This window comes from Corythoichthys intestinalis, chromosome 2 (genome assembly GCF_030265065.1).
Source record: "Corythoichthys intestinalis isolate RoL2023-P3 chromosome 2, ASM3026506v1, whole genome shotgun sequence".
Lineage (NCBI taxonomy): Eukaryota > Metazoa > Chordata > Actinopteri > Syngnathiformes > Syngnathidae > Corythoichthys > Corythoichthys intestinalis.
Window position 1 is genome coordinate 45,137,084 of NC_080396.1, and position 235,413 is coordinate 45,372,496.

The 235,413-nt window shown below is 40.1% G+C and overlaps 1 protein-coding gene across 2 annotated transcripts; it reads left to right on the forward strand.

Annotated features, from left to right (window-relative positions):
• The first annotated feature begins 122,095 nt into the window (after nt 1-122,095).
• Nucleotides 122,096-230,725, forward strand: nlgn4xa (neuroligin 4 X-linked a). 2 transcript variants are annotated; one of them, XM_057817952.1, is made up of 7 exons: nt 122,096-122,337; nt 130,416-131,083; nt 134,048-134,104; nt 156,740-156,892; nt 209,434-209,619; nt 212,600-213,389; nt 219,802-230,725. In XM_057817952.1, exons 2-7 carry the CDS (start codon nt 130,639-130,641, stop codon nt 220,688-220,690), a joined length of 2,520 nt encoding a protein of 839 aa, XP_057673935.1. In that variant the 5' UTR covers nt 122,096-122,337; nt 130,416-130,638; the 3' UTR covers nt 220,691-230,725. The 2 variants fall into 2 exon arrangements, with proteins under 2 accessions (XP_057673935.1, XP_057673929.1); XM_057817946.1 differs by lacking the exon at nt 134,048-134,104.
• The last annotated feature ends 4,688 nt before the right edge of the window (nt 230,726-235,413 follow it).

The window sequence follows — 235,413 nt, forward strand, 5'->3', positions numbered from 1 at the left end:
AAAAAACTGAAAAGTGGGGCGTGCAATATTATTCGGCCCCTTTACTTTCAGTGCAGCAAACTCACTCCAGAAGTTCAGTGAGGATCTCTGAATGATCCAATGTTGTCCTAAATGACCGATGATGATAAATAGAATCCACCGGTGTGTAATCAAGTCTCCATATAAATGCACCTGCTCTGTGATAGTCTCAGGGTTCTGTTTAAAGTGCAGAGAGCATTATGAAAACCAAGGAACACACCAGGCAGGTCCGAGATACTGTTGTGGAGAAGTTTAAAGCCGGATTTGGATACAAAAAGATTTCCCAAGCTTTAAACATCTCAAGGAGCACTGTGCAAGCCATCATATTGAAATGGAAGGAGCATCAGACCACTGCGAATCTACCAAGACCCGGCCGTCCTTCCAAACTTTCTTCTCAAACAAGGAGAAAACTGATCAGAGATGCAGTCAAGAGGCCCATGATCACTCTGGATGAACTGCAGAGATCTACAGCTGAGGTGGGAGAGTCTGTCCATAGGACAACAATCAGTCGTACACTGCACAAATCTGGCCTTTATGGAAGAGTGGCAAGAAGAAAGCCATTTCTCAAAGATATCCATAAAAAGTCTCGTTTAAAGTTTGCCACAAGCCACCTGGGAGACACACCAAACGTGGAAGAAGGTGCTATTGTCAGATGAAACCAAAATTGAACTTTTGGGCCACAATGCAAAACGATATGTTTGGCGTAAAAGCAACACAGCTCATCACCCTGAACACACCATCCCCATTGTCAAACATGGTGGTGGCAGCATCATGGTTTGGGCCTGCTTTTCTTCAGCAGGGACAGGGAAGATGGTTAAAATTGACGGGAAGATGGATGCAGCCAAATGCAGGAACATTCTGGAAGAAAACCTGTTGGTATCTGCACAAGACCTGAGACTGGGACGGAGATGTATCTTCCAACAGGACAATGATCCAAAACATAAAGCCAAATCTACAATGGAATGGTTCAAAAATAAACGTATCCAGGTGTTAGAATGGCCAAGTCAAAGTCCAGACCTGAATCCAATCGAGAATCTGTGGAAAGAGCTGAAGACTGCTGTTCACAAACACTCTCCATCCAACCTCACTGAACTCGAGCTGTTTTGCAAGGAAGAATGGGCAAGAATGTCAGTCTCTCGATGTGCAAAACTGATAGAAACATACCCCAAGCGACTTGCAGCTGTAATTGGAGCAAAAGGTGGCGCTACAAAGTATTAACGCAAGGGGGCCGAATAATATTGCACGCCCCACTTTTCAGTTTTTTATTTGTTAAAAAAGTTTAAATTATCCAATAAATTTTGTTCCACTTCACAATTGTGCCCCACTTGTTGTTGATTCTTGACAAAAAATTACAATTTTATATCTTTATGTTTGAAGCCTGAAATGTGGTGAAAGGTTGCAAGGTTCAAGGGGGCCGAATACTTTTGCAAGGCACTGTACCTCTGGAAGTAATGCTAGAAATTCAGTGGGATCTTAACAGAATTGTAGCCACCTGCAATTGAACTACTGCTGGTCAGTGCTGCACGACTAGGGTTGCCCACTCCCTGGAAAAAAAAGAAAAAAAAAAAAAAAAAAAAAAAAGGACACCTTATTGGTAGAGCCCACTGGCCCGATAACTGTCGCCCTTTAATTGTTTTTTTTCTATGTGAAAAGTGATTTTTTTTATTATAATATAACAATTTTACTCAAAGCTGAATTAATTAGGTACATATTTGAGTTATATAAGCACACGGAAAAAACAATAATTATCAGCACTATTTTTAATACAAAATATACTAGAGTTAAAACTGTCCTGCTAAATTTAAAATTGTATAATTTGTGTCTGTGTGTATTTGGCGTTTTTTTTTTTTTTTTTAATACTTCTTTTCTTTAAAGTGTAAACAAACTCAGGTAAAGTTTTTTTTTCTTTTACAATTTAGGTGCGTTCAAATTACCCTCAGCAATTACATTTTCCCAGTTGATCATTCCAAATATAGTGATCACTCATTTTTCTTGGTTAATTGGGACCCCACCCTCCCGTGTGAAAATTGAAAATCCACAAGGTAGAGGTGGGGCTTATTTACATTAAAACTATGTTTTTTGTGGTGTGTTCAATACATTTGTTTTATTTGTTTTTGTTAAAATAACAAAACCAAATATATATATGGCGGAAACACTCAAGAGACTTGAAGTTCCGCTCTGAGGCCCCCAATTTGGCCAAGTTCAAAATTGATATGCATTTGTGATACATCATTGGAAAGCTTAAAATCTCACATTTTCTGGAGAAAGAAAAAAAAAAAAAGTTTTTGAACAGAAAAACCCTATCTGGAGGCGAAAGCACGCGAGAGCAGAATTACAGACGCCATGACTTTAACGAGATATTATCGCGTACTTACCTTGTTTCGATCCAAAAACTCCATGTAGCATGTATCACCAAGTGTCAAGACACAGCTGTGAATGGCCACAGCTGGATTTTGGAGGGGTTTTATGGGTGAAACATGGTCATATAACAAGGGTCGCGATGCAGAAATCGCAGACATCAAGGAGTGGTCAAGATTTTCTTTTTCATATAATTACCCTTTTAAACATCAGGACGACTGCACCGTATTGAGGGGAGGATGGATGGGGCTATGTATCGCCAGATCTTGGCTGACAACCTCCTTCCCTCAGTGAGAGCCCTGAAGATGGGTCGTGGCTGGGTCTTCCAGCATGACAATGACCCAAAGCACACAGCCGAGGCAACTAAAGAGTGGCTCTGTAAGAGGCATCTTAAGGTCCTGGATTGGCCTAGCCAGTCACCAGATCTGAACCCGATAGAAAATCTATGGAGGGAGCTGAAAGTCCGTGTTGCCCGGCAGCAGCCCCGAAACCTGAAGGCTCTGGAGAAGATCTGCATGGAGGAGTGGGCCAAAATCCCTGCTGCAGTGTGTGCAAACCTTGTCAAGGACTACAGGAAACGTTTGGCATCTGTAATAGCAAACAAAGGTTTCTGTACCAAATATTACGTTCGATTTTTGTGATGTAGCAAATACTTATTTCATGCAATTAAATACAAATTTATTATTTAAAAATCATACAATGTGATTTTCTGTTTTTTTGTATTAGATCCCGTCCCTCACAGTTGAAGAGAACTTATGATACAAATTACAGACCTCTACATGCTTTGCAAGTGGGAAAACCAGCAAAATCGGCAGTGTATCAAATACTTGTTCTCCCCACTGTATTCTATCAAACACATAAGTCGAATGCTACGCTAACGGTACGGGTTACATTTAGTGAAGGATACCTACAAGATATAAAAACCGTACGCAATCCGAGCGAGTGTAATCGGATAGCGAGCGGCATTGGATATTTGGATCCTGGTGGAGGGTTGATATGCCTATCTTTTGATTTCAATGGACCAAAAAGCTTACAAGATCTGGTATTCCCAGGCGGTCTCCCATTCAAGTACTAACCAGCCTACCCTGCTTAGCTTCTGAGATCAGGCATTCTCAACCGTTTTGGTGATAGCCTATTATGATTTTGCATTTTTTCCCCCAAATATGTAGATCTCTTAAAATAAGTGGGTTTTGAAATATTTTTTCCTGAAGGTCGACCTATAGTCTTCTGTTTTTTTCAGAAGCACCTACTGTATTTATGCTGGTCAGTCATTTGAACAGTTGTGAATAAATAGTATCTTTTAAAATCATGAAACTGAGCTCTTCCACGGTAAGCATCTTATCCAGACATTTTCAATTTTGCAAGACAGCAAAAGGCTAAGCAAACCGAATGCCAGCAGTTCATCCTTTGTCCGTGAATGATAGGATTTTACATGTTGGCGACTAACAAAATAAAACATGATAAATTTGATTAAGCCAAAACACAAATTGTTGTCATAAAAGAAAGTACAACCTCAAACAGCCATTTTAACGGGCAGTGAGTTGTAGGAGGACATTTTTAATTACTATTGATGCTTGCCTGGGTATATGGTATAATGGTTTCCAGCTGAGGGCACAAGCTTTGGTTTGCGTCAGCTCTTTTGAAAGTGGCCACAAGTGCATGCCCCCGCAGCACCACGTCTTTTAAGCTAGTACATGCAAAAAGTGCTGCTCCTTTTCCCAAACAAAATTGGCATTCTGGCCGACTGTTTGACTCTTTTATCCTCAACTTAAAATTCAGTCTGACTGCAGGAAAGGCAGGCGGGGGTTGTGGTGCAGCAGAGATAGCACCCTGACATGTTTCCCAGGCCCTTGTCCTTGTCTGTGCTCAGGACTGATAGCCGGGATTGGTTGTGGGACACATTCATCTTCAACGTCAAGTTTTTATATCCGCTTTTTATCAGCACTCAGACACTCCTCTTACAGGCAAAGTCGAAAAAAGCCTGGTCACCTAAAGTCATTGTGCGCATGACCTCTTTTTCAGATGGGAATACTTTTTTTTATTATTATTTGGGAGCGGTTTAAGGGTCTACCAAACTAATCCCCTTGACTATTAATGAAATGGACAAGATAAGAGCAGATAACATTGGCGGGTCTCTTTCTTTACATTCCCATAAGTAGTGTCTTTTGTGTCTTATTATATACAGTTCCTTAATGATAGGGAAGTCTCTTTTTATATTTTTCCTTCCCTTTTTCTTTAGGGACAGGGAAACTCAGAGGGAGGTTATCACTTTACAGAAGAAAATGAGGGATTAAATATTCATCAGCTTTGTTGTACCTGGGAACTCTACAGAAGCATTTGGTGACTAAAGTCATTTAATTCTGTTTGCATCACAGTCAGTTCTTATTTCAATGACTTGAGCAAACTCATGGAGATGTCACTCTTCTTAACACTGAAAGAAAAGCTATGGTTTTGCATATCGCTAGGCAGGCTTTTGTGAAATTGACAGTGCAGTGGATTCTTTTCATTTCTCTCTGTGTCTCGTTGTTTTCGCCCTGTGTTGCCCCCCCCCCCACCTCTTTTTTTTTTTTTTTTTTTTAAATACTGGATAAGGTACTTAAACCAAGAAGAAACTTTATGGAGATAACAATGTCTGCACAACTTTTTTACATTTTGAGATAAGACGCAACTATGCTTTCTGCACATCCTGCAAACATCTGCTTACGAAAACACAACTAGTTTTGATTCCACTGATGAGTGTTTAAATAATTGTTAAAATATTTTTTGCAGTTAAACCATTTTTTCTCTTTTTCCCCGTTTCCTTTTTGTACTAAAGCTTTGGCAGCATTTTAAAAAAGCATCTCCTGACAGATGTGAGATGGAATTGATTTTCAAGCCAGGGTGGTGAGAATAGATCAGCATTCACAGTAGTATTCTAATACAAATAACTGTACACATAGGCTGTGCTAAATGGTGTTATTTCAACAAAAAGAAACGACATGATGAGGCCTATATAGATGTAAACTGTAAAATTGAATAATCTCATCATGCAGACTCATTGTACTCAAGCATCACTCACAATTCTATGTAATAATGTAAGCGCCATCACCTAACACGTGAGGTATGTGGGCTGGTCTACAAATACTGTGGAATTACAGTAAAAGTAATCCAAGGTGTCTCTGACAGCTAATAAAAAACATCTTCATCTAGCTGTTACTTCAGCATCTGCATATTCACATCCAGAGTATCAAAGTCAGCATGAGGAGCCAGAGTGTTGTGCACAACAGCTTGCCTAAGGACAATTCAACAGAGTTGGTGACTCTCCTGACACAATTTCCATACTTTTATCATCATCGGGTTGTGTATCCACAATCCTTCAAGCCCAAGAGATGAGCTACAGTGTACTAAATTAGCACACCATACATTAATAATACAGTGCGCGTTTAAATTTCAACCCGCACAGGTCTGTTGAATTGGTAATAATAGACATCGACTCCCAACTTAATATTTAACATCAGTATGATTTCTATCTTTTCTTCCGCTCATCTCGTGACACTATTAGTTTCGTCCAAATTAATTATTATAATGAGGTGGTTGTGAAAATGAAATGAAAAATTGCAGTTGTGGGGGTGGGGTGGGTGAAAAGATATGAATCCACACTTTCATGAGTCGTAAATTGTCATTCTTTTACATAATCAATTCTGGGTTGAAAGAAATATGTTTTTGTGGTCAGTATTAAATCTTTTGTTTCATCAGCAGTATAAGATAAGTATATCTTTGAATGTAAATGGTGCTAATAATTAGATAATAGATGGTTAGATATTACAACATTGAAAATAATTTATCCTTCTGAAGAATCATTCAACAATAACTGAAAAACACACACACACACACACACACAAACAAATTACATTTAAAAAGAGAATTGGTTAAAAATGTACTAGGCGCTAGGAAGGCTTTCATAGGGCACTGCTGTTGCTGGGTTATTCAAAGAGAAAACAAAATTAAGAGTTAATAATGTACCATGCGACACACTGGGAGACATTTTTTTTAAATCGGTGTTTCAGTGGGTTTTAAACATTTTTTTTTTTTTTTTTTAATTAAATGTTAGGGTTTGTTTTTGTTTCCTCCTAATGTGTCTTGTCCCTGTGATTGTCCATTGATTTCAGCAGTTATGCCTACTACTTGTATGTCGACCAATCCCCTGCCTCTTATGTTACCCACCTGTGCCTCATTGTCTTGTTACCCAATGTCTGTATTTTGGGCCGTTTACATTGTGACGCTGCGACAGCAAAACGCAACGATTGTGTTGTGGAATGGCCTCGCCTTACCACGGTGAAGGCGAAAACAGAAGGCGAAGCTTTGGATTCTGGGCTCCAAAGTGGAACGATTCGATTGCTGGGCTTGCTCCACAGCCATATAAATGGAATACTCTTGCTCCGATGATGTCATCACTCGCACACGTAACTTTGTGCATGCGCAGTCGCTGCTACTAAACATTCACAACAGTAAACATGGCAGAACATCGGCTTGTTCTTTGTGTGGTGCGCCATATGTTTGCGTTTTTGTGCCTTATGAAGCAAAAGCTTCTGATATTGCAGCATTTTTCAAAAAAAACGCGAAGAAGCCATTGCTTCGAGTGGGTAAATATGTTGTCTTCCGGTCTGAGGAGGTTGTTGTCAAGGAAGTCCATCACTGGCCGTCGCCTTGTAAAACTCTACTGCCCCCTAGGGCCTGGCATGAATACTACATCGTTTTCACATGGAATTTCGACATCGTTCGAACACAGACGGAACCAAGTAAATGCAAACATGAAATGGTTGATGTTCTGTATTTTTTGTCAGTGCATCACCATGTAAACGGTCCTTTAGAGATTCCCTTGTTCAGTCAGTTCTGGTTGTGTCATCATCTATGCCAGTATTTTCCTCGTGTTCCTGTGCCACTATCATATCAAATTCAGATTACATAGTAAGTTGTTTTGATACCCAGTCTTATGATTTTACTCCGGAGTTTTGGTTGTACTTTGCTTTTGTTCAATTAAAGCATTTTTAGTTGCGTCCACCAACCTGCCTTGCCTCCCTGTTTTTTTCCTACATCACGGTCCACACCTCCTTAGTTCCTTGCCTGACCACCCACGATCACTGACATTAAACGCATATGACTCCATTCTCCTTCAGCACAAATAACTTCTCCATCACTTCAATAACATTTGGTGCTTACTCATATCTAAACCCTAAATCCTTTTACTGACGAGAGTGGAAGAATCTATTAACGCTACTTAAGCACTACACCTAACTTTTCAGTCAAAACAAAATCTTCTCAGATGTGTCAAATTGCTGACTGGGTGCCTGGGTGTAGTCAGTCCCTCTATGCTCTCTCCTCCTTTTTTAAGTCAACTATTTGATTTAAGGCTTCCAAATTCAAGAAGGTCATTTTTATTCACTTTTAAAGATTGTATGTCATTATCAATCCAATTATTTTTTTATCAATTTTATGACAAAGGTTTATACCATAAGCATATAATATGAATTTCAGTGTTTCACAAGTTCAGATTTTTTGTACTGCAATACAATTTTTGTATAAATTATAGTGTTGGTCGCAACAGTGCCCCTTGAGAGACATAGCATTCAAACATTATGACTCAGTCTTCCAACTTCAAAGAGTGTCGCCAGTTCTTAAATTAATTCCTGACCCACTTCAGCACTGCCTCCCCCAAATGCCACTTGGCATCAGTTTTGGCATAAAATGTCATGATTAATGGTACCATGTGTTTTCTATGAATTGTTAAAACAACAACAAAACCTTTCAGGACCAGTTTATTTTCACAACAGAGTTTTAATTTTCTTTTCTTTTACATTTAGGTATGTTTACCGGTAATGGTTATAACCAGTGTTGTTAATAACGGCGTTACAATATAACGGCGTTACTAACGGCGTTATTTTTTTCAGTAGTGGGTAATCTAATTAATTACTTTTCTCATCTTGGCAACGCCGTTACCGTTACTGAGGACGGAAAGGCATGCGTTACTATATTGGTCGAATAGTCTGAGGGAGACGGACTCACCGAGACGACAGAGCAGAGCAGGCGCGGGGAAGAGGCAAGAAAGTTGTGACGCCGAGCAAACGCGATGCTAGGTAGCTCCAATAATACATGTTGTAGCCGATAGCCGACAAACTACACCCGCATGTTATGGTAGATATGTTAGACATGGTAGATAATACATGTACTGTATATAGATATAACTAGATGCAAAATGACAGACATGGCACTAAATGTGTTAGTAGACAGCCGCCATCTTAAAGCAGTAGGCTTTTTAGGACGGCTCTGTTGTAGAGAACCTTCCTAGCGAACCTAAATAACTTTTTATCTAAAATACTTCTAAATCGGCAAAATCTTGACTTGAATCTATCTTTAAATGATGAAACAGTTTTCAAACTTTCATATGTCGAAAGTAGAGAGAAGGGAACTAATGCAATAATGCAACTTTTAACAGTGGATTCAGGGTAAAGGGTAAATTAGGGTAAAGAATTGGGCTCGGGCCAATTGTACCAAAAACCTCCACAAAAAACTTCACATAGTGTGGCCAATGTTTTTTTTTTTTTTTTTTTTTTTTTTGTTGAGAAAAAAAAAAAAGTAATTATCACCAATTACTTTGCCAAGTAACTAATTACTCTTACATTCAGGTAATTGAGTTACTAACGCAATTACTTTTTGGGAGAAGTAATTTGTAACTATAATTAATTACTTTTTTTCAGTAAGATTGACAACACTGGTTATAACCAGTTTGTTCAGAACAGCACTGGCTTGTCGATTTAGAATGTCTTTTTGTAAGAACTTGCATTATCTGCCATTGAATAATTTCTCCTCAACTTTTGAGAATTGATGGTGTACTGCTGACCTCGACTCGGGACGTCGTGAGTCAGTGGGGAGAATACTTCGAAGCCCTCCTCAATTCCACAGACACGCCTTCCTTTGAGGAAGCAGAGTCTGGGGACTCTGAGGTGGGCTCTTTTATCTCTGGGGTTGAAGTCACTGAGGCGGTTGGTAAGCTCCTTGGTGGCAAGGCCCCGGGGGTGGATGAGATCCGCCCGGAGTGCCTGAAGGCGCTGGATGTTGTAGGGCTGTCATGGCTGACACGCCTCTACAACATCGCGTGGACATCGGGGACAGTGCCTCTTGATTGGCAGACCGGGGTGGTGGTCCCCCTTTTTAAAAAGGGGGACCGACCGGAGGGTGTGTTCCAATTATAGAGGGATCACACTCCTCAGCCTCGCCGGTAAAGTCTATTAAGGGGTGCTGGAGAGGAGGGTCCGGCGGGAGGTCGAATCTCGGATTCAGGAGGAGCAGTGTGGCTTTCGTCCCGGCCGTGGAACAGTGGACCAGCTCTACACCCTCGGCAGGGTCCTCGAGGGTGCATGGGAGTACGCCCAACCAGTCTATATGTTTTGTGGATTTGGAGAAGGCGTTCAACCGTGTTCCTAGGGGAGTCCTGTGGAGGGTGCTCCGGGAGTACGGGGTGCCGAGCCCCTTGGTAAGGGCTGTTCGGTCCCTGTACGACCGGTGCCAGAGTCTGGTCCGCATTGCCGGCAGTAAGTCGAATTCGTTCCCAGTGAGGATTGGACTCCGCCAAGGCTGCCCTTTGTCACCGATTCTGTTCATAATTTTTATGGACAAAATTTCTAGGCGCAGCCGAAGCGTTGAGGGTGTCCGGTTTGGTGGCCTCAGCATTGCATCTCTGCTTTTTGCAGATGATGTGGTGCTGTTGGCTTCATCAAGCCGTGACCTCCAACTCTCACTGGGGCGGTTCGCAGCCGAGTGTGAAGCGGTTGGGATGAAGATCAGCACCTCCAAATCCGAGACCATGGTCCTCAGCCGGAAAAGGGTGGCATGCCCTCTCCGGGTCTGGGATGAGATCCTGCCCCAAGTGGAGGAGTTCAAGTATCTTGAGGTCTTGTTCACGAGTGAGGGTAGGAGGGAGCGGGAGATTGACAGGCGGATCGGTGCAGCGTCTGCAGTGATGCGGACTCTGCACCGGTCCGCTGTGGTGAAGAAGGAGCTGAGCCAAAAGGCGAAGCTCTCGATTTACCGGTCGAGCTACGTTCCTACCCTCACCTATGGTCACGAGCTGTGGGTCGTGACCGAAAGAACAAGATCCCGGATACAAGCGGCCGAAATGAGTTTCCTTCGCAGGGTGTCCGGGCTCTCCCTTAGAGATAGGGTGAGAAGCTCGGTCATCCGGGAGGGGCTTGGTGTCGAGCCGCTACTCCTCCGTGTTGAGAGGAGCCAGTTGAGGTGGCTCGGGCATCTGGTTCGGATGCCTCCTGGACGCCTCCCTGGAGAGGTGTTCTGGGCATGTCCCACCGGCGGGAGGCCCCGGGGTCGACACAGGACACGCTGGAGAGACTATGTCGCTCGGCTGGCCTGGGAATGCCTTGGAATCCCGCCGGAGGAGCTGGCTGAAGTGGCTGGGGAGAGGGAAGTTTGGGCTTCCCTGCTAAAGCTGCTGCCCCCGCGACCCGATCCCGGACTAAGTGGAAGATAATGGATGGATGGATGGATTTTGAGAACTGTAGATGTAGATAAACTACTGAAAAATAAGTAGTGCTTATTGCTATTTTACCATTCTCATTTGATCAATGAGCTATTCCATGTTTAACAAAATTATAAATATGTGTGAGGGGTTTATAGATTGAGCGAATTCACATCAATTGTATTTGTTATATTCAGTACAACCTTAACAATGTTATTTTATTTTCAGATACTTTACAATAAAATAGTTATTACACAGTTCCACAATAGGCTACTATATAACTTGTTTGATATATCTCGGTTAGTGCAGTACTATTTTAAATAAACTAATCATATATATTTATATATAACATGGTGTTTAAGCATATTGTGAAATCTTTGTTTTTGCTTTTTTTTCCGCCTGGTTTTGAATGGGCCATTTTTTATCTTATAGTACTGTATGTCAAGTCAAGTTTATTTATAGCCATAAATCATCAAATAAGATCCCAAAGTGCTTCACTGAAAAATACCTAATTGTAATGAACAGTTAATCACACAGGTAAATACTGTATATAAGAAGTAGGTCATGCAATGAATGATGGTCTAAACACTTAAGGAGAGAAAATTAAAACCCAGCAGGGATGGAACCCCCTTCCATGATAACCAGGCCGCAATGGATGTTAACAATACCACGGATCTAACTAACATAATGACTAACGTAATATACCATCTAAAAAAAACACCGCATGGAGACACAAACACAACATTTTCATACTGTACGTTAGTAAAATTGTCAATAAATGTTACATAGTGCAAGGTTATTTAAATTCTGGGAAAGTCATTATATGATTCCGTTTGTCTTCCCACGCTTATTTGTGTTTAGCAGATCAAATGTAAGAAGGACCATAAATAAACAGAACTTTCATTTGTGTTTTTTGATTTTTTTTTCTCCAACCCATTTCTTGAGTGAGACAATATCAGAACCTGCTGGTCTGTCTACTTGACTAACAAGATTTGTCTTGTTGCCTTTTCCCTACAATAATATTTCTTTTGTTACACATCCTAGTGTATAAATCCACCACAGTTAAGAGCTTTTCCATCACTCTACGGTTCAGTGTTGTCCACAAACAATGCCATATTCTTCCAGATGATTTCCTTTTCTTTCAATTCCTGATATGTTAAGAAGATGTGGACGACCTCCACCGCTGTGTATCTCGCTCCAAGGGTTTTACTTTAGTATGGATTTCAAAAAATACATTTCCGATGTTGAGCTGGGTGCCTTTTAAAGATTTTATGTGTTTTAGAATTGCAGATCTAACCTTTTTGACCTCAAGTGTTTGGCTTGGGTCTTTACAATTTCCTCATGGTTTTACAGTAACGATGGGCTCTCACCATCTCAATCTCATGTTTCAGCTGTAGCTTTTGGGGATGACCTTCTTTACTTTTTCCTCTGAAAGAGTACAGGTCTCGTCCAGTGATTTAATCAATCATAGGATATTGCATCTTATCTGTGACAGCTTTCAGCTTGTCTGTAATTGTCATTTTTTTATATGATCCAAGGGGTATAGTAGCCTTGTTATAATCTTAAACACATCCATTTAGGATTTTTTTGCCAAATTCTCTTTCACAAAGCATTTGAACTTCTGCTGTTACTGTCAGAGCAGCGTCCTAAACCTACGCTGCTGCTGCTGCTGTTGGAGAAAATTATTTAGCCCGGCTAGGAAGTATAAACCTCTTGATGTGTTTCACCTCTGCTGTTTACACTTTGGCACCACCTTTTGTGGCGAATTTGGTTGATAAACACGGCTTGTTAGTTAGCTTACCAACTTGCTACCTCTTCTCGCATGGCAGGAAGATCGATGGTTACACTTGAGCCAGGTTGTTAGCAGCAGGATTTGACAGTCAAGTGTCTCATAGGAGGAAGGAAGACAGTTTGGGGTCGTCCATATGGTCGGTTGTCGTGCACCTAATCATGCGATTTGCTTGATTTGCCACCTCTTTCTTGCTCTACTGTGCCAACACTTGGTAATTTGAAGGGGACGGAGAATTGTCATTTAGGACCCTGATATCATCATCATGTACATCTGGAGTAAAATCTCATTTTAAATCAATTGGAAAAGAAAATAATGAATTAGAAAAAACATACAAACTAAGCGTAAGTTGACAAGTACAAAACAGAAAACATACAGTGAGGATCAGAGGTATTTGCACCCCTTGTGATTTTGCAAGTTCACCCACTTAGAAAATAGGTAGAGGTGTAAAATTACAATAATAGAGTCATTTATCCTTGCTTTTAACTCAACCTATCAGCTCTTTGTGAGTGCGCCAATAAAGGCCCAGTGGAGCTCTCTATCAGTCTGACCACACACACCGAGCAGTGCATCTGTGATACAGGGGAGTATTTATTTTTGGGTCGATCTGATAGGATGTCAATAGTATGTTGGTATCGTTGTTCCTAAATATGCTGTTAACAGTGTCAATGACAATCCAAATATTTTATTCTTTTACTCACGATAACATGTTTTGCTGCATTACTGTCATGTTATGTGACTTTTGAGCTCTGTACTGACAGATATCATTGATCATATACCACAGACAGAATCTCAACAAACACTCATTGAAATTTGCCTCCAACTGGAGACAATGGCAGGACATTTTAAATGATATAATTTATGTTTAGCTTCCTTCTAGTTTCAAAACAGAATTATTGTTGAAATATTAAGCTTTAAATCTGCCCTAGCTCAAAAATGGCTGGAAAATTGGCTAGTATTGGCCCGAATATAAGACAGCGTTTTTTGCATTGAAAAAGAGGAGGTCATTTTATATTCGCGGGCTAGAAATTATACCCATTCACGACGCTAGATGACGCCAGATATCATTGATGTTCTGTTATGACAGATCTCAGCTACTCTCCCCATTCACGACGCTAGATGGCTTCAGATATCATTGAAGCGATGTTCTGTCATGAAAGATCTCAGCTACTAGTTTAACCAGTTTGCATTATTTTATTGTTTTTCCTTATTCAGATTTGTTTCCAGACTACAGTTACAGTTAGACTTCACTTTGATGGTTAATGCAGTTATTGCAATTTTGTTGTTTTATCACAATAGATTGGTTTATTTACATTTCAAAAACCAGAAGCCATTCATTTACGAATATGATTGCAATTTAGTTTACATATTTAAATGTTCAGATATTAAGATTTGAATGAGGCAAAATAACATGCTTTTTCTCTCAAATATATTGTTATAATAATTTGTTTCAGATGTACTGTAATTATTTTCTGTATAAAAATTAATTTGGTGTTCAAAAAGTCTATTTTCAAACTTGAGTCTTGAAAAAGAGGGGGTCGTCTTATAATCTGGGCCGTCCTTTATTTGGGCCAATACGGTACTTGTTATAATTATTAGCAATTATCAGTGGGCCAGCATGGTGATTGAGTGGTTAGCACATCTGCCTCGCAGTTCTCAGATCAAGGGTCCTGTGTGGAGTTTGCATGTTTTCTCTGGGTACTCAGTTTTCCTCCCAAAAACATGCGATAATGATTGGACACTCCGAATTCTTCATAAGTGTGTGAGTGTGAAAGGTTGTTTATCTACTGTATACATACAGTATGTGCCCTACAATTGGCTGGTAACTAGTACAAGGTGTACTCCACCTCCTGGCCAAGGTTAGCTGGGATAGACTCTAGCACAGGGGTAGGGAACCTATGGCTCGCGAGCCAGATCTGGCTCTTTTGATGGCTGCATTTGGCTTGCAGACAAATCTTTAATTATTACAACAACAACAACAAAAAAGTTTCCTTATACTCCTTTGTGCATTGCGCGAAACGGCGACGGTCACTGGTCATATGCTAGTTTTGTGCCGTCATGAGTAAACGTGACTTTTGCGACGTATGTTACCTTTTGTAGAGCGCCAACAACACTCCAGCACTTCGCACTCGATATCATTAAATAGCAACCTAGATGTGCTACGCTAGATCCCCCCCAAGTCCCATGCCAGTGGCTGCGTGAGCCCAGAGTGATCATGGGACACGTAGTCCATATACTACAACCGGCGACTAAAAAGCTGGTTCGCAGTAATTTTAGTGGAAAAGTGGCAAACATACATGTCGTTGTGTTTATCTATTTATCAATCGCATAGGCAACGCAGATGAGGCAGAGACACTGTTCAAGTGGGGTTGCCGTGTTTTGCTGTCGAAAATAGCGGCCCATGTGCGCGTGTGAGCGAAAATTTTCAGTTTCGTTGTCCGCGTTGTCATTTAATTTTAGAAAACCTTTTGAAAAGATGGCAAAAAGAATAAAGGATGAGGAGTATCGTACTTTTCAGCAGGACATAAGGGCATAAATGGGACATCGTTTTTTCTCTCGCTTTGATTGAGTCAACAGATGTAAGCTATTTATCGCAGTTCAGCGTGATTGCAAGGTTTTGACTATGAAAGGGACAACAAAAGGGGAGGATTCATACAAGTCCTTCACTGAGTTCGGTAAAGAAAAAAATTATCGATGGATAAACTTGCTTCAGTGTGCACTGAGGGTGCTCCGTGCATAAGTTTCTCAACGCCTGCAAGTATGAACCAGACTACAAAGCCATCACCAAAACCACGCAGAACCACAAGTCGCATTAATAGTTAGAAATACTCATCACTGATTAGCAACAGTACAGTATTTAAAATAATTCAGAGACTGATTGAGACGTATACTTTAAAAGCGTTGAAATGACACAAAATGCACACATTACTTGTATTTTTAGTTCTAAACATATTATATGGCTCTAACTGAATTACATTTAAAAATATGTGGTGTTTATGGCTCTCTCAGCCAAAAAGGTTCTCGACCCCTGCTCTAGCACAAAGTAAACCTTCTTCGGATAAGCGGTACGGAAGATGAGTGAATCAATTATCGGGTTATTTGTGAACTCACACTTTTCAACCAATAAACTTCTGTCAAGTCTCTGACCAAAGCCAACACCCCTCACTAATGTGCATATGTGAGATGATCTGAAACCATTACTGATTTTCAGATTGTAATTTTTTTTTTTTTTTAAGCAACGACAACTTCGTCCACTTTATCATCTCACATTCACCAACAAGTATAAATTAGTTGTGATCATAATGAATATAAAATGGCACGTTACAATGCCCAAAGTGCTTCACATTAACACACATACCAATGGTGCTACTGCCTTGCAAGGCAATGCCAACCCATTGGGGCAAGTTAGGGTTCAGTGGCTTGCCCAAGGGCACTTCAACATTGCCAGGACTTGAACCACCAACCCTTCGGTTCTAGGACAACACAATCTACCAACTGCGCCACAGCCGCCCAGTAAGTGAATAGCATATTAACTTGTGACATTATGACTAGAAGGGACAGTATATTTGATGGATTGGCAGATGCCTATTTAGCAGAAACTGGTTTTGTTTAAAAGCTGTAAATATCAATACTGTGAGTTTTAGCAGAGGCAGTGCCAGGTGCATGTATAACCTTTGTTATTCAGGAGGGAAGTATGGTTATTTCTGTAAAGAGGTGGATATTTCTCCATAGTTTTAGCAACGCTTTTAAAGCCCACAGGAGCACCCAGGAACGTCCGCTGGTGAATGCAAAATCAGTGACAGGTACTCTCTCTGGTTGTTTTTGTTTCTCTGACTGGGTGGTTTCTTCCAGTTCAAATTTTTTCATAAATAATTTTACTTATATAAGGTTATAGATAAGGTTATAAGGTTATCCTGGTTGGTTTAACAAAAGTGCCATAAAGGATGAATTACTATTCTTTTTTTTAAATTCATTTATCTATTTCAGAAAATTCCCACATTTTAGGACATTGCTTATTGCTTTAACTGTTTTCCATTGGGCTTCGGGTTCCTTCTTCATTCATAAAATTCAAGTTTGTGGTTCATTGAAGACTATAATTGTTCTTTGCTGTGAATGTCAATATAAATGCTTGTTTGTATGTTCATCTCTACGCACCGTGTGAGAGGCTTTGTGCCAGTTCAGCGTGTATTCTACCACTTAACCAAAGTCAGATAAGCGGTATAAAAACTGGATGGACATATGCTGTATTTTTCAGTAATAATACTAACTGGAATTGAAAGTAGCTTCATCAAGAATGATTCCAATAGTAACCCCAGAATTTTGTATTTTATCAATGTACAATAGTAACGTAAACCACAAGTGTCCAATAAGTTAATTGCGAAAGGTCTGATAGATATCAAACATAGTGTCAGTCGATCCATCGAAACAGCTGTGTTTGGGGTGTGGGGGGGTCTGCTAGTCCATCCATCCTTGCCAAATGATTTGTATTTTGATTGACATACAGTCAAACACATCAATATTAGTGGAGGAACCAATTTCATGGCCTCATAAGCCAATCACTCAATCTCTCTGGAGTCTAGCCTTGATTGACATTATTGACAGCAAGTCGTATCTCGTTTTTGCATAACACACAACACATGAAGCCTACCACGGTCTACCACAGCAAAACACCGGTGTCTGCCACAGTGAGGGTAAAATATGAGAGCGTGTGCCCAGTTAAGTTCAGCAAACATATACCAACTCCACATGGTAGTCTATGGTAGAATGACTTGTTTTCCCCACAATATCATATTTGCGCACTGTTGGACTTTAAACACACATTTCTAATTCACATTTTTACTGCTGCTCAAGATGTGAATTGCAGCAGACTCCACATCTTGAAGTGTAGTACAGCAGCATAGAACATCAAATGTTTCTTACTGCATCCTATACTCGGGCTCTAGTCTATCAACTGTTAATTTGCAAGGCCACCGTTGCTCATGCAGACCAAGGAATGCAGCATGTGTTTGCTGAGCCAGCTGTCATGATAACTGGCCTCAGCAAATAGCCTGACAATTCACTTGCAATCTTATTGATCTTCTAACCACTGCTCTATTTCCCTATGACCTCACTTCTATACAGCCAGATTATGTGATGCCTTCCTCCCATGGGTATAATTATAATAGATCTATGATGATTTTTCTATATACCAATAACTTTAGTCCGAGCGCGCAGCCAACAACCCCCTACCCCTGCATCAACCTTCCCCCTGCCAGACCTTTATTTACCCGAGTAGGCCTGCTGCATTTTGATAAGAGCCTCTGTCTGGAAGAATTAATGCAATGCCTACCCAAGGAGAGGGTTTCAATTAGGGAGTAACTTAAAATGGGCTGAATTCAAGCAAAATACATCCCCACACTTTTTGATGCAGCTTGTACATTTCTGCTCTTGTGATGAGTTCTTTAAAAATGAATAAATAAATCAATAAAAATCTGCATCTAATTTTCATGCAGGGGATTCTTCCTCCTGTGTCTTGATGGCATGCCAGTGAGAGTAGTGACTTTAGCTGCTCCTGCAAAACATTAGCCCCCATTCGACACAAAGAAATGTATCAAGCAACTGCGGATATTCCATTGTAGATATCTGTCTTCAGTACCTGGAGTATTTGTGATATACCGAATGCATAAGCGGATTTTATGGGGGGGGGGGGGGCAGCCCCCCACCCCGGTATCCGAAAAGTGTCATTGCATGTAATTGACTTTCATATATATATAAAAGTTGAAAAGCAATAAAACTGCAACAAAAATGAATGAAATGAACAAAGACATTTATTTTTATAATGGGTCAAAATTATTTTTCGAGCACCTTAGTCGGCCATTTGCTTTGCATACAATTAAAATGAATTTTTTGGGGAAAAAAAAAAAAAAAAATTTAAATGATTTTTTTCTTTAACCGAAAATATTTTTTTTGATTGAAGCAACTTTTGGGGGGATTGAATGATTTAGATACAAATGTCCTAACCATAGTATGGCCCAAACACAAAAAGGATTGCCTCAATCAAAGAAAACTTTTTCAATGAAAAATTAAGTGTTCAAATGCAAATTTTTCAATCTCAAATATTTTTTCTCATTCAATAACTTTTTCTATGATTGAAATTTTTCTTTTTTTTTGATTGAAGTGATTTTCTTTTTTAAAATCTATATTTTTTGGAGCAATTTAATTTTTGACTGAATAATAAAAACAAAAATGTCCTAGCCAAAATGTGGCCCAAAAACAAATCAACATTACTTCAATCAAAAAGTTGCTTCAATCAAAAAAATTTGACTTCAATCAAAAAAAAAAAAAAAAATCTAAGAAAAATAGCTTTCACATGCTTTTTTAAAAATTTTTATTTTATTTTTTTTTAGTTTTTTGAGTTTCAAATTTATTTTTGGCTTCCAACACATTGAGTTTCAAATTTGTTTTTGCATTCAAACACATTTTTTTAAATTGAAGCGACATTTTTTTGGTTAAATGATAAAGACACAAATCTACCTCCATATGGCTCCACCCAGGGAATACAATTTTTGACTGGGGTAACTACATTGGCACCACACCGGCGGGCGTACCATATTCAATGGATGACAATCTTGGCGAAAAGTATTGCCTAAGCAGCCTGATTTAGAATTCCCCTCAAGAATGATGGGGAACAAAAAACGCTCATTGTCAAATTATTATAAATATTCTTGTAATTTTATTGCTGACACTGCGTTTCGGGGTCATCTACATCGTGTGCCCCCCCTACCCCAAAAGTCAAACTCCGCCTATGACCGAGCGACAGCTTTTACCCATGAATTTGGACTCTCTGCAAGCTTTACCTTAAAATAAGAGCTTCAAGTTTAGGAGAATGACATCTCCGTTATTGGAAGCACAACACCAGATCACCTCCTTTAGTGGCCCGTGATTTGATTGGTCAGTGTGGACATTAAGCACCACGTGTAATTTCATACAGTGGTACCTTGAGGTACAAGTAACCTGATTTCTGAGTTTTGGATACCAGTTATGGTTCAGCCAGTTCTTTACTTTGACTTAGCGGAAATCTGAGGTACAAACACATTATGGTGACAGTAACACAACACTTTCAACAACAGGCAGCAGTTTGTGCATTGTCAATGAACAACATTTTCAACAACAGGCAGCAGTTTGAGTAAGGTCAATGAATAAAAAAACCCATATACAGTATCGAGGAAGGCACAATTGTAATGAGTGGTATATGAAGCTGTTGAAGATTATGGGAAATCGAGTTTTGCCGTGTTCCATATGACCTTTACATTTCACTATCATCAGAGTCCTTGAAGTAGACCCTGATCATTCTAATTAAATACTAACAATGCGTGATAAAGTTAAAGATCATTCCTGACTTATACATGAAGGCACATTTATTCCGATGTGATGGAACCGTCTGAGTGAGTTTCTTACCGTGCATCAATTAAGCAGACATGGTTTTAGCATTAACTTGGAACACACACTTGTCATAGACACACAGAAACCAGCTGCTGATTGCTCCACAGGGAAAATAAGACAAGGAGGTGCATTCCCATTTTTTACTACTGTTCATCTTTTAGGAATTTCTGAACTACTGTCACGCTGAGCCTACGTATTTGGAGGACAACCCTGAAAAAAAGAAAATAAGAGCAATAATAATAATAATAATAATAATAATAATACAATGAAGCATTGGTATTGACAGGGCATGAACCACTTGTGCCAGACTTATCTGTGGCCTTCTTATTTCAAGGAGTTCTAGACGTTTCAAAGCTTTTGTTGACAAATAATAATGAAACTAATGTTCAGGGACTTGGCTGGTGGTTTTGAAATATGGGAAAGGAAGCATATAATCCACACTTGCTTAACTAGGTCAATTTTCAGTTGAAGTCAACTAGCGACCAAACTAGGCCGCTGGGAAGCTGAAACAGAAATGGTAATGCCACAGGAATCATATTCCAAAGTACTGAATTCCATGTTCAATATGGTACAGTGTGAAATTACTAAATGGAAACAGCATTCTTTTTTTGTAGGCAATGTATGCATGTTGTGAAAGAAATGTTTTTTTTTTCCTCTTTTGTATTTAGCAAAAGATTGTAATTTATTAAATTAATACAGTATGTTCTCCAGTATTTTAATAATATACAGAGGTATGAAAAAGTATCTGAATCTTTTGGAATTCCTCACATTTCTGCATAACATCACCATCAAATGTGATCTGATATTTGTCAAAATCACACAGATGTAAAAACAGTGTCTGCCTTAACTAAAACAGCCAAACATTTATAGGTTTTCATATTTTAATGAGGATAGCATACAAACAATGACAGAAGGCGGAAAATAAGTAGTGAATCATCTGCCTAAGGACACTTAAAGAGCAATTTAAACCAATTTTTACCAAAAAATTTAAGTCAGGTGTGTTCCCAATCACTGATGAGTGGTTTAAAGCTGCCCTGACCACTATAAAACACACACCTGGTAAGAATTGTCTTGATATGAAGCATTGTCTGATGTGCATCATGGCTCAGTCAAAAGAGCTGTCTGAAGACCTGCGATCAAGGATTGTTGATTTGTATAAAGCTGGGAAAGGATACAAAACCATCTCTCAAAGTCTGTATGTTCATCAATCGACAGTCAGACACATTGTCTACAAATGGAGGGAGTTTGGCACTGTTGCTTCTCTCCCAAGGAATGGATGTCCACCAAAGATGACGCCAAGAGTTCAGCGCAGTATACTCAGAGGAGTAAAAAAGAACCCTAGAGTGTCTGCTAAAGACATACAGATATCACTGGCACAGTCCAATATTTCTGTGCACACATCAACTATATGTAAAAACTGTTGCTCGTTTAATGTTCGCAAAAAGGCACTTGGAAACTCCACAAGTTTTGGCAAGATATTTTGTGGACTGATGAAACCAAAATTGAATTGTTTGGGAGTAACACACAATGTCATTTGCAAAGGAAAAATGGAACAGGCCACCAACATCAACACCTCATCCCCACCGTGAAGCATGGTGGAGGGAGCATCAAGATTTGTGGCTCTTTTGCTCCCAAGGTGCCTGGACAACTTGCAGTCATTAATGGAAGAATGAATTCAAAAGTTTATCAGGATGTTTTGCAGGAAAACCTGAAGCTGTCTGTCAGACAGTTGAAGCTAAAAAGAGGACAGATGCTGCAACAAGACAATGATCCAAAATACAGAAGTAAATCAACTTCAGAATGGTTTTAGAAGAACAAAATACACGTTCTGGAGTGGCCAAGTCAAAGTCCAGACTTGAACCCCATTGAGATGCTGTGGCATGATGTAAAGACAGCAATTCATGCCAGACATCCCAGGAATCTGACTGAACTACAGCAGTTTTGTAGAGAAGAATGGGCCAATATTAGTCCTGATCGAGGTGCCAGACTGATCGGCAGCTACAGGAAGCGTCTGGTTGAAGTTATTGCTGCCAAAGGGGGGCCACAAAATATTAAATGTGATGGTTCACTTACTTAATTTTCCCCCTTCTGTCGTTATTTACATGCTATTCTCATTGAAATATGAAAATCTATATATGTTTGGGTGGTTTTAATTAACCCTTTAAAACCTAAGACAGTTTTGTCCAAATTTGCATGCCTTTGATGTTGCCTTTATATTTCAAAGAAAAAATTGTTCACAATGGCCAGGTTGGGTCCCTTTTTTCAGGACACTGCAACCTTCATGTTCAAACTGTTGTTTTCTTCACTGACCAATTATAATCAATATTTTGGACCTCCCCCCCCAAAAGTAATAAAAACTCCCCAAATCTTTTGTCAACATTTGTAATGTTGATGTCCCATTGACAACCAAACGTGCTCAACCAACCATTTTGAAGCTTGATAATATTTATTCAACATGTTAGGATAAACATTTAATAGAAAAAAATAAGACTGAATAGTTTTATGTTTGAAAATTCAACACAAACAGCATGTTTGGTCATATATTTATGTATTTGTATATTTTTGGCCTTTACACATGCTATGGTCAAAACAGGTTATGTGCAATGCAAAATAGTGCAAAAAAAACATAAAAAAATATATTTAAATAAATATATTGTATGACACAAAAAGGGTTTGATGGATATTTCTGTGTGAGGTTAGGTATTGTACTAATCACCTCATCAAAATTATGTACATGCAATCAAGCTTCTCAAAAAAACACGTCTATATACAAACTGAAGAGATTGCTAGTGAAGAAAAAAAAATCAAATATAACATTGAAAAAAAGTCTTTTCAAAAATATTGACAACCCATAACAAAAATTTGCTACTCATCTGTTTCTTAATCTCGCCTTGTGAGACGAAATTGACGGTCTCAAATATATCTCTATGTCTGCTTATTTGTTTCTGAGTTTGTGCTCCTAAGGGTACCCTTAGGAGCAAGTGAAGAGTCAAAATGAGTAAAGACATCATTGAGACAAAGGAGATTGATTTAAGAAAACCAGATTGAAGCAATAATTGAGAAGAGAAATATTCTTAATTGAAAATGAAGTTATACTTGTATAGGACCTTTCAGGCACTCAAAGCGCTTTGATACTACTATATCCTCATCTACCTGCTGGTGACACAGAAACATGGGGTTCAGTGTCTTGCTCAAATATATTCAGATGAATTCATCAAGAGGGAGAATTGAACCCACAACTTCTGGGTTAGGGAACAACTTCCATACCACTGAGCCACGCACGGGCTCATATGCACTGTACTCGATGGGATGCGGCACATCAATAGAAAGCAACTTCAGAAAAAGTGTGTAGAAGCAATGTAGCAAATTTATTTTATTATGCTTCATGGAATAATTTATATATTTCTTTGATACTTAAAAAAAACCCTTCCAAATCGCAGACATGTTGCCTGTGAGCCAGTAGTTTTAGCGAGACAATGTCAGCCAGCGTGTTGCCTGGTTTGATTACGTAATCAAACAAGAGGACTAAGGTTCTTCACACTATTTTGTGATAAACTTTCGGTCTTCGAAACCAAAAACGATCATGCATTTGTAGCGGCCAATAGTTTTCACTCACATCTTTAATTTTTACATTGAACAAGATGAACCAAATGAACCAGATGTTATTTTATTATTTGAACGATTATACGTATAATTTTCACAGATTTTGGCTGAATTAAGAACTGATTGGATTTGTCAGAGCAGTTAATACTCTTTCTTACAATAAAAGAATCTTGAAAACCCAAACTGAGCAATTGCAGATTGGAAGGAGATCAAATTGAGAAATACTTGTGACTACCACAACATAGGGTTGCTTGGCAAGATCAGGAAAAGAGACAGCTTTGAGGCAAGTTTAATAAATAAAATAATTTGCTCATCCATATCTTTCACAGAGACATTGCTGAGATTGTGACTCCAAGTAACTGCTGTCAGTTCTACTCGCCGAGACGCCGACTCATCCGAGGAAAACAATGACAAATACGGCTCATCCTCTTCCTTGAGTTGATGAAATAATGCATTAGGTTGCACTAAATTTAGTTTTCCATTCATTCCTCACGTTTCAAAGTTGCTCGCTCAATCCAACCGCCCGTCGCTCGCTCCCTTGCGTCCCTTTCCTCAGGTGGCGCCTCGCTCTGCATTTTAATAAAAATGTTCACATTAGGTTCATCTTTCTTGACCTCACAACGGCTCCTGGGAGATGTAGTCTTTCATGTTTGTGTCGGTTTTGAAAAAGGACAAGAAATGATGGAAATATGGACATGAACACATTGTCAATTCAGCGTTTTAATGCTTATTTATTAGTGCAATAAAACTATGAAACTCAAATGACATTATCTTCCGTTTTACTTGATCGATTGATTTCAAGTAAAAACTGACGTGGACATTAGAGGTGTGCATTGGCACTGCCCTCACAATTCGATTCAATTACGATTCAGAGGGCCACGATTCGATTCGATTCGATTCAGAGGGTCACGTTTCGATTCGGTTCGATTAGGCAATGCATCGCGATGCATTAAAGCCTGGGATGCATTAAAATTCTAAAGCAAAGCATATTTTTCGTGAATCATGAGGCAACACAAGCGGTCAGACATTAAACAACTTGTTATTAGCTCTTGTGTCACTCCTGGTTGAAGTCAAATGACAATACTTTCAGATATATATTCATTCATTCATCTTCCATGCCGCTTATTCCTCACGAGGGTCGCGGAGGTGCTCGAGCCTATCCCAGCTAACTACGGGCAGTAGGCAGGGGACACCCTGAACTGGTTGCCAGCCAATCACAGGGCACAAGGAGACATACAACCATTCACACACACACACACTCATACCTACGGACAATTTAGAGTGCATGTTTTTGGGATGTGGGAGGAAACCGGAGTTCCCGGAGAAAACCCACGCAGGTACGGGGAGAACATGCAAACTCCACACAGGATCTCAGAACTGTGAGGCAGACGTGTTAACCACTCAGCCACCGTGCTGCCTATTTTCAGATATATATATTAAGAAAAAAAAAAAACAGATCACAGCATTTAATTAGTGCTTTGAATGACACCAGAGCTTTCTCTTTTTTTTACACACAGTAGCAGCCTTTCACACAGTGCATCACCTGAACTCCTGTGCAAAATCAGTAATAACAGTCACTGTATTTTAGTCACAACGACCCATCAATAAAAATATTCAAGTAAATATTAAAGAAAATGACAAAGAAAATATTGTAGTGCAGCAGCATCTTTATCGCAGTATCAATCCAGGCATCAGTTCAGTTGCAAACAAAACATCATCTAAATTGCAAAACAAACAGAACAAAAGTAAAATGTAGGCCTAGCCCACTATATATGTGCAATAGAGGTTAGATCGGGCCTAAAAAATTCAGCCCGACCCGACACGGCCCGCTGGTATTGAAGCCCGACCCGGCCAGAGCCCGATCACTTAGCTAGATTTGCAGGCCCAGCCCGAAAAACCTTTTTTTTTTTTTTTTTTTTTTGAGTGACGTGGAAAAAAAACCGCAGCAGCTGGAATTTATTTTCATTTCTTCGAGTTGGCAGAAAAAACGCAAGTTTTCTTAATGTTTAAATAGTCTACATATTTTTATGATCATTATAAAAGCATTTACACAACGAAATAACGCTGGGAAAGTTTAATAAAAAAAAATAAAAAAAACCTTGAGTTTTGCAAACACACAGAGGAGAAGATTCAAAAGGATCAAATTTCTGTTGCCTTTGTGTGCATAAAGAAAAGTGTCCTTCGTAACGAATTCTCAGTTGGCAGAAAAAAAACGCAAGTTTTCTTAATGTTTATATAGTCTACATATTTTTATGATCATTATAAAAGCATTTACACAACCAAATAACGCCGGGAAAGCTCAATATTAAAAAAAGAAAGAAAAAAAAAAACATGCGGTTTTGCAGACACACAGAGGAGAAGATTCAAAAGGATCACATTTGTGTTGCCTTTGTGTGCATAAATAAAAGTGTCTTTCGTAACGAATTCTCAGTTGGCAGAAAAAAACGCAAGTTTTCTTAATGTTTAAATAGTCTACATATTTTATGATCATTATAAAAGCATTTACACAACGCTGGGCGAAATAACGCTGGGAAAGTTTAATATAAAAAAAAAACATGCGGGCCACAGCGTTCATGTGCGTGCACAAGCAAATGCACAATACAGAGAGCCTGCTCTCGGTTTTATCCCAAATTTTTTTTTGTAATTTATTAGTCCGGCGCGGCAGCCCGACCCGAACGTGAATGCTTCGGGTCGGGTCGAGCCCAAAATTTTAATCGGGTTCGGGCACAAGATCTAACCTCTAAGAGATAGGACATAACATAACAATGGCTGAAGCGGAGAAAGAGGGAGTGAAAAAGATTATTGATGCACCTAAGACATTGAAAGCAGACATCTGGAGACATTTTGGCTTCTACGAGGTTGGTGGTAAACTTGACCAGAGTTATGCGCAGTGTAAAAAATGAAACATGAGAATAATAATACAAATGGGGAAACCAAATCCGTTGCATCACCGGAATTGCGCAGGGAAGATTTTTGAACGTACTTATATAAAATACGCTGAATTGATTTGGCTTGTTGCCCGCATCGAATCGAATCGTCCATGCCCCGCATCGGGATGCATCGCCGCATCGATTATTGTTGACACCACTAGTGGACATCAACTTCCGCGCTTTCAAATAAAGGCAACCAGCGACACGTGGTTGACGTAATTGCAGCGTGACAAGGCTTCAAAGATGATACGGGTAAACGTGTTGCAGTCGACACGTTTGGTGTCAAAGGGGTTAAAGCAGACACTGTTTTTACATCTGTATGATTTTGACAAAGGTCAGCTCACATTTGAATGGTATTTTATGCAGAAATGTGAGGAATTCCAAAAGGTTCAGATAGTTTTTCATACCACTGTATGTGGCATGCTGCTGAAAATACTGTTTTGAGGGGCTGTAAAGCCTGATATTTGTGCCATCAGAAATTGAATCTGAAAATACTAAATTGGAATCTGAACAATTTAACATTAATCTGAATATCATAATTTGAGATTGATTTTATTGATTGAATTAATGTTTTTTTATTTGAATTTGAATCACTGTATTAAAACAATGTGAATAATTCAGTTTCAAAATTGACATGGTGATCTATGGTGGCATTTGCAGCTACTCCATGAATGTGAGTTAATGAATAACAAAATACTCCCTTTCTGTGAGGAGGTGATTTAGGAAAAAAAAGAATTCACAATTGTTTTGGTCTAACAAGTGGAAGCTTTTATTGATACAGAAATCTCATGTCTCCAAATAAACCTTGATTAAAAACAACTGTATGGTGTTAGAGAATCTGAAGGAGTGAAGACAACCCCATCCACCAAACTTAGTTTATATACCCATGCGCCAAGGAAATTCTCTGTTCCTGCACCCTGGACAATAGAATGGCTGCCCATTGCAGTATCTCTCAATGAAAATCACTTTCACAAATAGCACACCTATGTGAAGAAAATTTAGCCTGGTTAAAGAATTTGCTACAGAAGTAAATTTGTTAATAATAATTCCCTAATAACTCTGTTCAGATACTACAACATAACACCTTTAAGTTTAAGAAAATTCCATGTAGAATTGATTGATACTAGTGGATGAATTATTCCTTACTTTGGATCCTTCGTAAAAAGAGGTTATTAAATTCTATATTATATTATTAAAATGTAAAAGTGATATATCTGATCAACATTTGTACTGTAATGAGTTCGGATCTAGCATGGTGTGACAACCAAATTATTTTTTTCTCGGTTGGCATAAGATCAATTGCCATGTCATTATTAATTCACATAGCAAGATAAGATATTTGGAATGTAAGGTAAGAAAAGGAGAGTAAAATTGGAAACGGTCAATTTTATCTTTTGAGATACACTAAATGTGTTGACCTCCACCAAGGTCACCAGTCCAATTTTCTACACTCCCCAGCCATATATGTAAATGTAGATTGCGAACAAATATAGATAAAAATGAGAAACCATCTCTTACAAAACTTCCAATTAAGTCACTGGCATCATGGAAGTTGAATTCGGTTATAGTAACTCCATATGATTGAGTAGGTCTATTTTTTACTGTAAAGGGAAATATGTTAACCTTTCAGTTGACAAGAAAAGGATAATAATCATTGACCATATATTATATATTATAACAAGAATAGCTGCTGCTAAGCCATGTACCTTATTTTTCGGACTATAAGTCGCAGTTTTTTTCATCGTTTGGCTAGGGGTACAACTTATACTCAGGAGCGACTTATGTGTGAAGTTATTAACGCACTATTACATCATTTCACATGTTATTTTGGTGTTTTGGAGAGACACTGATGGTTTGATAAACTTGTTAGCATGTTCTTTATGCTATAGTCATCTGATTAACTCTTAATAGCTATGTTGCATTAACATACCGGCCACGTTCGCATTGCACAGTTCATGCATCATGTAACATTATCATACTGTACACTTAGTCAGCATGTTGTTCTCTATTGTATTTTTATTTTAAATTGCCTTTTAAGATGACATATCTGTTCTATGTGTTGGATTTTATCAAGTAAATTTCCCCCCCCCCCCAAATGCGACTTATAGTCCGAAAAATACGGTATGTCTTATTATTCTTAAATCTCGTCATTAAACACATATGATCAGATATGTAGTTATCGTCTGCCTCATGCAACTCCTCTCACAGACACCTTGCTTTATCTCACAGTAAAGTGAAAATACAATATTGGAATGAAAGGGAGGAATAGAAAAGGATGCACTTGCTTTTCCTCACACTAAAATAAACATTTTTATGAGGTTCTAATTACGAGACCTCGGTGTGGCTTAACATGTCCGCGTAACAGACTAAAATATTATATTGCCGGTAAGTTAATATAATGAGGTAGAGTGAGTGGTGCAAGCAATTGTGTCAAGCTGCTTGTAACAACAGTGTAATTATTGTTAGGAAAACAAAATACTATTGTTAAGAAAAAACTAAGAAATTACTTTGACCGGTACAGAGAAGGGAATATTCTTTTTTCTCGCATGTACATCGAACTTTCACTCGAATTGATTTCTTCTTATTAGATAATTCTATACTTACGGCTTGCTCTGGCTGTAAATATGACTCTATTATTTTATCCGACCACACCTTAGTTTCTATGAAGATACATTTTCGCAAATTTATAAACACTCGCCCACCGTGGCGCCTTAATACCCAACTCTTACTGGACAAAGACTTTGTTGAACATATGACAGAGCGATTGAATTTTTACTTTCAAGTTAACAGAACTCCAGGTATTTCGGCTGCGGTGCTATGGGAATCCATGAAGGCATTTATGAGGGGGGAAATTATTTCATATGAAGTACATCAAAAGAGGACAATGAGCTCAAAATTGGCCAAATTATCTCACAATATAGCTGTGCTGGATTCTCAGTATGCCATCTCTAAATTACCAGAAACTTATAAGGAGCGGATGTCTCTACAGGCAGAGTATGATTTCATCACTTCTCAACATACTACAAGGCTCTTACTCCTATCAAGGTCAAGATTCTATGAGCAGGGAGATAAAGCCAATAAACTCCTCGCTCACCAACTACGTCAAAGGTCATCCTCTCAGCTAATTTCACGTGTGTGTACCGACTCGGGTATTACTTCAGACCCATTAGAAATAAACAAAACATTTTTAGAGTTCTATAAACTATTGTATACATCGGACCACTCTCTTGGTCCTGAACAATTTGAGCCATTTTTTGGCAAAATAACGCTCCCTGTCTTGAATCAAACATTGAGAGAGGAGCTGGAACGCCCTATTACAGGACTTGAACTGGAAAAGGCAGTCAAATCCTTGCAAAGCGGGAAGAGCCCAGGATTGGATGGAATTCCGTCTGAGTTCTATAAAACATTTTGGAAGCCATTAGCTCCGCACCTGTTGGAGGTGTTTACAGAGGCTTTTGAACTTGGTCAACTTCCCCAAACATTAAATCAGGCATGTATATCTCTGATTCTCAAGAAGGGTAAAGACCCATTACAGTGTAGCTCATATCGCCCTCTCAGTTTGCTGAACGTGGATTTTAAACTTCTGTCTAAGTTGCTGGCTCTTCGCTTAGAGCGAGTCCTACCGTTGATCATTTCGCAAGACCAAACTGGTTTTATTCGTGATAGACACTCTTTTTCCAATCTTAGAAGGGTTTTTAACAGGCCCGGAGTGACTAATCGGGAGCTTCTGGACGATTCCCAAAGGGCCGGCCGGCCAGATGGGCCGGTCCGGGTTTTATTAAAAAAAAAAAAAAATTACACAGTTATAATTTTTTGTTTTGTATTTATTTATGACAGTGTCACTGAGTATAACTTACATTCTGTTACCGCTGTCCCTGTGGGCCGTCTTAAAAAAATATATTTAAAAAAAATATATATATATACAGTTTTTTTTTCCCAGACTCAACCTCACGTGTGCAGACGAAAAATACAGCATGCAGCTCCGCCCCCTAATTGTAGCCTGTATTGAGCCAAATTAGCTGCTATCTCGGTGCTCGGATGGATAAAAAGAGCAAGGGTGGCGCTGAAAAATAAGAATTAAAAAGAGAAAAGCACTCGTGAAAGAATCGGCAAAATGCGCGAAAATAGCCAATTTTTTTCATGCAACGACCTTGCTGCCTCAAACTACAGAGGATTACAACGAAAATGGTAAGGCCAGATGGCGAATAAAATGCAACTTGCACCGTGTGATACGACAACATGTAATTGTGGAAACTTTGGCTTCTTGTAGCACCTCACAAGGTATATGTAGGAGCAAGCATTAGCCATAATGAACACACCACAGGTGTAGAGCTGGAAGGTAGGATTGCCATGTCATTCAGCGAGTGAACATTAGAATTAATATAATCAATTACGTGGCGTTTTTAAAGTGGAAATAGAAAATGGATAATAGTATTATTAGAAGTTGTTACAATGTGCAATACGTATTCTTTATTTTTCATATTGTTATGTTGCTATGTTTGTTTTATCTGTAAGCACTTATTTTGTTAATATTTGATGTTGCAGAAAAGGTCTTATTTTGTAATTTATTTTAGGGCTGTCAAAATGATCGCGTTAACGGGCGGTAATTCATTTTTTAAGTTAATCACGTTAAAATATTTGACGCAATTAACGCACATGCCCTGCTCAGACAGATTTAAATGACAGTACAATGACATGCCCACTTGTTAATTGTGTTTTATGGAGTTTTGCCGCCCTCTGCTGGCGCTTGGGTGCGACTGATTTCATAGGCTTCAGCACCCATGAGCATTGTGTAAGTAATTATTGACATCAACAATGGCGGGCTACTAGTTTATTTTTTGATTGAAAATTTTACAAATTGTATTAAAATGAAAACATTAAGAGGGGTCTTAATATAAAATGTCTATAACTTGTACTAACATTTATCTTTTAAGAACTACAAGTCTTTCTATCCATGGATCGCGTTAACAGAATGTTAATAATGTTAATGCCATCTTGTTGATTTATTTTTATAATAAACAAATACAGTCCTTATGTATCGTATGTTGAATGTATATATCCATCTTGTGTCTTATCTTTCCATTCCAACAATAATTTACAGAAAAATACGGCATATTTTATAGATGGTTTGAATTGCGATTAATTACGATTAATTTTTAAGCTGTAATTAACTCGATTAAAAATTTTAATCGTTTGACAGCCCAAATTTATTTTTCAAATGTATCTTTTAATATAGTTTTTTTTAAATCCATTTTTAAATTTGTTCAAAATATGTTTTGTTGCACTTGTTAAAATAAAGCCACCTTGTTAAACAACCATTACCTGCACTGAATTGGAATACACAGAATTACAGTACACGGCTTTAGAGAACACTGAACTTAACACGTGTATGCATAATGACATTATTTTAAATGAGTGGGCCGGTCTGAGGCATGAAATTCCAGGGCCGAAAATGAGTCCCACTCCGGCCCTGGTTTTTAATGTTGTGTACAACCGTTCATCAAAAGCTCGGTCGGAGGCCTTGGTGGCCCTGGATGCTGAGAAGGCTTTCGACCGAGTGGAATGGGATTATTTATTTTACTGTTTGGGAAAATTTGGGTTTGGAACCAAATTTGTGTCTTGGATCAGACTGCTGTACTCGTCCCCGCAAGCGTCAGTTAGAACTAATAATACTAATTCTGAATATTTCCACCTATCCCGATCCACCAGGCAGGGCTGCCCTTTGAGCCCGCTGCTGTTTGCAATGGCTATGGAACCTCTTTCGGCTGCACTGAAGTGTTGCCCTGACCTAAGTGGTATAGTGCGACATGGAGTGGAGCTGAAAGTTGGACTTTATGCGGACGACCTTCTGTTATTTTTGTCTAACTTATCTCGCTCCATTCCTGCAGCACTCTCCGTTTTAAATGATTTTAGTAAAATTTCAGGGTACAAACTGAATTTGGGGAAGAGTGAAATATTTCCTGTAAATCAGTTAGCCAAGGTTTATCCATTAGAGAACTTTCCACTTACAGTATCTAAATCAGGGTTTGTCTACCTGGGGGTTTATGTGGCTGACACACTAAAAAACCTGCGTAAGATGAATTTTAACTCACTGCTTGTGCAGCTCAAACAAGACTTCGAAAGATGGTCTTTGCTTAATCTCTCCGTCCCGGCTCGGATAAATTCGGTTAAAATGAACATTCTCCCCCGCTTCCTTTATTTATTCCAATGCATTCCAATATTTCTCCCGCTTTCTTTTTTCAAATCGGTGGACAGCCTTATTACTGATTTTATATGGAACAAAAAGAAACCCAGACTGCGCTATCAGGCACTGCAGAGACCCAAAGAATTGGGTGGAATGGCTCTTCCAAACATTTTGTTCTATTATTGGGCAGCAAACATTAAGAACTTGTCATACTGGCTCCATGGTGAGAGTACTGATACCACCCCATTGTGGCTAGTTGCTGAAGCCAACTCTGTTAAACCGGTGACATTGAAATCCTTATTGTTTTCACCGCTTATGTCACCTACATCCTCGTACTCAAAAAACTTTGTGGTATTATCTTGTATTAGGATTTGGAACCAATTTAAGAGATACTTTGGTTTACAGGCGCCTTCCGTTCGAGCTCCAATTTCACTAAATCATGCCTTCCCCCCTTCTCTATTGGATAACACATTCACAATATGGTCTAGGCTGGGCTTAGAAACATTTGAGGATTTATATCTGAACTCAACTTTTGCCTCCTTTCAACAGCTAGCTGAAAAGTTTTCATTGCCCAATTGTCATTTTTTCAGGTATCTCCAAATTCGCAGTTATGCTCGCTCTATTTGGCCAAGTTTCCCAACACTCCCTGCTGCCTCTGCCTTAGATATCTTTTTAAAACCCTTATTATCGTCAAAGGGTGCAATAACTACGGTTTATTCTAATATTTATAAAATCAGCTCAGATAGTACTGTAAATGCCCTTAAGGCAGTCTGGGAATCAAATTTGGGAATGAGTATATCTGAAGAGGTCTGGAGGAAAATTTTATGTAGGACACACAAATCTTCAATCTGCGCCAGACACAGTTTCACTCAGTGTAGGATTCTACACAGAGCTCACTATACCAAAGCTAAGCTAGCTAAAATATTTCATACAGTCTCCTCCACGTGTGATCGCTGTAAGCAGGCCTCAGCCGATTATGCACACATGTTCTGGTTTTGTACGTCTTTAACTTCATATTGGTCTGATATTTTTACTGCTCTATCAAAGATTACAGAGATAGATATTGCTCCAAATGCCTTGACTGCTTTGTTTGGTGTGGTTCCTTCTGCACATGGTCTACCTCCTCAGAAGGGGGACCTCATAGCATTCGCAACCTTGCTGGCCAGAAGGCTAATTCTTTTGAGGTGGAAATCTTCAGTTCCACCTACGCAATCATATTGGATCAAGGAGATGTTTTTTTTTTCTCAAATTGGAAAGGATAAGACTGACACTCTGTGGATCAGTTGCGTCCTTTGAGAACGCTTGGAACCCGTTTTTTGCATATGTCAGAAGCACAAATTGCCATCTCTGTGTGGATTCTTGAACTATGCCTGAAAAATTACACCAATATAAAGGTGTATATATATTTATATATATGTGTTTTTTTTTTTTTTCCCCCCGTTTCTTGGTCTGTGCTCTTTTCCCCTTTAAAGGGAAATAACTATATTAACAATATATTGCTTTTTGAGGATATGTGCTATGGGTATTAGTTGGGTGAGGGTTTTTTCTGTTGTTTTTTTTTTTTTTTTTTTCTTTTTTAGGTTCAATGGGGGGAAAAAAATGCTCGAATGTTGTTACCTCATTTGCTTGTACTATATTGCTTCAATAAACAAAGTTTAAAAAAAAAAAAAAAAAAAGAAATTACTTTGACCTTTAGCACTCCTAAAGTGTTTCTACTATACATCCTTCGTTATACTTCCACAGAGAGGTGACTGGGAAACAAAGCCATACAGGCAATGAGGGGGGGGAAAAATCCAAAATCAGAATGAATACACTGGCTGTCAATAGCCACGTTTACATGCTGACTTTTATTCATACCGATTCAAATCATTCCGAATGGAAATTTCACATCAGCTGTTTACATGTCACTTCATCTATTCCGATCCAGCGTTTACATGTGTCTGCCTTTATTCCGAAAGGACGTTTGACAACTGCCGTCTGACATGCACAGATTAATCAAAACAAAGCGACACGTTGCAAAACATGGAGATCGATCGTCAGATCAGCTGCTGTTTTAACTTCTCGAGTGGAAACAAAACTTCAGAATGACACGCCGTTCATTTAAAAAGTGGTGTGGGTGCGCTGTGCGTGTGCTTGGAAGCCATGTTGCAAGTGACGTTACTTACGTCACAAAGTCACGTCACCACGTTAGTACGGAATCTGCGCAGAAAGAACGCAACCAGACACCATTCCGCTTCCCTGTTTACATGATATAATTTTACTTCTAATCGGTTTGGGAAAAGGAATATTCCACCCCTGTGAATCGGAATGAAATTCCATTCGGTTTGGGCCTGTTCATTCCGAATGAGGTGTTTATATGGAACACATTTATTCGGTTTGAACAAATATTCCGATTGTAATTGGAATATTTGGCTCCATGTAAACGTGGCAATTGACGGCAATATATGTCTAATCCGTTATGACCGGGCTGAATTTTTATTTATTTATTTAGCTTTTAAAAATAATTTTTTTGAACCAACCATTTATATTACATAAGCAACTGATTAATTATTCAATAATTAATTAATACATTTAATTCTTTATAATTAATTATCCTTATCTATTTATAATAAAATTTTCTAGGGGAAATTAATTTTATTGATTCTTAACCACGTAATTTCCCGAATACAACGCGCACTTTTTTCCTCCAAAATCAACTTGTAAAATCATGGTGCACATTATAAACGGGTAAATGGATGGAGACAGAAATATATATATATATAGTGCCTTGCAAAAGTATTCGGCCCCCTTGAACCTTGCAACCTTTCGCCACATTTCAGGCTTCAAACATAAAGATATAAAATTTTAATTTTTTGTCAAGAATCAACAACAAGTGGGACACAATCGTGAAGTGGAACAAAATTTATTGGATAATTTAAACTTTTTTAACAAATAAAAAACTGAAAAGTGGGGCGTGCAATATTATTCGGCCCCCTTGCGTTAATACTTTGGAGCGCCACCTTTTGCTCCAATTACAGCTGCAAGTCGCTTGGGGTATGTTTCTATCAGTTTTGCACATCGAGAGACTGACTTTCTTGCCCATTCTTCCTTGCAAAACAGCTCGAGCTCAGTGAGGTTGGATGGAGAGTGTTTGTGAACAGCAGTCTTCAGCTCTTTCCACAGATTCTCGATTGGATTCAGGTCTGGACTTTGACTTGGCCATTCTAACACCTGGATACGTTTATTTTTGAACCATTCCATTGTAGATTTGGATTTATGTTTTGGATCATTGTCCTGTTGGAGGATAAATCTCCGTCCCAGTCTCAGGTCTTGTGCAGATACCAACAGGTTTTCTTCCAGAATGTTCCTGTATTTGGCTGCATCCATCTTCCCGTCAATTTTAACCATCTTCCCTGTCCCTGCTGAAGAAAAGCAGGCCCAAACCATGATGCTGCCACCACCATGTTTGACAGTGGGGATGGTGTGTTCAGGGTGATGAGCTGTGTTGCTTTTACGCCAAACATATCGTTTTGCATTGTGGCCAAAAAGTTCAATTTTGGTTTCATCTGACCAGAGCACCTTCTTCCACATGTTTGGTGTGTCTCCCAGGTGGCTTGTGGCAAACTCTAAACGAGACTTTTTATGGAGATCTTTGAGAAATGGCTTTCTTCTTGCCAGTCTTCCATAAAGGCCAGATTTGTGCAGTGTACGACTGATTGTTGTCCTATGGACAGACTCTCCCACCTCAGCTGTAGATCTCTGCAATTCATCCAGAGTGATCATGGGCCTCTTGGCTGCATCTCTGATCAGTTTTCTCCTTGTTTGAGAAGAAAGTTTGGAAGGACGGCCAGGTCTTGGTAGATTTGCAGTGGTCTGATGCTCCTTCCATTTCAATATGATGGCTTGCACAGTGCTCCTTGAGATGTTTAAAGCTTGGGAAATCTTTTTGTATCCAAATCCGGCTTTAAACTTCTCCACAACAGTATCTCGGACCTGCCTGGTGTGTTCCTTGGTTTTCATAATGCTCTCTGCACTTTATACAGAACCCTGAGACTACCACAGAGCAGGTGCATTTATACGGAGACTTAATTACACACATTTGGATTCTATTTATCATCATCAGTCATTTAGGACAACATTGGATCATTCAGAGATCCTCACTGAACTTCTGGAGTGAGTTTGCTGCACTGAAAGTAAAGGGGCTGAATAATATTGCACGCCCCACTTTTCAGTTTTTTATTTGTTAAAAAAGTTTAAATTATCCAATAAATGTTGTTCCACTTCACGATTGTGTCCCACTTGTTGTTGATTCTTGACAAAAAAATTAAATTTCATATCTTTATGTTTGAAGCCTGAAATGTGGCGAAAGGTTGCAAGATTCAAGGGGGCCGAATACTTTTGCAAGGCACTGTATATATATAAACCAATTTTTTTTAATTGACACGGCCACGTTGTGTTGAAGAAACGTATGCGGCAATCTGTTGCCGACCATTACGGTACGTGACGTCACCATTTTGTTTCGATAATACTTTACTCTGATCGGCCGAATGATTTCGTTTGTGTTAAATTCTGCTTTTTTCACTTTTCATAAAGCACAGAATTTAGTTTCTTGAACGCATTTGAGTCAACGTTTATTGCAGCTCCGCAACTCAGACCATAACAAACGTAACAACACAGACTTCCTGTGTGTGTCCGTCAACTATATCTGTCCCTCGGGAAACTCACACCCAAATAACAATAGTTCATATTGTTACTGTCATGTCGACAGCGACGAGCTCTCTCGGATTTCCGACTTACGTTCTCACTTTCATTTTACCGTATCAATCCATGGAAGAAACATTTATTCATCATGATGAAACAAGCAAGTTACAGTATACAGCAGTCTTTAAAAGAAAATTCATATCTGTTTTGTTTTCTCCTAGATTTTGGTAAGTTGGAAAAGTTGTCAAATCATATTCATACCGTAAATATTGTCTGTTTATGGTAATGTTTTGAACTACCAATATGCTATGCTTGTGCTGTGTTTCACCAGTCAGTAAAATGACATTTCTGTATCTGTACACGAGCTCTGTTTTCTTGTATTCTTCTATTTATTGGTGCTAAAATTAGGGTCACGTTATAAACGGGGACAATAATTTTCCCTAGATTTTACTAGTAAATTTGGGGTGCGCATTATACACGGGTGCGCCTTATATTTGGGAAATTACGGCAATTAATGAAAGGCTGATTGAACACTCAAAGTTGCCCATAAGTGCGAATGTGTGTGTGTGTGGATGGTTTTCTGTCTATGTGCCCTGCAACTGGCTGGCAACCAGCTCTGGGTGTACCCTGCCTCCTGCCCGTTGTTAGCTGGGATAGGCTCCAGCACCCCTGGACCCTCGTGAGGATAAGCGGTTCAGAGGATGAATAAATGACTAATCTCTAAGTCATTGGCTGCCATCGACGGTGATGGACAAGCAATGTATAATGAGGATTTTTTTTTAAATTAATTTATTTTTTTTGTCTCAAGAAATTTTAACAAATATTTATATCTTAGTTTTTTATTATAAATTTGTCTGTGTGAAATTAATTTTATTTTTAACACACAGGCAGCCATTGTCAAAAATAGAAATCCAATCCATTTTGACTGGGAAGCTGGCTTCAAAAACAGCGAATCTGCTACATGTGCAGGTAGTCCCTGGGTTACGACGTACCCGACTTACGTGATTTCGAATTTAAGAAACCGGAGTCTCGTTCTTTGTATTTATTTATTTATTTATATGTTATGCATGCTTTTATCTTGGCGCAGGAAGTGTAGAGCAGGTTGTACTAATGGCACGTGAGTAAAAGCGCATGCACACACGAAGGCAAAACCTATTTGCGCACACGAAGAAGACCGCACTGGCATGCGCACACATGAGGAAGAGAGCATCTGTTCCAACGAAGAAGTCCCGCAACCGAGTGAGACAGAGAGGGGAAAGCCTGCAAGTCCACTCGCACATTTGTTGCTTGAGAAGCATCCACAGAGGCAACACCTTTTTTACTGTTGTGTTGTATAGTGTGTTTTCAACTGTGGTCGCTTAGAGCGAGTTTATGTGATGGTTTTTGATGATGTGCGGACGCTAACTGCTACATGCTAATGGTTTGTGTGGATTGGTTGTTTTTTGTATCAGCAGCAAATTTGAATTACTGTTGCTGTTATTACTGTTTTATTTTAGTTGAATTCTGCGAGTGTTGATGTCATGATCAGCTGAATAAAGTCAGCAAAACAGACAGACGTCTGTCATTGTCATTTCGGAGCTAAGCTCGCTGTCTAGCTAGGACTTGGGGGAGTATTTAGGGGTACTTAAAGGGTTAATTCAGACTTACCGGAAATTCGGGTTACATCACCAGCGTAGGACCGGAACTCGTTCGTAACCCAGGGATTATCTGTACTGTACATGGCATTTTGATTTACCCGGTAATTGTAAAGCAGGGGATGCAGTTCTGGTTAAAATTAACACATCTGTTTGCTCCTCAAATATACCAAACAAATTCTAATTGTGATTCTAATGAAATGTTGTGCTCTCAAGTTGCTTCTTTTTATTGGCTGGCAGCAAAAGATTACATCATTTTTCACTTCGCGTATGTTCAGATTTTGCTTGGAATAGTTTTGACTTGCCATCTCAAATTGGTTATTATTTATTTTAATTCTAGTCATGAGCCAATGTAGGACTTGCAAATGTGCCATGAAAACCTCTGCAAGATCATGGCACTGTTAAGGTCCGCTTGACATTGCCACCCACCTCCATCCAGCCAGAACTGGCATATAGTGCTTTACCCTTAATAACAGAAAGTGCCGTTTCTCTGCCCCAGAGTTGTTTTGAGGTATTCAGTCATTACCGGATGTTTTTTTATTTGTTTTGGTTTTATAACACAGTATATTAGCTGTCGGGGGAACTGTGTATGAAAGTATGATAGAACAGGGTATAATCATGCAAAATTATTATCAGCACAATGATAAATTAAACATCAACATGATAGCAGGGACAAATTATGTACAGTGAATGGAACTGAATTTGAATAAGTAGAGCAGAAATAAAGGTGTCATGAAAATTATCTTTCAGCATGTTTTTCCAGATGAAACGCCATCAAATACTGTTACATTTTAAATATGGGGAGATAGTTCATCCAGCTTGGCGGTGTTCTGTTATGTTCAGTGTCATCCCTGTTTTGAATTATATCTTCAGTTATTCATGACCAAAAGTCAACTTTACAACAGAAGTACTGCATGCATAGAGGACATTCCAACTCCTACACAGTAGGAGCATCTGGGACTTGCTGATATCATGACCGTGATGTAATAACCAGTGTTACAATTAGTTTTTTTAATTTTTATTTTTTTTATTATTAAGCATCTAGGTAACCCTATCCCAGGAGATTGCATAAACGTCACACAGCGTTGCGTCAGATTGCCCGAGCTTGTTTTGGTGACGGTGATTAATGCCTCTGAAATTACCCTAGGCTGCCATTTCTGTTATCTCATATATATGCCCACAAAGTCCAGAAGGATGGCATCTGCCTCTGATTGGAAAACTCCTGTTTTAACCTCCTGCTCTTCTGTCTTAAATGATAGATCAGCCAAGCAAGGCCATTAACTTGATTTAAATTTCAAGAGCAAACTACTCAGTCACATAGGAGTTTCTTAGTATAAACTGTTCAAAAGACAATATATCACATTTTGTATTAACTGATTGCTTTCCAGTCCAAAAAATAGAATACAAAATAGGGTTCGGGTTTAGTTAATTAATTTAGTTGATTTTTCCGACAGTATCATAAAGACAACATTTGTCTACACTACATTTGTCAACAGTTGCTAAACAATGTGCTTCTGTGGTACAGGTATGTGCGTACAGTATTGGGGGCAGGGGGATCGGGTGTGGGGTCGGATGAGGGCGTTCGTTGTAACCACGGACTCTGTGGCACTGAGCAAAGAAAATCTAGAAACATGTCACCTGTTAGGTCCTCTTCCCCCTCCTTCTGAGACATGCCCACCTCCAGCAGGTGTGCATGTTTTTAGCTGATTGCAGGTCAGACGAGTGGAGCGGCCACAGCTGAGAGCAATGAACATCAGCCAGCTTTAAAAGCCCAGCAGACGCTCCACCTCGTCGCCCGATCAACTCGTCTGGTTTCGCCGTCAGTTGCTTCTCGCATTCTTTATATGATATCACTGATTCCCGGCTCACGATTACTTTGCTCTCGCCCCAGGTCCTGTCTTCTGCGCGCTCCTTGTCGGATTCTACGCCTGCCTCCTTCCGAGCTCCCACGCCTGTCTCCTCCCAAGCTCCCACGTCTCACGCCGGCTCACGAAGCAACCCCCATCCGCCACGTTATCTCTGGTGTCTGTAAATAAATATTACTCACCGCAACCACCGTGTGTCTGCACTTAGATCCCTCCTCGTCGCACACCCTAACATCACCGGATTGACAGTGCTGAGATTCCTAGGCCCTAATTGCAAAGTGTTATGAATGTAAAGATCACCATGATATCAAGACAAGGCCACACAATATTGAGGCTGTTCTAATATTGCGATATCATGATAATGTTAATCGTTTGACACCCCCAGTGGAAACTGACGTTACCTTTCCATTAAAGAAACACTTAGTAGTTTTTCAGTTTTGGTCGATTTTAGCGAAGCTGGCGGACAAAAGCGGTACTGTTTTGCCTTAAGGAAGACTGCGTTTCCCATGAGGACCAGTGCTGCGTTTCACATGTGGACCACTGCACAACCACAAAGTGTCGTAAAATCATCAATCAATAAAAAAATCAATATCACCTGCCGATGGATTAAACAACATTTATGTTTCAAGTGGCTGTGCGAAGGATAAAAAGATGTGGCTAAACAATAGCATATGACGTGTGGCTAAGCCACCAACCCCACCTGAAGTCATCAGCGCTAACAGGTTTGGTTGGGGGGGGTTGGTGTGAGGTTCACACCAGCGAGTGATAGCCGGGCCAATTATTCAATAAATGCTGGTGGCCTTCCTTTTTTTTCCTCCTCACACAAAGCTTTTTGCCTCTTTTGTAGCTCTGCCATCTTTAAAGAATTTGTGTGAAAGCGTTCGCATCGACTTCCATCTTTATAATGAATCTGGAAAGGGGGAAGTTACGTATGCCGTAAAGCAGTCAGCACATTTGTAGTTTTTTTTTTTGTTCATGCGACCCTCCTCAAAGTTAGTGTTGGTGAAAGCGGTACAGACCCCCTCAAGAGGTGTCATTCAACTAGTTGTCAGTCAATTTCACAATTGTTATGAAAATATTATATAAAGGTTGAAAAATTGATAAGTGTTGCTTTAAAAGATAAAGCTGTTCTGCAATGACCAATGCAATCCTCACGCCTTAGCACTTTGACTAAAAAATTGCTCTCTGTAGTTACATATGAAAATGCATCAGTGCAAGTCCCAGCAGCCTCTCATTGCCCATAGATTGTCTTTTAGGGCTTAGGTTCCTTATTCTGAAGAAAGCTCTTTCATATTTACAGTATAGGTGGTCACTGACAGTGTATGTTAAATTGATTGAGAGTATTCAGTGACTGTAATCCTTGTCACATCTTGACGAGTCTTACAAGTGTTTTTACAGTTGAAGATTCGAGGTTCTCATTTTTCCATCTGTGAATCATCCTTGTCTCTTTGGTCTCTGAATCGCTGACTCACCCTTTTTTTTTTTTCAAATTATGCTAAGAAGGTATCAAGCAAAACAGTATCAAGTTTGATATCAACTTAAAGCCAAACTGTCTTCCCAGGGAGGAACAGAGTTTTTAATACTGTCTGCATTATGTTTGAAGACAGCAACTGCACAAAAACTCAGCTGAACTGGCTACCTGGCCTCTTTTGGGATTACCTTTTTGATAATAGTTTTAGCATTCCAGAAGAAATTCTCTATTCTTGATGGAGTTTTAAAGAGTATTTGTGAATGTACTGTATGTATTTATGCCTACACGTAGTACCAGCTATTTAAGTGTCTATTCAGATAGGATGAAATTAGTTTTATTAGTCCCACAATGGGACATTTTCTTGCAGGTACAGTAATCACTTTACTGTAAAGTAATTAGTGTCAGTATTACAAGATGCAGCTCAAACATCTGTTATATTAGCCAGCTAGTAAGCAATTTATCTTCTCTCTGTTTTAACTCGCCACCAAAACACTGATGTGTGTGATGTCGTAGTTATATTAAAGACATAATTACATGTAATAAGTGTTGACTTGTACTACAGGATTTCGCTTATTAGCATCATTTTTGTTTTTCATGAAAGTGCATTGTGAAAATGATTGGTCGTCGTCTCCCACTTATCCAAATCCGGGTCGCAGGGGCAGCAGCCTCAACAAAGACGCCCAGACAGCCCTCTCCCCAGCCACTTCCACCAGCTTATCTGGGAGAATCCCAAGGCGTTTCCAGACCAGCCGAGAGATATTATCTCTCCAACGTGTTCTGGGTCGGCCCCGGGGTCTCCTCCCAGTTGGACAAGCCTGAAACACCTGCCGAGGAAGGCGTCCAGGGGGCATCCTAACCAGATGTCCAAACAACCTCAACTGGCTCCTCTCGACATGGAGGAGCAGCGGCTCTACTCCAAGTCCCTCCTGGATGACCGAGCTCCTCACCCTATTTTGAAGGCTGAGCCCGGCCACTCTGCGAAGGAAACACATTTCAGCTGCTTGTATCAGCAATCTTGTTCTTTCGCTCATTACCCAAAGTTCATGGCCATAGGTGAGGGTAGGAACGTAGATTGACCGGAAAATTGAGAGCTTCGCCTTCCGGCTCAGCTCCCTCTTCACCACAACAGACTGGTTAGGCGCCCGCAACACTGCGGACGCCGCCCCAATCCGCCTGTCAATCTCAGGCTCTGACCTACCCTCACTTGTGAACAAGATCCCGAGATACTTAAACTCCTCCACCTGGGGAAGGAACTCATCCCTGACCCGGAGGGAGCAATCCACCCTTTTCCGGCTGAGAACCATGGCCTCAGACTTGGAGGTGCTGATTCTCATCCCAGCCGCTTCACACTCGGCTGCGAACTGTCCCAGCGAGAGCTGGAGGTCGCTGTACGATGGAGCCAGATGGACCACATCATCTGCAAAAAGCAGAGATGAGATCCTCCCACAACCGAACTCGACCCCCTCTACCACCCGGCTGCGCCTATAAATTCTGTCCATGAAAGTCACAAACAGAACCGGTGACAAAGGGCAGCCCTGGCGAAATCCAACCCTCAACGGGGAACAGGTCCGACTTATTGCCGGCCACACGGACCAGACTCATATTCCTGTGATAGAGGGACTGGTTGGCCCCTACCCCATACTCCTGAAGTACCCCCCACAGGGTGCCCCTGGAGGCACAGTCATAAGCCTTCTCCAAATCCACAAAACACATGTGGGCATGCCCGCTGAAGCACCCTTGCGAGGGTAAAGAGCTGGTCCGTGGTTCCACGGCCAGGATGAAAACCACATTGTTCCTCCTCGATCTGAGGTTCAACTAAAAGCTGAGAAGCATTGAAAAGCGTTGACTTTCCCGGCGAGGCTGAGGAGTGTGATCCCCGATAGTTGGAACACACTCTCTGGTTGCCTCTCTTAAAGATAGGGACCACCACCCCGGTTTGCCATTCCAATGGCACTGCCCCCGATGATCATGCAATGTTGGACAGGCGCGTCAACCAAGACAGCCCTGCAACAGCCAAAGCCGTGAGATACCCAGGGCAAACTTCACTACCTCGGTGACTTCTGCCCCAGTGATTGACCCAACCATTTCCAGGTCCCTCGGCTCTGTTTCCTCCATGGAATGCGTGTTGGTGGGATTAAGGAGGTCCTCAAAGTATTCCTTCCACCGCCCGACAATGTCCTCAGTTGAAGTCAGTGGCTCCCCGCCCCCACTGTAAACAGTGTGGGCGAGATACTGCCTTCCCCCCCTGAGGCACCGGACGGTTTGCCAGAACCTTTTTGGAGCCAATCGATAGTCTTCCTCCATAGCCTCACTGAACTCCTCCCACGTCCGAGTTTTTGCCTCGGCGACTGCCAAAGCTGCACTCCACTTGGCCCGCCGGTACCATTCAGCTCTCTCAGGAGACCCACAGGCCAACCATGCCCTGTAGGCCTCCTTCTTCAGCCTAATGGCCACCTCACCTCCAGTGTCCACCATCTGGTTCGAGGGTTACCACCATGACTGGTCCCGGCTACCTTGCGGCCACACCTCTCAGCAGCCGCCTCGACAATAGCAGAGCGAAAAAAAGCCCATTCAGACTAAATGCCCCCCACTGCCCCCAAAACGAGGTCGAAGCTCTGCCGGAAGTGCGAGTTGAAAATCAGTCTGACAGGTTCCTCCGCCAAGCGTTCCCAGCAGACCCTCACTATTCGTTTAGGCCTACCAGGCCTGCACGGCTTCTTCCCCTGCCATCTGATACAACTCACAACCAGGTGGTGGTCAGTTGAAAGCTCTGCTCCTCTCTTTACCCGAGTGTGCAGAACAGAAGGCCGCAGGTCTGATGATACGACTACAAAATCGATCATCGACCGGCAGTCTAAGGTGTCCTGGTGCCATGTGCATCCTTATGTTCGAACATGGTGTTCGTTATGGCCAAACTGTAGGTAGCACAGAAGTCCAATAACTGAACACCACTTGGGTTCAGATCAGGCAGGCCGTTCCTCCCAACTGGCTCTAGAGCGGAGCCCCGGATCTCCTCCGGGCCGGGTACACTTACTCCTGTTTTTATCGTCCATCAGGGTCTTTTGAACAGTTCTTTGTCTGACTCTTCGCCTAGGACCAGTCTGTCATGTGAAACACTACCAGGGGCAAAAGCCCCCGACAGCAGGCACTCAAACTCCTCCACCACGATAAGGTGACGGCTCACAGAGGAGGTGAAAATGAATGTAAAAATATTTTTTTCTGCATTACCTTGAATGTCATCAAACTGCACAAGTCTGCCCCCCACAGCCTGGGTAGTTAGAACAGAAACTCTTTTTGTGTTTGCCAATCAGTGCCAGTCACCAAAGATTTCAGATTTAAGAAAAGAAAATCATCTTTGTCACTTGCTTTGATGATTAAATAGAGGATCAAATACTTTCCGCAGAGTTATCCATAGACCCCAATCATCACCATCACACAATCACGTGCTTGCTGTATTGTGCCGCCATATTGTCCGTCATTGTGTGTTCGTATTGTCAGTGATCGTAGTTTCTAAAGGTGGATTCACTTGCAAATTATGGAAGCCTCGGTGATTTCAGACGCTGTAAACTCATTGGATGAGTTGCATAAAAGCCGTTATTTGGAAAAGCTTCGGTCGATCCAGTCGCCAGATCCATATTTGATGCCCAAACCGATGTTTCCTCCCGTCCGGTGTTCTGCCAAAATCTCACCGGTCCCATCCCGTGCGTCAGAGCTCGTCCTGAAACCACAAAATTTCCAATCATACTCCAGTTTATGTCACAATGAGGACTCGGGTACCCAAAATCGGCACTGGCCCGAATATATACCGACATTTGGTCAGCTGAGCGTCACCATTGTCACGATTGTAAAATGAAACTTGATCGACAACGGGCCGGTGTGTGCCGAAAAATAGCTGCCCCGCATGAAATGTCCCTCCTGACGGGAGCGCTTATTTATAACGCTTTATTGACGTGAAAACATCAAATGTTTTCATGGACGCATTACAGTAATGGATTTACGATTGTAAGATCAGTTTTAAATAATCAAATTACACAAAATATTAGTACCGTATTTTAGTAACAAATCATGGACTGGGCCACATAACTATCTTTGAACAGAAATGTATTAGTCTACAAGTTTTCACAACCATATCCCAATGACAATCACACAGGTATGACATTTATTAGTTCAAGCAGAGTAAAATAATACATATTCACGGTACAAAAAAGTCGTTTCCGTGTGGGCGCTCCCGTCAGGCGGGACATTTCACGCAGGGCGGCTATTTTTCTGCACAACACCTGTTGTTGCGCTCACCTTCTTGCTGCGCGACCGTGGCGACGAGCTTTGTAGTCTCCGTCTGATGATGTCTGCGATGGTGTTGGCATCATATTGATATTTTCGCCGCTGTCTTATGGCTTTCGACACAAACGCATCATGGACCGAGATAAACAAACCGTGCTGCTTCAGAGATTTGTCCTTTTAACAATGGGCACACAGCAATTACTAAAATGACCGTTTATCTTCTCTGTTACTGCAACCAACCGCCACACATGCCTTGACCATTTTGATTAATCAATGTTAGCAATTGTCAGGAAGGTTTTTGGGTTCGTTTACTAGGCGGTGGTTCCTTAGACAAGCAGAAAAACACGCAGTAATAGGAGGAATGTACGTAGCGGTAATATGTAAACATGATGAGCTGACGGACAATATGGCGGCACCAGTCAGGGGGGCAGAGTTGTGACGTCACGTGATAGGGGTCTATTGGCAGTTAGACCTCAGTGTACACAATAGCAGCTATGGGCCTGGTGACTGGCACACATGACATTGCCAAAGAGGGCATGTCAGAAAACATTTTAGAGCACTGGCGAATATGGAAAGTTTCAAGAAAATCCTATAATCAACAAAGGGAATTAGCAATACTGTGCTATTATCAATATGACAAAACCATCACAATGGTAATATACAGTATATTATTAATTCTAATATAATAATGCTACTAATTCTCCTCGCAGGCTACCCAGTAAATTTAAAGAGTCATTGTTTCTTGTTTAATTATAAATCAAATGCTAACACATTCAATTATTGCAGTAAGTATTGCAGTAATATAAAATTAAGTATCGTATGTCAGTTGGCTGGTAATGTACACTGGTATTATCATTGCCAATCCCCGTACTATTATATGTGGTTAGATGTGTAGGCATTTATGAGGCAGTCCCGAGGCATCACATTTATTACATTACACAATCATAAATAATTTACTCATCAATCAGTTTCAGTAAAAAAGAAAAAAACAGCAAGACTGCAAATCTATTCATGTAAAAGCTGTAGAGATTTGTACCACTGACAAATGTAAAACAAAATGTGCATGCCCCAATTTTTGTAAAAGTGGGTCAGGTAGATTTGGACTAAAACATGCTTCATTCGCATAATGAAAAATTGAACAATATATTGTCATGCTTAAACATACAGTGTTTAGCCCCCCCCCCCCCCCCCCCCCCCCCCCCCCATTGTTTTGATGGGGGAGGTCTGTTAGGAATTTGTCGGTAAATAAAGACTACCCAACCACTCCATAGCAGCTATTGTCCCAAAAAGTAACAAATAATAAATTGAGCAACTGTCTTATTAAAGTATTCTGAAGATTCTGCTCTAACCCCCTCAATTATTCACTGTTGTGAGACGCCACCAATTGCTAAATAAACCATACCCTCCTTCTTATAATTTCTACTAGATTTAACTACAGTGGTATATAAAAGTATCTGATCCTTTTGGGAATTTCTTACATTTCTGCATATAATCACCATCAAATGTAAACTGGTCTTTTTCAAAATCCCACAGATGTAAAAACAGTGTCTGCTTTAACTAAAACCACCCAAACATTTATAGGTTTTCATATTTTAATGAGGATAGCATTCAAACAATGACAGAAGGGGGAAAAAATAAGTAAGTGAACCCTGTTTTGCAGGAAAACCTGAGACCATCCGTCAGAAAGTTGAAGCTAAAAAGAAGATGGATGCTTTCACAAGACAATGATCCAAAACACAGAGGTAAATCAACTTCAGAATGGTTTCAGAAGAACAAAATACATGTTTGGAGTGGCCAAGTTGGAGTCCAGACTTCAACCCCATTGAAATGCTGTGGCATGACCAAAAGACAGCGATTCATGCCAGACTTCCCAGGAACCTGACTGAATTACAGCAGTTTTGTGGAGAAGAATGGGCCAAGATTAGTCCTGATCGGTGTGCCAGACTGATCTGCAGCTACAGGAAGCTTCTGGTCGAAGTTATTTCTGCCAAAGGTGGGGGGCCACAAAATATTAAATGCGATGGTTCACTTACTTATTTTTACCCCTTCTGTCATTGTTTGCATACTATCCTCATTAAAATATGAAAACCGATCAATTTTTGGGTGGTTTTAGTTGTTTTATGTTCTGCGTGATTTTGACAAAGATCAGATCACATCTGATGGTGATTTTATGCAGAAATGTGAGAAATTCTAAAAGGTTCAGATACTTTTTCATACCAATGTACTGTCATGTGATGCAAAGGAAAGTAGTGCAACTGAGCTTTACCTCTATGAAGCCACAAAAATATCCAGTAAATAAGTGATTTTGATATTGGATTGTCCATAAACTCACTTCCAAGACTATTTATCACACCTGTCCTCATTAAAGTTGAAAGCATAATACCTCTACATATGAATATAATTAGTTCCAGGACCAGGTTTGTAAGCCGAAATGGTCGTATGTCGACCGGGATTTTCCCCTAAGATGACATTTTAATAAGATCAATTTGTTGCACAGCCCAAACACCTACGCTAAATCCTTAATAAATACTGCTGGTAGAAATACAAATAGCAACTAGGCCTGCAAGCAGGACTGAACAGGCTCTCGCAATCTAGCGCAACTCGGACGTCACGCAACTCCGACAGTGTGCAGGTCAGGGTGGTGGCAGATCGTCCTCTCTAATCATCTCATTAGAACCTAACATGCTCGAAAGTTGCCTCTTTACATTCACACACCTAAGAGATAAAAAACCCTATTGGAGAGAGTACTACAAAAAAGGAGCGAATAAAGGGTTGTCACGGCAACAGACAATGACATGTGGACATGGGCCGTAAAATAAGGATTTCAAAAGGTCTTGAAACTACAATGACCAACCTGAAAAGAACTGGACATATATTAGAAAAATGAGTGACTTTCTATTGCCACTAGTTGGCGCTGTAGGGTTGATGCAAATGACCCCTACAGGACCCTTCAGAGTATGACTCAACAAGCACGAGATGTTTGGCGCAGATATGTTGTAGAAGTTATGACTGTTCAAAACTTGTGGTGAGACGAAATGGCTTCAGTCATTTTCACTTCTCCTGTTGGACTCTTCTGCTTCAACCAAACCTCAGGATTTTTCATCAGGCACCTGAACACATGTCTTATGGCTCCCCTGATGCAGGTTTCAGGTGAATATATTTTTTTTCCTTGGAGGAGGAGGCTGTTTAGTAAAAAAAAGGCATTTCCTGTTCCCACTAGGGGGCGCTAGGCCTAATGGGTAATGTTTCAATGCACTCGTGTTAAGGGTGGGATCCCGCACATTCATGTCAGATATGAAAAAGATTGAACGTTGTGTCAAGGAGCTATTAGTCTTTTACTGAATTTGTCATTTTGCCGAAAAAAATGGCCGACTTAGGTCCACGCCCAGGTCAGAGACATGAATGAAAAGGCACCATTTTGAAAATTATAGATCTCCTATGTCTCCTGAATAGTCTCACCTATTTTGAAGATGATCCAACCAACTCCCTCTGTGACAAGGTCTCAAATGTGCACGCTGTTAATTGATAAAAATTTCACATTCGATCCAAAATACCCGATTTCCGTTGGGTTAGGAATATGGGTTCAAGGGTTTCATTGCTCTACGTTTAAAAAAAACCTAATAGGAAACACCTTTTTGAAAAATTCAAGGGAGCGCCACTGAGCCATTTTGTTACATTTTTATGTAATGTTGCAAGATTATCGAAATCCATGCAAAGCCGCATGTATGTGCAAAATTTGGTGAGTTTTCGTGCATGTTCAGGCCTCCAAATGTAAACTATACTACAAATGGATAAAAATTTCACATTCGATCCAAAATACCCGATTTTCTGTTGGATTTGGAAAATGGGTGCAAGAGACTTTTTGGAACAGTTTTGCATAAGCTATGGACTCCCCAAATTTCAATGCTCTACATTGAAAAAACCCAATAGGAAAGGCCTTTTTTAAAACTCCTTTCTGTCGCCACTAGTTGGCACTGTAGAGTTGATGCAAATGACCCTTACAAGACCCTTCAGGGTATGACTCTCAACAAGCACGGGAAGTTTGGCGCAGATGTGTTGTATATCTGCTGAGTTATGACTGTTCCAATTTTTTTGCGAGACAAATTGTTGATGGTCATTTTCACTTTCCTGTTTGGACCCCTCCGCTTCAACGAAACCTCAATATTTTTCATCAGGCACCTGAACACAGGTCTTAAGGCTCCCCTTGTCATATTTGTGTGTTTTCTCAGTTCTTTTTTCTTTATGCAGCACCTGATCGAGCCAGATTGGCGGGGTAATGCGACACACCTGTGCTTGATTAGGAAAGCTCAGTATTTAAGGAAGCCTGTCACCATCTGCAAGTGTCGGACTATTGCTTGCTACTTGCCTTGCTTACCGCCTGTGTGTTCATCGTCAGCCTTCGAGTTTCCCGACGTTCTACGGTCGTATTTTGGTTTGGTCATCTTTACTCTGCTCTGCTCTTTTGGGCTTTGTAGTTAGATTCTGGTACTTTGTTATATCCGCATTTTTCGCGTGCTCCCTTTGTTGTAATTTATTATTACACTCGCGTTTATTGGCATGCTCTCTCAGTTTGTTAAACCCGCATTTTTGGCGTGCTCCCTTTGTTGTACTTATTAAACACAAACATTATCTTTACCTGATCTCCTGGTCTGTTTTTGGGATTCACATCAACGGCTTGCCGTTCTTGACAGAATAGTCCGACCACATGGATCCCACGGACTCGGAGGATCTTTTCCGTGCTCTCGCTGGTCACGACCAAATGATCAGTCAACACGAGCAATCGATATGCCAGGGGTTTTCAACCCAGTCCTCAAGGCACACTGTGGGTCCTGGTTTTTGTTCCAGCCGATCCAGCAGAGACAGTTGAACCAATGAGGCTTCTGCTAAAACAAGCCACACCTGACTGCAATCAACTGATTGCACTTGTAAAACACCAGATTGGGGAAAAAGTGTTGTCATCTTGTTTGGTAAGAATGAAATCCTGCACCCACAGTGTGCCTTAGTGGAATAGGTTGGGAACCCCTGCGATATGCAAATTAGTGGATGTGATCAGCTCGCTCACCACAAGAGTTGCGAATATGGCTTCGCCTGTAAAACCCGGTGGTATAATTGACGCTACCGCGGCGCCCGACCTGCTCGCCCCTCCTCCGATGAGCCCGCCGGCGTCTTTTCGGGAGCCTATGTTGCCACACCCTCATCGTTATGAGGGAGAGCCAGGTGCTTGCCGACAGTTTTTGCATCAGTGCTCCCTTATTTTTGACCAGCAGCCTTTTACGTTTGCTAGTGATAGATCCCGTGTAGCTCATGTAATGATTGTCCTCACCGGTAAAGCGGCTACATGGGCCATGGCGGTAAGCAACACAAGGTCCGCGGTCCGTAATTGTTTTGAAACTTTCGAGACGGAGTTCGTGAGAGTTTTTGATCATCCGGTTAGGGGCAAGGAGGCAGCCAGCCGCCTGTTGGATTTTTTTCAGGGCGATCTGACGGTAGCAGACTACTCTATTCAGTTTCGCATTTTGGCCGCGGAGTGCGGTTTTGGAGAAGCGGCGCTGTGTGGGATTTTTCGGCGTGGGCTGTCTTCTGCAGTGAAGGACGAGTTAGCGGCCCGGGACGATTCGTCGAATCTGGAGGACCTGATTTCCTTGTCCGTGCTTTTGGACAATCGTCTGAAGGAACGTGAGAGGGAACGAGCCATGGAGCCTCGGGGACGTCGTTGGTTGTCGTCGCGGAGCGGCCCGACTGCGGTCCATAAAGACGGCTTCGTCGAGCCGCCGTCCGTCTCTACGCCGACGCGGAGTCCAGTCCCGACGGGAGGGGAGCCTACACAACTCGGTGGCGGCCGCCTTTCTGCTGCGGAGCGACGGAGGCGGTTGGAGGCAGGCTTGTGTCTTTATTGTGGCTCGCTGGGACACCCTGTCGCCGCCTGTGACGCTGTTCCTTCGCGTCGACCTGGATCTTCGGTTCCTGGGGTTCCCCTCGCCCGAGGGGGGCCGAGGTTCGTACATGACAGCAATCCGTCAAGTGAGTTGCCCCGCGACGACATAAAGGAACCCAGACACCCCCAAGGCGTTATGAGACTGCAACTGCCGTGTGAATTGTCACATGGTGGGGTTAATTTTAAGTTTACTGCTCTGATCGATTCGGGGGCAGATGATTGTTTTGTAGACCAGAGTGTTGTGGATGCTCTTGGCTGTACGTTAATAAGACTTGCTAGGCCAAAACGGGTTTTAGATCTCGATGGGCGACCCCTGGCGGATATTAGGTTTATTACGCCTCCACTCAAAACAAAACTGTCGGGCAATCATTTTGAGGTCCGAAGCTTTTTGGTTATGCCGTGTAAATCTGCTCCAGTAGTGCTGGGGCTCTCCTGGTTGAAAGTACATAACCCCAATATTGACTGGGCTGAGACGCAAGTTGTAACCTGGAGTAATTTCTGTTATGCACACTGTTTACGGTCGGCGTGTCTACTTCCCGCTCAAGCACACGTGACTACCGAGCCAGTTAATTTGGTCAATGTTCCTACTTATTATCACGATCTCAAATACGTTTTTAGTAAAGAGCATCCTATGACCCTACCGCCTCACCGTCCCTACGATTGTGCCATTAACTTGCTGCCCAATGCCCCACTGCCCAATTCAAGGTTATATCAGGTCTCTAAACCGGAGCAGGAGGCAATGAGGGAATACATCTCCTCTTCCTTAGCTGCTGGCCTTATTCGCCCTTCGTCTTCTCCTTTGGGGGCAGGGTTTTTCTTTGTCGGCAAAAAAGATGGGGGGTCTTAGGCCGTGCGTTGACTACCGGGGTCTCAATGAGATTACTATAAAGAACAAATACCCCTTACCATTGTTGGATTCGGCTTTCGCCCCATTAAAATCAGCCACCATTTTCACGAAATTAGATTTGCGCAGTGCTTACCACCTGGTCAGGATTCGTGAAGGGGATGAGTGGAAAACCGCTTTCAAAACACCGCTCGGGCATTTTGAATACCTGGTCATGCCTTTCGGTCTGACTAACGCGCCTGCGGTATTCCAGAGCCTCATAAACGATGTGTTACGCGACATGTTGAATGTATTCTGTTTTGTATATCTGGACGATATTTTAATCTTCTCAAGAAGCCTGCAGGAACATCAGCAACATGTCCGCCTGGTTCTGCAAAGACTTCTGGAAAACAAACTATTTGTCAAAGCAGAGAAGTGCGAGTTTCACCAGGATTCAATACAGTTTCTGGGGTTTATTGTGGAAAAGGGACAGCTCCGGCCTGATCCCGCTAAAATTCAGGCAGTAGCCGAGTGGCCGACTCCAACATCGCGTAAGCAACTACAAAAGTTTCTCGGGTTCGCCAACTTTTACAGACGTTTCATTCGTAATTATAGTAAGAGGGCCGAGCCCCTTACTAGACTAACCTCCAACAAAAGGCCGTTTACGTGGTCTTCGGTGGCAGAGGCCGCATTTGTAGGCCTTAAACGGGCATTTACGAGTTCACCTGTCCTGGTCCATGCTGATTCTGATCTTCCGTTTGTGGTCGAGGTTGACGCATCGAGTTCCGGAGTGGGGGCCGTCCTGTCCCAGAGCTCTACCGTCGACCAGAGACTGCACCCCTGCGCATTCTACTCCCGCCGCCTCACCCCAGCGGAAGCAAACTATGATGTTGGCAACCGGGAGCTACTCGCCATTGTGCAGGCTTTGCAGGAATGGAGGCACTGGTTGGAGGGGACGGAAGAGCCGTTCCAGATACTCACAGATCACAAAAACTTGGAGTACCTTCGGGCTGCCAGACGCCTCAACTCTCGCCAGGCCCGTTGGTCGTTGTTCCTGACCCGCTTTAACTTTGCAATTACTTACCGTCCAGGGTCAAGGAATGGAAAGGCTGACGCGCTATCAAGGATCCATGAACCGGTGGAGAAGGGTCCTTCAGAGGAGCCGGTCGTACCTGACCGCCTGATTGTTGGGGCGCTACGGTGGAAGGTCGAGCGTCTGGTGGAGGAGGCCTTGCGGGGTGTAACGGTGCCTGGAGGCTGCCCCGCTGGCAAGTTATTCGTTCCAGATGCTCAACGTGCAGGAGTGCTGAAATGGGGTCACACTTCCAAGTTCGCCTGCCACCCAGGTGTGTCTCGCACGTTCTTCCTCATTTCCCAGAGGTTTTGGTGGCCGGGTATGCGCAAGGACGTCATGGACTACGTCGCTGCTTGTACCATCTGCGCTCGAGGCAAGGCGGTTCATCGTCCCCCAGCTGGATTGCTGCATCCACTTCCTGTTCCATCTCACCCTTGGTCCCATGTGGCGCTGGACTTTATCACTGGACTCCCGCGCTCCAAAGGTCTTTCTGTCATCTTGACTGTGGTGGACCGTTTCTCAAAGATGGCACACTTTGTCGCACTCCCCAAGTTACCCTCAGTTCTGGAGACTGCTGATCTGTTGGTGGCGCACATATTCCGGGCTCACGGCATTCCTACTGACCTGGTCTCTGATAGGGGGCCACAATTCGTCTCAAAAGTTTGGGGGGCGTTCTGCAAGGCATTGGGGGCCACGTCAAGCCGGTCTTCTGGTTACCACCCGCAATCGAATGGACAGACAGAACGGGTCAATCAGGAGCTAGAGGCCGCCCTCCGCTGTGTTTGTCAACTTCATCCAGCCTCCTGGTCATCACACCTCCCGTGGGTGGAGTATGCCCACAACACCCTCGTTTGCTCGGCCACCGGGAGGTCACCATTCATGACTGCGTACGGGTTCCAACCCCCGTTGTTTCCGTCGCAAGAAGCGGAGGTAGTTGTACCGTCTGTCCAGGTCCACCTGCGGAGGGCCCATAGAGTCTGGAGGAACGCAAGGGCTGCACTAGTCTGCACGGCAGCCCGCAACCGCCAGATTGCTGACCGCCACAGAAGGCCTGCTCCGGTCTATCGTCCGGGCCAGATGGTCTGGCTGTCATCACGAGATTTGCACCTCGCTGGGACTTCTAAGAAGCTGAGGCCGAGATATGTCGGTCCGTTTGCTGTGGATGCTGTGGTGAATCCGGTCTCTGTCAGGCTGAAGCTTCCGAACTCCATGAAGGTCCACCCTGTTTTCCATGTCTCCCTGCTCAAACCGGTCTTCACCAGTCCCTTGAACCCCCCGCCAGTGCCTCCTCCTGCTCCTCGTGTGGTCGACGGTGGGCCAGTGTATACGGTGCGTTCCATTCTTGATTCTAGGAGGCGGGGTAGGGGGGTGCAGTACCTGGTCGACTGGGAAGGTTATGGCCCAGAGGAACGCCAATGGGTCCCCCGCTCCTGGATCCTCGATCCGTCGCTGCTGCGGGATTTCCACTCCCTTCATCCCTCGAAACCAGGTGGTCCGCCAGGGGGCGTCCGTTGAAGGGGGGGTTCTGTCATATTTGTGTGTGTTCTCAGTTCTTTTTTCTTTGTGCAGCACCTGATCGAGCCAGATTGGCGGGGTAATGCGACACACCTGTGCTTGATTAGAAAAGCTCAGTATTTAAGGAAGCCTGTCACGATCTGCAAGTGTCGGACTATTGCTTGCTACTTGCCTTGCTTACCGCCTGTGTGTTCATCGTCAGCCTTCGAGGTTCCCGACGTTCTACGGTCATATTTTGGTTTGGTCATCTTTACTTTAGTGCTCTTTTGGGCTTTGTAGTTAGATTCTTGTACTTTGTTATATCCGCATTTTTCGCGTGCTCCCTTTGTTGTAATTTATTATTACACTCGCGTTTATTGGCGTGCTCTCTCAGTTTGTTAAACCCGCATTTTTGGCGTGCTCCCTTTGTTGTACTTATTAAACACAAACATTAGCTTTACCTGATCTGGTCTGTTTTTGGGATTCACATCAACGGCTTGCCGTTCTTGACACCCCTGAGGCAGGTTTGAGGTCAACAGATTTTTTTCCCTTGGAGGAGGAATCTCTCGTAAAAAAAAGGCATTTCCTGTTCTCACTAGGGGGCGCTAGGCTTAATGGGTAATATTTCAATGCACTCGTGTTAAGGGTGGGATACCGTACATACATGCCAGATATGAAAAAGATTGAACGTTGTGTCAAGGAACTATTAGTCATTTACCGAATTTGTCATTTTGCCGAAAAAATGGCCGACTTTGGCACCACGCCCAGGTCAGACCCGTGATTGAAAACGCACCATTTTAAAAACTTAAGATCTCATATGTCTCCTGAACAGTCTCACCAATTTTGAAGATGATCCAACTAACTCCCTCGGCGAAAAGGTCTCAAATGTGCACCCTGTAAATCGATAAAAATTTCATATTCGATCCAAAATAACCGATTTCCTGTTGGGTTTGGAATATGAGTGTAAATGCTTTTTTGGAGCGGTTTTAGACAAGGTATAGACTCCCCAAATTTCATTGCTCTACGCTGACAAACCCTAATGTTATAGGCCAATTTTAAAATTTCAAGGGGGCGCCACTGAGCCATTTTGTTACATTTTTTTACAACGTTGCAAAATTATCGAAATTTACAATTTTCCGCACGTATGTGCAAATTTTGGTGACTTTTCGTGCATGTTCAGGCCTCCAAATTGGCTGTTTCATTTGCCCTGAAAAAAAAAAAAAAAAAAAAAAAAATCCTTTGCAAAACAATAGGGCCTTCGCACGCTTAGTGCTCGGGCCCTAATTACAGATAGCAAATATATAAAAATACAAATCATAATAATAATTATAATATTAACAATAACAATAATAAGAAAGTAACAAATCAGGTTCTAATGTGGCAGTTCTGTTTTGCATGCTGTTCCTGAACGCCCCGTGTGACTGACGACAGAATGAGACAGGTGCAGAATTGTTTTTACTTCCTCTTTTCATGTTGTTGTTGGCTTCGACTACAGCCGACAGTAGCCATTTTCTTAAAAACCTGACAAAACTGGTGATTTCTTTGCCGATGTTATAATAATAATAACTGTCACCTTAACTTGTAAAGACTGGTGGATGGAGTTCGGAGGAGGACCATCAAGATCGTAGACATATTCCAGCCATATTGTCAAGCCAGTTCATCGACACGCATACCATGCTCATATTTTTCTATCATTTCCATCTTAATTTCAATGGTAAGTGTCACCTTTTTAATTTTTTTCACCACCAGCACTAACCTTCTTCGGACCCATGTTGATTGCTCTCACAAGAAAATCCGCTGTGCATCTGTCTTGCGGGAAAACAATGAATTTTTTAAGATGTCATAAATCGTCGTATTTCGAGCATGTCGTCATATGTCGAGACAAATGACGAGTCAAATTTTACGTCACCTGTCGAAAGGATTGTATGTCGATGCGATCGTATGTCGAGGTACCACTGTTTGAATAAAAATATACAGTGGTACCTCTACATACGATCACTTCGACACACGATCTTTTCGACATCCGACGTAAAATTTGAGCCGCCATTTGTTTCTACATCCGACGAGTTGCTCGAAATACGACGACATGACAGCACTGCAAACGAACGCACGGTGGATTTTCTTGTGTGAGAAATCAACACAGTTTTCAAAAAAAGTTGATACAGTTGGAGAAACAAGGAAAAAAGTGATGCTTACCTTTGAAATGAAGATGCAAGTTATAGAAAAATATGAGCTTGGGGTGCACGTCCCTGAACTGGCTCAACAATACAGCTCCATGGTCCTCTTCCGACCACCGTTCGCCACTATTTATAAGTTAAGGTGACAATTATTATTGTGGTAACATTGCCAAGGAAATCGCCAGCTTCGTCACGTTTTTATTATTTATTTAAGAACTTATCCAACACAAAACGCCCATTGTCTTAAGCAGTTGACTGCTCTCAAGAAAACGAAAGTATTATCTCTACCGCACCGACCTATCTCACTGTGACGTCAGCTTCGCGGTGCGTTCAGGGACAGTAAAAAGTGTCCGCCATATTAGAATCCAATTCGTTACATTATTTACAGGAATAATTATTAATTATTCTTCTTATTATTATATTATTCTGACTTATTTATTTATAACTTATTTGTTTTTCTATGTTTAATTGCCATTTGTAACAGTGCCAGCAGTATTTATTAAGAATTTAGTGTATGTTTTTAGGCTTTGGAACGAATTAATGGAATTATAATGTATTCCTATGGGAAAATCCTGCTCAACATACGACCATTTCGACTTACAAACAAGGTCCTGGAACGAATTAAATTCGTATGTAGAGGTACCACTGTATACTGTACTTGCACATAAGCTTGATATGCAGTACAGTTTGTGGCTCTTTGCTTGATTTTTTCAACTTTACCTCAGCATCTTCCTTTGCTTGCTTATCACCCCCTGCTCTCTGTGTCGCAGCTATGTTTGTATGTCTTGGCACCAAACTTGCTTGTTCAAGACTTGTTTACAGATTTAAAAAAAAAAAAAAATTTATCTTTGCCTATGTGAGGATGAAGTTTAGAGACTGCCTTTGCATATGTACACAGCTTGTGCCCTCAGTGGGTTGGATACAATTTGGACAAAGACAAACCTCTTTTTCTCAACTGATTTGGATAAACTGGCACCAAATGGGTAATATATAGACCCATAATCTTAAATAAAGGATGATGCAGTGGAGCTATTGCAACGGATAGCAGGTGATGGGTATATCGATCGCAGCCCCAAACTCATCTAGCTCTTCCAAGAAAATGTCCAATGGATCCAATAACCAGCCGACGAGGCCCGTACAATTTCTTGGGTGGCTAATGACAAATCTACAGCTATATATTGCCCAGCCACAAGGCAGGCGGGCATTTGTCACCAGGACAATTTTTTACCTGGCTAAAATGTTTATGCCTTTGATCTGTGACTCACATGGTTGCAGCGTGAATGTGAAGAAAAATGTCGGGACAGATTTTGATCAGATATGGGGTGGGTGACCATAAAGGCTTTTCTCAGTGGAAACAATACATTTTTTTCTCCAATATTTCAAAAACAGTGAAATCAATACTGACTTCGTAGCACTCTGTGGAGAGTTCCAATATCAGATTTTAAAGGCCTTTTAAACATTTTGTTTACATAAGATGTACACATTTACACCTATTTCTTGTGCGTATCCTGGATGTTTGTTACCCATAAATTAGTATCATATTATTGCCCTAAAAATGGATAGTCAATTCTTTTTAAATATATTTCGAAAGCATTTGATAATTATGAGCTCATAGCTCTCAAGCTCTTATTTTGAAAAATCCCTATCACTGACAAGGCATACAACTCACACTATGACCACCCGTCAGACAGAACCCAGATTCAGAACCTTTCTTTGTTCTCATTTTAATTTCTGAGTGGCTGTTAATTCATTAGCTGCCATTGATGGCGATGAATGTACAATCCATTTAAAAATGGATTCAATTGGAATGCATATCTATCATTAGAAATACAAATGGGTGGTGTGGCTCAGTGTGGTAGAGTAGTTGTCTCTCAACACAGCAGTTGTGGGTCCGATTCTCCACCCTGATGAACTCGTCTAAGTATCCTTGAGCAAGATACTGAACCTGCTGTGTCACCAGTAGGTGGAAGGCGATGTAATGTAAAGCGCTTTGAGGGCCTTGAAAGGTGGCTATTCCACCTTGAAAAGTTGAAAAGTGCAATACAAGTGTAACACCCCCAGAACACCTGTTTAAATGGACTGGACATCTTTCGCCCTCAATGGCAGCCACTGAGTTAAGGACCTATCAAGCCAATAACGAAAGAAAAGTGAGGTGCTGGGTGTGTGACAGCACCCGGGTGTAAAGTGGGCCAGTTTGGGCAACAGGAGGGTCAAACAGAAAGGTAAGATGATGCATCGAGCTATAATATAGTGTCTGCTGTTAAAATATGTCTGCCAGCACCTTCCGCGGGCCACTCAGGTGGTCCTGTTTATGCTCATCGCCCTGTTCACATTTGTTCTGCCACTGTGTTGATTTATTGAGGTAGGGCAGAAAGACACCTGAAATGCAATGCTATACAATCAAACACTATTGGATCTTTCTGCTACAGGGGGCCTTATACCTAATAACAGGACTAGATACTTCAAATAGTCCGACTAAACTGTCAGACAATTCGAATATTTCTATGTAGTTACAAGGGTGAAAACTGCCAGTCCACATTAAATACCAGCAAACACGGAAGACAACAGGGCAACTGATGGGTGAAGCTGTTCCTAGGATGCAGTCAGTCTGTTTCCTTTCAATGACAAACAAAAATGCTATAAAGATTGTCAGCGAGAAAATACTGTGGACTTTCACTCTTTAAAGCAATTTGCTCAATTCTTAAAGGCGAAGTTCAGTCCTTTGGCATCAGGCTTAATCTCTGAGTTAGCGAGGGTTTAATTCAATGTTTTTCGACCAGTGTGCAGTGAGAGATCGTCAGGTATGCCGCGAGAAATTATATTTTATCGCTTTAATTTTTTTTGTTTTGTTTTGTTTTTTTTTTGTTTAATTCGACGGGCCGAGTTGCAGTAGGAAGGAAGGAAGGATTAAATAAAAGTTGCAGTCGTGTCCAGATGAGCGAAGTATTGCTCATGTCGCGTTCAATAACTGCTCAGATTTCTAGCCTTCAGCAACCTGTCCGCGACAATGGACAATGTGCATTTGATTAGACTCGTTAAGAGTCAATATGCACGAAAGTGTCCTTTCCAATTTATCTATATGTGACGACTGTCAATCCTGTGTTTCACATTGTCGAGGAGAGCAAGATGGCTGATGGCTAGATATCCAAGCAGTTCTGGAATGCAGCATGAGCAGCTATTCTAAACGTCATCTCCAAAAGAAACACCTGTCGCTTCAAAACAAGTCGATGGACTATTTTGTTCTCCTTCGTGAAAACACAGAGAAACAAGCAACTTTTTTGAGAAAAAATGCAAAAGTATACGAGAAAGCCCTCAAAGCCCTTGCCTTGTGTTGCTAAATCCCAAAAGTCCCACATTGTGGGAGAGACCATAATACTACCTGCCGGCAAAGCTATTGTCAGCAAGATGCTCGGCCCTGATGCGGTTAAAGACATTGCTAAAGTCCACGTGTCTGATAATTCTGAGCTTTTCAAGCCTAACGACAATAAAAAATAACAACAGAGAGAGAGACTGAGAGCTGTTGACGATGATTCCTGCAAGGACATCGGCTTTGTGTTCATCTAAACAGGCTCAAGTTTCACACTGAGTAAGTATAAATATTCAGAAATTATTTTAAAAATTAAATATACTGTACAGAAAGAAATTTTGGAACATTTTTGGTTTGTGGTGTGCCGCGAGATTTTTCCCAATGTAAAGACGTGCTGTGACTCAGAAAAGGTTGAAAAACGTTGGTTTAATTAGTCGGTAGAGTTGGTTTCAACAAATTCTGCGTAATTGACGATGATTCCTGCTAGGACATTGGCTTTGTGTTCATCTAAACGGGCTCAAGTTTCACACTGAGTAAGTATAATTATGGAGAAATTATTTTCAAATTAAATATACTGTACAGAAAGAAATTTTGGAACATTTTTGGTTTGTGGTGTGCCGCAAGCTTTTTTCCAATGTAAAGACGTGCCATGACTCAGAAAAGATTGAAAAACGTTGGTTTAATTAGTCGGTAGAGTTGATTTCAACAAATTCTGTGTAATTTGTTAGTTATTTGTTAATTCCAGGGCTCCGGGGTGGCTAAGCTAATGCTAGTCAATTGGGCCGACTTATTATGCCAATGAATAACAACTTATGCTGAAGGCAATAGGTACCGTTCTCGCACACACCATATAATTGTTTGCATTATTCTAACACATTCATTATAGTAAAGCATATAACTATAGTTTAGGCAGACTTCACTCCATGCCCTTTGACATAGTAAAGTGAATCACCTTATCAGCCCTGTTGGGGCTCTTGAAGGGGGAATGAAAAGGATGGTACCGTTTCTCGTAGGCACCGTCTGTTTGCATTACTCTAACATACGTAATACAATCAATCAGGGAATAGTATAATTTCTCATATGTACTGTAGGACTGTTTGTACTACTCTAACACACCTAATATAAAATAAATAGCACTTACACAATAGTTTAATGAAAACAAGCAGAATAGATACACAACGCCATCTTATCTCAGTAGCCCAACGTGTGCGTCACGAGCAAGATTGACGCACCAACTCTCGTGATCAGTTTTCCCGGCCACTCCAAGGACAAAGAGCAGGGCGCTCTGTCCTAAAACAAGTACAACGGCCGCCCAACCAGGATATAAAGTCGATAACAGGCGCTTGACCTGCGTCGGTCGCTGTGGCAACCGCATCCCAGCAACGAAGGATGACGCACGAACCTAACTGGCCAAAACCGGCCACAAAGGGATGATCCCAAGACAACACCCAGCCACACCTTCGGCCCGGCCTACTCCACCGCAGCTTTCAAAAAGACCGGACACTGAGATAACAAATGGTTCGCTGCTCGGAAATATTTATATGTAGCCTTGTTTTGGATCCAGCATTGTTCCTCCGTTGTCTGTTTTGCCTTGTTTTTTTTACCACTGTCAACGAATAAATTGTCAACCTGTTTTCGGTGAGCCTTTTTCTGACTTTTGGAACATGGTGTCAGTACAAAGGGTTAACACAAGAGGTGAACGCGCGGAATGTTGGCCCCCACCGGTTGGCTTGCGGGAGCGGTGCCAGCGGAGCGGCACTTCGTTCGGCTGGCGGTGTTTCCGTGGCATGGTGGGGGTGGGGGGTGGGGCGGTGTGAATTCCTTTAATGCACACATGAAAATCATTGATATCCCATGCAATCAATAGCGTTGGCTATGTTTTCAGGATAATGTTATTAAAACCTACCAGTGCATGCTCATAATTGCAGAATGAAAAGCAATATTTGTAATTCAGAAGCTCTGCAGAGGAGCAGTGCAGAGTAATATCAAATTGTTTTTTTTCCACCACTGATTTTTTTATGTTGTAGCCAGCAGCAAGTAACAAGTTTATATTGTTCCTCGTTCTTCATAGGGAGTTTGTGTAAACTTTCCTTTGCCCATTTCTTCTGTTTCCACAGCCTCTAAATGCACATTTCACCGTGTTGCCTGCCGTCGATTAACTCAGCAGACTGATGAGACTGATGCTGTATTCGAGGAAAGCGGGAAGTCAGAGTTTCCAACATCTGATCTGGAAAAATATCATTGGAACGCCTCCACTATTTGATCACTTACTAGAAGGCAGGTTTGTTTGAGGTCAAAATGTCTTTTGATGGCCAAAATAAAAACAACTTGTCACGATCAGCCATCTTTCCTGTTAACATTCTCTTGGAACGCGTTCAAGTCGCAACTTGTACCCTCCGAGCGGGATAAGTCTGACTTCCCACCTTCCTCAAATGCAGCATGAGCACAAGTGGCTGAAGCACTCCTCTCTATTGTGGTCATATTACGCATTTAAAAAAATAGTCCTGCAGAATGAAATGAATAACGGCAGTTTTTTTGTGACATAGTTTTGGCCGCATGTGTGTTTTGGAACAATGATCTGCATTTTGAATTTATTTGACTATGTTTGATCTGTTGTGTAGATCTGTATCGTTTTTTATTGTTATGCTAAGTTGCCACCATAGACTTGCGATAGCTTAGCCACTCCGGAGCCCTGAAATCAACAAATAACTTACAAACTGCACGGAAGTTGTTGAAATCAACTCCACCAACTAATTAAATCCCCACTAACTTGAAGATTAAACCTAATGTCAGAAATTCTGAGCTTCTGCTTTGAGGCCCTTTAAGGCAAGAATCAATTAATTGTTGAGCATCATAATCTTCTGCTTTAAGCTTTTGAATAACTTGAAGTTGGTGCAGGTAAAGGTTTTTCACTTTCTGAAGCAGCCACTCAATTTGGTGCGGGTACAACCCTCTTAATAGACCTTGCCTGGCTCTGCAATCACCTGTTCTAGGAGTTTTGTGTTTTCATCAGTGGTGATTGTAGCGACAACTTCAGTTGAATATTGATGTACAGCAGGGGTCTTCAAACTATTCCACATGCAGTAAGGCCGGAGTAGATGCAGGATTTCATTCCAACAAAACAGCACAATATCACCAGGTAACTACTATATATAAAAGTATAACAATATTAATGCTATTCTATCTGTCCTTTAAGATCATTAAATTTACTGTATAGTGGTAGTATCATTACAATCATAAACCTCTGTGTTGCCATAATCCATTCAGTGGCATGAATGTGCATGTAAATGATGGTCTCTATAAATGTGTCAGGCCTTTTGATTGACTGGTGATCAGTCTAGTACCATGCTGCTTATGTGAAGTCTTCTGGGATACAGTCCAAAATTAATGTCAGGCATTGTCTTTTTTCTTATTTACTGTTATAATACATCAAACTGATTGCTGTGAATAAGGGTCTTTAAAAGAACATTTAGCATAGACAGTCAAGTAACACAATTTAAGAAAGATTTAGATCTTGTGTTGGGCAGGTTTTATTGTATTATCTTTAGTACCGTATTTTATTGCTATGCTCGTTAAATTCGTTTTCACATGAGTATTATTATTTTTTAAAATCCATGTTCTGCTTTATTAATGTATTGTTGACTGTATTGTATTATCGTAAGAGCAACACAATAAAATTAGCAACATTAAAAAAACAAAAAAAGAAAAAAAAAAAAAAACTGGAATCAACACTTAAAATACTTTTAAAATCCTCCACAAATCCACGAAAAGAATTTTTAAAAATCCCAAATGATAACTAATTACATGATCTACAGTATATTGCCCACACAGCCCTTATGAATAACATTCCAGTCAAGTTTTGAATTCATCTGAATGAGTTGACATGGTCAACCCCTTGGATTTTTAGCCCGTACTAGGTTATTGGTGGTGATATTCCCGTTAAACTTTCTCAACTTGAACACTGAAAAAGGGTTGCCTCAATATGAGATGAAACAAAACATTTTACGTTTTAAGATAATGCCTGTTTTTTCTAATTTAAGTACTGTATATTCGACCAAATTTTCTACAGGCGATATCTTATCAAAACATTCCCCAAAAAGAACATACTTTTCCCAAAAAAAAAAAAAAAAAAACTAATAATCTCAGTAATTCTTGATGCAATGTCAAAGGAAGTGGCCATCCCCCCCAGACTCAAAATTTTCACAGATTGTCATTTTTGGGAAATCATGCTGCCACTATATAATATATACTGTACAGTATACAGTAACATACAGCAGTACAAATAGGTACATTAAGCCAGTCCTTTTTAAATAGTGTGCCTGTACCCCTATGGGAGGCAGTGTGATGCCATCGGGGGCATTTTGACCCTTTGGAGCATGCTATTTTTTTGCTATACCTGAATAATGTGGAATTATACTTCCACTACATTAAATGACAGCGACACTCTATTTGGCAGAGTATTGCACAGGAGGCAATATGTAGCTCCATGTGTACAGTTTTGCACCCAGCTCCGGCCTTACAGTGTGGAGTTTACATGTTCTCCCCTTGTTGGTTTTCTTCGGGTACCCCAGTTTCCTCCCACATCCAACAAAACATGCATGGTAGGCCGATTGAACATTCCAAAAGGTATGGGGTAAGCATTAACGGTTATTTGTCTCATTGTGCCCTGTGATTGGCTGGCAACCAGTTCCAGGTGTACCTCTCCTCCTGTCCATATTTATCTGGGATTTTTAGCTGTTTAGCTATTTAGCTGGGCTCCAGCACCCCTGTGACCCTCTTAAAGAATAGGGATATTCATTACAGAAGACGAATGAACATACAGAGTTGAGACCAGAGCTTTACATTCACAATGTATAACGAGACACAACATCTTTTTTTCTCTCTGTCTAAAGTTCAAATCAGACTGAATCTCTCCCTTTTAAGGTCATTTGGGTCAGAAAAAAGGGTCATTTTGGATTGTCAAATCAAACCAGCCAGGTTAATAGGAGTCATATTAATGACGTAAGTTTACTTGCACATCTTTAGCTTTTGAGAGCTCTCTGGACCATGATGACACAGAAATGGTCCTCCTCTTTCTCTGTTTTGCTTTTTTTGTTATGTCACTGGTGATTGTGACTTTGTGAAGAAAGTGATATTCACGTCATTTCATAGAGTCATTCTATTGGTCAGCTCTTTTTCAGTAATTGTAGCATCTGCAAGAGAAAGACTTGTGAAATGTTTTCCCTGCTTTGCATAGTATGTGTCATGGCCAGTGTTCTCAACTCTCTGAAAAAAATAATAAGGGACACCTCATTGGAAGAGCTAACCGTCACCCTCGAATTATTTCTTTGTATTTGAAAAGTGATTAAAAATAAATAAATAAATAAATAAATAAATAAATAAAAAAAATATATATATGTAAATAAATAAATAATAATTTTACTCAGACCTATTAATAATTAATTAAGCACATGGAAAAACAATAACTATTAGCAATGTATTTTTAATACAAATAATACTAGGATAAAAAAAAAAAAAAAAAAAAAAAAGTATAATTTAACCCTTTAGATCCTGAGCCCTTTTGTGTGAGTGTGTGTGTGTGCTTTTGCCCATTTTGTAAAAAGTGCAAATACAAACCCTGTGGTAATCTTTCTTTCTTTCTTTCTTTCTTTCTTTCTTTCTTTCTTTCTTTCTTTCTTTCTTTCTTTCTTTCTTTCTTTCTTTCTTTCTTTCTTTCTTTCTTTCTTTCTTTCTTTCTTTCTTTCTTTCTTTCTTTCTTTCTTTCTTTCTTTCTTTCTTTCTTTCTTTCTTTCTTTCTTTAACAACTTTGGTGCATTCAAAGTCCCCTCAGCAATAACATTTTCGCAAATAATCACTCCAAATATAATGTGGAAAACTCAAATCGACAGAACACAAAAATATAATGCAATTAGGGAAAATAAAGTACACAGAGAACAACAAGAAAACAAATTATCATCATTTTGAACATGCTTTTTACTCAAACTTCACTCCAACCGCTTATCTCCCACACTTTTATGTTGTCTTCCATTATCATCATGGAAAGAGACAGTACCTCTACCAGTGAGATGACTGGGATTTCGTATTGCCATTGTTCTATTAGCTCATTGGTCAAAAAGCAGGAGAGGCGACGGAACGCATATTCCCTGCATATTCTTGAAAAGCACCATACTGGCGTTCGTTCTACAAATAAGACATTATTTTTGAGTTTCATGATAGTACAAAACACGTCACTTGAAAGCTTAATACGGGACGTATAGTTTTGCTTCTGAATACAGGCCGGTTCCGTTTTTCAAGGGACGGTTGACAACCCTAGTCATGGCCTGATATCGAACAATTGTTCCATCTCACATATTCAAAATCATTAAAACGAGCCTTACGGCAGATTTTTTTTTTATGGTCACACATTGACTCTTGGTTGATTAACATAATGCCTGTCATAAACCATAAATATAAACCCTATTTAACCTCCGCCAAATTTTACTGTCAACCACTGCTATATGTTTCATGCTCCATGTGGCTTTCCTTCTCTCCCCTTACCCTCCCTTGTTTCATAAGAGGCTTTCTGTGTCAGTGAATTCCGTGTGCTTCCAGTCGACACACTAATCCCAGGAGTGCAGCCTTGTTTTATGCATGTCCTCTCCCAGTCACAATGCCCATAAATGGTCTCTCGGCGAGTAAAATTGGGCCAGGCTGCTGCATGTCACTCACGTGGGAAGCACCGGCTAGCTCAATACAACTGATGGTCTTCTATGTGCTTTACCAAATGAATTGGATTATTCTTTACGAACCTGTTAAATGGTAACAATATGCTCATAATAAGATAAATGAATAGTATGGAAACGGTTCGGAATTTGTGTAAAAACGCTTTAAATTTTTAATTGTCGTTGGCTCACAGTCCTCTGCTTTCCATACAACAGTCTTTTATTTTAATCATTGTTATTAGTGATCTATCACCTCAGGTTGTTAACCAATTTTAAACATGATGTACATGGCCTTGATGTTGGCAAACTGTAGACTGTAGATACCTCTCATGTCCAAATTACTGGAAAAAGTTGTACATTGAGTAAAACATGGTGTGTGTAGCCCTTGGTTGTTGGGAGTCCTGCTCTGCTGTTTTAGTATTTTAGGATTCCGTGAGCAGTGATTTCAAATTGGAGTAGCAAATCTGTGCAGTAGTCAAGTCTATCTTTTTGGGTTTTTTTTCAATACCTAAGGCAGCCAACAAAGGTAAGCCATTGTATTTTGCATTTGCACTTTGAAGCAGTAATCTATGCCTTCAGTACATCTCAGCTGGTTGAGTTAATGCACTTTACTTTGAAATCATCCATTCCTACCTCAAATATCTCCAGCTGGTTCACAATGCTACTGCTCGACTCTTAATTGGAACACATAACTGGGAGCACATACATTACTCGTATTCTGGCCTTTCTCCACTGGCTGCCTGCACACCTTACAGATTTCATTTCAACATTCTACTTTTTGCCTGCCTAATATGGCAGAGTTCCTCCATCCCTGTGCCCCTGTTCTGTCCCTTAGGTCAGCTGACCATCTGCTCCTGGAGGTTCCAAATTCTAAGTGGAAGCTATCGGACAACATCGGACAAGAAGCCTCTTTCTAAAACCTGCCTCAAAACAATTTTTTAATCAATTGCCCTTGCGGCATTATACATATTTTCATTAAAGAATTCATTTGTTCTTTTGTTTGTTCATTCATTTAGACATATATTTATTTATTCGTTAATTATGCTGTTCAAATTTGTTTTGCTCTGAATTACATGATTGTCTTATGTTGAAGTTGTTTTGCTTTACAGCATTTTATTGCAGCTGCAGTTGCTCTTAAAATGCTATATGAAAAAAAAAAACATTGAGTTGAGTTTGTGCCAGTTTACAATTCACCACACATCACCCTTATCACAAATAGTCAATAAAAGCAATTAGCAATTCTCAATACGACTCTGCTTAATGCAACAGTGGGACTCTCAGACTTTGTCTCCACTAGGATGGATAAGGTTATACGGGGTATATTTCACACCTAACATTATACATGGCCACGCAGGCGTATTAGCAGCATTTATGACCCCTTCCCCCTCCCCGCCCCATTGAGGCAAGCAGAGCCTACATTTGTTCTGACTACACATGTGCAAAAGCCGAGGCAGTGACACATATTACGTCCTCATCAACATGGTTTGATATAAAACATTGCTGATGTTATGCAAAATGAGCGTCATCGGTGTCTGAAAGTACATGATTCATTATGATAATGACCACTCCTGATCATCATTATACCGAGTCTTTTTTCTTTAAATAATTTTATATTTCATGAAAGTTGATGATGGAATTCAGTGAGCGTCCTCTAAAAATACTTTCTCTCCATCCCTTCAGGTCCATCTTAAAAGAAGAAAATCTTCATTGAAAGTGTTCGAAACTAGTAAACAGTTTCTATTAAAGGACATTCGTAACAGTTGTCCGATATTGACTTTTTAACCTATAACCAAAATCCAACTCCCAAAAAACGATACCCATATCAAACCGATATATACATATCTATAACATAACATATCTATACAGTACTTATGTATGAATGGAAATTTTTCTGTGTGTGTGTGTGTTTGTTCCCTATGGACTCCAAAACGGATGTGCGGATTTTGATAAAATTTTACAGTTGTACTTTATGTGTCTGGGAGTGTTTTTAGATGGGTTTGATTTCTGTAGTCCTCCATTTAGTGTGGAAAATAATTAAATGCTCCAAAAATTAGTATAGAAAATGTGACCTGATTGTGGAAACGACAGTTTTTGGGCAAAAGACACGTCTCTTGTGATTTCAATGTCGCAGTTAGCTTTCAAACTTTACGGTTTCATGTACACATTTATATGTGCTGTGATGATGCGTTGTGGCTTTGAGTAATGAACAAGAAGATGCTGGATTTGTAGAAAAAAGTTAAAATTTTCTGGAATATTAATAAGGGATTCATTTCATCTGGATATCTTAATCTCTATACAGATCTATAAAGGTTGTCTGTGTGGCTGTCTGTGGGTTCGTGTTTTACGAATGCCGAAAGAGCTGGGTGGATTTTGACCAAATTTTACACAGTTGTACTTTATGTGACTGGGAGTGTTTTTAGATAGGTTTGATCTCTGTAGACCTCAATTTAGTGTGAAATAATCATTAGAAAACAAAACCATTTGCATAGAAAATGACAATTTTCACTTTTTCACCATTTATTACATTCATTTCGAGGTTTCTTATGTGTCGAATTAAAAAACCATGGACCCAACAACCCAGTACAAGTAGTATGCCCGGCAACGGATAATTGTAGCGTGGTGCCCCACCGAATGGTTTACTAATGATAAATGTAACCATGTCAAGGTCTTCCAAATAAACATTCTGTGAAAAATAAGGGAAAAAAAACTTCAACACAGATAAGGGCCTATATTGCACCACTATATTTATTGTATAGGTTTTTTTTTTTAATCAAGTGCAAGTACAAAGTGCTAATAAGGCACTGCAATATCACATGACCACATTTATATTGGCCCAAAACCGATAATGAAAAACCAATGTCAATATTATCCGATATAATTTTAAAATGCTTTTATCAGCCAATATTATTGGCTACCTGAGCATTTGCTCGGCTACCTGATAATATTGGACAACTCCAACATACTAATGAAATTGATCTATGTGTGGTGAAATGTGGTCTGTACAGAACACAAAAACTTTTTTCCATTCCACAGTAACAGGAACTGCTAATCTCGTTGTCTTCCCTTTTACACATTGATAATGGTTTCTTCATAGTAATTGTGTAGTAGAAAACAAACATAAACAACATATGATAGGTAATTCTTGTCAATGTCCATCACTGGAAGTATTGCAAAACCAGTGTCTAACCCTAATGCATCAATGCTATGTATCTGAAGTTTCCTCACTCATACGTTGCTTTCTCTGAATGTATTCCTACGTACTCTTTACAAAATGACTGAACTTATAAAAGAAGGAAAAATATGTGTGGCATCATTATTTACACTGCAATCTGGCTACTGCGTGATTCATGACGTCACTTTCCTTTCAGTAAATGATTTGTAGGCAACAAGCATTTCTACACTAAACCTTAGATCTGTAGATTTTGAAATTAGGCATCTAATTTGTAAAAAAATAAAAAAATAAAAAAATAATGAAAATATCTGGAGAAGTGATAGGTTAGTGTGAAACAGTGAATGAAATGGCTTGATTCAAATTCATCAACAACCAAGGGTCTTTATCATTTATCATATTCTGATTCCTCCTAGTCGCTGCCTTCACACCCATTAATGTCTTTGATGTCAACAGCAGTTCAGTTATTAAAATTGATATAAAGTTGGCAAAATTTCCAAGATTAAAATGACACCTATAAATTGGGAATACTCCGTGTGGATATGTACATAAATATCAAAGAAATGAGTGAGTGAGTGAGTTTGCTATATTTAGAGAAAATTTCTAATATCTCCTTGAGTACTTTTCACAAAATGCTATATTTTAACCCTGCAGTGTTTATTTCGTGTTAATAGAACTTTGAATAGATTAAAGATAGGTCTATGGACGATTTAATTGAGGACATTTTGACTTGATCCATCCATTAGCTATATCCACACAGGGATCGAGGGGGGTCCTGGGGCCTATCACAGCTGACTATTGGCAGGAGGTGGGGTAATCCCTGAACTGGTTGCTGCTAGCTAATTACAGTGCACATACAGACAAACACTATATAGCATAATTTATGTGTTCATTACTTTAATTGTATCTGACACCTCTTCTTTTCCATTCGGCTCTTCCCTTCAGGGGTCGCCACAGCGAATCAGATTCAGGTTTGCAATACCAGCCATTCAGACCAAGTGATACTGCCAACTTTTTTCTGAGGCCTTTAGAAAAGGATGAAGAAAGTGCCCAAATCACAGATTTGAAAATAACAGAAGATTTACCTAAAATATTGACAGAGATTTCAAAACACTATGTACAATCAGCATTCACTGCAATCCACAAACAACAGTCTATAGCAGGGGAAAAAACAAAATTACAAAACCTGAATACCTTGTGGGTCGGCTGGGGAACAAAGGTGAAGGCCTTGACTGACCTCAACCTTTAATTTGATATGACTCATCTTTACAACCTTTGACTTCCCCCAATGTCTTAAATGTGGAACCAGCTGGCTCGCTTGACATGAACAAGTCGTAACGTGCTGCTGTTCATTGACACATTTAGCTTGGACACTTCAAATGTACATCGCAATAATATGCTCCAATTCGGCCACTATCGATGGTCCGCCTGTTGCAGATTGTGCGTTAGAGCTCGCCGAGTTAGACTCGGAGGTGTTTAATGAGAGAACTCTAGCCTTTGCTAAGGCAGCGGCAAGGCCTGACACTGCCAACTCATTGCCGGCCAAATAGAAGTACCGTAATTTCCCGAATATAACGCGCACTTTTTTTCCCCAAAATCAACTTGTAAAATCATGGTGGGCATTATAAATGGGTACATGGATGGAGACAGATATATATATGTATATATATATATATAAACCGATTTTTTTTAATTGACACGGCCACGTTGTGTTGAAGAAACGTATGCGGTACGTGACGTCACCATTTTGTTTCGGTAATACTTCACTCTAATCGGCCGAATGATTTCGTCTGTGTTAAATTCTTTTTTCACTCTTCATAAAGCACAAAATTTAGTTTCATGAACTCATTTGAGTCAACGTTTATTGCAGCTCCGCAACTCAGACCATAAAAAACATAAGCACACAGACTTCCTGTGTCCGTCAACTATATCCGTCCCTCGGGAAACTCAAACCCAAATAACAATAGTTCATATTGTTACTGTCATGCTGACAGCGATGAGCTCTCACGGATTTTCGACTTACGTTTTCACTTTCATTTTATTGTATCAATCCATGGAAGAAATAGTTATTCATCATGATGAAACGAGCAAGTTATACAACAGCCTTTAAAAGAAAAGTCACATCTGTTTTGTTTTCTCTTAGATTCTGGTAAGTTGGAGAAGTTGTCAAATAATATTATTACAGTAAATATTGGCAGTTTATGGTAATGTTTTGAACTACCAATGTGCTATGCTTGTGCTGTGTTTCATGAGTCAGTAAAATGACATTTCTGTATCTGTACACGAGCTCTGTTTTCTTGTATTCTTCTATTTATTGGTGCTAAAATTAGGGTGCGCGTTATAAACGGGTACAATAATTTCCCCTCGATTTCACAAGTAAATTTGGGGTGCGCATTATACACGGGTGCGCGCTATATTTGGGAAATTACAGTATTTTAAAACTCATAGCGAAACTTAATCCATGAAAATGACTTGTATCTAAACACACACACTGCCAGTATGCCCAAGATGAGTTTAAATTTCATCAGGCATGACTTTTTTCCGAACAAACGAAAGAAACGGCTGCCTGGGGTGCTCCACCTGTCTCGGACATTGTTATGCACTGTTTATGGTTTCCACTACCAGAAAATATGCACAATGCCATGCCATGTTTGTATTTGCTATTGGCCAAGTGGTGATTGCGCAATGAAAAAAATGATTCACATGATGAAAAGTGAGAGGAAAAAAATCACAAATTCAGACATTTCCCTACCTGGTCGTTAAGTCGGTTAGGGACAGCTACAGTGGAGTCTCTGCATTTGTGTGCGCAAAAACACGTGAGTCATGGTATTATAACGTCCGAATGAATGATGTGAGGCTTTATTGTTGCTTTCTCAAAGTTCATTTCAACTGCTGCCGACTGCTTATTGTCTTTCTGATGCCTGTGTGGCAAGGGAAATGTTCAGGAACATCACAGGAATAATAGGGCTCACGAAGAACCTATACACCAGACAGGTGTCTCAAACTCATTATTTTTGTCACGGGCCACATCCGTTATCGCTTCTTTTAATGGGGGAGGGGGCATCATCTATGAAAAGCTACATTCACACAAAATTGAATCATACCTGATTTTGTGATGGTAGTTAAAAAAGAAAACAACAACAATAAGAACAACCACAAATTTTTTAAAATCACAACAATTTTGGATTTTAACAAGGATCAGAAATTTGATGCTCATGATTTGATTCCGCAGATCGCACATAAAGATGTGGTGGGCCTTATATGTGACACTTACGCTTTCCACCAATATCATACAAGCGTGCCTCTTATTCTGGGTCAAAATATCATTCCCACAAAGTTGGAACATTTGCTATTTTACTGGCTCCGCAGTTACATTATGATTACTAAGTTTCCCAGCAGTGTTGATAGTTTTTGGTGAACCATATTAACTCACTGAAGTAATTAAAAAAAAAAAAAAAAAAAAAAGTCCAGCTGCAATGATTTATGAACTGCATACAGTTGTATGTACTTGTATACTATCTTGAACATAAAATGCACAGTCATAAAAAAACATATGTCATTTTCATTCAGATCAAACAGCGACATGGGAGCAAAGATGGAAGCTTCAATACCATGCCACCAGTGGCGGATGCTGGTCTTTCAATAAGTGGAAGCTCAAAGTGTGTCCATCCAAGCGCTCTTTGCGACGGTGGAGGGGCTCAGCGGCACTTGCTGCTCGGTAGGGAAAGAAAACAGAAGTCAAGTCTTCAAACACAACTTGCTACAGTAGAAATAAAAAACAGAAATAGAAGCTTGATTTTTCGCTAGTCATTTTTAACAAAGCAAGTGTCGCAAGAACGCTCAATCAACAAGGGATTCAACCTTGGACAGATCATCCAATTTCCATGCAGAGAAGCAGAGCGTTCAGGTGAGTCAAGCACCTCCCACTGCCCATAGACCTCCAGAGACGCACAGCGTTTGATGGCCGGATAAACCCGCCTTTTATCCAATGACTCGTCTTGTTTTGCTGAAGTAGAGCAACACTCTCTACTCTGGAGACGCACAGCGTCCACACTGTTTAAAGAACTGTGAAGCTTTGCAGATGAATGAAACGCAAGCTGCATCATAACCAGTGATAAGAAGCTAATTCTAAACAAAAGCTGAGCACGTTGTAGCGCATATTTACTCAATGACATGTACACAGAACAGTATACATTTGATCACTTATTTTGGACATTTTAGGGGAAGCTGAGCTTCCCTTGCAGCCTCGAGCAATCCCCTTTGCATGCCACCATAGACAAGGTACAGGTATCAGGGAGTGTTAGAAATTTAGACAAGTTTATCACACGTTGATGATACGCTTGATGACAACGAACCGACCAGTAGAATGGGAAATTGCTTCACATTCAATCCTAAAGCCTCCTAAATCCTAGTCCACTATTATTAGTTCTAAATACAAAGCGATGGAGGAGGCAGTACCACTCATATGCGATACTCATTGAAGGCTAGCTGTATACTTACATTAATTTGATTCACCCTCAGTTCTGTTTTTGTAGCACTGGCATCCCCACTTGCTGGAGCCAATAGAATTGTGAATATATTATAGAATTGTGAAAACAAAGGAAGCAAGGGCCAACTTGAAATCCATCCACTTTCATTTGTTAAACATGATGATATAAATTCTCATATTGTACAGCACTAAATGTCCCTCTCATCCTCATGGGGTCGTATCTGTGTCATCCTCAAACTCGAGTCCTCTACCAGTGGCCTGAGATTTTGAGGGTTCTTCGCACTCGCATCTTAGCTATTCTTAGGACTGCACTTTTACACACAACATATGTGTTTTTATTTGTCACTTTCATCATGCTATTTTTTTTTCCAACTAAAAATGACTCTTTATTATATTTTTATTGTACACATTTTGTAAAACTTTGCAATGATAGCACCTTTTTGAAAATTGAGTGAAGATTAAGAAAGTTAGGGTAGCTCACATGATATATCAAGCTATATTGTCTTTGTACGAAATGGCATGCGGAAATTTGTGAATTTTTGTTAGTTTTAGAGATAAGTTTTAAAGATAATTGTTATAATGCATATAAAGACAGACAGACAGACAGACAGACTGTCACCACAGACTGACTGACTGTCTGTGTGTCTGTCTGTCTTTATATGCATTATAAATATTATCTGTCTGACTCCAACAGCTACTTATGCAACTGTAAATACCTTAAGCCAGTACTTCTCAAATGGTGGGGCGCACCCCCCCAGGGGGGCGCAGAGCGATGCCAGGGGTGGCGCGAGTGACCTCGGGGAACATGCTTTTTTTTTTTTGCCATTCTAGAATAAAGTGTACTTGCACATCCACTCCGTGGGTGGCAGTGGCGCTCTCATTTTCAAAGTGCGTGCAGTATTTTTGAAGTAAGCAAGAGCACACGGAAGAGACTCATGCAGAGCTGGACTCACGCAGCGACCCACTGTCTTCTCCGGTTCTCACTTGTCCGGCCGAGAAGTGCCGTTTTCGGCTTGGGATCGTCACGACCACCGCCCTCACCTACGGTTCTCCCTCGGCCGCCGAGAATGCGCTTTTTTCGGGCCGTTTGCCTTTTGGCTTTGACTTTTAATATAGTGAGAAAATAGGAAAGACCACTGTTTACTGAGTCTAAAAATGATTATAGGGGAGAGTCTGAAGCCAAATCAGTTAAGACGCCAGTTAAAGACATTAGACCTCAATCTCATTGATAAGCCGCTTGATTGTTTTTCAGCGAAAACGTGCCGAATATTGCCAATTGTCACAATCGTCCCGCTTTGTCAGTGTTATATCAGTAAACCAGTGAGCACTGTGGTGAATCAGCGAAAATAAAAACTTTCCTTCTGTCCAAAGACACCCCCCCCCCCCACCTTCTATTCAGTTTTGTTTTTTTCGGTCAAATTTTTTGGCATGTTGTCCTGAAGAGTAAACAGTGAGCACTGTGGTGAATCAGCGAAAATAAAAACTTTCCTTCTGTCCAAAGACACCCCCCCCCCCCACCTTCTATTCAGTTTTGTTTTTTTCGGTCAAATTTTTTGGCATGTTGTCCTGAAGAGTAAATGTTTCTAATCAATTTGAATTTGAATTTACTGATTTTATTACATTTTATTTTTCAGTATCAAATGGTCAAAATGTACCTTGAGTGTATTTTTACAGTTTGGATGTGTTTTTTTTTTTTTTTTTTTTTTTTACTTCAGGCAAATTGATGCGCGTTGTCTTTTCTGTTACAAGCAAAACAATGTTAATAAAGTTATACTTTATTATAAGTTGATCTATGTTACTTTTTTTCTTTAATACAAAAAAAAGGACACAATGTTAGGCTGAGGCGTACTTATAATAGTAATATTATAGACAAATGATACTATTTACAGTGGCGGCAGAGAGTTGGGGGGGCGCGAAACATTTACGTCTTCCTTGGGGGGGGCGTAACAGAAAATAATTGAGAAGCACTGCCTTAAGCCAACATTGTAGAAAAGACTTAAGGAGACAGCCAGCCTCATCGAGGGTGTAAACGCAGCACTCATAATAGCCTACATCTACATGGCATCCTTCTATGCCTTTTTGCAGGTTTCCATGTTTTTTGGGACTTTTTAATGCTGGATGAGTACTTGCACCATATTTTTCACCATAACAGAACTCACCCAACAATGATCATGTAACTACAGGTAGACATCATGGTGCTGGATGCATTAGTAAAAAAAAGAAAAACAAAAAAAAAAAAATGCTGGTTGCGCAGATGGGCAGGGAACTGTAACTGCAGGGCAGCTGGCAGGGCAAAGTTATGACAGCCGGTGCTCCTTCCAGCTGGTGGTGACCCAAAGCAAACAAGAACAAGTCTATCACAGTTTTCAATGTGAATGTAAAAACAACATCAACCACAGCCTGCGTGTGTATGCAAAACAATACAATAGAGTAATTCATTTGTTCGTACTGAAAGTAGTAATAAAAATCGTGTAATAGTTTTACTTTGTTATAGTAAAGTCAAAGTCAACGCCACACTAGCTTCCAACAAAGAGAATAGCATCTCTTTTGTTTCCATAGCGACCCTACATTTTGCTTCATTTGTACTATTTGACACACCACCTGCCATGGAGAAAACATCCAGTATTAATAAATGCTTTCAGGTTTACGGAAATCTGAACATTTCTTTACTTGAACCACAATGAAGAATTAAAAATCATATTTTGGAACCAATTGGAGCTGTCTCACTGGGCTTCCCTTATTAGTCAAAAATCTACCAACTATGCTGGCATATTGTATACAAAATCATAAATTTGGTAATTGCCAATGCTGTTAATTTAGACAGTTGCTGCATAAACCTTACTTAAAGTTGTGGTCTGATTTTTTTTTTTAAACACTATATACTGTATATTGGGTGGCATTTTGTCAGCGTTCAGCTACAGGGATAGCTGTGTTTTTATTGACTCTTGTAATATTCTGTCTGTAAACAACCAGGCTACCTAGTTGACTTGTAAGTACCACTCTGTTCAGCAGAGAAAAATTTCCCCCGTTTTAAAAACAAAAACCAAAGGAAAACAAACAGACAAAAATGAAACAATCCTGCTAACTATGAGGGGAATATAATTTCTGGCCCCTTGGATTCTAAATTGATTCGTGCAAAGAGAGTTCGGGATTATCCTAAACATTTTGAACTAAAGGCACAAATTAACAGAATAGAAAATACAGCATGCTGTTTACATGTTTCATTATATTTTCAATCCATTTCCTTTCAATTCTCCTGCTTGAGTTCACTGCCTTTACTTACTATTAATTCAGTCTGGATATAATTCTGTCATTAACTTTATGCAGAGCTGTGCATTATTTTGAAAATTGACTTAATTCTTTGGGTTTCCTCTTTCTGGTGTCTCTTAACTCATCTTGCTTTGCACATATTTGACCTGCCATCTGCCAAAAATAGACTGGACCCTTATCTTTAGCGGACCATAGAAGAGAGTTACTCGTGGATTCCGTCTGACACTTTTGTGTGCTCCGACACTGTGCAATACAGTATGTCTGCTTACAGTGCTGCTCGAAAGTTTGTGAACCCCACAGCGATGGTCAGATTTTTTGTAAAAAAAACTAAAATAACCTTATTAAATGTTAAGTTATACCCAAATCCACAATACTGACATTCCAAATAATGGACTGAAACAAAAGAAATAGTTATATTGTCATTCTTTATTTAACAAAAGTGGTTGATTTAAGAAAAACTCAGATATCATGTGTGCAAAAGTATGTGAACCCCTTCAGTTAATAGGATATTGCGCCTCCTTTTGCAGAGATTACCTCAACCAAACGGTTTCTGTAGTGACTAATCAGCCTCTCACATCTACTTTGGGGGATTTTTGCCCATTCTTCCTTGCAGAACGCAGTCAGTTGAGAGAGGTTTGATGGGCGTCTGGCATGAACTGCTGGCTTCAGGTCCCGCCACAGCATTTCAATGGGATTTAGGTCAGGACTTTGACTGGGCCAGTCCAGAACACGAATCTTCTTCTTTTTCAGCCATTCCTTGGTTGTATTGCTGGAATGCTTTGGATCATTATCATGTTGCATGATCCACCTTCTGCCAAGCTTTAACTTCAAAACAGATGGCGTCAGGTTATGTTCTAGGATTTGACAATATTCCTCAGAATTCATGATTCCCTGGACTATGTGGAGTTGTCCAGGTCCTGAGGATGAAAAGCAAGCCCAGATCTTGACATTCCCACCTCCATGCTTCACTGTTGGGAGAAGGTTCTTTTGGTGGTATGCAGTGTTGACTTTTCGCCAGACATGGCGGTTTTGGTTGTGACCAAACAGTTCAATTTTGCACCTACATCAGTTGATGAAAACTCTTTTTAATTTAGTCTCGACAACACAACTGTTAAAAAAACAAAAAAAAAAACTACTGAATTGATTGATTAGGAAATCAGGTTGAAATAATAGAAAATTCCAAAATGTTGAGGGGGTTCACAAACTTTTGAGCAGCACTGTATGTGAGGTTGAAATTTCTGTCTATTTGTGCCACATAGACTGGTGAAGACAGGTAATTTTTTTGTAATTAGGGTAATCAGGACTCGGTGATTTAACACAATTTAAGCGTTAGTGTAATATAAACTGTACCTCTGTGAAATTTGATCTGTTGGGAAATTATGGTGTAGTTTTCACATACCTTTCACAACAACCCTGTGAAGTCATTTTTGATCACACTTAATACATTGGCAGGTCGGCAAGCTAAATTATTTTTCAAAAACTTTTGTTTCCTTTTACACGTTCAGATGGTTAAATACTGATTTGACAATGTTGTAGACATTTTAAGAAATGCAAAGAAATTAAAAATATTAATGTTAATTAAATTTTATACATACATACATACATACATACATACATATATAATTTGTAAATGAACAAAGATGGTTTTTCCAGAAACCGATGGCTTTCTTTCGCAATGTAACAAGTCGGGTTGCTAAATGCTAAATGCTCAAAGGCTCATAGATCACACTGTGCCTATGGCCTGCCACACACTACTGTGTGATGCGTTGAAATCACATTTTGGCCGGACCCTTGCCGTAAAAAACAAAACAAAAACAAACCAAAAAAAATGCAAGTTACATCTGCACATTGAGCGATTTGATCAATGAACTGTCAGGAATGGACTCAAGGCAGGACTCAAATGCAGTTTTCTTGGTTTACAAAAACCATATTTATTTCACAATTCACTTGGGGTAAAAACAAACAAGGCAGGTTCTAAAACAAAAATTCACTCCACCAAGGAAGTCAAGAACAAGTGATGTAACGAGCCCTCGAAGCGTGTCTCGAGTAATGAAGGGACATTTCTGTGAAGTGTGTGCCAAGGCTCGCCTTATTTAGGGTAGGTTCCAAAAACGATGACGTCCGAAGCCTTGCTGCCCAGCTGTACCACGTGATTGCTTGAGGGAGTACTTTAGGTTTTATGGCACAGTTCGACAAAACGCTACATTACATGAAGACCTCTGGAAACATTCAAAATGTGGGTGTTTGAAGGAGAGTTGCAATCAGGTGAGAGTTTAGATAGTTTGGTGGTAGTTTCAAGAATAAAAGGTTTGGGAGTGAGGAGAGAAGTAGTAGTACAGTGGTTGATAGGATGGAGCCAGCAAGAAAGAGGACTTTCCTTGTGTGGAAAAACTTTTGTTTATGAATGAATGAACCCCTGACCCCACCCCCATCCTGTAAATCAATGTTCAAGTTACACATTTATTCTCCTCTGCCTGATTAGATTCATGCCAATTTCAGAAAAAAAATTATTGCACAAGCTGTCATATACTGTGATGATAATACTATTTGGGGATCTATTTTCACACGCACACACTACACACCATTTATTACAGTAGTCCCTCGCTACTTCACAGCTCAACTTTCGCACAGTCAGCATCTCAGATTTTTTATCTTGTTGTAAGTATGTTGTTATACAAATAAAAGAGACTATATTCATGTACACTTGACGTTTATCTATGTATTTATGTATTATTTATAGAGTGGTATGAAAAAGTATCTGAACCTTTTGGAATTTCTCAATTTCTGCATAAAATCACCATCAAATGTGATTTATCTTTTATAAAATCACACAGATGTAAAAACAGTGTCTGCTTTAACTAAAACCACCTAAACATTTATAGGTTTTCATATTTTGATGAGGATAGCATGCAAACAATGACAGACTGGGGAATAATAACTAAGTGAACCCTCTGCCTAAGGAGACTGAGGCAGAGGGCAATTGAAACCAAATTTTACCAAACAATTTAAGTCAGGTGTGTGTCCAATCACCGATGCTTGGTTTAAAGCTGCCCTGCCCACTATAAAACACACACATGGTAAGAATTTTCTTGATGAGAACCATTGTCTGATGTGTGTCATGGCTCGGTCAAAAGAGCTCTCTGAAGACCTGCGATCAAGGATTGTTGATTTGTATAAAGCTGGGAGTGGATACAAACCATCTCTAAAAGCCTGGATGTTCATCAATCGACAGTCAGAGAAGTTGTCTACAAGTGGAGAGAGTTTGGCACTGTTGCTTCTCTCCCAAGGAGTGCCCGTCCACCAAAGGTGACGCCAAGAGTTCAGCGCAGAATACTCAGAAAGGTAAAAAAGAACCCTATTGTGTCTGCTAAAGACTTACAGAAATGTCACTGGCACAGTCCAATATCACACATCAACTATATGTAAAACTATGGCCAAGAATGGTGTCTGCTGTCTAAAAAAAAAAAACATCGTTGTTCGTTTAATGTTCGTAAAAACGGACTTGGACACTCGACAGAAGAAATATTTTGTGGACTGATGAAACCAAAGTTGAATTGTTTGGAAGTAACAGACAACTTCATGTTCAGACAACTGACTGTGATCATACATTTAACCATTCGGGGGTACCGTGCTCACATCAAGATTTGAGAAAAGAACTCCTTCTCGAACCAATTGGCTCAAGCGGTTCAATGCCGCATGAGGCTTCATCAAACTGTCACGGGCAAAAACATTACCAAAAACAAAAAGTAGCAAACTAACTCAAAAATGCTTACAAATGGTCCAGGATCAGATTCCATTCTTTGGCTGTGGACAACAAGCTGGCTTGGGTGACACGTCAACAGACGATGATACTCTGGCACAACACAAAGGGAACACTGACTATATATACACACAGAAGGTATTGGAAACAGGTGGAGCCAATTGGTGATTAGGGTGGACATGATGAAGGGCAAGTGCGCTGAAACAAGTCGGAAAAGACCAAAAATTAATCAGGAAATAACCGTGATTTGACAAACCTCACCACGGTGTGATATTAATTCACTGCGGCATGATTTACCAAGCCCTTGTATAGGCTTTTGAGGCTTTATGTTCAAGCATGTTCTTCTGTATATATAAATATATATACAGTATTTTTTTTTTTTTTTGAAACATAAAAGATCGTACGTCAGAAAATCACTGGTTGCTACAGAAAGAAGATATTAATAAAAATAAAAAGCAAAAAGCAAGGATATATTGATAAGCGGGACGGGCATAGAAATATTCTGTTCTGGCAGACGTACTGTACAAGTCATAGCAGAGGAAGCCAAAATGACCACTAACGCGCTTTTGAATGGGCAATGCCCCTCAACCACATACACAATGAATCAGATTGTATGTGGCAAACTGTGCGCTGCTTCTGCTTGAGGGAAAACTGTGGAACATGGAAAACAATGTATGAGCCAGCTGATAGCTGGAAACAAAACAACTCAGACAGAACATAATAGCTACATTATCTATGAATACACAGTATGTGATTCATTGCGATTCAATACACATCTTAATGTATTTGTCTATAGTTGCTGAAATCAGTATATTTCCTATTTAAAAAATGTGATTTGTACTGAATTAATGTAACTTCATTGTTTCAAACATGTTTTGTCAGTGAAACATTAATTAAGCTAGAAATACAAAGCCATCTGAAGCAGAAATTCTGATATATGCAAAGTCAGTGGTCATGCTAAGTACACACACATGTTGCAATCTTGGTTCTTTTCATTGTGCTTGAAAAAAACAATTCTCTTACAAAGATTCCACGTGGCATCACAACATACAGTACATACACCACTCAATATCGTTGCCATGGCACTTTGATCATAGTTCTAATTACGTATAATTTACAAATTTTTTTCGACTGACTGCACACACATATGGAGTACTGAATATTCTTATCAGAGTTTTTGCCCAAATGATTTCACCAGAAGAGAATATTAAGTACTTTAGCAGGGGAAAATTTGTTTCAAGTTGTATTTATCAGTCTACTTTCTACTGGGTATGCTGTGTACATACATTCACTAATGTCTCTGGACACAACTTCAGTTATTTTCCTTGAATCCTTGTGTGTTTCGGGTCTTTCAACATCATAAACCCTACTCCAGGTGATCAGACCCCGGCTTGTGTCCAGATGGCAAGCTCCCATAACGCCAGGGCACTCCTATTTTGAGCCACAGCCACCTTGAGGCGCTCTCTGCCACGTCGGTGATACAGTGGGTGGCTGTCCTGTTTCACTCTCCCTCGATGCCTAAAATATTGAAAGCCCTGGCCAGAGAACGGACTGCGAAACAACTGCGTCCGACCTCCACTGGAAGTCATCTTGCGCTCCAAGAAACTTACTGGCCGTGACTGACCAGTCCCACGTAGTTGGAGTTTCCTCTCGAAGGCTTCCTCCAATCGATCTTCCCACGGAACTGTTAACTCCAGCAACACCGCTTGCTTCGTGGACTCTGATACAAGGACAATGTCTGGCAGCAGGGTGGTGACATCGATGTGGCTGGGGAACTTCATTTGTCGTCCGAGGTCCACCAGTAGCTACCAGTCTCTTGCCGGAAGTAAGACTACCAGTAGATGTGCTTTAGCCACACCAGTCCAGTGCTGTTGGCTTCAGCAATGGTTTTAAGGACTTGGTCATGCCTCCAATGGTACCTTCCATCTCCAAGTGCCTGAGGTTATGCTCAAGTGTCCTTCGCTTGGTACACAAGGGGCAAGCCGATGTTTTGGCTAAGCCCCAAGTGTGCAGATTTGACGTGCTGGGGAGCACATCGTAGACTGCCTTGACAAGAACTTAATGCACTGAGGCTCAGCTTTCCAGAGCTCCATCCATGTCACCTTTCTCTCCATCGCTTTCTCCCCTCTTGTCTGAGCTCTCTGTTGTTTAATCGCCAGAGCCATGCAGGATCTTGTCTGTTCCTCTAGTGGCCTCACCTCCTCCTGAACCAGGCACCACCTTGGTGTTCAGTTGGGAAGTTGGGAAGGATCCTAGCCAAACTTTGCTCCATGTTACCACACCCACCAGTTTCTTGTGGGTAAGCCTTGCCTCAGCTTCTTGGACAGCCGATCTCCACCTTTTGCCATGAAGATGCTATTGTTCCTTAGGAGACCCTCAACCTGAAGTTGTTGTAGTGGTCATCAAACAGATCTTGACACCTGCCGGGAACATGATGTTTTGCCATAGAAAACTGGACAAGTTTATGAGGAATGGAGACAAATGCCGAGCCACAAAACCGGCAGGTTGCCTTTGTTCTCCTGGCCTCTTGGATGAGCTATATCACCACACCGGTATGCTCCATACAGCCTGCAATGCCCCCCTTCTGGACGGATGTATCATTAGGTTTTCTTTAATAGCTAGGTGCTCAGCCATCTGGAGATGGCACTGAAGAAGACCTTCGCCTCAACATTCAACAGGGAGATGATTCGGAGCTAATCTAGCTGGGTGCAGTTCTCCTCCTTCGGGATGCACACCTCTCCTGCCACTCGCCATTGCTTTGGAATCCTTCCCCTTCTTCAGATCACGCGCAGAAGTTTACCTGATGGTGTGGGAGTTTGGGGCAGTTCTTGTACACCTTGTCTGAAGTGCCACTTTGTCCAGAAGGAGAGATGCTTTACGGACCACGTTTCTTACTTCCAGAAGCTGCAGCTCTGTCATGTCAAACTGCACATCTGTTTCAGTGGGATCTATGAGGATGTTGCACTCTCCCAACTGCTGCTCCCTCTCAGTGTTGCTGTATGTCTGTATGTAGTGTTGGGGTTTTCTTGTGAGGAGGCCAGTTTCCCAATGTTCTTCTGCCCCAGGAGGTCCTTCATAAATTTGAAGAGGTTCGGCTCGTTTGCATGCCCTCTCGCATCGCCACCTTCGATGCCACTCTGCTCAGCGGACAATCTTGATCTTTGCCTTAGGATGCTTATGATTTGTGTCAGGCAAATGTGCTCCCTTTTTTCCTGCTGTTTTGTACCGGGACCTTAGCGTTTTCATCTCTTGCCTGATGTTATGGATCTTGACCATGGTTGTGTTTTGTTGTTTTCCTTCTCCTCTTCACTGAACCGTTCAGCTGCAAAACTGACAATGATTGTTGTCATCCCTTTTCAGCTTTCCGTCGACCTGTCCCTTTGCTGTCGCCTTCAGTATTTGGTTGATCTCATTTTCAAACGGCTACCACAGTGTCGTCTTGCTCGCTGCCATCCATTTCATCAGCCTCCTCTCCGACATGTTGCTTGAGGGACCAGTCTGCAACACATGGAGGTTCTGGGTGCTGTGGGTGGCCTCAGGGGCTAACCCCTTCTGCATCTCATCAGGTTGAAGACCTGTGCGTTGTGCAGCTCCTGCTCCCATTGGACATTTCATCTTTGTTCAGTGGCTCTTCAAGCCATGGATGTTCTTGCAGACTTTACCGCATATATACTGCTTGCTAATAGTCCTGCCATTGTATCCGTCTGATTGAGGTGCTCATTGCTGCCCCCCTCTCAGGTACCGCTGGGGGTATGTTTCCATTAGGTTTATCGTAGACTTTTTGGGTTTCCTCCTCTCAGAGGACACAGATTGGGGTAACAACCCTTTCTGCCCCGGTTTCTGTCTCGCTGGGTTGTCACTGGCTCTTCAGAAATCACCATTCTATTTATGGTTGTCATCTACACTTTGCTGGAAGTTACTGATAACTCAGAGGTTCACTGTCTACATACTACTGATGCCTCTGGACACATGTTCAGGGATGTTCCTGGAATCACCGGGTGTTTGGGGTCTTTCAACATCGTACACCCTCTTCCAGGTGATTATGGCAACTGAACCTTGACTTTCATTTAAATGGAGGGTAAAAAAAAGAGAAAATAGACACCAAATGTTCTCTTCCATCAATGTCTTCTCAGAAGAAAGAATCCTTAGTTTTTCTCTGAGGGAGGAATAACTTTCCAGTGTTCAGATACTTTGACTTTGAGGCAAATGTGAGATAAATGCAATATTTTACATTACAACCAGGGTGCAATAAAGAAAGAGATTTAAGGTTGATTGCCCATATTTTTGGAAATTGTTGCAGGATTCTAGCATGTATCTTAAGTGTGGCTATCACAATCAACAAGCACAAGATTACCCCTTAGACAAATAACAACTAATCCATTTTAATCCGGCATGGCAGCTGTGTGACTACGGCCTCCCACCTTGCCGTTTGCAATCCAAAAGATCGCGCTCTAATGCTGCTCTTAATAAACATTAGACATAGTTTGTTTCCTCACTCTGCTGACTCACACGGCCTGGAGACATGCGTGATTACATAGACTAATGCAGCTTATGATTTTATGTGATTAAACAGAATTCCTAAAACCAGTCAGAGAGAAGTGCGGTGCTCGTTGCCACTTGCCAGCCGCTAATGTACTCTCAGTGACCATCGCCAGTGAGCTAAACACTAATGTGCATGACCTGTTTTTTTTCTTTTTTTTTTATTTATTTTTTTTACCCCACATGTCAAGGTCATAGGCCCTGGTGTTTTGTTTCTCTGTAAGCTGTCTCAACTGTGTGGGGAAGATTATGAAGGCCATGTCATGTAGCTAAAGGCGGCCCAAGCTTGTGAAATAATTCTATTAACAAATATTATGATAGTTTAACTTTTTATATCTGACAAGAGCATCTGTAAGAGGTTGCTACTGCATTGAAGTTTTGCAAGTGGTCTCAAAGGTAGCACAGGACTTTGAATGCAATTATTGTTGAAAGTTTTTGACTTCCCTCTGAGGAATCCTACAAAATCAGTCTGCATTTTTTTAAAAATAAGAAGCCAACTCTTGTGTCTATTCTACACCTTAACTGCAATTCATATATATATATATATATATATATATATATATATATATATATATATATATATATATATATATATATATATATATATATATATATATATATATATATAAATAAATACAGCTACTAGATGGAAGGAAACATGCGCTTGTTGCCAAGTTGTCTGAAGACTTGTCATTCATGTGTCAGCATTACACTCTTGAATAATTCCGTCATCATGCCTCATTGGTTCTCTGCTGCCTTTTTGTGTCTCTTAACGGCCTTGAGGCGATGGGAATCATCTGTGCCCAAACACAGAGGGAAAGAAAAGACCGCTCCACTCTTCGCTTACTGCCACTGTTAGTCTTAATCGTCAGAGGCAAGCTTGTCGCTGGTGAAGTATTTAAAGCAACGCTGCCCTCATCCCCCGGCGCCGCTGTAAGTCCACAGGTGTGACAGCCTATTCACTCAGCCAGGAAGCGCATGACTGCATCTTCCATCCTTCCTCCAACCATTCTTCACAGCTGCTGGGTTCACCTGGGGCCTTTACTTTGTCTTCATGCCGCAAAGCTGTAAGCTAACTGGCAGAGCTGCTTGAGTCCTCATCATGGCAATTTAATGTTTTTCTTTTAATAATGTGAATGCTTTTACTGTCCCCTGAGTTGTGACAAAGCTGAATAAACATATACCACGAAAATACATTAACTACTTTACATACTATATACAGTATATAGATATAGAAGAATATTCATCTATCTACTTCCTACACTATTTATCCCGTTTGGCAATGCTGAGTGCTGCAAAGCATATAAAAGGCATGACACAGTTTGGAATAAAACTGCCATTTACAACACATCGTGTAATATATTGCAATGTGACGCAAAACGTTTACATAGCAGAATATGAGGAATGATTTGGATTTTTATTTTTTAATTGTATCTGAGGAAAAAAAGCTATCCAAAATGATTATTTTTCAGTCTCGTCATTACTTTTGACATAGAAAACTTCTATCAAATTTCTTTCATCACTTTTCAGTAAAAAGTGACTGTACATAGTCTGATCAAGACTATCCAATGAAAGGGAAATACAATACAGGCCAAATGTTTGGACACATCTCATTCAATGCAACATGACTGAAGGTCCCAACACCATTGATAAAACAATAAATTCCACTAATCAAGCCTGAAAAGGCATACCTGTGAAGTCAAAAAACATTTTAGGTGACTCCCTCTTGAAGCCCATCAAGAGAATGGCAAGATTGTGCAAAAAGAGTAATCAGCACAAATGGTGGCTACTTCAGAGATACTAGAATATTATATATTTTTTTTGTCATTTCACTTTTTTTTTTTGCTAAGTAAATAACTCTACACATGTTCATAGTTTTATTACCTTCAGTGAGAATTTACAATATAAATAGTTGTGAAAATGAAGAAAACGCACAAATAAGAAAGTGTATCCATACTTTTGGTCTGTTCTTTACATTTTGTGAACCCAATTACAGTAGCGATCACATGCTGTTAATCAGTAATGTAAGGCATTACTAATTCAATTATGGTAATATAATGCTCATTTAAATTTCAGGAACAACTAGGTTTAACCTTGTGCTGATCAGATGTCTTTTCACTCATGTTGAGGTGGATTGGTTTCATACTGTTCAGTTTTTATACGCTTCCCTCAGGCAAGATTATTAGAAAACACTGCGTTAACTTCCACTATTATGCAAATTTCACACAACTTCATTGGCCAATGAAACCTGTTAAAACCAATCACTTATCCAAACCTTAGCTGTGCCTTGAAGAAATACTGAATTAGACGACTGTCAATTTTGTAATACTGAATCTAGACATTAGAAAATAGCCTGTGGTGCCCAGCATGTGCAGGATTTACTTAAAACACTTTGCATCAAAGTAAGAAACCTTAATGCCATCCTTTGACATTTTCTTTATGATACAACAACTTCTTTTTAGACTTTAGTTTTCATGAACCACTTTGCCATGAGTGTAGATCTCAAAGAAAAAAAGTATAATACACTAGGGCGTTGGCAAAAGGTCAGTGGCTAACAAAGTAAAAAAGTGACAGCCAGTAATTGAATTGAACAAAAGACTTAACTGATCCCATACCTGTCAAGTTGTACAGTTTCGGCATAATTTGTACATGTGAGCACTGATTTTTAAATGTGCATTACGTTTTTTTATTCTCCATTCAGATTTCGGCAACGAGAAAATATGTGTTACTATGCGTCACTACGTTGGTTGAATGACGCGAGAAAAGTCAGAGACACGGAGAGGGAAGAGTGTTTGTTGTGACGCTGTAGCAAACGCGATGCTAGGCTAGGTGGCTCCAATATTTCCTGACTGTAGCTGACAGCCTACAATATACACCTAGATATCACATGCATATAGAACTACATGCGAAAGCATGCCAGACTCGGCGGCGTTAGTAAATAGCCGCCATTTTAAAGCAGTATACTTCTCAGAAAGGCTCTGTTGTAGTGAACCTTCCTAGCGAACCTTAGTAACTTTTTATCTAAAATATTCCTAAATCGGGATAATGTTGACTTGAATCTATCTTTAAATGATGAAACAGTTTTAAAACGTTCACATATCGAAAGTAGACGGAAGGGAACTAATGCAAAAACGGGAGCAATTTTAACAACTTTAACAGTTGATTCACAACATTAAATGACTTCCAAACATAGCAAAGATTACTATGTTTTTTTTTGTTGCTTTGAACATAAAAACATGAAAGGTAACACCAGTTACTTTGCCAAGTAAATAATTACCCATACATTCAGGTAACGGAACCAGGTAACCAACCCAATTACTTTTTGGGAGAACTAATTTGTATCTAATTTATTACTTTTCAAAAGTAAGATTAACAACACTCGTCATAAAGATGAAGTCTGCAAAATGAAAAGGGACGAAAGCGGAGATTTTATGATGCCAATTTGTTGCCGAACACAATTTGCCTGCAACTATTGCTGATCACTTCTCAGAATTAGCTAAAGAAATGTTCCCTGACTCAAAGATTGAATCGGTAAGTCAATTTCATCAATTGATCTTTATAATATATAATTGGACACACTAACGAACTACCTTCAAGTCAAATTGAATTGCGAGCTGAAGTGCCATGAATTGCAGCCATTAAAAGACATGATAGAAATTGCCAAAAGTGCTACATACAATTATAACAAAAGTCACTGTTAAATTTTAGTAATCATGATGTAGCTGAAGATATTGATTGTTCTTTGGTTGCACCAGGTTATAAGTTACAATATTGACAATAAATGTATATTATTTTAAAAATTGAGTTTTATTTTTGTTTCATATTGCAAGCTATATACAACGTTGTAAGATTAGTCACCAATTTGTAAGGGCATACCTCACTATTTGTAAGATTGCCATCGGCACATGAAAGACGGTCCTTTGCTTTGTTTAGGCAAAACTACAGCTGAGCAGGCAAGATGGCTATGTACAATTTCTTTAAAAGTAAGCTTTCAAAAGCCTAAGCAACTGAGCTTGAACCGAGGATTGAACACAAACAGTGTCAGGATGTACAGTGTATACTGTATATAGAGTACAGGCCAAAAGTTTGGATACATTTCATTCAATGCAATACAAATGATAGTCCCAACCAGAGGTTGCGCTAGACATTTTCGTTGTCTGTCATTTTGACTGACAGGGTCATAAAAATCCGGTCATAGTCTATTTTTACCGGTCACTTAAATTTTTAAAATGATAATGATGACATATTCAATAGTATTTAGTTTTCATTCATTTTTAATTATTATTGTAACGCTTGCTTGGCGGCGAAAAATTAGACACGGGAGTCGTGGTATTTTTCTCCCTTTTTACTCTGCTTACCGCCAACAACTCCGCCCCCAAAGAAAAAGAGGCAACGATATAGACCCCAATCACCAACGTCACACAATGATCTTAATTGTGGTTGTCAGCTCAAAATCTTCTAAATATATATTAAATGCATCTTACCAGATATAAAATGACTACTACATAGTCTGTGGTGATCGTTTGGTGCCCAGATTTCTTGTCGAATTACAGCAGTCCATCTCACTCTCATCCTCGGGTGTGTCAGAATACGGTAGAACTTCAAGTCTCTCCGTCTATCTTTTCTGTTACAGCAACCAACCGCCACACACGCCTTCACCATTTTGATTATTAATATTAACGAGCAGAAAAACACGCCGTAATAGGAGGCATGTACGTAGCGGTAATGTGTAAACATGAACAGCTGACACACAATATGGCGGCTCCAGTCAGGGGGGCGGAGTTGTGACGTCATGTGATTGGGCGGCAATCTTGTCCATCAATTGGATGACGCGCTGGCACACCGGGTGCACCAATAAGAACCTCGCGTTGATGTGTCAATCACGGTGCCGCCGCCAGACCCCGGTGACGCTACAATATTCTGACAGAAGAGCCAACGACGTCATGCATTAAGAGAGACAATAGCTAATTAATATGCTAACTCGCCACCCTGTGGTCTGGGGTGTGAATTGCAACCTGTCAAAATGACGGACGGACGTCAGTTTTTTCCGTCACCGTTTTAAAAAACCGGTCAACGACGGAAAATATCCGGTTAACGCGACCCCTGGTCCCAACCCATTGAAAAGGTAACAAATTCCACTTATTAACCCTGACAAGGCATACATACGTGTGAAGTGAAAACCTTTTCAGGTGTCTGTATCTTGAAGCCCATTGACAGACTTAACCAAAGTGTGCAAAAAAAATAGTACGAGCAAAGGGTGGATACTTTGGAGAAAGTAAAATATAAAACCTGCTTTCAGTTATTTCAATTTTTTGTTGCCAAGTACATAATTCCACATGTTCATTCATAGTGTTGATATCTTCAGTGAGAACTTACAATGTAAATACTAGAGAGAAAACGCACAAATGATGAGGTGTGTCCATCAACATGTTTTACCCCCCGGCCCCAAAAGTCAAACTTCGCCTATGGCAGTGTTTTTCAACCTCTGTGCCCAGTGCCACCAGATATTGTCAGTTGTGCCGTGGGAAATGTCCAATTTGTGTGCCTGTGCAGTCTAGCACCTGGCAGAGTAGTCATACAATACGCGTTCATACCACTGAGCGGCAGCAGTAGCAGCAGCAAGTACCCAATTGCCTTGTGCTTGGAGACAAGCGTATTAGTGACGCATGGATTCAGCAACAGGTGGATTACAGGACGACAGTGAAAGTGATGGATACGTTTTTGAAGAGGAAATATTCTGACTCTGAACAGGACCCTGCACAAAATCCGGACCCCGATGAAGGCCCTTATATACGTGGAGGTAAAAAAAAAAGCAAAGAAGTCCAGCAAAGTTTCTGGCATGAGGCAGTACAACGAAAGCTATCTTTCATTTGGATTTACTTTTACCGGAGATGTAACCGCACCGTCTCCGTTGTACTTGGTATGTAGTGAAAAGCTCTCCAACAGTGGTATGGTCCCAAGTAAGCTTAAACGCCATCTCCAAACGAAACACCCTTCACTTCAAAACAAAAATGTGGAGTATTTTGTTCGCCTGCGTGAACACACGGGGAAAAAAGCAACTTTCATGAGAAAAACCACAAAAGTAAATGAGAGAGCCCTTAAAGCTAACTACCACATCGCTGAACTTGTGCCTGAATCAAAAAAGTCCCACACTGTGGCAGAGCATTTAATACTTCCCACCTGCAAAGCCATTGTAAATGAGATGCTCGGACCCGAAGCGGCTAAAGAAATTGCCAAAGTCCCTCGCTCAGATAACACAATTTCCAGACGTATTGATGAGATGTCTGCAGACATCGAAAGTGTAGTTTTGGACAAGATCCGTATCAGAAACAAATTTGCGTTGCAACTGGATGAGTCTTCTGATATAAGTGGACATGCTCAAATCTTGGCAAATGTGCGTTTTGTAGATGGAGACACAATCAGAGAAAACTTTCTATTTTGCAAGGCTTTGCCAGGAAAAACAACAGGAGAGGAAATTTTTTGGGTCACAACAGAATGTCTGGAAAAAGGAGGACTTAAGTGGTAAAACTGCGCGAGTGTCTGCACTGATGGAGCTGCAGCCATGGTCGGGCTTACCTAAGGCTTTGTGAGCAAAGGGAAGGGAAAAAAACCCAGATGTGATCATTGCGCACTGTTTTTTTACACCGCGAAGCCCTCGTAGCCAAGACTTTACTAGCAGACCTCGTTCTTGTGTTGGTTGATGTTTTGCGCACGGTAAACTTTGTGAAGTCACGACCTGTGAAAAGTTGCGTATTTGTTGCTTTGTGTGAAGAAATGGGAGCGGAGCATAAAGCCTTGCTGTTTCATACAGAGGTCCAATGGTTGTTGCGTGGCAAGGTGCTGGCCCATGTGTATGAGCTGCGAGAGGAATTTAAAATGTTTCTGACAAATGAAGGGTCTGACTATGCAAAGCTGCTTGCAAGTGATGAGTGGTGTGGTGTGCAATGCTGGCATACCTGGCAGTTATTTCTTTTCATTTGAATCAACTGAACAAGAACAGATAAAATAAATTGATTCCAATCAAAGGTGCAGCTCTGGCAGCAAATGTGTAAAGTGGTAGTCTGGAAATGTTCCCACTCACCAATAAATGGCACGATGTTAACACTGCTGCACTGTGTGAGATAAAAGTTAAACATTTGAAAACTCTTGAGGAGAAGATGTCATTTTATTTCTCTTCGGCCTCCACGGAGTGCCTTGACTGGGTTAGGGACCCATTCAGCTCAGCATCAGGTGTTGGAAAGGACATGACTTTACAGGAGCAGGAGAAATTAACTGAACTGAGACAAGATCGTGGTCTCAAGCTAAGCTTTGCTGATGTACCTTTGGACAGTTTTTGGTTGGCAGCTGCCAAGGAGTTTCCCATGCTGATCAACAAAGCCATTTTTACATTGCTTCCATTTTCCACAACATACCTTTGTGAGGTAGGCTTTTCAAGTCTGACTGCTGTAAAAACTAAAAACAGAAAAAGACTAAGAGCTGTGGATGAAGAGCTTCATATGTGTCTTTCATCGATTCCTGCCAGCATATCAGCTCTGTGTTCATCCAAACAGGCACAGGTTTCACACTGAGTGAGTATAAATATGAAAGATTATAAAATACTTTGTTTTTATTTGGTTCTTATTCTAGAAGTTATAACGTCATTCTTCAATGCTAAAAAACACATTAACAATAAAACACTTAAATTGTTAATATTATATCATATTAATATAATATACTGTATATATATATTATATATTATATATTATATTAACAATATAACACATTGTTAATATAAGATTTTTTTCACATTTTCAGCTGGTGGTGTGCTGCGGGATTTTTTTCAATGAAAGAAGTGTACCTTGGCTCAAAAAAGGTTGAAAAACACTGGCTTATGGTAACAAGCTGTAACTAGTGACGAGATTTGTCGTTCACTTGAGCAAACGAATCCATTCCGGTTCGTTCAGTAAAAAGATTCGTTCAAACAAATCGTTCAACGAATCGTTCGCCCCCCTCATCTCCCTCCCCGCCCAAACGAATCGTTCGGTTACTGAACGGGAAGTGACGTTGCCGAACGAATCACCAAAGACCGCTTCGCAGTATAACTGAACGGGAAGTGACATTGCTTGGTCCCTCCCTCTCTTGCACACAGGCACCGCTCGTCGTAGTTTCAGAAATGAGTGACAGGCGGTATCATTCTGCTTTCACAGACAGCCTCGTCTCCCTCCTGCTGCTGCAAAAGCGAGGGAGAACTTCCGCGTCGTCTGTCCTAGTTCTATGGGCTCAAAGTCATGGCTCGTGCTTGCATTTCGATTTAGGACACGGTTAAACATTTTCCTTTTGTGAGGGGAGTAGGGGGCGGGGGCGCACGGACTTTCTTTAGCAGGTTCTTGATCACACATACAATCACATATACAGCATGTTTGCTGTCATGAAAATAAAAATACATCGAAAGTTTAATTTCTGAATATGGAACGACCAACACATCATATTTACATCTCGCTCTGTTGTATTTTTGTTTTTTAGTATTAAGATGATCGTGTTGAATTTTTGCACTGGTATTAATAAATAAAATAATCCGGTCAGCTCCCCTGTCGTCCCCGCATCTCAGATCGTCAAATGCTGACGAGAAATAATTGTTTGCTCTTTACGATGTCGCCTTTCTACTCTCATTAGTCTGTTAAGAAAAATGTAGACATATTGCAACATCTCCCGTGTCCGCGTGCTTTGTTTTGGGGCGCTTGAGTAGCACATGATGGACGGATTGACATAATTTGTCAAACCAACCAACACCTGACACGAAGAAGAAGAAAAAAAAAAAAAACACTCGGAAAAAAATTACATGTATATACAGTTTCATTGCAAATCAGTATTATGGTGATCATATTGTTTTTTTGCACTGGTATTAATAAATAAAATAATCCGATCAGCTCCCCTGTCGTCCCCGCATCTCAGATCGTCAAATGCTGACGAGAAATAATTGTTAGTTCTTTACGATGTCGCCTTTCTACTCTCATTAGTCTGTTAAGAAAAATGTAGACATATTGCGACATCTCCCGTGTCTGCGTGCGTTGTTTTGGGCGCTTGAGTAGCACATGATGGACGGATTGACATAATTTGTCAAACCAACCAACAACCGACACGCTGACACGAAAAAAAAAAAAAAAAAACACTCGGGAAAAAATTGACATGTATATACAGTTTCATTGCAAATCAGTATTATGGTGATCATACTAAATATTTTTTTCTGTGCACATATGAGGTAAATATCGCTGCCATGAAGCCTCCATATAGTGACAGTTCTCTGCCCGCTTCACTGCCGTCACGCGACCGCAGCTCAGCTTTTGCTTGCCTCGTAGCTACCCGTGTTTTAAATTACTGTAAATTTGATAGTATGTCGTCATATGCATGTCACGAGTTTGTTGAGAAAAGTACTACTCTAAACAATGCTCGCTAGATTTGTGTGGTGTTTTTGTCTGTTTGAGCAGCATTTGATAGGCTCCACGTTAACAAATATGTGACAAAGTCATTTCCTTTCATTTTCTGATTCATTCACCGCATAGTCATTACTGGAAAATCAAGTTAGCAGCAAGCTAGGTCAGGAACCGGAGGACCGAGTCACTGAACGGGAAGTGACAAAACTCAGTCTTGCCCCCCCTGCCTGCACGCTGGCTGCTTATTGGCCACACGTGGACGTGAGTGACAAACGCCCTGATTCTGTTTCCGGTCCCTCCCCTGCCCGCGATGAGGCTGGCGTCTGATTGGTCGTGTGCGATGTCAGAAGACGCTGCCGCTTGCTCAACGCCCTCCCACGCAGCGAACAAGCACCACCTTCATAGAACGAATCAGTGCAGATGATGATTAGTTCGGTCTCGTTCACCAAAACAATTCGTTCAAAAAGAACGAATCGTTCGCGACCGATACAACACTAGCTGTAACTATAAAATGTACGTAAAGGCTGGTTACAAACTGTGCTCTCTTAACCTGTAGGCTGTGCTTCGAGTTGTATACCGCTGTGCTGTAATTCCAAGTGATTCCTTGAATTGGATGTGGCGTTTTTAGCGGTCGACAGTCTTTTTGAGCCACCACAAAGTTTTCAGCGCACAGAGATATTTTTGTCACCTTTAGTGGACAAAAATGTGAAGTAATGGCTGTATTTCCAGTAAGCAAATGCAGCCGTTTGTAGTATCTCTCCTGGCTCTTTCATTGTGTCCTGACGAGGTAGCTAGGCTATGTTGTTTTGGCCACCGCAGACAACACTCACACAGCATGGTAATATACATAACCCATCTTTTTTTTGCCCTCCGGTTAGAAAATGTGACATACGATGTCACTCCCAAACTCAAGAGCAACATTTCTATTCGAAATGCTCTTCATATATAACTACTGTATTCTTCATTCTAAACACATTATGAGGCAATCACAAAATAGTAACGCACAGGCACTAAGGAAACTTACTTTAATCAGATGGTTTGGAAAAATGAACGCGTTAGATTGCTCATTACTGAAAGAAAGTAATCACTAAAGCGTTACTGACAACACTGCTGACAAGCACGCCATACCTGATGGTAAAACTAAATACAGAGCATACTGAGAGATTAATTATATCGTTCAATTGCTGTAAGAAGAAGGGCTTCAGCGCTTTTCACTCAAGTGCTATTTATGCTCTAGCATTCAGCATTCATTCTGTTCATTATTAAGTGGATGATAGACATCTTCCAAAATTGTGTTGGACAGAGTCTGGGCCAAACACACAGATGTCTCTGACTCTACTCGATTTAATATAACATCACTGACCTACTGAATGAGGTTCAGTTTCTGTTTCATACAGTATACTGTAATCTGTTCCCTATGCCACAGTTCTCGACGATGCTGAAACTTTTCCGTAAGTCAAAACAACACTGTTGTTCCTTCAAAGCTTCACTTTCCATTCGCAGTAAAAGTTATTATCACTATAGATGCCGAGGTATTTAAGTATCCCAGTTCCTTGGATGAATACAAGAGCTAATGATACATTGGCCAACTACCTACTTTTGTTAGGGCCTCCACTCCTTCTTCCTGAGGCCTTCCTCAGGTGAGGGGAGTTGGGCTGATTACAGGTCAGACGGGTGGAGCGGCCACAGCTGAGAGCGGTTAACATCAGCCAGCTTTAAAAGCCCAGCAGACGCACCACCACATCGCCCGATCAACTCATCTGGTTCCACCGTCAGTTGTTTCTCGCATTACTTTGATAAGTTCTCTGATCACCGGCTCACGACTTGTTTTTTCTCTCGCCCCAGGACCTGTTCTCTGCGCGCCCCTTGTCGGATTCCACGCCTGCCTCCTTCCGAGCTCCCTTGCCTTCACGCCGGCTCAGCCACCCCGAACAGAGCAAGCTACAACAACACTTCCTCCTTGGTGTTGCTAATAAATCATTGCTCATCACAAGTCCTGTTTGTCTGCACCGGGATCCTCTCCCTCTCGTGCTCCCTAACAGTTTGATCGGGCCACAAATGGATCCCGCAGACAATACTGCCGGTTCGCAGCAGCAACCCCAGATGCTCCTTGACCACCATCATGCCATCAAATTCCTCCACGATCAGGTAACTGACATCACGCAAGTCCTCCGATTGATTCAAGCTCGTCTCCCTCTACCCCCTCCGCCACAATCAAGCCCGTCACCGCACGCTTCTGCCTTTGCTACTCCTGCGGCACGCGAGCCCTACGTTCCCGCACCGGCACCGTACGACGGCAATCTCGGTACCTGCCGAGCCTTTCTAGTACAATGCAGCATAGTTTTCGAGCAACAACCAGCCACTTATGGGGGAGATAGGGCAAAGATAGCTTACCTCATTGGCTGTCTGCGAGGCGCCGCTCTTCTGTGGGCGACCTCAGTATGGGAGGGGGGTTCGCCGGTGTGTGACACTTACTCCGGTTTCACGGAAGAGATGCGGAAAATCTTCGACCATCCGGTCCGCGGCAAAAAGGGCGCCAAACGGCTCATGTCTGCTCGCCAGGGGACTCGGAGCGTCGCCGAGTTCTCGGTGGAGTTCCGGACGTTAGCAGCTGAGAGCCATTTTAACGACGAGGCACTGCAAGAAGTGTTCACCCGTGCTTTGAATGAGTCCCTGAAAGACGAATTGGCCACCCGGGATGAACCAGATTGTCTGGACGGTCTTATAAATCTCGCTATTCTTATTGACAATCGACTGCAAGAACACCAGAGACAACGCAACGAACAGCGACCTCCTTGCTCCCCTGCCTTCCGTCACTTCCTGCCCAGGCCACAGACGCTGATTCCGTGTTATCGCCCCCTGTTGTGGACGCCGAGCAAACGCAATTGGGGCACGCCAGGCTGTCCCAAAAGGAGCGCTCACGCAGGTATGAAGCACGGCTCTGCATGTATTGCGGGAAAAGTGGCCATATATTGCGCAGCTGCCCAGTGCGCCCAGGCTCACCTGTACAGAGACTGCTGGTAAGCCACCTGTCGCAGAATTCCTCACGTCGACTCCAGCTCTCAGTGACCCTCTCCTTGAGGGGCCAGTCACGCACCGTAACTGCCCTTGTTGATTGCGGTTCTGATGAAAATTTCATAGACCACGAGCTCGTGACCCAATTAGGACTGACGACGCACCCGCTTCCCGTGCCGCTGAGGACCACTGCACTAGATGGCCAGCACCTCTTCACTGTGGATCGGCAAACGGAGCCATTCTATCTCCTCCTGTCGGGCAACCACAAAGAGGTGAGCTCATTCTTCGTCTTTGCTAGTCCCTGTACCCCCTTGGTTCTCGGTTTACCTTGGCTCAGAAAACACAACCCCTCCATAGACTGGACCCACCTCAAGTTGACTGCATGGGGCCAATCCTGCCACACCGATTGTCTTAAATCCGCTCTAGTGCCGTCCTGTCCTGTCCAGGCTCTGGGACAGCCGGATCTGTCCACCGTCCCAAAGTGCTACCATGACCTGGGACAGGTCTTTAGTAAAGAACACGCAGTTTCACTCCCCCCGCACCGCCCTTATGATTGTGCCATTGACCTCCTTCCTGGTGCTGTGCTTCCCAAAGGTCGCTTATTTAACATCTCGCCACCTGAGAGGGGAGCGATGGAAAAATATATCACCGAATCTCTGGCCACCGGCGCTATCCGTCCATCGTCATCCCCAGTCGGCGCTGGGTTTTTCTTCATCGGCAAGAAAGACGGCGGCCTGAGACCATGCATCGATTTCCGAGCCCTTAATGACATCAAATAAAGAATAAATACCCTCTTCCGCTCATCGAGTCCGCCTTCACCCCGCTCCATAGCGCCACTGTATTTACCAAGCTAGACCTACGTAGTGCCTACCACCTGGTCCGTATACGCGAGGGTGATGAGTGGAAGACCGCCTTCAATACTCCGCTGGGTCATTTTGAATATCTGGTGATGCCATTCGGACTCACCAACGCCCCAGCGGTTTTCCAAAACCTAGTCAACGATGTCCTTGGAGACATGATTAACAGATTCGTGGTTGTGTACCTCGATGACATTTTGGTGTTCTCTAGTACCCCCTCCGAGCATGAGAATCACGTACGTCAAGTCCTGCAAAGACTCCTAGAGAACCGGCTGTTTGTGAAAGCGGAGAAGTGTCAATTTCACGTTCCCGAGACCACGTTTCTGGGCTACATCGTGGGCAAGGGGAAGTTGCGTATGGATCCATCCAAGGTCACGGCAGTACTGGAGTGGACTCGCCCCACCGATAGAAAACAGCTACAGTGTTTTCTGGGGTTTGCCAACTACTACCGGAGGTTCATCAGGAACTTCAGCCGGGTCGCCGCCCCTCTTACCGCCCTCACCTCCACCGTCACACCGTTCCGCTGGTCTGACACTGCAGAGTTGGCCTTCAATGACCTCAAGAAACGTTTTACCACGGTGCCTGTGCTAGTCACTCCCAACCCGTCACTTCAATTTATTGTGGAAGTTGACGCCTCTGAGACGGGGGTGGGGGCTGTGTTGTCACAACGTCGGCCCACCGACGGCAAGGTGCACCCGTGTGCTTTTTTTCTCCCGCAGGTTGTCACCCGCTGAGCGCAACTACAGCATCAGGGACAGGGAACTCCTGGCGGTTAAGCTGGCTCTGGAGGAGTGGCGCCACCATCTCGAGGGAACACCACAGCCCTTCACAGTGTTAAGGGACCACAAGAATTTGGAATACCTCAAGTCTGCCCGGAGACTTAACCCCCGACAAGCCAGGTGGGCCATGTTCTTCTGCAGGTTCAACTTCACATTGTCATATATCCCAGGTTCCAAGAACATCAAGCCCGACGCCCTGTCCCGCCAGTTCCAGGTCAACGAACCCTAGGGGGAACCCGCGCCCGTTCTTCCGGAGACCTGCTTCCTGGCCTCCATTGAATGGGAGATAGAAGGGAAAGTGAAGGAAGCCCATCGGGAGCATCCGGACCCGCAGGAGGGCCCTCAACCTAACCTTTTTGTCCCTGAGTCACTTCGTTCTCAGGTGCAGGAGTGGGCTCATTCTTCTCGCCTGTCCTGCCACCCCGGCATCAGGAGGACCATGGCTGTGCTGCGGCAGCGGTTCTGGTGGCCTTCTCTACAGGAAGACGCCCGTTCTTTTGTCATGGCCTGTACAGTCTGCGCTCGCAGTAAGACCTCTACAAAGCCCAGCTCTGGTCTCCTCCATCCATTACCAATCCCGAGTCGTCCTTGGTCCCATATTGCCCTGGATTTTGTTACCGGTCTCCCTCCATCCAGAGGTAACACAGTGATTCTCACCATTGTCGACAGGTTCTCAAAGGCTGCCCACTTCATCCCACTACGCAAGCTCCCTTCGGCAAAGGAAACGGCAGACCTCATCACTCTCCATGTATTTCGCCTACACGGCATTCCCAATGACATTGTCTCTGACACAGGGCTGCAGTTCACCTCACAGGTCTGGATGGCATTTTGCTCAGCTCTAGGTATCGGGGTGAGCCTGTCCTCTGGGTACCATCCACAAACCAATGGCCAGTGTGAGCGAACCAACCAGCAGCTTGAAACTGCCCTCCACTGTACCACGCAATCCCGTCCCAACACCTGGAGTGACCAGCTTCCATGGATCGAATACGCACACAACACACTGCCGAACGCCTCCTCTGGTATGTCCCCATTCCTCTGCTCTTTGGGTTACCAGCCCCCATTGTTCCCCTCCCAGGAAAGCGAGATCGCCGTCCCGTCCGTCCAAAGCCACGTCAGTCGATGCTCCAGGGTCTGGCAACAGGCACGTTCTGCGCTTATACGTGCCTCTGAAAGATCCTGTGCTCAGTCGGACCGGCACCGCATGCCTGCACCGGTCTACGCAGTCGGTCAGAAGGTGTGGCTCTCGTCAAAGTCCCTGCCACTGAAGACTGGGTCCGCAAAGCTTTCTCCCTGGTTCGTCGGTCCCTACGAAATCATCAAGGTGGTGAACCCTGCAGCAGTGCGTCTCAGACTCCCGGGGCATTTCCGTGTCCATCCTACATTCCACGTCTCCCAGGTCAAACCGGTTTCCTCAAGTCCTTTGTCCCCCCCTGTTCCGCCCCCTCCTCCACCTCTGTCGGTCGATGGGGGCCCTGCGTAGCGGGTCCGGCGCCTGTTGGACGTCCGGCGCCGGGGCAGGGGGCTTCCATACCTTGTGGACTGGGAGGGCTATGGTCCCGAGGAGCGCTCCTGGGTCCCGTCCCAGCCGGTGCTGTCTCGGGCTCTTGTCCATGATTTCCACCGTGCCCATCCGGATGCTCTCCGTCGGGCGCCAGGTGGCACCCGTAGGAGGGGGGGTCCTGTTAGGGCCTCCACTCCTTCTTCCTGAGGCCTTCCTCAGGTGAGGGGAGTTGGGCTGATTACAGGTCAGACGGGTGGAGCGGCCACAGCTGAGAGCGGTTAACATCAGCCAGCTTTAAAAGCCCAGCAGACGCACCACCACGTCGCCCGATCAACTCGTCTGGTTCCACCGTCAGTTGTTTCTCGCATTACTTTGATACGTTCTCTGATCACCGGCTCACGACTTGTTTTTTCTCTCGCCCCAGGACCTGTTCTCTGCGCGCCCCTTGTCGGATTCCACGCCTGCCTCCTTCCGCGCTCCCTCGCCTTCACGCCGGCTCAGCCACCCCGAACAGAGCAAGCTACAACAACACTTCCTCCTTGGTGTCGCTAATAAATCATTGCTCATCACAAGTCCTGTTTGTCTGCACCGGGATCCTCTCCTTCTCGTGCTCCCTAACAATTTTGCATTTATCTTACTGATGGATTTTCTTAAACGATGTGACAAAGTCTTCCAAACCAGATTTGTGTTAGATCCCAGAGGGTGAAATGGAAGGACAACAGAACTTTCCAAGTGTTGCCAACTGAAGTGACAGACACATTGCTCGGCAGATGTATACATGTACAGTACATATTTTGTCTGCTTGACAGCAAGGAAATGGTTGCGGAACATCAGGAGGGAATCACCTTGCATTGAAAAGTCTACTCAATTGAAAGAAAGCTTGCTCAGGAATGTACTTACTGAAATGAGATACAAAGCTACAGGAAATTTAGTAAGCACATCAATTTGAAGCAACAAGACAAGCACTGAAGACTGGTAGGACGAGAGAATTGGGCACACGATGGTAAACAAGCGAATCCTCCTGGCATTTTTCTGTCGACACACAACTGCTTAAACACCGTCACATTATCGGACTTGAGGGCATGTCCGGAAACTCCCTTTTGGAGTGTATTTTTTGTTGTTGTTGTTAGCAAATGTCTGAAGACTAGTCCAAACTACCAACGCTCAGGTTCTGAATAGAATGAATAGAGCGTATTGTATAGTCCCAATGCTCGTTTCACAGCTGATGCTGTCCGTAAAATTAACCAATAGACAAGTTTCCTTAGCAAAATACGGGCGGCGCCATCTTTGTCATTTTCTACTACCGACTTAGACTGGTTTAGACGGGAAAATATGAAGTGCAGCTGAAGTAAGCAGTGTGTAGACAAAGTTAAACTGCAAAATCAAACCAGAGGAACGCACAAAATTTCCAAAACTTGATTCAGCACAACGTAGAAGAGGCTCCGGAACTGTCTGTGTTGTGCGTGTGTGTGTGAACTCCCGGAAGCGCCTATATATATGGTTGGAAGTGGAATGTCTTGATCACCGACCAGTTACAAAGCGCCAGTTTGGATGTACCCCGTCATATGCCTTAAATCGCAACCAGCAGCAGACAATAAGTTAAGGATGCGGCTCGCTGCTTTAAACTTAAAGGATCCAACTAAAAGATTGTATGTTTGTTCTGATCACTTTTGTTGATCGTTCGTGGACAAAATTCTAACAATCTATGCAGCCTGTGTTAACATGAGGTGTAGATTAATGTGCTGGCCACCCGAGTGACCAAAATGAGGCAAAATTACAAATAATTTGACTGGTGACGAAAAGAAAAAGTTGTCAAGTCATAAATGTATTGTACTAAAGCATAGCAAATGCACATGTATGCATTTAAATAGTACTTTATTTGTATATTTTTCGCTTGATTAAACTCCAAACTACTCACGCACGGGCTCAAATGTACTGTACTTGATGTGATATGGGATATCAAAGGAAAGCAACTGAAGAACGAGCATTTAGTAGCGATGAAGCAAATTTATTTTATTTTCCTTCATTTTATAATCTATATGTTTCTTTGATGCCTTAAAACTTTCACTTTCTGCTCCTACTGCTTGAGCTGTGCAGTCGTACACAAGTGAGTTCCTGAAGGGCACGCTCCTATCTTGACTGATAAGCGCTCAGGGCCGGGAGACCAGCCTGGAAATACGGCCCAAGTATGGCTCCGAGGGCTCTGAAACCTGAGGATCTGGATGAAGTCAAATCCTCCATCCAGAAAATAGAGGCCTCTCTAGCCACCCTGGCCAACCTGGTTCAAAGGTATGTCATGAAAGAATTCCAGCTGTTGCGCGCTGAAAACGAGAAGCTCAAGCAAGTGGTTGAGGAAAAGGAGGCACGCATCAAAAGGCTGGAAATTCTGGCTGATGATCTCGACCAAGGAAGACGCACAAATGATCTCATCATCTCTGGAATACAACTGGCGCCCAGATCATATGCCGAGGCTGCGGGCCCACCTGTGGCTCAACAGGCAATTGACAAGCTACAAGAATTTGGAATAAAAGTGGACTCGGAAGACATCCGCCACTGCTTTCTGCTCCCGGCTGGGGGCAGAGGACCGGCGACGGTGGTCGTGAAGTTGACGGACCACAAGAGCAAGGTTGCCCTGCTTGAGCAGCGCCACCGCCTGAAGGGAACGAAGATCTTTCTGAATGACAACCTGACTCGCCGAAATGCTCAAATAGCAAAAAAAGCACGTCAGGTCTCTGATTGCAAAATCCTTGTCAAGTCGCAAGACATGAAGATAAGAGTTGTGCGAAGCTTGGAAGAGCTGACACCATTTGAAAATTAATGATGACACCTATCACCAACTTTCTGGATGGCCAGATTTATGAGTCCCATGATGACCCAATTGATAGTCTTGATCCTGACCTCAACTTTTACAATAAGATGTCGAACAACTGTAAGTACTACACCACAGAACAGTATAACAATTCTATGGATGCGGACAGTAAGCTAAAACTAATCCACTTCAACGCCAGGAGTCTATACAAAAATTTTGAAAACATTGAAGAATATCTACACAGCTTCAAAAACAAGTTTGATGTTATTGCCGTCTCCGAAACCTGGCTCAATGACAACAAAGGATTTGACTTTAAATTGTAAATCGGACATCTAAGGGAGGAGGGGGTGTTGCAATATTTGTAAAAAATGTGTTTAAGTTCGATGTCCAACATGACATGTCAACTGCTATTGAAGATTTGATGGAATGTATAACAATTGAATTAAGTATCCCAAACTGCAAAAGCATTACCATTTGCTGTGTCTATCGTGCGCCTGACTCAAACGTACAGCTTTTTACTCAGCATATGGAAAAGATATTGTTTAAAACGAATAACAAGCATATGTTTTGCTGTGGGGACACAAATCTGGATATCTTGAATCCTAAAAAAAATCCTCATATAGATGACTTTGTTGCTTCCATGTATTCTCAAGGCCTACGGCCTCTGATTACGCAACCAACACGAATAACGACACACAGCGCGACACTCATTGATAATATAATCACAAACATTCTAAATAAATCGTTCTCGATTGTAAACACGGGGGCTTGCCTATGGAATACATGTAATGCAGCGCTAACAAATATAAATTCATTAAGTTACTTCAAAAAAATGTATAAACAAAATATAATAAAACAGTACATTGACCAAACTCAACTGTAAAACGCACACACATCACAGATAAGATGTTCTCGCAGCAAAGGATGATTAAATGTCAGGGTCAGAGAATAAGACATAACACTTGCTCTTAGGACATGCCCTTCAGCAAAATCACACTATTGAACTGCCATTGCAACGTGCGTGCTGAGTTTAACCTGAGACAAAATGGAACTTGTAGATTGGGCACTGAGTTCTATGGATAAAATATTTTCTACGATGAGACCGACATCCAACCAACGCCCATGTCCAGCCAGCACCTTCACGTCTGGTTATGTGGAGGATGCCTGGGGTAAATGGAAGCCGTTATGCCTAACGTCCCTCCAGATAGAGGACGCCGAGGACATGTATATCTTCGGCTCTCTGATGGCTCTTGCCTTCCTGTTGCTTCTTGGTGCCCTCTGGGTTCGCCGATTCTCGATGAGGATGAAGAACCAACTCCACGAGATACTGGAGGTTGCACGTCACAACGGCGACAAATTGGCACAGGTGACGAAGGAGCAAGCAACGCTAAGTGACGCCGCCGCACGACTGGTCACAAAAATCGACGCGGAGCTGCGTGATCATGAGAGACTCGCTCGACCAAACCGGGCAAGGGATGATGATGACTAATCTCCTGAAGCGGATACTGCACACGCGAGCCTCCATAGCACCCCAGGCCTTCCCTCTCTTCACCTACTTGGACATCAACTGATACAATGAACTCAAATTGACAATATGCGAAATTTCCATGGCAATCAATGACTTTTGAACGAAATGCGTTAGACTATGACTGGACTGATACACAATATGCTGTTTGTGCGACCCGGGCTGATGGGGGACGGGTTTCCGATAAGCATTTGCTTTTCCCGTCTTCCTTGTCTGTCTTCGTCTTCGTCTTTCCTTCGGGTAAACAAAATTCCACACTCTGAAAATGTTCCACACTCTGAAACTTAATGATTTTGATAATGATTTTGATGATTTTTGATGATTTGATGATGATGATGACAATGACAATAAATTCATTCATTCATTCATTCAAAACACTTCCAAACAACAGACATGTCAGCTTTGAGCCAGTAGTGTAAGGAGACACCGTCAGCCAGCGTGTTACTTCTTGCCGTGTTTTGATTACGTCTTTACAAGAGTCAGGCTCTTCACACTATTCGGTGATAAACTTTTGGTCTTCAAAATCGAGACCAAATAATCAATTTTTAGCTATTTTCGGCCGATAGTTTTCGGGGCTGAATCTTTGGTCAAATCTAATTTCTATCTATATAATATTATGTATATATATATATACACACACACATATATATATACACACATATACACACATATATATACATATACATATATATACATATGCATACACACACACACATATATATATATATATATACACTCACCGGCCACTTTATTAGGTACACCTGTCCAACTGCTCGTTAACACTTAATTTTTAATCAGCCAATCACATGGCGACAACTCAGTGCATTTAGGCATGTAGACATGGTTTAAGACAATCTCCTGCAGTTCAAACCGAGCATCAGTATGGGGAAGAAGGGTGATTTGAGTGACTCTCAATGTGGCATGGTTGTTGGTGCCAGAAGGGCTGGTCTGAGTATTTCAGAAACTGCTGATCTACTGGGATTTTCACGCACAACCATCTCCAGGGTTTACAGAGAATGGTCCGAAAAAGAAAAAATATCCAGTGAGCGGCAGTTCTGTGGGCGGAAATGCCTTGTTGATGCCAGAGGTCAGAGTAGAATGGCCAGACTGATTCGAGCTGATAGAAAGGCAACAGTGACTCAAATAACCACCCGTTACACCCAAGGTAGGCAGAAGAGCGTCTCTGAATGCACAGTACGTCGAACTTTGAGGCAGATGGGCTACAGCAGCAGAAGACCACGGCGGGTGCCACGCCTTTCAGCTAAGAAAAGGAAACTGAGGCTACGATTTGCACAAGCTCATCAAAATTGGACAATAGAAGATTGGAAAAATGTTGCCTGGTCTGATGAGTCTCGATTTCTGCTGCGACATTCGGATGGTAGGGTCAGAATTTGGCGTCAACAACATGAAAGCATGGATCCATCCTGCCTTGCGTCAATGGTTCAGGCTTGTGGTGGTGGTGTAATGGTGTGGGGAATATTTTCTTGGCACTCTTTGGGCCCCTTGGTACCAATTGAACATCGTTGGAACGCCACAGCCTACCTGAGTATTGTTGCTGACCATGTCCATCCCTTTATGACCACAATGTACCCAACTTCTGATGGCTACTTTCAGCAGGATAATGTGCCATGTCATGAAGCTGGGATAATCTCAGACTGGTTTCTTGAACATGACAATGAGTTCACTGTACTCAAATGGCCTCCACAGTCACTAGATCTCAATCCAATAGAGCATCGTTGGGATGTGGTGGAAAGGGAGATTCGCATCATGGATGTGCAGCCGACAAATCTGCACCAACTGTGTGATGCCATCATGTCAATACGGACCAAACTCTCTGAGGAATGCTTCCAGCACCTTGTTGAATCTATGCCACGAAGAATTGAGGCAGTTCTGAAGGCAAAAGGGGGTCCAACCCGTTACTAGATATATATTTATATATATTTTATTAGGGGTGTCAAACGATTAAAGTTTTTAATCGAGTTAATTACAGCTTAAAAATTAATTAATCGTAATTAATCGTAATTAATCGCAATTCAAACCATCTCTAAAGTATGCCATATTTTTCTGTAAATTATTGTTGGAATGGAAAGATAAGACACAAGACGGATACATACATACAACATACTGTACATAAGTGCTGTATTTGTTTATTATAACAATAAATCCACAAATGGCATTATTAACATTCTTTCTGTTTAAGTGATTCATGGATAGTAAGACTTGTAGTTCATAAAAGATAAATGTTATAGTTACAAGTTATGGTAATTTTATATTAAAACCCCTCTTCATATTTTCATTTTAATAAAACTTGTACAATTTTCAATCAAAAGTAGAGTTAATATAATAATAATAATAAGAATAAAAATAACAATAATAAGAAATGAGTGACCAAACTCTGAGTAATGCCAGTTCACTTTGAATTGTAGTTTAACTGTGTGAGTATAGGGCCTCATTACTACAGACTGAAGTGCTTTTCTTTTTGTGAACATTATTTTTTTTTTGAGAAATAGCAATATTATTTTTGCTGTGCTTTCACTAAATGATACTTCTGTTTGTTGTGAAGGAGTTGCAGAAGCGTATGCCAATAAACAGAGCAGTCCAAAGAACGCCTGTGTCCACTCGCCTTTATAACAGATATATCTCTGAGCATATCTTACCCAAAATACAACAAGAGACACATAATTGCCACTAAAAGAAAGCAAACTTACCGAAATATGTGTGGAGCACAAAGCAACAGCATAAACGTCTCACAACTACTAATTCTCCCACTATTAGAAGGAATAACATTAGTATGGAATGGCGCTGCGCTGCCCCCAAGCGGCCGGTGGCATTCTCTTCACTCTTAATGTCCATAAACGGCCTCATTGACATCTGTTTGAGGCAATGCGAGAGCGGCTCATTCAGTGCATGCGTTAATTGCGTCAAATATTTTAACGTGATTAATTTAAAAAATTAATTAACGCCCGTTAATGCGATAATTTTGACAGCCCCTATATATATGTGTGTGTGTGTGTGTGTGTGTGTGTGTGTGTGTGTGTGTGTGTGTGTGTGTGTATATATGTGTGTGTGTATATGTATATATATATTCTATATTCTATTCTATTCTATTCTATTGGACATATTTTGAAGGTCTGCATATCATTAATCTCTTATTAAACTCAAAACATTGTAAATATAAAACATTCATCAAATATTTCATTTTTCGTGTCATCTGAAAAACCTGAAGAAAATGACTAAAATGACTTATCTTAAGAAGTTGTCGATATGGCACGCTATTACGTGTAATCTTTCTTTGACACAACAACGCGACAATTATCAAGGGGAAAAAAATCGATTTTCTTGGCTGCTGTAGCTGTTATTACACTAATACAAAGAGAATAAACATTCAAGAATGAAGGATAGAGCGTGGATATTTAAGATTCCATTGTCAATGATAGCACCATTCATTGACTGCGCTATAGCATTTTGGAGAGAGAGATGATCCACGCTTTGATTTTTAGCAACATATAAATATGAAAGGATTGATGTTGGTGTGATTGTACGTTAATTTTTTAAAGTGTAATGCACATTGTTTTACAAAAAGATTCAACAAGAATTGTGATAGCCTCTCAACAAGAATTGTAACGACCTTGCAAGATTTGTCTCACAACAGCTCTGGGCAACAGAAAAAGAAACGGCCATGAACAAACATAAGAATATCTTATCTAATGTTATATTTTATGGTTTATTGTTCATTACCAATGAAACGGCAGAAACAAACTATTCTTTTCTGATGAAAGAATTGAGGCTAAGCTTTCCTTTGATAGTATTTATGTCCTAAAACACAATTCATATTCTCTGGGCATTGAAGTATCCGTCTAAATCCTTAACGGGCAGCTGAAGACCTTTTCGGAATTTGGTATAATTTTACGAATATAAACTCTGGACGAGTTCGTCAAAACAACCATGTCATTTTTAATGCATAACTGCGAGGGTAATTTGCGCTTTTTTAGTTTTTTTGCACTCCGTTAATGGTCCCTTCCCAAACCTGGAAGTGTGACGTAAATTCCTGAACCCAACAGAAGACTATCCACAGCGAGCATAGCAGCTGTAGCGATATACTGTAAGTGCTATTTCCACCGAAAGTAGCCATTCAGGATCACTCTTTTGTCATGCTAACAATGGCAAGGGCTCCCAGGAAAAATGATCTACAACAGGGGTCCCCTACCTTTTTTGCACCACGGACCGGTGTGATTTGGGTCTTTTTTTCACGGACCGGTGTTCTATCAAATTTTGCACCCTTATAAAATTTTGCTCCCAAAGCTTTTGTTACGCGCATGCCAACTTTGTCAGAACACCGGCAATGTGCGGCAGAAAAATACAGCAATTATAAAATAGCATTTGTTTTTAGCCCCGTCGTGTTAAGTGCAGGGAAAAAATACAACTCACCTGCTGAATCAGTGGGAGGCCTGAGTTTGTTTCGTTGAGACGAGATGGTCCTGAGATGGGAGAGTGAGAGAAGCTAGCATCACAAATAAACGATGTTGGAAATTGTAGCACAGTTTTCAGCGCGCTCCTAGCGATGTCAGGATATTCCGAAATGACTTTAATCCAGAACTTCGGTAGAGTTGTTGTCTCAAATGTACGTTTAAGGTCGCTGTGATTTGCGATCTCGACAAGCTGATATTCCTGTTGCACAGACATGCTCGAATCACTCTGTTTATTCATATACGAGTCACGAATTCACTCCTTCGCAGTTCGTGGGTATTTAGTGATTGGGAAGTAGCATAAATTTTGTTTTCTTCAGGGTTGTAGGCACATCTTCTGGCTCGTCAGGTTCCCTTTTCCCCGTAAAAAGTCTGTCCAAAGACGTCTGTTATTCAGTCATTCCAGTGTGGGGGCTAATTATTTCCGGGAAGAAATGTGATTGGCGACGACCTACGTCATACGTTATTATCAAGTCCAAGCGCGCATAGATATACAAAACGAGATTTCGTGCTAACAGCCCAATCAATGCATTTCTATGACGACCTCCAATCCTGTAGTTGTATAGACAGGGATATTGGTGTGTTAAGTGGCACAGGCCAAAGTCAATTGACCAGAATGCAGTCATAAATAAATTATTTATTATTTCTGCGCGGCCCGGTACCAAATGCGCCACGGATCGGTACCGGTCCAGGGCCCGGTTGTTGGGGACCCCTGATCTACAATGAATCCCTACTTGTTTGAACCTGAGGCGTCAGATGACGATGATTTACTCAGCACAGCAGACGTTGATGATGACGCCGATTGACAGCTCCACGCTTCACTAATGAACGAGTAGTAAGCCAATGTCCAGCATTGTGATTTTTCTATGAGCCCTTCTTTCACCAGTCATTCTGTGATATAATTAGTTGTAACTGCTAAAACTGAGTCAACTAGTCAACAAATGCCCAAAATCATAAACAACCAAACTAAGTGATGACCAATTGATCAAGCTTGGTCCAAATTCACAGTGATTAGGGAGAATGTGATTACATGGTTGTTTATTTTTTCCATGCTCTCCACATTGCTGAAACTGGATATTAGGTTATGAGACAGCTCCTATCTATTTAAACATGGTAAACCTAGCCCAAATGTGGCTAAATAAATGATTTATGGTATTGATTTTATCTTCAAAATAAATGACAATTTCATTCTCCAGGTGTAGCTGTAAACTGTCAAGTAATTACCCTTCCAAGAGAATGCCAGGACATCCCACACCTGAGAGCCAAACTTGAGCAGGCTGAAGCCCTGACAGGAGCATAATTACATAAAAACAAAAAAAACCCCCCAAAAAACCAACATAAATTCTAAACAACATTGACATATTTTGAGGACTGTTTAATTTAATTTATTGGTATGTAAAATATTGTAATTATATTCCATTCTGAAACAATATTCATTAGGCCACAAAAAAAAAAAAAAAAAGATAACAAATTGATGTTGAATCCGCATCAGCTTTCACTGTCCCATTGTGACACAACATAGAAAGCTAAGTAAGCTATACCAAGCAAACAATGGCACACATCAAAGAACAAATTTAGTAAGCAGCACAAAGTTAGGATAGCAACGGACTAACGCAACATTAAAAAATGATAATTGCAAAAGACTGAAGAGCAGTTTACTGTAGAGTGGAAAAAAATGTATTTACTCTTTTCTGTAGCACTAAGTGTCTTCTCTACACAAAGATAAATCATTATCATTATTAAAGTATGAAAGTAAATTTTTCTTTTAACAATGTGTATATATGACTAATTTTTGATTTCATTTCATCAAAATTTGCTAAACTTATTTCTCCCAAGTCATCGTCATCTGATGTCGCAGACGGAAGAAAATCAGCATCTAATGCCTCAGGATCTCTTCTGTCGTCATCGCTGGACTCCGCATCACTTGTGTCATCATCTGACTCGACCTACTCTTGGGATTTCGGGAAACTGGGTGGCGACTAACTTGCAACGCTTTTTTTGTCATGTTGAGGGTTTACGCCACTTTATTTTTAATGTTTGGCATCCTAAAAAAAAAATCAGAGTAGCATGAAAATATAAGATGAATCTTAATTTTGACTTAATAATTAATTTTTAATAATAATTTCTAGGTGATCAAATAATAATGCCCCAGACAAAGCAGCATCTATTTGATGCGATCGTTCCCTCTTCAAATAGGCAGACCTTGGTGTTGATGCTGTAGTACAATTGTCATTGTTTTATTGAGATGTATTTGGTACATCAGGGCCTGGCAGGTGGATTGTTTTATGTATAGGCTTTATATTTACCCTGTGACAGGCCAAAAAAACAACTAGCCAAGGACCTATTTGGTGCTGGGGACATTTTAATTTACATAATACTTATTGATCTAGTAAGAAATTCACATGAATAGACGACCTATCAGCAAATCTATCTACTTATGACAGGCCAACAACAAAAGAAAAAAATGTCAAGCTTCAACAAACAGGCAGTAGGATTTCCCCTTGTTTATCAACAGAAGTGCATCAAATTTTAGAATACGAAAAGCCAGTAAGGCTTTGTAAACCAAGGTTGCATTGTTGTTGTTGTCGCTGAAATGATGGAAACAAAGAGCCGATTGAGGAGGTGTATGCATGCTCACAAAAACAGTCCAAATCTTTGCAGGAGAAGTTTTTTTGGGGCACTCATAGAGTCTTCCTGTGAGCAATTCATCGCTACACATGGAGATGGCATGACGAACCTCGCGAGTAAAACCGAGAAAATGTTTGCAATATATGGCGAGGATAGCGTGGTGCTATACTGCCGTGCTAAGAGTGCTGGTGAGGTCTTCAGGAAATGACGTCACCAGGTAGCGGTCAGCAGCGAGGCGCGTCCCTCGTTGCTACGGCGTTGCTATAGCCGTAATTCAAAAAGTACATGTTTTTTTTAATATGAGTTTTGAGACAGTGAATTATTCAACCGAGTAAAATGCTCAAAAATTAAATCCGAAAAGCTCTTCACCTGCCCTAGCACACCAACTAGCACACTGGTGGTTGTTTTGGCACTAAAAGTGATTAGTATTGATTGTGTATTTTTAGTTTTATTTTTTTTCATGTTTTAATGTTGTGTTCTCGTTGAACATTATTTCATTATACAATATCTGAAACAGCTTGTAGTGCATTCTCAACCTACCAAAACAGAATTCTCCCAAAGTTCATATTTACTTGTGATTCACTGAATCTCTAAGGGTAGAATTCAATTATAAGGCTACTTTCCCGTGGAACCAAATTTCACATTTGGTCCAGGAGGGAGACATCTTACCATTTAAGAGCAGACTTAAAACCTTGCTCTTTGATAAAGCTTATAGTCAGGGATGACTCAAGCTTTTCTCGAGTCATCCCTTAGTTATGCTGCCATAGGCCAAGACCGTCGGGGATCTGCTGTGACACACCGAGCCCTACTCGCTTCCTTTTATAATCCTACACTGTTATGTCCCGTCGTATCCGTGGATGACAGTGAGATTTCTGTCTGGAAATATAAGGTTTAAATGAACACCGTCCGCTGGTTCCAATCAATCAATCAATCAATCAATCAATCAATCAATCAATCAATCAATCAATCAATCAATCAATCAATCAATCAATCAATCAATCAATCAATCAATCAATCAATCAATCATCTGTTCTCTAATTTTAAAGCACTTGCCATTACTGCAAACTGTGTGATCCTTTATATCATATCCTTATAGAGGCCTCTCATTGTCCATGTAGCTGAAAATTGGGGATTTTTCAGAAACAACAATGGTTGGTTTCAAGAAAAAAACTCACTGTTTTAATGGTAATGACAAGTCGTCTATGAGTGCAATGACACTTTGGTGCACGAGTAGGATATCGAATGCAGTATATGCTCAAAACTTCAAAAGTTTTATTGGCCCCAAAGCAAGGCTGTTGCACAGAATACATAGCGAAAGCATTGGCGCCTGTGTTAAAAACGCTTAACCTACTTTTCCGTTTGGCATTTGACAGCAGAGTAAATGTCATTCTTCCACCCTGAAATTATGGTTTGTCCTAAAGTAATCCCAAATATACAAAAACGTGAATAAATGTCATTCCTTTATACAGGTCATACAAAGTTTATACAAAGTAAAATATCATAAAATGACTTATTTAATACAAAATATGCAAACTTTCGACCTTAGAAAATGTAATTTATGTTGATTTACATTAGTTAGATCCAATTTACTTAATTAATATTTTAGGTTTTAAGGACTCAAACTAACCTTAATAACCGGACTAAAGTAAATTGTTTATTTTGAATTTACAGTACTCAAATTAACTTGAATTAATCAGATTACGTAATTTATTACAGTTTTCAGTAATGAAGTGATACCTTAGTTAGCATAAGTGCTGCTCATTCATCATATGTAAGTGAACTTTTTTTTTTTTTTAACCTGAAATAATTCTACAATATAAGCAGCACATGCTAATTTAATTAATAACACATTTTCAAACAGTGTTGACACTACCCCCAAGTAAATCAAGAGAGGAAACTTAATGCATTAACTCAGTGGAATTAAACTTTATTTTTAAAACCTCAACAATGCGTTTAAGGCACAAGAGACATTGGCTCTTGACATGCTGCTGAATGTTCTGTTGTTGCTTGGTGTGACATGAACAATCAGTAGTGTAATCTTATAAAGTATAACCAGAGCTCTCTTCAACGCCTTTACTTATTTCACATCGACATGGTAAGTAAATATTGTGGTGAGAATGACAGAGACTGACTTTTGGTTTCAACACTTGCTGTTCTTGTGCTCCATACACCACACAACCCCAAGAAACAATACTCTCCAAATCACTACTCTCAGTTGTGGTTGCCACAGCTACCCATCATCCATTGCGGCGGAACACATAAATAACAGTATCACATTACCATACAAAACAAGGTAACGTGACGGTTCATGAAAGAGTAAAATATTTACTGAATAAAATGGTGTGGAGTAAGTAAAGTAAGTGAAAATGTTGAAAAGAGCTCTGGTTGACGGCGCGGTTCACCGTTTTGGTGTCAGGAAAGCGTGAAATAGATGCGGCAGATATACGCATGTCTGAAAAAAGCCCAAAGAACACTGGGTAGCCTACAAATAATAATAATTTTAAAAATCCGATTTAACTGAGATATATCAAATGGCATGTTTTCCAACCCCAAATTACTACAGTGGTATCTCTAGATACGAAGTTAATTAGTTCCAGGACCTTGTTTGTAAGTCGAAATGGTCGTATGTCGAGCAGGATTTTCCAATAAGAATACATTACACTTCCATTAATTCGTTCCACAGTCTGAAAATCTACACTAAATCCTGAATAAATACTGCTGGTTATATTGCAAATAGCAATTATACAGAACAAAGCAAATAAATTATGAATAATAATATAATAATAGTAATAATAATAGTACCTGTAATAATGTAATGAATTGGGTTCTATTGTGTTGCATGTGTTTTGCGTGGTGTACCTGAACTGACGTTACATAGAGAGAGAGGACTTTTACTTTTCTCTTTTCATGTTCAGCTGCGGCGGACAATAGGCATGTTGTGTTGCACTAGTTTTGGAATAAATGATTAAAAACCTGGCGATTTTTTGGCGATGTTACAATAATAAGAATATTTGTCACCTTAACTTATAAAGCTTGGCAAACGAAGGAGGACTGCAGAGATCATAAACCGTCTACGGCCATATTGTGGAGCCAGTTCACGGACGGACACACCATGCTCATATTTTTCTATCATTTCCATCATCATTTCAATGGTAAGCCTCACTGTTTTCCTTTTTTCACCACCTTCACAAACAGTTTTGGAACCCATGTTGATTTTTCTCAAAAGAAAATCAGCCGTGCGTCTGTCATATGGAAAAACAAAGTAACTGCGGCGTTGTCATAAATCGTCGTATTTCGAGCATGTCGATGTAGAAACAAATGATGAGTCAAATTTTATGTTGGATGTCGAAAAGATCATGTGTCGAAGCATTCGTATGTCGAGGTACCGCTATACTTTTATTAAAAAGTACTGTTCGCAACAGGTTAATAAAAATTGCGTTTGGTGCACTTATCATATTTAATTAAGCTGTATATTAGCATTTACAGTGTGTTACTGAGGTGAGGCTGTGTTTGCACGCTTCATGCGAATTTCATGTATTTTACAGAGGAAAAGTAAATTATTCCTAGTTGACTTCACATACCTTTCAACCCGAGACCGTTGGCAATCATACAAATAGTGACGTATTCCCTTACAAATTGGTGACTAATCTTACGTTTTATTTCTCGTGCAATATGAAACAAAAATAAAACTCCATTTTTAAAATAATATGAATTTATTGGTAATAATGTCACATTTAACCTGCTGTAATCAAAGAAAATGAATATCTTCAGCTACATCACGATTACAAAAATTAAAAGTGACTTTTGTTATAATTGTATGTAGCACTTCTGGCCATTGCTATCATGTCTTTAGATGGCTGCACTTCATGGCACTTCAGCTCGCAATTCAGATTGACTTGAAGGTAGTTTGTTAGTGTGTTCAATTATAAATTAACATGGTCAATTGATAAATTAACTTACTTACTCTTTGAGTCAGGGAACATTTCTTTAGCTAATTCTGAGAAGTGATCAGCAATAGTTGCGGGCAAATTGTGTTCGGCAACAAATTGGCAGAATAAAATCTCCGCTTTCCATTCTGCAGACTTCATCTTTATGACCAGTGTTGTTAATCTTACTTTTAAAAAAGTAATCAATTACAGTTACAAATTACGAGGGGCATTCAAAAAGTAATGCACTCAAGTGCATTGCTCGTACAGGATTTTACCAATCTTGTTTATATTTGGCACAAACATGATAGGACACACCTTTTTGCGATTATTATATGTGTTTTCTTATTTACAGATTTTTAAAGCTTAAACTAGCTTCCAAAATGGCTGCCCCTCTTGAAGCTCGTCAAAAACAAGGAGCTGTAATCGAATTCCTTTTTGCAGAGGGAGACACCCCTCTGAGGATTCACAACCGGCTGGAAAATGTCCACAACGATGATACTATAGACTATAGTACTGTAAAAAGATGGGTACAGAGATTTAAAAACAATACTGAAGACCATGAAGACAGTGAATGAGAGAATTCACCAAGGACCAAAAAGTTCAAGGCCCAAAAGTCAGCTGGCAAAATTATGGCCACCATGTTTTGTGATTCTCAAGGTGTAATCCTTGTGGATTTTTTGCCGAAAGGGGGAAACCATTAACTCTGAGGTATACATTGAGACTCTTAGGAAGCTCAAAGCAAGAATTTGACGTGTTCTGCCCAACTTGGACATGGCAAATGTGCTCCTCCAGCATGACAATGCACGCCCTCAAACAAGCATCAGGACCATGGAGGTCATCACTTCATTTGAATGGACTGTAATACCACATCCGCCATATTCTCCTGATTTGGCACCATCAGACTACCACCTCTTTGGTCCAATGAAAGAAGGACTCCGGGGCAACCAATACGGCAGTGACGATGAAGTGAAAACTGCTGTCAAGAATTGGCTTAGAGATCAACCGGCTGAGTTCTACAACACTGGTATACATGCCCTCGTTCATAGGTGGACTGTAGCTCTTGAGAGAGGTGGAGACAATGTGGAAAGCTAAAAATGTAATCCTCACACTTGTACCTTTCTTTTGATGTATTATATATGTTGCTATTATAATTTGTTTGTACATAATAAAGTTGGGTCCATTACTTTTTGAATACCCCTCATACTTCTCCCAAAAGGTAATTGAGTTAGTAACTTATTTACCTGAATGTAAAAGTAATTAAAGTAACTGGTGTTACCTTTGATGTTTTTTTTTATTTTTTCAAAAAATAAATATATGAATAAATAAACACAGTAACCTTTGCAATATTTGGAAGTCATTTAATGTTTTGAATCAACCGTTAAAGTTAAATTGCTCCCATTTTTGCATTAGTTCCCTGCTGTTTACTTTCGACATGTGAGTTTTAAAACTGTTTCATCATTTAAAGATAGATTCAAGTCAAGATTTTGCCGATTTAGATAAAAAGTTACTTAGGTTCGCTAGGAAGGTTCGCTACAGCAAAGCCTTTCTGAGAAGTCTGCTGCTTTAAGATGGCGGCTGTTTACCAACACCGGCAAGTGTATCATTTCGCATCTAGTTCATATACATGTGATATCTAGCGTAGCATCATTTTGACGTAGTTTGTAGGCTACAATCAGGTATTATTGGAGCCACCTAGCCTAGCATCGCGTTTGCAATGGCGTCACAACTCCCTCTTTCCCACTCCTGCTTCTCTCTCCGTGTCTCTGACTTTTCTCGGGTCATTCAACTAACGTAGTAACGCATAGTAACGCATATTGTCTCGTTGCCAAAACGGTGACATAATCCGGAGAAAAAAAACGTAACGCACGAAAAACGTACAGATTTTGAACGATGGCGTACACATTTAAAAATCAGTGCTCACTTGTACAAATTAAGCCGAAACCATACAATTTGACAGGTGTGGGATCAGTTTAAGTCTTTTGTTCAATTCAATTACTGTCACTTTTTTACTTTGTTAGCCATTGACCTTTTGCCAACGGCTTTGTGTATTATACTGTTTTCTTTGAGATCTACACTCATATAGTAATATTAATATTAATATTGTAACATATAACCTGGTGCAATCAAAGAACAATCAATATCATCAGCTACATCATGATTACTAAAATTTAACAGTGACTTTTGTTATAATTGTATGGAGCACTTTTAGCAATTTCTATCATGTCTTTTGATGGCTGCATTTCATGGCACTTCAGCTCGCAATTCAGTTTGACTTGAAGGTAGTTCGTTAGTCTGTCCAATTATAAATAAAATTAAAAAATCAATGAATAAAATTAACTTACCGATGCAATGTTTGAGTCAGGGAACATTTCCTTTGCTAATTCTGAGAAGTCATCAGCAATAGTTGCAGGCAAATTGTGTTCGGCAACAAATTGGCAGAATAAAATCTCCGCTTTCGTCCCTTTTCATTCTGCAGACTTCATCTTTATGACCAGTGTTGTTATTCTTACTTTTAAAAAGTAATAAATTAGTTATTTAGTTACCTGGTTCAATTACCTGAATGTATGGGTAATTAGTTACTTGGCAAAGTAACTGGTGTTACCTTTCATGGTTTTTTTTTTTCGCATTAAAAAAACAACAACAACAAAACAAAAACAAAAAACATAGTAACCTTTGCTATGTTTAGAAGTCATTTAATGTTGTGAATCAACTGTTATAGTTGTTAAAATTCCTCACGTTTTTGCATTAGTTCCCTTCCATCTACTTTCTCCATGTGAAAGTTTTAAAACTGTTTCATCATTTAAAGGTAGATTCAAGTCAACATTATCCCGATTTAGAAGTATTTTAGATAAAAAGTTACTAAGGTTCGCTGGGAAGGTTCACTACAACAGAGCCTTTCTGAGAAGTCTACTGCTTTAAAATGGCGGCTGTTTACTAACGCTGCCGAGTCTGGCATGCTTTCGCATGTAGTTCTATATGCATGTGATATCTAGGCGTATATTGTAGGCTGTCAGCTACAGTCAGGAAATATTGGAGCCACCTAGCCTAGCATCGCATTTGCTACAGCGTCACAACAAACACTCTTCCCTCTCCGTGTCTCCCGACTTTTCTCACGTCATTGAACCAACGTAGTAACGCACAGTCTCGTTGCCGAAACGGTGACAAAATCCGAACGGAGAAAAAAACCCGTAATGCTCGAAAAACGTACAGATCTTGAACGTACGGCGTACACATTTAAAAATCAGTGCTCACATGGACAAATTACGCCGAAACCGTATAACTTGACAGGTATGGGATCAGTTAAGTCTTTTGTTCAATTCAATTACCAGCTGTCACTTTTTTACTTTGTCAGCCACTGACCTTTTGCCAACGCGCTAGTGTATTATACTTTTTTTTTTTTTTTTTTTTTTTTTTTTTAGATCTACACTCATGGCAAAGTGGTTCATGAAAACTTAAGTCTAAAAAGATGTCTTTAACAAGCCCTACAACTTGACATGCAGGTATGGCTTCATGAAAAATGATCAGCGTAACAACATACAAGGGTTAATAAACTTCACTCTCTGCTGCCCGATTCAGAGAGAGAGAGAGAGAGAGAGAGAGAGAGAGAGAGAGAGAGAGAGAGAGAGAGAGAGAGAGAGAGAGAGATCAGTCTCCTGCTTTCTTTATCGCTCATCTTGTCCCGCCAATGCACTGCTTGGCACCACGGTTGGCTCCATCAGTTTCCCGTGCCACTGCAGTGACTCATTGAAACATCATCTCCAATCATAATCACGCATGTATCTTCTCAAATCAAGCAGCAGACCACAGGATTTATAAGAGTTGCGCTACGTCGATTGCGCGCTTTCTCACTTTGGATTCCGACAGCACCGATGTAGTGGACCTGGATTTAAACAGCACGTCTGTCTGGACCTGCAGAAGGGAGTTAAAGGGCTGAGGTAAGAATATTCTGCTATGGATGAAAATGCGGGGTCTTATTTTGGCGCGCGGTGCCGTCATTTGCTATGCACGTCTTCTTTACTCCTGTCAAGATGATTTATTTCCAGCGCATGATCGTTTAAATCGGCGAACGGAACAGTTTTCTCGAGGGCACTTTGCTTCGAACTCAGTTGCGGTTGAGCTCTGTTTTGCTCGAGAAACGGCGCATCTGCCGAATGATTGAATGACGGCGCAGCGGAGGAGACTCATCACGTGGGCGAGTCCATTTATTGTTTGGGCGTCTCGCAAGACGCGTGTGGACGTCTCGTTGTGCGTCATTTTCCAGTTTATACGGGGCCAACGCAGCAGCGAGTTGACTTTTTTGGAGGAGGTGGGGGGCACGTTAATGATCACACCCTCCCTCAAGTGTGTGATCAGAATGCAGGCTGGCATCCCATTGCACGCACGCTCTTTGCCGTGCCACCACAAGATGGTGGTGTGTGAGAAGAGGGGTGATTTTTCTTTTTCTATTTTTGAGTAGGGGGTATATGGTCTCCTCTGTATGTTTGATGCAGCTCCCCTTCTCAACGTATAATAACTTTTTATATAAAGCATTTATTTATGTATTCAATTTCCATTCTGCTGTATATGTATTTTGTGTTGCACACTCCACACAAGAAGCAAATCCCACATCGACGCAGTCATGCACAGACAGATGTCAAAGTGAAATGATTGTCAAAGAGTGCTGCACCTCTTGAGCTAGGGGCGGGGACTTGCCCAAGCGCACCTCGACAGTCGCAGAGACGCATCCTAGAATCGCTCCATTAACTCATAAACACTTTTGAAATTTACATCTTGCCTGCAGCAGGACTTAAACTGTTACCATCCAATTCCAAGCTCGTCCTTACAGATGAGCTCTACTGCCGCAAGTGACATCATCTCATGAACAGACTCCTGCGGCTGTTTTTGGCCACATGAAGGAGATTTACAAAGCCCTAGATGGAACAAATGTACATTGTCCCAGAATATGTCAAATTTGGCACAGAAAATTGGTTGTTTTGTGCACAAGAAATACAAATCTGTCATCACACAATAGTTTTAATTGTTGAGATTGTTATCATTTTCACTTACAATTTAGGCATCTGGATTGGTAAACAAAGCGAGCCCAGGACAGGCTTTTAGAATGTCTTTATAGCTCATCCAAAGTCTATAAGAATTTTTGTGACGTTAGACCGTTTTTGACCTTGTGATAAGTACTTCTTTGTCCACTATGTTTTCATGTCATATCAAGGGATTCTTTTATGCAAACACACAAATACCAGAACTGTGCAATTCACTAATCTCAAACATGGCTGTGGCATCTGATTGTATAGTGTTAACCTCATTTCTTCTTAAAAAAAAAAAAAAAAAAAAAAAAAAAGTGTGCGTCATTTATTTGTGCAACTTTACAGATTGATCCAGAAAACTTCATTCACGGTATAAAAACTGAGTAAAGACATATTTCTATTCTCGGTGCTATACTGCTGTTTGTTGTGGCCATAATTGGAAGAAAAACAAACAAACAAACAAACAAACAAACAAACAAACAGACAAACAAAAAACATTATTGAGGCATAAATACCATTGAGCCTCTGAGGTACATTTTTTCTAAATTATTATTTTCTCAAACATGTTTGCTGGTTAGCAGAACATCTGCACAACCAATTTCCACAAAGATTTTTGAAAGCCAGCACAGTAGATGATTGGTTAGCATGTCCCCCCACAGTTCTAGGATTATGGCTTCAATCCCGGACTCCAGCCTTCCTGTCTGGAGTTTGCCCGTTCTCGCCAATACAAATCACAAATCAGAGAATAAAATTCCGAAGCAGAATTCCACCTGCCTTCCCTGACCACATGTCCTTAATCAAAATTCAGACCTGCACCACATTTTCTTCATCTTATGGTGTGAAGCTGTATTTTAAGGTGCGTTCTCACTCATAACTTGTTTGATTTTTAAAGGGAAATGGACATTATTGGAACACATTTCTTATGCTCTGTGATTGTGGCAAGCATGTGAAAAATGTTAAAGATTATCAGACTTTTTAAACATTTGTCTCCTATCTTCCAGGATTCAACTTGTAATTGTAAAAAGAACAACAAATGACTTTCATGGTGCATCTCTCCATCCATTTGTAATTGTGGTACTAGATTTGGTGTTTTTTTTTCTTCTATGAGCAAACTGCACATCATGGTACAATGTACCATTGGTACATGCTAGGTGAATCTTTTGTCATAACAAATAAAACAATAAAACAAAGGCCTCACTCAGTATTGAAAAAGTTGTTAATGTTTATACAGTAATTACATTATGGATTTTCCTGTTACTGCTGAGCAAGAATAACCTCTGTAATTACTATGGTTACAATGGCTATTTGTTTGTCTGTACGTAATGAAAACAATAATAATATTAATTAAAAAAATAAAATAAAAGCATTGTTTGTGTTTATCCAAGTCAATGAGGTGCAACTTCATGATGAATACAGCTCAAATGGCATGGATTCAGGCACACATTTGAGAGCATATATATTTATTCAAGTTGTGATTATACCTCAGAACCAAATACCTGAAACAAAAGCCAATTTCTCTTAAGCATAGTCATGGAATTACTCGCGGGAAAATAAACCATAGCAACACTTATTTGTCCAGAAGATAAGAACACTTTCTTGGCTTCGTATTGCTTAGTCAGGAACAAGGAGTGTTGCAAACACCAGCTGGTCTTAATGTTTTAAGAGAGAAAAGAGAGAATTTAGTTGAATGCATTTTAATATTTACACATTTTCACAGTAAAGATATTTTGAAAACCAAGGAGTCTGGGCTAACATTTTCAATAGAATGCACCTGAATAAACTGAACCATTGCAGTCCATACTATTGGTTACTCTATAAAGTAGAGTACAGAGGCCTTTTCAACTGGTCTTGGCCTGGGAACACATTTCCAATGATCGATAAGTCATGGACTTTTTCATTTTTCATAAATAAAAGTAAAAACCTAAATAGTCTTAGGTGTCCTTTTCAGACATGAATAAATAACACATTACTACACCCAAAATGCATTTCAGAGCACCTGGTTAAGAAACTGAGAGAAAGAACATTTTCAATATAAAAATTGCCAAAATAACTAAGAACACTCACAATATATCTATTATTGATTATAACTCTGTTATTATTATAACACACAAACCCAGACAGAAAATGACAATTTCATGCTAATAGTTGCAAAATTATACATTCCACTCAAATATCTGCCTTGAGCCCAAAATGAGAAGGAATATGATAAAACTGCATGTAAAGTTATATACTATTAAAACAATACACAAAGGTTTCCCACCGTATCTATCATGAACAGAAGCACTAATTTTAATTTTCCTCTTGCTGTCTGTAAAGCACTGAGAACAGATTCACACACTAAAACTGGGTGAGAACCAATCAGTTAAGTTCAGTTCCTGATGACTGGTCTGAATACCTTGAGGAACGTATTGTTTTCTATGAGTGCCTTAATTGTAGTTCAGAGTATGTTAAAAAAGGGACACGAATCAAACAACACAATATGCACAAATTTATTACTTGTGTCAGAGAAGGTTTGAGCCTATATTTTTTAAAAAGGAAATGAATACTCAACTTTTTTTTTTAGCTAAAACTATAAAGGTGTACTCTAATTGTTGGTAATGTAGTTGTGGCTAATTTTAGTGTATGTTACAAGTCCACTAGGCAGTAGTAAAATTGTAATGCAGACACAAGTAGTGTACAATATGTGATTCAGTGGGCTACTGTAATATTCGTTTTTGGTTTGCAGAGGATTAAAAATATGTTGAATACTGAACATCAATCCATTTTCGCACCTCTTATCCTTGTCAGGGTCACGGGGAGCTGAAGCCTATCCCAGCTCACTTCGGGTGAAAGGTGGACTATACCCTAAACTGGTTCGTCGGTCGTAGAGCATGAATAGTTAATAGTAATTGTTATGTTGTTTGTATACATGTGCTGCTCAAACATCAGATTACCAATAATTGTTATATAGCAACTGCATGTGCTTATCACCAGCCTGCCTACGGCATTCTTCATTTTTCTCAGTTTTATGTTTATCTTGACAGTTAACTTTATGACATCTTGCATATATGTCACAACATGTACAGTATATGTGAATAATTGTTAGCGGCTGTAGTTCAAAGTGTCAGTCACATATTCCAGATAAGACCTGGCGAGCCTCAAGCTGGATCATGTTGTGATTGAAATGCAAATGACAATGCACTCCTTCATTGGTATTCATAAGACTTAGCTGTTATAATCAGTAAGAGTGAGAACAATGTACACAATCCTCATCCAAGAAGAGTGGCAGCAGTGGCGACCTCCCATTCAGCCCCCTCACTTGCCATAAAATAACAATTTATCATTTTTTACCACATTAAAATGAATGCCGTTCAGTGTGTCGGTGCTATGAAAAAAAAAAAACCCATGAAAATTGAGCAACAATTAGACCTGAAAAAAAGTGTCCTGGCATTTATCATTTTTACCTTTTGATGTTTTTTTATTTTACCGTGTGAGGCACCTGCAGATGTTGCCACTATTCTTCCTCTACATAACAGGTAATGTCCTCATTATGTAATCACTCATATCAGCAGCAAGTGCAGTCGCTATGCTGAAACGGCTTGAGGAGAAAATTCTCCTGCTAAAAATATACTAAAGGGAAGAAACTGAACTCTTATTGCCTCATAGTCAAAGGTGCATTTACTAAAAAAAAAAAAAAAACTACTGATCTAACCAGAGAGGTCACATTGTGTAGTCCTCTTTCTTCAAATGTCTATAACCATTAGTGGTGCAACGGTTTGCGGTTCAAAGCCGAACCGTTCAGTTCGCTCTGCACGGTTCAATACGCCTTTATGAACCATGCCTTTTCGGTTTTGCAATTAATGTATTCCGAACGCTTATGGAAGGAATTGATCGAGCTGTGTGTGACGTGAAGCACCGCTGCGGAGGAATCCCCACCCCGCAAGTAAATGTCGGATCGCTGTCAAGCACCTGTGTAATAGAAGCCGAGTAACGCCCTCTCTCGCTTACAACTCACGAGCGAAGTGAAAGTGAAACAAGAAAGAAAACAAATAGCTTGGCGAGCGGAGGAGTGGAGAGACCTAATTTTGAGGAAACACCGGCTTATTTCAAATCTGCGGTGTGGCAACATTTTGGTTTCCCCATGGATTACAATGCGGAGGGACAGAAAATATTGAAGAAGAAAAAAAATTGCAAGCATTGCTCAGCGCTTGTTCCCCATGCTAATGGCAACACTTTTTTAACATGACTCCGGCACCTCAGCCAGCATCACCCACTGATATCAATTTCTCAGGGTAGGACAACCCCGAAGATGACACCAGTGAAAACACACGGCGGGCTTCGTTAATTTATTTGCAACGCTTGACCCGCGTTACATTGTTCCTTCGCGGACATATTTCTCGCAACAACGTAATCCCCGACATTTATGAAATGGCACGCAAAGCCATCGAAGATGATTTCGCAAAAGCACATAGGTTTTTCAATGTGTACGCCGTACATTACGTTAAAAAATCTGTCCGTTTTTCGTGCATTACGTTTTTTTTTCATCCGTTCGGATTTGGTCTGCAACGAGACAATCAATGCGTTGCTTGAATGACGCGAGAAAAGTCAGAGACTCGGAGAGGGAAGAGTGCTTGTTGAGACGCTGTAGCAAACGCGATGCTAGGCTAGGTGGCTCCAATATTACCTGACTTAGCCGACAACATGCAATCTACACCTAGATGTCTCATGCATATAGAATTACATGCGAAATGACAGACTCGGTAGCGTTAGTAAACAGCCGCCATTTTAGAGCAGTAAACTTCTCAGAAAGGTTCTGTTGTAGTAAACCTTACGAGCGAACCTCAGCAACTTTTTATCTAAAATACTCCTAAATCGGCAAAATCTTGACTTGAGTCTACCTTTAAAGGATGAAACAGTTTTAAAATGTTCACATGTCGAAAGTAGACAGAAGGGAACTAATGCAAAAACGGGAGCAATTTTATCAACTTTAACGGTTGATTCACAACATTAAATGACCTCCAAACATAGCAAAGGTTACTATGTTTTTTGTTTTTTGTTTTTTTAATGAAAAAAAAAAACATGAAAAGTATTACCAGTTACTTTGCTAAGTAATTTTTTACTACTGTGTGTGTATTTCAGTAGTCAGTCACTACACGAGCCAAAGAGCTAAGAGGCATTTTAACAGTCGAAAATGTTTACATTTTAAGTGTTTATTTAATTTTTTAAAAAGCAAAATAAAGGCAGTTTAAAAAAAAAAAGCAAAACGCAAACCGAAACGAAACCGTGATCCCAAAACCGAGGTTCAAACCGAACCGTGGGCTAACTGACCCGTTGCACCCCTAATAACCATTAGTACGTTATGTTTATATAAAAACCTTCTAACGGTGTCAAATTCATGATACCGCAACTGGGTACTAATCTGAGTACCACTTTACAAGAAATGTATAAATCCAATAATGAGTAAATAGATTTTCCACAGTGATGCAGGAGACCAAGGTTTACCATGTGTGATTCAGGACAATCTCAAGACATCACATTTCATCAAGATGAGATAAAGCATATTGAAACCCATAGCCCCTGATGATGCCGTGGCTTTGTTCTTGCCTGCACACATCTTTAAATCCCACTGGGAGGCTTTCAGAAGTGAATCGTTTTGTCTGCCCATTAATGGTCTGCAGGGTTTTAGTTTGGGAAAGAAAAAAAAAAAAGAAATACTCTGGATGCTTTAACCCACACTCGCACGCTCCGTATGCCCTGCACAGACTGACCAGGCATCTGTCAAAAATAGACCAGCTGCATATTTTTAGAGCAGAGGGGGAGGGCTTCTGGGATTCTTTGCTCAGGCATCGTGCCACTTCTTGTGGAATCAAAATAATTGTTTAGATTGGACATGGTCAGCTCTGGAGAGCGATCTGATGTCAGATGCAGAATGACTGACCCAGCTTAATGGCTCTGTTTATCCTGAGTTCTGTTTCAGGGAGCAATCAAATTCAGATCACGTTTGAAGTTGCCAGCTTGTCTTTAAATGAAGTTGGATGTTAAGTAGGATGTGTTGGCTATTTATGCAGTGTCCTGAATTGACCTTGAAGACCACCTGTGAACCGTTTTTTAAATTTTATTTATTTTTATTTTATGTCTTTTGTGTGTTTGTGTTCATGTATAGGGATTGCTATTTTCTTCTTTTAAATAAACAATAACAATTTATTTATCTCGAATGTGTTTTGTTCCGTTGTTTATACATCGCATTCTTTACTATTCGTAATGAGTCACATCACTGTTGTAATGGTAATAAGTACAACCAAGGTAGCAGGTCAAAAACTGTGAGTATAACAAAGTACAACTAATGCGATCACAAAGTCCAATAGAAAAAAAGAGCACAGAACAAAATGATCAAACTCAGATACAACCATAGGAATGTCAGGGAGCCCAAAGATGATGACGCACACAGACAAACACAAGCAAGGCAAGGCAAGGCAATCGTCCGACACAGCCGATAGACACAGGAGTCCTTAAACACAGCGTGCTCCTAATGTGCTACAGGTGCATACCATGACCCCACCCATCCAGCTCAAATAGATGCTGGAATGAAGAAAAAGAATACTGAGAACACAAACATGACCACTGTTGAGATATTTTGGCCCACTCTTTGTTTTAGTTTAGTAAAACTTGAGGGTTTTCACGCATGAACAGCCTTTTGTTGTCATGCCACAAAATCTCAATCAAATTCAATTCTGCATTTAACTAGACCAGTTCAAAACTGCTTGAGGTCAAACACAATGGAGCAGAACACAGTTAGAAATGTCATTTTAAGTACATTTCAAGTAATTGGGTTATTGTGTGACAGTGATGTTAATTTGATGATTATAAACATTTAAGAGGGGGGAAAACTCACAAACATATATGAATTGCAAAGGGACAAATGATTTTTAATGTTTCAGATGTTTTTGTTTTTTTTTTTACCAAAAATTTGTCATGGTTGAAAATATAACGGACCTTTCCTCCTCCTATTTCAGCCTGCCATCAAGCTGGAGCTGAGACAACTACATCCAAGATCTTCTCTTTCTGGATCGTAGGACCTGAGTGAACCGGGATGGAATTTTTGACCAAAACACTTCATTTTGTCCTGGAGACTGTTGCCGTGCTTTTAGCCTGAGGAAGGGACGAAGACAAAGGGAAGGCAAGGAACCCAAGAGTGGCCTTTAACCACTTAAGATTTTGGCTCAATATAGAAGGAGCATGTCTGCTAGCAGAGGCCCTTCATGGATGTTATCCTCCATGGCTTTGCTGCTCCTCTGGATTGGATTCATGTCCAACTGTGCAGTCGCAATCCAAGGTCAACAGTACCCTGTGGTCACCACCAACTATGGAAAGTTGCGGGGAGTGAAAGTCTCTTTACCTAACGAGATCCTGGGACCAGTGGAACAGTATTTGGGGATCCCTTATGCTTTGGCCCCAACAGGGGAGCGGAGGTTTCAGGCCCCTGAGCCCCCAATGTCCTGGCCTGGTATCAGGAATGCGACGCACTTTGCTCCCGTTTGCCCTCAATTTTTGGAAGATCGCTTCCTACACAATGATATGCTCCCTGTGTGGTTCACGGCCAACTTGGATACATTGGTAACCTATGTTCAAGAGCAGAGTGAAGACTGCCTGTACCTAAATGTCTACGTCCCCACTGAGGATGGTAGGTTCAACACATTTTCATAATTGACTGTCGCAAATTGGTGTGTCTTTGGCCTGCACTACACAAGATTGATGAACAGCTGACAGTTGTTCCTACGGAATTATTATATCTAAATGAATTCATCTTAATTTTGCATTTAAGAATACTGTACTAGTATATTGTTAAATCAATGTCTCATGTCTCAAACTGCGTTGTTATCCACTTTGCCAGTTGAACATTGTTAGCAATAATGACCGTGGAGTACTAGTAACTCTAAGAGGAATAATTCAGTCAACATGGTAGCTACAAGTGTCTTCCATAAACTTGTGTGAATAGAAGGTGAGGAGCTGGCAGTTGTAGGAGAATCTGAAGCAATTTTCGTAAAGAAGGATGCCATTTATCTTTCAGACATTGAACATCTCAATACTGATCTATATTTTTGTAAGATGGTTTGGTATTATTGTGTCAGGGAGATAGCCAAGCAATATTTTTAAGATCAGCTGTGACTGACAGGTCCATCCCAATGTACAGTAAGTGCTCCCTTCATTGCCCATCATCTTTTATTTTCCCACTACACCCTGCGATTTGGCCTTACGTAATAGCCTGCCAGTCAGGGATCACGACGGGACTTCATATATGCCACATCTCGAGTGGATTGACAGATTAAGTGACATGCATTCTTTATTTAAGTGGAGATCTGACACTAAAGTCTATTTTACAGCCAGTGACCATGCTGTCACATCCTTCTCAATAAAAAAATGATGAAAAAAAACAAGTTAAGATGAAGCAAATCATATACACTATGTGGGGCACATCATTTTAAGACGCTTTGACAGTGCAGTTTTAAAGTAACCAATTCTTATGTGGTGCTAAAATCGCAAAATCCAACAAACCACATTGACAGACTTTTCAAATGTAACTGCGGCTACATAGCTTGTCTATTAAAAATATTAAAAAGTATTTCTCAAGTGCTTTTCCTTTCAAATAGATGTTAAATCAAATTGATAAAGTCAATTACTTGCATAATAAAATAATAAATAAATAGTGATAAAATAAAATAATCACTAAAAATATAATAATAATATTAAAATACATCAAATTTTATTTATGATGCAAAACGAGACAACAGGCATGTATAGTAAATAAATAAATAAACACTGAGGCTGTCCTTGATCTTGTCACTAATTTTCGCCAATATCAGTGGATTTAAAGTTACTTTTTGCCCCAATCAATTAAAATGAGGACAACCGCATTATCATTATCTGCAATTATTTTCATTATTTAGGCAAGGCAAGGCAAATTTATTTGTATAGCCCAATTCAACACAGGGCAATTCAAAGTGCTTATTTAGAAAACCTTTAATGTCACACCCTGCACCTTCCCACACCATGGGTAAAATCACTTATAAAATTCTTAAAATACACAGTAAAGGGCAGCTTACATGGCGACCCTGCGACACCAAGACGCAATGACTGTGTTGCAGAATGGTCTCGCCTTCGTATGGTGTTGGCGAAAAACGGAAGGCGAAGACGCACACCATTGTAACCAATGTAAATCTGCACTGCCCCCGAGGGACTGGCATGAATACTACATCGTTTTCACGCAGAATTGCGACATTATTCGAATGGAGACGGAACCATATAAATGCACATTTGAAATTTTTCGTATTCTCGGAGAGTCACCATCTAAACGACCCCTAAGATTCACCCAATATGTGCTCCCATGAATGGCCCATGAGCAGTTCAGAATGTTCCCTGCCATGCTTCCTCTACCTAAAATCTGCAAGGCTCTATCACACCTGCAACCATAGTGAAGATGAGTGTTGCAGAAAATGGAGAGATGAATGTGGCGGTAATAAAGAAGTTTTCACGCAATTTAGCTCAAGTCTGCTGCTTAACGCACAGCATCATGTTCCAGCCGTGCTTATGATTTATTCAAAGAATGCTCCTGAACTAAAATATATATTTTTTCAGGTGTTGAAGCAAGCTGTTCCTTCTATCAAACCAACCAGCCAACCTTCTTGCACTTTATAGGATAGATAAAACATCACAGGATCAGCATGAGAGCAAAAGGCCACTTTGTGTGAGATATTGCTGTTCTGCGTTGTACTTTTAAGATAATCGGCATAAAGAAATTAGGTCATTTTTATAGGATGCGACGTTAGCGAGCTCAGTTTACACTTAAGTTCTCATTCCCAATCAGCAATCATATTCAATGTTGTACTTGGCAAGTGTGCTGAAATCATGGCATTTAGTACATTAGGAGCCAGAAGAATCCTCCTGGAAATCTTCAAGTCACATACAGTATGTGAAGTGAATAAGAGGAAGGTCAGACTGAGTGTATATGTATGTATATATAATTGGCAACCTGGTTTTTATTGTTATATTTTATTATTATTGTTGGACAATAAAAAGACCACAGATAAACTGTATTAAGTTGAAAAGACTAGTGCAACTACAGGAAGCAGATGAAATATGCAGAAGAATTAAGCTCTAGCCAAGGATCCACCCAGCCTAATAATAACTGATTCAGTAATTCAGATTTTATGATGCCTCTTGAGATATAAAGGACCTCATTTAGATATTTTCCACAACACATAATCATACCAATTTCGAGTAATAATTGAAGAATGCTTCCTCTGTCAACATGGGCACTGACAGAACATTTTGCTCTTTTCATATGAACAATCAACTTGGTGGCTCAGTGTGCAGCTACGGCAGTTGTAACCTTTAGATATTCGAGAAGCCAAAAAAGAATGGTGGAAAATGTGTTTTCCTATTTTAGCTTCACATTTAACAAATGAAAGGAAAGATAAACAAGTTTTATCTTCACTTGACTGCTCACAGTAAACTAGAACACAATTTGTGTTTGAAGTGTCTCTACTGTAATTTTATTCAAATAACAGCCCACTTCCATGACTCAAAATCACAGACGTCTTCTTGCATTATTATTATTATTTTTTTGTTTGTTTTTCCTCAACACTAGGAGCGAACTATCACAGAAAAGGTGCAGATTTCAACACTAATGATGGTGGTGATCAAGGTATTTTTTAAAACCTTTTTGCCCTGCAAAATAAAAGCCTAACTCCATTGCATGACAGAAAAAAATCTTTACTACCTAATCTTTTTTTTTTACACTCTTAACTTCAAGAAAAACGACATTCCAGTCATCACATCTGGTCCGCTTTACCGACTATAATATGGACTAAAAACTAATCTGCATGTTATTTGCATCTTCAGATGAAAAAAATTATAAATTCCTCATTTTCTAACCTAGCTTCACCTGCATGATATAATAACCAAAATTACAGAGGTGTTTTTCTGGCTTTGTTGGGGGAACAATAGGAGATGTTTTCATTAAAGGTCATTTTCTTCTGCAGGGAGATGTTCAAGTGCCCGGAAAAACCGCTGACATTTCAGAATTATTTTATTATGGGCAGTTGTTCATTTTTCTTTTCCTTTTTTGTTTAATTATTATTATTATTATTATTATTTCAAAATTAATGTCAGACTAGACAACCTTAGCTGTGCATTCTTCTGCATGGGTTGGCACAAGCAGAATGGTTTTACAGGCTTTGTGTCAAATGAGAGCATATATCTTTAAATACTAGACACCCATTTGACCTTGGTTGATTATTTTATTTTAAGCCCTTCATCAATAAGAGCACATCTTCAAATCCTATTCCCAGGAGCATACATTTCAGGCAACACCAATTAGGTAAAAGTATTTGGGCGGCTTGCCATTAAACTTTCAGCATATACTGTATGGATCGTCCTCATTATTATTATACATAATGGTGAAAATATTTAGTTAGGGTTAAGAAAAAAAAAAAGCATTGTCGAAAGACATTGAACTATAATTTGTAATAATCGGACAGTTCGTTTAAATCAACTGTCAATTTCTACTTTTCTTGGAAACATGGATGCTGCTTTGATGAGCTTTTTTTTTTTTTGTTCAGAACCGCACAAAATATGCTATAGAATATGGCTACTCAAAGCAGGCGTTTCAAACTGAATTCATCAGGGAGCGACTTTTAAAAGGAATCTGAGTGAGCCTGACTGAGTCAAGTTTTCCACCATAAGGGTTTCAAGTATTCAAAAAAAAAACTAATCCAGACCTCATATTCTTAATTAATAACATTTCGACACATGAATTGTTCTTCAGAATAAGAACAAGATTAGTGATTGGGTCTGCTCGATCATATCTCTGTGTCTTCTAAGTATGTCTACTTGAGTAATGTTGTCTTATGTTGTAATTCTTGAGCACTGCATCTATCTCTTACTTGTATGAGTTATAGGTCACATTAAATGGTCAAATGGAAATCTATCGATTTATCTTGGTCTCAATTTTTTTTGTTAAGAGCAGATTACTAAAGCCCGTCATTTCAACAAGGGGTGTGTAGGCATTTTACATCCAGTGTACCTCTTCACACTGTGCTGCCACCGATATGGAAATATATACATAAAATGTATAAAGTCCATATCTGTTTTATCTGGAACTTGTAAGAAAAGCATGTGACACTCAGACCACATATACAATACTGAGTACATTTGTACAAATAAAATTTGTATAATTTGGGAATTTAAAAGAACAAACAGAATAAAATGACAGCACAGTGTCATGCACACTTGTTACTTGTGTTTTTTGTCTCCCTCTGCTGGCGCTTTGGTGCGACTGATTTTATGGGTTTAAGCACCGTGAGCATCGAGTAATTATTGATATCAACAATGGCGAGTTACTAGTTTATTTTTTGGTTGAAAATTTTACAAATTTTATTAAAACGAAAACATTAAGAGGGGTTTTAATATAAAATTTCTATAACTTGTTCTAATATTTATCTTTTAAGAAGTCTTTCTATCCATGGATCGCTTTACCAGAATGTTAATCTTAATGCCATTTTGTTGATTTATTGTTAACAAATACAGTACTTATGTACAGTATGTTGAATGTATATATCCGTTGTGTCTTATGTTTCCATTCCAACAATAATTTACAGAAAAATATGGCATATTCTATAGATGGTTTGAATTGCGATTAATTACAATCAATTAATTTTTAAGCTGTGATTAACTCGATTAAAAATTTTAATCGTTTGACAGCCGTAGTTATAAGATACCTATAAGAACCCAAACCCATTTTTCCTGAAAGGAAAATTATGTAGATTGTGGATATACTACAGACCAAGTGAACCACATGAAACATATTTCTGATGGTTTTTTGTTTGTTTGTTTGTTTGTTTGTTTGTTTTTTTAAATAAGTGTTTTTATTCCAAAGATCTGAATAGTTACATATTTGCTACATTGGGCTTCAATGGTAATTATGATCTTTCTTTGACAATAAGTAAACAGTTTTTTCGTCCATGGTACATGAAATTTCTTTCTTTATTTATTTATTTTTGCATTCAACAGCATTTATCAAAGTTGTGACTTTAAGAACAAGGTTTAGCATAATTTTTTTTTTTTGCTTTGCACCACAAAATTGACCAATTTTATCAAAAATAAATAGATAAAACGTCCTGCATATTTGGGGGCATTTGTAACAAACTGTCATGGGTACAGAGAACTGAACAACAGACCTGAAAACAAAAATTGAGCAAAAACATTCAATGGTGAAGAGAAATAAAACCCTTATATCGATAGTGCCTTTCGTTTTCCACCCTGGCCTTAACAAAATCAACCGACAGACTGATCATATTTTTATGCCACAATTCTGAGCATGCAATGTAAGATTTTGAGCACGGACAAATAGATTTTGAGCACAGAAAAATTTATTGAGCAACCAAATAACGATTTTGAGCAAGCAATGAGAGACTTTGAGCACTGAAAATCTATTGAGCAAAAAAATATTTACTCTATGCTCCATTATTGTGTTTGCATGTTAGTTTTACCTGCTCACTTACACCTTCCCTCTCTCGCTCAATCTCTCAATCGCTGCGTACACCGGTTTGTCTCCTCTGTGTGCTCAGTTTGACACACATGTTGCAAATGCGCTACGAAGCCAACCAATCAAAGATACAGTATATGGGCGACTGGATAGCTCTGTTGATAAGGCATATTCAGTAGGAGCAAAACACAATAACCCCTTCCAGTTGTGTCCTTGGTCACACAACGCAGAACATATACTACTTGCAGCCACCACTGACAGTCATGGATGCCCAACTTTCCATCATGCATTTGAGCGGAATAGTTAAGTCGCTACAGTGTTACTTAGTGAAAGCACAACAAAATTAATATTCCTATCTCTCAAAAAAATAATGTTCACAAAATGAAAAGCGCTCAATGCGAAGAGAACTGGTATTCCCAATAAAAATAGCTATGCAAAATACACATAAAACTTACACAGACTTTGCCTTGGCTAGATCTCTAATTAATTTAAAACTCGCCATTGACACCTTGTAGTGTATTTCAATCACTACCTTTTGTAGTTAAAGACACTGTGGAAGAACGGCAGGGAGCCCATATGACGTCCCGCTTGGTGACGTCAACAATGGCGAGCTATTAGTTTGAAAATTTTACAAATTTTATTAAAACGAAAACATTAAGAGGGGTTTTAATATAAAATTACTATAACTTGTACTCAAGTTTATCTTTTAAGAACTATAACTCTTTCTATCCATGGATCCCTTTAAGAGAAAGAATGTTAATAATATTAATGCCATATTGTGGATTTATTGTTATAATAAACAAATACAGTACTTATGTAGCGTATGTTGAATGTTTATGTCCGTCTTGTGTAGGAGTGGGAACCTCTTGGTACCTCACGATACGATATGATTTGCGATACAAAGCTCACGATAACGATGATCTGACAATATGGCGATACAACGATTATCGATACATTGGTCAGGAATATTCTACAAACAATTAATAAACAGAAAAACAAGCTTCTGCTGTGATTTGGAATGAGTTTATCACTAGTAGACGTCCAAGCCATTTGAAGGGGGAGGGTGGCAGCGAATGTTCATTCGCTGCCATCCCTCCCATTTCAAACGGATTAAACATATATGGCCGTCAGTGGCAGCCAATTCCAGGCAATGAAGTAATTTTGGGCTATTTAAGGTCATTTACCTGTTGATTTTCAGTTACTTCCTTTTGATTTAAGGGTATTTTACGGATCACTTCCTATTTACCGGTATTTTGAATTACAGAACAGGAAGTGACCTGAGAATCACCCAAATGAATAGGCAGTGACTCAAACTCAACAGGAAATGACCTGTAAATGCCCTGAAAATCGGACAGAATGACTGTGAATGCTCTGGTTTCGAATGAACGAACATTCCCAGTCTAAATGGATTCCACGTCGTGCACCGTCAATACAGCCTTGGAGTTAAATGAGACACTATTATGGTGGAAGATTTTGGTAGCAATTTGTTGGTTCCTTTTTATTTTTTTGTTTAGACATTGACACATTTTTAAAACGATATCTCGATTCTTGCCAGGAGCCAGGAGCATATCGATAACCTTTTGTGATACAAAGCATCATGATAAATCACCATTTCGGTATTTTGTCACACCCCTAGTCTTGTGTCTTATCTTTCCATTCCAACACTAATTTACAGAAAAATATGGCATATTTTAGAGATGGTTTGAATTGCAATTAAATACGATTAATTCATTGTTAAACTGTGTGTAACTCAATTAAAATTTTTAATTGTTTGACAGTTCAAATAAATTCATGAACTAATAGTATGTGACTTTTATGTTTCTATTATAAATTTCATAGGCTGACATATGCCAGAGCATACCAGAAAACTTTATGTAATGGTGTATTATGCATATACTATGTTTTAGTTCATTTTAATCACATGACATATATTGAACCTATATGACGTACTGTATATAACGAAAGCAATAATCCCTCTGCAAAATATATAAACTTTTCATCCAGAAAACCTATATATACAGTGCCTTGCAAAAGTATTCAGGCCCCCTTGAATCTTGCAACCTTTGGCCACATTTCAGGCTTCAAACATAAAGATATGAAATTTAATTTTTTTGTCAAGAATCAACAACAAGTGGGACACAATCGTGAAGTGGAACAACATTTATTGGATAATTTAAACTTTTTTAACAAATAAAAAACTGAAAAGTGGGGCGTGCAATATTATTCGGCCCCTTTACTTTCAGTGCAGCAAACTCACTCCAGAAGTTCAGTGAGGATCTCTGAATGATCCAATGTTGTCCTAAATGACCGATGATGATAAATAGAATCCATCTGTGTGTAATCAAGTCTCCGTATAAATGCACCTGCTCTGTGATAGTCTCAGGGTTCTGTTTAAAGTGCAGAGAGCATTATGAAAACCAAGGAACACACCAGGCAGGTCCGAGATACTGTTGTGGAGAAGTTTAAAGCCGGATTTGGATACAAAAAGATTTCCCAAGCTTTAAACATCTCAAGGAGCACTGTGCAAGCCATCATATTGAAATGGAAGGAGCATCAGACCACTGCAAATCTACCAAGACCCGGCCGTCCAAACTTTCTTCTCAAACAAGGAGAAAACTGATCAGAGATGCAGCCAAGAGGCCCATGATCACTCTGGATGAACTGCAGAGATCTACAGCTGAGGTGGGAGAGTCTGTCCATAGGACAACAATCAGTTGTACACAGTTGGTGGTGGCAGCATCATGGTTTGGGCCTGCTTTTCTTCAGCAGGAACAGGGAAGATGGTTAAAATTGACGGGAAGATGGATGCAGCCAAATACAGGAACATTGTGGAAGAAAACCTGTTGGTATCTGCACAAGACCTGAGACTGGGACGGAGATTTATCTTCCAACAGGACAATGATCCAAAACATAAAGCCAAATCTACAATGGAATGGTTCAAAAATAAACGTATCCAGGTGTTAGAATGGCCAAGTCAAAGTCCAGATCTGAATCCAATCGAGAATCTGTGGAAAGAGCTGAAGACTGCTGTTCACAAACACTCTCCATCCAACCTCACTGAGCTCGAGCTGTTTTGCAAGGAAGAATGGGCAAGAATGTCAGTCTCTCGATGTGCAAAACTGATAGAAACATACCCCAAGCGACTTGCAGCTGTAATTGGAGCAAAAGGTGGCGCTCCAAAGTATTAACGCAAGGGGGCCGAATAATATTGCGCGCCCCACTTTTCAGTTTTTTATTTGTTAAAAAAGTTTAAATTATCCAATAAATTTTGTTCCACTTCACGATTGTGTCCCACTTGTTGTTGATTCTTGACAAAAAATTAAAATTTTATATCTTTATGTTTGAAGCCTGAAATGTGGCGAAAGGTTGCAAGGTTCAAGGGGGCCGAATACCTTTGCAAGGCACTGTAATTGTATTGATTCATACTGTATATGTAAGAAGTACTGTATGTCTTTAAAACTGACATATAGTTAAAAACTTCAAAACTTATATGAAACATCAATGTAAAATATAATTTGCAATGTACTTTCCTTTTATACCATGCACATAATTTTTACTTGTTTCATACTCTAATCCTTAACCCTTAATGGTTCATGTGCTGCCATCCAATAAATATATTGTATGAAATAATGAAAAGAATCAAAAAGTGGCCACTCTCAAGAGTAAATGATAGCATGAGACTTATAAAGATTCATTACTGAAATTGATGTAAATTCTTAGTTTTTTTCCTATTTCTTTTCCATATCGACAGAGAATATCGTCAGTGTTTTTTGATGACGAGATATCAGGAATGGTTACAAAATAGGAAGGGGAACCAAAATAAAGCCAGTAATTGCACTAAATTTTGCTTAACAGAAGAAACACTTCTGTTCACGTCGTTATCTATGAAGCCAATCTTCTCCAAAAGGCATGGCAATTAACAGGTATGTAATGCAGGTAAAAAGTACTGTATGTGGCCAATTACAGTATGTATGTGAGTATACATACGTATAGAGAAGGGAGAAAGTGGGCGGGAACAGTCAGGAACGCAGTTCCGGTATAAGATTCAGGGCAGGAACGCTGTTCCGATATACGGTGCTTTGATTCCGAAAATATGATGACAACTGTCAAAACGCTATGTAAAAAAAGAAAAATACAAAGCTGCCACACATGCATTTCATCTCCAAGAAGAAAACAATCTACCAACATCAAATTTACATACACAAGTGTTAACAACAAGCATAATAAAGTGCTGTGTAGGGTAATCCATTTCCACCGATATTTATTATTTATTTTATTCCACGGATGGCTTGGAGGTTTCCCCAGCTGCTGCAGTTATCTGAGTCTGACGAATCCACGAGGCAAAGCAAAACACCTGGACTCATTTATTCATTCATTTGGCTGACATACTGAAATGTGATCACCAGAGATAGTTAGCTCTAAATGGTTCAGATGTGTAATTTTTCTGAAACAGCGAAAAAATAAATAGATAAATAAATAGGGCAATGCAACAGAAAATGGATCAAATCTTTAAGAGCTAAGGCGGCTTATTTATCATATTTCTTTTTATTTGCTCTGATGGGGAGGTTCAGAACATCTTAGCTGTCAATGTGCACTTTGGGCTTATATTTGTTAATTTGTGTTAGGCTACGTATTCATTTCCTTATGATTTAAAAAAGTAAATGTTTGCGCGATCTTCAAAATATATTCCATTTCACTCTGCATAATATAAGTCATTTGTACTTTTTTTTTCTGAATGTATGTTACTTATATCTTTATTATTAAAAACACAACAAAATGTAAATGCTTACATTATCTTCAATTTAAATATACATCCTATGTTCTTAAGTAGTTAAAATTGAGATTTGGCATGTAGTATGTGAGGAAATGAGGGAAAATAAAAATTAGGAGATGGAGGTTGAGGTTATAGCTGTTTTTGTTAACTTTTATTTTGCAAATTATTGAAAAAATACAATTTCGAATGAAAATCAGTGTTTGTATGGGTTATAGACCCTACTCACCAAGGTCACAGAATGACGTGTCGCTGTATCCGGCTGCCATATTGTCCGTCAGTGTTTATCCGTATTTTCAATAGTTTCAATTTGTCGTGCAATTTATAGTGCAATTCATGGAAGCCCCGGTGCTTTCAGACGCTGTAAACTCATTGGATGTGTTGCATAAAAGGCGTTATGTGAAAAAGCTTCAGTCTATCCATTCGCCACATCCATATTTGATGCCTAAATCGATATTTTTCGACCCGCTGTCTTCGCCCTCTCTGCCTGACATCTGCTACCCTGATATCTACAACTATCTTGTCCACACAAAATCAGCCTATTCTCACGAAAGTTTGAAAAGCTTTAAGAGCAGCACTCTAAGCAACATTACCCCGTGTGACACTTTACTTCCAATTTTCTAAAATGGCGACAATCAATAAAAAAAAAAGTTGACTGCGATGGCCGACGCTTCAAGGATAGGTGGATATTGGACTACTTCTTCAATAAAACATGCAACAACTGTGTCTGCCTCATTTGCAAAGAGACAGTCGCTGTTTTCAAAGAGTTCGATGTGACGCGATAATGATATTACCGAACAAGACACACTGACATGTACGACAACATTACAGGGAAGATACGCAGCGAGAAATTATAGCAACTTGAAGCTAGTTTAATTTCACAGCAGCAGTATTTCGCAAGAGCCCGAGTGTCGAAAGAGAACGCCACAAAGACGAGATTTTTGAAATTATGAATTAAAAAAATTATAAAGCAAATGTGACACACAGAAGGGCTTGCTAAAATGTGTTTAAATATATTGTTCTATGTAAATTAGCCAAGGTAGCCCCCCGCATTTTCACCACACCAAATCTGGCCCCCTTTGCAAAAGGTTTGGACACACCTGTTTAACTTCTTTCACTTGGTACCAGCTAAATATTATTCAAAAAATAATGATGGTGGAAGAAATAAGCATCTTGAATTTGAAACTGTATGTTGTCAGCGATTAGCCTCGCAATGATCTTAATTGTGGTTGTCAACCCAAAACCCTCTAAATATATATTAAATGCATTTTACCAGATATAAAATGACTACTACATAATCTGAAGCGATCGTTTGGTACCCAGTTTTCTCGTCGAATTGCAGCAGTCCATCTTGCTCTCCTCTCCGGGTCTCTCGGAATACGGTAGAACTTCAAGTCTCTCCGTCTATCTTCTCTGTTATTGCAACCAACCGCCACACACGCCTTCACCATTTTGATTATTAATGTTAACGAGCAGAAAAACACGCCATAATAGGAGGAATTTACGTAGCGGTAATGCTTAAACCCGACGAGTTGACGGACAATATGGCGCGGAGGCGTGGTTGAGACGTCATGTGAGTAGGGTCTATAGAAATAACTGACCAAAACAGTTTCCTTTGCATTTGCATTTGCAGTAGCTTTGACACCCCCCCCCCCAAAAAAATAAAAAATAAAAATAAAATAAAAGAATAAAATTTCTGGCTCCGTGGCGACCTTCACGTCGGGGAGTTCCGGCAAGAAATTCTAACCACTTTCACCCCTGCGTATAGATATATATATATTTGTATGTCTGCGTTTACATCTAGTTACCGAAATCATAATGTAGCAGTTTGTTTCAATGGAGTTTGTGCATGAGTCATTTAATGTCATACTTTTAAGTGCCTTTTATGGCTGTAATTAAAGGTGAGGCCACAACTTTTTGCTTGAGATTAGGGGTATTTACAGCACTAAGCAAAATGCAGCAGTCATAAACACATTAATCCGCAATGGGTCCATCTTTGGTCGCCTTTTTATCTTACATCCATTAAATACACAACCGCTTCAATAGCCAAGATCCATTTATGAATGCTGGGTTACACCCAAGGCCCATTTAGCTGTGCATGTTTTATAGCCTGTCAGCGGGAGAAGAACAAAATCAGCATAAATAGAAATGTCTTACTTATTGAAATACTCATGCACCTGACACAGTCTGGGCATAATGTTGATGTTATAGCCTCCGGCCTGTCATCAGATGAGGGATTTAGGGCAATAAATTGAGCCTGTGTCTGAGGAGAGGGGGGAAAAAATGAGTAGTGCGTGTCAGTGATTATACAATCATGTCAGACACAGAATGACAACACATACTTTACATAGTGATTATATTGGGAAATCCTTTTGATCCTTTATTTATCAAAGGCTTTACAGCAATAGATTATTGTCTAAGAAAAAAATGTCCTAAATCAGAGTTAAAAATAAATAAATAAATAAATAAATAAAATTTGAAAAATAAATTTTTGTATATCTCCCCAAAAATGAAAAAAACAACAACTGATGTATACTTTCCATAGTTACATTGCGGGTTACATAAAATGATGTGGATGACCATATCTGGCCCAAGGGCCGGGAGTTTCACACCTTTTCATTAGATGATTGCCAGTAATGTCATTAAACACGAGCCATATGGACACAAACAACTTGGTTTGAGAAAGCAGACAGCCCTGTGATCGTTCATTCCATTTGATCTATTGCCATGAACAGAGGCTGCAGTGTCAGTCTAACTTACCGGACAATTGCTTTTTTTGATTGACCCAAAAGTGAAGTGAAAGTGGCCCACTAGGAATTCTCCCGATTCTTCTTGTTTCCCAGAAAAAACAGAAACAGGAGTTGGAACAGAAAAACAAGCAATGGCACATAAGAAAAACAAGTAAGGGTAATGAAATAAGATCTTTCTATAAAATTTGAACTCTTTGCTCTTAGGATTCCAGGAATCCCACATCACTCCACGTCCATTAAAATAGGTTTTTGGATCCCTTCTATAAGGCTACAGTATATTCAAACTGAGCCCTCTCAAGGGAAAGTGTTAACCCTTGAAAGAAAATATACATAGGACGCACTGTTAGAATTTGAGATTTTAGAGAGACAATTCTGAGACAATAATAAAAAAAAAAATACACTGGAAAAAAACTTGAATCTAAGACACTAGCCACGTTTACATGCTGACTTTTATTCATACCAATTCAAATCATTCCGAATGGAAATTTCAGATCAGCTGTTTACATGTCACTTCATCTATTCCGATCCAGCGTTTACATGTGACTGCCTTTATTCCGAAAGGACGTTTGACAACTGCCGTCTGACATGCGCAGATTAATCAAAACAAAGCGTCACGTTGCAAAACATGGAGATCGATCGTCGGAGTGCTGCTGTTTTAACTTTAACCCACATGTTGTGTTTGTGGGGTCGTATCCGCTTCTGCTGTTTTGCTCTTTTGCCTTGTAGTAGCCGGTTTTCCACCGGTTTCTAATCTGGTCAACGCTCCGGTCTATTCCGGCTTCATGTAACCTCTCGTGAACTTTTTGAAATAGTTCACTGTTCCTCGTTTTACGCCCGTCTAAGCGAGCAATTATATTCAATTCTTTTAAAGTTTGAATTAAATACAATCTTTCCGCCGGACTCCAATTAGGTGCGCTGTGCTTGGAAGCCATGTTGCAAGTGACGTTACTTACGTCACAAAGTGACGTCACCACATCAGTACGGAGCATGTGCAGAAAGAACACAACCAGACACCATTCCGCTTCCCTGTTTACATGATATAATTTTACTTCTAATCGGTTTGGGAAAAGGAATATTCCACCCCTGTGAATCGGAATGAAATTCCATTCGGTTTGGGCCTGTTCATTCCGAATGAGGTGTTTATATGGAACACATTTATTCGGTTTGAACAAATATTCCGATTGTAATTGGAATATTTGGCTCCATGTAAACGTGGCAACTGATCAATCCAACAGATGCTTTCTTAAAAGTGCCGAATTTTACAAAAGTGAGAAGATATAATATTCATTCATTCATTCATTTTCCATGCTGCTTTTCCTCATGAGGGTCGCGGAGATGCTAGAGCCTATCCCAGCTAACTACGGGCAGTAGGCAGGGTACACCCTGAATTGGTTGCCAGCCAATGGCAGGGCACAATGAGACATACTACCATTCACGCACACACTCATACCTACGGACAGTTTAGAGTGTTCAATCAGCCTAACACGCATTTTTTTGGGATGTGGGAAAAAACTGGAATTAAGATATAATATTGTAGTCTATATATTGTATACCTATTAACAGGCATTTATTATTTGGTTCATCCAAGTGGCACCACTCCAACCATAGACATCTTGCAGTGTCTCACATAGCAAAATGTCCAAATATATATAATATACAATAACAGCTGTTCTTTTCCTATCTTCTCTAACACAAACCTCTGTCCTACCTTCTGCATCTACAGTATCAACCTCTTTGGTCTTCCTCAAGCCTCTTGTCTGGCAGTTCATCCTTTTGCTAATGTACTCAATATCTCCCTCTGGATCTGTCCAAACCATCTCAGTCTTCTTCCTCCACAACTTTTATCTCAACAGCATCTAACAATGACTGGCCCTCTGATGAGCTAATTTCTAAACCAATCTAACCTGGCCCCACACAAAAATAAAACCTCAACATATTATTTGCTGCCACCTCAAGCTCTGCCTTCTCTCTTGAGTGCAAATGTATCTAAGATTAGGTCAGGTTATACTGTAGGTAACAGAATTTGTTTTGTGAGTGCAAATTTGTGGCACACCACAAGCTTGTGTGCCAAGTCCATTGCTCGTCTCCATTCACTCTACCTACCAGTGTTGTTTTTAGCAGCCCTTTTAATTTTAGTCTTAGTCTTTTGGACGAAAATACTTATTAGTCTTAGTCATATTTTAGTCATGTCAAAATGTGTTTAGTTTAGTTTTAGTTGACGAAAACCTTTTTTGTGTGTGTGTATAGTATTAGTTGATGGATACACAATGTTTTAGCAAAGAATAAAATAAATAAATAAATAAATGGATAAATAAATAAATAAACAAACAAACAAAAACAAAAAAAATAAATACATACATATTTATACATTATGTCATTTTTGGTCGGCATCGGCTGTCACAATGTTGGTCAAATTGTGTTTTGTTCCGGAGGGAGCGTTCCCGACGTCGTAAATGCAGCCAATTCAAGCTAATCAAGACTGTATTTAAGCAAGAGGTAAGATCGGGCCTAAAAAAATCGATCCCGGCCCGACCCGACCCGATCAAATAACCTGATTTGCAGGCCTGAGCCTAAACCCCCCCCCCCCTGAAATTTGATGATTAATTTTTAGGCCCGATCCCGAAAAAAAAACCCGAAACGTTATATGTTATCTGTTTGCCCGAGCCGGAAGACTGCCTTTGAAGACACCAAATTTGTTAAAAGTGGGAGGGCTGGCAAAGAATGTTAATATTCGCTGCCAAACTACAAACTGCCCGTGATCAAATTTCATCCGGTTCGCTGCCTCTGTCATAAATTCAATAACGTCTGGCCCGCACACAGACTTAATAAATTGGTCAACAGTACTGCTACCAGTAATGAAGTAGCTTACACACTAAATGCTGCTCCTTATTTACCCACTAAAAGGCAGCAGCACTCTAAGCAACATTACCCTGTGTGACCGTTTACTTCCAATTTTTTAAAATGGTGACAACAAAAAAAAAAGAAAAAAGTTGACTGCGACGGCTAACGCTTCAAGGATAGGTGGAAATTGGACTATTTCTTCGCTAAAATACGCAACAACTGTGTCTGCCTCATTTTAAAAGACACAGGTGCTGTTTTTAAAAAGTTCAATGTGAGGCGATATTACCTAACAAGACACGCTGACATGTACGACAAGGTTATAGGGAAGATACGCAGCGAGAAATTGAAGCAACTTGAAGCTAGTTTAATTTCCCAGTGGCAGTATTTCGCAAGGGCCCGAGAGTCGAAAGAGAACACCAAAATGGTTAGTTGTGAGATTGTTGAAATTATTAATTAAAAATATAATAAAGCAAATGTGACACACAGAATGGCTTGCTAAGATTTGCTTAAATATATTGTTCTACGTAAAGGACCAAAAAAAAGAACCAAAAGAAGTAAAAAAAGAAGTAAAAAGCCAAGGTCCCCCCCCCACATTTTTACCACACCAAATCTGGCCCCCTTTGCAAAAACTTTGGACACCCCTGCTTTAGGTCAATTAAGATTTGCAGTCATTTTAAACCTATGGGGAATAACAACACATTTTTATCCTATGTTTTAGACAGTACAACAAATACAGGGAGGTTGGGGGTGTGCGCAAGTCACATGAGTGATACAAAATACTGCTCGGGAGCAGGCTGACTACTGTAACAATGAGCACAAAAAAAAACTACACGCACAACTATCAAATGTTATGCATTGTGAAAAAGTGACAGGTACAATGGCGCATTTTCATCTTGTTCTCGTCTCGTCACACGTAAATTGGCAATCTTGTTCGTCATGTTGCAGTCATCCAAGACGTGTTTTCAGCTCGTCATCGTTACGTCATCGTCATGAAAATATGTTCGTCAACAAAGTGTTGTCGTTGTCGTTGCCGAAAACAACACTAATACATACAACAGTACCCCATCCAAAACATCAAGACAGCTAATATACATATCATTTAATTGTTCTTTTTCACTTACTCATGATGTAAAGATATGTGTTCGTCACCTAAAACATTTTTCACACCACCCCTACCTCCCTTTGACTTCAGAAACATCAGAAATACCTCTGTGAATTTTGCATGCATTTCTATTAGCAAATGTTTTCATGTTTTATTAGCTCTGTTCATGCAAGGAACATCACTTGCATGAGGACAAATGTTCAATGTGGAGAACAATACAGTTGATGTGTTTTTTCACTGTGTCAGCCACATGCTTGCTTTAAAAATAATAATAATAATGATTGTGCTTTATGGAAGCTGAATAACAGTTGAAAAACAATTGTGGATTAAAAATGAAAATGTGGAATTATTTCTGCTGGGTTTCTGCTATATCACAGCTTCCTGACTCTCATGTCTTTTTGTTTAGTACTTGACTCATGTGAATTGTGTTTGATGGAACGAATGTATGAACTAACGTATAGAGGAAATGATAATTATTATTCAAAGCTATCATTTACAATAGATGTTTGCTTTGCATTGAAAGAGCACAATTAACCTTTGTCTCAATCCATGGCATGATTTAAATACCATATTGGATATCCAGATAGCTTTTTGGAAAGAATTTGGATGACTCAATATGACCACAGTGCACAGTGATCCCTCGTTTTCGTGGTTAATGGGGACCAGAACCTGTTGCGAAAAACCGCGAAGTTGCGCCCCCCCGGCCCCCAAATTTTTATTTTTTTGTGTGTGTGCTCAATGTATTTATTCAGATTTAGCATTTGAAAGAGATACATATAAGGCATGTTTTTTTCTCACTTTTCCCCTAAAGTATGATTAAAAAAAAAAAAAAAAAAAAAAAAAAAATATATATATATATATATATATATATATTAATAAATGGTTTTAAGCACTTCAAATGTAATACTTATGATCAGTTTTAAACATAACTGTCCATCCAAATCATTTTTGAACAAGAATAAAGTACTGTAGTAGAAAATGCTTGGCTTTATTAAATACTTCTGTTTATCTACCTTAGCTGTGACTCTTGGTGGACATGTAAAAATTACAAACTCCTCATGATCACTTCTGGCATTTAATTTATATGTCTCAAACGCAGGGGTGAAAGTGGGCGGGAACGGTCAGGAACACAGTTCCGGTATAAGATTCAGGGCCGGAACGCAGTTCTGGTATAAGATTCAGGGCCGGAACACAGTTCCGGTATATGGTACTTTGATTCCGAAAATATGACGGCAACTGTCAAAACGCTATGTAAAAAAAAATAATAATACAAAGCTGCAACACATGCATTTCATCTCCAAGAAGAAAATAATCTACCAACATCAGATTTACATACACAAGTGTTAACAACAAGCATAATAAAGTGCTTGTGTAGGGTAATCCGTTTCCACCGATATTTATTATTTATTTTATTCCACGGACGGCATGGAGGTTTCCCCAGCTGCTGCAGTTATCTGAGTCTGACGATGACAAGTCACGTCAATGTGCGAATGCACGCAGCAAAACAAAACGCCTGGACTCATTTATCTGTTCAACTGGCTGACATACCGATGTGATCACCAGAGATAGTTAGCTCTGACTGGTTCAAATGTGAATCTTTAAGAGCCAGGAGGCTTATTTAAGGTGGCTTATTTATCATATTTAGTTTTATTTGCTCTGATGGGGAGGTTCAGAACATTTTAGCTGTCAATGTGCACTTTGGACTTCTATTTGTTCTTTTATGTTATGCTACTTATTCATTTCCTTATGATTTAAAAAGTCCGTGTTTGCACGATCTTCAAAATATATACCATTTCACTCTGCATAATATAAGTCATTTGTACGTATTTTTCTGAATGTACAGTCTGTTACTTATATCTTTATTATTAGAAAACAACAAACAACAAAAAGTAAATGTTTACATTATCTTCAATTTTAATATACATCCTATGTTCTTAAGTAGTTAAAATTGAGATTCGGCATTTAGTATGTGAGGAAATGAGGGAAAATAAAAATTGGGAGATGGAGGTTGGGGTTATAGCTGTTTTTGTTAAAGAGTATGTAGCGGCAAAGGGGGTGTGAGACATCAATAGAACCGTTATGTGCCAAGATAACAAATATTGATAAAGTTAACAAAAAAATCAATCACATTAATGAGCAATTATCGAAAATAGATCGAAAGTTACGAACATTCCCGAAAGTGTTTCGGAAACAGCCGAATGGGGCGGAGGCGTCACGACAAGTGATTGACAGTTGAGGCGGAGCCAGATGCCATTGTTTTTTAACGACAAGAGAGTAGCGTTGGGGTTTGTTTGACCAAAACATCACAAAAATGGTTCAAAACTGCTGTGCTATGTGGTGTACAAATAGTTATTTATCGGAATATAGTATCCATGAGTTCCTGAATGCGAAAAAAAAGCTGGACTACACAGACAATGGGTAAAGTTCGTCCGTGCAAGGAGGGCTAATTTTCTAGACACAGCCTCCGGCACGCTTTTCTGTGGTGCGCATTTTCCACCTGAAAGCTTCTCGAACTATGGACAAGAGAAATCGGGTTTTGCTAAAAGATTGCTGCTCAAAGGAGATTCGGTGCCGACCATACAGGTGCAGCCACCTAAATGTCCCGAGATATCAAGAAAGAGGACGATGAGTGGCAAAGGAGGCTAAAGCTAAGCAAAGGAGGGGAGCAGCCAAGCTCGAAATGGCCAGAGTGAGTACTCTTTTATAATAAAAAAATGTCACGCATTGGATACAGGACTGGACGCATGTATAAATTATCGTTCGTAAAATATATAGAACAAATCCTCTGATCCCATTCATATTTGTGTCTGTTGGCAGAGCGAAAAGCTATGATAGCGCAATAAATGATAATTATTCTATGCATTCCTTTATTTTGCAGTCACGGTGTATCAGCTTCACAAAAAGAAATGCAAAACAAATCATTGGTGTTTCCCACACGATCTGCTGCCGATGTTTCATCAGTGTCATTGCTCCCCTCGATGACCGTTTCATTACGCTGCATTGGCGTTCGTTTGGGCTCAAATTGGTAACCTAAAACACCGATTAAAGCTTTGTAACTCTCCTCGTCACCATTGGATGAACATTCGTTACGTCCTTCTACGCCGGATTCGTCGCTGAAACTAGAAACGAAATTGTCTGCCATCATCGCCGCCATTCAGTATTAAAGCACTGAGCCTTTTTCTTGTTGAAGAAACACCCCTCACTGTCAATTCTGAATTCTCTTTTATTGACAACGAGGGGTGTTTCTTCATGAGGGAACCTGGAATATGTGCAGGACGAACACAATGCATCAGCATAAACAGCTCAAAACACCCCTCACTAGAAGGAATTGATGCAGACAGGCGCTGCCCCCCTAGTGGCCGGTGGCACTCTCTTCACTTGTCGTGACGTCATGCACACAATCTGCCAGATCGTTTTAGCTTGACAATCGAGCCAAATTTCTCTCATTTTCTTGAGTGTAATTACACGAAGTGGCATGATATGAATACAAAAGGCACGCGTTTATGGATAAATGATGGAATATTAAAATTTTCACAGGGCACTACATACCCTTTAACTTTTATTTTGCAAATCATTGAAAAAATACAATTTTGAATGAAAATATTTATAGTATAGTTATAGAAATAACTGACCAAAAGTTTTCTTTGCATTACAGTAGTTTTGACCGCCTCCTCAAAAAACATAAATAAATAAATACATTAATTAATTAATCAAATTTCTGGCTCCATGGGAACCTTCACGTCGGGGAGTTCTGGTAAAGAAATTCTAACCACTTTCACCCCTGCTCAAACGTCTCCACACACACACATTCATTCCAAAGCGGCTTCCTTGCAGAAACTGTTTAACAAGTTAAACGATGATGGACAGCTGCTGTGCTGTGATGTCCGCTTCTTTGGCAAGATCAAAGATACCAGCATCGTTAACTTTAATAAGCAAGTGCTGCAGTGACTGTGAGGTTCAAAGAGCTGGGAAAGGGAGGGTGTGAGGCCTTGCGCAGAGCAGAAAGCAGGGCGTATGTGGATTAAAAAAAATAAAAACTATCGCACGTCCTTGCGATGGGACTATCGCGCACGCACACATCGCGATGGCGATGTTTAAACGATATATTGGTCAGGCTTAGTTGCCACTGATGGCAGTAGACGTCCAATCCATTTCAACTGAAAGGGGTTAGGAGGGAAATGATTGCTGCCAGCCAATCTAGTCAAAATGGATTGGAGTCATTGGCAGCCAATGACTTAATACCGTATAATTTCTAACTCAGCTAATATTTTCATAATCCTTAAATGTTAATAATAATTAATATCCCAGGCAAAATGGATTGGACGTCTTGTGCCATCAATGGCACGCTGAAGATGAGCATTCACAGACAGTTATACCAGTTTAAATGAATTTGACATCCATGCAAATGATGCTAAACTGACGGTTAAACTGAAAATTTTAGCAGTTTAGTTCAGGATATTCAATCTACACGTGAACGATAAACACAAAATGCACTAAAGCCTTCACTGGTAAGGCTAAATTTAGTTTTTCTGAAGGCGGTACAGTGAATGAGTGGTCTGCCTCGCAGTTCTGAAATCAAGAGCTCTGGCCTTCATGTGTGGAGTTTGCATGTTCTTCCTGTGCCTGCGTGTGTTTTCCCTGGTTACTTTGGTTTCCAACTCTCATATGAAAATCACACATGGAGGATCTTTGGACGCTCCAAATTCTCCATAGGTGTGACTGTGAATGCAAAATGTTTTGGTTTTTTTGTCTATATGTGCCCTATGATTGGCTGGCAACCAGTTCAGGGTGTACCCTACCTCCTGCCAATTTTTAGCTGAGCCAGGCTCCAGCCTAAATATTTATATGAATAACATGAACTTCATGATGATTTAAGTGTCACAGTGTCATAACTATGATCAGGTTGCAATAAAGAATGAAAGACACTGAGGAACAGTGAGACATACACTGCATTATATTTATATACAATATATCAATTGTTGCAAAATGGGCAATGGATGGTAATATCTGAAAATAAGTTCACATAGTGCATTTCTGTTTCTTCCTGAAATTTTATTTGAATGCTTAATACCCCAAATTTATTGTGAGGATTGTATATATAAGATTTAAAGTTGTATTGAGGGTGACTTTTAATGGAGTGACATTTGGATTGTGCATTAGGTGTCTAATTACTTTACAGCAAAGGGCATGGTTATAGGATAAAAATATAACACTGTAAGAATTTTGACTATCAGATTTACTCCATTATAGGCCAAACCTACAGTTTATTTACGTTTTTTTTTTTTTTTTTTAGCATGAGGAAGAGATGCCCTTTATGGCCTGTGACATGCATTGAATCGGTTAGCAAGGATGCCGACTCATTTAATGTTGTTTAGTGCAAAAGACATGCTGTTTAATTTATAATTACCAGCGACGCATCAACTAATCACCAGGTTTAATCACAACTGGCCTAACTGCAAATTAAACAACAGGAACAAATGGGCCGATCCACAGAGGAGACAGATGTTGAGATTGTCGGCTTATAGCAGTCGGGAATTCTTATCAATCTGGAGAAGAATTTAAAGCCTCCCAGCTATCCCGTTGTGTTTGTGTATAAAGGATTGTTGAAAAAAAGAAAAAAATACAATATTTTTTAAAATGACTGTTCAGATTGAATCAATGTTGTTTTTTCCTGCTGCTTACTACTGAGAGGTATGACAGTGAAATCTCTTTCTGACGGATTTAAAAAATGTATATAAATGAGAAAAACACTTGAAGTCTTTTTTTTTTTAGTCATAGAATGATAAATTATTGACTTTATTTCCTCTATTGTTTTACTTGGGAATCTACTATCAATATACAACAATGGTGGAGTACATTTGGTCATTTTAACGTCATTTTTAGGGCATTTACTCAAATGTGATACTAAGAATGAATGGATTTTTAAACTGGAACTGTATTTATACAAGTGTTGTCAGTAATCTGATTACTTTCTTTCACTAACGAACAATCTAACGCGTTCATTTTTCCAACCCAGTAATCTGATTAAAGTGTCACCTTTTTCCATTTTTCACCACATGCAAGAACCTTCTTGGGATCCATGTTGATTTCTCTCAGAAGAACATCCGCCATGCTGCCAACTTGCAGAAAAACAATGAAATTACGACGCTGCCGTAAAACGGCAGCATATGTTGAGACAAATGACCAGTCCAAAAAATTTTACGACGGATTTTGAAAGGTTGTATGTCGATGCAGTCGTATGTTGAGGTAGCATGTACAAAAACTCAATCTGCCAGCGATAAAGCTAATAAATAATAAAAATACTTTTTTTTTTTTCAATATGGGTTACTGCATATAGATTGGGGGAAGGGATTGAAAGAGAATATAAACACTAAATAGATTTTCTGCTGTTTGCAAAGGCACATAAACTTTTTTACTTTGTAAGGGAATATATTTTAAAGGATTTTTTTTTTTTGTTACAGTATTTGAAATAGGCATGTATGTACGCATACAGCAGTGCTTCTCAATTATTTTCTGTTACGCACCCCTAGGAAGACGTAAATGTTTCGCGCCCCCCCAAACTCTGCCGTCACTGTAAATAGTATCATTTGTCTATAATATTACTATTATAAGTACGCCTCTGCCTCACATTGTATCCTTTTTTTTTCTATTAGGGAAAATAACAGATCAACTTACAAAGTATAACTTTATTAACATTGTTTTGTTTGTAACAGAAAAGACAACGCGCATCAATTTGCCTGAATTTTAAAAAAATAAAAAAGTCACATCCAAACTGTAAAAATACACTCAAGGTACATTTTTGACCATTTGATACTGAAAAATAAAATCAGTCAATAATAACAAATTCAAATTGATTAGAAACAATAACTCATGAGGACAATATGCCAAAAAATTTGACCGAAAAAAACAAAACTGAATAGAAGAAGAAAAAAGTGTCATTGGACAGAAGAACAGTTTTTATTTTCGCTGCTCCCAGTGTCACATCCAGTTTGCAATGATGTGGGGTTATATTGCACCGAGCATGCTAACAGTGCTCACTGGTTTACTGATATAACACTGACAAAGCGGGACGATTGATGGCAATATTCGGCACGTTTTCGCTAAAAAACAACCAAGCGGCTTATCAATGAGATTGGGGTCTAATGTCTTTAAGTGGCGTCTTACTTGATTTGGCTTCCGGCTGTCCGCTATAACCATTTTTAGACACAGTAAACAGTGGTCTTTCGTCGTCTACCACTCTATTAAATGTCAAAGCCAAAAGGCAAACGGCCCGAAAAAAGCGCATTCTCGGCGGCCGAGGGAGAACCGTAGGTGAGGGCGGTCGTCGTGACAATCCCAAGCCGAAAATGGCACTTCTTGGGCGGTCACGTGAGAACCGGAGAAGACAGTGGGTCGCTGCGTGAGTCCGGTGTAGGTTCACTAAGTGGAAAGTAAGGGGAATAGGATAGTGCACCTACACCGGCCGGAAAACGGCTTTCGAAAACGGCGCACAGCTCTACATGAGTCTCTTCCGTGTGCTCTTGCTTACTTCAAAAATACTGTGCGCACTTTGAAAATGAGAGCGCCACTGCCACCAACTGAGTGGATGTGCAAGTACACTTTAGTCTAGTACGGCAAAAAAAAAAAAAAACATGTTCCCCGAGGTCACACGCGCCACCCCTGGCGCGCCCCACTATTTGAGAAGTACTGGCATACAGTAATTCAGGATATTTTGTATTTAATGTACACATTCTGTGATTTGCTAATCAAGGAGTGCTTTATATTGATTGCCTTAGAAAATATTAGATAAAATGAACACACCACTTCTCAAACACAATTCAAGTCATTCATAGAAAGCTGCTTCCCAGATAGCAGACCGACATTGAATAAACGTTGATTTTCCATCAAAATCATCAATATGGTTGACATAGAAATTTTCGACGTCAAGTGACACTGAACAACGTTTTTCTATGGTATGTCAGGCGATGGTTGGATTAACATTGTTTTATAGTTGATGAACTAATGTTGACAAATAGTTGATTTATGATTGACCGGGAAATATGATTGAAAGGTCATTGAAAATATGGATGAGCGGGCGTTTTAGTTGAAAACATAACATTGAGTCAGCGTTGTTCCAATATTATTAGTAATCGAAATGACATTTAAGTTTGTAGGGATTTCAAGTAACAACATTAATTGAGGGTGCAAAAGTGACGTTGATTCAACGATATAAGATCGACAGGGGAATGTTGAACCAACATCTATTCAACGTCGGTCTGCTATCTGGGTTATTATATACCAACAGTGTGGTGTGGTAACATTTCATTCCTGCTTTCTCATCTTCTTTGCAGATATTCATGATGAGAACGGCTTGAAGCCGGTCATGGTATATATTCACGGGGGCTCCTTCATGGAGGGATCCGGAAACATGATTGACGGCAGCATCCTGGCAAGTTACGGAAATGTCATTGTCATCACAATCAACTATCGTCTCGGTGTTCTGGGTGAGTGCCCCAATTGGGACCTTTTGATTATTTTGCATATGGTTAATTTAGTCTTTTAAAGGGACATTGAAAGATAATGATTTACTCTCACTATTTCACCAATCAGTGAGGTGGAGGACATTTGCAATATACGTGCAAGCAGAACAGACAAGACAGCACAGCCCTGTGTTAAGATCTTTTTAATTACATTTTTCAACAATTTTTATACCGTGTAAAACACTTACAGCCAACAATACTGTGTGGTGGTGTGTGCATGTTTTGTTGTAAAGCAAATGATTTTCCAATTATTCACAAATTTCTAATTCACTTTACATGTGTCGACATTGTAACCGTTTAAGTGAGAGCAAACATGTCACTGCTTCATTTGTTAAAGTAACATTTTGTGTGTGTATGTGTGTGATTTTAGCCAAATGGTAGCTCCATGATGATTTTGCTACATTAGGATGAATAGCACCTCTTATCTGGCCATGGCAACCAAGCATCACCCACTTGTTAACACCTTTAATGTTGTGTTAGCAAAAGTCACATATTACCGGTTGCTTCGGTACTCATTATTAGGTAGTCATTTGTTGTTGGACATCACCCATTAGGCCCTTTTGAGAATCTTACTTGTAAAATGACATTTCATAGACTAATTTTTGTGTGAGTCGCTAATGGTGCAGTGGTACATTCAAACATAAATCGCCACTGGGAAATTTCGAAATTTCTACACCTTTTTAGATGAAGGGTCAGGGAGCACTGTTTTTTTCATGAACGCATTTGGAAGTATCACGCAGGAGCGAGGTTGAAGGGACTGAGGGCATGCTCGACTGCAGTCGTCGAGTTGTGATTGAAATCTTTAGAAAATAACAACGAAAGCCTGACATCGTTATTTGGGATGTTAAAATCATTGCTCAGTTGCGCACTCACCACTTGGAAAATATCAAATAGAAATATAGTGTAGCACTGCATATATTTCCTGGAAGTGGAGCCAGTGGAAGGCACATCCAGGGGACATGTAATTAAACAATGGCCGAGACAGGCAGAGCCTCTCAGGCCGGCCGTTTCATGAGTCTTTCTGTCCTGGAAGTGGTGACAATTTTGACAGGTGAAAAAGTCATGAAACTGATTGTTCACCTCAGTGACTTGGGGTACTACGCAGTTCACTTTCATGGTTTAATTTTCCCCTACGCTATATATATACTTTTATATATAGTCGGCATTGAGGGGCTAGCCCAGCAGCTGGCTGAGGTGAGACTTGACGTGCGAGACAAGCTCTGTAATAACGCCCATATTTGTGCAATCAGCAATGGGAGGATCACCAATGTGCACAGAATTGAAGCATATTATTACGACGTACATTTGAAGGTCAAAGAAAAATGTGTGAATGCACCATCAGCTCATCAGAGCTCATTCATGTCAAGCGAGCCGGCCGGTTCCATATTTAAAATTTGGGTTGGCGGAGCGCCAGATGCACTCATTAAAAGAGTCAGAAATGGCTAGCGAGAAATAGATTCCCAACCTCTGTTATAGACTCTCGAGCATGGCCTGGCTGCGGACCGGTACCGGTCCGTGGTGCATTTGCTACGGGGCCGCACAGAATTAATAATTTATGAACGACTGCATTCTGGCTGAATTAACTTTGGCCTGTGCCCATTGACACACTAATATCCCTGTCTACTCTAGATATAATACTACAGGATAGAATGTCGTCATAGAAATCCATTGAATGGACTGTTAACCGTACATCTTGTTTTGTATATCTATGCGCGCTTGTCCTCGATAATAACATATGATAGGGTGGGCGCATCACATTTGTTCCCGAAAATAATTAGCCCCCACACTAGAATGACTGAAAAACAGACGTGTATGGACAAATTTTTTACTGGGAAAAGGACACCTGACAAGCCAGAAGATGAGCCTACAATCTCGAAGAAAACAAAATCTATGCTACTTCCTAATCACTAAAGACCCACGAACTGCGAAGAAGTGGATTCGTGACCCAATTCTGAATAAACCGAGTGATTCGAGCATGTCTGTGCAACAGGAGGATAAGCTTATAGCGACCGCAAATGACGGTGACCTTAAACATCTTGATCGTTCGCCTCAATTATTTACAATGCCGTAATGCCACACTGGCAAGGGTGCACTCCATGACATGACTTCCTTTATATGATTATTATACGGAGACACCAGTCTATATTAAACGGTGGGTCCGTAGTTTATAATATCAGACAGCCACCTAGCCTGTGCAAAAACATATACGGAGAAGAGATACATTAGTACATGCCGTATAGTCTAACTACAGTAACTACACAGTTAAGGTCATGATCCGCCCAAGTGGAGACATAGCCAAAGTCAACTGCGATAGGATCCCTGACAAGGAAAAGTTGTGTTGATAATTGAGGGATGGATTTTTTTTGGGGAGATCTGAGAGTTACCCAGTCATACAATCTGCACCGAAATGCTCCAAGTATAAAAGACCCCAAACAGCAAATGCTAGGTTGCACGTTCACTTTAACAGATTGCATGTGCTGTTTTTGAGCATGATTTATGAAAATAACAATATTTTTTTGGCCTTCAAAGCACTTTCCTCGTTAGTTTTTCAGCTTTACTGGTTGCAACAGTTGTAAAGAATATTCCAAAAGTAAAACAGTGGATTTGAAAGACAAGAGATTAGAGTACAAATCTACCGTGCAAATAATATCAGCACAACCTTAGTTTGGTTTTATTTCTTCGTGTTGAGGTGAACCAAAGGAGCAAAGGAGCTGATACTCAATTTGAATTTATTAGTATTTATTGATTTTATTTTTAAAAAAAAAAAAAAAAAAAAAAAAAAGCACCTTGAGTGTATTTTTACAGTTTGGATGTAATTGTTTTTTTTAAATTCAGCAATATTGCACTTTAGGTCTTTTCTGTTACAAAAAAATGTTAATAAAGTTATATTTTATTGTAGGTTGATCTATATTACTTTTTTCTAATCTTAAAAAGGACACAATGTTATGCAGAGCTGTACTTACAATCATTTTATAGACTAATGATATTATTTACTGTGGCGGCAGAAAGGCTGGGTGGGTGTGTGTGTGTGTGTGGGGGGGGCAAAACGTTTACATCTTCCTGGGAGGGCGTAACAGAAAATAATTGAGAAGCACTGTTCTAGTGTCTGGCTCCCAGTCAGCCCTTATTTCATCCAGAAACTCCAATATTGAATTGATGAGACAATGTGTTGGACACATTTTTGGAGGCAGTGGAAAAATATTTACACAGGTGGAAGATTTCTCCAACTCTCTTTTTGCGTGCGCTACGTTGACACCCCCTTGACCTGATTTGAAGTTGCTTTTCTCATCCACTATGTAAAGACAAAATTAGCCTCAGGTTTGACAAATAATATTAGGTGCTAATTGAATCTATTTGCATTTACTCCTTCCAGAATTCTCAAAACTAACTGTGCATCTTCCTACTGTCGCCAAATAGCATTTACCCTTTATTTTTAATGCATTTTTTCTGTCGCAGTGATACAAGTGTGCGTCTTTGTGTGTATGCATGTACTGCTCCGCTCCATTTTACTTGCCATTCATTACAAGGCCGAGCCTGTCTGAAACACTCACTATATTTAGTTACCAGGGAGCCAAGGGGAGAAGATGTTCTTTAAGCGCTATGCCATGTTGAAAAGCATGAAAGAAGAGAGAATCCAGATAAGAATAACATACTGAAAGAAACCTCAGTGGAAACTGGAATGTTGCAAGTTAATTTGAGGGTTTGGATAACCTGCTCCTCGGAAACGATGCAAGCAATGAAAAGATAAGAAGGCTTGATTGACTTTAAAGTCCAACTGTCACCTCAGGGGGTATTTTACTGAATGCGAGTGATTGGACTTCAATGAGTCCCAACCCATTGTCCTTTTGTTAGTAAAATAGAGTGAAAAGAAGCGCAAAACACAGGGGCCGTTTACATGGTGACTCTCCGAGAATAAAAAAAAAAATAAATTTGCATTTGCGTCTCCATTTGAACAATGTCACAATTCCGCATGAAAACGATGTAGTATTAATGCCAGGCATGAGGGGGCAGTGCAGATTTACAGGGCAACAGAGAATAATGCACTTTGACCCCACCAAGCTCCCTCAGCCCGGGATAAAAATATGCCCACCCACTCGAAGCAATGTCATTTTTCTTTTGCTCAAAAAGGCACAAAAATTGAAACGTTCAACATATTTAATTTAGAAATATTATTAAAACAGTAAATTAAAGCCGGCATTCCACAATATTTGCTGTTTTTAATGTTTAGTAGCACTGCTGCGCATGCCCAATGTGACGTGTACGAGTGCTGACGTTAACGGCGCGGTCTCACGCCGCAGGAGCCTTTGATATGCATGCAGAGGAAGCCCCCCTCAACCCCCCGCAATCGGATTCTTCCACTTTGGAGGCAGGATTCAGAATTTTTCGTCTTCGCCGACACCATATGCACGCGAGGCAAGTCCGCTACTCAGTCATTGCGTCTTTGTGTCGCAGAGTCGCCATGTAAACTGCCCCACAGTTTTAATCCCATTTTGCTGTTGGCCAGGAAGCCAGAGTCATTAACCAGAAGTGATGTAAGAAAAGGCAGACTTTTTTGCACTCAGCCCCATCCGTTTGTTTCATTGCTATGGTGGCCAACATTTTTGTTGTTTTTATTTTGTTAATATGTGTTGTGTATGGAACAATCGTTAATACTAATTGTGTAGGACATTGCACCAAAAAAATACTCGGCCAATATTATCCTCTATTTATTTCTGTCCGAACAAACGGTGAGCTGAGTGGATTGAGCACATAGAAGTAGGCCGGCTGGTAAGTAACCAGTGGTTACAGTGTATCACAAAAGTGAGTACACCCCTCAAATTTCTGCAGATATTTAAGTATATCTTTTCATGGGACAACACTGACAAAATGACACTTTGACACAATGAAAAGTAGTCTGCGTGCAGCTAATATAATAGAGTTAATTCATTTTCCCCTCAAAATAACTCAAAATATAGCCATTAATATCCAAACCCCTGGCAACAAAAGTGAGTACACTGAATGGGAAGTACGTACATCCCAAAATGTCCAAATTGAGTACTGCCTGTCATTTTCCCTCCCGAATGTCATGTGACTCGTGACAGGAGTGCTGTGAGCATTGCTGCAGAGATTGAAGAGGTGAGGGGGTCAGCCTGTTAGTGCTCAGACGATACGCCGCACTCTACATCAAATTGGTGTGCATGGCTGTCAATCCAGGAGGAAGCCTCTTCTGAAGACGGTACACTAGAAAGCCCGCAAACAGTTTGCTGAAGACATGACAACAAAGCACATGGATTACTGGGACCATGTCCTATGGTCTGATGAGACGAAGATAAATTTGTTTGGTTCCGATGGTCTCAAGCATGTGTGGCGGCAACCAGGTGAGGAGTACAAAGATAAGTGTGTCATGCCTACAGTCAAGCATGGTGGTTCGAATCACCTCCCCCCCACCCCACCTCTTCAATCTTTGCAGCAATGCTGAAAGCACCCCTGTCACGAGTTACATGACATTTGGGAGGGAAAATGACGAGCAGTACTCAATTTGGACATTTAGGGATGTACGTAGTTCCCATGCAGTGTACTCACTTTTGTTGCCAGGGGTTTAGATATTAATGGCTATATTTTGAGTTATTTTGAGGGGTAAATAAATTAACTCTATTATATAAGCTGCACACATACTACTTTTCATTGTGTCAAAGTGTAACTTTGTCAGTGTTGTACCATGAAAATATCCGCAGAAATTTGAGGGGTGTACTCACTTTTGTGATACACTGTATAGTACGTTACAGAGAGTGTGCAGTGAAAGCCACTCTAAGAACCTGCCATAAAGGTGTTATCATGCAATGATACGTAGTTCTAATGATAAGGTAAAGTCTTCTGAGCTCTCCCAACATATATTTTGGAGAAGGTCAGTTTATCACTTCAAAATATTAAAGGGGTGGGGGTCAATTGAAAGAAATGGTTATTTACCCGTTGGCCTTGATAAGTGATAATTTTTACTTAGGAGAGTGAGGGCAACACAGACTCACAGTTAAGGTTATAATGTGTTTATTTTTGTCACTTCTATCCTTAAAAGTTACTAGAATTCAGTGATTATTATATGTCTGACAAACGAGCATGTAGCAGTGATTTACATCCTAATGGTGTACTGTTTCAACAAAAATAATACTTTATAAAAATTACAAAGCACTATTTCAAATGTTTTACTTTATACTGTAAAACATACTAGTAATTGTAAAACATATTAGTGCTGTGTTTCACAGGGGAGACGTGTCAATAGCGAGTACAGCTATGCAAAGTCAAACAGATATTATTGAGAGGAAAAAGAGAGTTTTTCCATTCGTAGTGATTGGTTTCCTGGCAACATGCAGCCTCTTCATACTGACATTGTGCACAGTTTGTCAGTGGTTGGTGGCAAGAAAGCTCTTATAAACCTGATCCAATCTGTACTGACTCAATTAACCGACGAAGCGAGGAAAAAAAAAAAACAAGTCAAGTTTAGCAGGTTTCTGCCTTAACCAGCTGGTCAAGAAGAAAATCTTTTAATAAGATACCTGAGAGAACACTAGCATTCGGTCTAGGTGTGAAACATGATTTTTTTTTAAGTTGATGTTTTCATTTGGAAAAGAAGAGCCACAATTATTAAAAAAAAAAAAAACAAACAAAAAAAAGGCAACGCTCCCATCTCCAAGTGCAATAGCTAATACAATGACTAGATAAGTGCTGCTATTTCAGACTTACAAATGCCAAAATATTCCAGTCGCTGGGCCTTTTAAGAGTCTTTTTACATTGCTTTGGTGTCTTATGCAGTTTAAGCTTGCTCCAGAAAGGAAACCTTTCACAGAGAGATTGCTCCATAGAGCCTGTTAATGCGTTTAAAGATTGCAGCAAGGGTAAAATCTTAAAATGACATACCTGTACTATCGCACACATAGCTAAATTAGACATTCATCAAGATTCATGAATACCGAAGTACATCTTATCTTTGCAAAAGGGTACAGATGTGGTGGATGTCACCCAGCGACTTACAATCACAAGAGCTTTCGACAGTTCATTTGAAGTGCTTGAGTAGTTATTAAAATTGGTGTCTTTACGTGGTACTACCAAAGGCACACATTTTCAACACTGGTAATGGTGTTGTCAAATGAATTCATGAATAAATGTTGAAGAGGAAATATTGAATTTATGCATGTTTCCTGGCATGAAATCTGCTGACTGTGTTCATTCTGCAAGCTCGTTAGAAAATAACATTTTATTTTTCCCGTTAAATCAACTGACATTTCTGTTTTAATTTCTGGCCATTAAAACAAAACTACAAATCAAATCAATTGATATCAAGTTACTTTTGATATGGAGCAGTGTAGGAACTCACAATCAAGTGAAATCATAGATTTGTGTCTGAAACATTATACATATCAAGATCATCTATGTTGTTCTACTAAAAATCATCAGACCTTATGAAACAATTTCCCATTCACACTTGTTTTCTTTCAATAAACATGGCTTACTGACATTACCTTTATCTTGGATATGAAAGTGAGGGCATTCATTCACATCAATGATTTTTCAACATAATGCTGTCAACTTAAAGTGCGTATGACACGAGAAAAAAAGTCTTAAATAGGAATATTATGTGAATTATAATCATATTTTGAGACGATTCGACTATATACAACAATTTAGCAAAGCGCAGATGACGAGAAATTAGTCTTTTAATCTGCTGGTTAGCCAAGCCTACCATTATAGGGCTGTAGCGTCCCCAATAGGTGGATGACGTCAGCGGAGTCACGATTTCATCTGATTTAGTATGCAGCCCATTGAGGGGGAATTATTGACAACGAGGACAACTCGACGAAGAGAGCCGCAAAATGTTATTGTTTCAGTCTCTCTACTTCAATATTTTTACAGGATATTCTTTTTATCCAAGTATTTTCCCCAATAGCTAAATAAATGGCTTGAGAAGGACCAGTCAGCCCGTTGAGGGGGAATTATTCAGAACGAGGAAAACATGACGAAGAGAGCCGCAAAATGTCACTGTTTCAGTATCTCTACTCCAATATTTATACAGGATATTATTTTTTTTATCCAAGTATTTTTCTCCAATAGCTAAATAAATGGCATGGTCATGACAAATAACAGTCTTGTGCTGAATGGAATATGAAATAATAAAAATGCATTTATTCAAGACGACATTTGATTACTCCAAATGGTCAAAACTGTCAACTTCACCTTTACTGTCGCACCTCCCGAATGATATTTTATGCCATCTAAATCAGGTTTATGTCATTTCCCTTCCCCGGCTTCGGAGAATGTAAACAAACCAAGAGGTGTGAAAGCTAGCCGACATGCTAACCCTAACCGAGTGATGTTTCAAAGTCTTCGAAGTGGAAAATCACACATAACTAGCCCGGATAATTTCACATGACGACTGGTTTGTCGATTGTCTTTGCTGATCGGCAAACCTCGCGGCGGAGAGCAATTTACAGCTAGTTCCTAGCTACTACAGACAGGGGAGCTCACAGGGGAAGCAGATGGACAATGACCGCTGCCAGTCAATGACAATGGCATGCCAATCCATGATCAAACGTAAGTAGTCCTTTATTTAAAGAAAGTTTGTACTGTTTACTTTGTAACCGCTGTATTCGCAGCTATTTTTAACTCAAAGTTGCAATTTCTAATCGGTCGGAAAATTTTGACAGAACACCGGGCGCATGAAGAGGGGAGTAAGCCGAGTATAGTTCTCTCCCAGCGGGGGGTATGTGCAACAAGCCGCCAAGGGGGCAAGGACCATGTCAGCCACAAAATGCAAGCCACCTACATATTAAAATGATCCCAGTATTTGACATTATACAAAACACGATGTTTACTCACTTCCTGGTAAGTCCAATGGTCCCACAGTAGTAGGGCTTGTTTTGGCCAATATCTCCCGGTGAATGGGTACCTTTTGAAACCCCAGAAAGGCGCACATGCCTCTCCCTCTTACAGCAAAATTTTTCTGCAGCCGTTTGGCTGGCGTCATGTGAAAAATAAACGTATTAATCCGCAAAATCAGCTAAATCCGCAGTCCTTCTCATACAACAGTACGGCTGTATAGTGAAGAGGACTCCTTCCTCCGTACACATCACAGCGCCCTCTTTCTCAACTCGAGACTGTTGCCGAAATCACTCATTTTCATGGCGCGGGATTCAAAAAACTAAATAAATATAGTGATCGCTTCCACACACATCCAAGCGGTCCATTTCATTCAGGAGCATAAAATACTGCGTGTATTATGAAATAAACATGCTTTTTCGTGTCACAGGCACTTTAAATTTCAGCCTATCAACAGTATTTGTGAATCTTTTAACTGAAACCTGTCAGCTAATAAGAGAAAAGGTTTCCTAAATAGCAGAGAATACTAAGCGATTAAGGGGATACTGTATGTTGAGAAATATTCAAATTATACTGTTTCTGTCTAACGTGAATACACTTTTTGAGCAGATTTTCTACAGGCCATATATGACCAAAACATTTCCCAAAAGGCCATTTTCAAGATTCGTGGTGCGTTGCACCAGAAGACAGTACCATTTCCAACAAGAATTAGCATATTGGGAAATCTTGTCACGTTGCTACTGTGAGCTAGCTGGTGGCATGCGCCTCTCATTGCAGCATGGAAAGCTCTCTGTTAATATATTCCAGCCACCAGAGGCTTTAAGCAGATATACCTTCGTGGCTAAAACAAGTAGGAATGTGTAGGCATTAGAAAATTGCTGACGAAGTAGCATAAATTTTTCAAAGCAACTTGCTTTCACATGCCTACAGCGTTTAAAAGTAGAAAGGCTTGCTTTTATTCTTTTTTTTAAAGATTTTTTTTATATATATAAAACCTATTTTAAATACATCGTGAGAATTATATTCATTTAAATTTGGCAAAATGTTACATCCAGAAAACAAAATTTTACTCACTTCAACTAAGAATTTAAGATTTAAGCCAATACAAATAAACACGTTAGTTAAAGTAAGTCACCTCAAAATGAACAATTCCAAAACAATCCACAGGAGAGAGACAGTTGGAACTCCTATTTGCTAAACTGGTCAAGCATGATACAAAAAATTTTAAAAATCACATCTGAGAATTTACTTCCAAATCTCCAGTACATTATTTACAAGTGAGGATGTGATAGTCCCGACTAGGGGTGCAGCTATCGAATATTTTAGTATCGAGTGTTCTACTGAAAATTTCCTTTGATTAATCGAGTAATTGGATAAAACATTTGTATTGGTGAAGAGCAATTATAAATAAATAAATAAATAAATGAGAAAACAAAACATTTCACCTAATATTGAACCATTTTTAGACAATCAATGTCTTTATGTTAGATGTAGATTGCTGAAAACAGCCAACATGTTAGGTTTTGTGTTGGTTACCTCCTAGTGTGTCCCTGTGATTGCCCATTGATTTCACCTGTTGTGCCTGCTCCTAGTGTATCCTCCAACCTGCCTCCTCCTGTCGCTCACCTGTTCCTCGTTACCTCTTGTCTGTGTGTGTATATAAGCTCCCAGTTTCTTTGCACTCTTTTTTGCGTCATTGTCGATGTCTATCCCAGTGTCGATATCTGCTTCTGAAGCCCTCGTGTTCCTGCATTCCCTGTTTGAGTGAGTTTTGATGCCTTTTATTTAATCCCCTGGCCTTTTGTTGATACTTTGTACTTTTGTTAATTATCAATAAACCAATTTTGAGTTCACAGCTACCCGGCTGTGCCTTCTTGCCTTGCCTTGGATTTGTTTCCCTGCTTTTGGGTCCACACCGCTCCTCCACCCTCAGTCCTTGACACAACATTTTCAATCTGAGATGTGACGAAAAAAAAAAAAAAACAACAAATTCACTCAAAAATTTTTAGATCTTATGAAAAAAAAATCTTATTTCTTACCTAAAAATGTCCTTACGCTTGATAACACACATCACTTAAAAGTTAGCGGTTTTTCCCATGTGTTTCAATTGAATTTCAAAGTCCTGATAGGATTTGGAGTTTTTGCAGTGCTCAAAATAAATGTATGATATCTACTGTATTGGAGCACATTTGGCACCAGTGGTACTTGGTGTTTTATCCATCAATGACTACTGAGCTAAAATTGACAGCTTAATTATGTTTTTATTTTGCACCCTCATCACTCTACAGCGCTGCGTTTTTACAGATTAAATAAAGCCTGTATGAAAGACATATTAGCCATACATCAACAGTAGTCATAATTGCTATAAATCTAGCCCTCCGCAGGGCTAACGTTAAATTAGCAAGGTACAGTAACGTTAATCTTATTTATTAGCAATACGGTAGCATAATGTTACCTTGTCCCAAGTATCGCTCCTTCGCTCTCGGAGTAAACGTGATGCCTTTGTTTTGGAGTGGGGGCGCTCGGCCTTGGCTCCAGGGGCGGTCATCGGTTGCGGGGTCCAGTTGGGGGTGCGGAAGCATCGGCGGGGCCTCGGGTAGCTGAGGCCAGGTGGGAGTAGTGTTATGCAACCGCTGTCCTACAGTGAATACAGTACATGAAACAGTGTTCGCCTTGGTCTCCAGCTTGAAATGCTCCCACACTTTTGACATTTTCTGCTTTTTCTTTGTGCCATTCTCTTTGCTTTCGTCGGCTTCTTCGTCGTCACCTCTATATTCATGTGTGGTTGAAATCAAATATACAGTGGGGCAAATAAATATTTAGTCAACCACTAATTGTGCAAGTTCTCCCACTTGAAAATCTCCCACTCCTTTGTTGCCCTGGCTGTGTTTTTGGGATCATTGTCATGATGAAAGACCCAGCCACGTCTCATCTTCAATTCCCTTGCTGATGGAAAGAGATTTTCACTTAAAATCTCTCGTTACATGGCCCCATTCATTCTTTCCTTTACATAGAACAGTCGTCCTGGTCCCTTTGCTGAAAAACAGCCCCAAAGCATGATGTTTCCACCCCCATGCTTCACAGTGGGTACGGTGTTCTTCGGATACAATTCAGTATTCTTTCTCCTCCAAACACGAGAACCTGTGTTTCTACCAAAAAGTTCTATTTTTGTTTCATCTGACCATAACACATTCTCCCAGTCCTCTTCTGGATCATCCAAATGCTCTCTAGCGAACCGCAGACAGGCCTGGATATGTAATGGCTTCGGCAGGGGGACACGTCTGGCAGTGGAGGATTTGAGTCCCTGGCGGCGCATTGTGTTACTAATAGTAGCCTTTGTTACTGTGGTCCCAGCTCACTGTAGGTTATTCACTAGGTTCCCCCCGTGTGGTTCTGGGATTTTTGCTCACTGTTCTTGTTATCATTTTGACGCCACGGGGTGACATCTTGCATGGAGCCCCAGATCGAGGGAGATTATCAGATGTCTTGTATGTCTTCCATTTTCTAATAATTGCTCCCACAGTTGATTTCTTTACACCAAGCAAAGAGTGAAAAGTTACAGAAAACGTTTGGCCTCCGTTATTGCCAACAAAGGGTACATAACAAAGTATTGAAATGAACTTTTAGTATTTACCAAATACCTTTTTTCCACCATGATTTGCAAATAAATTCTTTAAAAATCAAACAATGTGATTTTCTATTTTTTTTTTTCACATTCTGTCTCTCATGGTTGAAGTTTACCCATGTTGACAATTACAGGCCTCTCTAATCTTTTCAAGTAGGAGAACTTGCACAATTGGTGGTTGACTAAATACTTATTTGCCCTGCTGTATCTGCCGCTTCACCCTTTTTCCTCTACGCACGTGACGTCAGCGTGTTGTGCCGCATTAAAAGTAGTCGGGGCAAAAGGTCATGCTTAGAGCTGACAATATTAAATGATTTCTCGAGGCGGATAAAATACCTCGATCAGTTTTTAAAATTGAGTTACTCTAATTGTTCGAGTAGTTGTTTCAGCTCTACTCTTGACTATTTTCATCCTCAATATTCTGATATCTGGAACCATATTACTTCCCAGCTAAGCAGGCACTGTCCTCTCTTGTGGTACTGTTTTCTTTCTCCAAGTATCTTCAATCACCAGAGTGCAGGCACACGGTCGACCCGCACCCGTTTCTTTTTACTTCTTCGTAGCTCCTCTGACTCTCTGCAAGGACAAAAATGGCTGGCAGGAGGTTATGACCACTTCAACATTCTCTCTGCCTCCTGGTGATGGAGTGACAACAGCAGGAAATGTGCAGCCGCTGTCTCATGACAATTGTCACAGGCGACTATCCACTGTGGTCATGATTCAGATGATGAGGTGATGCCTTCTGACGTGACACAGAAAGGCTGCAGCTGCACTTCAGACTCTCGCTGTGATGAGGGAGAGAAACATGGCCGGCACACATGATTGGGATGAGAGTTGGAGCTTCAGTGGCATTGGTAAAACACTCAATAGTAAGACAAACGAATCTCAGTGTGTGACTTAGACCACGTGCGGTAAATTATGGCCTAGACTTTACACGTCTGACAGGGCCCTTTCTATTTTTTGTGATGCTTTTTGTGATGCCTTCATTCATCATCGACACAGTTGTGGATAGTTAAGATAATTGCTGTGGCAAATGAATTTCCAGCAATTGCAAAATTGAACTGTGGCAAGCTCATCTTTGCCACCAGTGAAAAGGGCTCATCATGTGTGGAGGATGATGAATGGGAACAACAAATGGCTTTCGCTAATTGAACATTGAACAAAAACCACAAAAGAAAACAAATAATGTTTCACAGAATTTGGCCATATATTTAATCTCCAAAACATTTCAGCGCACAGAGCCAAGCGGCACAATTGTTATCAGTCTTTAACAGTTGCTTTCTTATTTTCGCTGCAACTCAATTTGTACAATGTGAGGCTTGCTTTCCTTTTGTTCTGAAGTGATGCACATCTTACGATGACTTGTACTTGTAATTCCATGGAATGGGCGAGTACTGATTCCAAGCACTGATTTTGATACCGGAATTATTTCTAGGCAGCGAGTACACTTGAATGATGTCAATGTCAGCTACCGATATTTAAAGCAACAAAATCTTGACCTTGAATTAGTTCTTATTGCCCGTATCCAGAATCTGCAAACATGAATGTGATTCAGAAAGAAAAGCTTATCTTCCTTTACAATTGTCCGTCTTTGTAATCATTGAAATACACTGTTTTGGTTATGACCATTGTTTGTGCCATGACTTATTTGTACCATTGCTTTTAGAGCCAGTGTGAGAATGCAGGTATAAATGAGTGTCTAGTCCAGGGGTCCCCAAACTACGGCCCGCGGGCCGGATACTCTACTTTTGGTCCGGCCCCCTGAACATTTTTTTTGTTTTTTCAACAGTGTTATTTATTTCCTGGCTTTTTTCTGTGAAGAACCCAGATAGGGTTCTTTGGTTATTATCCATTTAATTAATAGTGTTATTATAATTTATCATTATATTATTCATTCATTCATTTTCCATGCCGCTTATTCCTCACGAGGGTCGCGGAGGTGCTGGAGCCTATCCCAGCTAACAACGGGCAGTAGGCAGAGGACACCCTGAACTGGTTGCCAGCCAATCGCAGGGCACAAGGAGACACACAACCATTCACGCACACACTCATACCTACGGACAATTTAGAGTGTTCAATCAGCCTACCATGCATGTTTTTGGGATGTGGGAGGAAACCGGAGTTCCCGGAGGAAACCCACGCAGGCACGGGGAGAACATGCAAACTCCACACAGGAAGGCCGAAGCCCGGGATTGAACCCTTGATCTCAGAACTGTGAGGCAGATGTGCTAACCACTCAGCCACCGTGCCGCCCTCATTATATTATATTGTATTAAATTATATTTAGGGCTGTCAAACGATTAACATTTTTAATCGAGTTAATCACAGCTTAAAAATTAATTAATCGTAATTAATCGCAATTCAAACCATCTATAAAATATGCCATATTTTTCTGTAATGATCGTTGGAATGGAAAGATAAGACACAAGACGGATATATACATTCAACATACTGTACATAGGTACTGTATTTATTATAACAATAAATCAACAAGATGGCTTTAATATTATCAACATTCTGTTAAAGCGATCCATGGATAAAAAGACTTGTAGTTCTTAAAAGATAAATGTTACTACAAGTTATAGAAATTGTATATTAAAACCCCTCAATGTTTTTGTTTTAATAAAATTTGTAAAATTTTCAAACAAAAAATAAACTAGTAGCTCGCCATTGTTGATGTCAATAATTACACAATGCTCATGGTACTGAAACCCATAAAATCATTCGCACCCAAGCGCCAGCAGAGGGCGACAAAACACCCAAAAACACAAGTAACAAATGGACATGACACGGTGCTGTCATTTTAATCTGTTTGAGCGGGGCATGTGCGTTAAATGCGTCAAATATTTTAACGTGATTAAAAAATTAATTACCGTCCGTTTACGCGATAATTTTGACAGCACTAATTATATTATATTATATTATTATTATTATTATTTTATTTACTTTTGTTCTGTGAAGAATCCAGAAAGGGTTATTTGATAGTGGCTTTCTGAAAAACAATACATTTTTACATTTAAGCACTCCTGCAATCGTCACACTTTTTCTGTAACAAACTGACCCGGCCCCTCATCAGAGAAGGGAAAAGTTATGTGGCCCTGGCCCCTCACAGGAAAAAGTTTGGGGACCCCTGGTCTAGTCCATTGGTTCTTAACCGGTCAAACCCCAGGGGTTCGGTGAGTCAGCCTCAGCAGTTCGGTGAAGGTTAAGAAAAGCAGAGCCCTATTTTGTACGCTGACTAAATCTAGGCAAAGTGGCGGTTTAGACCAGGTTTTGGACTGCTTAGTCCCCAATTTACAGGCATTATTCCAATTATTTCAACTGCTAGCCCTCTATCTAATGGGAAGAGAAATTGGTTTGCTAGGTGGAAGGTTTACTTGCACTCGGTATGGGGAAGTATAACAGACCTACAGGCAGCGTCAACTGATAACTGGAAAAAAAAAAAACATCTGCGACATTTTACGTCACGAAAATAGTATCTAAAGCAAGGATACGACAATAAAATGAGAATGTAGACCTGAAAACAAAAGGAACAGTGTGAAATGAAATGAGTTTCATTTAATTAATCATAATTAATCTTCATTTAAAATAATTTGTTGTAAATTAGAAATCTGGAAGGAATTTGAACAAGAATTCCTTTAGATGTTAGCTTGCTAGGTTTTGAATTCGTTAAAAAAAATGGCTGTATTACGAAATTCCGAAAGGTTCGGTGAAGGCCCCTGTGAAACTCGTGGGGTTCGGTACCTTTAGCAAGGTTAAGAACCACTGGTCTAGTCCATCAGTGGCATATTTCCATTGTACCTGGGTTTTATTGTAGTATGGCAAAAAACTCACAAGAGGCTTGAAAAGCAGTTTGTGTCCTTGCACACGAATTTTAAATGAACTACTTTTAATTATTTATTTACTTGCGTTTTCAAACTTTAAGCAAATTAAGTCACAAGAAAAAAAATAGTCTTTGAATAGGTCACTTACCCTAATTTCCAGAGTATTGAGCGCCCCTGATTGCAAGCCTCGCCCAGTACATTTTTAAAGGAAAACAATTTTGTACATACATACGCTTCTCCTGTTTATAAGCCGCGTCTGCCATAGTAACATGAGATATTTATGAAGAAATACACAGAGATTTCTAAGTTTTAATAACAAACTTCAACGAATCGGGTTATAAATATAGTGCGTGACTTACGGGAGTAAGGGAGGTGTGGAAGAGCAAGAGACATGCCTTGCTGTTGTTGTGGGGGTGTGTGCGCGTCGGTTGCTGCAGACAGCAGTCGTGTGTTGTTCCACGAGTTTCTAAAGGTGCACGATCATAATCGGTCCGATAATTATCGGTCCGATAATAGGAATTATGACATCATCCCAATAAATCCAATAACATTATATATTATCGGGCCTATTAATAATATTTTTGGCACGGTGTCGGATTGGGATGTGTGCATTTGTTTCCACCCCTATTTTGCCAGTATGCAAAGTCTTGTTACTGTTCTAGAGGCCGTATTTTTCCTTCACTGAGTTATAAACCTTACTATGGCAATTAGCAAATGTTTGCATTTTACAGTGTTATGTTTACAAATTCTTGAGAGGCCTTTTGGTTATTGATAGGCTTGCTGTGCTATATTTGCCATGTTAAGAAAGTTGTTTCATCGACCAAGACGACAAAAGTCTCCTCTCCTGTTGCACCAAATGTTTTATCTGTTGACAAAGCAAACCTGTTGGGTTTATTTTTGTTTTAGATTAGTGCTCATTGTTTAGGGGAACACATCGTCAAATATATTGACTGATTGATTGTGATTGACTCAAATTATATTTATTTGAAAAAAATATTTGGGGCACTTATTTTGAAGTCAAAACTGTTCTTGTCTTTGTTTTGTTCATTATAATAATGTTCATGTCATCATGAAAATTCTGGTTCGGTCAAAGTCAAATCTATGCTGAATCAACCATTAGTATTTTCGACCTACAAGTGTTCAAAAACTGAATATACATTGAAAAATTATAAATACTGTATATTATCGGTTATTGTATCGGTATCGGCCTTGAGGAGCAGGAAGTTATCGATATCGGTTTCAAAAAATGGATATCGTGCACCTCTACGAGTTTCCAAAATAAACAATTGCAACCTAGCTAAGCGGGTGACTCTTTGTCAACGTTACAATACCTTAACTTTTCTTTCCAAAGAGCGACAGCAAAACGGCACTTAGCTGACTACTCAAGCTTACTCCTGTGCGTGTGTCGTCCTCATCGTCATGGAGCAGACCGGCTTTTCGAAACCCGTTGGTGATGGTGGATTTTTTTTACACTGCTCCACACTGTCAGACTTGTGCAAAAGTTGCTCTTCGCGTGCGGCCAGTTTTGGTAAACGATCTCTAATTTAAGCCTTCAATTCAACTCGGCACGTCATATCCATTTCTTCTAGCATTTTCCATGATGCGTGTCTGCTAATTTTACTAATGCACAAAGATGAGGGTCTGCTACTTTAAAGTTAAAATACGGGTAAGAGTGAAAACTAGCGTCTTCCTCGATACATATACTGTATTCAACGTGTGTTACGCTTACATTTTATGCTTGAGCGCTCCTGGCGGTCGTTAGAAAAATTGATAAATTGGCCATTGCATACGCCGCAGGATTCAAAATGAGGGGGAAAAAGTAGCGGCTTGTACTTCAGAAATTACGGAAGATCTACCTGATAAACTATAGTTTAATTGTATACTGTTAGTTACTGTTTGTTTCTGAGTCCCCTTTCCAGCCATTTGAGACAGTCATGATGCAAAGACAATTTTATATTAAGTCGTGTATGAAATCTATAGCTTCACAAATCAAGTAATGGTAAAATTGTTACTTGAATGTGCTGTAGAATGATACAATGTACCTGAAAAATAGGCGATACTCCCCTTTTAAGATTTTATATCGTGAATCGTCCTGGCATTTCACAGCTGCATTTTTACACCCAGTGATACATGCTGAAGGCAGTTTTTGGATTGAAACAAGGTAATTATGCGATAATATCTAATTAACATCATTGTGTTTTTGATTCCACGCATTAATCAAACTTAACTTTGCACAGAGTATAGTACTTTTAAGAACAAGACTGAACAATGTAGACTATGTGAATATTTTCATCGTACCTAGCTTTGTGCAGTATAATCAGATATTTTGATACACTGTTACGAGCCGTGCCTCAGAGATAGCGAGGGACTTCCTCCACAGCAGGGGTGGGAAAATGATTCCACAAAGGGCAGCAATAGGTGCGGGTATTTGTTCCAACCCATGAAGAGGACACCTTTTCACCAATCTAAAGCGTAAACAGAAGCGCACGTACAGATAAAATTTAGTTCTAGTATCTATGATAAAATTACAATCCAAAAAAGTTTGGTTGGACGGTGACAACTTTTCGTCATGGATGATTTTTTAATGCATGAGTCGTATTCGTTGATATATAATATTTCTAAATATTACTCCTTACCCCTGCTCACTATGGAATTACAAAGAGGGGGGACTTCCCCTTTAAGATCTACCGTAATTTCCCAAATATAACGCGCACTTTTTTCCCCCCAAATCAACTTGTAAAATCATGGTGCGCATTATAAACGGGTGCATGGATGGAGACAGAAATATATATATATATTATATATATATATATATATATATATATATATATATATATATATATAAACCGATTTTTATTTTATTGCCAGGCTACGTTGTGTTGAAGAAGCGTATGCGGCGACCCGTTGCCGACCATTACGGTACGTGACGTCACCATTTTGTTTCGGTAATACTTCACTCTAATCAGCCGAATGATTTTGTCTGTGTTAAATTCTGCTTTTTTCACTCTTCATAAAGCACAGAATTTAGTTTCTTGAACTCATTTGAGTCAACATTTATTGAAGCTCCGCAACTCGGACCATAACAAACGTAACAACAGACTTCCTGTGTGTGTGCGTCAACTATATCTGTCCCTCGGGAAACTCAAACCCAAATAACAATAGTTCCTATTGTTACTGTCGTGTTGACAGCGATGAGGTTCTTAGGTTCTCACTTTCATTTTACCGTATCAATCCATGGAAGAAACATTTATTCGTCATGATGAAACGAGCAGGTTATACAGCAGCCTTTAAAAGAAAAGTCACATCTGTTTTGTTTTCTCCTAGATTCTGGTAAGTTGGAGAAGTTGTCAAATCATATTATTACCGTAAATATTGTCAGTTTATGGTAATGTTTTGAACTACCAATGTGCTATGCTTGTTCTGTGTTTCACCAGTCAGTAAAATGACATTTCTGTATCTGTACACGAGCTCTGTTTTCTTGTATTCTTCTATTTATTGGTGCTAAAATTAGGGTGCACGTTATAAACAGGTACAATAATTTTCCCTAGATTTTATAAGTAAATTTGGGGTGCGCATTATACAAGGGTGCGCCTTATATTCGGGAAATTATGGTAGTTGTTGTTTTATTTGGGTCCCTGAATTTGTCATTTTCATGTATTTTTTTACTTATTATTATTATTATTTCACATGGCCTGCTTCAAAATTTCCCAATCATCTCCTGTTTGTCAATTTGAATAAATTTTCTGTTGCAAAATAATAACTGTTTGCTATTTATTATGTACCAGTATGTCCCAGACCTTTTTTAAAACGAAAAATTTCGCAAAAATGTCTATTTTTAGCCTACGTGATTTGACCTACTTTTAAGGTGTCAGAAAATGCCCCCTTGCCCCCCCCCCCATAACCTCCCCCTCCAAAAAATAAAAAATATTTTTAAAATTCCTAATGATGTATCAGCCAAATTAGGGGTCCTAGAACGAAAATTCAAAAAATTCAAGTCACTTGAGTGTTTTCCGCCTTATAGGGAGATGTTTTCATCATTTTCATGGTCCTCAGTTCATTGCTTTCTATGTCAGTTCAGCTGTGTGTAGCTGTGACTCAGATTTAAGATCCCATATCATTAGTGTACTATGTCTTTGAGCCTTTGCACAATTTATTTCAACTCATATTCATAAGTTATGCGCAAGTGTAGAAAAACCTGACTTCTAGTAAATGCAAGTCATCATGTTTTTCTTCTAATCATTTTATTTAAGTAGCTTTTTTGTGCATTCATTTAGACATTATCCAGAGATACCTGCAAATACCACATTAGCATTTTAGTTTTTAAAGCATCTCATCTTTGGCCTTTCAGATGACAGCCAGCCAGGCGGTCTTGAATGACAGCTGAGGTAAAAGTGGTAATATGAAACAGTAAACAGTAGCGGGGCAAGATGACTGACTTAGCGACTTGACTCGCAACGAATGAAGCGTGTCTGTGAATATACACATGTCATTGTAAGGCTTAAGGCTGGAAGTTGCACTCAGTTGTGGCTGGAGAGCATAAGAGCTCGTGCGCATCTCCTGTGCTCCTTTAACTGACTTTCCGCCGACAAGCTTGTACATCAACAAAGCCATGCCTTTTTAGTTGAATAGGACGGTTGTCATGAGACAATGTTACAAAATCTTCTGTTTGCACGTCGTCATATCCTCTTTTCTCTTTTTTTTCTCCAGTTTTCGTGCGCAGTTAGAACAGCAGTTACCCATCCCTGTTCGTTCATTACCAAATATTTAAATCTTGGTTTAAATCAAAAGTCAATTGAACCGTAAACATACTAGGCTCTGTCATCACAATAAAAGACTCAAACCCTCAAAGACTCAACACTTACTAATACTGTATTAATCCGATAAATATTTTAACTACCGGTATTCTGTTTTGAAGATAAAATTATTATACAATGTACATATCATTTGAAATAGAATTGGGTACATGCGGTTAAATTCTTTTATGACTTAATACATGACCGAACTCATGTCTTTCCATAAATAGAAAATTAAATAAAACAAAAAAGTGCCAGACTTATTGAACCTCTTTTGAGTCAGGCACTGTGTTTCGAACAAAACAACATGAAGCACCAATTATCTTTGAGCCAAGGACTTTTTTCTTTCATTTGAATTTAACAGAAGTAAATTTAGGTTCTTAATTTCTTCAGGTTACGTTTTAAATATCAGATTTATCTAATCATATTTAGTTGATAAACTTTGTGTTATCTGATTAACAGTGGAAGTTTACAAAGTGTAATATTTCCAAGACAACTTATATGGAAGGCTCCTCTCAAAAAGTACAGGTCCAAAAGTAACATTTGTGGGTATTACTTTTTTAAGAATTTGGCTAATTCAAATTAGTTTACCTGCCATTTTATTCATAACCAGTGGCTTCCAACCTCTGCTACAGAATGTGATAAACACATGTGCCTAAGACTGCACTAAGATCTGATTAAACAAGATTTAGGTAAGCAGGTGACAGACACATTCTCTTCAAGTGCAAATTAATTAAACTTGACATGTTTTCCATTATTTGCTCCACCAGTCCAGATCAGACAATCTTTTATGTTATAGAAGGCATGTTGCTGCTTACAGTAGAAGCTAGCACATAGCTAACGCAATTTTCGAGGAAAATATGTCTAGCTGGTAGAATTCAAGATTCAGTAGTTTTCCTGTTACTTTGCTTCTAGCAAAATGAGACATTATTTGTCTGTCTAAACAAACATACAAAACATCAGATTCAGACAAAAAACTGCAGTAAAATCTTCTGATGTGTCAGACCGTTTGACACAACACAAGGTTCTACTGCTGTTTGTCCGTCAGGTTGAAGGGCATCACCCTGTAACAGTTCATTATCGGGCAGTAGCCCTTTACAAAAGAGTCAAAATTGGCCATAGTATTGCCAATGAATGCCGATATATTTACTTTCTCATGAAATTCCTGTTTGATATTTGGGTCACCCAACATGATGTCTTTGTTTGTCCACTTGATGGGTTTCTGGCTCCAATCCCATGAGGGAGAGACAGTCCCATTTTGATCCAGTTATCGCATGGCCTGGAACAAAAATGGCTGTTATTACAACAACAATGGCAAATTACCAGGTTATGTAAGCGCAAAAAACGCTATTGACAATGATATATCAAGCAAAATAGTATGTTAATCATCATCACAAACATGTTCATCACAAACATGTTTTCTGTCAAATCGGCATCGACTTCAAAGAAATTAAAATCTGTTCTGTCCCGTTATGATGATGAACAGCAGTCAGATTGACTATTATATCCTGTATACTAGTATGTATATGGCCCCAATTTAGCCAACTTTCAAAATTGTCCGATATGCACGTGTGATACATCATTTGAAAGCCTAAAATCTCAATTGTCCGGGGGAAGAAAATTTTTGAACAGGAGGGCATTTTAAAAAAAATTTTTAGTTAAACAGCAAAACCCTATCTGGAGGTGGGAGCACACAAGAGCAGAATTACAGACGCCATGACTTTAACGAGATATTATCGCGTACTTACCTTGTTTCGATCCAAAAACTCTATGTAGCATGTATCACTGAGTGTCAAGACACAGCTGTGAATGGCCACAGCTGGATTTTTTGGGATTTTATGGGTGAAACATGGTAATATAACAAAGGTCGCGATGCAGAAATCGCAGACATCAAGGAGTGCTTGAGATGTTCTTTTTCATATATTTACCCTTTTAAACATTTTTTCCCAATTTTTCTTTGTTTGGATCCATTATTTATCATCTAGCCTTCTAACATTTCGGAAAAAATGCGACAGAAACAACAACAAAAAAATACAATTAAGCGATAGTTATGATGTAAACATCCGTGACTTTTTTACAGACGCCATTTTTTTCACTGTGATGTAGTCTGTTTAAAAGTTATTTTTTCTAAAGTCGTTTTTTTTTTTGTAAACGAAATATTGACATCGATTAATGATTCTAAGCTAAAAATGACAGACATTTTGAATAATAAATATATTTAATTACCTTCGTTTTATGGCTGGGTTTAAACAAAAGCAGTTGCGCGGCGTCTGTAAACGGGGGTTGTCAGGGTAAAACGGGCAAATTAAAAATAGTTCGGGGGCTTAATGCGCCATGAATCTGCTATGGCAACATATAAACATATTGTTCTGTCCAATACAACAGTTGTTTTGGCTTAAAATACAGCAGTTTCTTTTAAAAAGGAGTGCAAGAGCAGAAACTGCTTTTTCAGTCTTGTCTGTGTTTTCCACCATATGCATATTTGATTTAACAAAGGAGGTTAGACTCCATTGTAAAGTGAAATATGCACATGTATTCTGATGTGCATATTTGACTTGAACTTAGCCTCCTTTTAGTTAGCAGAATAAGTGCTTTTTATACACGTTTATTAAATTAACACTCACGTAGGTCATGAATTCACCAACTGTAAGTTGCACAAAGACTTGTGGGTAAACCTTCTGCATTTCAACCATTACATTACATACAGTAGTTGTTAAATTCATGGCCTGCGTGAGTGAGCTATGTAAAGTCACGGTTGCCAATCAGAAGGTTTATCCATAAGCCTTTGCACCTGCGAATGGTGAAAAGACTTGTGGATGCACCTTCCAAGTGGCAACATGACTTAGATGGTAAATTAATGACCTGCGTGAGTGTTTCATTAACAAAAACAAAAAGCAGGGCGCCTGACTTGGTCTGCCAACTAAACAGAAGTTAAACTTCTTTGTTAAATCCCTCAAGGGCCAGAATTAATTCTAATCAAATATTCATTTATGTCTATGGTTGTTGTGGTATGGTTGTTTTTTCTCATTGTGCCCTCTGATTGGCTGGCAACCAGTTCAGGGTGTACCCCGTCTCCTGCCTATAGTTACCTGGGGCTCCGGCACCGTCGCGACTCTCGTGAGGATAAGCGGTACAGAAGATGAATGATTGAGTATTACATGAAACCTAGTGAACAGTTGGTGTTTATTTAAGCAAGAACCCTGCTGATGATGAGCGAGCGTAATGAATATTCCAATTGTGTTAAATGTGTCAGTCTTTTTAGCTGGCTGCTTCAAGTACATCCTGTTTGACCCGTTGGACCGCTAGTAGATTTGATAACACAGAGTTCGGAGGACAGATGGTATGCAGAAAGAGTGACAGTGGTGGCTTGTTCTGTGTTTGAGTGTGTGTTTTGCGTGCATGTGTGTCTAAGGGCAGCTGTTGAACAAGAGGATTTAATAATGCCTTGTGACCTAAATCTAGCCTGAGCATTTCCACTCTGTGCTTTTGTAGTACAGGGAATACAGTCGAGACATTTGGACAAAAATCAAATACATCAATTTAAATTCAAGAAAATTTAGCAAAGTAATGGCATATTGAATTCAAACACAAAAGCCAACAAGCAACATATCGACAAATATAGCCAGACTCAAGCAAAAATATTGCCTATCATGCCAAAGTATTTCCTCACAATGCAAAACCAACCAACTCTTATGTAAAACCTTGTTAATTAGTAGAGGTGCGCATCGGCACTGCCCTCACGATTCGATTCGATCACGATTCGGAGGGCCACGATTCGATTCGATCCGATTCAGAGGGTCACGATTCGATTTGGTTCGATTCGGCAATGCATCGCGATGCATTAAAGCCTGGGATGCATTAAAATTCTAAAGCAAAGCATATTTTTCGTGAATCATGAGGCAACCCAAGCGGTCAGACATTGAAAAAAGTTTTATTGGCTCTTGTGTCACTCCTGGTTGAAGTCAAATGAAAATAGTATACTTTCAGATATATACGTATATATATATATATATAAACCAGATTACAGCATTTAATTAGTGCTTTGAATGAGACCAGGGCTTTCTCTTTTTTTACACACAGTAGCAGCCTTTCACACAGTGCAACATCTGAACTCCTGTGCAAAGTCAGTAATAACAGTCACTGTATTTTAGTCATAACGACCCATCGATAAAAATATTCATGTAAATATTAAAGAAAACGACAAAGAAAATATTGTAGTGCAGCAGCATCTTTATCGCAATATCAATCCAGGGAATGGATTGATATTTGAATGTAAAGTAGCTCCCTCTACAGTAGAGCCTAGATCTTGAGCCCGAACCCAACCCGACCAGACCCGACCGAATGTCAATCATTTACGTTCGGGTTGGATCGGGCCGGACTGCTCTCTCGCTAACTTTTTTTTTTTGAATAAATATATATTTGTATACTAAAACGATGTATGGACGTTAAACTGAGAAATACTTGTTATAAAATAAATAAATTGGATAAAACTGAGAGAAGGCGCTTTGGTAATCACAAACATGAGCCAGTGCATTGTTTGCGCACATGAACGCCGTGGCCCTGCCCTCCTTTTAATCTTCCCCACCCGCTCTTGGCGCTCTCCGCGAGTCTGCAACACTGCATCCTGATATTTCCTTTTTGAATTTCGATATAGAGCCGCAAGAGGTGAAAAGCAAACTAAAGACGGTGGGATTGAAAAGGCAAGAATCCACGAGTGGTGTGTGGAAAGGATTTAAATTGATAGTGGAAGATGGTACAGAAAACTGTTGGCCTTACCGAATGCAACAAATGTGGCGCTTTGCTCTGGTACGAGAGCAGAAAGTCTGGCACATTGACGCTGAGCAGGCATTTTAAAAACTGTACTGGCCTAAAAGATATTAGTCAAACATCGTTATTATCATTTGTTTCAAGGGCTGCACCTCTTCGTGCTAAGCAGTACATCGTGGAGTTCGTGGTGTTCCTTAAAACGTCATTATTTATTTTGTTTCAGTGCTCCTTAAAGAGCATATGACACGAGAAAAAAAGTCTTAAATGGCATTATTATGTGAATTAGAATCATATTTTGAGACGATTCGACTATATACAACAATTTAGCAAAGCACAGATGACGAGAAATTAGTCTTTTAATCTGCCGGTTAGCCACGCCTACCATTATAGGGCTTTAGCGTCCCCAACAGGTGGATGACGTCAGCGGTAGACTGGGCTCATCGGTTTTACTATTCAGCCCATTGAGGGGGAATTATTCAGAACGAGGAAAACGCGACGAAGAGAGCCGCAAAATGTCATTGTTTCAGTCTCTCTACTCCAATATTTTTACAGGATATTCTTTTTATCCAAGTATTTTTCCCCAATAGCTAAATAAATGGCTTGAGAAGGACCAGTCAGCCGGTCGAGGGGGAACTATTCACAACGAGGAAAACGTGACGAAGAGAGCGGCAAAATGTCATTGTTTCTGTCTCTTTACTTCAATATTTTTACAGGATATTCTTTTTATCCAGGTATTTTCCCCAATAGCTATATAAATGGCTTGAGAAGGACCAATCAGCCCGTCGAGGGGGAACTATTCACAACGAGGAAAACGCGACGAAGAGAGCGGCAAAATGTCATTGTTTCTGTCTCTTTACTTCAATATTTTTACAGGATATTCTTTTTGTCCAAGTATTTTCCCCAATTGCTAAATAAATGGCATGGTCATGACAAATAACAGTCTTGTGCTGAATGGAATATGAAATAATAAAAATGCATTTATTCAGGACGACATGGCAAAATTACTCCATAATGGTCAAAACTGTCAACTTCACCTTTACTGTCGCACCTCCCGAACGATATTTTATGACACCTAAATCAGACATATGTCATTTCCCTTCCCCGGCTTCGGAGAATGTAAACAAACTAGAAGGCGTGACAGCTAGCCGACATGCTAACCCGAACCGAGTGATGTTTCAAAGTCTTCCAAGCGGAAAATCACACATAGCTATCCTGGATTATTTGACATGACGACCCGGTTGTCGGTTGTCTTCGCGGATCGGCAAACCACCCGGCGGAGAGCAATTTACAGTTCGTTCCCCGGAGGAGGGTGGCTGGAGTTGTTGTGCAGCTAACGTGCTGCTGCTAATGAGCATTAGGAGAGCTTTTTACATGCCTATCAATGATCAAACGTAAGTAGTCCTTCAGTTAAAGGAAGTTTGTAGTGTTTACTTTGTAATCGCTGCATTCATATTTGACATAATACAAAACAAGATGTTTACTCACTTCCTCGTAAATCCAATGGTCCCACAGTAAATATCCACGGTGAATGGGAACCTTTTGAAACTCCAAAAAGGCGCATACGCCTCTCCCTCATACAGAATGATTTTTCTGCAGCTGTTTGGCTGGCGTGATGCGAAAAATAAACGTATTAATCCGCAAAATCAGCTGAATCCTTCGTCCTCATACACAACAATACACTGTAGCGTGAAGAGGACGTCTTCTACCGTACACGTCACAGCGCCCTCCTCCTCAATGCAAGACCGAAGCCGGAAGTCACTCATTTTCGTGGCGCGGGATTCAAAAAACTAAATAAAAATAGCGATCGCTTCCACACACATCCAAGCGGCCCATATCATTCAGGGGCATAAAATACCGCGTGTATTATGAAATAAACATGCTTTTTCGTGTCACAGGCACTTTAAGGCAGGTTGTTCTTTTGTGTGTTCTGATGCAAGTCATTAAAATAAATAAAACATAAAATTCCGGGCTCTCGGCCTTTAATACACGGGGCCGGGTCGGGTCGGGCTGGATTTTTTAGGCCCCAACTAAGCTCTAATCGAGAGAGCAGAGAGATAGGACATAACATAACAATGGCTGAAGCAGAGAAAGTGGGAGCGAGAAAGATTATTGATGCACCTAACACATTGAAAGTAGACATCTGGAGACATTTTGGCGTCTACGAGATTGGTGGGAAACTTGACCAGAGTTATGCGGTGTGTAAAAAATTAAACATGAGAACAATAATACAAATGGGGAAACCAAATCCGTTGCATCACCGGAATTGCGCAGGGAAGATTTTTGAACGTACTTATATATTTCAAAATGCGCTTAATTGATTCGGCTTGTTGCCCGCATCGAATCGAATCGCCCATGCCCCGCATCGGGATGCATCGCCGCATCGATTATTGTTGACACCCTTATTAATTAGCATACACATTCTCACACGTCTCAGCTAATAATTTGATTTCCCACTAATTTGCTACTAATATAGTTTAAATTGTGCTTGGAAGTAATTTTCGATTGATAATTTTCATTTCTATTACATATTTACTGTGTTAGCTGATGTCAAACATTTAAAGGCAACAGAAATGGCAAAAGAAAAATCAGCAGTATAAATCACTCTTTTCTCTGCCATTCTTGAATTTATAAAGGTTTAATAAACTAATTAATCAAAGCCTTCAGCAATTTTGGTTGCAGCCAAATCGAGCAACACAATCTTGAGGAGATCAGCAACGAAGACGATAAGTGACTGTGTAATTAGTGTGACTAGGATCAATGTTTAATTTAAATTAATGTTACATATCAAATCAAGACACTGCAGCGCTGATACATTAATCTGGTAATAAAGCATGGTTTGCCTCCCCCCTACAAACCATAGTACCATCGACATTTCTGTCATTGAAGAAAATTATTATCCTGGAGTTGTTGAGTTTTCTTCCGATGATTCGATTCGATTCGATTCTATTCTATTCTGTTACGTCAATAAACTTTTGCCTAATTTATATAAACTCCAAACACCTTCATAAAAATAATTAGCTCTCACCTTGTAACTAAAAACAAAAAAGTAATTTCCCTAAATTAACATCAAATCATTACTTGTGTGTTTTGTCTTCCCCCATCTGGTGTGAACAGAAAATCAAACAAGGATAAAGATGAAAAATATATTTAATTTAAAATGGTTTCCCCGTGTACAGAGAACACACAGGAAAATTATTTGTTTATAACAATAACAACAACTTTATTTTGTACATTTTTCTTCATCAATGACAAATAAGTGACAGGTCAAATATATGGTTTTCAAACTACATATTCTACAAAGGGCCTCAATTAGAGCAGGATTTTATTCCATGTGAACAATAGGACACCTTTTCACCAATCTGGTGATTTACAAGTCTAATTACTTGGATTCAGTCAGGTGCTGCTTGTTTCAGCAGAAAGTCATTGGTTAAACTGTCTGTGCTGGCTCGATTTGAACAAAAGCCAAAACTCACAGCGGACCTTCAGGACCAGTTTTGGTACCCCAGGATTAAATCCTCCTGAAAAATGAACAATAAATCAATCAATTAATAAATGAACCTGTGTATTCACGTTTTCAATTGTTTTTTTTTTTGTTAAATATTATAAATTACAATGGGTGCCTTAGCTCAAAAACGGTTGAAAAACACTACTTTAGATTACACTGTATAGTTGGCATCCATGGTGGCCCGATAATCCTTAAACAGTACTCATTGCATGGGTATGTTTATTGCTGTTTACAGTTTCTAATGTACAAGAGTTTTGGAATTGCTGGTATTATTGTTTTTTTGCCACCCAAATTAAAACCTGCTTTAAGTCTATGCGCATAAAATGCAGTATTGTGATCATACCGGGAGAATTATGCTCCGTAATGCATTGATATGAAACATTCATACAATTTCATCTTCAACACTGAACATGCATAGCTTTTCATTCCTAACACACTACTGTGTTATCGCTTGTTGCAGCACAAATCTGCAAACACGCCTGGGTTTGCAGCAAGAAATCTGCCTAGAATACAAATGACCGTTAAGACGTGACGGTAATGTGTGTCGAATCTGCTCGCACTCCATCACTGTCCCCTAGCTGTCCCCTACCAAGACCAACTGTCACTCCCCAGAGCCCCCCAACCTCTCAACACCTCTAGTAATGTCACCTTAAAGTAACAGCTTCTAAATCGTTTGGATGCTGCACTGGTTTGGAATAGACGAAATACAATCTATTCAAGTCATGTTCTCTATGGGCTTAGTCTACCACACAAAAGCATGCGAACAATATTTTATAACTGTTCTACAATGGTTTCCATGCACTTTGGGATTTTTTATGACGCAGTTTGATACATTAGCCCCCAAATCCGTCAAAACTCAAATTGTTTGTGTGTCTCCGAAATGATGTTTCCATGTGAGGGTGAACCTAGCGCTCCTTTTTTTTTCTTTCGAAAGGAAAAATTGCTAACTGGACAAAATACAGTATTGCTCAAATTTGATCAAATTTATCCAACTAAATTTACAATATTTCAATTCCCAAAAGCCACATAGCAGCATAAAAAAAGTGTTTTGTTTTTTTTGTTTTGTTTTTTTCAAATGGATACATCGAAAAAGGTCACTGTGGGTGAATGGTTAAGGAATGAGCAGGAAAATAGGAATAGGTTGGTAAAAGTAACAGAAGTAAATAACTGTAGATTTATCATCTAATCTTTGCCTTCCTGTTCCTACTAGGGACGACCTCACTGCTGATGTGCATCTATTGCCAGGACGGTTATAAAAAACTTACTTGGAAAAGACATGATTCACCGAAACGTTTCACTTGGAAACCCATACCTCTGCATTTGCCCTCATTCCATCCCCTGCCCAGTGCAGATCTGCCATGGCTGGCTAGGTTTCGGGAGCAATTTGAAAATGCAAGTAGGGGGCTGCCATTCCAGCTCTACTCAGTGATGGAGAAAGGCTATGTTGAGGGAAAGTGAAAGAGAGCAGGGTAAGACAGACTTGCAGGCCTGCTTGGGATTCCTTCATTCTGAATATTTAGCAGGCGCTTTGTCAGATATTCTATGCCAGCCTTGTCAGTTCCTAACAGGCTGTGTTTGAATGCATGCCATCACATGTCCATGATAATAACACTTTAATGATGTGGGTGTTGGAGCAGCAGCAGGCCTGCCCCAGGCCGGCCCATCATGGTTGCAAATGAAAGAGCAGAGGCGGAAGACGCTATTTGGGTATGACACATGGTCAGATCTGACAACTGTTCTGACGTTAATGGAGACTCGCTGAAACCCACGCCTTAGGAGCTCAGCCTAATTTTATATTCTCAATAATATGTGTAATATTTGTATGGTAACTCATGCGACAGTGTTGACTGAGTGAACATTTCCTTCCTCTTCTTATCACAAAATTAATAGGTAAGGTCAATTTCCTTGGCGGGCACACAATACTGCTCAAAAGAAGCAAAAGAACATTAGACCTACAGCCAAGCACTGTGCTGGCAGGATCATACTTTGGTGCTCTTTTTCTGTAGGTGAATCAGAGGCCTTATAGTGGGTGAAGGGGATTCTAAAATGTTCAAACAAAGCAGTCAGTGGTAGCGCAAACCTTCAGGCTATAATCTAATTTATTTCTATAATTCATTATACTCGTTATAGGTCCTTAAATTGAAATTTAAATGATCCTTTGTGTTGCACACCACACATAGAACCAGACCACACATTCAGGCAATACAGAAGCGATTCAGCATAATCAATGTGCGCAAAGGGTGATTCACTATATACTGTAAGTTGTGGTGCAGACTACATTATAAAGTAGTTACTATATATATGTATTCTGTGTAGTAGTACATGAATCCGTGTCCTCCAACTTCAAAGCACAAGTCTTTTCAGACTGAGCTACTGCTGCGTAAGCTTCTGCCGAAAAAAAAAAAAAAGTCAAATAAAAAGGAAAGCCCACTAAAATATCTGAACATTAATTGAAGTTTTTAAATGGTTTGTGTTGACCACTATTTTAAAAAAGAATGTTCACATTTGCACGACCAAATTATCTCCATTCCTGTTTTTTTTTTTTTTTTACCTCTCTTGAAAATATTTTTTTTTTCCTTTGGGAGGGGGGGGGGCAATTGAGTTATGCAGCTTATACTGTAGAAGTGTAGATCATAACAACAGTGGTGTTTTTATTGTCCTAAACACAGTATAATTTAACTTTGTCTCCTTTGAAATAACACAAAACCTGGCATTTGAACAGGGGGGTTAACATTTTCATACTGACTGTACGTTGTCTTTTAAGATCAATAATGTTCTCACAGCTTAACAATAATGTCAGTCCTCCGGATGTAGCTCCTCTCAGATGCAAACATCTGTAAGATCCATCAGCAACTCCATCCCTGTAGTACTCCTCACTCTCACTCTGATACTCAGCACTCTTTCTGTCACATTCTGTCACTTACTTCCCTCAACCTCAGAAATTTCAGACAACTTTAAAGTGAAAACTTCCTCCTGACAGTTCGACACCCACTTGACAGCCTTGGTTCAAACCTGTATTCACCCTCTGCTCCCTATTTTCGCTGTCATCATCGAGTCTTCTCTAACTAATAGGATTGTTCCTAGCGTTTAAAACGGCTACAATTACCCCAATAATGGTTTAGTCCACCTTTATGCCCAATGACTCTGCCATCTAGGCCAGGGTTTTTCAACTGGTGTGCCACAGCATATTAATGTGCTGTGAGAGATTGTCTGGTGTGCTGCGAGAATTTATCCAATATTGCTTTTTTTTTTTTACGTCATCGGACAGAGTTGCACTAGAAAGGTGTTACCTCCCTTGTTTGACTCTAGGAGTGACAGGTGGAAATCACAACAAGGGAACACTTGCAACACTACCCCCACTCTGGATGGCAATCGAAAAATAATATTGCAGCAGATTAACAATTAAAACACAAAATGAACAACAAATACACTTGGAAAGTAACAAGAGGCAGCCGGTACAACAATAACAACAAAGGCACAAAAGAACATTGCAATATTACATGACCCAGTCACCATAACGGTCTGGCACCCAGGTCCGACATCCAGGTTGTTGACTACGTCCTACCAGCTGGAGTGACTTGCCTGCCACACCCCCACCAGCTTGATGATCAACATGGGAAGAGGAGGACGGGCCGAGCCCTACCAGAGATGAGTCGATGAAAGTGGAAGCAGACGAGGGCACAGGGCCAAGGCTGGACACCATCGAATTAGAGAAAAGGTTCTGTAGATCCAGTTCTGAGTCAGCTTGATCCTCCACAAGAACTGGCGGCGCCACTTCGGTGGGTGCCCATGCTCGTGACTGGTCCAGGGCCCAGGTGTTGTCTAACAGCTCAAGACTGCGGTAGTGCTTCAGCTGATAATGGTGAACAACCTTCGACTTAGATCTTGGGTTCTTCTGGATTCGATAAACCATATCATACAACTGACCAAGGACACAGAACGGTCTGTCATAAGAAAGGAGGAACTTCTTCACCTTGTTTTTGAAGTGACGCGTTCCTTTGATAAGGTACCACACAGGATCGGCAACCTTGTACTGCGTCTGGAAACAGTTTTTGTCATACTGTCATTTCGCACGCACGACTGACTCACATCTCGGGTAATTTTGTGGGCCGGCTCCAGCCGATCCCGCATCTGCTGCACATACTCCGGCTGAGATGGTTGATCGTCCATGTCAGGGGGCAAACCTGCCACGAGGTCCACCAACCACATTAAGAAGTTTGGAGTGAACCCAGTGGCACTGTGTTTGGTCGCTCTGTAGGCCATCACTGCATATGGAATCATAAGGTCCCAGTCCCAATGGCAACGATCTGCTGTGGTGGCAAGGATCTTTTGGAGAGTGGCATTGAACCGTTCAACTTGACCATCCGACTGGGCTCGGAACGGTGCCGTATGTGTCTTCTCGATGCCAAACAAGTTGCACATCTCTTAAAACACCTGGGACTCAAAGTTGCGCCCCTGATCACTGTGCAGCGCTTGAGGGATCCCGTAGCGGCAGACCCATTCCAACGCCACAACTCCTGCGACAGTCCCAGCTCACTCGTCAGGAAGGCAAGGCAAGGCAAATTTATTTATATAGCACAATTCAACACAAGGCAATTCAAAGTGCTTTACATCACATGAAGATCATAAAAAATCACATTAAAATCAATAGAACATAAAAACAAAGACAATCAAAATATTAAATAAAATTGTACATAAAAATTGCATTTAATCATGAATAGAATTAAAAAATAAATCATAAATAAAAACAAATACTACTACTACTGCTACTGCTAATAATTGAAATCAGCAATGGAGATAAGCAAAAAAGAAATAGAAAGCAAATAGATTGAATTACATAGACAGTTATGGATATGCAGTGTTAAACAAAAGCGTTTTTAGCCCTGATTTAAAGGAGCTAACAGTTTGAGCATACTTCAGACCTTTAGGTAACTTGTTCCAGAGGTGAGGGGCATAATGACTAGATGCTTCCTCACCCTGCTTGGTTCTAGTTCTTGGAACATACAGGAGACCGGTTCCAGACGACCTTAGGGGTCAAGATGTTTCATAGGAATATAACAAATCAAGCATGTATTTTGGTCCAAGGCCATTAAGTGTTTTGTAGACGAGCAGTAATATTTTATAGTCTATCCTTTGACTCCCTGGAAGCCAGTGTAACTATTTCAAAACCAGTGTAATGCGGTCCAGTTTCCTTGTATTTGTGAGGACTCTGGCTGCAGCATTCTGTACTAGCTGTAGCTTCCTGACTGATTTTTTTTATCAAGACCTGTAAATATACCGTTGCAATAGACCAATCTGCTGAAAATGAATGCATGCATAGGTTTTTCCATGTCTTGTTGAGTCAGAAGCCCCTTAACTTTCGCTATATTTTTTAGGTGGTAATAAGCAGATTTAGTGAAGGACTCTAGATGGCTATCAAATTTTAGGTCTGAGTCATTTACGCCAAGGTTTCTGACTTTATTTGTAGCTGTAAGCGACATCGTGGTAAAGTGCCTGCTTATCTTTGACCTTTTCTTTTTGGCCCAAAAATGATCACTTCTGTCTTCTCCACATTGAACTGGAAAAGAATTCTGGCACATCCATTCATTGATTTGATGAATGCATTTACTCAGGGAGACTAAGGGACTATAATCATGTGGGCACATAGAAATGTAGAGTTGTGTGTCATCTGCATTGGTGTGATAGGAGATGTCATACTGTTCCATAATCTGAGCTAAGAGAAGCATATAGATGTTAAATAAGAGTGGTCCAAGAATTGACCCTTGAGGGACTCCACATGTGAATTTGGTTCGTTCTGACTGATGGTTTCCGATTGACACAAAGAAATCCCTATCATTTAAATAAGATGTGAATGACTGAGGAATGGTGTCAGTAAGTCCTACCCACTGTTCCAATCTGCTGAGTAGTATGTTGTGATCAACCGAATGCGGTGCTGAGATCCAATAGTAGCAGAACAGATGATGTGCCTGCATCGGTATTCCAACGAATATTATTTAGGACTTTGATAAGCACGGTCTCAGTGCTGTGTTGTGGCCGAAATCCAGACTGAAATGAGTTAAAAAGATTGTTTTGCATCATAAAAACCTGGATCTGTTCGAACACAACCCTCTCGATAATTTTCCCCAGGAATGTCAGATTTGATAAAGGCCTATAATTTTTTATGTTTGAGGCATCCAGATTAGGGTTTTATAGAACAGGTTTAATTATTGCAGTTTTTAAAGTCTGTGGAAGCTCTCCTGTTTGGAGAGAAGTATTTATAATCTGAAGCACGTCTGGGGCTATGCAATGAAAAACAGTTTTGAAAAAGTTTGAAGGAAGGATGTCAAAGAAGGAAGGGGAAACGCTTCAGTCCATTTGGTGAAGTAATCCTGAATAACTAACACTTACTGGTTCTGGCGATCGGTCTCATTCAACGGCCCCATAATGTCCAAAGCGATGCATTCCATGGGAGCCCCCACTCTGACGGTCCCCTTTGGAGCTTGCGGCGGCGGTAATTCCATTGATGTTAGGTTTCGTGGATGGGAGAGGATCCTAAAGCAGACAACGGGACGACAGGCTGTGAAAACCAAATGTTTTTGTTTATTGTTCGAACGTTGCTGGCAAGATCCAGACCGACGAGAGGTAGGCAAAGCTCGAGGGGGAATCAGGCGTGGAGATCTGACAAGGGGCGTGCACAAACTGGTCAGAAGAACGAGACGAGTTGATCTGGCGATGAGGTGAGGCGTCCACTGGCTTTTCATGGCTGCTGATGGTGATAGCCTGCACCTGTGGCTGCTCCACCCATCTGCCATTCAACCTGCAATCAGAAAAATCACGCACGCCTGCCCCAAGTGGGCCAGGTCTCAGGAGGGAGGGGCAGAGGCCCTAACAATAGATATGAGCGAGGATTGCGGTGAATGATGGCCCCCGCTGTCCCAACTAGACCGAATTTTACCTGCGTTGTCATTGTACTTTGTGACCAATCATTTGCCTCAGCGTCGCATTCAAAACGATGCAGGAATTCTTTCTGTGGTGTAGTGCCATCGTACTGGCGAGGACATAGAGTAGGAATCCGCTCTCTTGCTTCGTTGTCCTCCTCACTATCAGAGGAGAGCCGCCGGGGCACACACCCTGTCTTTCCCTTTGTCGCGTGCTGTTGATAACATGCAGTGGTCTGCTGAAAGTCCATTGCGTCATCATGCTTGCACACGTTGATAGGTATTGGTGTACTGTGCACAAAATGCCCACATTAGCAGATGAAAAGGGATCCAAATCTATAAGGGCACATTGGTAGGTGAGTGATTCGCAATGCTGTGCCGTTGAGTCTGATATACAGCATCAGCAAATGGATTGAAAGGGGAAAAATGCAGCTGAGTAAACAGTTCCTCCTTATTAGCATGTGTGCTAGCGCAACTCGCTACGCACAGAAATGGGTTGATATGTTCACATTTGGACACAGTCTTACTTTGATTAATGCCCTCAATCCATTCGGCAGTATTGGATGCCGTTTTACAAAAGGTGTAGCGATCTGAACAGTTGCATCCTTGCCCACAAGCTTTGCATCGCGCGTGAACGGCCGCCATGATAAGTTAACTTCGTAGTGGCTAACGAATACAGCTTTTTACCGTTTGCGGTGTCTACCACTCCTTATTCACAGCGTGAGGTGGTCCCTTCATGGTCACCAGTGTTAATTCCCTTGTGTGACTCTAGGAGTGACAGGTGGAAATCACAACAGCTCACGACCACTTTTTAACTTGTCATGTTTATTGCCGAGCACCAACATGACCGGCTGCCTCGAACGTAACACACGCACATGCGCACACACGCCTATCGTTTCCAATGCAACACTTGCAACAAAGGAATGAGTAGGTAGCAGGTTCTCTTCATGTGCAGATGACCAAGGTATTCCTCATATCGCACTCAAGAACTACTCGGATTTCTAGCCATCAGCCACCTTGCCGTCCGTGACAATGTGGACCCCATCACGTCTACTGTACATCCTTTTATTAGACTCGTCAAATGTTGATATACAAGAAAGTGTCCTTTCCATTTTATCCATATGTGACGACCGTCAATCCTCCCCCTTTGTTTTTTTTTCAACACATTGTCGAGGACAGCAAGGTGGCTGATGGCTAGAAATCCAAGCTGTTCTTGAACGCAACATGAGCAATGCCTCGTTCACCTGCACACGACCGAGTATGACGATATATTTGTGACACTATTCTGATCGAGCAATAAAACAAAACAACGTACGATAGTAATTATTATTATGATTTTTGTCTCATGTCATTGAACTTGTTGTTTTATTGCGTGTTCCAAAGAAGTCATCCTTCTCCCGTACAAGTCCGCCTCCTTTGCGCTTACTGGGCGAATGTAGCAAGTGATCTAATTGGAGGGCAAACAGCCAATCGGTGTACTTCCGCCAGATCTCTAATTGGTTGGCTTCGTGGCACATTTGCACCGTGTGTGTCAAACAGAGAAAACAAACCGGCGAGCGCAGCGCACGGGTCGAAAGATTGAGCCAAAGGATATTGGCTTTATGTTCATCCAAACAGACTCAAGTTTCACACTGAATCCGTACAAATATTGAGAAATTATATTCTAATTAAATATACTGTACAGAGAGTAATTTTGGAACGTTTCTGGTTTGGGGTGTGCCGCGAGATTTTTTCCAATGTAAAATCATGCCGTGACTCAGAAAAGGTTGAAAAACACTGATCTAAGCGACCCCAATGTTTTAGTCCACAATACGTACGTATTGCTTATCATTTTGCCCCTAAACTTACATTTTCTTAGTTTAAATAAGTTTTTTTTACCCTTATTTTTATGCTTGACTTTACAGGGCCCTTGAGAGATTTTCAAAGGAGCCTTTAAATAAATGGTTTTATTTGCATTATTATTGACATATCTGTTCTTTCCAGCTAGCAACTTCCAATTTGTTTGGATGCTATATGATCAAGTACAGTAAAAGGGTGGAAAGATTCTGGATACTTTCCATGACGTCCCAGTTTCACTCATTTTAATGGTATTTTATGCTGATAGACCAGCCTGGAAACCTCTAATTGGTGCCATATGGTACTGTTTAGAATTGCGAATAGTTATTGAACAAGCATTTCTACTCATTAACATGATCAGTGTTTATCTTTAAATGTGAACAATTACACAGATCGTGTCATGTGTTTGCTTGTGGTCCTTAATTTGCTTTTATATTATTTGTGTCTTAAAATTGATTAACAATGGGCCTATCCCTTAAAACAGTGGACGCACACGCTACAATTGACACTTTCATGAAGAAAACATTTTTACTAATTACCAGACATGGCATAACACCCTGTTTCTCTGGGTGTAGAGTCAGACGTGAGCTGGTCTAGATTTAGACGGTATACGAAAATAGAGCCCAATGTGTGAATGAAGTTGTAAATTGTTAGTGGTTGTTATTTCATTAGCCTAACCACACAAGGCTAACTAAAAAAAAGTCAAATGACGTTCACAACTGATGTTCAGTAGCCTACTATGCTCTCATTAGTTGAAATAGTTTAAATTGGTATTTAAATGATGCACTCAGATTATGTGATGCTGAACTGCTTTGGATTTGTGTTGTTTCATTATTAGAGGCCATGTGGCCTAATAATTTTGTTGTTCTCTTGGTTTATTATTCTTTATTTCCAGTTGATGAACTTCAAAATTACATACATTATTTGATCACTGTGGAGCTGAAGCTTGTGAGCCCTGCTTGCATAATGTCTATGTTGTGAAATGATGTTATGATAATCTTTATTATTTGGGTTTTGGTGGCCCGCTCATATTCATTGCCCCGGGCTCGGCTCTGATTTGTTCTGCCACTGAGTGTACATGCAAAATACAGTGCTGGCCAAAAGTATTGGCACCCCTGCAATTCTGTCAGATAATGCTCAATTTATCCCAGAAAATGATTGCAATTACAAATGCTTGGGTAGTAAAATCTTCATTTATTTTGCTTGCAAAGAAAAAACACATAAGCGAGAGAAAAAAATAAATAAATCATTATCATTTTACACAAAACTCCAAAAAGGAGCTGGACAAAAGTATTGGCACCTTCAGCCTAATACTTGGTAGCACAACCTTTAGACAAAATAACTGTGAACAACGGCTTCCGGTATCCATCAATGAGTTCCTTACAATGCTCTGCTGGAAATTTCAGACCATTCTTCTTTGGCCAACTGTTCCAGGTGTCTGAGATTTGAAGAGTGAAAACATTTTCAGATCTCTCCACAGGTGTTCTATGGGATTCAGGTCTGTACTCATTGCTGGCCACTTTAGAACTCTCCACTGCTTTCTCTGAAACTATTTTCTAGTGCTTTTAGAAGTGTGTTTTGGGTCATTTCCCTGCTGGAAGACCCACGACCTCTGAGGGAGACCCAGCTTTCTCACACTGGGCCCTACATTATGCTGCAAACTTTGTTGGTGGTCTTCAGACTTCATAATGCCATGCACACGGTCAAGCAGTGTAGTGGAAGAGGTAGCAAGCAACCCCAAAGCATCAGGGAACCTCCACCATGTTTGACTGTGGGGACCGTATTCTTTTCTTTGAAGGCCTCGTTGTTTTTCTCTGTAAACTATTGTGTCTCATCTGACCAGAGAACATTCTTCCAAAACATTTTTGGCTTTCTCAGGTAAGTTTTGGCAAACTCCAGCCTGGCTTTTTATGTCTGTGGGTCAGAAGTGGGGTCTCCCTTGGTATCCTACAATAGAGTCCCTTTTCATTCAGACGCCGACGGATAGTATGGGTTAACACTGTTGTACCCTCGGACTGCAGGACAGCTTGGTTCTTTATCCACCATCCGCACAATTTTCGTTGAAATCTCTCGTCAATTTTTCTTTTCCGTCCACATCTCGGGAGGTTAGCCACAGTGCCATGGGCTTTTACACTTATTGATGACACTGTGCACGGTAGACACAGCTGTTACTGTATTTTTCGGACTATAAGTCGCAGTTTTTTTCATAGTTTAGCTGGGAGTGCGACTTATACTCCGGAGCGACTTATGTGTGAAATTATTAACATATTATTATATAATTTCACATGTTATTTTGGTGTTTTGGAGTTTTTTTCACCAAAATGCGACCTGTACTCAGGTGCGACTTATATATGGTTTTTTTTCGTCTTCATTGGGCATTTTATGGCTGGTGCGACTTATACTCAGGTGCGACTTATAGTCCGAAAAATACGGTAATTACATAAATTAGAGAAGCATCACATGATTTTTCAAAGGGTGCCAATACTTTTGTCTGGCCCATTTTTGGAGTTTTGTGTAAAATGATAATGATTTATTTTATTTCCATACTCTTTTGTTTTTTCATTGCAAGCAAAATAAATGAAGATATTACTACCATAGACTTCATAATGATACCATTATGAAGTCTATGATTTCTACCAACTACCAATTACTACTTGCTCGACTCCCAGTATGGCTCCAAAGAATTTGAAACCTGGAGACTTGGATGAAATAAAATCCTCCATACAGAAGTTGGAGGTCTCCTTGACTGGCTTGATTCAAAACCAGAATCAAGAAAACGTCAGAGAGCTCCAGTTAATTCGCGCTGAAAACGAGAAACTCAAGCAGGCGGTCGAGGAGAGAGATGTTCGCATCAATAGGCTGGAAATTTTGAGCTCATCATTTCTGGATAACTGACGCCTGGCTCAGGGGACACAGTGGCGCAACTGGCAATTGCTAAGCTGAAAGTGTATGGAATAACATGGAACTGCTGGACATCCGTCGCTGCCTTCTGCTCCCATCTGGGGGGAGAGGACCGGCGACGGTGCTCATCAAGCTGGCAGACCACAAGACCAAGACTGCCCTGCTTAACCAGCGCCGCCACCTGAAAGGGTCGAAGATTTTTTTGAATGACAACTTGACTCGCCGAAATGCCGAAATTGCAAGAAAAGCACATCAACTCAAGAAAGCTGGGAAAATAGCCAACACCTGGGTCTCGGATTGCAGGATCCTTTTCAAGACGCAAGATATGAAGATTAAAGCTATTACGAGTCTTGACCAGCTGACTACAATAGCTGGATAACTGTAAATACTACACAGCCGACCGGTATAACAACTCGTGGATGTGGACGGTAAGCTGAAACTTATAAACGGCAGGAGTCTCTACAAGAATCTTGAACACATTAAGGATTATCTACTAAAGACAAGAAAGGCTCTGACTTTAATTTGCGTGGATATAACATGACACAAATGTATCGGGCATCTAAGGGGGGAGGGGGTGTAACAATTATGATTGACAATCTCCTGGAATGTATTACAATTGAGCTCCTAATCCCCAATTGTAAAAACATAATTATCTGCTGTGTCTAACGAGCTCCTGATTCAAATGTCTAGTTTACTTAGTATATGGAAAAGATACTGTATAAACGAATAATAAACATGTTTTCGTTGTGGAGACATTAATCTTGGGATATAATATGTACAGCTTGTTGTTTGATTTTCTCATACATTCATGTCTGATGAAACTGTTACAGTGACCTTGTGTGCGCCAATTGTTGCCACCATGTACACCTCAGCAATGCATCCTTTTAAGAGACTTATAAGAAAAGCATTTTGAGTCGCTACTCACACCAGCTGTGATAACATGTCACACAGATAGGCACAACAAAATGTTCCACAGCAAACAGATGCAAACATGTCAGGGAAATGACAAAGTCATAACCTTGTAGGCCCTGAAATTAATCGAGCTGCTTGACTGGACACTGAGTTACTAAAACCAGATTGTTGACTGTGTTATTTTACAGTTTTGATGTATGTTCCATGCCTGAATGTGCGTCTTTAGTTGTATGGGGGACGGGAAACTGATAAGCATATGCTTCATCCCGTCCGCCTTTGTCTTCTTCTTCGGTTCCTTCGGGCAAATCATATCACATTTTGTAATTGTCAATGATTGTCAATGATACCGATGATGATGACAATAAAATTCCATTCAAAGTATAATCAACCATTTTGTGGGAGAAATTGAGCATTATCTGACAGAATTGCAGGAGTGGCAACACTTTTGGCCAGCACTCTATTATTTTTCGCAAGTTAACATTTTTGTTAGTTGGTTCACAAATCACAATGTTTTCAAAATTATGTCAATTTTTTTTTTCTTTTGTACATCTTTGTATGACTCCTGTGCAATTGTAAGTGAAAAACACAAAGTGTTTTTTGTTTATTTGTTGCTGTTATATATATTTTCGTCTGCTACATGTACTTTTTGTATTATGTACAGTATTTTTAATAATTTTTTTTTGTGTGTTTTTTTTTTTTTTTTTCCTCACAAGTGTCTGTACATCACCTCTGGGGACCATTCCAGAGTATAGCCAGCTTTTCTATTAAGATGCCCTATGACCCTGAATATAGTAAGTGGTTTAGAAAATTGGATGGTTTTTTTGTTTTTTTTCCAAAATGTATTGAGTATCAAATGGGAAAATATTTATCATTTAACCTAGTTGGCATATTAAAAATTGGGGAGTTAAAAAGTGTGTGATATATTAATGTGAAATTATCACATGCTTTATTTACTTAAAGCCCATAAAACAGTTTACCTTGTGTGCTGCAACAGCATCTTTGCCTATGTAAAATGGCTGCAGTGCACATGGCTGCTTGTGCCTGTGAGTTGTTTGTGCAGCTCTGCAAGCTGTGCAAATGTCTCCCCATGGATGTCAAATAGATTCTAATTAGCTCTGCAGAATTTAATTACCATACGCTGGTGGATCACTAGGGTAGCGTCCCGGCTGAATGGATGTGTAACCAATCACACTTTTCCACAGTTGAACGCAGCTCATTGCAGAGAAATACGTCCCTGGCACATCAACGATCTTCCTTTTTTTTGTGGATGACCTTCCTTCCTTTTTTTTTTTTTTTTTTTTTTTTTTTTTTTAGGGGGGGGGGGGCATATTTCAAGAAATGCCCACACACACACACATAGCCCCCCACACATGTTTGTAAGAAAATGGCTCAGACTCTAAAGCAAATTGAAGCATTTATTTATTTCCACAGCTCAATTGATGACATTGAAAATATAAGGCCAACCTTCATGAAATGCATCCTTCAGAGATAGTCACCACACCACCACAAATCACATAGTAACTGATGTATATAAATTGCTCAAAAAGGGAACACTTGAAAACTGAAGGGTTCCCTTTATTTTTTTGAGCAGTGTATAAATAATGTCCTCCTTCTTGTACCCACTGCTCAAAGGACAAAGGGAAACGCTGATGTTTTCTAGTGTTCTCTATCTAATTATTATCATTATTATTTTAGATTTAAAAGCTACCTAGGTTTATATTTTAGTATTATTATGCACTCTTTGTTATTCTAATTAATCAGACCAACATGAACTATCTGGGATTATTTGTGAAACAGAAAGCATATTGATTTTGAAGGACTTTCAACAAAGGATTGCTGAGATGGTTGCTGATGTTTTCCTTTTCCAGACTTGATGACACTGTGTAATTTTCAGCCAACCCTCTTCAAACCTTTCAAACTGTTTGTGCGTATATCTCAAAGCAAAAACCCTATTGGCTTGTGCGGTGGTTTTGATTTCATATGGTTTCTTTCAAACCTGTTTTTTGTCAGCCCTGTTCCTTATACCAATCAATGACCCCCTTCCAGCCAGGCTTGTCTTCTCCAAGTATGCTTTGTCAATTTATCTGTATTTAGTTATTTGCTTTCTCTCAGTCTTCGATGGTGTATTCTGTGAAGAAGTTGGAGTGATTGTGGCAAAAAGGTGTAATCTCTAAAAAGTATTTACTCTGTATTACGGTACTTTAGTTTAACAACAGTAAACCAATCAACTTATCACCTCTCCCTTGTTTTTTTTTTCTGGCTGTAGATTTCAGTGTTAGTTCTTATTTCAGGAAAATGTGTTTTGCTACAATTGGGTTCCTCTGCCTCCTCCACCACAACGTGTCATTTTGACACATTCATCAAACCAAAAGACACATTTTTAGATATTATACAAGCAGCATGTTTGTGATAGTCTTGTCAGATCAGTTTGGTACATTTAGGTTGATAGTGTCTTGTGTCAGTCTATGGAGTTTTAAAATGGAAGATACAGAGTTCTTTTTAAGTTATACAACTTCACGATCGTGACCTGGTTTGGGTCCTAGTTTAGTTTGAATGCAGAGTTCAAACATACTGTAGATGCATGTGCGTTGTGGAAAACAGGCTTGCCCCAGATCGTCAGTTGAACTTGTTGTTGTTTCCTCTGATCTGGTGCAGAACATACAGCACTGTGGAAAGTAAACAGACAACTTTCCCTTGTTACTGGAACAGAAGTGATACATCAAAGATGTTCACATTAAAACAGACCGTATAAAAACTTGGTGCATTGATTCTCTGTTCAAAAGAACACTCACACTATTAAACTCTGGAATATTTGCATGTAATCTTTCATGGTTCCAGATGATAAGTGTGCACCTTGTCGATGGAATGTATATTTATCTGTAATAACCTTGAAATGGTTGTTATCGCACAAGTCAACGTTGTTCTTTAACCAAATGTAAGCATCTCAAGAGTGCTGTTAGGGAGCTCCTGGCTGGTGCCTCTCACTAAATCCTGGGGAGATCTAAAAATGTCTCTGTGCATATTGACAACATTAAGCAATGAGACTGAGATCAGAATTTGGAACAACATTGTACTGTATGTGGAAAATATAATATAAATGTAGATGTGAACTCCAAACTGCATAAAATACTTAATATACAGTAGATGCAAAATGTCTTCATAGTCCTTTTCACATTCAGGTTTTTGTGATATGCAAAAGGAGACTCACAAACAATGTTCCCTGTAATTTTTCATGTGTCTGAGCAGACACACAAGCTCCCTGAGCAAACTGAGGACCACTGTGTGCAACGTCAGCCACACACCAGTATCACGCCTGTTCAAAACCTTGGATCATACAGCAGCAATTTGCATTAGTTTACTTTTAATATAATTGATTTGGCCCACTTAATATGAAAAAGACAAAAGTCTCATTGTTCATGATATGTTATGATATGGTACTATGTTATATGTGAGAGTCCTGCTATAAACATGGGAAGAGTCCTACTTTGGCCTGTAAAACGTCCAGTTGTGGCATAGGTGAGTTAATACATAAAACATAATGAACAACAACAAACTCAAATTCCCACATTAAAACTGTTGAGACAATAAGGACACTCAATATTCATATGCTCCTTGTCTAAGCAGCTATGCAGGACAGGTTAAAAAATAAAAAATTGACTCAGTTTCACTGATTGTTCTTCTGTTTGCGCATATTGTACACTGACAGCTATTCCATCTTAAAAGAACCACATTTCTTTTTTGGGTTGATGAGTGTAGTATCACTGCCCGTTCCTTTTATCATGATAAGGGGTTAACATTTGCGTCTCAACTCCACTGCACTGCTGTTGGCTAGCTAACCGGCAAGGCACTTATGGGCTGCGTAGCGTAAGTGAAGTGAACTGTGTCACATTATTGGCTAGACACCTGTTGCTCATTGAGTTACGTTACAAAGTGCTACACAAAACAATTTTGTTGGTCTAATTAACTAGCTTATATCAATTCTAAAAGTACATATTAATTAATACTGTAGCGCTTGCAAAAATTGGCAGCAGAATGTTGCTTCCGTAAATAAGCACAGGAGTCTAGCTCACTTTTCACTCTTTATTTTTCTCCGCACCCACCCAGGTCTGCACCTCACAACCGTATAAAATCGTGATGTAGTAACCCACCAATGGGAGCGTCGCGTTGCCGTATAAAACGCACCAATAGGAGTGTCGTGCTGCGGCGCCGACAGTAGTCCTCGTGAGACTACAATATGTTTCTGTTGAATTTTATTTTGTGCGCTGCATCGATTTTCTTATGTGCCGAGTTTGTGCAAGCAATGCGCGATTGTGAGCGCAACTTAGAGGGAACATTGCTCACAAATTAAATTATTTTTAAGTCTTTCCACCTTAATGTGACAGACAGAATCCGAATACGGAATCAAACCAAGGAAAACTTTACATCACTGGTAAAATACACACTATTATGACTTTACGACTAAGTCATACCTATGCAATGCAATCTACAGTATGTTGCCCTATTAAACTGCATTTAAAGCTTCTTTACATCTGCTAATTACCACTTCACATGAAATTTTATGTTATGTAATGTCTCTCTCCCCCATCCATCCATCCGTCCATCCATCCATCCATCCATCCATCCATCCATCCATCCATCCATCCATCCATCCATCCATCCATCCATCCATCCATCCATCCATCCATCCATCCATCCATCTCTGTACTATACTGTATATAACCTATTTTTCAAATAATAGAATTTTAAAATCCTTTATTGTTCCCAAAATTTTCAGTGCGCCTTATAATCTAGTGTGCTTTATGTATAAATTATATTTGTGCTTCACGACCTCAGACCTATTTTTTTATTTTGGAACAAAACTGTATTATATTTCTCCAGTAAAGTGCTCAACACAAATTCATCAAACTCATAAATATAACAGTAAAACAAATAATAAATACATTAACAGAACAATAATTCTAATATAAAAATACATATACTGTATAAAAAATCCTCCCTCCAGGTAGGGTGGGTGGCTGTTCATCTCAACCTCGGGTCCTCTGCCAGAGACCTGGGAGTTTGAGAGTCCTGCGCAGTATTTTTGCTGTTCCTAAGACTGCGCACTTCTGGACATAAATGTTTAATGTTTCTCCAGGTATTTGCTGGAACCACTTCTACAGTGTGGGGGCACGGTCCCCAGTGCTCCTGTGACCACAGGTACCACTGCTGCTTTCACCTTTCAGGCTTTCTTCACCTCTTCCTTGAGCACTTGGTATCTCTCTAGTTTCTTGTGTTCCTTTTTCCTGATATTGCCATCATTAGGGATGGCTACATCCATAACAATGGCTGTCCTCTGCTGCCTATCCATGATCACGTTGTCTGGTTAGTTGGCCACAACCATCTCATCAGTCCGTATCCAGAAGTCCCACTGGATTTTAGCCCTCTAATTTTCCACCACCTTGGAAGTTGTTTCCCATTTCGATCTAGGGGTCTCTAGTCCATACTCTGCACAGATGTTTCCGTACACTATACTACTTGATTATGGTGTTCCATGTGTTCTTTTCCTGCCAGTAGCTTACACCAGCTGCTATTACATATGTGTTTGACTGTTGCAAGGGCCTCTTTGCACAGCCTGTACCTGGGATCTTTCCTGTTGTGGTACTGTATATCTGGACCTCTATTGCTCTGGTGCTCAAGGCCTGCTCCTGTAAATATGTATGTATAAATACATATGTATATACTGTAGTACCTCGACATACGGTTGCTTCGACATACTTTCTATTCGACATCTGACGTAAAATTTGACTCGCCATTTGTTTCTACGTCCGACGACAGGCTCGAAATATGGAGATATATGAGCGCCGTTGTTTCTTTGTTTTCCTGCAAGACGGACGCATGGCTGATTTTCTTGCGAAAGAAATCAACATACTGTAGCTTCCAAGAATGTTATTGCAGGTATTGAAAAGGGGAAAGGTGACACTTACCATTGAAATGAAGATGGAAATGATAGAAAAATATAAGCGTGGTGTCCGTTTCCGTGAAATGGCTCGACAATACAGCCGTAGAATGTCTACAATCTTGATGGTCCTCCTTCGACCTCCGTTCGCCAGTGTTTATAAGTTAACGTGACAATTACTATTATTGTAACTTGAAATCACCAGCTTCATCAGGTTTTTAATAATTTATTTCAGTACTTGTGCAACACAACACGCCTACTGTCCGCCACAGCTAACGCCAACAATAGGACATGAAAGTGAAAGTAAAAACTCAAATGCACCTCTCTCTCACCCTGTCACGTCAGCCACGCAGTGCGTTCAGGTACACCACGCAAAGCACATCTGCCACATTAGAACCCCTTTCATTGCATCATTACAGTTATTGTTATTATTATTATGTTATAAATCTGGTTTTATTTATAATTTATTTGTTGTGCTTTGTGTAATTGCTATTTGCAAGATTACCAGCAGTATTTATTATGCTACCATGGGCAAGACCAGAGAGCTTTCGAAAGACACTAGAGAAAAAAATTGTTGAACTCCACAAAGCTGGAAAAGGCTATGGGACAATTGGAAAGTAGCTTGGTGAAAATAAATGAACAGTTGCAGCAATTATTAGAAAATGGAAAAGGCTAAACATGACTGATAATCTGTCTCGGACTGGGGCGCCATGTAAAATTTCTTCTCATGGGGCATCACTCATGATGAAAAAAATTGAGGGCTCAGCCTAAAACTACACGGCAGGAGCTGGTCAATGACCTGAAGAGAGCTGGATGCACACTTCAAAAGCTAGACCCTAACCCTACCCTGTCAGTACGGTGCAATTCCCTGTTGAAGCCAGTACATGTGAAGGCCCGTCTGAAGTTTGCCATGGAACATCTGAATGATGCAGATGGGTCATATGTCAGATGCGACCAAAGTAGAACTTTTTGGTGCAAACTTTACTCATCGTGTGTGGAGGAAAAAGAAGGACGAGTACAATCCCAAGAACACCATCCCCACTGTGAAGTAACCTAACCTCATGCTTTGAGGCTGCTTTTCTGCAAAGGGGGCAGGACGACTTTACTGTATAAAGCAGAGAATGAATAGTAAAATGTATCGTCAGATTTCGAGTCACAACTTCCTTCCTTCAGTCAGAGACTTGAAGATACAGTAAGTCGTGGCTGCATCTTCCAACATGACAATGATCCCAAGCACAGAGCCAAGCTGACCAAGGAGTGGCTGGGTAAAAAGCATATCACAGTTCTGGAGAGGCCAAGCCAGTCTCCAGACCTCAATCCAATAGAAAATCTTCGGATGGGGCTGACACTTCGTGTTTCTCAACAACAGCCCCAAAACCTGACAGATCTAGAGAAGATTTGTGTGGTGGAATGGGCTAAAATCCCTGTTTCCATATGTGGAAACCTGGTGAAGAACTGACCAAAGAAAAATGTAAGGATGAAAGTGAAGAGCAAAGCAAACTGGCATCTTCTTTTGGCTTATGTTGCGTTTAAATATTCAAATGATGATCATCAACAGCAGGTGTTAGGCAGGGGGACCCACCCCACATTGTGACACGCAGGAGATTATGTTATAAAAAGGGGGGGGGAAGGCATGTCCTGAGGTCTCTTGCGGGTATCAACACTTCCACATTACAAAGCTCAGCTCAGCTCCTCACTGGCAGAGATGCTAGGTGACTGTTGAAGCTGAGCTGGCTTTGCTCAGCATATCTCACACTTCCCTTCTGTGTCATTCCTTTTGTTAATTAACATTTCAACTTTCAGCTAGAGGGGAATTATCTTCTGGACACAGAGCACAATTAACTGGTATAACCGTCATGTTGTCAGAGTGTGCCGTCTCTCACTAGGAATGAAATGAATGAAAGCCTCTGCATAGGCTGATGAAGGGTACACTTTTCTTTCCGAGCTACATTAAAATGATACTAAAACGAGTACGCTATTTTTGGAACTTTTTGTTTTCTCTAATTAAAAAGTTATTATGGCCTCTGGCTTGAGTGGACTCAGAGCATTTGTTACGAACCATCATGGATGGCAGGACAGACAGATTAATGGATTATACACTTGTCTGTGTCACATTTTGTACAGTGAGGAGGGAGAAAACTATATTCAAGTTTTGTCAGATAATTGATGTTTTTTTGTTCATAGCCAATTAAGAATTGAAGTAAAAGTGACATTTGCTTTTAGGGTTTTTTTTGTGTTTGTAGGCTACAGAAATTTTTAATAATAATTTTTCCATCATTGGTGCCACATCATAAGCAAAGCTCTCATATTGCCAATGTTATTTACATCTCATTAGTGTCACAGGGAAGCGCTGTAGTCCAGGAGAATAAATAACCCGAGCAGCAGAATGGGCTGGAAATGTGCATTGTGAATTGAGCCAAGTCTCTTGCGCAGAATCTCATTTACTGTGTATCAACATTACATTTCTGTATACAGAACGGACTGAGACCTGTTCCTTAAAATGCTTAATGTACATAGCAAAAAGCAATGGGTTGAAATGGGTTCCATTTGTAAACGGTGGATAAAACAGATTGTTGTGTTCTTCCCAATTAATTCCTATTTTAATATTAACCCTTTCAGACCCCCATTCTTTCTGCTGGGGGAAATTTTTTTTTATATATATCAGATTTTTACCCTACTCGAACACCAGAACAAAGCTCATTTTTTTATGGATATTTCATGCTTTTATTGGTTATTTTTTTAATGTTGATGTGTTTTTAATGAGAAATGAGCACTTTACGTTAATCTTTCTGAAGTTGCGCTTGGTTAGCCATTTTCAAAGAGCCAAAATAGCAAATCTCATGATTTGATTTTGATGGGTAAATGTTTCATCCAATCATCTCCCAGAAGTGGCAAAAGCAACTAATTTCAGTGTATTTATTGATTTAGAGACGCAAACGTGTCATGTCCTTCAGCAGCATGGTCAGGTCGGAAGGGGTTAAAAGGATTTCAGTCAGTTTTTTAATGGTCGGCTAGTTTTAACCAATGCAATGGTATGACGTGTTTCAAGATAGTTTTAAGGTTTTAAGTTCAGTTTTAAGGCAATCAGACTAGCTGAAGCTCGCAACCATAGGCTAACACTGCGCTTATCTACATCTTTTATAGGGACATCCCTTCTTAGTAAAACAAGACAATGGCAGGCCACATTGCGCCTGTGTTACCACTGCAAGGCATCGTAGTAAGAGTTTACGTATGAGACTGGCTGGCAAGCAGTGCAGACCTGTCCCACATTGAAAATGTGTGGCTCGTTATGAAGCGCAAAATACAACAATTAGCACTCAAGTAGTGCTCAAGCACGAATGGGATAAAATTCCACTTACAATGCTTCAATAAAGAGTGTCCTTCAGTTGACAAACATTTATTGAATGTTGTTAAAAGGAAAGGTCATGTAAATATGCCCCTGTCACAACTTTTTGGGAACAGAATCAAATGCAATATCAGTGAAAATTTGAAAATCGATAAATAGAATGAAGGAAAAATTAAAGTTGATTAGTTTGAACATCATACATTTTGTCTTTGTAACATATTCAATTCAACATAGGTTGTAAATGATTTGCAAACAATTGTATTCTGTTGTAACACAACTTCCCATTCTTGCAAACAAACAAACACAATGATGTTTGTATCTCCTGTGAGTGAACCTGTAGAATTCATCACTGAACCCCTGATATGCCAGAAACAATTACCTTTTTTTACACTCTATTTTTCCATATAGAATTTCCTCAATTCTTTACACACTTACAGACTTGCCTTGTAGGCATATGTCAAAACACTTTTGCAAAGTGGTAAGAGAGAAAGTTGAAAAAGTCAACAAGAGAATTCAGGAAAACAGAGAGTGGAGTTTCTAATTTGTGGATATGGAAGACATGCGCACTGTAATGATTGGTGGTCGTCCCGCAGGCTGCAGAAGACTGCTAGCGGGAATGCAATTCTCACCCTTCCATTTTCTATCATCCCTGGATCGTGCTTTGACAAACATGATGTTGCTCTCTTTCACTAAGCCACAGACTAGCTTTCTGGCATCTTTCTCTCAACACGGTAGCTTTTTCATTTTTAAACAACACTGTAGTTTTGGTAGCCTGACAGGAAAAGACTTTTATAGCCATTCATTTCCAGTCAAGCCTGAAGGCTTCCATGTAGTGGAGGGGCCAACATTTATTCCCAGAAAACACTTTTAAATTTGTTTGCTATCAGTTCTGAAAAATTGTGGCACATAGCAGAACAACCTGATGTTTTCATCACTGTCTTCACCTTATGTACTCGTCACATATCTGAGTACCGAATTACCCACTGTCTTTCGTTTTATACTAAAATATTGATTAACATGGCCACTTATTTGCTTACTAATGCATAATTATATCCACAGTTGCCTGAAGCCCAAGCCAATTCCAGCTTATGTCAGGGCTGAAGTACTCGCTAAAACACCTCAGCAAACAAACTGTTTTCTGTAGCAAATGGAAATTTAAATGTGATCCACAACTATGTGATTTACTCCGACCTACCAGTCAGCCATAAAGTAGAAATATACGCTTCCCAAAGTCATACAAAACTGTCAGTTGTAAAAACAGCGTCTGCTTATCTCCTGCTTCTATTCATCACTGCAGGGTTTCTGAGCACCGGAGACCAGGCAGCCAAGGGCAACTACGGTCTGCTTGATCAAATTCAGGCTCTCCGGTGGATCAAGGAAAACATCCAGGCATTCAAAGGAGACCCAAAACGAGTGACCATTTTCGGCTCTGGTGCCGGCGCTTCATGTGTCAGCCTGCTGACCCTCTCGCATTACTCAGAAGGTAAATCTTTCCAGTCACATACCTTAAGATTTGCCCCACATATGAACATATTTCATCATTTTGTCATTTCTTGTCTTATTTTAGGATGTTTTGTAGTCTCCTTTAAAAGTTCAATTGAAGTCATCACAATACATTAAAGCTGCCAGCAGCTATGAAAAAGTCTTCTCATTTTTTCCCTCCTGTTGAAGAAAATGAAATGAAAAGATCTGACCACCTAGAGGAGAGTTATGACAGCATCGTATTTCAAAGGGTCATCCATCAAACTGCTTTCATTTTTGCCAATTTGGAGGCATGGGCTTTTAGTAAAAACTCAGAGTTACAAAAAGTTACAGGAATACATTCCAATTTCCTTTTACTCAGTCTGCTACGTGCCTTTGAGATCAGTAAATCATATCCAAACAACAAAGACTGAATTATAAAGTGGTCACAGATTTGACATAGAAATAAGTATTTACCAGCACATATACAGCAGAGTTGGGTAGAGTAGCCAAAATTTTACTTACTTACTTACTCAAGTAAGAGTAGCGTTGCTTCAAAATACAGTATTATTACTCAAGTAAAAGTAAAAGTAGTCGTCCAAAAAATTTACTCAAGTACAAGTTAAAAAGTATTTGGTAAAAAGAATACTCAAGTAATGAGTAACATTGTGAGTAACTGCTTGTATAGTTGTTGGATTTTTTTTGTTTTTTTTTTTCAAACAATGGTATTTTTTTTCTGAGCACAAAGTTATCTATATGGACTTTTGTTATAATGATATGGTACAAAAACCCAATACATTACCACATTAAGCCAAAGGAATACCAAAAAAAATAAAATAATAATAATTCCGATGAGAGGGAAAAAATTTAAATAAATGAAGCATTATTTGTCCAAAGAGAAAATAGTTTTCCGTGGTCATTTGGTGCCAAATAAAATCTGGGAGAGAGGTTAAAATCCGGGCTTTCGAGTCATATTGAGGGTGGTGCTCTATATCAAATATTTCATTTTTTTACAGTGCTTTAAAGAAACCACATATTGACCAGGCTGGCCTGAAGATAGAACGGCAAGCTTGCGTCTGATTGGTATATTGGAGTCATGTGATTATTGTTGCAACATCTCATTGGTGAAATCAGGAGAGTTACCCCTTGTAATACACCAGGCACGTCTCAACTCTTGGTATCGCTTGCGGAAGTAGCGGAGTAAGAGTAGCGTTTTTTCTTCACAAATCTACTCAAGTAAAAGTAAAAAGTATAGCTTAGTAAAACTACTCTTAGAAGTACATTTTTCTCAAAAAGTTACTCAAGTAAATGTAACGGAGTACATGTAACTCGATACTACCCACCTCTAATATACAGTAACGCTTTTCTGTTTATCTATCCTTTAATGCTTCCAATTTTGTGTTTGACATATTCTAAATGACTGGTTTTGAAAAATCCTCATACTCTAGAGGGAAGCAAGTATGGCCGATACGCTACATATTAATTAACAGTGGCAGCAGCAAAACCTTGGCTGTTGCTTAACAGGCCTCGAGGGTTGGGTATGAAGGAGAGGGGGCCGGTGGATGTCTAATTTGAGGCCAAATTCTCCTTTGAAGTAGTCCTGGTTGAGTCATCATTTTAACTTGTCAGCATGAGTATAAATAGTGCAACAAAATATACAAATACTAATGCTGCAATAAATTCCATCGATAGTAAGATATGAACCAATATTTTAGGATTCGGAAATTGGCTGAATTTAGAGGTATTTAGAATGTTCTACTGCAATAAATTCCATCGATAGTAAGATATGAACCAATATTTTAGGATTTGGAAATTGGCTGAATTTAGAGGTTTTTAGAATGTTCTGCTGCAATAAATTCCATCGATAGTAAGATATGAACCAATATTTTAGGATTCGGAAATTGGCTGAATTTAGAGGTATTTAGAATTTTCTGCAGTATTAATATGTCTCAAGTGCCCAACCAACCCAGGACATACACTAGATTATACTATAGAGAATATGTGTGTGCTCAAGTCAGTTTTGTTTGAATCACATTCCAATTGCATTCATGGATTGTCATATATCAAAAATATCTTTCTCCCTCTAAAGTTTCCCCTTGTCTTTGATTTTATGCTTCATGGGTATATGGATGCATTCTTGTCTACGACGATACAAATGTTTAATTTATGACAATCATATAACTGTATTTATTCCCCAATATGGTAGACCAAATTATGCTTATCATGAGGCCATTCCATTTAACACTGGCTATTTAATTCAGTGAGTGAGCTGCTGAAATCATACCAATTGCTAATTAAAAGAGCACCTGTTAACCATAAGGTTTGTTTAGCCAAGTGAATAGATACCTTTGTTTAAGATATTCTAAATTGTGGTTTGAATATATATTGGTTTTAAAGGGTAATCTTCTCTTTTATTTTAGGTTATTCATCATTTCACTAAGAAATCCACTTGTTAGCTGTTTCCCATTGAGCCCATAAATGGCATTGAAGTCATGGAAGATATTCTTCTGTGCTGCTTTTAATTTTCAATAGAGAGATTTGTAAGCTTAAACGAATTAAACATGTTCCATGGCCAGGCTTCTATCTAAAGCAAAAAAAAAGTGTTAATCGTATTTTTGTTGTTGTTGTTGTTGTTAAAGGGATACTAACCATACAACACTGTTTATCTTGTTCAGGGTTGCAGGATGTTTGTTTGTTTTTGTTTTTTTGTTTTTTTTGGCCAATTACTTAAGGGGAAAGGGGGGCTACATCTGTAACTGGTCAACTGTCAGTTGCAGAGCACATACTGTATAGACTCACATATTGTATGGATGCAAAGCGAGCAAGACAGGGCCTAAAAAAAAAGCATACAATACAAATCTCACTTGGCACTTGGCTCATTTGGGAGAACAGAGAGGTGTTTTCATTTTTTAAATGTGACATATTATTGTATAGCACATTGGTGGGCCTATCTCAGGGGTGACTTGCAAGAATTACACTAATTTTTTAAATGCTGTTTTCAGATATGTTTCAGAAAGCGATCATACAGAGCGGCACAGCACTTTCTAGCTGGGCAGTCAACTACCAGCCCGCTAAGTATACACGGGCCTTGGCCGAGAAGGTGGGCTGCAACATGCTGGACACAATAGACTTGGTCGAGTGCCTGCAGAACAAAAACTACAAGGAGCTGATCGAGCAGTATGTGACGCCGGCAAAATACCACATCGCTTTCGGTCCTGTGATAGATGGTGATGTGATACCGGACGATCCCCAAATCCTTATGGAACAAGGCGAGTTTCTGAACTACGACATTATGCTGGGCGTCAATCAAGGCGAGGGATTTAAGTTTGTCGATGGGATTGTGGACAGTGAGGATGGTGTCTCTGCCAACGATTTTGACTTTGCTGTGTCTGACTTTGTGGATCATCTGTATGGTTATCCCGAGGGCAAGGACACTCTACGTGAAACAATAAAGTTCATGTACACCGACTGGGCAGACAAGGAGAATCCAGAGAATCGGCGCAAGACCTTGGTGGCTCTGTTCACAGACCATCAGTGGGTGGCGCCGGCAGTTGCTACAGCTGACCTTCATGCCCAGTATGGTTCTCCCACCTACTTTTATGCTTTTTATCACCACTGTCAAAGTGACATGAAGCCAAGTTGGGCTGACTCAGCCCATGGTGATGAAGTACCCTATGTGTTTGGGATCCCAATGATTGGCCCAACGGATCTCTTCAACTGCAATTTCTCCAAGAACGACGTGATGCTGAGTGCTGTCGTCATGACCTACTGGACTAACTTTGCCAAAACAGGGTAAATATTATTCCTAACCTTATTCAATTTTTTAGGATTTTCTATTTAAATATATTGTTCTCATAAGACGTTAAGAAAACTACAATGTATTGGTTGTCATTGTTGACGTTTATATATATATATATATATATATATATATATATATAAATATATATTAGTAGTGCAACGGTTTACGGTTCAAAGTTTACGGTTCGCACTGTACGGTTCAATACGCCTTTATGAACCACGCCTTTTCGGTTTTGCAATTAATTTATTCCGAACGCTTGTGGAATGAATTGGTTGAGCTCTGTGTGCCTGTGTGTGACGTGAAGCACAGCTGTGGAGAAATTCCCGCCCCGCAAGTAAATGTCCGATCGCTGTCAAGCACCTGTGTAATAGAAGCCGAGTAATGCCCTCTCTCGCTTATGAGCAAAGTGAAAGTGAAACAAGAAAGAAAACAAAAAGCTATGGCGAGCGGAGGAGTGGAGAGACCGAATTTTGAGGAAGCACCGGCTTCTTTCATATGTGCGATGTGGCAACATTTCGGTTTCCCCGTGGAGTACACCTCGGAGGGAGAGAAGATATTAAAAAAAAAAAAAAAAAAGACAATTTGCAAGCATTGCTCAGCGCTTGTTCTCTATGCTAATGGCAACACTTATAACATGACTCCGGCACCTCAGCCGGCATCACCCACAGATATCACTTTCCCAGAGCAGGTCAACCCCGAAGATTACACCAGTGAAAACACACGGCGGGCTTCGTTAATTTATTTGCAACACCTTACCCGCGTTACATTGTTCCCTCGCGGACATATTTCTTCATCAACGTAATCCTCCACATTTATGAAATGGCACGCAAAGCCATCGAAGATGATTTCGCTAAAGCTCATAGCTTCGCCCTGACCACTGATAGTTGGACGTCCCGTGCTACAGAGTGCTACTACCTACCTGTGACGGTCCACTATAATTCATACCTGTCAAGTCGTACGATCTCGGCATAATTTGTACACGTGAGCACTGATTTTTAAATGTCTACGCCGTACGTTACGTTCAAAATCTGTACGTTTTTCGTGCATTACGTTTTTGTTTCTCCGTTCGGATTTTGTTACCGTTTCGGCAACGAGACAATGTGCATTAATACGTTGGTTGAATGACGCGAGAGAAGTCAGAGACACGGAGAGGGAAGAGTGTTTGTTGTGACGCTGTAGCAAACCCGATGCTAGGCTAGGTGGCTCCAATATTTTCTGACTGTAGCTAACAGCCTACAATCTACGACTAGATATCTCATGCGTATAGAACTACATGCGAAATGACAGACTCGGTAGCGTTAGTAAACAGCTGCCATTTTAGAGCAGTAAACTTCTCAGAAAGGCTCTGTTGTAGTGAACCTTCCTAGGGAACCTAAGTAACTTTTTATATAAAATACTCCTAAATTGGCAAAATCTTGACTTGAGTCTATCTTTAAAGGATGAAACAGTTTTAAAATTTTCACATGTCGAAAGTAACTGAAACTGTGATCCCAAAACCGAAGTTCAAACCGAACCGTTGCACCCCTGATATATTATATGAAATATATTTTAAAAAATATATATATATATATGGATTGTGAACAACTAGTGTCCTACAGCAGTCTGAAAAAAATTTGCAACAAAATCCAGATTTTAAACCCCAAAGTCCATCAAACATCAAAGTCCAAATTTTACATTGCAATGTTCGTATGAAGTGCTAGCATAAAGCACCAATGGTAGTCATTTAAATGTTATTACATACTTAATTAAAAACTTAATGGGACCATATGTAAATACTGCTCACACTTGAGTGAGCAGAGAAGCCCTTTAGCACTCTGTTAACATTTGCTACTTCATCTGCCGAGGAGTGGCATATTGTTTGCGCATATGTTAGGGTTGCTATGACAAGCATTACGTAGAGTCCCACCACATGCTAGCAACCCTGTGTCTATGATGCCGAATGCAGCCACCATTGCAGAGCAGGCATTGTGTTATGGAACCCTCCATTCTAATCTTTGAGCAACAATATGTGGTAGTTAGAGCCTAAAATAATCAAATCATTTGCTTGATGTGCCTTGTAAATATATAATTTACATTTTAATGTTGATGGCACATTTTGCAAAGTTGATTGCAATTGAAGTGCTTATATTAAACGAGAGTAACAATTTTACTCATCCCCCTGCACATTCTGGCCGGTGCTGTTCCACTCAACTCCTGGAGATGACAGTAATTCTGCAGTAAATCAAGCATAACAAGAGGTTTCGGCTGTCTGAGTCAGAATGATAATGCTAACGCTGTTCTAGGTTTCTGCCACGGCCAGCCGAATTTTAGACCTGTGGTATATACCCATCCAGTCGAGAGCTGTCAATATATCTTCTTTAAACACAGCCAGACTATCAATGCTCAATGAGTGTTACCAGATGGTCTGACATGAGCCAAAATATAGCAATTTCAGAAGAAAACCACATCTCCCCACTGACTGGATGCATATATGATTTGAATTAAATAAGTATTTGCATCCAGTATTTTATTATTCTGTCTGTTTAGATAACTTATCATAATCTCAAACAGGTAAATCACTAGTCTCCCAGGTCAGCCTAATTAAAGGAAAATTACTGTAGTAGGTTGGTCTACATGAGCAAATCTTTTATGCATAATGTGGAATAAGGGTTTTCCCTGATGAAAACTATTCAGCCCCTTTTAAAATGAAAGAAAAAGATACACTTTAATGACCATCTTAACAAATCGCTTATGCATTACTTTGAGAAAAAACGTGTTTGCTCAGATACTGTACGTGTGTGCTAGCCTGGTACACCAGACTCACCGCTGTTCCAGCTATTGAGTCTGGCCACCATTCCCGCGGATACAATTTCCAGGGCGGAGCAAGCCACAGCAAACAGACAGCGGAGTGGACCAATCAGCGACGGGCAGGGCAGACGTCACGTTATCAAAGCGACGAGGGCAGGACCAGGGACTTGCGCGCGGAAGTAAACGTACGAGGAGAGCGGAGTTTATTCAACATGGCTAGCGCGGGACAGACTTGTCAATGACTCGTGTCGATGTGTTTTTGGTAATTTAAAACTGATTTTACCTTGGATTGGAACATATTCTCGGCTCTCCTGTTCAGCTTTGTTGTGGAGACGACTTCCGACGCGCAAGAGTGACGTAGCTCGTTAAAAACACGTCACGCAAATAAACGAATCCGATTTGTCGATTGATTTTGTACCTGCTCGAAAAGGCTGTTAATGGGATGGTTTCCAGACTATTTCTCTCAGTGTTTGAAAAATACAGGGAGAAAAGTCTGGCAGAGCCAGGCAACGTGTGTGCTATAGTAAGGATACGCGTGCGCCGACAGACGCCAGGTGGTGCTCAAGCTCTGCCCCTTGACCTCTTACCCCAACAAATTCAAGGTTATTAAGTCATAATCATTATTGTATTAGTAAAGCGTGTGCCCCCCCCCAAGCGTTTTTAGTCATAATCACTGTGAGAGCCCTTGTCCTCCAAATGCAAACCCTCCATTATCAGCAGTGCCCATCACTTGTCAACGTGAACGAGCAGCGTGGCCGCAAAGGCGGCACATTAATTTTAGCCAGTGTTGCCAACATGGAGACTTTCTCGCTAAATCTGGCAACTTTCTAAAGCCTCTTGGCAACTTTTTTTGTCAAAAGCGACTAGCGACAAACCTAACAACTTTTTCTGCAATTGTGCAAAATTGGTGATGATGTCATCTAGCTACTTTTGTTACTTTGGAGTTGGCAACACTGTAGTAGGAGCAGTACAGTACAACGGCTGCCATCCACTTCCTTTCCATGCCCCCGCCTGCAGCCCCTACGCAGAGGTAACACATAATCGAGTAATATCGCGAGTGTGTGTGTGTGCCCCCCTAAACCTCAGTTTTCTCTGTGCGAGTCTCTAAATGAGCCGACTGCCCAGTCCCACCTGTTAGGCAAGCTAGGCTAGCCGCTCGCGATAAACAAATCAATTAATAGACTTGACGTGGCGACCAGCACACAGCCAGTGTCGGTATGGAAAATAAAACTATATATTAGAGCTCATTATTAAGTCATGTGTTCTAATGTTTAATACATGTACTGCTACTTGAGGAGAATGTTGCTGCTTAACAAAAAAAATCAAAAAAATATATTGTAATACCCCCGGCTGAGGGTGAGGAAGGAGACGAGTCAGGAATGGCTTTACTCACTTTAATGTGGCAACAATAAACATTAAGACAACAATACAGCGGACTGTTGTGGAGTGCTTACGCTATCACCAGCTCCCAGCCTGTTCTCTCTCACTCTACTGGCTTTCTTCCCCCTAACAGTGTTGTCACCTCTCAGTAAGGAAAGTAGCTATTGGCTGTCACTTGAAGATGATCTCATCACCTAAGTTGCATAATAGACCATTTGCATAACATTTTAACGGACGCTGTAGAAGAGAGGAATAATGTCATCGGAGAAGCAAAAAGTGAGTAAAAAGAAACACCGGAAAAAGTCGCTAGACTTGTCGCTAGTCGCTTTTGACTAAAAACTCGACAAAAGGCTTTGGAAAGATGCAAGATTTAGTGACAAAGTCGCCAAATTGGCAACTCTGCCCCCTACGTCACAGCCTACAAGTCCCAAGTGTCTCTTAAAGGGGCTGTATATAGTTACGGTGCTTACAATACAGTATATTTGAAACTCCCCTACAGGAAGTGAGACTAAGTGTGTGTATTAGAAGGTGAATAATATGCTTCAAGAAAACTATAGGCTCCCTTGTTTGATTATGGGCACACAGATACACTGTTATGACAACCGTACAGGTTTAAAGCAGGCTATAAGCATCATTTATTTGCTAAATGCCAAACATAAAGTTAGCTATGTAGTGTGGGCTCCGTGTTGTAATGTTAACAAGCAGGGTATTCATATTGTTGGTTATATTGTCGAGATAAACCATGGGAAGATCATTGTGATTTTCAAAGACATGACACCAAGGAGATTGCTCTTTTAAAGCCGGAATAATTTTCACTTGCACTGTTTGTATTTTGCATCGACTGTTACCATGTTTTGTTGAACATTGCTGGTTTGGAATAGGTTGCTGTTTATTTAAATATATAAATAAATATTTAATTATGTAATGCATCAGCAATGTATTCAGATTGTCCGAATAAGGCAGCCGGGCTGGCAGTTACATATGCTGCAAAGGTGCCCTTTTTTTCCCCCTCTGAGCACCTGCCGCCCAAATTGTCTGTGCACCCCACTAATAGTAAGTTTCTTCAATCATTTAGAAAGCTATATTTCAGCCACTCCTGTCCAATACCACAAGGCCAAACATCTGCAGTTGGCTCAGAAATACCCAAAGACTAATCATCCAAAAGATGTGTTCATTGATAGTTGCTGTAGTGGTTTTAATCGTCCAGATGGACAATTTTCAACAGTTGGTCGATGACCACTATGCCCCAGCAAGGCTGCAGTGTCAGCAAGGAGTTGGTGAAGTAAAGTTTAGTGCTGAATTAATGGATAGTGAGATGTTGGTGTGAATGTGTCAAAATTACCTCCTAAAATTTCTTATGATTTCCTACCGTAGCATTAAATTAAGAAGCCTACCCTTCCACAGTATAAATAAATCTGATGCACCAAAACACACAATCTTTTGCTTCAAAAAACTATGATGTAACCTAAGGAAGAAAAAACTCTTGTTGTATCAACCTCCCATAAACTGGTGACTGTGCATTGTTCTCACAGGACGTCACATTCCTCTGGCTACACCGTTTTGATTGTTCCTAAATCCAAATACATAATCATTCCTAAATCCAAATACAAGTTGTTCGGTGACCGCTTATTTTCTGTTTTATGTCTCACATCCTGTGCACCTAAAATCCATCACAGAGCTGAACAATATGATTATTACTATTATTATTTTTTATAACATTGTGCACTTAGCTCTGGCTTGACTGATATTACTTTTTTATATATGAAAGGTGCTATATAACTGTGTCTTTATTTGATTTTGTCATCATCTTATCACAATCCAACTGAGAACCATTTGAACAGCCTTTTAGGAAATAATTTAACTCTTGGGGATTATTCTTACCTTCTCAAATGATATACCTGCACATGCAGAAACGATCGACAAAAATACTGCATGGAGCTTCAAATGATCAGAGAATTTGGGTGATATTGATTGCTAAACTATTACACTATTAACATGGAACTCGATTTGCAAAGTAGCTTTTGGTAAGAGTATTATTTCTTTCAATTAGCTCTATGTATTGCAAAAGAAAATCGAGTAGAAGACTACCAATTTTGAGGGGGAAAAAATAACAACACACTGCATAGGCCCTATACTGTATAGATTAGCAAGCATGTCTACAGATATAAATGTATGGTACCTTTCTTACCACTGTGGTAGATGTCTCTCCTATTTTTTGTTTGTTTGTTTGATTTTCAGTGACCCAAATCAACCAGTACCACAGGACACAAAGTTCATTCACACAAAGCCCAACAGGTTTGAGGAGGTAGCCTGGACCAAGTATAATCCCAAAGATCAGCTCTACCTTCATATTGGTCTAAAACCCAGAGTCCGAGACCACTACCGTGCTACCAAGGTTGCCTTCTGGCTAGAGCTGGTGCCGCATCTCCACAACATCAATGAATTTTTCCAGTATGTATCAACCACAACCAAAATACCTCCGCAGGACACCACCCCGTACCCTTACACCAAACGCTTCCCAGGCAAAAACAACTGGCCCTCTACCACCCGCCATCCCGGGGTGCCGTCCAGCAACACCAAGCATACCACAGACCAGCACAAAAACGATGACTTCATTGACGAATCGAGCGTGTTGATCGAGACCAAGCGTGACTACTCTACCGAGCTGAGCGTAACCATCGCTGTGGGTGCCTCTCTCCTGTTCTTGAACATACTGGCCTTCGCTGCACTATACTACAAAAAAGACAAGCGCCGCGCCGATTCAACGCCTCACGTCCCCACCCCGCAGCGCAACTTGACGTCGGTCGACGCGCCCTCTGCAGCCAATGACGTAGCCCACCTGCAGAGTGATGAGTTGATGACCCTGCAGATGAAGCAGCAGCAGCTAGAGCACGAGCACCAGCGCGAGTCCATGCAAGTCCATGACGCACTGCGCCTTGCCTGCCCGCCCGACTACACCCTCACGTTGCGCCGCTCACCCGACGACATACCGCTGATGACACCCAGCACTATCACCATGATCCCAAACTCACTGGCTGGCATGCAGCCGCTGCACAACTTCAATACTTTTGGGGGCAGCCAGAACAGTAGCAATCTGCCACATGGCCACTCCACCACACGGGTATAGCTCGCTGGGATGGGACCACACAAAATTCCCACTGAGAGCAAGAACTGATTAGAATAAGGCAAATGGAAGTGAGGGTCTATGTGAAGCACAGACTCCAAAATTTCTGATAGAAGTTATTTTGCTACACTGCCTTCTTGACAAAGCATATATAGTCAATTGATGTCTTTTTAACAGAGAAAATATGAATTGTGAATGTCACTACAGTAATAAATATTTGGAGCTAACCTCCAAGGTGTTTTGTCAGCAGAAAAACAAAGTAAGTTAATGACTGACTTGTTATTCATCCGAGAAAAAAAAAAAAAAAAAATCAAACTAATGCATTGCAGTAACAGAAATACAAAGAGAGTTTCTGGAATCTCATTGTTGATTATAAATGTTTCATACTCCTTACTGGGTAAAAAAAAAAAAAAAAGATTAATTTAAAAAAATAGGAATAATTTTAAAAAAGAAAAACGAGGACAATCCATAATCCTCCTCCTGTTATTTTTAGTTTGGCTGTTTCATTCTGAGCTATCTGTTGAGGTGCTCAGATACTCAAATACTGTATATATGAACACATCATTCTGTTCCCCTTAGGTCTTTTTTCTTCTCCTGCTCAGCCAAAACAAGCCTTTGAGAGTTGTGCATTTTGGGCCTCTGGGCCATGATGTAAATAGAGTTATATTGTTTTGAGAGATTGGTAGATGCAGGATGTCTGCAAGCAACTTTTATCTCAATTCCAGACTTGACAAATGAGGACTAATTTGATCTGCTGTTAGTTTTTTTCTTCTTCTTTGATTTGGGGGTATTTGCAATTGTATTTATATTATGTATTTCTGCCTGCACCTACAATGTAGCCAGAATATATTATTATTATTTTTTTTTTTTTTCAAGTAGTAATATTATTTGTAAAGGAATAATGTTGGAATATATGTCACATAGTTTAAATTCTACTCATATGCTAGCAATATGTAAAGTATTGTGTCAAGCTTGTGATATATTTTGGGTTACAAAGCAAGTGAATGAATGTAAATAGTATTTTATTTAATATAATGAAATGAAAGCAGAAAATCCCATCAATGTTGATTTTGTTTTGCATCAGTTATGCTCAAATGGGAAGAAAGGACATCTGCTAAATCTATTTAAGAAAAAAAAAAGTATGAAAATATGGAAGTTTCAAATTTGTTAGTTTCTTATACACTATTTGTTTGCTATTTTGCCTTAAGTGATTATAGAGATACTATTTCTGGCTGGACACATGTATAAAGTTTTTCTGCAATGTTTTTAATAAAATATCAAAGTATTTTCTATAAGGAGGGACGAAAAATCAAGACAAATTAATTTATTGGGTTATTACTTCAAATGTTAACTGTTTTACTCTCCGCAAATGACAACAGGTCCTTGGATCAAGAATTACATCACACTTTCCACCCTTATTTTTACCGTGCTCTTGATAGCATCCCCACCACAAAACAAGCAGCTGTTTGATCCAACAGAGGGTCTGCTCACCCTGCCCATCCTTGTGCAGATATGTGCATCCGGTGCTTGCAGCAAACACATGGCATAAGATAAGTACCCTGATAGGTTTGCAGAATACGTACGGATGAACAAATGCTTTCTGTGGTGACGTCATTCTTTGTCTAACGCTCAACTGGGCAGGATGAGACCTAACGCCATTTGACAATCAGGTCATGTGCAGGGTAGAGATGGAGAGAGAGGTGGGAGAATTAATTATATCTCAACTAATCATTTGCCACCCAGCTATGCTCTAATGCAATTAGCCTCAACCAACCGCACCTGTTTCATCAGTACTTTAGTCACACTTCACTAACAGGTTGTCCTTCTATCTTGATGTGATCTTGAGCTTTTGTATTCACTTGAATCCATCCATTCATTTTCCACACCGCTTATCCTTGTGTGGCCCAGGGGGTGCTTGAGACTATCCCAACTGACTTTGGGCGAAAGGCGGGAATGGCACACACACAGAGACAGGCAACCATTTGCACACACCATCACACCGCCACTGAGTGGGAATCAACCCCAAAACATGATAAAAGAGTGTAAAACAAATTAACCGGGTTAATACACAATAAAAAAATGAATATACTATAATGCTCAAGCACCGGATATTACTGCACTGTACCTCAACTGATCCATTTTGTTTTCACTTTCAGCTTGAGCAGTAGCATAACGGAAAGTCGCTCATACCTCAAATTGTGGCTCGCAACACAAAGCAAAACAACCCATTTATCAATATGTTCAACACTGCTCGTACTGGAACCGAACATAACCTTTTTAACGTTCTGCCACTCCCTCCACGTTCGAGAGCCTTCTCCTGGTCCACAAACACATGCAGACTGGTCGGGCATATTCCCATTGACCCTCGAGAAATGTTCATGAAACTTGAGGGACAGAATACTGTAGACAGATAGAGATAGATAGATTGAAAGTGAGAACTACTGTACATTCAGCTTCCTTTCACTCTCCTGTCTCTTCTTTATCTTCTAGCAGTTAGCTATCTGTTTAGTTTCAGTTTGTGTAGCGTTTTGGTTCTTTCGTGTTTTTGCCCTAGTGCAGGGGTCTCCAAACCAGTCCTCAAGGATTGCTCTGGGTCTTGGTTTTTGTTCCAACTGATCCAGCACAGACGGATTGGGGGAGGATACACCAATAATCATTTTATAATCGAATTGTAGCCTCTGAATCGTAATCAGCGCCCAAAGATTCCCACCTCTACTCTTCACCCCCTGTCTATATGAGCCCTGAGATTTTGTTTGATCCCTGTCTGTTCGTCATCCTTGTTATGTTTGGTTTCCACATCCGGAATTTCCCCGTACAAGTGAGTTTTCTTTTGATCTTAGATTTAATTTGTTACTTTGTCTTTTGTTTGCAAAATGTTTTAGAAGTTTTAGTTAATAAATTCTTTGAGTTTGCACTTGGTCCTTTTGGCTCGCCTAACTTGCTTCCCTGCACATCGGGTCCTTGTCTGCTAGCCAGGTCCCTAGGCATAACAGTACAATCGGACCAATTATGGACCCAGAGGGTCCTGTCACCCAGTCTGCCCATGGGCCCCGTCTGAAAGGCCCGACAGGCACGGCGTCATTTTTGATTTCACGCAGCCACCAGACCCAAATTGCCATGAGCTGACTGCCCGCGAGGCGTTTTACCTGACATTGTCAATGGGACATGGTTGCGTGAGCCTATCAGGAAGGCCATGGCTGGCAGTGTTCAGTCGCCCCTACACTTCAGTACACCGTCCGGAAGCCCTGGCGTGTTCATCGAAGATGGCGTGTGTCCCATATTCGATGCTCCAGCTTCCTGAGGTCCCCGTCACGATGCCCCTACTGCCCAAGGTTCCTGACAATGACATTGGTGGTGCTCTCATCCCGGCTCCTTGCCGTCATGTCCCGTTCCGGCTCAGGCCCTGCTCTGGTGGGCACCACCAGGTAATGATGTGGCTTCTGCTCCGCCGCTGCCTCTGCTCTGGCAGGCACCGCACGGCGACGACGTGACTTTCGCTCCTGTCCTCCCCGACGGTGGCGAAAACTTCACTTCCCCTCCTGGTCTTTACGATGTCGATCCTGTTTCGTCGTCTCCGGCCGCCAACGACGTCGCTCCTGTTCCTTTTCACCTGCCCAAGCTGGGTGGCATGGACAGTCGCCCTTGTCCTGGTCCCGAACATCCGCCCAATCGACCTGTTCGGTCACCTCATATCTCGGACGTACGTTTGACCAGCCCTTTTTTTGGTCTTGTCCGATCGTCACCATTGTTACATCTGGTTTCCACATCCGGTATTTCCCTGTACAAGTGAGTTTTCTTTTGATCATAGATTTAATTTGTTACTTTGTCTATTGTTTGTAAGTTTTTTAAGGAGTGAACAAGTTTTAGTTAAATTAATTTTGAGCCTGTTCCTTTTGCCTCACATGACCTGCTTCCATGCACATCAGGTCCTCGTCCGTTAGCTAGTCCCCTACCCTAGACTTTATACTATGAATATGGCGGAAAACACTCAGGTGACTGGAAGTTCCACTCTGAGACCCCCGATTTGGCCAAATTTTAAAATTGTCTGATATGCATGTGAGATACATCACTGGAAAGCTTAAGATCTCAATTTTCTGGGGGAAGAAAGATTTTGAAAGGAGGGCATTTAAAAAAATTTTTAAAAATTTAAACAGCAAAACCCTATCTGGAGGTGAGAGCACGCGAGAGCAGAATTACAGATGCCATGACTTTAATGAGATATTATCGCGTACTTAACTTGTTTCGATCCAAAAACTCCATGTTGCATGTATCACTGAGTGTCAAGACACAGCTGTGAATGGCCAAAGCTGTATTTTGGGGGGATTTTATGGGCGAAACATAGGAATCTAAAAAGGGGTCACGATGCAGAAATCACAGACATCAAGGAGTGGTCGAGATTTTCTTTTTCATATATTTACCCTTTAAAAAATTTTTTTTTTTTTCTTTTTTTTTTTTTTGGTCTGGATTGACTATTTATCATCTAAAATATTGGGGGAAATGCAACAGTAACAAAAAAAAAATATATACAATTAAGCGATAGTTATGAGGTAGATATCCGTGACTTTTTTACAGACACCATTTTTTTCATTGTGACGTAATTTGTTTAAGAGTTTAATATATGCGAGTGAATAATTTTTTAGGTTTTTTTTTTTTTTTTTTTTTTTTTTTTCCTAAACGAAATATTAGACAGCAATTAATGATTGTAAGCTAAAAATGACAGACATTTTAAATAATAAATATAATAATTACCTTCATTTTATGGCTGGGTTGAAACAAAAGCGTTTCATGGCTGGGTTGAAACAAAAGCGGTTGCCCGACGTCTGTAAACGGCGGTTTCCAGGGTAAAACGAACAAATTAAAAATAGTTCGGGGGCTTCATGCGCTATGAATCTGCTAGAGCAGCATATAGACATATTGTTCTTTCGAACACAACAGTTTTGGCTCAAAATACAGCAGATTCTTTTAAAGAGGAGTGCAAGAGCAGAAATTGCTTTTTCAGTCTTGTCTGTGTTTTCTGCCATATATCGCTTGATAACTCACAAGTCTTAACCAGGTGGGATTAACAATCTTACGTTCATGGCATTATCTTTAAACCTGACAAATTTCAAAAAAAGAAAATACCTGCCATTTTTATTTTTCTGGGTGCAGCAGATCAAAACATCTGTCTGATGTGTAGACAAATATTAGATTTTCAATTTGGACTAATTGTTTTAACTACATCACAGAAAATAGAGCACAAATTCCCAGTAAGTGGCCTGCCGATTCACATTTTTCAAATACTTTCCTGTCTACATATGTGGACACGATGGACGTTTAAGCCGGTAGGACTTGTGGGTCACTGCCAGGTGTTATTTCATCTTGCTGCTGCAGCATCGCCAAATGAAAAAAATGATGCAATTTGATGAATGTTGGCTGGCTTGCAGCAGGGCAGCAAGCAGCATTTCATTTGCCAGGCACGGGAGGCAACAAATTGGGTTTCTCCCACTAAATGTAAAGGCCTTGCTTCATACCTTGAAATCTAATCATGATCTTCCTTTCAGATGCTACTGGTTCACTTTATTTGGTCTTAATTCCCTTTACAATAATGGTAGACCCAGAGATGAGTCTTTGCAGATGTGTTTTTGTTTAAGCAAGTTCCAAGCACTCAATTGTGTGGTCTATTAAATCAAATAAAAAAGTGATTAAAAGTAAAAAGACGTATCATTACATAAATTCCAATTTAGATAGCAGTAAATTTTCTGAATGATAAGGATCAAAGATGACCGCATCTCGACGGCTTACCAGGCTTCAGAAGATGGCGAACATCTTCAGATTGGTTTGATGTGACGCCAGATCCCAAGTCACAATCATTTAAAGCATATATAAATGATCATTCTCATTCTCAATGTATTTTTTTCATAATTTTTAATTATTGTCTTATTTTGATTTACAAATAATAATGAATGAATGATACAATCAAACACTTGTGTTTCATAATACATGCCAGGGTAGGTGATCACACTGTCCATCAGCATAAAATAAATATTAGGCTAAAAACAAACTTGACAAAAAAAAAAAAAACCTTTTAATTTAGGCTTCTTTTTAGACTCACTTTAGTTATTCTAGTCATGTCCAGTAAGACGTCTGACAGTAAGTCCATGTACTTTCTTTTTGTTTATTAGATCTTTTTGCCTTATTTTCGAGCCCCATGATTCTTTATCTCACACATTCTCCAAAATACTGTTTTCTGAGTAAGCATAAACTTTTCTTGTCAACGCCGCAGCAGGATATAGCAAAGTGACTTTTTGTTCATTGAGACAAACTAGGATTCTGGCTCCTATGTACTTACTCAAACTGAATTCCCACAGTGTGGGTAAATGAGCGATCGCTCGTGCTGCACATTTGTTGAAGTGTGCAACTTTCATTCCAGTGTTATAAGGAAAAGAAAGTAGGGGCTTGCAACAGCTAACAGAAATACTCCATTAAAAAAATGGATGTGGGGCAAAAAGCCCCACAATCCACAATGTCCTGAACAAAAAGATGGTGACTGCATGATGACACTACTGGACACAATGCAAGTAATAAGTTAATTGTTGAAGACTCGAGGGCAACTCTAGAACATCAGTACCGTATTTTTCGGACTATAAGTCACACCTGAGTATAAGTCGCACCAGCCATAAAATGCCCAACAAAGAGGAAAAAACATATAGTTTATATATACAGTCGCACCGGAGTATAAGTCGCATTTTTGGGGGAAATTTACTTGATAAAATCCAACACATAGAACAGATATTTCATCTTGAAAAGCAATTTAAAATACAATATAGAACAACATGCTGAATAAGTGTACAGCATGTTAATGTTACACGATGCATGAAGAACAAAATGCAAACGTGGCCAGTATGTAAACGTAACACAGCTATTACGAGTTATTCAGAAAACTATAGCATAAAGAACATGCGAACAAATTTACCAAACCATCAGTGTCACTCCAAAACACCAAAATAACATGTGAAATGATATAATAATGTGTTAATAATTTCACACATACAGTAAGTCGCTCCTGAGTATAAGTCGCACCCCCAGCCAAACTATGAGAAAAACTGCGACTCATAGTCCGAAAAATACGATAAGTTCCTCTGTTGTTAACAGTTGATACAGTGTTCTTTTCTTTTTATGCTTCATTTTTTAACATGGAGTTAAAGTTAAGTCCGAAAAAGCTCCAGTTTTGTCTCTTTAGAAAAGGACATTTGGAGATTCTGGGGTGGCTTCGCTCTATAGCTGCCAAATGGTGTCTTGAATTTGTGCATGGTGCAATCAAATTCCAATAAGATCAGTGCGAGATCATTTGTGAGCAAAAGTTCTTGCCAGGTGACAAAAAGGTTAAGAATATGTCTGGGTTGACTAAACACTTTCCGTTTGAATTTTTGGTTGGTGCACTTTTATTGATGCTGCCAATGAATTGCAAAATCACATTTGTATGTCGCATTCAACACAACATGACACTCAGGGATGGAATTCCCCTCCCTACCTGCATCCCTGTACCATGATTCAAGGCCCCTGACCCACACTTTAACCCTTTAACACCGAACGTGTCGGCAGCGACGCGTTTACGCATATCGTCTTTGAAGCTTCGTCACGCTGTAATTATGTCACCCACGTGCCGCTGGTTGGTCTCGTTTGAAAGTGTGGAAGTTGATGTCCACACCAGTTTTTATTTGAAGTCAATCGGCCAAGAAAAACGGGAGATAATGTCATTTGAGTTTTATAGTTTTATTGCACTCATAAATATGCATTAAAACGCTGCATGGACCATGTATCCATCTCCATATTTCCATCATTTCTTGTCCTTTTTCAAAATCGAAAGCAGCACAAAAGACTACAAATCCCAAGAGCCGTTGTGATGTCAAGAAGGACGAACCGAATGTGATCATTTTTTAAAAATTTTCGAGCGAGGCGCCAACTATTGAAAGGGAGGCATGCGAAGCAAGCAACGGCCGGTGTTGTGCCGAAAAATAGCCACCCCGCGCGAGCGACTTTGAAACGTGCAGAATGAATCTAAAACTACATTTAGCGCAAGCTAATGCATTATTTCATTAACTCCAGGAAGAAGATGAGCCGTATTTGTCGTTGTTTTCTTGGGAGGAGTCGGCGTCTCGGCGAGTAGAAGTGACAGCAGCGCGCAAACGGCGAAAGAGTAGGCTGTGTGACGTTGTGTGTGATGCAGCTCCGTGACCTGTTCAAGAAGAAGCTTTATTGAGTGCGCAAATAAAAAATAAAAAAACTTTATTAGGTCGCATGCCTGAAAAATTTGAATTGAACTGAACTACTTGTCAATATTTTTTTTAAATACTATTTTTCAATGTTATATATATATTTTCTTGACTATAATCTTTTCAATTTTTATGTAGATGTGTGTTGGAGAAGCTTGATTGCATGTACGTATATACTTTTGATAAGGTGATGGGTACAACACCTAACTTCACAAAGAGATATCCTCCAAACACTTTTTGTGTTAGATGATATATATAATTTTTTCTCTCTCACTATTTTGCACAGTATATAACCTGTTTTGACCTAGTATGTGTAAAGGCCAAAAACGCCCATGACCATACCTGCTGTTTGTGATGAATAGTCAAACATAAAACTATTCAATCTTATTTTTTTTCTATTGAATGTTTATCCTAACAAATTGAATAAATATTATCAAGCTTCAAAACGGTTGGTCGAGCATGTTTGGTTGTCAATGGGACATCAACATTACAAATTTTGAAAAAAGATTTTGGGATTTTTTTTGTCTTTTTGGGTCCAAAATGTGGATTATAATTGGTCAGTGAAGAAAACAACAGTTTAGACATGAAGTTCAAGGTGTCCTGAAAAAAAGGACCCAACTTGGCCATTGTAAACAATTTTTTCTTTGAAATATAAAGGCAAAACATCAAATGCATGCAAATTCGGCCAAAATAGGCTTAGGTGTTAAAGGGTTAAACAATACTTGAAGCACAGCTCCGGGAGAAACTTTTCATTCTCATAGATCATTCTTTTCAAACTTGTAAAATATGTAAAGGAACAGCTATGAATCAACTGTATCCTTTTCAGGGCCATCAATGTTTGCTTCCTTGTTAACATCTCTATAATAACCAGTTCTATTTCAGCCTCAGAAAAATAAAATGAGCTTCTTCCTTTGTTTCGCTTGTAACCATGATTCAAAGCATACAGTAGGCCAAGATTGGCCAGGATTGATTTGGTGCTTTGCATTGATTATATTAGGTTGAAAATGGATGTGTTGGTAGAGGGTGTGATCCATGTGTGTTCTTGTCAAGAAAATATGTCCTACAGCTGCACTTGTGTGTATTGACATTTAAAAGACGAGATGTGTTTTTTTTCTTCAATTGGGAAGGCTCCTTGGAAACAGAGACAACTGAAGCCATTTTCCCACAAGCAGTGGATCACAATGCCTATCGACTGGTTTACACATCTCATCGCGAATTACACGAATTAAGGACTGGCAACATAACGATACCTCCAGTGAGGCAGGGATGCAACGAGTAGTTAATAGAACAGGACAGCACAGTACAGGGCAGGTAGAGGTAGTGTGGTGGGAGCTATATGTTAACAAATGAGCTGCCAGCAATGGTAAAGACGTCCTGCCCGAAACACAGTTGGCTAATGTGTGCATCCTACTTAATCATATCACCAGGCACCAAAAGCAATTTGGAGCTCTGCAGCCTGTGAGAGGAGTCAGGCTTGTACCATACTAGGTTGAATTATTCCCATGGGGATGTTAACACCAAAAGATATATTGGAGCAAACTGTCACAGCAGCATGGGGGAGCAAGCCAAAGTTAGTCTGCAATCCACTCAGAGGACAAGCTGTGGAAGGCACAATATTTGATAAATGTGAATATGATCATATAACAACTATAATGAACATTTGGCTGCATCTGTTGTTTGATTAGTATTTCATGACCAGCAGGGTACCATGTGGATGTGAGCTGTGATTGCCAATGAGTAGTGTCAACTACTATGACATCAATTCCTGACTATGACTATTTAATTGTAAGGCTGCCTTGAGTTTCGAGTTTAACTTGCTCCGTCAACATGAATATAATATGTATCTCAAAGACGCCATACCATTTGAAATGATTGGAAATGCCAGTATTCTCTTCACCCCCCCCCGCCCCCCCCCCCCCCAAAAAAAAAAACAACCCATGCAGTTATTTTTTTGGCAAACACATTAACACTTCCCAAAAAATTCAACATTATAATTTTTAACTGTCATGTGTGGTCTGAAAGTTGTTCAAAATGACCAAGTGTCCTACTGTAGATTGAGAAAGTGGAACAAAAAAAATATGTTTCCTAATTAGCACTTTCCTACTTACTGCTCTTGGGGGCATCTATTTTAGTTGAAGCATTTACCTCAGTGTATGGTAGGCCTGAGGCCCCGTATTAGGGGAAAATTGAAGAACTGAAAAGAATCGACCAACCAATCCAAAGTTTATACGCTGCGTGAATGCTGAAAAGCTAGCAGTGAATGAGTATTAATGGTTTACGTTCTTCAACTGAGTCTCTGCCATCGCTTATTTTTTATTTTTTTTTCTCAGAACCTTTAATTGTATCCCTTGCTGAAATATAATAGTTTTAACAGGCAAATGCCTCTACACTTTTGATTTGCTTATTCACCATTGCTTGATTCACTCATTTTCTGAGCCACGTATCCTCACGAAGGTCATGGGAGAGATATACAGTGGGGCAAATAAGTATTTAGTCAACCACTAATTGTGCAAGTTCTCCCACTTGAAAATCTTAGAGAGGCCTGTAATTGTCAACATGGGTAAACCTCAACCATGAGAGACAGAATGTGGAAAAAAAACAAAACAGAAAATCACATTTTTTGATTTTTAAAGAATGTATTTGCAAATCATGGTGGAAAATAAGTACAGAATTTGGTCAATACCAAAAGTTCATCTCAATACTTTGTTATGTACCCTTTGTTGGCAAGAACGGAGGCCAGTCGTTATCTGTAACTCTTCACAAGCTATTCACACACTGTTGCTGGTATTTTGGCCCATTCTTTCATGCAGATCTCCTCTACAGCACTGATGTTTTGGGGCTGTCGTTGAGCAACACGGATTTTCAACTCCCTTCACAGATTTTCTGTGGGGTTGAGATCTGGAGACTGGCTAGGCCACTCCAGGACCTTGAAATGCTTCTTACGAAGCCATTCCTTTGTTGCCCTGGCTGTGTGTTTGGGATCATTGTCATGCTGAAAGACCCAGGCACGTCTCATCTTCAATGCCCTTGCTGATGGAAGGAGATTTTCACTCAAAATCTCTCGATACATGGCCCCATTCATTCTTTCCTTGACACAGATCAGTCGTCCTGGTCCCTTTGCAGAAAAACAGCCCCAAAGCATGATGTTTCCACCCCCATGCTTCACAGTGGGTATGGTGTTCTTCGGATGCAATTCAGTATTCTTTCTCCTCCAAACACGAGAACATGTGTTTCTACCAAAAAGTTCTATTTTAGTTTCATCTGACTATAACACATTCTCCCAGTCCTCTTCTGGATCATCCAAATGCTCGCTAGCGAACCGCAGAAGGGCCTGGATGTGTACATTCTTCAGCAGGGGGACACGTCTGGCAATGCAGGATTTGAGTCCCTGGCGGCGCATTGTATTACTGATAGTCGCTTTGTTACTCTGGTCCCAGCTTTCTGTAGGTCATTCACTAGGTCCCCCCGTGTGGTTCTGGGATTTTTGCTCACTGTTCTTGTTATCATTTTGACGCCACGGGGTGAGATCTTGCATGGAGCCCCAGATCGAGGGAGATTATCAGTGGTCTTGTAGGTCTTCCATTTCCTAATAATTGCTCCTACAGTTGATTTCTTTACACCAAGCGTTTTACCTATTGCATATTCAGTCTCCCCAGCCTGGTGCAGGTCTACAATTTTGTCTCTGGTGTCCTTCGACAGCTCTTTGGTCTTGGCCATAGTGGAGTTTGGAGTGTGACTGAGGTTGTGGAGCAGATGTCTTTTATACCGATAATGCCTTAAAACAGGTGCCATTAATACAGGTAACGAGTGGATCTTCGTTAGACCTCGTTAGAAGAAGTTAGACCTCTTTGACAGCCAGAAATCTTGCTTGTTTGTAGGTGACCAAATACTTATTTTCCACTCTAATTTGGAAATAAATTCTTTAAAAATCAAACAATGTAATTATTTTTTTTTTTCCACATTCTGTCTCTTATGGTTGAGGTTACCCATGTTGACAATAACAAGCCTCTCTAATCTTTTCAAGTAGGAGAACTTGCACAATTTGTGGTTGACTAAATACTTATTTGCCCCACCGTAGCCTATCCCAGCTAAGTAGGCAGGGTACACCGTGAATCGGTTTCCAGCCAGCAAGGCACAAGGAGACAAACAACTTTACACTAATGGGAGGACACCGGAGTACACGGAGAAGACCCATGCTGGTAAGGTGAGGACATGCTAACTCCACACAGGAAGGCCACAGCCTATGATTGAACCCTTGAGCTCAGAATGGTGAGGCAGACTTGGTAACCAGCATCCCGCTACTTGAAAATTAATTGCCTAAAATAAAAATAAGCAAATAAAAAAAATGACATTGCCTATTTAAGATTGGAACTGTCGCCTTCAGCCGGTGTTGATAATAACGGTGTTAGAGTACAACGGCGTTACTAACGGCATTATTTTTTTCAGTAGTGAGTAATCTAATTAATTTGTTTTCTCATCTTGGCAACGCCGGTACCGTTACTGAGGATGTAAAGGTGTGCGTTATTATGCGTTATCACGTTGTCTCATCTTGGCAACGCCGGTACCGTTACTGAGGATGTAAAGGCATGTGTTGCTACTCGTTACTACGTTGGTTAAATGACGCGAGAAAAGTCAGAGACATGGACTCACGGATGTGCGAATAAACTGAAACGAGAGAGCAGAGCAGGAGTGGTAAGAAGGGAAGGGAGTTGTGACGTCGTTGCACACGCGATGCTGGGTAGCTCCAATAATACCTAACTGTAGCTGATAGCCTAAAAACTACACCCACATGATGCTACGGTACGATGCTAGATATCACATGTCTATAGAACTAGATGCAAAATAACAGACACGGCGTCGTTAGCACATGTATAGAGACCTAGATGTGAAATGATACACTCGCCGGTGTTAGTAAACAGCCGCCATCTTAAAGCAGTAGACTTCTCAGGAAGGCTCTGTTGTAGAGAACCTTCCTAGCGAACCTAAGTAACTTTTTATCTAAAAATATTCCTAAATCTGCCAAATCTTGACCTGAATCTATCTTTAAATGATAAAACAGTTTTAAAACTTTCACATGTCAAAAGTACACAGAAGGGAACTATTGCAATAACGAGAGCAATCTTAACAACTTTAAACAGTTGATTCACAACATTAAATGACTTCCAAACATAGCAAAGGTTACTATGTTTATTTTATTTTTATATATATATATATATATATTTTTTTTTTTTAAAGAAAATGAAAACATGAAAGGTAACACCAGTAACTTTTCCAAATAACTAATTACTCTTACATTCACTCAGTTACTTTTTGGGAGAAGTAATTTGTAACTGTAATTAATTACATTTTATCATTTTATTCAATCAAAAAATAAGTTGCTTCAAACAAAAAACTATATATTTTCAAAAGAAAAATCCCTTCAATCAAAAATTTTTAAAAATTAAATCGTAGAAAAAAAAATATTTGAGACTCAGAAATCCGCATTTGAACACTTTATTTTTCATTGAAACTGTTTTCTTTGATTGAAGCAATCCTTTTTGTGTTTGAGCCATATTAGTGGTAGGACATTTGTGTCTAAATCATTCAATCGCGATAAAAGTTGCTTTAATCATAAAACTATTTTTCATTTGCAAAATTTTTTTTTTTTTAAATATATTTTTTTATTTGAAATATATATATTTTTTTATTGAAGTGTCACTTTTTTTGAAAAGCAAAAAGTTTTAAAGTCTTTTTTATTTATTTTTTTTTTAAAGTGGAAAAAGTTTTGAACGCACTTTTTTTTAAAGTGGAAAAAGTTTTGAAGGCACTTTTTTCGATTGAATCATTTTGACACAAAGATTCAACTTCAACGCTACTTCCGGCATGTTTGAGTGGCAGGTGACTATGCCAATGGCATAAAAATATGACGCAAGAATAAGGGCTCCATCCAGCCATCGGAGTCTGCTGGAGTCTAAGCCGAATATAGGGCACCGGTACGGGGGTGTGTTTTGGGGAGAAGGCATCCCACTGTGTCCCTTATGAAGTCCTGCAGTAGGTGCTCCAGGAGTATGGGGTAGACGGACAGTTTGTTCTGCAATGTGGTTGGACTCCACTCAGGCTGCCCTTTGTCATCGGTTCCGTTCATAACCTTTATGGACAAAATTTCTTGGTGCAGCTGAGGTTTTGAAGACTGGCGGTTTGGTGGCGTCAGTATTGCATCTTTGCTTTTGACAGACAATGTGGTCTGTTATATTCATCATGCCAGTATCTTCAATCTTACTTGAACAGTTTGCAGCTGAGTGGGACGTGGTTGGGATGATAATACGCACCTCCAAATCACCCCAATAGCAGGTGACTGGCAGGCCAAATGCGGCCCGGATCAGCACTATCACAGTCCAAATGATAGGTTACACACTGTTCCGGGGCACACCGGACGCGCTCAAAATCTGAAATTTAATGGTTGACGTGTGACGCCACTATCAGCGCTCTCCTGAA

Bases quoted from the DNA above. Each gene is read 5' to 3' on its own strand.
- nlgn4xa (XM_057817952.1), top strand. From the start codon at position 130,639: ATGTCTGCTAGCAGAGGCCCTTCATGGATGTTATCCTCCATGGCTTTG. The intron at 131,084-134,047 runs GTAGGTTCAACA...CCTCAACACTAG, and splicing joins CTACGTCCCCACTGAGGATG to GAGCGAACTATCACAGAAAA. The intron at 134,105-156,739 runs GTATTTTTTAAA...TCTTCTTTGCAG, and splicing joins TAATGATGGTGGTGATCAAG to ATATTCATGATGAGAACGGC.